At 35.3% G+C, this 288,358-nt stretch overlaps 6 protein-coding genes across 12 annotated transcripts; 3 read left to right on the forward strand and 3 right to left on the reverse strand.

Annotated features, from left to right (window-relative positions):
• Window positions 1-19,407: 19,407 nt before the first annotated feature.
• Window positions 19,408-65,602, reverse strand: CAPS2 (calcyphosine 2). The gene is made up of 17 exons (XM_079140418.1): window positions 61,610-65,602; window positions 58,128-58,177; window positions 56,444-56,489; window positions 56,231-56,353; window positions 54,829-55,005; window positions 50,834-50,956; window positions 47,776-47,843; window positions 42,739-42,834; window positions 37,225-37,299; window positions 36,288-36,383; window positions 36,104-36,197; window positions 32,145-32,263; window positions 31,096-31,172; window positions 29,455-29,609; window positions 25,969-26,094; window positions 23,817-23,913; window positions 19,408-21,006 (listed from the first exon to the last, which is right to left on the reverse strand). Exons 1-17 carry the CDS (start codon window positions 61,688-61,690, stop codon window positions 20,831-20,833), a joined length of 1,779 nt encoding a protein of 592 aa, XP_078996544.1. The 5' UTR covers window positions 61,691-65,602; the 3' UTR covers window positions 19,408-20,830.
• Window positions 65,603-69,915: 4,313 nt separating this feature from the next.
• Window positions 69,916-101,645, forward strand: GLIPR1L1 (GLIPR1 like 1). Of its 2 annotated transcripts, XM_079140121.1 has the most exons (6): window positions 69,916-70,854; window positions 79,292-79,537; window positions 83,155-83,255; window positions 94,260-94,348; window positions 101,367-101,399; window positions 101,488-101,645. In XM_079140121.1, the coding sequence occupies exons 1-6, from the start codon at window positions 70,684-70,686 to the stop codon at window positions 101,592-101,594; spliced, it is 747 nt and encodes a 248-aa protein (XP_078996247.1). In that variant the 5' UTR covers window positions 69,916-70,683; the 3' UTR covers window positions 101,595-101,645. The 2 variants fall into 2 exon arrangements, with proteins under 2 accessions (XP_078996247.1, XP_078996248.1); XM_079140122.1 differs by lacking the exon at window positions 101,367-101,399.
• Window positions 101,646-113,169: 11,524 nt separating this feature from the next.
• Window positions 113,170-175,834, forward strand: GLIPR1L2 (GLIPR1 like 2). 3 transcript variants are annotated; one of them, XR_013764169.1, is made up of 7 exons: window positions 113,170-113,405; window positions 136,813-137,058; window positions 139,142-139,245; window positions 163,683-163,768; window positions 166,385-166,442; window positions 174,948-174,974; window positions 175,058-175,108. XR_013764169.1 is itself a non-coding variant. In XM_079142557.1 (7 exons), exons 1-7 carry the CDS (start codon window positions 113,172-113,174, stop codon window positions 175,351-175,353), a joined length of 876 nt encoding a protein of 291 aa, XP_078998683.1. In that variant the 5' UTR covers window positions 113,170-113,171; the 3' UTR covers window positions 175,354-175,834. The 3 variants fall into 3 exon arrangements, 2 of the variants coding, with proteins under 2 accessions (XP_078998683.1, XP_078998682.1); XM_079142557.1 differs by lacking the exon at window positions 166,385-166,442 and adding an exon at window positions 175,219-175,834 and having other exon boundaries at window positions 175,058-175,101; XM_079142556.1 differs by lacking the exon at window positions 166,385-166,442 and having other exon boundaries at window positions 175,058-175,834.
• Window positions 140,738-141,670, reverse strand: LOC306662647 (cytochrome c oxidase subunit 7C, mitochondrial-like). Its single transcript, XM_079142563.1, has one exon. The coding sequence runs from the start codon at window positions 141,642-141,644 to the stop codon at window positions 141,453-141,455; it is 192 nt and encodes a 63-aa protein (XP_078998689.1). The 5' UTR covers window positions 141,645-141,670; the 3' UTR covers window positions 140,738-141,452.
• A 25,595-nt stretch (window positions 175,835-201,429) lies between the features above and the next one.
• On the forward strand, window positions 201,430-232,382 carry GLIPR1 (GLI pathogenesis related 1). Of its 3 annotated transcripts, none has more exons than XM_079142558.1 (7): window positions 201,431-201,544; window positions 208,754-209,029; window positions 209,777-210,022; window positions 217,805-217,917; window positions 228,974-229,059; window positions 231,378-231,404; window positions 231,506-232,382. In XM_079142558.1, the coding sequence occupies exons 2-7, from the start codon at window positions 208,856-208,858 to the stop codon at window positions 231,658-231,660; spliced, it is 801 nt and encodes a 266-aa protein (XP_078998684.1). In that variant the 5' UTR covers window positions 201,431-201,544; window positions 208,754-208,855; the 3' UTR covers window positions 231,661-232,382. The 3 variants fall into 3 exon arrangements, with proteins under 3 accessions (XP_078998686.1, XP_078998684.1, XP_078998685.1); XM_079142559.1 differs by having other exon boundaries at window positions 201,434-201,557; XM_079142560.1 differs by lacking the exon at window positions 231,378-231,404 and having other exon boundaries at window positions 201,430-201,544; window positions 228,974-229,063; window positions 231,483-232,382.
• KRR1 (KRR1 small subunit processome component homolog) lies at window positions 232,170-243,371 on the reverse strand. Of its 2 annotated transcripts, XM_079142554.1 has the most exons (10): window positions 243,147-243,371; window positions 240,330-240,502; window positions 238,837-238,971; window positions 238,521-238,646; window positions 238,348-238,431; window positions 237,118-237,174; window positions 235,862-236,032; window positions 234,343-234,420; window positions 234,147-234,240; window positions 232,170-232,738 (listed from the first exon to the last, which is right to left on the reverse strand). In XM_079142554.1, the coding sequence occupies exons 1-10, from the start codon at window positions 243,229-243,231 to the stop codon at window positions 232,596-232,598; spliced, it is 1,146 nt and encodes a 381-aa protein (XP_078998680.1). In that variant the 5' UTR covers window positions 243,232-243,371; the 3' UTR covers window positions 232,170-232,595. The 2 variants fall into 2 exon arrangements, with proteins under 2 accessions (XP_078998680.1, XP_078998681.1); XM_079142555.1 differs by lacking the exon at window positions 238,521-238,646 and having other exon boundaries at window positions 243,147-243,364.
• Window positions 243,372-288,358: the final 44,987 nt, after the last annotated feature.

Below are 288,358 nucleotides of genomic sequence, written 5' to 3' on the forward strand. Positions count from 1 at the left end.
AGCTCATTCCAATACTTCTCAAAGTATTCCATAAAATAGAAGAGGAGGGAACCCTCCCAAACTCATTCTATGAAGCCAATATCACCCTGATACCTAAACCAGACAGAGACTCATCAAGGAAAGAAAATTTCAGACCAATATCCTTAATGAACATCGATGCAAAAATTCTCAACAAAATTTTAGCAAATCGCATACAAAAACATATTAAAAAGATAGTGCACCAGGATCAAGTTGGTTTCATCCCAGGGATGCAAGGTTGGTTCAACATCAGAAAATCAATAAACGTAATTCACCATATTAATAGACTTAAAGTCAAGAATCACATGATTATTTCAATAGATGCAGAAAAAGCATTTCATAAAATACAGCACCCCTTCATGCTCAAAACACTAGAAAAAATAGGGATAGTGGGAACATTCCTTAACATTGTAAAGGCCATTTATGCTAAGCCCATGGCTAATATCATTCTAAATGGTGAAAAACTGAAAGCATTCCCCCTAAAAACTGGAACAAGGCAGGGATGCCCTCTTTCACCACTTCTATTCAACATCGTTCTTGAGACTCTGGCCAGAGCAATTAGACACCCAAAGAAATTAAAGGGATACAAATTGGAAAAAAAACTCAAACTATCCCTGTTCGCTGATAACATGATTATATATTTAGAGGAACCTGGAAATTCCACCAGAAAACTCTTAGAACTCATAAGTGAATTCAGTAAAGTAGCAGGTTACAAGATCAATGCCCATAAATCCAACGCATTTTTATACATAAGTGATGAATCTTCAGAAAGAAATTAGGAAAACTACCTCATTCAAAATAGCCTCGAAAAAAATAAAATACTTGGGAATCAATCTCACAAAAGAGGTGAAAGACCTCTACAATGAGAACTACAGAACACTAAAGAAAGAAATTAAAGAACACCTTAGAAGATGGAAAGATCTTCCATGTTCTTGGATAGGAAGAATTAATATTGTCAAAATTGTCATACTACCAAAAGTGCTATACAAATTCAATGCAATTCCAATTAAAATCCCAATGGTGTACCTTACAGAAATAGAGCAAGCAATTATGAAATTCATCTGGAACAATAGGAAACCCAGAATAGCTAAAGCAATCCTTAGCAGGAAGAGTGAAACAGGGGGTATTGCAATACCAGATCTTCAACTCTACTACAAAGCAATAGTAACAAAAACGGCATGGTATTGGTCCCAAAATAGAAAGGTAGATCAATGGTACAGAATAGAGGACACGGACACAAACCCAAATAAATACAATTTTCTCATACTAGACAATGGTGCCAAAATATGCAATGGAGAAAAGATAGCCTCTTCAACAAATGGTGCTGGGAGAATTGGAAATCCATATGCAACAGAATGAAACTAAACCCATATCTCTCACCATGCACGAAACTAAACTCAAAATGGATTAAGGACCTCGGAATCAGACCAGAGACCCTGCAGATTATAGAAGAAAAAGTAGGTCCAAATCTTCACCTTGTTGGTCTAGGATCAGACTTCCTTAACAGGACTCCCATAGCACAAGAAATAAAAGCTAGAATCAACCACTGGAATAGATTCAAACTAAAAAGTTTTCTCTCAGCAAAGGAAACTATCAGCAATGCGAAGAAAAATCCTACAGAGTGGGAGAATATCTTTGCCACTCATACTTCAGATAGAGCACTAATCTCCAGAATCTATGAAGAACTCAAAAAACTTTACTCCAAGAATTCAAATAATCCAGTCGACAAATGGGCTAAGGAAATGAATAGACACTTCACAGAAGAAGATCTACAAGCAATCAACAAACATATGGAAAAATGTTCAACATCTCTAGTAATAAGAGAAATGCAAATCAAAACCACCCTAAGATTCCATCTCACCCCAATTAGAATGGCGATTATCAAGAATACGAGCAACAACAGGTGTTGGCGAGGATGTGGGGAGAAAGGTACACTCATACATTGCTGGTGGGGCTGCAAATTAGTGCAGCCACTCTGGAAAGCAGTGTGGAGATTCCTTAGAAAACTTGGAATGGACCCTCCATTTGACCCAGCTATCCCACTCCTTGGCCTATACCCAAAGGACTTAAAATCAGCATACTACAGAGACACAGCCACATCAATGTTCATAGCTGCTCAATTCACAATAGCCAGACTGTGGAACCAACCTAGATGCCCTTCAATTGATGAGTGGATAAAGAAACTGTGGTATATATACAATGGAATATTACTTAGCCATAAAGAAGGATAAAAGTATGGCATTTGCAGGCAAATGGATGAAATTGGAGAATATCATGCTAAGTGAGATAAGCCAATCTCAAAAAGCCAAAGGATGAATGATATCGCTAATAAGTGGAGGATGACACATAATGGGGGGGAGGGAAGGGTTAGTGTTAGGGTTAGAGTTAGGGTTAGGGAGGGGGGCAAGTATGGAGGAAGGAAGTACTGTATAGAGGGTAAAGAGGGGTGGGAGGGGTGGGGGGAAGGGAAAAAATAACAGAATGAATCAAACAACATTACTCTATGTAAATTTATGATTACACAAATGGTATGCCTTTATGCCATGTACAAACAGAGAAACAACATGTATCCCATTTGTTTACAATAAAAAAAAAATAGAGAAACAAACAAGAAAAAAAAGATATTACATTTAAAAACACACAGAAATGTTAACATTAAAACTCTTAAGTTTATAGGGCCTGATCCAGAAAACCATTGAGCATTACATTAAAGGGGGGACTTCTTAGCATTTAATAGTATATTCTGTTCTGAGACATGAGATTGGAGAACTAAAAATCTTAAGGGAGTCTAAAATAAACCATGAAAATATTATCAGTTCTCTTACAGAAGCATTGCACACACCCAATCTGTTTAAATAAAGAGGTCTGAAAATTTCACATAAAGTTTAGGAAGTTTAGGAAAAGCTATGGTATTCATTTTATAAATCCTTTTGGTACAGAATAAGCTGAAAGTATCAACCCCTGTCCTCCCCCTCAAGTAAGAATAATTTTTTATGCAAAGAGAAAAAAGTGGAAATACTTAAATTATTTCCATTGTTTGAGAGGCCCTAGCCTATATGATAGCTTAAAATATGAAAACAGTCCAGATCTGATCTTAATAATATAAGGTGGCAGATGTTTTGTTGTATGATATTCCTGACTACTGGGGAACTGAAGAGAAAACTGCTCATTTCCCACTTATTACTTATAAACATACAAACTCTTTGACTTTCTGACAGCACAATTAGAGTTCTCAAAGGGGGAAGCACAGAGATTGCACATCTTTCAAGCTGCAAAAGTCCTGCATCTTTGGCCACCGGATGGACAGCTGCTAAGGCTTCATTTCCCACCATTCACATCCTGAGAGCCCTAGCTTTCATCTCCCTCATACAGGAACCTTCTGAAAATCCATAGCACCATCTTAGAAGGTCTGGACTCCACACCTAAAACAATCCAAACCAACTTCCTGCCACAGTTAATAGGAATTATTTAAAGTGTTTAAAGTTTCTTCTTCCAGTTGAAGAATTCAGTATCATTAATCTTCTAATTCTTTATAGAAAGCAGAAATTTTTCAATAATTGAATGAACTATAGGCATTTTTACCTCTAGTTTAAGAAGGCACAAAGCTAATCAGATGGCTCTACTTTTGAAAAGGCTGGTAGAAAATTGCAACTTCTAACTGACCTTCCAGTTTATAAAGCCCTATTGCTTTCCCTCCTGAAATGAAATATAATAGTCCTTTATGTAAGCAAAAAAAAAGTTTAATACAGCAGTAGGACCCAATTCAGAACTCTGATTTTTTTTTCTGAAATTATATTTCCCATTTACTTTCTGTCAGAAGAGATGCATTTACATTGACTAATCCAGATTACTTCATGAATAGATGAAATATTGCATTCTTCTTCAACGGTTTTGGCAACCAGCAAAACAACAGACTCCAATGCAAGACAAATTTTATGTTTCACCTTCATAAGAGCCAAAGATCTGTCCAAAATATCAGGAGCCAGAAAAAAGTTTCCTACAAGATCCAAAAGATAAAAAAGTTGGTTAAAATCCCTTAGATCTCAACACTTCTCCATCTTCAACGTTATGATTCTCAAGGGGAGTCCCCATTAACACCACCCTTCTTTCTTGTGTTTGGAATATTTCTTCCTGTTTCTTGGGAAAGTCTTAACAGCTCAGACTACTGGAGCCATTCAGACTGCCAAGACCTGTGATCCCAAATCCTTCACCAGGTGGGAGATGCAGTGTCTGAGCTAAAGAAAGCTAGGCACAGAGAAATGAAGGACTCTTTCCTGGGTCACGGACCTGCCAGCTCCTCAGAGCCTCCAAAAGGCATACAGCCCTCAGCTGCCATTGCCAGCACGTTCGCCTCACCATCTCAGCTTCATGTCACTGCCTGTAACTAGCCTCCTCCTGGCACTTCCTGTTCTTCCAGACTGTGATCTCTCAGCAGCTCAGTGGCCATGCCATCCAAAGAGGCTGAAGCATACCTCTTTCTTATTTGTTATATTTTAATTTCCGTAAGCTGCGTTGACCTCATATTTTACAAAAAACAGGTATCTTTTCATATCTCCTTGATATTTTTTAATGGTAGATGGACACATACCTTTATTTTATTTATTTATGTGGTGCTAAGGATCCAACCCAGTGCCTTACATATGCTAGGTGAGAGCTCTACCACTGAGTCACGACCCCAGCCCCTCTTTCTGTTTCATTGATTATCTTTGTTTCTCTCCAGGAGTTTTATGGGTTTTTTTTTTTTCCCCCTGTTTGTTTTATCTCTGTCTCATAATATTTTTCTCAAATGTCCAATAATTATTTGCTGCCTTTTCATATGTGAAAATGAGAAGCAGATTGGTGTGTATTAGTGACAGGAGGGTATAAAACCCACTGTATGGGATTCTATCTAGGATTCTAGGAGCAAGGCAAGGGAAGCAGCTTGCTAGCCCTAAATTTCAATACACATATTTTGTACGATCTATTTTTAGCTTAAAAGCTCAGCTACGCCTGTTGTCTCTGAAACCAGAAGCTCTTTGACACCATTTCTCCAGACTAAACATGCTGCTAACTGTGATGGATGTGGGTAGGGTAGTCTCCTATCTGCCTCAGGAAAGAGGTTTAAGGGATGAGGGAAGTTCCGCTACTTTGTACATAGATTTCATCCAATCATCTTGTCAATCACCCACCTTACACATTTCAGGCATTCTGCAGGCAGATTGATTCTTGTAGGTACTACAGGCATTTGAATTTCTATTTTTTATATTCTGAAAAGTACACTATGCTTCCTCCATCTGTTTATTGTCTCCTCAAATTTTTGAAGTCTTATCAGTCACTGTTGTCTCATGTTCTTTTTTTCCCCTGTGGAAATTATATATCTATACGGAGAGAGAGAGATTTATATTTATACATTCATATATATTCATTCTTCACTGACACCACATATACATTCATTCTTCACTGATACCATATTTGTGCATGTATGTGTGGGTATACACATATATTTATGTATATGTTCATTCTTCACTGATAACCTTAATGAAGTTTGTGGAGTAAGAGATGATAGACGTGGATGGTCAATAAGCTTAATGGTTTTCTGTTGATATTTCTATTTATTTATTTATTTATTTATTTTTTGTTGTCAGGGATTGAGTCCAAGGATGCTTAACCACTGAGCCATATCCCCAGTCTTTTTAGTTTTTATTTTAAGATAGGGTCTTGCTAAATTTCTCAGGACCTCACTAAATCGCCTAGGCTGGCTTTAAACTTGTGATCGTTCTGCCTTGGCCTCCCAAGTCACTGGACTTACACACCTGGCCTTATCTGTTGATAATTCAATAACATTGGACAATATCATAAGTGTGCAAATGGTTTGTGGGAATATATAATGCCATATAACAAATACAGCATTGAAATATGCTTTTGTCTGTCTTAAATGTTAATTAGAATTTGACTCCTACTTCCCACGTGAGTGCTACCATCCAGACAGGCACCACCCCATCTAGTATGCAGATTGAAATGATATTGCCAGAAGACAAAAGCCAATCTGTATTTCCCTTTGATGCATGATGCCCTGATGTCTGGCAATGTCTGATTTCACCTCCACACTATACTTGTTAACATTTGGAGGAAGATCCAATATCATGCTGTACTATTCAGTGAGTAAATTGCCTAGAAGTCCTTTTAAGTAATAGGCTTTCCATTTCTTCCCACTCTGTATCTGATTAGCAATCTACTTGCCACCTTATACATACTTTCCATCCTCTTAACTCCTGCTATGTCTACCTTCTGTGGTTGGACTCTAGATCACTGACAATGCTATATTACATGGCAAGCAGAGGCTGTAGAATACAGGAGAGTCTGCTGAGCCTCCACAGACAAGAATCAGCTTTTGTTGAGTAATCAGCCTATTCTTACATATTGTTTAGATGTAGTTCTTGTTTTGCTTTTAGCAAATACAAAAAAGAAAGAACATTTGAACTCCCTGAAAGCAGGGAAGTGACTCAATACCAAATTTATGACCTAATCCTTGAAACAGTTGATCACAAGCAGAGTTAATGCACCTAGACAAATAGTCACATGAGGACAGTGACTGTGTGAGTCATGTATTTATACTCAGGTATCTAGCACAGTGCCTGACATATAATAAGTATTCAATGTATGTTTGTAAAAGGAAAGACTAAGTGAGAATAACTATGGACTTGCTTACGGGGTAAAAAGCAATTAGTGCTAAATACTTTTAATTAAGATTAGTGCTTATCTATACCTTCAGGATTAGCCAACCATAAGGAACACTGGTGAGACTTTTAATAAACTAGAATTCAATGTTTTAATTGGAAAATGATACTGAAACAGGGGCTGTACAAAACATAATGATTATGCACTTACTCTTTTCTTCAATTTTCCTAAAAGATAACTTCTCATTGAGGTTTGAGGGAAAGTCTGTCTCTAGAGATGTAATTGATAGGACCTAAGTTAAGGACTGGAAAGGGTAAGGTAACAGAAGAAAGTGGGAAACACTAATCTGACCTCACTAAGGAACAAAGATCTTCAATACAAAAAAAAAAAAATGCAATGACACATAAGTAGATGTCATTATAAAACAGAAGATAGATTCAAGGAAATATATAGAATTATAAAAGTGTAATGTGGGTATAATTAGGGATAATAAGTCATCGAAATCTAATCTTAAAATATTTGACAAAAACACCTGAGTGATGGGACAAACTTGATAATCAACATTGTAAGGTAAAAGTTCTGGAGTTAAAATAAAGATGAAAATGGAAAAATTACATCTGGTGTCAAATGAGTCAGTACTGTGATATGCTCTGGTGAAAGAGTTCAAATGCCAAGAATAAAATGATGAAATCTCTAAACCTCAAAAGTGGGGAAAGAGTAAATAAAAGTAGCAGCAAACCAAACTTCAGAGCGTCGCACTGCCAAAAACAATGGAGTGACATATTCAGAGCTCTTTAAAAAGAACTACATAATTCAAGACCGCAAGAGTGTATTATCAAGTTACCTGTCACGTGGTGGGCACATTGGCCATTATAGGGAAGGCCAACTCCAACATCTCTCCCATTCGTGTATCTTTCTTCAGAGACACTAGAGCACTCGTGACTGCAGGATTATAGGAGGAACTCAGAATCTTTGGATTCTGTAAACTGTGAAGAAACTGTGAAGTTTAGTAACACATAAATCTTAAGAAAGAATGGTCATTAAAAAGGGTAAAACAAGCACTAGAAATAAAATTTACTTTATGTATTTTAAATAACTGCAATAAATATTTAATTAAAATCATGCTTTTAAAAATGTGAGCTATTCATATAGAATAAAGGATAAGACAAGCTAAAGACAGAAAAGACATAATGCATAAAATGTCTAACATAAATTATTTAAAAACATTAGGATTACCTAGGCAGATACAATTTTTTACATTTGTGTCAGTCAACTAATATTTATTCTTTATTTATGTGCCAGAACAGATCCAAAAACTTTACTAGATGATGGACATTTAGTGATCAATAAAAAAGAAAATACCAATTACCCTCTAAGGAAAATAATAATTGATACGAAGAAACACAAGAGGCAAAGTAATACAAAGGACACTGAGAATGCAATGGGGAGTATAAGAAAGAGATCTAACATTCTTGATGTTACATGAGACTTGAAAGCATGTTTCAAATTGCTTAGAAGAAAGTTTAGAAATAGAACCTTCTGACACTTAAATCTGAAGGGAAATCACAAATAGAAAATGCATCGAAACCCTGCCTTCCCTCTGAGCTAGAGCCTCCTTTGCCTTAGGTAACTCCTCCAAAGCTTACCTCAAACATCATCTTTCTTGTCTCCATTCATTTTCAACACACACACACACACACACACACACACACCCTAGAGCATTATTTCTCTATAAACCCAGGTTGCCAATCATTTACCACACTTACTCACTGACCTTCACCTGTACTCTCCAGGACTCATATTTTGAAGGAATAAAGAATGTCTTATTCCACTCTGCAACCCCAGCTCTAACAAAGTCTTTAGCAAGTTGCAGACAATCACACAGGCTTATTAAATAAATGTATGTTTGAATGAAGGAAAATAAGTAGCTCTTCAAGAAGAGAGTCAGAGACGCAGCTATAAGGGTTGATCACTACCTCCCCTTAGTCCTCTGACCAAAAGGTCCTACTCTGCCAGCTCTAACCATACCAGCTACTTCATTGTTCCTCAAACATACCAGGTACACTCATACCTTAGGTCATCTATACTGGCTATCCATTTTCTTCATTTTCTCATATGCTTCAAGTCACTTTCTTAATACCACACCTGACCTTTCATGTTTAAAACTATGCTCATTCTCATTTCATATTGCTCTGATCTCATGCTATTTTTTTGACATTTAATCTTCATATAATGTACTGTTACTTAATTGTACATTACATTTATTACTCACACATATCATAAACTCTAAAAGATAAATTTTTCACAGGTGTGCTTATAACAAGGATTGGCACATCATAGATTCCCAATAAATACTTAAATAAATCCAATAACAAAATTAAATGTTATCTATGACAAAATTAATTATGACAGGATTAAAATATGTTTACAGATCATAAATATAGTATTAAAATATAGTATTAAAGTCGAGAGGTTGGAGATATGGCTCAATGATGGAGCAATTGCCTAGAATGCACAAGGTCCTGGGTTCAATCCTTGGCACTTAAAAAGAAAATATATATACAATATATATGTGTGTATATTTATATTGTGTATACATAAAACACTGAAAATAAAATACTTAGAAATAAATTTTAAGCAAGAAAGTAAAATATTGTTATGCTGAAAACTATAATATTAATAATGAAACTTGAAGAATATACAAACAAATGGAAAGATATTATGTGTTCATCGATTAAAAGAGTTAATGTTTAAACTGTCTGTATTGCCCAAAGCAATCTACATATTCAACTCAATCTTTACCAAAATGCCAATGACATTCTTTTCAGAAATAGAAAAATCTATCTTCAGATTTGTAGAAAACCACTTAAGTCCTCGAATAGCCAAAGAAAACTTTAGCAAAAGAATAAAACTGGAGGCATCACACTAAGCTCAAAATATACAACAATGCTTGAGTAACCAAAACAACATGGTACTGGCATAAAAATAGATACATAGACAAATGGACCAGAATAGAGAGCCCAGAAAAAAAAATCTCCATATTTATAGCCAACTGATTTTCAACAAAGGTACCATGAATACACAAAGAAGGGAGGATGGTCTCTTCAATAAACCATGCTGAGAAAACTGGATATCCACAGGCAGAACAATGGAATTAGACCCTTATCTCACATCGTGTACAAAAATTTACTTGAAATGAACTGAAGACATAAGCGTAAGATCCAAAACTATGAAACTACTGAAAGGAAACAGGAAAAGATCTCTATGACATTGATCTGGGCAATGACTTTTTGATAACGATCCCCAAAATATAAGCAACTAATCAAAAGTAGACAAATGGATTATGTCAAACTAAGAATATTCAGAGCAAATGGAATAACCAACAGAGTGAAGATAAAAGCTACAGAATGGGAGAAAATATTTATAAATTAAATGTACAATAAGTGGTTAACATCCAGAATATATATAAGAACTCTCAAACAACTCAATAAAAAACTGGAAGAGGTCCTGAATGGACATTAAGAAAATGGCCAACAGGTATACAAAAAAAGTCCAAGATCTCTGATCATCAGGGAAGTACAAATCAAAACTACAATAGAGTATCACCTCACCCTCATTAGAAAGGCCATTACTATAGACTAAAGATAACAAGTGTTGTCAAGGGTGTATAGTAAAGGGAGCCCTTGCATACAATTGGTGGTTAAATTAGCTATGGTGGAAAAAAGTGTGAAGATTCCTCAAAAAAAAAAAAAATATTGAAAATAGAACTGCTCTATGATCCACAAGTCCCACTATTTGGTATATAACCATAAGAAATGAAACTAGTCTATTGAAGAGTTATCTGCACTCACATGTTCATTTCAACACTATTCATGACAGTTGTGATATAGAATCAACTTAAATTTCCATCAATGGATTAATGGATAGAAAAATAGTGCATATTTGCACAATGGAATAAAAAGATGGATATCCTGTCATTTTTTATACTGATTAACCTGAAGACACTATGTTAAGTGAAATAAACCAGTAACAGAGAGACAAATATTGCATTTTCTCATTCTTGTGTAATACAAAACATTTGGTCTCACAGAAGTAGAGAATAGAATAGCAATTACCAGATGTTGGGGTGTTTGGACTGGGGGGCTGTTGGGGAAAGATTGATTAAAAGGTACAAAATTCCAGAGAAGAGAAGAATGAGTTCAAGAGATCTAATGTACAACATGATGACTATAGTTAATATTATCGGGCTGATATTGTGGCTCAGTGGTAGAGCACTTGCCTAGCATGTGTGAGACACTGGTTTCAATGCTCAGCATTTCATAAAAAAATAAATAAAGATATTGTGTTCATCTACAACTAAAATATTTAAATATATATATATATTCTTGAAAAATACTGAGGGTATTTTTCTCATCACAAAAACGATAATTATGAGGCAATACATATTTAATCATTCCACAATATATAGATAAGCTTCAAAACATCATATTGTACACAGCAAATACATGCAATTTTATCCCTCAATTAAAATTTTTAACTATACTGTTGAATAGAAGTGATTTAATCTAGCTTATTTAAAAAATTATACCAAATTAAAAATTTTAAAATTGTTAAGGTACAAATTTATGAAATGAACTTAAGCCTAGATATCAAATTCTTCCAAAACTTTTCAAACATTTCCATCCCTAACCACATTTTATAATGCTCTGGGCAACCCATTTCTCCTCTTCTAAAAACAAATAGTGACAAAATGGAAATTGTATTGCACAGTAGTGCACTCTGTTAAGGTTGCTCAAGGAAATAGCTACAAAAATGATATATTTACTAACAAATTGTGCCTCATTCCTTTATAGGAATTTATTCCTATGTCACCAAAATCTTATGCAGAAGGAAAATGACAGGGAATTGATCGAGTGAACGGGCTTGGAGAGGAAGACTCTTCAAGATTTAAATGATCATGTTTACACTAAAAATAAAAAGACTAATTTTTCTCTGGTGATAAGTTCCCTGTAGTTTATATGAAAAATTTCTTACCTCAGTAATAAGTATTATTGTTTTGCGTGAAATGAAGGCACAAAAAGAAACAGCAGCCAGAGGGATATAACTATGTGTTGCTAGGGCTGCCTTAACAAACTGCTACAAACTGGGTGGTTTCAACAACAGAAATTCATCATCTTAGTTCTAGAGGCTAGAAGTCAGTAATGAAGATGAGGTTGGTGCTTCCAGAGCTGCAAGGGAAGAATCTGTTCCAAGCCTCCCTCCTTGACGGCCTTCGGGTCGATATGTTTTCCCTGTATCTTCTGTCTTCCCTCTGCGTGTATCCAGGTTTGAGTATTCCCTCTTGTGCAGATTTCAGTCACACTGGATTAGGGTCCACCTTAATGACTTCATCTTGATTTAATTACCTTTGTAGAAACACTGTCTCCCAATAAAGTGACGGTTCTGAGGTCCTAGGATTAAAATGTCAACTTAGAACTGAAGGGAGAGGCTATAGTCAAAATTCAACCCCTAACAGTAATTAAGATCTTTCTGAGTACCTACAATATTCTAAGAACTTTTTTCTCATTTCATCCCATTAGTTTTCAAGGCAAATTAGTTATTGATAACAAAGATCCAAGCCTTTTTATTGTGACTGGTCAAGCATTTAATTCTGCATAATGATACACTTGACCTCCTTCAAGCTTCTGTGGTAGACGAGAGTCACTGAAGGAAACAGAAAATTTCCTGAAATTGAAACATGGGTCCTTAAAATTTCTTAACCACAAAACCTCAAATGAGAAATAAAAATTGAATTTGCAATTTGAGGCATTAAATTCATGATTTAAAAAAAATTAAAATTCTGAAGTACATGATTACACTCTTCTTTTATTTGCAAAACAGTCACATCCTTTATTTCTCAGACACCAGTGTAATCTGTGTTGAGTCCTTATTCACTGGGTGGGAGGAAGGACTGGGGCTGGGGCAGGAGTTAGAGGAAGCTGCCTCAGGTGCAAAACTAACAGGACACCAAAACTCAATGGTCAAGATGACTTGACTTTAATATGATATTTTTAAAAATAAAATTAGTACCAAGGGTCCACAAACAATAAAATATTAAAATGTAAAGAGAGAGGAGATCTGCATTATTGATTTTCCTTTTGCCTTAATCTCCAGTATGTCAGTATTTGCAATTTTTATATTTGGCTTGTTTTGACTCTTTTAAAATTAATTTTTAAATTGTTATATTAAAATAGTTTATATGATCACTGAGTTTTTTTTGATACTGCTTAAATTTTATGCCTGGAGTTTGTGTCTACTTGCCTTACTCTAGTTCCGGCTCTGATGGCAGGACATTCAATCGTAGTTGCTTGGGGACTGGGCTTTCCTCTGCCAATGATCTGTCCCTTAGGAACCTGGCGATCTCACATAGGTCTGAGCATTTGAGGAAGTGCCTCTAGTCCTCAAGTCGCACTGGTTTCAGTGACTTATCAGTGCCATCGTTATACAAACATTTTCAATCTATGATAAAAAGAAAAAAATAAGCTTACTGGACCCTGTACTTACATCTAGTTATTGTCCCATAGCTCTGCTTTCCTTCAAAATAAAAGTCCTCAAACATACTGTTTAATACTAAACTCACTCTTTCAGTCTATACCAACATAGGTTTTGTTCACTATTTCCTATAAATCCAATAGCCATATTTTTACCCTCCTTTTATTCAACATAGTTTATCACTTCTCATTCTTTACTATAGATTGATTTGTTGATTTCCATGACACTGTACTCTGCTAACTTTCCTCCTACCTCCCTGAGAAACCTGTTTCATTCCCGTTTTTGGTCACTCCAGATTTAGGATACCTCTAAACATAGTCAGGACTCAGACCTCAGTCTTCTTTCTTATCTTCTTTTTCTGTAAATTATCTTGCCATATTTATAAAAGTCATCAGAACACTATTAGAGAAAATTGGCAACATTTTTCAGAAAGAAAATTACATGATAATCCCAGACAGTAATAATAAATATACTATATGCAAGAACTTATGCAATATATGGGAAAAACTGCTGCATATTCAGATATTTGGTCAGCAAGGCCTTCGCTTTACATAGTGGGTTAATGTTTTTAAGAAAGCATTGTCTTTTGGACTCTGTGTGACACACAGTCCATCAGATAGATCACTTTCTTCCATACTACATGATAATATCATACTTGTTTCCTTCCTTAATGCCTTAGAAGAAGTTTGTAAACTGTGGGTCAGATTTATTGAATCACTTAAATATTTGAAAAATGTTTTAATAACTTTGCTTTTATTCAAATTCTAATAAAGACTTTGTTGTACTTAATATTGTTATAAAATTTTATAATAAATTAAACAACTTAGTTTAAAGCAACCATTTTATTTTTTCACAAAGTAATCAGTCAAGAATATGGAAATCCTGGCTGGGTGGTTCTCACTTGGGACTCTTCTTGGAGTGAGGTGATGAGGGTTGCAATCAACCCAAGGTGTCTCACTCACATGTTAGACAATTGTTGCCAGTTCTCAGCTGGGAGCTCTGTTCTGGCTATCAATCAGCGAACCTGCATTTGACCTCTCCAGTTTGGCAGTCCCAGATAGTCTGACTTCTTATCGGGTGGCTTAAGGATACCAGAAAATAAAGCAAAACTGTTTTTCCTTGCAGTAACACTTGAACGATCATCTATTAACTTCAAACAAGAAACAAGTCACTCAGATCCAAGAAATGGGGACATCTCTTGATGTGGAGTTTACTATGTGAGAGTAACATATAGGATGAGAAAATTCTGATGCAGTTATTTTGGGAAAATATAATCTTTTGCCGGGTTCAGGCTTGTCAGTGCTCTTAGTGTGCACACTAAAGATACTAGGAATGTCACCTACAAAATTAGCCTTACATGTTTATCATCTCCTAGTTAACTTGAATAAAAACAAATTTTTGTACTGATCTTACTTTAACCTGCTTGCTTGCTGCATGCTTGGAAGGAAAAGAGTTGATAACCTCAGTGAAAAATTTTTATTTCCTTATGGGTTGTGCTGAAGAAAGAAGTTTGATAATAATGGATATTTATTAGATGCAGGAGGAAGTAGTGGCATAAAGATTATACAAATTTCAAAATGTCTGTTTAAGAGAATAGCTCCAATGATTGGCATTTGGAATGAGCAGGAAAAAATAAGAAATAAGAAAAACTTTTAATGATTTTTCTTTATGTTTTAGGATAGAAATATATACCGAGTGAACATTTCATGCATGAGTAGTATCTATACCTACATCTACACCTAAATGGATACTCATATCTATTTAATCATCACATCAAGTGTCGTTGCAAAAGTAGAGACCTAATGATAAGCAGCCTCCCAGAGTCAAACAGCTAATTTGTAGGAGAGTTCAAGTTTGAAGTCTGAATTCTGTTACAACAACAGTTCATTTAAAATTTGAATATAAGCACATACATTCTCCAGATAGAGTGGTCATCTGATTACTTCCTCAAAATTACTTTTCCTGGACAACATGTTTTCTAAAAAATCTTCTGGAAAAGACTCTTCAATTACTTGATAAATATACAACTTTCATAAATGACACATTTCCTTGACATGCAGATAATTTTTTCATATTGGCTTTATCATCATTGAAAAATCTCAGGAAATTCAACATACAGATGCAAAGGTAAGAATCCTTTTTTTTTTTTAATTGAAACTCATTTACCTGTCTCAGACGTCCCATTCTAATTTGAAAAACAGAAAAGATAAATGCAATAGGAAACTCAATTGTTTCTCCCGCATTAGATTTGTTACTAAATAGGTAAATTATTTATTCAAGTCCTTCCAAATAACTTTGACTTACTTGGATATTCAAAAACTATACAAATCAGCATGTAAGAGGTTAAAAATAGAAAGCTGAATGAGTATATCCATTAATACATTTCCACAACTTATACAACCTCCAAAATCTTTCACTGTTTTGGTTTTTATATGAAATATAAAATTATATTATTTAATTAATATTTGAAATTAGAATATTTCATATAAAATCATGCTTCTGAGTACTGAATTATTATTCCCCTGGGAAACCCAGGCAGACCTCCCATACGGCTTTATGCCTAGTTGATACCCACGTTATATCAAGGATGCCCTGGAGGTGTTTGAATCTTTAACCCGCTATGTTAGACACTGAGTCTTGCCAATTGGGGATACACAGACGCCGACTGCCCTAACAGAACTGCAGCTGTGAACTGACTTAAGCTGATTTAGTCACACACACAAGAGGTTTCTTTTAATAGTTAACCATAACACCCCCCAAAATTTTTGATGTAGGTGAGAATTAGCTACATTTCCCTCATTGCCAGGTTATAATGACATACATTTTGGACCAAATTCTGTGTGTCTATGCTATTAAGCAAACATTTCTCAGCAAGAAGGCAGCAGTTTTTCCTTTTTAGAGCTCCGAGTCCCACTCCGAGTGCATGAAAAGCTCACAGGAGGTGGTAGCAACAACATTCTAGGGAAGGATCTGGCTGACTTATTGTTTGTCAGGCAACCAGAAGTTGTTCTAATCCACAGGAGAATGCAAGACCATTTAAGGCTCTATGAAGATTGTTTTCATGGGTAAGATTTACTAAGCTTAGCAGTCTAGTTAGCTAGGCATCAGATGTTACCCAAGTTCCAAATAGTTGAACTGAATATGGTAGTACCCGAGCAGTGAGACTCTGTGGCCAACCATGCTAACTAAAATCCAGTCTACGTATTCCTTTGTTTTGCTTTTAATTGACAAATAATAATTGTATGTATTTATGGAATGTGATATGATGTTTTGATGCATGTTTACAATGTAGAAAGATCAACTCAGGCTAACAAAACCATCACCTCATGTACTTCACGTTTTAGTCAGCTTTTCTGTTGCTGTGACTAAAAGACCTGCAAGAAAAATTTGAAGAAGAGTTTATTTGGGTTCAAGGTTTCAGGTGTTCAGGCCAGGTTAGGCTGACTACACAACTCTAAGCTCCAGGTGAGGCAGAACATCATGGTGTAAGAGCACAGTGGAGCAAAGTAGCTTAGGACATTACAGCCAGGAAGTAGAAAGGGAACTCTGCTCAACAGGAACAAAATACTAATCCCAAAGGCATGACCTCAGTGACCTATCTCCTCCAGCCACACTCTGCCTGTTTACAGTTACCACTCAGTTAATTCATATCGTGGATTAATTCACTGATTAGGTTACAACTTTCATAATGTAATCAGTTCATCCTGAACATTCTTAGATTCTCACATATGAGTTTTGGGGGGACCCCTCATATCTAAAAAATATTAATAAATTTACTTTTACAGCAATTTTGTAATACACAATGCATTATAATTTATGGTACTTAACATTCTGTGAACAGATCACTAAAACATTCCTCTTAACTAAAATAGATTCTTTATTAAGACAATTTATTGCCCTTATAGTGGAATTTCACACTAAGTAGCACATTTATACTACTTAGAGGGTCTGTGCTTAAGTGTTTTAATCCAAAAGTGTTCATATTCAGGAACCATAACAATGGCTGCTCAATAATCACACACAGCCTCCAAAAACTGATTTAATACCTATCCCAGGTCAGACACTGTATTGGACACCAGGATCACTAAAGTATATAAGATAGTTATTACCCTAAAGGAGTTTGGGAGAAACTCGAATGGGAGAAATGTAAACATATGCAAAGTAATGATTACAGCATAAAGTGATAAATGCCAGTTTACCCAGTGTGCCCCTGGGATCCCAAAACACGAGTAACAATTACTTCTAACAATTACTTCTAATACTAGTATTAGAAGTAGTATTAGAAAACCAGAAAAAATTAATTTAGATGTACAAAGTGGAAATAATCATTTTAGATGAAAGTAGCAGTGTTTGTATGAAAGTACTGAGATTTAAAATCTCACAATCCATTTTAAAAGTTATAAGTAGTTGAGATTGGCTGGAAGAATGTGAGGAATGAGTTGAACATAGGAAGACAAGATTAAGCAGGCCAGATCATTTAGGTTTTATGTGTTAAAGTCAGAAATTTGAACTTTTCTGAAAAATATGGGTTATCAGGGAAGAATGTTATTCAGCAACTAACGTGCATTTTAAAAGTTCACTTGAACAGCAACAGCAACATGTAAAATGGGTTGAAATGGAGTTGGGGAGGAGGCACAGGTAATGCAGGGCAACACACACGAGAAGTAGTAAGCTTAACCTGAGGCATGAGCATTGAGAATAGTGAAGACAGATTCAGAAGTAACCAATGGTAGATTTGAGGCTGAGTGGGTATAGGGAGTGTGAGAAAAATCTAGAATATTTCAGAGCCTTTGGCAATTGCATGAATGGTGCTATCCAACACTTTTAAATGACTGACTGAATAATGGCAAACGAATAGTTGTTCCAATATGGGTACTTATTCTTTATTAAATTAAATGAAGCAATCCAAGAAACATGTTTTCCTTAAAGTTTGTATAACTTTAAAATAAAAAAGGAAGGATACTACATGTGGTTCTTCTCATTTTCAGACAATAATACATTCCTGTCAACCCTCTGGGTTCTCTTTGTTCTTCTCTTGCTTGGCTTATGTTATATATATTCAGTCCCTCAACTTTTTAAGCACATTCACTGTTAATGTTTGTCTTTCCTGGTCAACGCAGTAGTAACTACAATTTGCTACACTACATATTTTATTTCTGAAGCACTACAAACTACAATCTCACAAAATCACGTTAAATAATATGTAGTATTGTACACAAGTCTCTCCTAAAGTAACTGACAATAATTTTGACGGACTGTAAGTCAAAAGTAATGTTAAATAATATAGGACTTATAGCTGTATCAAAATTATACTGTATAAACCTTCAAACAGGAACATACATTTTTAATTCTATAACTGCTCCATCATGCCAATGTATACTAGTTCATCAAAATATAACTTAAATTCTTTCATAACATCCTTTTCTTTCTAATAAAATGTAAGTTTTTCCTGAAAACTCTTTAAAACCTTAAAAGAATAGGAATAGTAAAATCAATATACAAAACTCAACAGTACAGTTAACTAGGAAATAATTCTATACCACAGCAAGTCAGTAACTTTCAAATATCTATAGGATCTATAAAAATACATTTAACTATTATATTCATACAGCAACACTGTAACATATAATTTGTTTTTAAATTATTCAAAAGGTATTTCAGTATCTAGAGACTATTAAAAGTAGGAAAAGTCAGTTATTATACTATGAATGTATGGAATGTTTGAAAACATCACTTCTCTTAAGTACTCTTCTACTAAATGGAGTACTGAATAACAGATTTCACTATACCAGAGGCAAAGAAAGCAGGAAGCAAGGCAAATTCAAAAACAATGATTTATTGTGCTGCCAATTCTAACATAACAAAATAAACCAAAAAACCTGAGTATGTACTTTCTCAATCTACATGGAAACAAGGATATAAACTAATAAGAAATTATCAAAAGTTACATCTACAAGTAGAGATAACTACAAATAACCATATATTAATATTTATATTTAGAGGTTTAAATTAATAGTCATATCAACATGTTAAGTTCCAGAGTATCTCATCTTTATTCACAATATGACAGCCTACAAATTTCCTGATTACATTCATAGGAAAATATGACATGTCATTAATATATTTTTTAAAGAGAACTAAATAAAGTTTTAACAGTGAAAAACACTAAGCATATATTGAGCATCATTAGTATTAGTCATTTTAACAAAAGAATATAGGGCTTAAAATGTCTGTAGTTAAATGATTCTTTATTTTAAAAAATGACTAACAAATAAAGTTATAGATTTATTTCTGCCAAAATGTCTTCTAGCAGACTGTTTAAATTTCAATGACTTAATTGAAAAAAAAATACCAAGAAACACGAAATTTAGCCAATGAAAATAGCACTGAAAGCTTTTCACATGTTTTCCTTCTGGTATTTCAGTAGGAAGTTTTACTACTTCCTGAAATCTGCAATGTATGACTGGATTTATTGAGTTCACACATATCACTCTTCTGATAATGTTGCCAAGTACAAATGAATGAAACGATATGCTGAAAGTCATATTCTGCCAAGTATATATTTTCAGTATTGAACCACTGTTATTTTGCTTGACACATTTTTCTCTAATTTGTGTTATCTTAATGTATAAATTAAAATAATGAACTTGCAAACAACTCTACAAATTTCTCTCTTCTTTCTCTCTGTCTTTCCAGGGACAAGCAAGGAACAAAGAATTTACAAAGAATGATTACAATACATCTAGTCATCAAACAACACATATTTATTTTTAATCTCTTTTTATTTATTGAAAAGAGATGTTTACAATACCAGACAGACATTCATTTGTGACACAAAATACACTGACATTTTGAGTGAGAATTACTAAATTTTCCTTTAGACCCATGTATGTAATAGTGGACTCCTGAAATCTTTAATAATATTTTCCCCCTGTAATGTATTATTTCTAGGTAACTAATAATTCTGTGCAGGTAATAAGAATGATAGTTAAAAACAATAAACAAATGTGTCACCAGAATAATTACATTTTGCTTTTTTGGACAAACAATAGTACATAATTTAGAAGACAAGAATTTAGAAGACAAATTGTTTAAATGAACACTGAAGGGGTAAATTTCAATCATCTAAATATGAATGTTACAGAAAATATCTATTATCATACTTCTTAGAAATTTCCCTTGCATATCCTTTAACATTTTCCTATGCTTAAAACAAGTTGAACTATTTTAGTCCTATAGGCTGAGAGACAATTCCCATTCATCCAATTGAGAATGCTGACAGAAGGATTGCAGGACAGGAAGCTTGGTCACCATACATACGCTCTCATACAGTTAATGTAGGTGTGACCTTTCTATTGAGACTAATGAAAAATGACCTAAAATAGACTCAAGCAGGCAATAAACTAAAAGGATTTTACAAAGCTTGAGACCGGAGAGCATGTGTGCATGTGCCAAACATGCACATGCCTACAACCAGCTTTCTCAATATTTCTCTTTTCAGACTCAACTTTAGGGAAAAAAAAAAAGGAAATCCTCAAAAAATATACTCTATGGTTTCATCATACTTTATATTCATTTCCTCTCTCCTTTAAAATATGTAGTGCTGATGACATATATATTAAAACTAAATCCCCCATGGAATACGTAAGATGTTAACAAAATCTTCATCATCTGCTATCCCTATGCTTAGACCCTCGTAGTAATCTTCAAATTCCCCATAGGACACTTCATCGGACTTGCTGCAGGTGGCTTTTAATGTTTCTAGAAAAGATGATTTGATTTCTTCCTCTGTGGAATGGCCTGTAAAATAGGACTGACTGTGAAACAGTTTCTGTTAAAAAGTGGTCAAATTATTATTATAAAGGAATACTTACTCATCTTATAAAATCTTCCAACAACCCAAAGCAGTGTGTCAAACTATGCTCCAATTTATTTAAACATGAGCTAGAATTAATTCCATCTCATTAGATTGCCACTCCCTCCTCACCCCCTTTCTAGTCCCAGAATTTTAGCAGAGAACATGACAGGAAAAAAAAAAGAGTCATTAATTTTTTAAATAAAGGAGCAGGAATTAAGATGAAAGGAAGCTATAGAAGGTAGTCAAATTATAAAAGTAAATAAACAGGTACATATGAAAAAGCAGGAAGAGGCTAAAAAAAAATCTTTGTGGCTCTCTAAAATATTTTAAAGTCAGGTTGCATTGTAAATGACAGAATTAAATGGGAACATCTCCCTGATCATTTATCTAAAAAGCTAAACAAAATTAGCTGGATCTTTTTCACAAACCAGAGGTTCTCTAATGTACTTTGAAAATAATGCTTGTAAAGTGCCTTTCAATTAAAGGAATGCAATCTGTTTGGGGTATCAAGAAGGTTTCTGTCTTTCAAAATCAGACATGAGAAGTCGAGAACAAATGACTCCTAGTCAAGGTTAAAAATTCATCAGGATATAATCTATATAAAAACATAAATATGGGCAGGAGAAACTTCTCTCCGTTTACTATTCGTACTTTTGAACAGATAAGTTTTAGCTCAATATTTTTCTAAGAAAAACATTTCTTAAGTTTATGCTTCAACAAATAGTCAAAAATTTTAGACCTCCTTAAAATCTTCTACCTAGGAAATGCCTATCTTCTACCATCTACAACTTAATTTGCTTTCACTACTTTTAAAGATTAGAAATATTTACCATAACAAATACATCTAATACCATTACGCAGAAACACATTTGAGATATTCCATTTCTGTTAGACTTTAAAATAATTTTTGTAATAAATTACTTAAAATAACAAAAGAATATTTTCTATTAGTCAAATAAAATTATACATGGTATAAAAGCCTTAAAATGAAATTAATTGTAAATCATATACAATTTTTGTCCTACTTTGCAATGATAGATAACAACAGAGTTTTTCTTTTCTAAAAATTAATAAGAGGTGTTTCTCTTTTTAAGAGTGTTTAGCTTACTGGCTAATCCTCTATAATATGAGTGCAAAGACCAAGTGCAAAAATTCTGAAAAAAAGACCCAGCAACAAAAGCAAAACTCTCTAAATTTCAGTGATACAAAATAAAACTAAAGCTACTTAAGCAACTTGAGAAGACAAAAAGAAAAAATAAAAATATTGAAAATTTGGAACCAGTGATGACGCTAATCATCAAAACCAATTCTATTATTTAAGTAATAGTCTTCCACATTAGTACAATATAATTAAAGTGATAAATCAGAAACTTCATAAAAGATGGTCAATAGTCATAAAATATGAACAATGGTCAATAAATATTCTCTAGTAACCAAGGAAATGCAAATAAAAAATTTTTAACTTACCAAATGGCAAAAAAGCCAAACTGCTGGCAAAATTGTGAAGGAAAAAAATTCTCCAATAGTATGGTTATCATACAGTATAATTTGGAAATATAATTAAAGTTCAAAATATAGATATTCAACTAATTTTAGGTGTTGATATAATTCCAAGGAATCAGAAGAAAGTGAGCCTACAGTTACAAATAAGCTTATGTATTGCTTTATTGGTTATACATCAATAATTAGAAATTAAAAACCTACCAATAGGCTATAAAAATTATAAAATATTGATTTGTGAAACTAATAATATGTAGAAGGTAAAAACAAAGTGATTCAATATGCATTAACATGTAAATAGCTCCAAACACACTGTTGACTATAAAAAGCCAAGTGCATATATAGCAATACATTTAATATACCTTTCAACTCAGGGGGAAAAAAATGCTTCAAAAAATAGTAGATATTTATAGTAGATATATGGCTACTAAAATTCATAGATTAAGGACAGAAATACATATGTTAAATGAGAGTAACTTTTACATCGCTGAAGAAAAATGTAATAGAAAGGAGATTAGTGGTGGTCAAATTCTTTCTTTATAATTAAGAATTATTTTATAAATCAATTTTGTAAAAAAAATCTGGATTTATACAATAGGAACTGAATTTCTAAAATTACTTTGAGAAATTTGCTATATCCCCAAATATATATATGTATATATATATGTATGTAATATATGTATATTTGGGGATATATATATATATTATACATAATTTCATCCCCAGAGAAGGGCATTTCCTTATTCTGCCAAAAATGCTCAAGTACAGATAAACATGGAAGAAGAAACAGTAAAACTAACCCTGAGAACTGGCATTACCTACTTTCTAAATCTGGTCTTTTAAACTCAAATTCATCATCCTCTTCTAAGAAAAAATTAAGAGTTCTGTATCAATTATAAATATCAAAGCTGGACTTCCTTTTACACCTGTAATCCCAACTACTCAGGAGGCTGAGGCAGGAGGGTGGCAAATTTGAGGCCAGCCTGGGCAACTTAGTGAGACTCTGTCAAAATAAAGAATATGAGGACTAGGGATACCCTGGGTTCAACCCCCAGTACAAGGGGGTGAAGGGGGGAAGAAATTCAAATAATTAACCTAAGAACTTTTAAATAAAAATGGGTAAATAGCTCTCAAGTTGTGATTCAAACAAAAGTTAGTTTTTCCTTCCTCATTCAATGCTTTAAACTTAAAGATGATGCTTTTATTAACTAGCATTTTAGAAACCAAATGCATTTTGACTCATAACAATTACCTGAAATTACTTGAGGATGCTTCTTGGCACAATAACATTTTCTTATGTCTGTGAGAGTCACAATGCCAGTTTTGTTAAAATCCAGTTTCATAAAAACCTAAATAAGGAAATGTTATTTTTTCTATGAAATCATTACACACAAGAACCTAATTATCTATTTTGCAGTAAGTTCTTTCTGAGCTATATAAACAGGACAATTTAAATGTACTAAGTTGAAATATAAAGGAAACATCATAAATATAGGAAAAAAGATAATGAAGCAAGATATTAGGAAACTCATACTACCACCTTCTAGCATGCTAACCTTGAGAAAGTAAGCTAACCTCTGTTGCCCTGGCTTTCCTTCTCTGCAAACTGAAGAGCTGGATAAAAAATCTTTTGGGTTAACTTCCAGCTTCAAGACTCATATGAAACTGCTATTTGATCAAAACAAATCACCAGGGGGACTATTTTATGCAAAAAGTGAAGTTGCAAATATCCCTTCACTAAAATCAATGAAAAGGTAATATAGCTTTAAATGATTGTTATTAACCCATTTCTTGAAATTTAACATTACCTTTTGAAATGCTAGTTATTTTACTGCTCCTCTAATTCAATACAACTCTCAGTATTATAAAACATCAAAAAAAAACTTTGTTGGGAATATGATTAGGCACATTAAAATGCACAAGCTTCCCAAAGCAACATCCTGCATTGGCAGAAGAGTCAAAACTAGAATCTGTTTCATTTATTCACACTACTGAGTTCATGAATTCACAGAAATCTGGTACCTGTTGTAAACTAAATCAAACCTCTCCAAATTCTTAGGTTGAACCCTAACCCCCAGTGCCTCAGAATGTGACCGTATTTGGAGACAGGGCCATTAAGGATGTAATTGAGCTAAAATAGAATCTTTAGGGTACATCCTAATCCATTACGACTAGTTTTCCTACTAGAGAGAGAGAGAGAGAGAGAGAGAGAGAGAGAGAGAAGGACACAAACAGAACAGACAACCACGTGAGGACACAGTGAAAGTGCAGCTAGCTACAAGCTAGGGAGAGAGGCCTTAGAAGAGACCAACCCTGCTGACCTCCTCCTCTTGGACTTCTAGTGTCCAAGCTGTAAGGAAATAAATTATCTTGTTCCAGTAATATAATGTGTGTATTTTGATAATGGCTACCCTAGCAAACTAACAGAATACTCTATAACTCTTATTTTCCCCTCTATTCCCAGTACCAAGGTATACAAACAGGAAAATGATTCAATTTCTACTCCTGACACTCAGACCTATCACCAGGACATATAAAGTACAAATGAGTACAAATAAGTACTATGTGGTGAATTTGTTTCATTTAAGGTTTTCATTTTGCCTCTTGATTCAGCAAAGACAAATTTCTATTTGATATTTATTTCTAATTTCTATTTGATATTTATACCTGATATAATTGTATATCCCACTCTAAACAGAATAGCTTTGTTTCAAAGCTAACATTAAAACACACACACGCACGCACACGCGCGCACACACACACACATACACACACACGTTGTATTAGGTCCACATACAAAAGAAAAAGAAAACTATATTTCTCAAAGTTATAATCTGAAAATGGCCACCAAAGTCAGGTAATATGTAGTTTTCTATAAACACTGGGGCTCCTCCTATTTTAATACCAATTTAGTATGATATTGTGATCCTCATTTTATCATTTAGCATGCATATTATAAAAGCCAGAGAAACACATTTAGTTATCATCTTAAAATAACATGTGTTGAGCATTGGCAAAGGGAGTCACAATGCTAAGAATTTTATATCTACCACCTCATTCAATCCTTGTATCAACTCCATGAGATAGGAAACTGAGGCTCAGGGATATTTCATAACACAAAAAGTCAAACAGCTAGCAATTTATACAGGCAGTAATTCATGAACAAAATTTGATTTCAAATTCTTTTCCTTTTATCCTATTTTTCTAAAACTTATGCAGAAGCTATTTCACTTTATTTTGGGTAAATCTGCATGCATATGCATTTATTTTGTGTTTTACTAAACCCAACATGCTTTACAGGTGCAATTAAGTGACACACTATAAATGGTAATTTGTTAAAATTTTCAAATAATGAACCTAATGATATATTAAAAGAATAATTTAAAAGATTACTTAGCAGTTACCTTTCGAACAAATGATTTTCTATATTCATTCATTTCACCAATAATGGCCCGTTTGAATTCTCCATAATCCACCTTGCCCTCGTCATTGCTGCTGCTACTCAGAATTAGCCACAAAGACTCAAAATCCTAGAAATAGTCACAGGGTTCATTGTTAAATCTCTAAGTTATATACAGTCACACACACACACACAAAAAAACCTGTTATAGTCATATTTTGTTACATCTTCTATAGCTCTAGACAAAGGAGCTCACTTATTAAGAAAATTCAGAAAGTTACATATCAATCCAAACAAAACATTATGAAAACTACTTAATGGAAATCTGAAGTGAATAGTTCTATAAAGTTAAGAACAATTTAGGGGGGCAATAACTCACAAATTTATCTTAAATAAATAAAAATTATTTTATTTGATTGATAATTGTATATATTTGTGGAATGCAATATGATCTCTCAATACTTTATTAATTATAGAACAATAAAATCAGAGTATCTTCATATGAAGATATTAACATACCACCTCACATATTTATCATTTCTCCATGGTGAAAATATTTAAAATCCTGTTTTGGGCTATTTTGAAATACACAATACACTATTACTAAACTATAGTTACCACACTGTGCAATAGATCACTAGAACCTTCTGCCTAACTGAAATTTTGTACCCTTTGACCAACATCTCCCTTTTTCTCTCTGTATACCCACTGAACCCTGCAACTCAGCCCATGTTCTGGTTAAAAATTAATCACTTAAAGTTCAATAGATATCAATAGATAGATAGACAGAAATAGCTACCATGTACTGGATTTGAATATTTTATTATTTTTAATGTGCTATATCTATGACAATTCAAAAAGTCACTTCAGGTTCTGAAACACCTCCAACAGCATTTGACCACTAATTGTATTCCTGCTGGTCTTCACATTTCAAAGCAAAGATGATTTGAATGATTCTAATATTACTGCATAATTCACACTGAAATGTATATTTATGTAATTTGAGTGAACCCCTCCTGTTGGTTTGCTCACTTTGCCATTTCCATTTCCTTCTTTGGCAAATGCACTATTTAAAAAGAGAATGCTCTATTCACAGCATTCTTGATAACAAAGAAATTACAGAATGCAGTTCCTTAAACTCAGATAAATATATTGTCACTGTTTCAACCAAGTTGTTAGCTTTAAACAATACTAAAGAAAACACCTAGTGAACTACTTGGCAAATAAATACTCAAAAAATATCCTATTCCATTTCCTCCTATTTTTTTCAAATAAAACTTTAATTAGAAAAACTAAATCTCCCAAGTGCCCTTTTTCCCCTCAATTCTTAACAGCCCATACATATTTTTGTTTATCATAATGCCCTGTGCATTACAGAGATTTTATGTGTCGGTGCTGTTGAATTGAAAATGAGCTTGACCTTTAAAATTATGAGTAATATGAACAGAAGACAGATTTGTTCACCCAACTCAATAGAATACTAGAATTAAAAGGTATTTCTTAAAGCTTAAAAGTTGTTATTTTCAAGAATCGAGTAATTTTACATAAGTGGAAACAAATTTATGTACTCTAGACATGGCATAGTATGGAAAGCAATTCAGCTGAAAAACCTGGAGTAAATTCATTGCTATTTCTATATAAATTAGGCTCTTCAAGGTGCAGATCAATTTTTTGTTTGTTTGTTTCAAATCAGGGAGAATGACAATGTCTTCCCACAAACATGTTCTAGTTCCACAATTAGATCTATGTGGGTGACTCTTATATCTTATTCTCAAGCCTCTTGCTCATGCTCATCATTGCAAGAGCAGGTTCTAGTGATGTGACAGGAAACATAAGAGGAATATTATTTAACAAACATGAAAAAGGGAAGGTTTACTCACATTCTTGTATGTTATCCCTACATTAGAAGTCTTACAGGATTGCTTCAGTTTTACTCATAAATCTAACCAAATATTTAACAACAATACAGAACTGCAGCAATACAGGAAAATCACTAATTTGGGTCAAAGTATCTGGTCTCAAGCTCTCTATCAATTACTGATTACTTGTTATATCAAAAACAAACATCAAGGCTTTCTAATATCCTACTCCTGCTTTATTTTTAATCTACAAAAAAAAAAAAAAAAGAGGTGAGGGTGTATGATCCATGGTGTGTATCACTAGGTGGGCCACAAACTTACACATCATAAAAAACCCCAAGGAGCAGAAGGAGTGGGTATGCTACAATGATAAGTGACAAGCAATATCATGTGGGCACAGGATTTTGTAGCTGATAAGGCATATTCCCATTTAACTTTTTCATTTGAACTTCCACACAGTCTTACTAGGGCAATCACCTCAGAATTGCTCACAGATAGCCTGTCAACCAGAAAAGTTAAAAGCCTTGTCCAAAAACACACAGTTAAAGCCATAGGACTAAAACTTGAACCTGAATCTCACGAATACAATTTCCGGGATTTCTTCCACAAAACAGACTATACCTTATAATGAGACTCTTTGAGGAAAACGAGAACAATGCCAAAGAATCTTTTAGCTGAAATCCTTGATATGAGTCAAATTTATATGCTGCTAGAACATAATCGAAACTAGCATGTATGACTTTAGTGTACCAGACTCATTTCTCCCCTTTCTTCTATTTCTCTTGCTTCCACACGTGTCTGTTGAAACTAATGCACTATTTATTTAGCACTTGCTGTATGCCAGGTCCCATTCAAGGTGCTAGAGAAATAATGGGACCAGAAGCAACCGGGTCCCTACCCTCATGGGACCTAAGTTCTACTTGCAGGCACAGCCAGACAACATTCACACTATGACATGAAAAAATAAAAAAAGGGAAATTGATACAGAAAGACTCAGAGTTCAGAAGGTGGTGCTTTTTTAGACAGAAGTGTCACAGCAATACCGTGTGTCGAGAAAGCCGTGGCCTAAATGGGAATGAGATGTAGCATGTAAAGACTTAGAAGATCACCGTCTGTGGCTTGGGAAACAGGCTACTCCCTCCCCTTCCATGCCTTCACATAGGCTCTCCTGTTCATGAAATATCTGCAGTCTGTCCACAGTCTCATCCTCCCTTAACTCCTAGTTAATTCTTCCTTGTCCTTCAAAACTCAGCCTAGATGTATCCTCCAGAATCCCTCCTATGATCTTTCCTTTCCTTCCCTATCACCTGGTGTGGAATTAGACACCATCCCATGTGTACCAAAAACATTTTCTTCTTCATACATATGTAATTTCAAAATAATTTCCCTCAATTATGAAGATTGTGAGAGTAGACAGTATGCCTCCTCAGAGCCTAGCACAATGCCTGAGTACTAAGCTCTTAATAAGAGAAATGAACACTGAGCTTTCAAAAACCAATAGGACTTTTGCCTGGTTGCTTTATATGGACAATAGGGCAAGAAGAATTCAAATGAGTTACTAAAATTTCAGAAGAAAAGTGAATAAAGCCACCCAAGGAAACTCTCTGCAGAAAATTTTCCTTGGTACATACCTCTTCAGACACTCCCAAGTGAAATACTTTCAGAGCTTGCTTCAAATCTGCCTTATCTAAAAGCCCATTTCCTTCCTTGTCCAATTGTTGAAAGTATTTTCCCAAGCCAGTCAAAATACGAACACCTCTTTTATGTAGTTTTTCTTTTAGCACATCTGTTTTAACAAAAAGAGAGATGGAAACTAATTGTTAATATTCACAAAGGTATCAAACTGCAGGTGTTTCTCTTGTAAGAAAATGAAATTTTATGTAATGGAAATAATGTGAATATTGAACCAAATCAGGAGTATGACTGACAAAAGACTCTAGAAAACAGAACATTTTTAATAAAAAGGATTACATATACAACCACATGTAAATATGCAAGAACTATAGCGCCACTGTGTGGTGAAAGTTTAAAGTGTTACATTTTAAAATAACGTTTCCTTCTATTAGCAAGAAAGTAGCCTAAATAAAAAAAAAAAAAAAGTACAAAATTTATAACTAGTTTGATGTCATCAAATTGCAGTTAAGATGTTAAGCAGCATCAAGGTTTTAGATTTCTGTCCTATAATTGTATATCTAAAGTAACCCTTCTTTTCAGAACTTCATAGAAAGTTATATGCTCAGGTTCCTAGAGTCTTTTGTAGCTTAGTTATTTCACTTAATGCAATTTGGATCAGATTTACTCAAAAAAAGTATTGGTAACTTTACTAAAGCAGTTATTAGATTTAATATATTGGAGAAAAGAACAAATGTCATTAGATTCAAGGGTGATAAAAACTACAAATAGAAAAAACTACTAACAATAGCATGAAGAATATCTGATTTCAAATATTTCAAATACTAATCTCAGACAGCCATGAAATATGTTTCTAGCCTTCTTATTGTGAATCTGTTATCTTTAAGTAATATCTCAGGATTCATCAAAATTCATAAAGTATTTTTTTATTTCTGTGATTATTTGTATAATACTTTTCTTCCCTCTAGACTAGGAGATCCAACAAAGGAATTGTCTATTACAGCCTAGTATGCTGCAGTGGTTATAAGACTAGACTCCTAAAAGAAAATCTGTAAAATTATTTAGTTTTAAAAGCATGTATGTATGTATGTGTGTGTGTGCATGTGTGTGTGTGTGCATATATATACATATATATATATATATCCTATTTATTACCTACAACAAGCCTAGAAAGTTAATAAGACAGGTATTATTATCCTCATTTTAGAGATTAAGAAAGAGGTTCATGGGATTCACCAAAGTCATATGTCTAATGAATGGCAAAGACTAGAGCCATCCCAGTCCAACAATTTTACTTTTATACTAGACCATCACAAATCTTTTTAGGACATCATTTGATGCGTAAGACAAGTATTATGAAAATCAATGTAATCTTTTTTTAGTTCATGAATACAACTCATATGATCTAGTCCTTTCTAAAATTTTTAAGTTCATAATTCACATTTATTCAGGACTATTAGTGTAGAAGAAATCCTAAACATATTTTAATAAATAAATGTATACACTTTAAAAAAACAAATAAGAAACATACACCAAGTGCTATAAAACTGAGAAATATCTCAAAAATACTGCTTTCACTGAGTGAAACAAAAATAGGTAAAAATTAAAACTAGTATTTGAGATAGAATGCAAATGCATACCTTGAACAGCCTTGAAGACCAGCCTATCATTGGCTTCTTGACTGATTATATCTTTTTCATATTTCACTGAAGTAGTTCTGCAATTGACATGTTCACAATGATAAGAATATACTGTATTTCACAATCTCGAGTACAGAAACTCTATGTTCTCTGCTGCTCCAGACTCAGAAACCCTCAAAAGTCTTGGAAGAGTGCAGAGTTCAACCAAGTCCCAACTTTGCCAGCTGCTTTGATGCCTAAGACAGTTAAGAGTTAAAATCTTTAAAACCTTCCAAGAACTACCTGTATAGCTGGCTCAATGTTCTTTAAAGACATAATTACAACTAAACTCAAAATTTCTACTTTGTGAAGCTTACACTTCTTGCTGTTTTAAAGAAGCCCCACAAAATGAATTCAATTTTAGACAGAAAATAACAAATGAGGATTCCCTTATACCAATTTGTGGGATGTAGCCCTCCATGAACATACAGTACACATCAATTATTGTCATTTTGATTTGTATTTAGTAACAAGAAAACACTGTGTCTGTGTTTGCATATGTAATGTGTGTGTGTGTGTACTCCTGTAGTTTAAAAAAAACTCAAAATCGTTTAATCAGTTTTTGATTCACAGCATTATTTTTTCACTATGCATATGATTGATCAATGAATACTATAAGCATATGGGACCTGAGATATTTTTTATGCTAAGAATAGCACCACACTAACAATGTGGGGAAAACTATTATGATAATTATACTGATATCCCATATTTTAAAATAAAACTTTGGCAGTATTTGGTAAAATGAAAGTGTGAGAGCAAAGATAAATTGATAAGTTATCTTTAAGATAAAATGGGATATTTTAAATTTTTAATTGATTATAACTTTCCCCACATATGGAATGTATTTGAGAGCCAGATAACACATAAATATGTTACACAACTATGCTTTAAAAAAAAAAAAAAAACTTTAAAGTCTAAATGTATTGTGATAGAATCTTATTTTAAGATAATAAAAAAAAATTGTGTTTTCACTTACTTTTAAAATAGCAAATGTCTATTTGACTTACTTCAGAGAATCCAAAGCTACTTGATCAATATTTGTGATTCGAAGTCTAAGTAGTGTATTTTCTTTCATGCTTTCTGGAAGGCCTGGGTGATCAGAGCTCAAAAATGTCAAGGTTGCACCCTGAAGAAATAACAGGTAAAATATTTAAAGCTAGAAAGTATACAAGATGTAAAATCCAACTAATGCAAATTTAAAATATTTGATTTTGATTATATGTGACATGGTACATTTTAATAAAGATAATGCATATTTGGAGACTATTTAGAAACTACACAGGCTTCAGCTAATATAATAAGAAAAAAGGGAACTAATACCCCCATTAATTAGCACAACTTTCTATTTAACAGTCCATGTAAACAAAAAATTGTCAGCAATATAAGAAACCCAGAATTTTTAATAATAGTCACAGGGAAATAAGGACAAATTAGTTCCATCAAAATTATGACATCCCTAAATAGAGAAGTAGAAAAGATATAATGTGAATTGATGAACTATAACAGATGTATCACTCTATCACCTGGTCTTTTGATGACAGACATCTCATAAACATAAAATCTAATATTTACCTAATTAGAGCATCAAGATTCACTGATGAAATCCTTAAGCCACTTAGAAAATTACCATTTTAATTTCTGTTCATATATACATATGACCAGTGTAAGGCCAAACACTAATTAAGAGGTTTAGTTCTTCCTATTGAATATAAGGAGAGAAATTTCCCTCCCTTCTTTTTCCTTATAATAGTTATTTTAGAACATTTTTTAATGGCAATGTAAATACTTCCTCCTTTCTTTGAGATGTATATAAACTCTTTTGAAAGTTGGCTCTCTGTCTTAGGAAAATCTTTCTGTAAGTCCTGGGAGCCACTTTTTGAAATGTAAACATCAAGGCAACAGCACTCTTATCTCCCAATTTCTGTGAGAAGGTAGAAGCCTGATTTCCTTAGGCACCTTGCTTCAAGTGAAAAACTACTTTCTGTCACAAAGATGAAAAGTCTGTTTTCTCTGGATAAAGTCAATAAGCTAACCCAGACAGTCATCCCAATTACAAGGTGAATCTAGGATGAACTATGTGTGACAAATGGTGCTGTCCAATCCTCTTACTTAAGGGCAAGTTACTTGTATGCGATGGGTTATGGCTTTCTGGCTACACAAATAGTGTGAGATTTCTGTCTTTGCCATCTCTTACCAAGTTGCCTGTGATGTTCATTACATCCTGGCTTAATACTTTTTCAATAATAAAACTATTTTCCTTAGTACTTCTGTGGGAGATTTGCTAGGTTTCAAATTCTGTTTCCCCAACACCAGTCATGAAATTAATCCTTAAAATATTTTTCAACTGAGAAAGTAGAAAGCAGTGACATGAAGCTTCCCAGCTAAAGCTGAAGATGGGTTCCAGATCTGCCAAGTTAATGAGCTGGGTGAATTTAGGGGCAAACAGAGCTTCTTTGCTGTTTGTTTCAATGTACTGCCCAAATATTCTTTTTATGGGGACATAAAAAAAGCAGCAGCAGCAGGTCAGGAGAAGTCAAATTAACATCCAAAGTTGAGATTGTAGATGAATCAAGGCAGAACCACTAAAGTGGAGAATTTGGCCCCAAAGTTTTGAGGCCTACTACCTTACAATGCTCTTCTGTGCCAAACAAAAAATTCAAGCACATTATACATATAAGCACATATTAATACCACTGAAAAGCTGAAAAATAATCAATATGCAATTGAAAAGTATACTAAGCTCTCTCCTCAATAACATGTAGCCTTATGTCTATAATTGAATATAAAATTAAATTAAAAATGAAATGAAAGGATAGATGATCTCTACCAAGTTTCTATATGACAAAAGATTACTTTTAGGCCATTTTCACATATCCAGGGAAATAAGCACAATAATTCATCAAAATAAGAACTTAATAGATTGTCAAAAAATAAATAGATGAAAATTTCAAAATTTTCTTGGTTACCTATTCCAGAAATAAAAATTAGATTTCTGTCTTCCAAAACACTCAATCTCTTAAGGCCATTAACCTAAAGTTCCATAGGTGTGGATATCATCTAAGAAAGGTAAGTGCAACATTTTTCATTCTCCAGAAGAAAATAAGTGAGATTTTGTTTATTTTTCAAAGACAAGCTGGAAAATTTAAAAATAATAATTCCCACTTTTAGGTAAACATTTAAACATGTTTGACTATAAAACTTGGCAAATTTTACATATACTTCAAATACAAAGTTTGAGTTTTCCCCCCAGTGGGCAAATATTCTGCCTCACTGACATCTGGTGAGAACTTTCAGGAAACTAGTTAACAATATGCTGCGCTTCCACAACTGTCAGCATGCTGGAAATAAGCGTATACCCTACATGGTTCTTTTGCATTCATACATTCCTTCAGGCAGCCTCCACTGACTAAGAATTTGATATCCATGATCCTTTGTTTTAGTGCTCTTAGCACAAAAATAAAAATACTAAAAATTACTCCTCAGGCATTGAAGGTATGGCTCAGTGGTAGAGCACCTGCCTGGCATACATGAGGCACAGGTTTGATACCCAGCACCAAAGTGTGTGTTGTGTGTGTGTTTCTTCAAGAATAAGAATGGTTCAAGTACTAATCAGATTTAAAAAGATTGTAAAATGTAAACTTAAGCCCATTCATTCAAAATTATTTATTCACGTGCCTCCTAAAACTCTGTCACTCTTCAGGACGCTAGATGCATTGTCGTAGCCCAGATGGATAAGTGATTACCTTCAAAGAGTTATAGTCTCATGACAGAAAATTAATAGATTAACATATTCACACATAATATATGTCAGGGAATAGAAACTCTGACAAAAAACATAAGCCCAACAAAGAATGGAGAAGAATAGGAGGGCTATTGTAGATGGTGTGGTCAGATTTGACCTCTTTCACCTTTTAACTTTCTGAGTTTTTTTTTGATAGAACAGCACCCAAAAATTAAGGAAGACTTAGAAAATGAGTGATTTTCTGGGAGCAGGAAAGAAAAATTGATAGATGGACTGTCAAGGATAGAAAAGAAGATGTATAAAGGAAGATCCAAAGAACCTGCAAAGCAGAAGTGAGAGATGGAGAATTATGAATGATGAAGTAAAATATTATATTGACTTGGCTCATAATAATCCAGGAAGAATGTCTAGTTGGACACAGCAGTTCAGGCTGTATGTGTAGTTGAGGGAAGTTAAGATTAAGAATGAGAAGTTGCAGAGTCTCTTATAAATAATACCTTGTTAAGCAAAAGAAGAGACTGTGAGATATGTGCAGCAGGGTCACACATATAAGCATATGTGTGTATAATTATAGGCATGTATAAGGGTCTATCTGTGTAGTCTGTCACTGTTTCTGATGCTGTATTTATATACGTATGAGTGAATACATATGTGGACGTACTTTTATGCAGGTGTTTCTATGGGCACATGTGCATTTTCTTATGAGTATTAACTTAAAATTTCTTTTAAGAAGTGTTTTAGGAAAAAAGATCCAATGGGACATATAAGAATGAAAATATAGGTTCCATAGAAATATCTGGAAGGCAGGAGAAAATACCTCCCCCAACCCTAATAAGAAATAAGAAATAGGGCTGAATATTCTTTTTTTTTTTTTTGTGGTGCTGGGGATTGAACCCAGGGCCTTGTGCATGTGAGGCAAGCACTTACCCAATGATATAACCATGTAGAGCTTCTGAAAGTACTAAAAGACAAGCTTTCCTGGACAAAACTACATTGTAGAATGGATGGGGTTATGGTGAATAAATGCCATGTTTAGATTTAGGCCAGAGAGGCAGAATCCTCTGAGGAAACATCAACCATTAGCCCATCCACACAAATGTCCGTGCTCAGTAAAAACAAAAAGAAATAAACTCAAGACTAGAAGCTCTGCTCCTGTGCTTCCAAAGGGACTACACAACCCAACATCTGGTACTAAATGCTTGCACACGTATACTTGTAACTTACAATATAAAAATCATCCAGTTGATATTGTTTTCCTTTTCTTCGTCCACACTGATGACTATAAATGTTTTTTTGAATAAAAGGAAGCACATTTGTTCTAGAAGTTAAAGGAAAAAGAAGTAAAAAGTTATTCAGTTTCTCCCAGAAATAATCATCCTGAGAGTTCTAACAATGTTTGATGGCACACCTGTTCTTCCCAAATTGCCGATACTCATACAGTGTGAGAGACTGGTCATGAGTGAAAAAGAACCCAATCAGTTCTCTGCAGGCATCTCGTCCATTTCTAGGAGAGAATAATAGCAAGGTTTTCAAACAGAACAATTTTCAAATTAATTAATAAACTAGAATTGTGCATCTCAAGAAGGGATAATAGAACCCCAGTGTTTGGCAATGAATGAAGGTTATGGAAGCTAAAAGGTTCCATGCCACAGCTTGCAAATTAGATGTGAATGAAGAAAAAAACTCCTTATGTAGATATGAGTATGGATATGTCATAATGAAGATTACTAGTTCAACACAGATGATTAACAGGGTAGAGGATCTTATAAAATGTTGAGCTTGCAAGATGACACTCAAAGACATATTTATTATCTTTTATTTTCATGGATAGGTTTAAAAATCACTGAAAAGTATTATAATTTTTAAATGTACATTTTGCCAGAAATATAGACAAAAAAATCAAGTAGCATTATATATTAATGGAATTTTATAAGACTGAGATAACATTTAAAAATCATCTTCCTTGCCATTTGTTCCACCAATAATCTACTGTTAAGTAAAACCATTAAAATTAAATAAAGCATCTTACATAGAAGTTACGACAAGTAATTTAGAACCTTTTAGTAGTAATACATATCTTTATAAAATTCACTTCTAAGTTTCTTTTTAAATGATATTTTAAATTACTTTTTAAGTAACTTCTAATTAAAATATTTTTCTTAAAACTTTATATTTCCTATATTTTATATAACAGATTAATAGCTATAACCTAAAAATGTACCTTCTAAATTCATGGTTTTTTACTTAAATAGTACAATTTTATCTAATCTCATAATTGTTTCTATATGAAAAAAGAATATATCTTTATAATTATAGGATTAAAAATTTAATATGATCACAATTACCTTGATATGATCCTACCATCAAATTGTACTTTATGAGAAAGCACATTTTCAGTTAATGTAGAGTGGGTTCTTATCCTGTTAAAAAAATATATTTTGTCAATTAAATTTAAAGGTACTATATTTAATGTACATGATAAATATACAAAAAAGATTATGGTAATATTTTGGAACATCATATATTAGATAAAGATGAAGACAGAAAACTCTTTCAGATGGTTAATGTAGCAGACACAGAAGAAATCACCCTGAGATATAATATGTAACACACAAATGACTTTTATATTAGAATACATGGAATCAAAGTGCTATAAAAGTGAATAGTGAACAGAGATGACACATTTTTGACTGGCACTGCACCAACTGAAAATTTCTAACCTTCCTCTCCTCTGCTTCCCTTAGACCAGAGAATTTGCTTGCTTAGACTCTGCAATGTAGGGGTGACTAAGGAACCCAGTTTTGCCAATAAGCTTCCAGGAAAGAGTTTCATTTTTTTGGATGAGACAGTAGGTTGATAGAAGTTTCTGCTTGTGAAAAAGAAAGAGCATTGGTGCCAGAAGTCACTATAGCCATCAAGCATCCATGTCAGAAGGGCCAATAAGATCTAGGAAAGCCAGTCCTTGGCCACATCACTGAGCCAATAGCCATAACCAACCAACAACTGCCTATCTCCAAGAAGTTGATTAGATAAGAAAAATAAATCTTAACTTGCTTAGCCATTATCAGTCAGTTTTTCAGTTATGGGAAGCTGAAAGTACTCCTTCCCAAAATAACACAGTGGGAAAGAGCTGGATGAAGTTCAAGTCTTGAACTAAGTCTATTGGTTACTTAACCCTTACAGTCTTCAGAGAGCACTGAATGATCTCAGAAAGTTCTCCAGCCCTAAAACTGTTTAAAATATGAAAACAAATTTCAAATGCACACACTTTAGCATACGACAACTAACATCCTTTATCTTAAGAGATTTGAAGATTCACTGAAGTATCATTAGTACTCTTCCCAAATAATTTTATGATATTCTTCCAAAAAAACTGCAGGTATAATGAAATAGCAATGACAGCATGTGTGTGAGAGAGAGAGAGAGATCATGAAAAACTGACCCTCTATAAATCTAGGTCTCTACAAAAAGGAAGCAGGAGATAGGAAACAAGAGCCTGTGGACCAAATCAGAGTTCATGAATTCAAAGTGGAGTCATGCAAGTTTAGTCCTCCCAATTCAGTTTAATCCACTGGCATTAGCATATTTATTGAATGCACTGCATGTCAAGAACAATTCTAAGTGCTGAGAAAATAACAGCAATAACAGCCACCATTTATTGAGGACTTCCTAGAAACTAGTCATTGGTAAGTCATTCTAATGTGCATTGGTTTATTTAATGCTTGCAATAACTCTTCGTGGTAAGTACTACTGTCCCCATTTAAATAACAAATTTACAAAGTCAGAGATAGGTTAAGTAAATTGCCCAAGACCATATGATAGTAAATGGCAGAGCCAGAAAGAAAAGATTGCTCTTAACCATTACATGATATGGCTTCTCAGCAGTGAACAGAACTCTCTTTAATGGCAACAGGTTGCAGTAACAGTATCAAGGAACCTAGAGTCTCCTTTAAAAGATAAAGGAAGTAAATACACATTGACACTATTAAATGCAAAGTGCCATTTGGGGTTTTAGGTGCCCAAGAAGAAGTACAAACACTTCTCTCTATTCAAGTTCTGAAACAATAACAAAAGAAGACTCATGCATATGGAACACCAAATATGAATTTTATTACTGATAAAGCTCTTGGAAATCTTGTCTTAGGTATGCATAACACAAGCAAAGTTCTTAACTCTACAATGAAAAAGACTAACCCACTTTTTGCATTAGAGGTGGACCTGTAAAAATTTAATGTCTAGGGTAAAATATGTGCTTCTGCAGACAGCTGTTCCCAAGAAAAAGGGGAGAGGAGGGGCTGCCCTCACATGCCAAACCCTGCTTCTAAATTTATGCAAAGTTCTTTTCTCCTAGAAGAATGAAAGAGAGGGTGAAATCTATAAATTCAATAAAGCTAACCGATACATCTATAAGATTTTTCATGGAACTGGATTAGATTTAAGCCAGCTTCAGGTATTTACTTTAATATAAAGAATACCAGTTAAGATAGGTACAGGAAAACAATAGATAAGCTAGAAGAAAAGGCCTAGAAATCAACTATGCATTTATCACAACTTGACATATGACACAGTGACATTATAAGTCAGAGTGAAATGACTTCATGGTAGGCATATATTTCTTAAAGACACAAATTATATATATATATACACACACACACACACACACACATATGTGTATATATGTATATATATGTATATATATATATATATATATACACACACACACACATATACATTATATATGAAAAGATTAGTAAATTGGTTAAAATTCATATGAGGATATCTGGATGGTCAATATACATATTGAAAATTATTCAACTTCATTAATCTCCCATAAAATGCAAATTAAAAGCACCAATGCACATCCATAACCAGAACTAAAATGAAAAAGATGGACAATACCAAGCACTGCAAAAATTTGCTGCAACTAGAGCAGGGCGTGGTGGTGCATGCCTGTAATCCCAGCAGCTTGGGAGGCTAAAGCAGGAGGATTGCAAGTTCAAAGCCAGCATCAGTAATTCAGTAAGGCCCTCAGCAACTTAACAAGACCTGTCTCAAAATAAAAAAAATGGGTAAGGGCTGGGGATGTTCTTGGTGGTTAAGTGCACCTGGGTTTAGATCCCCAGTACCAAAAAAAAAAAAAAAAAAAAAAAAAAAAAAAAAAAAATGTGCTGTAACTGGAACCCTCATCTGCTTCTAATGTAAGTTGCATCAATCAGTTTGAAAAACTATTTGCCACTATCGTTTAAATCTGACATTTGCACATTAAGTGGTCCAGCAATTCTAAGTATTTACTCCACATTAATGAGTACACCAAATGTTCACCAAAAGACATGCACAAATTAAGCCCATGGCTGTACTATTCATAGCCTAATATTTATCAATATTTATGAATAAATAGTGGCATATTTGTATAAGAAAATACTGTCTACCAATGGGAAAAAAACTATTAATAGTAATATGGATGAAACAATGTTGAATAAAAGAAGGCAGGCATTTTATATATTTATATATTTAAATAGTTTATATAAGTATATTATACATATATATCATGCTGAATAATCAATCAATCAATAACTGACATTAGGGGAAGTCAAAGGTGCCAGACACAGAGTTCAAATTTTGTATTTTCACTTATATGAAGCTCATAACCAAGCAATTTTCACATAGTAGGAGTAGGATATCTGGGTCAAATGGTGGTTCCATTCTAAGTTTTCTGAGGAATCTCCATACTGCTTTCCAGAGTTGCTGCACCAATTTGCAACCCCACTAGCAATGTATGAGTGTGCCTTTTCCCCCACATCCTTGCCAGCACATATTGTTGCTTGTATTCTTGATAATAGACATTCTAATTGGGTAAGATAAAATCTTAGGGTAGTTTTGATTTGCATTTCTCTTATTACTGGAGATTTTTTCATATATCTGTTGATTGCTTATAGATCCTTTTCTGTGAAGTGTCTGCTCATTCTGTGAAGTGCTTGGTCCATTAATTGGGTTATTTGTATTCTTGGTGTAAAGTTTTTTGAGTTTATAGATTCTGGAGATTAGTACTCCATCTCAAGTGTGTGTGGCAAAGATTTTCTCTCACTCTGTAGGCTCTCTTTTCACATTGCTGATTGTTTCTTTTGCTGAGAAAAAACTTTTTAGTTTGAATCTATCCCAATTATTGATTCCTGCTTTTATTTCTTGTGCTTTGGGAGTCATGTTAAGGAAGTCTGTTCCTAAGCCAATATGATGAAGATTTGGACCTACTTTTTCTTCTATTGGGTGCAGAGTCTCTGGTCTGATTTCAAGGTCCTTGATCCATTCTGAGTTGAGTGTCGTGCAGGGTGAGAGATAGGGATCTCTGCATATGGAGTTCCAGTTTTGCCAGCACTGTTTGTTGAAGAGAGTATCTTTTTCTCCATTGTATGTTTTGTCACCTTTGTCTAGTATGAGATAACTGTACTTATGTGGATTTGTCTCTGGTTTTCCTGCCTATTTTGATGCCAATAACATGCCGTTTTTGTTACTATTGCTCTGTAGTATAGTCAGAGATCTGGTATTGTGATACCTACTGCTTTGCTCTTCCTGCTAAGGATTGTTTTGGCTATTCAAGGTCTCTAATTCTTTCAAATGAATTTCATGATTCATTTCTATGAGATTCTGTTTCTATGAGAAACATCATTGGAATTTTAATTGGCATTGCATTGAATTTGTATAGTGCTTTTGATAGTATGGCCATTTTGACAATATTAATTCTGCCTATCCAAAAACATGTGAGTTCTTTCCATCTTCTAAGGTTTTATTCAATTTCTTTCTTTGGTGTTCTATAGTTCTCATTTTAATGGTCTTTCACTTCTTTTGTTAGATTAATTCCCAAGCATTTTTTTTTTTGAGGCTATTATTAATGGGGTAGTTTTCCTGATTTCTCTTTCAGAGGATTCATCACTTATGAATAAAAATGCATTAGATTTATGAGCGTTGATTTTATATCCTGCTGCATTACTGAATTCACTTACAAGTCCTAGAAGTTTTCTGGTGGAATTTTTTGGCTCCTCTAAAGCTTTAATAGACAGAAAATTTACCAGCATCTACAGCAGCTCTTTTGTATTTTCAGACTGCTATCATTGTTTGTACTTTCCTATTACTTTTATCTTTTTTCTCATTTTTATTTTCTGGAAGCCTTTGCTTCCATATATTTTAATATCCAAGGTATCATATTATTAGTCTCTTTTAGCTTAAGTAAAAAATTGCAACAAATTGAGCATGTTAAAATAACTGATTTGTTCTTTTACAGTTCTGGAGGTGAATAGTCTAAAATTAAGGTGTTGACAGGTTTGGTTTAAGTTTCAGGGGGGGAATCCATTTCCTTGTACTTGGCAGTTTCTAAAGGTTGCCTTATTTCCTTGAGTTATGGTCCTATCCTCCATCTTCAAAGTCAATGATGATTGGTCAGAATTTTATTCTGTCACATCACTTTGACACTCTTCTGTGGATGCATCTCTCATTGCTTCCCTCTTGAACCTGCTTGGGCAAGCCTGATAAACGCCTCATCTTAAGAGCCTCACATGTGCCTGTCTCTTTTATCATGTAAAGTGTTTGCATGTTCTAAGCATTAGGTTATAAATATCACATATTATCCCTAAGGGGTATGCAAATTTCCCTCTAAATTATAATAAAATTGTAAGGCAAAAAAGGGTATAATAAGATATTGTTTCCAACATCTTAAGGTGGCAGAACTGTGATCTGGTCTCAAAAAATATCACTTATCTTGATATAGTAAAAAAAAAAAAAAAAACTTCTCTGTTACCTGCAGAAATGTATTTTAACAATACATTGCTAATATAATGCATCCTCATTTCAAATAATTAAAATCTTACTTTGTTTCATGCAGTGTTCTTTTCCTAAGTCGAAGAGGATGAGTACTTTCTTGTTTCTCAATGATTACATTTTGCTCTGGATCACTGATGACAGCCCTACATAGGAGAATAGGAAGTCTGATAATTAATGTGAGAATCCATTGCTCTAGCATTCATATATTTTTAAACAGCTGGAAAAGATCAAACACTAAATGGAATTCAAACTGCTGTTAGAATAACATTTTGCCCGAAATAAATGAATTTAATTACTAAAAATATTGCTCATGAAAATTGAATATTCCTATCTCTTGTTCCACAATTATTATCTAAAAATAAATTGAAATTTTGGAGGAAGCTAAGTGTTTCATGTCTTTCTTTTACTACTCTTTAAACAAATAGATACTGTCTGCTTTCTGATAAGATGGGGGGAAACACAGGTAAAGAATAAGAATATAATATGAAGAACATAAAGTTATGAGTATCATAATAGAAATCCAATGGGCAAACAGAAGATGACTTAAATGCTGGAAAAGAATATATAGGAAAGAGTTCACCAAAGTTATCAAAGAAGAGGAGATGTCCGCACTGCCTCTGGAAAGGTAAGCAGAAGTAGATGTTCAGGGACTGGAGTTGGAACTCAATGGTAGAGCGCTTGCCTAGCATGTGTGCGGCATTGGGTTCAATCCTCAGCACCACACATAAACAAATTAAAGGTATAAAAAAATTATTTTTAAAAGATGAAGAAGTAGGTGTTCAGAGGAAAAGGAGTCAGGGTATCAAGAGCAGAGCAACAATAAATACAAGGTTGCAGGAGTAGGGCAGCACAGCACATCTGAGCAGCTGCACTCAGCGCAGGTATGAGAGTGTACACCCTGAGCTGGAATGCCTAGGTTCAGCCTCTACCCTTCTTGCCAGAAAGTAGCTGTGTGGCCTTATCTAGTCATTCAACTCCTAGGACACAGTCTCCTCACTCGAAAAAGAAATAATAATGAGCCAGCTGTGGTGGGGCACTTCTACAATACCAGCAGCTCTCGAGGCTGAGGCAGGAAGATTGCAGGTTCAAAGCCAGCCCCAGCAACTTAGCAAGGCTCCAAGCGACTTAATGAGACCCTGTCTCAAAATAAAAAACAAAAAGGGTGGGAGAAGTAGCTCAGGGGTTAAACACACAATCCAATTCCAGGTACCAATAGTAGTAATAATAATAACAACAACAATAATAATAACAGCAATGATACCTCTCTCAAATAACTGTTGTGTAGGTTAAGTAAATTGGTTAATATCATTCAGAAGAGTGTCTATCACCTAGTAATACATATCATTCAGAAGAGTGTCTATCACCTAGTAAGTGTTGGCAAAGTGCCCACTAATTGAACCTATGCCTCCCTGTTCCCATTTTACTATATATTCTGCCAAATATAGAATATGAAATATGAACAAATACAGCATCATGACGGGCTATTAGGTGGCACTGCAATAGGTTACAAGAAAGATAGCAAGGATCTAGACTAAGGTGGTATTAAAAATTGATGTAGTAGAACGGATTTGAGAAATACTGGAAGAACTAGGAGATTAACTGGCTTTAACGTCACTAAGTAGAAAAATCTACCATAACTTTACAATGTGAAAGGAGTTTCATTTAATAGTGTAAGGAACATGGAAGTCATATAATAGTCTGGTTTGTCATTACTGGTAGTAATATTTTAATGGCAGAAAGGTAATCTATCCTTAATATTCTCACTTCTCTCTACCCAGCTTCACTGCATGATTTATCAAAATATAAACTTATAGAATTTTTAACAACCTTGTTGTCCTATTTGTTTTTATATTTCACTGCCAAAATCCAAATCAGAATGAATCGATGATTGGTTAAAAGAATACACACGTAAGCCATTTCTGAAAAAGTTAACGTGAGTCTTCAAAAAATACAAAGATAAACAGCAAGTCAGAGAAACTTTTCAGTTTCTTCAATTGCTTAAACATTCTGGGGAAGCCTTATGTATTTCTACCCTATACTGTAGATCCTATTTATCTGGGAGCCAAGTTATGAGCCAAACAATTTTAAGTTGAATATAAAGATAATTTTTATCTCTCTCGTAAAGAAGGCTGGCATTTACCACAAAATGGCACCTGTTCTGTTCTCACACCTTCACATGTGTCAGTTTTATGTAAAATATGCACACATGGAATGTTAGAGTTATAAGAAATCTTAATGTTCTTTTGGAAGAGGCTAAAATCAAGACATAAAGGAGGAAAATATGAAAGCTCAAAAAAGTAATTTTAGTCATATAGCTAAATATAAAATGGAGTTCTGCTGGCTCTCATTAAGTCCTTTTTTCCAGTTCATTTATTCACTTGCCCATTCAGCAAGTATTTTGGCTATAGCTACTGCACTAGGGAATAGAAATGCAACAATGAACAAAACTTGCAAGGAGACCTGCTTTATGGAGCACACAGACAGTTAACATGATAAATAGGGAAAATAAAAGGTAAATTACATATTGATAATTCCCAGGGAAGCAAAAACAAAGTAGTAAGAGGATATAAAGTTTTGAGTGAAGAGTTATAAATTCTTATTTGGTAATCAAGGTAGGTCTCAATAAGGTGACTTCTAAATAAAGATACAAGGTAAAGCGAGCAAGCAGCAATATGAATTTATGAGAAAGAAGAATTTTAAGCAGAGGAGAAAATAAATGCAAAGTATCTGAAACAGGAGTGGAACCAGGTACGTTCTAGAACAGGAAGCAAGCTGGATGACTGTAGTAGAGTAGACAGAGAGGACGAGAAGGTGTTCAAAGTCTAATAGTGAGCAGATCAATGTGGGATTGAACACTGTGTATTATCGGCCCCAATTTTTCAGCACTCCTGATTAACATCCTTACCATGGCTTCATTATAAATGTAAGGTAATTCCTCTTGAGCTTCGTCATTTGACCTCCTTTGGTTAATTATATATAGTTGGATGGCCCAACTGATCTTAAATGAACTAACTCATGCAAGTGTGGATTGTCTGGAAGTCTGCTATTCTAGAATGGTCCACTCTAAATAGCCCCACTGCATTTGGAGAGGCAACTTTTACCTAAGACTAGTTGGCTAGCCAAGCATGGTTCTGCTCTCTTCTAGGGTAAACACACAAAAGAGCAAATTGAAACATGTGAGGTCTTAGTAAGAAATACTGGAACCTAAGCTTAGAATCTAAGCTCAGAATGAACAGATCATTGAGTTTACTCACGTATAACTGGCCAGAGGAAAAAGTAAAAGCCATTTAGCTAAGCATAGTCTGGACAGCTAATCCAAAGACATATGAGGAAAAATTAAATGCTGTTTTTTTTAAGCTACTAAAAATTACTTATACTTACGTATAATTTTATTATTACTGAGATCGGAAATTACTGAATAGTTTGATCTGGCTTGTCTGTTAATAAATTCATTCTAACTGCTGGGTTGAGAAAAAACCTACAAGAGGCAAACACGGACACAATAAGACCAGTTAAGAAGTAAATGAAATAATCCAAGAGATAGAAGGTGATGGTTTAAACAAGGATGCTGGCAACAGAAGGAAGAAATCTGTTTTGATGGTAGAACTGAAAGTGTCTGCTGACAAACTGGATACAGAATTGGAATGAAAGAGATGAATTAAAGGCAACACCAGGATTTAGACCTAAATAATTTCAAGAATGGAGTTACCATGGAGGAACATTAAAGAGGATTTAGTTATGTACAAGAACCCAGATCAGAAAATGTTAAATTGAAATCTAAGAGATGCATCAGGATACAGAACGTTTTTAAGGGCATCATACTGGATGAAATCACCAGGAAGCAAATACAGAAGCGGTCCTAGGCACTGCCATATTTAAAGACTGGGGAGATGAAGAAGAACGAGAAGACAATAAGAAGGAATGGAATCAATAGGAAGAAAACAGTCAAGTGTGGGGAGCAGGAAGTCAAGCAGAGAAGAGAAAAAAGTGTTTCAAAGAGAAGTAAGCTTTCAACTGAACCAGATGTTGCTGAGAAACCACCATTTGTCTAGCAGTATGGACATGACTACTAACTTTATGAAGAGGAATGGCGATGAGGTAAACATAAGTAAGTTCCTGGGATGATAGAAGGAGGTACGCTGGAGACTATAAAAATAATTGTTTCAAAGAACTCACTGAAAAGCATGCTTGTAGAGTTATCATTCTTTCTGCTTCCAAAATAAACAATGTTTTTAGATCAATCTTAAGTCTTACTTTTTTCTTGAAAATGTCCTGTACTAGTCCAGTCTCCTCTGGAATCCTACCATATTTACAAGCTGTCATACTACCTCTCACTGCATGCAATAAAATGTTATATAGTTTTCTAAGGCGGTTTTAAATTCTTAAAAGTTAGTCTCACAGTTCTCAAACTGTACCCAAGTCACCCTGGGTATCACAGTGAACTCAGAGGGGCACTGTGGGATATTAATTTTTATGAGAAATACAGACACTTCCATTTTTGGATATCATATAGACTACTAGCTGAAAGTAGTTGACAGCTTCAACACAGGATTATGTTATTCTTTTTTCAATGATGTTACATCTTTACAAGAGTTTTCTACAACTGCTGTGATAAAAAGCAAATATCTGAAAATCAATGTAGAATCAAAAGTGATTCTAAACAATTCTAAGATTTAAGAGATTGTACAGTACTCAAAAGATGTATACAACCCATTATTAAGAAATTGTGACAGTTTAAGAATGAAATCGATACATCTCCTTCTAATTTGCATTATTTTTTTCAAGTGGCCATAAAGTTGTTAGGAAATAAACATTAAGTTGTTTAGATAAAAGTTCTTAATAAATAAATAAAACTGTTACATATTGGTCTAAGAGTGTTCTGAAAAAGCACTGTGGTCTGTTCTATTGGTCTAAGAGTGCTCTGAAAAATTACTAAAATGCTAAGAATTCAGTGAAGAGAGTGAGTTTGGGAAACTCTAAGTTAGCCATGCCTTGACTGACTAGGGATATGTGTATCATAAATGAAAAAGAAATTTAATAAAAACTTTTGGAATGAATATCTATTATCAGTTACTAACTCTTACCTAGATAAATGGTCTATCATCATTTGCTCTGTGACTATCTGTCTCTTCTTCTCTGCAGCCACAGTTTCCTGAGAATATAAAAACGTTTATTGTCCATAAAGCAGAACAATTAATACCAAACCATTAATGCCAAGTCCTAAAACAAATAACATTTCTAATATTGTTCTTAAATATAGATTGTTATCCATCATTAACATACTTAGGCTCCAAGTATTTAATCTTAATTTACCATTTCCTAAAGAGTAAAGCACTTAAATTTCAATACAAATCATCAGTCGTTTCCAACTAGCTATGGAGTCAAAATAAAGGAGGAGAATATGACATCCCTCTCCTTTATTAATCCCCCTAAGACATGTCCTATCAAATGCATCTTAACTTGGCAAGAACCAACACAGAAGCAAAAAGAGTGCAGTCTAAAACTATTCACAGTAGAAGAGGCTGAAACTGAAATGGAATCATTCAACTTTACATCAAAACTCTTAAATTGGAACCAGACATGGTGGTGCATGCCTGTAATCCAGCAATTTAGGAAGCTGAGACAGGAGGATTGCAAGTTCAAAGACAGCCTCAGCAACTCAGCAAGGCCCTAAGCAATTTAGTCAGACCCTATCTTAGAATAAAAAATAAAAAGCACTGGGGATGTAGCTCAGAGTTAAAGGACCCTGGGTTCAATTGGAATTTCTGCAATCATTCACTTCCAATTAGAATATTATGCAACTATAAAAACTTAAATACTTCTTTAGGGGACGAATAAGAGAAGTTAAAAATTAAGAAATCAAAACAAAGCATATTCTATTCTTAGAATGTAGTTACCATATCTTCATGAATGACTCTAACAAGCAAAATCAACTAAGATAATGTTGTTTAAGACACAGGCTCTGCAACTTTAGGGAAGGTGTTCTATTTAAAACTAACCCAAAATATCAAGCAAAAACATCTAAAGGTATAATCATAAAAATAAAAAGTGAAAATTTCTAAGAAACCTGGAAAAGGTAACCACCATTATGTGAATGCTAGTCTGTAATTGAATTCAGTTTTCGTTTGGTAGAAATTTAAGATGTATAGTTTACACATCCAAAAAATACACCAAATAGGTTTCATATCTTTTAATACATGACTGTATCTGATGCTATTCTCTAAGTTCATGATACATGATAAATGATTTTTATTTAATAGTAAATATTTTTATTTAATAGTAAATTAAAAATATCAAAAGAAAAATTGTGCAACCCACAGGTAAAGCAAAGAATATTTTATAATACTTGAGGATGATTCAAAAAGCAGGCAGTAAAACACATTGAAAAAATATACAGAAGAGATCCACTTCAACCAGAATATAGATGAAAAACCCAAAAGCCAGAAAAAGATGGAAGATTAATGGGTATCACAGAGCCTATGCAAAAGGCCACCTTCAGTGCTAAAGTGCATGGTGGTTTAGCTTTGTAGGGAAGATTGGAACCACCCTCAGTCACATTGATTAAGAGGTCTATAAAAGCAGAAAGCAGATTAGAAACAGAAGTCACACTAATACAAAAGACCTGACAACTGAAAAATGACAACAGAACCAAGAGAAGGACATAAAAACCCACAGGCTCACTGCTTGTTGTTCCTTTAAGTAGATAAAGAAGTTTCTACCTATATCTTTAAAACACATTGGTAATCATTTCAAATGTCTGGAAAACCTACTCATATACACATTTCCATGGGGAAACAAAACAGATAAACTGGTGCTGTAGCAAAAAAGAAACACTTACTTGATGGTCAATTTACATACACTGCCACTTAATCATGTAAATACAAAGAAAAGAAATCCTCTACCACCCAGATTGCTTTGGCTTATACAAAGAATAATGTCCAATGGGCCTTAACTATAGGTGATATCCATCTCAAATATAACTTTAGGAAATAAGTCTTATTTGGGACACTGTTCTGCCTCATAATTTTGTTATTTTTATGATAACTCAAGTAATACTACTAAGCATAAATATATGAATAGTAATAAGAATAGAAAATTATATGCTTGTTGTTTTAGTAAAACAGTAACAAATTTGCAACAAATTTGAGACATCTACAGAAAATTGACTGATCCAGAGATTAATTAAACATCATTATCAATTCAGAATATATTGCTTCGAGATGACTACAACCCGTTAAAAAAGTATACACACATGTGTAAATATATATACACACAATATTGTATATATACAATGTGTGTATATATTGTGTATATATACATGTGTACACTTGTGTATATACACAGATATATGTGTATATATTTATAAATATATGTTGTGTATACATATATATAATTTGCTTTTAATGATAATGACAATGTAAAATGTAACTAGCTAAATCCATGTTGCTTCCTTATTATTTGGGTTACCTAATCTAGAGCTTTCCCATCGTGTAAGCAGACACCACACTGGTATTGATTGCATCACCTTTTCAGATGTCTAAGATACTAACCCACCTAGGGCTTCAGGAGGACAGCGCACTCCACCTTCAAACAGCTTGGTCCCCTTACCACAGACACTACAAAATATTATAATTACCTGTGTATACCAGAACTTGTCTAAGCACAACCTATCAATCTATTTAATTAAACCTATTTAATTCCTGGCTTTTTCCATAACTGGCCAGGATATCTATAGTGACAGTAGCCTACGAATTTCAAAACAATAACTAGGCATCTATTCGAAGGGAGGATGTGATACCAAATGAACCCATTAACATAAATAGTGGTCAATTAAGATTTTGAACAATATAAACATGTAAATACAAAGAAAAAAAAATCCACTACCACCCAGATCACTTTGGCTTATACCAAGAATAATGCCCAATGGGCCTTTTATTTTTACAAATAAAATTCAAGATACTTTTTTCCACAGAAAATATACCAAACACAAGTTAATCATTTATAAAAATAAGGACTCAATTTATACGTCAATGAATACTCAGTTCAGTCCAAATTCAATTGCTGCAATTATTCTAGTCTAAGTCTGTAAACTCTTGGAGGGCGAAGGATCCGAATGGCTTATCAACTAGGTGAGAGCCTCACCGCATCTGATTTCCTTGCGCTGAGCTGCGCATATTGAGGGTCCTGCACGTAGTCACGCTGCAAGAGGGTTTTCCTATCCAGCGTGGTGACGTCATCCGCGCTGGTTTCTTCACCCAGTACACACTGTACACAAAGCAATGAATGGACCATCATACACATATTTTTGAATATTTGTTTTTTTACAAAATAAGGGACTAGATAATGACTGAATATCTCAGGGATTATTTTTCTAGGGGTTAAGAGTACAAACTGACAATCTGATGGCCTCTCTTTGAATCCAGCTCTTCTACTTTATCTTTGTGCCTCAGTTTACTCGTAAATAAAAGGCAACAATAGTAATTACTTCACCAAAAAAGATTAAGATGATACATGTCCAACTCTTATAAAGAGTACCTAACAGTAAGCATTAAATAAGATAATTATTTTAACTATTACTGTGTTATTGCAAAATTAATAAATTCAGAACCAAAATACTAAAAGATGGGGGTAATTTTTAAGGTAAAGAATTCTTTGAGATGTCAAAAAGACAAACACCAAATTTTTCTATGAATATAAGATGTGCTTATAACGCCTTAACCAAAAAAGAAGTTTCATTGTGATAGCAACTTGTCAAAAATCTAAGAAATTTCAAGAGTTTTTATCCTAGGGGGGTTATTGTTACTTTAGATCTTCTTTGAAAGATCACACTTAATCTTCATACTCTGCCCTTTCTTCATGACCTTTGGTGGCTACATGAAATTTTATTATATGTGTGTTTATGATTTATTGCCTGTGTCTTCTACTATAAGCTCCATGAGGTCAGGAACTTTTGTTAACTTTATTGCTATATCTCTGGTGCCAGAAAAGCACTTACTACTGGGAAATCAATTTATGGGAATATTTAATAATCTTATTTATTTAACCATTAATATAACCCATTTCCCTAAATAATGATTTATTTAAATGAGCACCAAAAAGATGTTTAGTAAACAAATTAATTTCAAAAATACATTTAAGTATAAGCAAAGCTCTGCATTATGTTTAGGTTGAAAAAAAATTTTAAAGAATTTTGTTTCACCTAGTTTTCAACGTTTTACAAAAGGAAAGCAGTGATATTTCCACTTGATACATCAAATTTAACCTCCCCAAACCATATTTCAATGTAGACTTTCCTCAACTCTAGTGAAGGACAACTGCTTAGGTCAAAAGGCTCAGAGGATTTTTTTAATTTTAAAACATTTAATTGATAAATAGATACTGTATACACTGAAGGTACACAATGTGATGATTTGATATACATCGTGTAATAATTACCACAATCAAACCAATTAATTAATGTATCCATCATCACAAATAGTTATGCATACAGGTGTGAGAACACTTAAAATTTGCTCTTATCAAATTGAAAAGTGAAAAATTCAATATTAGTAACTGTAGTTACCACGTTACATTAGTTGCCCAGATTTTTATCACATAACTGAAACTCTGTATCTTTGGACCAACTCTTCCCATCTTCCCAATCCCTGGCCCCTGGCAACCACATATAAGCAAGCACATACAGCCTTTGTCTTTCTCTTCCTGGCTTATCTTAATCAGCATAGTGTCCTGCATATTCATGCATGTACAGTCGTTCTTGATCTTCCCTATCTCTCAAGCCTACAACCAATCCATTGGCAAATCTTCTCAACTCCATCTTAGCCAGAATCTGAAGTCATGAGACCACCTCTTATCCAAGTCTGCTGCTACCACCGCCTGGATCCAAGTCATCATCTTCATTTCCTGCCTGGATGACTGTGACAGTCTCCCAGAGGTCTTCCTGTTTCCCAGGTGGCCTTATTCTCAATTACACCCTTTCTCAACAGAACTAAGCAGCTTTCTGCCTAGGGATGAAAGGGCAGAGTCCTTACAGGGCCTAGGGAGCTTCTCTGATCTGCCTCCCAGGCTCCCTTTAGCTCTCTGCCCAGGCTCCTCCCAGCTCTCCCAGCTCTCCCTCCTCTCTGACCACACTCTGCTCCTCAGAATTTCTTAAACCATCTAAGCTATTCCTACCTCATTATATGAGTATTTTCTGACTGGTTGGCTCCCATCTCTTTCATGTGGGAGCTAAAATGCTACCATAAGGAAAAGGTCTCCCCTGCTGACCCTGAACAAATTATTACCCCATACCTAGAGCCTGGCTTTCCCTATTCTCTTCTATTCATAGCACTTATCATCATCTGTCCTGCAAAATGGGCTGGTTGGTTGGTTACTGAATGCATTGATTGATTATGTTTTCTTCTTGCTATCTCTTTCCATTAGGAAATAAGTTCTTAACAACAGATATTTTTGTTTGTTTTATTTCCTGACTTATCCCCTGTGCCCAGAACAGTGCTTTGCATGTAGTTAAAACATTCAATAAATTCAGTAACTATTTGTGGAAAGAAAAAAAAAAAAATCAATGAATGAAATCATTTCTATAACCAAAAGACATTTTGTCTTTTAAAGAGATAATTAAAATAGATAAATCTAAAATGATTAATAAGTATAATTAATGAATTAATATAAGTCTCTTAAAGTTGAAGTTTAATGATTTCCATATTTTATTTAAAGATGTTTCATTATTTAAAATAACACATACATGCACACACATAAAGGTATATTTCTGGTAGCAAAAAATTAGATAACTGGAAATTCACCACAGTTTTATACTAAGTAGAAGTAAAATTCAACAAAGGAAATTTGGCATTAGAATCAAGTTCCAAATGATTATGTGTCAACTCATGTATCAGCCTGATTGGTCAGCAGCTATAGCCTTCTGTTAATGCCTTAAATATATCTAAGCTTAGCTTTTCTTCCTCAATAAAGAAAGTCAATTTACATGTTGCTTCCTGCTCTAAAAATAGGGGATCACATTTCTAAAATCAGGGACTTCTATTTCCAGACATTACTATTATAATGTTAACTCATGTAATTGTAATAGAACTTATCAACAACCTGTTTATATAATAATCTGGATAATCATAATACTGCTCATTTTAAAAGACCTTTTTCTTTATTTCCCAGCATATTTACAGTTATCTAAATATTACATGGTGGACTTTGCAAGTAATACATGTCTGGTTGGTTATTATAGGTTATCCTATAATAATATTATAGACACCAAATGATCACATTTGCATCTGTTTAGGTCTGGAAATTTGTTTTAAGCTAAAAAGTGACCAAATAATTTCATTAATTTGATTATTCTTTCACCTAAACATGTTATTTATTTAGCTTTAGATAGTTCATACATGAATTTTAAAAAATAGCTGCAATGCCACACCTACTTATAAATTTGACAGTTTTTAACCTATAGGTAAATAAGCAAATACAACCATTAAACTTCTCCAAAAATACATAATTCTTGTAGAAGGTTAACTGAACTAAAAATCATATCCAAATATTCTCTTCTTTATGGCCAGTAGTATCATAAACTCTTTTCAAACCTTCCCCAAAATCAAAATTGACTTTTCCTGGATATTTATGAAATACCATTAAGTTTATCATGCTTACTTTACTCTTATATCCATAAATGCTGAATTTACACCTAATGAATATTAATGAAAGCATAACAATGTCAGCAATTTGTAAGGTTAAAAAAAAATCTCAAATAAGGCAAAAGCAAAAGTCAGTCAAGAAGTAATGACAGTTTTAGATAAAACAGGTCACTATATATTCTGAAACCAACTTTTCAACTTTAAAACACACTATACTCCAACAGAGTATATTTACATACATATATATTCTTACTCTATTCTCAAAGCAAGTGAAAAGCTTCTAACAGAAAAGATGAGTAAGTCAGATGATCAGAGTACCTGTATCGGAAAAGGGTGATAATAACCTGTTAGGTTGTACAATAAACTAGTTAATATAAGTAAAATACTTCCAGTATCGACCTGGCCTACTGAAATGTTGGCGATTGTTATAAAGATATTTCTATAACCCATGCATTGTTTGCTCTAAATTTCATTACAATCTCACAAAGCCTCACTTATTACCTTTTCATCAATCTTGGTTCTTGAAGGCTGTTGATGTGTGATATTTGATTTTGTCATTTCTGAATTTCTCTGACTATACTCTTTATATCCCTCTTTCATTTCAGTTTTATACTGCTGATATTTTAGCTTGTATTTCCCTGTTGGTGATGGCAAATTTTCAGGTATTATGTCCTGTTCCTAGAGGTAAAAAGAAAAAAAAAAAAAGGATGTTGTTCACAGAAAAAAAAAGAAATTACTATGACTAATTTCGTTATTGACATTAACAGGTATACTATTTACCTTACCATTTATGCTTAAGAAATGGACCGTTATAGCCCATAATCTAAACAGAGATAATATTTAAAACCTTGAGCTTGTATGGCATCACTGACCAATAGGAGCTGACAGAACTGCTCAGAATGGGCATTTGCCCTTAAATAACAGTAATCCTACACTTGGATTCACAGCTGAAGATTAATCCTGGTTTCAAAAGAATTTGAGAGAAGAAAAAGAAACTTCCCTTTTTTCTAACAAGTTTTAGGTAGGCACTTTTCTTGTCTTCCCCAGAACAACTCCATTGTCAGTCACGTCCTCCAAAATAGTCACAGGAATTGAAAATCACTAATGCTGAGAAACACTCTCTAAATATTGAGATATTTTACTTTCTGGTATTATTTGATTCCATGCTACATTGTCATGGCAGTGAGAGATAATAGTCAGTGGATGAGAGGAACAGAAAATAAGTTTTAAGCAAATATAAGGGTATTCATATTAATCCAGAGAGGCAACAACATTTCAAAAGGAACATATAAAGTCAGTCCATCCCTTGAAAATTCTTAAGGATACCCAAATTTAATCCAGCTAAAAAAAAGGATGAGGCAAAACTTCAGGACAAAATCTGTAACAACATACAAGCTAGGGTATTTATGCAATTTTCAAAAATGAGACTGAGGAGAACATGAATGGAACCAGCTATGTGGTGGAGATTTACAAAGACAGAAGAGTAAGCACTATTCATAGAATAATACTAAACAGAATGTATTCACTAGATATTGTTTAAAACATAAACATGTCCCAAGGAGATACCTTGAATTAAGTATAGTTATTTACCTACGCCATAGCATTTTAGTAGCTTGATGTGTAAAACAATTTTCAAGAGATTAGTCATATAATGTTAAACTAGTAAGATCTGATCTAGTAATTTGTCATATTTTTAAAATTTCTAGATTTCATAGTAGGATATACCTATATTTTACCAATTTTATACGAAATTTTAAAAGTATCATTCCAATGTGTGAAAAAATATAAAACACACCACCATTACTGTTTGAGATTTTCACACACAAAAATTTATGGATTAAATATTGTACTAATAATGCATACTATAATTCTTAAAGTTAATAATAAGCAAATATATACAAACCAGTTCATTTAGATGATGCTGAGCATATGGTATTTGACCTGGTGGGACCCAACCAAGAGCAGATGACTTTGGTGGGTTAAAATGAATATGCACTGTGTTAAGTGGAACATATGAAAAATCATCCTAAAAAATAAAATTTAATTATACTTAGTATATGCTATATGTAATATAGTGGTCAAGTGTTTACTATGTTAAATAGGAAGTAAAAATTACCTCATCATCAGAGCCTACAAGGCTTCCCAAATCAAGTCGTGGGACCCTGAAAAAAAAATGTACATATCTCATAACTTTTTCAAATGAGACTTTGATAAATGCAAATCATATATGTTAGGTCACATACAAAGTCACACTGAAGCTAATGGTATGCAGGATCCCACCAGCTTGTGATTGTCTTTTGTTAAGTGTTCAGGGATTTTTCAGCTGATAGTTAAATGCAGTCATTATTAAAAATAAAATTGTATAAATTTATGATCAAATAAATTTTATTAAAAACAAAGTAATAAATACTCAAAGTTCATCAGTTCCTAATGATTTTGCTGGACTTTGCTATTATATGCACTCCAGAGGCTATTTGCATCTGTTGTATCTGTATTGTGATATAATTGTGCATAACTCTCCAACTTTGTGTTTACCAATTTGGCATGGATAGCTTGAAATCAGTCATGATGAAACAGGCAAATGCTATGACTCAGGGCTTGATTTATTACTTTGTTGATTTCTAAGACTTAAAAATAAGGTAGAGAAAATGTTAATAATGCAGATTAAACTAAAAGTGCATCACGTTTGTAGCTGTCAAACAGTAATAACAAAAAATTATTTCTGTATTCAATATTATTGATTTTACCAAAAAATAACTCATATCATTTTTCAGTAAAGAAAAACAGCTTGAAAAATCCCTGTAGTTCACAATGGAACTGCAATGGTTCATCATAGCAAAGACAGGTTGGCTACAGATAGAGTTCAGCAGAAAAACAAAGTATTTTGTGAGCAACGATTGTCTACATGGGCACTAAAATAAAGAGTTGATATGTTTTCTTAGCATTTGTAAACTTCTTTCTACATATACCTTTTATCACTAAAAAGTTATGATCAACTTAAAATATACTTAAATTTATAATGAACAAGTAAAAATTTATAGTGGACTTATAATACACTTTTGGAAGACCAGTTGTTAAATATTTACCAGCATACAACTGACATACTGCTTCCTGCATACGCAATCCCTTGTATCTCGGTACTCAATATCTTGTATCTGGACATAATTCTAAGCTTTATGTCCAGATGAGCAGACAGATATCTACTAGGTAGAACCACATGAAATTATTGATATTTGTTCATGTTTAATCTATAAAAAATGTAAAATGCAAAACATAAATTAATGTATTCTGAACCAAAACTAAAATGTAATAAGATTGTTTAAGTTGTAATATAGCTCAAAATAAAATTAGAGTGCAGGTGTATTTACCATGAAATTAATTTTGACTATACCATTATAAAAAGAAAAGTGTTATACATTTCTGTAACAAATTCATTTAGTGAATCTATTATTTATGGAGTCATATATGTTTTTATGATTTTACATATCAATTAAAAAATACACTGATTTTTAAAATAACAATAAAAATGAATTTTCTAATTAATAAAATATTTTACCTTTTTCAGGAAAATATGAAAATACTATTAAAGACAATAAAACAAAGAAGTTTTACTCATAATCCTACCATTCCATCACAAGATAATTTTGGCATAGTAATTTTTAAAACTTCCATATGCAATGGGTTTTTCTGTAGTTCGCAAACATAGATACATACATAATTTTTCTTTCTTTCTTAACTTGATCAAGGCATCATAACTATTTGCCCCTTAACCAATTCAAATGTGAAGAAATATTACTTACACAGGTGGGTAGGGGTTCTGAGTTGCCCATGATCTGGAAACCCATCCTTGCTTTAATTTAAAAATTAGAAATTAGAATCAGTATGCATATACCCTTTATATTTTAAATGGCAAGTAATGAGTCAATGCAAAACTGAATAATTTTTTTTAGTAAACTCTATATAAAAATACTTATTAAGCCTTCCTTGCTATCCACAGACAAAACAATATGCAAGACAGATAATCACTTCCCATATAGCACTGTCTACCAGAGAAGACATCAAACAATAATGAAAAAAACAAGTCTATGACAGCAACTGTGTAGCAAATGCACCCATCTTACTCTAGGAAATTAAGGAAACTTTTGCAAACCAGAAAGCAACCCTTCAAAGGAGCTTTGAAGAATGAGGAGATAGTCAGATGAAAAGGGAGAAAACCACTTTCACCAAAAAACAACTTACTGCTGAAATGTTATCTAACTGGGGATTTTTTTTTATAATGTTGATAGAGACATGGAAATTATATTCAAGACAGCTTTATTACTATAATTTACCATCAGAGTAAGAGAATACAAATTCAACTCAATATCAACTTTAATATGACATTGTTTTAAATGCTATTCTAATATTTAAGATGTGGAAATGGTAAAATTACAAAAGGACCATTTAAATGAAAAAATAAACGTAATATAGTCTAAACAGAAAACTCATCACACAAAAGATTTTCTTTATTGTATTTGTGAAACATCATGATATCATATAACTTTAAAAAGAAAAACAGAAGAAAATTCAGTAAGCTAAATAGAGTATAGCTGTAGCTGTCATAATTACTGCCATCATTATTATTCCTCAGCGTTTTGATAGACACAGGCTTCTGAAGACATAGGCATAACTTCTTTGGAATGGCAGTTACCTTTCTTGTCTAGCTTTAACAGAATTGTGCTAGACAATTCAGAATGAATATAATTTATAATCCCTAGGTCAGGGTCCAGGAAACTATAGCTCACAGCTCTATTTTTGAAAATAAAGTTTTACTGAAACAAAGACATGATCATTTCTTAACAAATCGTGTATGACTACCTTCATACTATAACTGCAAAGTCGAGAAGCTATAAGCAATACTATGCAACCTATAAAGACAAAAATATTTACTACCTGGACCTTCATAGAAACAGTTGGATATTTTTGTACCCTAAACTTTTAATCTTTTATTATAAGCTAATTCTATATTATAACTTAGAATTCATTATTTTGTATCTAATACTTTACTTAGAGGTTGTGCAATAACTTATCTAACATATCTCAATTGCTCTCAATTTTTTTCACTATTTTAAAAAAAAGCACTTTAAAAACACCTTTTTGCATTTGGTGTTTCTCTACATTTTGAATTATTTCCTTAGAACAGATTACCAAGAAAACATTACTTAGAAAAATGGTGTAGCATGATACACACTATAATCATGTTACCAAACATGTTTACATTGTACTACCATCCTTAGTTCTGAGTATTCCTAATATTACCTTTTATCTCTAATATAAGAGAGGCAAAAAGTTAACTTACATTCTCTTACCTAACCTGGGATCTGACAACTTTTCATATTTTATATCCTTCTATTTATCTGTTGTTAGTGCTTGTAATGATGGTTTTTGTACCAGTAAGTATCAGGTTTTTTTTTTTTTTTTTAAAAAAAGAGCTTTTGTGTTCTCATTTTTAAATTCTAGCCCTTCCTAGAGCACTCCAGAAATAGCACCTAGTAATTTGGCATCAACTATATTGACACTTGGCTGATTCAACTATAAAATCAATCTGGGATTAATTATTCCTTAAGAAACAATAATTCTAAGATAAGCATGAATGTGTCCCCTAACTCTACCAGTAGATATAGTTAGTAAGACTTAAGACAGGTCTTATTTTGACAGAAAAAGGTAATTATAGAAACTCTTTTCAGAATTTAAACCTTGAGATTTTTCTAATAATTAACCAGAAAAAAAATCCTTTAGTTTCCATAATATGATAACCAAATAATCAGTGGAAAAGGCTGTAATACTGTGCTTGATATTTTAACTAATGAGAAGGGCTTTGACACAAATTATCAATGAATTGAGATTTATACTGTAAAACAGTGAACCATAAGAACTCCAAAGCATTCACCCATTCATATAAGGGAGCTGGCTTAACCCAGACTAAAGAGCAAAGGTCTTGAAGTCAGAACTAGAGTTCAAAGTTCTAGCAAGTTACTCAATTTCTGGAAGCCTCAGTTCTTCCATATCTAAAAGCAGGCAAATAATAGGGCCCACCTCTAAGGTTCACAGTTTGATTTATATGTTATTCAGACATTTATCAAGGTCAATGATAATCAGTAGGTATTCAGTATTTATAATAAAAATAGCAAGGAGATATGTATCATTTCATATACTTTTAAATTAATTGTACATTTATCCAATTCTACATGGACACTGGGACAAAGTAACTCTAAGATTTCACTTAATCAATGAAATTTACTATGGTGATATTATGAAAACTGAGAAGAATAAAGGTACTAATATAAAAGCCCAGATTCCCTTCTTACAGTGCTAAAACAATTTACAATATTGGTTATCCAAAAATTTTAATTTTGGTTTAAATATAAAAATAGCAAGTTGGGTGATATATATTTGTACTTCTATGCTTCCAAGTATACAATCATCACTACCCTGCTTACCTTCTCCACCTTTTTTTGCAAATAAAAATTCTAATTCTTCCCATGCAAACAGATGCCATTCTTCACCAAAACCTTCTCTACCTTTACCAAAACCCTCTTCTTTCAGCCTCTATAGTTTTGTAGCTATTTCTATAGTTGAATTTAACACTTGGAATTATGAATCTTAAAATTAACTAGAGGATCATTTACAAGATCTCATTGTTGGGTCTTTAGCACCTAGCATTGCACTAAACACACTATAAATACAAAGTAAAATACAAAAGAATGTAGTCACAGAGATTCTATTTTAAATAAACATATGTACATTTTAAAATGAGTTTGGTTTATGATCTTTTAAAACTTCCTCTGAATATAAATTACCCTATATATTATAGACCCATTAAACATATTTTTAGAGTTTTTAGTAATACAGAAAATGCATTTAAATAGTAGGGTAAAATTACATTTGCAGTCTGCAATAGTGTACCAATTATGCATAAATCCACCAAAATGTAATAGGGCACATATCATGAAGAAAATATTGATATTTTCTCTACTATTGCTTCCTTCTTTTATACTTTCTATAGACACACAGTTAATTTTTAAATAACAATAATAAAACAATAAGCTTGATTTAAAAAAAAAAAACTCAGTGAGTTTTCAAGTAATAATTAACTTCAATTTTGGTGGTTCCATTCTTCAAATCCAGGAACCATTAATTCTAAATATTTGTGAATATAAATAGCCATCAAAGCCTGAAGAAAGGAGTCAGAAAATTATTTAATGAGTCATATTGCAAGAGGAAAACTAGATTATTTACATACTTGTAGTGGCTTCTTTCTTCTCAAGAGTACCTGAGACTGACTCCTGGGAGACGTAGCCACTCCCTTAACCTCCAAATCCATTCAAGTTCTCGTATTTATCATGCAATATCCTGGTACTTTAAAAAGGCAAAATAAATGTAAAGTGATAATTCTTATCTAATTTTAAATAAGTCATACGAATTATATAATACTTCATAGAAAGAAATCATGTGGTTAATCACTTTTACTTCTTTCACTGGAATCCAATTTGTATAGGGCAATTACATTATGCCCTGTAGTATTCTGCTCCCAAAGAAGTCCCCACATATTAATGTCTGGACTCTGTAAAGATATACCATACATGGCCAAAAGGACTTTGCAGATTTGATTAAGGATTATCTTCTACTATCTGGTGGGCTCAATGTGACCCCCGCCATGTCCTTATAAGAAGGAGGCAGGAAGATTACAGTTAGCAGAGATGTAAGGATGGAAGTATAGATCAGAGAGGAGCCAAGATGCTCTGTGGCTGGCTCTGGGATGGAGAGAGAATCACAGGCAACTTCCAGAAGGCTGAAGAGACTAGGAATGATTTGCTCCCTGCAGCCTCCAAAAGGAAACAGCTCTGTTGACTGCTTGGTTTTAGATCCTTTAGACTCATTTTGTACTCTGACCTCAATATGTGTAAAAGAATACATTTATGTTGCTTTGAGTCACTAAGTTTGTGATAATTTTTTTTAGAGCAGTAATAGCATACTACTGTGTATCTCTCTTCTCCATACCCATTTCCCAAACCTTTGTAGATTTTGGTTTTGTTAGAGTAGGCTGATGAAAATATCTTTAGCAAACAGTATTCTTCACTTAATACAAAAAATAAAACAGAATGAATGATCCAATTAGTAACTATGTGATGACTGGCAAAAATGTTTGCAAAACAACATTGAAAATAATCAACTTCCGAATACATACAAAATAAAATCAGATTAATATATCCATCAACAAAATTCTGTGTATTTTAGTTTATAATTCACCCTTACATTACCAGGAATAAAGTTTAATTTAAGGATTCATTCATACTTTTTCGATCATTAGACTTGGATTTATTTTATAGTAAACTATTGGTTTTTTAAAAAGAAATGTAGTGTGGCAAAGTGCCAGCTTGAGTTAGATCAGTTATATTAAAATACTGATTTTTGCTAGTTTCCCATAATTTAAGCTTGGGTAAGAACTTAATTTCTAAGCCAATGTTCCTAATGTGTAAAATAAATTCACACCTTTCTCATTAGCACCTTTCTCATGCTGATGGAATAAAGTAACATGCAGTAGATGAAAACCATCATTATTATTTAAATTGGGCTTTTATTTCAGGCCCAGTAAAATCTTCTTACCTGAAAAATGATTCCAGTTTCTTTCTAACTCATCTGCATGGTTCCTTTCATCCCACCTTGGAGCCCTCTCCCCTAAAAATCTGTTGCCTTAAGCCTGAAATTCTACTCTTCAGAGTAAATTCAAGCTGGGCATGTTGACTCATGTCTGTGATCCCAGCAGCTCTGGAGACTGAAGCAGGAGGACCAAGGCCAGTTTCAACAACTTAGAGAAGAAGTCCTAAACAACTTGGTGAGTCCCTGTTCTGAAACTTAAAAAAATAAAATAAAAGAAGGGATGGTGCTAGGGATGTAGCTCAGTGATAAAGCACCCCTGGGTTAAATTCTCAGTGAAAAAAAAAAGAGCAATCAAGAAGATTTATCAATCATGAGCACACATATTCTAAAAATATCATAAATCATCTGATTATAGGAATATTTTCTCCTATAATACTGTAAATGTCTTTCTTTTCAGAGTTATCTTTCTCAAAGAACAACTTTTCTTTCTTTCTTTGGTGTGGATGCCCCCCAAACCTCACGGCTTCTTTGTTTAATCACATCACAAAAGTTATCCTATTTGCCATGATGATTACCAGCTAAGGAACCCAAGTTGAGACATGCTGAGTAATCAGCAAAGCAATTTCCTCCACACACATTCCAGCCTCTCAACTTTGTAACTTAGTAATTATTAGAATTATTTCAAATCACTATAGGTTATCTTAAATCACTATAATTCATTTGCATAGTAATAAAACTGGCAAAATTTAAACCTTCAAATATCCTGCTTCCTCAGGAATAACAGTCGTCACTATTCATTGTAATTAGCTCATCTCATTTACCTAATAAACCGTCAAGACCACAAAGTTTGGTATCTCTTGCCCTTAATATAGCATAGAAACTTAACAAATATTTACTTAGTTAATAAATGTTAGTGCATCACCAAATACCTGTACATACTTTAAACATATTCTTAGGTTAGTTGCACTTCTCTACACGCAGTTATGACAATCACAATGCCAAGATATAAATCCTATCTGCAAACAATTGGATAAGGTGTTTAAAGCATTGAATGGCAGCTATTATTAATAGCAATTATTCCTCAATATCAGACTGTAAGTCTCATAAAGTCAAGACTACTACTAGTTTTGTTTACCCTTATCTCAGTACCTAGCAGAAAGCCTATAAAATAGTAAGAACTTAATATTTGTTGAATAAGCTAATTCAGTCAATTCAGACATAATTCAGAATTGCATAACATAAAAATAATTCATTCAGAGTAAGAGTACTCAAAAGGCAGTGCCATCACACATGGAACACTGGTATCTACAGAATTAGAGCAATCAGGTCACCAACACCTTTGGAAACTCTTAAGATTTAACCAGGGCTTCAAAAGTAAAACAGACCAACCTTCTGATTTTCAAACTGAGAAAACCGAAACCTGGAAAAGTGAATCTTATTTTGCCAAATTATTTGCCAGCTATTGCAGAACCTGAATTCCTAAAAAGGTTTCAGACCTATTTCCAGTACTACATTCTTGCTGGTACATACAGATACTAGATGCATCAGAGAGGAATTAGCTGTTGGGACTAAGGAACACCAGAAACCTAAACTTGGGAATGAAAGAATCAGCGTTTCAAATAAATGGCTGAGTCCGTCTTTGGAATGCATGCTGAGGCAGGTGGGAATTGAATAGGAATTGGCAGGAAGAAGGAGTACTTTTTTATGGCTTTTGTCCTCAAATTGCTACAAGTTAGGAGATGTTTTTGCTAGCATGTAATAAGTATTGTTGACTAGCAGCTTTGGTGCAACCAAAAAACTGAACTCATCTCTCACTCGGCTCACTTTTTTAAACAATGATTATTTCCAGTCCCAATTATCATTTCTCTGTTGGTTATTGGTGGCTATCAAGTTACTTATACAAAATCAGAACATAATGAAAAGCAAAGAATAAACTGATTGTCTCCAGGAGAGAAGGAAGATGTTTGTCAATACAATTCAGTATTTCAGCTCCAGCAGAGTATATCTAAGTCTTTCTTGGATCCCAGGTGATAACTGACGCTGGTATCTGAGATTGAACTGAGGTCATTGCTAATGTCAAACAAAGCAGAGCAAGTCTCCTTGCCCCCACATCACTGCCCCCCACCCCACCACCACACACAATTAAATTAGACTTCAGAGCACCTGCAGTGTACCAGAGGAATTTCCCCATTCAGTTCACATCTGGGATTCTTGAACAGGCTAAGGTCACAGGGAACGGCCAGACTGACTTGACCTAATAAGTTCTGTAAAGCCCAGGTCTGGTGCAGGAGGGCTGGAAAAGGAATAAACTAGGGAGATTCCCCCAGAACCCATTCAGGCAGCTTCGGGCAGCACTGGCTGGAAGGGACAGGTCCCGGGAGGCGAAACAGGCCGGCGTCTGCAGGTTGCCAGGCAACATGCGCCTCCACTGTGGGCCTCTAACTGTCGTCTTTCGCTTCCAAGCGGAAAGATGGTCATCAGCCCTAGTCTTTATCCCTTTGCATGCCACCTTCCGCCCCCAAAATGTGTCTGCGGTTCCTCTGCCCGGTGGACTCGCGCCCCAAAACTCCGCTGGGCAACCTCACCCCGAGTACGAAGTGCACTGGCTGGAAACCCTTCAGCGCACCGCCAGAGCCTCACAGGGGACCTGCTCCAGGCGCCCTTAAACCCAGGCAGGGAGCAGGAGCGGACTCACCCATTTCTCCCGCGCAGGGAGAGTGCCAAAGCCCGGCATGGATCCGCCGCAGTTGTGTAATTAATTCACTGAATAGAATTTTATTTAACATATTTCAAAGGGAACTACATTATATGCTCAGCGCCCAGATCTCCTGTCAGGGACCTTGCAATTATTTTAAAAGACAATATTGCAAAATAACATTATAGAGAAGCAGAGATATTAAAAATCTATTGATTTGGATATTACTTTAAGTATGCATATATGTACATTTACGTTGTCACATAATTGCATGTATATATATGTGTGTGTACATATATATATTATACAAAATTTTATTTTAAAACACTGATATAGTGAAAAGGATACAGGCCTAGAAATCAGGAAACCTCATTTTATTTTTTACCCTACCAAAATATTTTATCCTCACTCTGTACACAATGTCTTTGGGCATCAACTTCTTATTCATAAGGTGAAAAACTGGTTTCATATATTTCTAAGGTTCCACTGCAATATAGTATGTGGCAGAGTTCCTAAATTACACAGCCAAATATCAGATACCCAAATTAGATTCAAGATGTTATGAAACCAAATCTAATTCTCTTGGCACAAAATCAGGTTTTTTTTTTCTAATCTGCACTATCTTTTCAAAATTAACTACCCTCAAAATATGTTTCTAAATTTACAGATTGAAGGCATTTTTAGATTAAAACTACACACTTTGAAAGCATTAAAATAGAAAACTTGATGGATGTAATGTAATCACTCCCTTTCTTCTCTACACTCCACAAAACTCATCCACCCATTACCCCACCAAGAAAAAAAAACAAAAATCAACTGTAAAAAAGTTAAACTGAAACAAAAAACTAAACCTAGCTTTTAAAAACGACTGAAAAACTCTAGTTTCCAAGTAATCTTCATCATTCCACCAATAGATCAAGAAAACAGCGTTAGGACACAACCTTGACTATTGATACTTAGGCTTAGTACATCCCAATCATTTCATTATTTCTAACTATAACTCCCTAAGTCACTAGAAACATGGTCTAAAACACCACATCTATAAAATTCAGACATTTTGTCAAGACATCTCTCTTTTTCTTTTTTTTAATTGACTCCAAAAAAATGTATATATTTACAGGGAACTTTGTGATGTTTTGATGCAGTATACATTGTGTAGTATTCAAATCAGGGTAAACAAATCTATCTCATGAAACATTGATCATTCCCCACAGTGAGAACATTACCAATCCCCTCTTCCATCTTCTCTATCATTATCTCTAGTGACCCTGCTGTGCAATAGAACACCCGAATTTATTTCTCCTAAGTATAACTTAATATCCATCTATCAAACTTTCCTCTCTATAGAGGAAAGGAATGGATTACATATTGACTATATAATTTGTACTTTTTGCCAATGTTCTATTTAGCTTTTTATAAAAATCATGTTGCCATTATAGCCCGTTAACTCTACATAAAAGAAAACTAAATAAGTTAATCTTTCATAACAAGCATGAGATTGAGTTTGATTCCCAGCATACAAATAAATTATAATACTGTGCATTTGAAGCTCAATTTTCACTTTAAATCTTCCTTTCTTTGTTCATTCACATATTCAACAAGCATCTGTTGAATGCACACTATCTTCTGAGATACCCAAACTTAGAAAAAATATATAAGCCTACCTACTATTGCCTTTTATTGATTGAATCAAAAATATTTATTGAGTCCCTCATGTTTGTGTGTGTGTGTGTTTGTGTGTGTGTGTATGTGTGTGTGCATATATACAAACTCTATTGAGTCAGGCAAGGGGTGCAGGGGAATTGGAAAATAAAGACTCACAGACAGGGATCTTGAAGATTAAGCTGTGATCAGGTAGAGCCTGCTCTCTAACGGAGATGCAGGGCTAAAGAGTTACGCCAGCAATCTTTATTTATATATGTCTCATTGTCAGGTTAAAGACTATGCAACCATTATTCTTTGTATTCAGGAAAGTTACAGAAACTAAGACATCCAATGTAACTTTTCCACAGTTGCAATCCATAGTTGCAAAGTGCAATGTTAGGAACTTTGTGTAGCTGTCAAGAAAGTCCATTGTTTAAAGTTACTGTAAGGCGGGCAAGCTAGTGAAACATTGTGGTTGTCTAGCATAAGAATTCCTTCCTTCCTGGGAGCTTCGTGTCTGAGATTAAGGTTAGAAATGATAGGGTTCTTGTACAGAGCCTCCTCATGCAGGGTATTGCCACAGCTGTTAAGCATCCTGTGCTCTTGCACAGAAACATCCCCAGGAACCCGGCATGCCACAGCCATGAGGGCATCAGAGACCCCTGATCTCAGTAACTGCTCTCCCATCCTCCATCACCGCTCTCAACAATATATATTACAAATAAGATATACCTTCTGCTCTGGAGGGATTATATAAAATTTTAAATTATATAAAATATTATCAGAAAGTTATAATGCTCATTTTTTTATTCATTCAGTAAATTTTTATTAAAGACTTTTTCTAGGTGCTAGAGATAAAGCAGTGAAAAACAATGCCACAATTTGGGTGACAGCTACTATCTAACAGAGGAGACAGAGGTTAAAGAAATAAATAAATTCAGGTAGAAGTTGATGCAATAGAGAAAAACAGACTCTGTCTGTAAATAAAAGGAAGAGTGAACACAAAGGGCCTAAGCAGAGAGCACCTTTGTCAAGCTGATGATGCATCTGAAGGAGAGATGAGGTGAACCAGGGAGGAAATACAGGAAATGAATCAGGTCAGTCATGGTCAGATTATATCCTGAATTGTAGGCCACGTCTAGGATTTCGGATTTCATATTAATTGCTGTGGGCATTCACTGGTGAGTTGTGAGGAGAGAGGCAGCTTATGTTTTAAAAGAAAGAATCTGACTGTTCTGTGGAAAAATAAATCACAGGAAAGCAAGAATGGACACAAGAAAATAAAGGTTACTACTGCCTTAGTTTAGGTAAGATAGTGGTATGACCAGAATGAGTATTGGCTATCCACAGAATGGGAAGAAGTATTTAGATTCAGGATATATTTTAAAGTAGACCTGATAGAATTTATAAACGGATTGGATTCAGTGTGTGAGGGGAAAATAAGAATAGCGTAATAAGATATGCACATGAAATGTTTTGAAAATAGAAGGATATAGTGTTTAATTTTATGGGGGAACTTAGCTGTAGTATGGTCAGCAGTTATTTGGTCAAACATCAGTCAAGACATTGTATGAAAATAAATTGTAGAAATGACTAACATTTAAATGCTCAATAGACTTTAGACTTTTAATATAGCAGATTACCATAACCTTCTTTAGTGTGGATGGACCCCAATCCAGTTAGTTGAAGTCAAAGACTGAAGTTTAAAAAAAAAAAAAAAAAAAAAAAAACAGAAGTTCTAGGCCCTGGACTCAAGACTACAACATAAACTCTCATCTAAATTTTCATCCCACTGTTTTGTACTGTTAATTTCAAGCACACATATGCATATATACATGTATATGTAGAGAGAGTTGCTATATATGCATATATGTATATATAGCAACATATATACATATGTATGCTCTATGTGCTCTGTATAAAGACATACAGATATATATGTTCATATGTTTGTATTTATGTATTTATCTCTCTGTATATCTGTGCACACACATACACATATGTGTATAAATGTATATATATGTAGATAGATATTCTATATCCATATCTATATGTATTGGGATATGGAATATCAGAAGCTCAGTTTGACTACCTGTGTGATATGAAAGTAGCTCATGTAGCAATTCTCCATTAGCAGGAGGTAGACCAGGAATATTTTCTCTATTATTCAGTAGAATTTCCAATCCAGATCCAGGATTCTTAACAGTTTTTCCATTTTAAAATTTAATTTCTACTTTCTATTAAAGAATGGTAACAAATTTCACTGAAGTGGTTGTTTGATTGTTTTAGTGGTAAGGTTAATTGTGGCAGAATAGTAAGTAGATTTAAACATGTGTCCACTTGAATTACATGGCACTGTAAAAAACCTTAGTATTAAAAAAAGGTATGTATCTGAAACACAGAAAAGGTAAAAAAAAAAAATCATTTAATATTATAGAAAAATGCTGTTTTATTTTTGAATAGGAGTATAACTCATATAATGGATTTAAAACATTAAATCACATGAAATTGATTTACATTTATATTATTAAGTAAAATAAGTAAGCAAATGTGTTCTGTTCATGGTCTTAGTCTCTACCATACCAATGAAAGCAGCCCTTTATCTGGAATTTAGTAGTCACCAAACTATCAACAGAGAAGATTCTGTCAAGAGAAACTATTTGCCTACACTCTTCCCACGTGCCCTCAGTATTTTTATCTTTCTAGGCAGTCTCTTCAGTTGAGGCGGGGGAGAAAGAAGAATGAAGAAGAGGAAGAGGAGGAAGAGCAGGAGGAGGAAGAGGACGGGAGTGGGATGGGGGGAGGCAGCAGCAAATCAAATCATTAAATGTCTGACAAGTTAATAATTTTGGATCCCAATATGACAGCGAGTTTACGAATCGTGTATTTACTTTATTCCCAGTCTCTGGGGAAGGGGGCAAAGTTCTGCGGTTTATTTAAAACAACAAAAATGCGACACACAGAAGCTGAGTCTATCAACTAACGCACAGGGTTTTGCACAGGCCTGATCCTTTGTCAGCATCCAGTGCACGTGTTCTTTATATAACCTGGTGCTGCCTCCGTGTTGCAATTGTATTACAATCCAGGCCATGATCCAAGATGATCAGATGGGCCGAAAGCACTTTGGATAGTTAAAACTCCGCAGCAGCAGACATCCCTGGGCTTTCCCCTGCAGCGCCCAGCTTCGTGGGGGCGGGTCCTGCCGCGCGTCCGCCCCGCCCGGGGGCGTCCCTGCGGGGTGAGCGCCGCATCCCCGCGCCGCCTCGAGCCTATGGAGAGGATGGAGTCTGGCGAGAGCGTGGTCCCTGCGGCCGCGGAAATCCAGCTTCCCCAGCCGTTACTGGTTGGTGCAGTTGGGGCATGGTCCTTTTCCCTCCATGGCTCTGAAGAAACTTACCTGCTTGTGGACCTTAAGTCTGTGTCTGGTGTCCGGCAAACCTCCCCCAGTCCCGTCTATCACAGACCCACACTTCATAGACCAGTGCGTCAAGTCCCACAACGAATGGCGGGGCAAAGTCAGCCCCCCCGCGGCCGACATGAAGTACATGGTGAGAAAAGAACCGGAGCTGGGGTCCTAGTGTTCTTGTTCATCCCAAGGTATCTGGGCCATATGTTTCATGGACTTATCTCAATACAGTCAGGATGCCACTGTAGTTTTAAAGAAAACTCACACCTTGTCTGGGCTGTCTCCTCCTGGGTTGTGATGGACTGGATGCCATGGGAGCTGTTCTTTGCCTAGACTGAGCTCCTTGGGGACAGGGAGGGACGCAGGTGGTGTTTGGAAGTTGCTGGTCTTCACCACTAAGGTTCATCCGTACTTTGCAAGGATTCTTTGGTGTTTTTTTGTTTGTTTTGTTTTGTTTTGTTTTGTTTTGTTTTCTCTCTTTTGGTTGGTGCTTCCCATCCTGCACATTCAAGGTACTACATATAAAAGATACATACAGTAGAGCGATAGGAATTCTCTCCTATTTTTATATTTTAGACGCCCAGGATTAAAACAACACTACAGCGTTGTATTCATTTGAAAACTAAAATGGGATGTGAAAAATGTAACCAGCACTTGAGCAGTATCAGATGGTCATTTTCATGAATAAATAATAAATTTACGAAATTTAATCCCCAAAACAATGCATTGGTTGTGTCTTACTTAGACCTCCATCATAGAGTCAATAAAGGAGAAAAGAGTGCTGTATGGAAGAAGAAGCAAAGAGAACATTATATTATTTATATAATCCATAGATTTTACCCATTTTCAACAAATTATTGTCCTTGTATTGTATTACTTGCAATAAATTACTCCTTTGCATTATAACTTTTTCTTATTTATAAATATACCACCACTATTAACATAAATATATAAATGTTGATGGTATTGGTCTATCTTACTATGCTATGCAGATGTATATACATTGTAACCCGAAGTTATTCCAGGGGTTTTGTTTTGGTTTTTTTGTTTGTTTGTTTGTTTGTTTTTGGTACCACGGATTGAACCCAGTGGTGCTAAACCAGTGAATCACATACCCAGCCCTTTTGCCTCAGTCTCCCAAGCCACTAGGATTATGGGCATTGACCAAAACACCTGGCCCAGTTTTCTTTCTATCCAAAATAAAATAAAATGAAAGCAACATATTTTTTAAAAAAAGTAAAATGGATACTATTATAAAATCACAGCTCAAGCACTAAAGTGCAAAACTACAATATTGTACTGTATGGGAAAGTGATTCTTTTTTTCTTTGAGTGGAGGAAGTTTTAAATAGATTTTTGAAATTAAGACAAAAACAAACTGACCTCTTTAATGCAAAATTATTAAAGTATTTTCATAGGTAATGTTTGCCTTAATCTCCAACTGATTGGGATAGTCAAGTGTATGTCTTTTGCTTGTAGTATTTACTCTATGCTTATTTAACTATAGACCCCTTTATAAAAGACTATTTTATGCTATAAAAGTACTACTTAATTTATATTTATGTGTGCGGGAGAGAGGAAAAGAAGGAATAAGGTGGAGGAAACATGAATAAAAATGAGTCTTCTTTAAATTTTTCTTGTTTTATAACTTGACTTGGTAAACATGTACAATTATTATATAATTTTAATATTTTAACCAAAAGAAAAAGTATCCCTTATACACAAACTTTTAAAAATAAAATTAATATATCAAATTGGCCTCCTGTCTGCACTTTTAAAATTATGTAAGCAATTCTGCAATATATTATTTCAACTGTCCATTTCTAGTTCAATGTACTTTGAGGAAAAAATTAACTGAAAAAAAAAAAAAAACCCAATTCAGAAATCTTAATGCTAGTGTGATATTTGTGAAGTCTTTTGAAAGAATTCTGTTGCACATTGGATGATAAAGCAAGAAAAGGAATTATGTTAACTTATAGGAATCAAGACTTTTAGCACAAAAGAAAGTAGACACGGGAATATAATCAAAGAAATTAAAACACTGTAATCTTTAGAGTGGAAATCATAGCACGAATTAATGACATTTTTTACTTAGTTATTCCTTAGCCTCATCATAGAAAAAGTATAGAAGCAGTGATATCCATTAGCAATAAGAATTCATAGCAACATATTTTCTTCATAATGGATGATTTTCTTGGAAAAAAAATGGCTGAATGTGGGTGTGAGGCAGAAAACATGCCAGATGAATCCAGAACAGTACTAATTTACTAGGAAAAAAAAACCTCAAAGGTTAATTGATTCATAGTAAAAAGACAAAGGACTCTTAGGATGTAGAAGTTTACTGAGTACTATTAGTCTTACTATAACAATAAGGGAACACTACAAAAGTAAAAATGGGAAAAAAATAAGTTATTATCTTTAACTTCATTGAAGAACTATCAATACAAAATGATTAAATGAACTACCTTTCAGAGAAGAGTGGCCTTTACTAGCATAGTGCATATCTTTGTTTTTGTCATTGGGAAAGTTGTGGAGGCACGAGGCAATCAAGCCTGCCATGAGTCAAGCAAGGTGGTGAAGTTAATGGAAAACTGAGCAACTTTTAATGACTGTGTGGCTATTAATGGAGGACTGGAACCTGGAAGACACCCAACCACAATAATCTTCAATTCTTTATGCCTCTCAAATATATGTATGTATTATATATATATGTGTATTTATAAACATATAAATATATAGATATATTACATATATTACATATCTATATGTATATATGTATTTATATATATATATATATATTTTTTTTTTTTACAAAAGTAAGTGCCAGTGTCAGAAAGCTAGATTTAGGTCTCAAAAGCAGAGTGCTTTTAACAGCCTCCAAGCCCTACTATATTCAAAGCCCCCAAAAGAGGCATCTTATCCCACCTTTAAAATAATTGAAATCACAGGTTAACTAAAGCTAAAGTTCAGTGACAACTGAGAACCATCACTAATTAGACTAAGCAAATAAACTCCTAACCCTAGCTACTCTTAACATGGGCAGACTAAAGGAAAAAACTTTGAAGGGAAATATATTATGTACTTTAGTTTCTGGCATACAATTAAAATTTAGAAAAAAATATTAAAAAGCCAGTAGATATAAATCATACTAAACTATGAATTGAATTGGAACAAAAATTAATCAGAATTTGGAATTAGTAGACAACAGCCTTACATAACAGTTAAAGTATGTTAAAGAGTTAAAAGGAATATAGAAGCAAAATGAGTAGAAAGATAAATTTTAGGAAAGCAACTGAACCTTAAGAACAAAATGGGAATTCTATAGTTAGATTAATTAAATTAAATCAATATGTATAATTAAATAAACACACACACACACACACACACGCACACACACACACATGGAGTACCTGAAATGAAGTATTCATTGAGTGGGTTTACAAGAAGACTGGACATAGCACAAGAAATTATTGGTAAGCTCAAAAGATAAATTATTAGATATTATCCACCCTGCAGCACAGAAAAAAAAAAAATAACCCCAACAACAATGGCAGAAACAACAGAATACTGAAGACCTATGAAACATATTCAAATGTTTTAATATACACGTATTTGAAAGGGACAGAAGAACTATTTGAAGAAATAATCAGCAACAGTTTTCCAAAATTTATAGGAAGACATCAAGTCACAGATCCAATGTCTCAAAACTCAACCACCTAGGTACAACAGTTAGGAACATGAGGGTCAAACTGGTGAAAATAAAAGACAGGAAAAAAATCTTGAAAGCAACCAGAATGAGATAAATATTTCACTTTGTAAAACTGAAGTATAATGCTGAATTTGTATAATACAAAATTGAACTCAAAAGACAATAGAAGTTTAGCCTATGAAAGTCAGATGGACTGAAAAAATAAAAACAGAAGGCTAAAAACACTGTCAACACATGATTATATGCCCGCCAAAAGTGTTCTTCAAAAACAAAAGCAAGCCCGGTGTGGTGGCACATATCTGTAATCCCAATGGTTCCGGAGGCTGAGGCAGGAGAATTGCAAGTTCAAAGTCACCCTCAGCAACTTAACAAGGTAGTAAGCAACTCAGCAAGACCCTGTCTCTAAATAACATTTTAAAAAGGGTTGGGGATGTGGCTCAGTGGTTAAGTACCCCTGGGTTCAATCCCCACTTCCAAAAAAGTAAAATCAACCTATTTATAAGCAAAAAAAAAAAAAAAAAACTGAATATGAAAATTCAATTTAAAAGCAGAACAGCTCTGTAAGAAATACTAGAGAAAGATTTTAACCTTTAAGGAAAATAATCCCAGAAGGAAACCCAAACATAAGAGGAGTGAAGAGTTCCAAACAGACTAGATGTGGGATTAAATAGAATAAATTTTCTTTATATTCCCTTCATATTTTTGACTATTTAAAGCAAATGTAAGAATTTCAGGATGGCTTAATAGAGGAACCCAGCACTCACTCACTCCTTCACAAAAGAAGAACTGAAGTAAGAGGTATGTAGCTGCATTTTATCGTGAGTGACTAGGGTGGAAAAGATCAAGAAAGACACTTGAGCCTTATAAGAGTCAGAGAGCTACAAAAACAGAATAGTAGGGGAAATAAAATACCCTGACCCAGCCACCCCAGCTCCAGAACCAGCATGAAGTGGGTCTTCATTCTGCAGGGGTAAGGGTGAAAGTCTCAGCCAGCTCTATCGGTATGCTGCTGGCAATCCTAGCTATTGGGAAACTTCACAATCCTCACAGGCTTTCAGTCTCCTTAAATAAGTAACCTGAAATCTGCACAGTAGTCTGGCTTTGTAAACAAATCTCACATCACCTCCAGTGAAGCCCTAAGGTACTGAAGTCAGGAGCCATCTTGAGAAGGGACCTATTGTCTGAATTTGGACTAATCTAGGAGTCGGAAACCTCTGCATATTCCCATTTCCAGGACCCTAGAGATTCCACTGCATTCTGTAGCTGTCTCCCAAATCAAATTTGGCCCACTCACAAAAGGGGCTCTGAGTCTAACCTGCTGGGTGCCCTGCATAGTATAGACTCAATGCCATGAAATGGAGGAGAAGGGAGCCAAAATGGAGGAGACAGGAGCTTCTGTAGCTAACCCTCTGAGACCAGGGGCATGGCCAGTTACATTCAGATTCATACTGAGGCCACCTGAGTCTTCCACATGGTTCCTGCCACCCCTGCACAAGTACCCACAAGAACCATACATAGGTACCTGTCATTAACAGGGTGGGGAGAGCTCTGTGGATTCACTGCTACCCTGCCATGTACAGGCAGCCTTCAGCAGAACCACAGCTCTAGTTATTACCCTGACCCAGGGCATATAGCCAAAGTGGGTCTGAAGAGAACTTAACCTGGCTCTGGCCACATTCCACTCTCATTCACTGCTATGAGCACTGTACCCGAAGGAATTGGGAGGAGAAAAGCTATGGTCTACACAGCACCCAGAGGCAGGTACATCTTCACCAAAATACTAGCAAATCAAGTACAATAACATGTAAAAAGATCACACACCAAGATTAAGTTGGTTTTGTTCTAGGGATGCAAAGATGGTTTGCATCTTTTGCAACATACACAAATCAGTAATTGAAATTCAGTAAATATAAATCACATCAACGGAATGAACAATAAAAAGCATATGATCACCTCAACAGAGGGAGAAAGAGCATTTGATAAAATTCAACATCCTTTCAGAAGAGTCCTGAAAATTAGATATAGAAAGATCCATACTTCAACATAATAAAGGTTATCCATGACAAACCCACAGCCAACATCATACTGAATTGGGATAAAATGAAAGAAAGCATTTCCTCTAATACTAGGCATAAGACAAAGATGTCTACTCTCACTACTCTTATTCAGTATAGTAGTATAAGCTTTAGCCGGAGCAAACAGGCAAGAGAAAGAAATGCAAGGCAGATAGAGAGTAAAAAAGGAAGTCAAATTACTCCTTTTTGCATATGATATAATTCTATACATAAAAAAAACCTAAGGACTCCACCAAAAAGTTATTAGAAATGATAAATGCAGCAAAGTAGCAGGATTCAAGTCAACACAAAATTCAGTAGCTTTTCTATACACCAATAACACATTTGCTCAGTAATAAGTTATGAAAGTAATCCCATTTATAGTAGCCACATACAAAACATGCTTAGCAAGGAACTTAACCAAGAAAGTGAAAGACGCCTACAATGAAAATTATAAAATACTGGTAAAGGAAATTGAAGAACATACACACACAAGGAAAGATCTTCCATGTTTGTGGATTGGAAGAATTAATATCGTTAAAATGTCCATCTACCCAAAGTGATCTGTAGATTCAATGCAATCCCCATCAAAATACAATGACAGCCAGGCGCCATGATACACTCCTGAAATCCCAGCAACTTGGGAGACTGAGGCAGGAGAATTATGAGTTCAAATCCAGTCTTGGCAATTTAGCAAGATCCTAAGCAGCTTAGTGAGAACCTGTCTCAAAATGAAAATGAAAAGGGCCGTGGATGTGGCTCACTGGCTAAGCACCCCTAGGTTCAATCCCTGGTGAAAAAAGAAAAAAAAAAAAAGCCCCCCAATATTCCTCACCAAACTAGAAAAGCAATTATAAAGGAAAGACAAAAGACCCAAAATAGCGAAAGCAATCTTGAACAAAAAGGGCAAAGATGGAGGCATCCCAATATTTGATTTTGATTTTAAAACATACTATGGAGCCAAGTTGGCATGGTATTGGCATAAAAAATAGAAAGACCAATGGAGCAAAACAGAATCCAGAAATAAGCCCACATATCTATAGCCAACTGTTTCTCAACAAAGTTACCAAAATTATACATTGGAGGAAAGACACCTTCAATAAATGATGCTGGGGAAAGTGTATAGCCACATTCAGAAGACTAAAACTTGGCTACTATCTTCACTCTGTACAAAATCAACTCAGAATGGACCAAACATCTAAAATATACAATCTGAAATTCTGAGCCTACTAAAAGAAAATAGGGAAACATTTCAAGGCTTTGGTACAGGCAGGAACTTTCTGCATAGACCTCCAAATGCATGGGAACAACCACAAAATGAACAAATAGGATTACATTAAACTAAAATGTCTCTACTCAGTGAAGGAAATCATCATCCGAGTCAAGAGATCATCTACAATATGTGAAAAATATTTACCAAGTATTCATATAGCAGAGGGTTAATATATATAAAGAACTCAAAATAACAAAAATAATCCAATTTTAAAATGGGCAAATGATCTGAATAGACACTTCTCAAAAGAAGACATATAAACAGTTAGCAAATGTATGAAAAAAAGATCTCATTATCATTAGCCACCAGGGAAATGCAGATCAAAACTACATGAGACACCAACTCACCCCAGTTAGAATGACCATTCTTTTTTAAAAAATGGAGGTCTAGGATATGAAGAAAAGAAACACATATACACTGATATACTGTTGGTAGAAATGTAAATGAATCCAGTCATTATGGAGAACAGTATGGAATTTTCTCAGAAAACTAAAAGCAGATATACTACACAAGCAGATATACCACTTCAAGTTATATATCCAAAGGAAATTAAATCAACATATCAAAAAATACCTGCATGCCTGAGTTTATTGTGCTACTAGTCATAATAGCTAAGAAATGGAATCAACCTCCGTGCCCATCCACAGATGAATGGATAAAGAAAATGTGGGATCCATACACAATGGAGTATTATTCAGCCATAAAGAAGAACAAAATTCTGTAATATTCTGTAAAATGAATGGAACTGGAAGACGCAGAGAGAAAATTACCTCATATTCTGTATATGTGGAAGATTTTAAAAAGCTGTACAGCAGACTAGCATTATTAGAGATTAGGAAGTTGAAGGCAAGAGTAATAAAAGGGTGTTGGATTGCATCCTTACATACTGTATATGTGAATGGAAATACTAAACCACATTATCATGTATAATTAATATGTGTTAATAAAATTCAAATTCAAAAGTAGTTTGCAGGGTGGGAAGAAAGACAAAACATATAGTAACTCTAAGAAGGCCATAGGGGTATGGCAGGTGCTATGAAAGTAAGGTTTAGTAACTAGAGCCCTGCACTGTTCCACAGCTGACACTTTCCTCTCTTCTCATTTCTTCCCCTTCCAGAGTATCATCCAACATTTCCATTTTTGTTTCCCCATAATCACCACTCCTTTTTTTTTTAATAGGTGAGGAAGGAAATCCCACTAATATGTACAATTAATCTGTGTGAATAAAAAGAATAATCAAGTATTTATCCTTTACTCATAATAAATTTGCATGACCTTCTGAATTACTAAATTTTGAATGATGGCTTATTTCAGAATTTTGAGTGTGACTAAGTACCAGGTCATCTGCTAGGTACCAGAAATACAAAGATGAACTGCTATAGAGTATTAAGTAAGTGTAACTAAAAAGAAATGACTAACTTTAAACATAATAAATACCAAAGAAAAACCATATTTGTATTAAAGTAAACAAAATAATTGTTTGCAAACAAAGCAATTATGCAAAAGGTATGCACAATTCAACTTAAATCATTTTTGTTTTTCAGAGTTGGGATGAAAGTTTGGCAAAGATGGCTAAAGCATGGACAACCAAGTGCAAATTTGAACACAGAAGTTGTTTATCAAAACCATATGAATGTAATGAAGACTTTGAATTTGTTGGAGAAAACATTTGGTTAGGAGGATTAAAATCATTTTCTCCAAAAGCTGCTATCACTGCCTGGTATAATGAAACTGCATTTTATGACTTTGATACTTTATCATGTTCTAAAGTTTGTGGCCATTATACACAGGTAAATATTTGACAGCATACTGACTAGTTCTTATTTATTGCATTACAACTATCAGAAAATATTTTTAGTATTTTCTTTTGAGTTTCAGGAAAATTCACCTTCATTTGGGACATTTTAATTGGCTATAGAACCTACTTAGTAAGTTTGTCTTTTTCTAAACTTAAAAAAAATCATACTTTACTGTCATTTTGTTTGCATTGTTTCCAACGAGAAATCTCCTGTCATCTTCTTCTGTATGTAAATTGTCTGTTTTTCTGGCTTCTTTAAAATATTTTTCCTTTATTTTCAGTCTTGAGCAACTAATAATAATATACAGAATTTTCTTCATGTTTCCTCTGTTGTTCAATGACCTTAAGCTCTATGTCTATAGTTTGAACACAGTTTGGAAAAGTGTTGGCCATTGTTTCTTAAACTATTTCTCTCACTCTCTCCTCTTTTCCCAGTGTCCAGTTGTCCATGTAGAAGACCACTTGAAGTTGTCCCAGTTTTTTGATGCTCTTGTCAATTATTTCTTGAAGGTTTTTCTCTATGCAGTTAATTTCAGATACTTTTATTACTGCCATCTTTAAATTTGCTAACCTTTTCTTCAGTACTGTTTATTCTCCAGTTAATTCCATTTAGTTTTTTTCAATTTTAGACATTAAAGTTTGTGTCTCTAGAAGTATAACTGTCTTTCTTATGACTTCAATAAATATACCTACTGCATTTGATTTTTCATCTAGCTTTTTAAGCATATGAAATACAGTTATAAGTTATTTTATTGTTGTCCCTGATTCTTCTAGCATAGTGTATACACACACACACACACACACACACACACACACACACACACACACACACACACATGCTATATGTTAATATTCATGGATTGATTTTTCCATTCATGAGTCAAATTTTCCTTTTGGTTATCACATTGTGTAGATATTATTATATTCCCCAAATTGCACATTTGCCTTTTTGGATATTGGATTTATTTATTTACCTATACATATTCTTTTGATATCTCCAGGGATATAGTGAGTTGCCTGGAATTTATTTGATTTTTTTGGTTCTTGCTTTTAAAATGTATTAGGTAGAATGAAAGCAGTATTTAATCTAGGGATGATTTTATCTCACTACTGAAGTATTCTTCTGAATACTCTACATAATGCCCTAAGAATTATGACATTTTCCAGTCTGGATAGTAAGCCAGGTCCCGTTTCTGGCCCAGTGTAAGACTTGGGTGTTGTCTTTTTCTGGTTCTTACAGGTATTTCTTTGCCAGGCCTCGAGCTGCTTCTTCACATGCATGCTGTTTAGTATTCTGCTAAATAGATGATGATGACCCTTTGCAGTCCACCAGTGTACCAATGTATAAATTCTCATATCTCCAATTCTATTCCGCCTAATATCCTGCCTTGTCCATCTCCTTGGACTCTCAAGTCAGACCCTCTCAAGAATCCTTTGAGTTTTTCCTGAGCCATGGTCTAGGAACTCTCTCAAGGCAATAAGCTGGGACAACAGTAGGGCTCACATTTTCTTCCGCAGACTCTCGGCGCATTACCTTTGTTGCCTAATGTCCAATGTCTTGAAAACCAATATTTACTTTAATAGTTTCAATTATTTTGGAGGTTTGAGGTAGGAGTGTAAATCTGTACCTGTTATTTCCTTTTGATCAGAAGTGAGAAGAATTTTGAGCCAAGCTTAAGTCTAGATATAATATTGACCTCCTGGGAAGACTTGTGTAAGCAACATAAAGAGCTAACTTTCGTCTCCAAACTTACCCATCTGTATAAGTTGAATTAATATGTAGGGTCTTAAAGCAAATCATTGTTTATCAGAGGTTTAGAGTATAAGGAAATTAGCAGTTTCCATGTCCCCTTCTGTTTACTCTTTGTTCAAGAAGAGCGTGTTCCTCTAAGTCTGGAAACCCTACAGACATCAAAACAGATGTTGCTGGTAAAGAATACGGTATGGCTACTACTGGGAAAACCAAGAGAATGGTCAGGTGTCCTCATAACAAGTAAGATGTAATATCCAGAATATGGTATGGAGGCAGGGTCATAACTTTTATCTATCCTTTGTCTTTTGTTGTAAGGAAAAAGGAAGCTGATCCCAAACATCACTTCTCCCTTAGCATTATTACACCAGAAATGTGAGCTTATTCTTCATTGGCTAATTTACATATAGTTTAAATAATAAGGAATATGCACATATACTTCTAATTGACTTAACCACTATATCCTGAGCAATGTTCTAAACAAAGTGTTTTGCATTTACCTCTCACTGATATTCATAATAAAGTTACATCTCATGTATCTATTAATGTTACCTCTAGTCCATTTCATGAAAGCTATACATTTTAAAGCTAAACAAAGTCAATACTTATTTTTATCATTGCCAAAGCTAAAAAAAAATTATCATTTAAATATATTAAGCCAAAAGAATTTTGTGGTGCCGTTATTCATAAAGCCAAATTATAAACATGATTTCTTAAAAATTATACACTTGCAGTTGTATAGTTTATTAGCTCTTTATAACATTCAAAAGTATCTTTTGAATAATTTGCTCAGTCTTTTTTTATTACTTCTATTTATTTATACATGACAGCAGAATGCATTCGATTCATTGTACAACAATGGAGCACCCTCAATCTAATTAAGTGACACAATATCTCAGAATTGATCAGTCACTTCCAGCTACACACATGTTGAGAAGCACAAGTCATCCCTTAATCCTCAGAGAACCTGGCTTTTTATGCCACTATGATGTTCCTGAAATATAGAACCACTAAAATAAACTTTGCAAATTGAATCCTGGATATACAGCCAGTCACATATCATGGGAAAAAAAGGTTACTGATATATCATTTTATGAAATAGTTAAATTTTCTTAATGAAATTGTCAAATAAATGAAGTTAGAAAACTCACTTGTGTTGTCAAAATTTTTCCTTGAATTATTTTGTTTTGCAAGTGGAGTAAATTAAGCATTTCCTCATTTTTTTTCACTTAGAAAATGGAGAAAATTCCTTTCTATCATTGTTCAAAGGATAATAGTTTTCTTCACTTTTTAATTTCTCTCCTGTGGCTTATTCTCATAGATGTCTTCTTCTTTTAGAAATGTTTGCTATTCCTTGCAACTATATAAAAATAATGATTTACCATACATATGGCAGATAAATTCAATGCTCCCAATCCACTTAAAGAATATATTTAAAACAGCAAAATTAGAAATACAGTAATAAGATTTTTTTCTCAGAAAAGCAAAATTGAATTATTATTTCTTATAGTCTGATTTTAATATTGTTTATATGATATGCTCATGGAGAGAATTCAAATATATTGCCTAAATCATCTAGAAGAAATTATGATTTTAGCTCTATAATATATTATTATTTAGGCTACATATTATATTGTCCTTTTTATTTATGAAATAATTACTTTGAGGAAAAATTAGATTGCCTTCATGAAATTAGCCTTAATAAAATAATCACTTAAAATATTAGAAAAATATAGTCAAAATATATTCATGTTTATTTTTTAGTAGCATAAAAGAGATCATGTCTATTTCCATAATGCATTGTTTGAATAGAATTATTTTGAATATGTTACTTTATAATTCCTTTATTTTCCTTATAGGTAGTTTGGGCTAAATCACATAAAGTTGGTTGTGCAATTTCAATGTGCCCTAACCTCGGAGGAGCTTCGACTGCAATATTTGTCTGTAACTATGGACCTGCGTAAGTTATTTTTCTATGCAAAATATTTTACATTGAAATAAGTTAATATGTTAATAAGTGTTTACAAAAAGAGGATCTTAGATTAAAGAAAAGCATTTTTTTGATAAGTCTCTACAACACTAATAAAACAAGGTAGGCAAAAATACAAAGTGATAATAGAACATTCCCTTGTGTGAAGTAGAACTGCATTTGTCATGAAATGCTGACATCTGAGAATGAATAATTGAAATTGTTTCCTAAGTAATATGAAATAAACTGCCACAGCTAACATCTAAATGCTGGAACACAAAATGGTTAGCAGATGATCCTCTAATATAATATTAACATACTTGGAATGAGAAAATGATCGAGAATTGTGGCAAAAGCACATTTTTCTGAGAAAAGGACAACATAATTTTTAATACCCTACTGACAAACACTTACCTAAGAGACACTATGACATAAATATAATGAGACGCTCCAAAAATGAAATTAGAGCTTTAATCCTTATGGACCTGTAAAAGGAATATAAAAAGTTAATAACATGATTGTTCAACAAACAAAATATTCAAAGCAAAATGTACAAAAGGTGAAAATGCAGAGAAAGAATGAACATGCAGGATATGCCAAAAATACTATGGAGAGATTGTTTATCTCTTTCTGCATTTTCTTCTACTGCCTCTCAGAAGTAAAAGAAAGAATGATAAGTAACGCTGAGTTAGACTTTGCGGCAGAGAATGATTTTTATAGGTATCAAAGAAATTACAGAATTGCTAGCCATTATTAAAAAATTACCATATTTTCTCTTAAGGAGACTAATCACTGAACTTGAAAAGATAAAAGTAATAGGAGATTAATGACCAAGATTTGATAACAAATCAGGTTTTGGGATCCAATCAAATGATGTTTGTAACGGATTTCTTCTGGGTCTTGTGGAAACATTCAGGTCATGAGAGGCGTTTTGGTGGTGGGATCATTTAGGACCAGGAGGTAGGACAGGTAGGTAACCATATCCTTCAGTTACAATCCTCCTGACCAAGTAACAGAGCCACTATATGCTAACCCTGAAATAACAAAAAATAACAATGAAAGAAAGAAAGAAAGACAGAGAAAGAGAGAGAGAGAGAGAGGAAGAAAACAGACAAAATACACGAAGCGACAATTTTGAAGTCATTGCCTATCATAGGAGAAAAGATTGGCACATGGAGAAGGAAGAAAAAAGACACAGGCTGTTAGATTCCAATTGAAGAAGCAGCTAAGAGTACAGGGAAATTAATACAGCTAGAATTCATGGGGAAAAGTACTAGAGAAAACAGAACACACACACACACACACACAGAACCTGGAGATCTGCAAAGGTCATTCCTTTAATGCTCAGCATATACTGATTAGCTTATTTTGTGAAAAAAACTCTAGGCTACAGTAAGAACCCTGTGAAAGAGTTAAAGGGAACCATTCTGTCACTCATTCAGGGGGCAGAGCTAGACTGCACCAGACTCACCTATTAATTCACCTTGTGAATTAATTGGGAATCTAAATGTTCCCAATTCAATGCATCCCAGAATAAAAGATTGAGGATTTATAGACTACATGATATCCAGCACCTAACACTTACAGTGTGGGGCATCTAATTAAATATTACCAGGCATGCAAAGAAACAGAAAAATAAGACTTAAAACAAGGAGGATGATCAGAGGAAATTGAAACTTAATCAAAACTAACACAGGTTTTAGAATTAGTATAGAAAAAAGACAAAATTGTTATTATTGTATCCCTTATTTTCAAAAACTAAGCAGATAAGATACTAAAACCAGAAAATTACAATGTCTGAGTTGAAAAAAGACAAGGTTCTTTTCTGCCCTAAGGTTCTACTCCTTATGAATGGAATAATTTAACTTGACTATGAAAAGTAAAAGATGCATACTATAAACTCTAAAGTCACCACAAAAACTGAACAAATAGACAAACAAAAAATAGCAGAATAATAGCAAATAAGCCAACAGAGCAGTTAAAATGAAGTTTTTAAAGTACTTGGTTAACACAAAAGAAGGCAGAAAAAGAGAATGGGAGAATAAGGAACAGATGAGACAATAAAATAAGAAGATAATAGACTTAAACCTAAGTACATCAACAATTACTTCAAATAACTGCACCAATTAAAAGGCAGAAATTATACAATTAGATGAATTGAGAACAAGTTTTATACTGCCTGCAAAAACATACTTTAAAAATAAAGACACGTGCCGATCCAAGATGGTGGACTAGGGTGACTGCATCTCCTGTCGCTCCAGAACCCAGGATTCAAGAGGGGAGGCATTGAGAGAATCGGACTAAAATAGAGCCACGGGGTGAGTCTCCCCCACTGGGTGAAGCTCACCCCGGCGGCAGGCCCGGATAGGGGCAGCTTCTCAGAGCAGGGCAGGGCAGCTACAATCTTCCCCAGGTACCCCTGCTCCCTCCGGCGGCAGGCTCCTCCCACACGGCCAGCTTCTAGGAGCAGGATCCCCAGTGAGAGCCTTTTTGCACAGAACCAGCTCCCAGTCCCAGAGCCAGCAGCAAGCTCCGGCCTGCAGGCAGCTACAGGGACCAGGACACGGCAGCCAGGGACTTCCCCAAGCAGCCCTGCTCCGTCTGGTGGCAGGCTCGTTTCACGGCCAGCTTCTTGGAGCAGACCGCCCAGTGTGAGCCTTTCCATACAGAGCCAGCCCCCAGTCCTAGAACCAGTTGCAGGCTAGGGGCAGCTTTCTTTGGAAGCACTGCATTATCAAGTTCCTTCAAGACTTCAGGCTACTGAAGGCTGGGAGGTAATATACTGGAAATCTGCAGGGACACTATAAGCCAAAGAGGAAATCTGCAATATCTCAGAGTCCCACTGACATCTGACCAATATGAGAAAACAAGGGAAGAAAATGTCCCAAACAAACTGAGATACTATATGAATAAAACCCAGTGACAGCACAGCAGAAGAACTGTCAGAAAGGGAGTTCAGAATGCACATAATTAAAACAATCAGGGAAGCAAACAAGGAGATGAAAGAGCAAATGCAGGCATTGAAGGAGGAGATGAAAGAGCAAATGCAGGCATTAAAAGATGGCACCAATCAACAGTTAAAAGAGCAAATATGTGAAGCAAGATCATTTCAATAAAAAGTTAGAGATACTGAAAAAAACAAACAAACAGAAATCCTTGAAATGAAGGAAACAATAAACCAAGATAGAAACTCCACAGAAAGCATAACCAATAGGATAGAACACCTGGAAGACAGAACCTCAGACATTGAAGGCAAAATATTTAATCTTGAAAACAAAGTTGAACAGGGAAGATGGTAAGAAATCATGAACAGAATCTACAAGAATTATGGGATATCATGAAAAGGCCAAATTTAAGAATTATTGGCTTTGAGGAATGCTTAGAGAAACAAACCAAAGGAATGAACAATCTATTCAATGAAATAATATCAGAAAATTTCCCAAATCTGAAGAATGAAATGGAAAACCAGAAACAAGAGGCTTATAGGACTCCAAATATACAAAATTACAACAGACCGACACCAAGGCACATTATAATGAAAATATCTAACATATAGAATTTTAAAGGCTGTGAGAGAAAAGAACCAAATTACATTCAGGGGGAAACCAATACGGATATCAGCAGATTTCTCAATCCAGACCCTAAAAGCTAGAAGGGCCTGGAACAACATTTTTCAAGCCCTGAAAGAAAATGGATGCCAACCAAGAATCTTATACCCAGCAAAACTTACCTTCAAATTTGATGATGAAATAAAATCCTTCCATGATAAACAAAAGCTATAAGAATTTACAAAAAGAAAGCCAGCATTACAGAACATTCTCAACAAAATATTCCATGAGGAAGAGATGAAAAACAAAGAAGCAAATCAGCAATGGGAGGAACTATCCTAAAGGAATTGTCAAATAAAGGAAGAATCAAGTCGTGCCAAAATGAATAAATAAATAAATAAAATGAGCCAAATGACCGGGAATACAAATCATATCTCAATAATAACCCTGAATATTAATGGCCTGAACTCATCAATCAAAACACATAGACTGGCAGATTGGATTAAAAAGAAAAATCCAACAATATGCTGCCTGCAAGAGACTCATCTCATAGAAAGAGATACCCATAGACTAAAGGTGAAAAGATGGAAAAAAACATACGATGCACACAGACACAGCAAAAGAGCTGGAGTATCCATCCTCATTTCAGATAATGTGGACTTCAAGCCAAAACTAGTCAGAAGGGATAAAGAAGGACATTACATACTGCTTAAGGGAAGCATAAATCAGCAAGACATAACAATCATAAATATCTATGCCCCGAACATTGGCTCATCCATGTATGTCAAAGAAATCCTTCTTAATTCCAGAAAACAAATAGACCACAGCACAATAATACTAGGTGATTTTAACACACCTCTCTCACCACTGGATAGATCCTCCAAACAAAAATTGAATAAAGAAACCATAGATCTCAATAACATAATCAACAATTTAGACCTAACGGACATATATAGAAGATACCATCCAACAAAGAACAAATACACTTTCTTCTCAGCAGCACATGGATCCTTCTTTAAAATAGACCATATTTTATGCCACAAAGCTACTGTTAGCAAATACAAGAAGATAGAGATACTACCTTGTATTCTATCAGATCATAATGGACTGAAATTAGAATTAAATGACAGAATAAAAAACAGAAACTTCTCCAATACCTGGAGATTAAATAATACACTATTATATGATGAATGGATAACAGAAGACATCAGGAGGGAAATTAAAAAATTCTTAGAAGTAAACGAGAACAAAGACACATCATATGAAAATCTCTGGGACACTATGAAAGCAGTACTTAGAGGAAGATTTATTTCATGGGGCGCATTCAACTAAAGAAGTAGAAATCAACAAATAAACTACTTAACACTACAGCTCAAAGCCCTAGAAAAAGAAGAACAGACCAACACCAAAAGTAGTAGACAGGAAATAGTTAAAATCAGAACCGAAATCAACGAAATTGAAACAAAAGTAACAATCGAAAAAATTAACAAAATAAATAGTTGGTTCTTGGAAAAAATAAACAAAATTGATAAACCCTTAGCCACACTAACAAAGAGAAAGAGGGAGAAAACTCAAATTGCTAAAATTCGGATTGATCAAGAAAATATCACAACAGACGAGTGAAATACAAAACATAATTAGAAGCTATTTTGAAAATCTATACTCCAACAAAACAGAAAACCTCAAAGACATCAACAAGTTTCTAGAGACATATGAATTACCTAAACTGAACAAGGAGGCTATACACAACTTAAATAAATCAATTTCAAGCAAAAATAGAAGAGGTCATCAAAAACCTACCAACAAAGAAAAATCCGGAACCAGATGGGTTCTCAGCCGAGTTCTACAAAACCTTTAAAGAAGAGCTCATTCCAATACTCCTCAAAGTATTCCATGAAATAGAAGAGGAGGGAACCCTCCCAAACTCATTCTGTGAAGCCAATATCACCCTGATACCTAAACCAGACAGAGACACATCGAGGAAAGAAAATGTCAGACCAATATCCTTAATGAACATTGACGCAAAAATTCTCAACAAAATTTTAGCAAATTGCATACAAAAATATATTAAAAAGATAGTGCATCATGATCAAGTGGGTTTTACCCCAGGGACGCAAGGTTGGTTCAACATCCAGAAATCAATAAATGTCATTCACCATATCAACAGACTTAAAGTTAAGAATCACATGATTATTTCAATAGATGCAGAAAAAGCATTTGATAAAATACAGCATCACTTCATGCTCTAAACACTAGAAAAAAATTGGGGTAGTGGAAACATTCCTTAACATTATAAAGGCCATCTACGCTAAGCCCATGGCCAATATCATTCTAAATGGTGAAAAACTGAAAGCATTTCCCCTAAAAACTGGTACAAGGGAGGGATGCCCTCTTTCACTACTTCTATTCAACATCGGCCTTGAAACTCTAGCCAGAGCAATTAGACAAACCAAAGAAATTAAAGGGATACGAATTGGAAAAGAAGTACTCAAACTATCCCTGTTCGCTGATGACATCATTATATATTTAGAGGAACTTGGAAATTCCACCAGAAAACTTTTAGAACGCATAAGTGAATTCAGTAAAGTAGCAGGTTACAAGATCAGAGCTCATAAATCCAATGCATTTTTATACATAAGTGATGAATATTCAGAAAGAGAAATTAGGAAAACTACCCCATTCACAATAGCATCGAAAAAAATAAAATACATGGGAATCAATCTCACAAAAGAGGTGAAAGACCTCTACAATGAGAACTACAGAACACTAAAGAAAGAAATTAAAGAAAACCTTAGAAGATGGAAAGATCTACCATGTTCTTGGATAGGCAAAATTAATATTGTCAAAATGGCCATACTACCTAAAGTGCTATACAGATTCAATGCAATTCCAATTAAAATCCCAATGATGTACCTTACAGAAATAGAGCAAGCAATTATGAAATTCATCTGGAAGAATAAAAAACCCAGAATAGCTAAAGCAATCCTCAGTAGAAAGAGCGAAGCAGGGGGCCTCGCAATACCAGATCTTCAACTCTATTACAACGCAACAGTAACAAAAACGGCATGGTATTGGTACCAAAATAGACAGGTAGATCAATGGTACAGAATAGAGGACATGGACACAAACCCAAACAAATACAATTTTCTCATACTAGACAAAGGGGACAAAAATATGCAATGGAGAAAAGACAGCCTCTTCAACAAATGGTGCTGGGAAAACTGGAAATCCATATGCAACAGAATGAAATTAAACCCCTATCTCTCACCCTGCACAAAACTCAACTCAAAATGGAGCAAGGACCTCGGAATCAGACCAGAGACCCTGCATCTTATAGAAGAAAAAGTAGGTCCAAACCTTCAACTTGTTGGCTTAGGATCAGACTTCCTTAACATGACACACATAGCACAAGAAATAAAAGCAAGAATCAACAACTGGGATAGATTCAAACTAAAAAGCTTTCTCTCAGCAAAGGAAACTATCAGTAATGTGAAGAGAGAGCCTACAGAGTGGGAGAAAATCTTTGCCACTCATACTTCAGATAGAGTGCTAATTTCCAGAATCTATAAAGAACTCAAAAAACTCTACACCAAGAATACAAATAATCCAATCAATAAATGGGCTACGGAAATGAACAGACACTTCACAGCGGAAGATGTACAAGCAATCAACAGATATATAAAAAAATGTTCAACATCTCTAGTAATAAGAGAAATGCAAATCAAAACTACCTTAAGATTCCATCTCACCCCAATTAGAATGGCAATTATCAAGAACACAAGCAACAATAGGTGTTGGAGAGGATTGGGGAAAAAGGTACACTCATACATTGCTGTGCGGTTGCAAATTAGTGCAGCCACTCTGGAAAGCAGTGTGGAGATTCCTCAGAAAGCTTGGAATGGAACTACCATTTGACCCAGCTATCCCACCCTTGGCCTATACCCAAAGGACTTAAAATCAGCATACTACAGAGATACAGCCACATCAATGTTCATTGCTGCTCAGTTCACCATAGCCAGATTGTGGAACCAACCTAGATGTCCTTCAATTGATGAATGGATAAAGAAACTGTGGCATATATATACAATGGAATATTACTCTGTCACAAAGAATGATAAAATTATGGCATTTGCAGGCAAATGGATGAAATTGGAGAATATCATGCTAAGTGAGATAAGCCAATCTCAAAAAACCAAAGGATGAATGATCTCGCTGATAAGCGGATGAGGACATATAATGGGGGGTGGGAGGGGTTAGCATTAGGGTTAGGGTTAGGTTTAGGGTTAGGGTTAAGGAGGGTGGTAAGAATGGAGGAAGGACAGACTGTATAGAGGGAAAAGAGGGGTGGGAGGGATGGGAGGAAGGGAAAAAATAACAGAATGAATCAAACAACATTACCCTAGTAGATTTATGATTACACATATGGTATGCCTTGACTCCATGTACAAATAGAGAAACAACATGTATCCCATTTGTTTACAATAAAAAAAAATGAAGACATGTATAAGTTAAAAGTAAAAGAATGGGAAAATGGTCTACCATGCTAATACTAGTTAAAAGAAAACTGTAGTGCTGATATTAATATCAGACAATGTAGATTTTGGAGCAGAGAATATTACAGGGGTTAATTAATCAAAAGGACATAATACTCCTAAATGTTTATGCATTTAAAAGCAGAGATTAAAATTATGTGAATTAAAAACCAATATAAATAGGCAAATTCTTAATTATCATCGGAGATTTCAATACCCTAATCTAGTAAAAAAAAAAAAAGAGCAATTAGCCTACAGGTCAGACTTTACTGACTGCAAGTTATATAGAAAATCAGTGGAATTACTGATTTGAACAACCTAATCAACAAACTTGATCTGATTGACATTGATAGGCCATACCATCAAACTCTAGAACATATATTCTTTTCAAATATACATGGAACATTTACCAAGGCAGGTCATATTCTGAGTCATAAAATAAAGTCTTAGTAAATTTAAAATTGTACAATGTATATTGCCTAACCACAGTGGAATTAAATTATAAATAAATAATAGAATGGCCCTTGAAACTGTCCAGCATTTGAATACTAATCCATGAGTCAGAAAAGAAATGAAATGGAAAATTAGACAGTATTTTGAACTGAATGAAAATAAAAATGAAATGTGCGGGATGCTGTTAAAGCAGCAGTTAGGCCAGGCGTGCTGGTTCATACCTGTAATCCTAGCTACATAGGAGGCTGTGACAAGAGGAGGGCAGCATGGCAATTTAGCGGGGCCAGCATGGGAAATTTAGCAAGACCTTGTCTCAAAATAAATTGAAACAGGGTTAGGAATGTAACTCAGTGGTAGAGTGCTTGTCTCGCATGCACCAGGCCCTGGGTTCAATTCCCACTACCACCAAAACCAAACATAAGCAAGCAAACAAACAAAAATAACAGGAGTTAGGAAGGAAATCATGACACAAAGGAAACAGAGAAAAATTTCAAATCAATGACCTCATCCTCCATCTAAGAAAATGAGGGGGGAACCCCAATAAGTTAAACCCAAAGTAAGCAGAATAAATGAAATTATAAAAATTAAATTAAAATAACAAAGAGAAGAATAATAGAGAAAACCAATCAAACCCAAAGCTGGTTGTTTGATCAATAAAACTGATAACCCTCAAAACTCACTGATTAGGAAAAACATTAAAATCAACAATATTAAGAAACAGAAGTATGACAGCACTATGTATTTTATACACATTAAATGAAAATATTAATAATATGACAATAAATATTACAATTTGTCTAAAATTATAGAATTCCACAAAAGACACAAATCCTGAAGAAAAAATAAAGAGGAGCTAAAGAGCAATATCCCTCACAAACATAGATCCAAAAATTCTGAATAAAATTTATTGAACCCAGAAATAAACTTGTTAAAGCATAATATACAGTGTCTGATAGGGTCTATTCCAGGGATATAGGACTGGTTTAACATTCTAAAACCAATCTCAGTAATTTGTCACATTTATTAACCTGAAAATAAGATATGATCATTTTAATAGATTCAGAGAAAAACAAAATTTGATTCCCAATAAATGCTCTCAACATAGACCTAATAAATAAAGGGCACCTATGAAAAACTCATAGTTAACATTATGATTAATAGCAAAAAATTTTTCTGCATAGTTTCAAATACTAAACATGTTAGGCTTGCATGCTACGTACAGTATGTTATAATCTTTCATTTGTTGTTTTCAATAACCCCTTAAAAAAGCAAAAAATAATGAATCCTAGCTTACAGTCCACACAAAGACAAATCACAGGCTGTATCTGACCTATGGGACATACCTTGTTGACTACTAGTTCATGGGTCTATAGAAAATTCAGTGGAATTTACCAAAACTCCTTAGAACTAATAAATATAAATTTAGCAATTTTTCTTGATAGACTATCAATTTACAAAAGTCAATTACATGTCAATAAGATAGCAACGCATATTCCCAGATAGGAATTCTACATATTATGCAGGTGGTAATTCTATCCACAGTAGTCTATAAATTAAATGTAATCCTAGACAAATATACTCTATAATTTATTTAAAACCATGGAAAATACAGAATGTAATCTCTGCATCTTGCCTTAATTCTAAACAGCACAGACAAATTCTTTCAAACAGTCTCGATGTATTATCTTACATGTGTATATATTTTTGGAAAAATATACTCTGTAATCAGAGTCCATTACAATTCTGAAGCATGAGGAGGATATGAAGGACCTGGAATTCTTACACATTTTAGTTGAGTATCGTATTTAAGGATTTGTACATGAGTGATGGAAATTTCAAAGCAACTTTATTTGAAGTAGCCACAACTTGAACAACCCAAATGTCCATCAATGATTGAAAGGATAAACAAATTGCGGCATATTCCTTAATGGAAAGTGCTTGTGCTATTATGTTTTTCTTTGTGTATTCTAGGTAAGTAAGGCTTTTCAAAGTACACAAAGACTCTTTCAAAAGACACTTGTTAAAATGCATTGGCTTATAGGATCTAAAAGTAGACATAGAAGCTGTGAAGTCTTTTTGATTACATTAACAGGTAGAACTAGATGACCAAGGTGCTGCACTTTTTTAAGTTAAGCCATGTAGGGTGTTCTCATTTGCAATTTAAATTTTATCTATTCCATTTACAAAGGAAAAAATAATCATGATGTCTATTAAAAATTTGTGACTATCACATGCTGATAATTGGGTTCAAACCCAATTTGTGTGTTATGTTTAGGAATATCCTGTAAAGAACAATTTCAATAGTTTCCTTTTATAAAAGAAATTAGTATAGAGTTGGGACAAAAGTTGTTGCTATTTTTCCTTTTCAACATTTATGATTTAGTGAGTGACCAAAACAACTTTCACCACTGCACAAAATTTGAAAAATAATTGCCATTTGGGTAAAAAAATTTATTTTTCAGAGGAAATTTTGCAAATATGGCTCCATACACCAAAGGAGCAGCCTGCTCCATGTGTTCAGAAGGAGAGAAATGCGTCAAGAAGCTCTGCCGTAAGCATTAAAAATAATAATAATCATAATGTAACACAGATCTAGGCAGGCGGATGGGTCCTTTGCCTCACAAATTCAAAGAATGAGATCCAGGGACAAGTGGTAGGTAGAGTAAGAAGATTTATTTAAAGCAGAAAAAGAGAAAAGCTTCCAAAGCATAGGAGAGGCTCCTAGGAAGGGTATGGGCTTGATTTGTCCTCATAGTTGATTGGTGGGATGATACCTAGAATTAAGATTTAGAAAGGGGTCAATCAGCCAGATGCCTTGTTGCAGGCCTGTAATTCCCAGCAGCCCCAGAGGCTGAGGCAGGAGGATGGGGAGTTAAAAGCCAGCCTCAGCAATTTAGCAAGGCCCTAAGCAGTTTAGCCAGACTCTGAAAATCAAAAATAAAAAGGGTAGCCCAGTGGTTTAATGACCCTGGGTTCAATCCCTAGTAGAAAGAAAGGACAGAAAGGAAGGAACGAAGGGAAGGAGAGAGGGAGGAAAGGAGAGTTGATTGGCCCCTTCCTTCCTTCCTTCCTTCCTTCCTTCCTTCCTTCCTTCCTTCCTTCCTTCCTTCCTTCCTTCCTTCCTTCCTCCCTCCCTCCCTTCCTCCCTTCCTTCCCCTGGAGGTTTTCTAAGCATAATCAGTATGGGATTGGTGGGGCGGTGGGGAGGGGTGTTGGGGGAGGGCTTGTAAGAGGAAGTGCTGTGTAGGGAATATTTTGCTGTTGGCTTGAACCAGCTGGGACCAGAGGCTTGCTCAATCATCTCTCCCTCCTTTTCTTTTCTAAGACCCTTTTCCTGTCTGCCTGGGTTGGTCTATCTTCCTGTCTCAATAATATTCTATTTGGACACTATCATTTCCAAAAATTCATTATATTTAAAAATATGGTTTATAATTTATGGATAAGATTTCATTATTTCTATATGGTAATATAAATCAATCAATATAAAATATGTTTAAATTCAGATGAACCCTCCCTACTTCACTGATTATTCTCCCTCTCAAGCTAAAGGACAGAAAGAAAAGAGTTACCACTATGATCTAGTTCGCTGCTGTGCTCAGTGTATTAACATTGGCTGAAATGTTTATTTGCATTTGCTTCCATTCCCCTTCTCTTACTTATCAGAATAATGACTCATTCAGAAGTAAACACTAATCAATGTCCTTAATTTTGACTTAAAAATCATGTGTTTCTCTTTTATCATGAACTTTTTGGTTTTCTTTTTTTTTTTTTTTTTTTTACCAGATCAATTTATTTATTTATTTTTCAATTTTTTTGTATTTATTTGTTCTTTACTTTTTGGTTTTCAAAAAACAAATATCCTTTTATATTTATAAAAGTACTTGGTGGAGGAAGAGATAAATATAGATATATATATAACATATAGAGAGATTATATTATGTACGATTATGTATTTATATATAGTAAGTTATATATATTAAATTATATATATTTAGAATTATATATACTTATAATATATAGATATTATATTCTACTATAGGACATATAATATGTAATATAGAGACATTATATAGTAGCTTCTATAGTTATATAAAATATATATGTGTTTTAGTCATCTGTTCTTCACTGCTGTAACTAAATGATCTGACCAGAACAATTTTAAAGGAGGAAAAGTTTGAGGGCTCACCTGTTTCAGAGGTCTTAGTCCATAGAAGGCTGGCTCCATTTCTTGGGGCTCAAGGTGAGGCTGAATGAACATCATGGTGGAGAAGTATGGCAGAGGGAAACAGCTTGCATCATCAGGAAGCAGAGAGAGAGAGAGACTCCACTCCCAGATACAAATATATACGGCATAGCCACGCCCCCATGGAACCACTTCCTCTAGCCACACCCCACCTGCCTCCAGTTACCACACAGTTAATCCCATCAGGGATTAATTCACCAATTAGGTTAAGACTCTCAAAGCCCAATCATTTCTTCTCAACCTTCTTTCATTGTGTCACATGTGAGCTTTTGGGGGACAATTCAGATCCAAACCATAACAATATGTAATATATATTATGTATATATATGAAAGAAGACAAACACAAAGAATAGATATTGTTCCATTTATATGAAATCTAAAATCAGGCAAAATTAATCCACTTTAAAGTTAGTATAGTGGATAAACATTTGGAGAGGAAAGAATTACCAATTGCAAGAGGACACCAAAAAGATTTCCTTGGACCTATGCTGTGGTTACCTAGGGAAAGTGCACTTTGTAATAATCCATCAATCTTTCATGAGATATGAATTTTTCTATATTCAAATTATACTTCAATTAAAGAATATGCTAGAAGTTCCTTCTAATTTCAGATTTAATTGGAAGCTATTTAAAAAATAAATTTATTGTTTACTTCCTATTTGTAAACTATAGTCAATAGAATATAAAGATAACAACGATACATTCATTTATTCACTCCCATTTCCTGCCCAGAATCCAAGTCACTGTTGTTTCTTGCCAAACCTAATGTAGTCTCCCTCTTCTTACTTCACTCCAAACTGTTTTATACAAAGAAAATCAAATCAAATTAGTATTTGTCTTAAACCCCTCATTTCTTCTTTTTACAATGAAAGAATGATCCTATCCTGTAGCACATGACCAACAAGTTCAAGCATGATCTGGCTTGTGCCTCCTCTCTACTGTCATATTTTTTAAATCTTCTCTTTGAAAAAGACACTACGCTCCACTATAACCACCCTCAAATATTCCAACTTCTGTATAAAAACTCCGATATCCAGATCACTGTAGGTCTGATTCTAATAGCCAGGTTGTATGGTTTTCTCTTGGTTTTAGTAATACATTCTGTTACCTAGTATGTGGCAAACTGTCTTTGAAGATGATTATCAATAATCCTTTACCTCCAAAGTAAAAACTAGTTTTCCTCCTCTGGAACAAGGACTTGCTGCTATATCAGCTCTGGGCCTAGCCTATAAGAGATTTGATAGGTTTGGTCTTTCCTGTACTAGAAGTCCTCACCCCCAATCCCCCCCTAGGGGAAAAAAAAATGTAAAAAAAATGCGTGTTCTCTTGCTGGAAAGGCAACTTTGAGAACGGTCTCAGAGAAGGAGAGGTCATTTCTCTGTTTAAACTCCAACTACTCTGTATGTAAACACAGCCAGGATGTTGGACCCTGATTAAACACAGCATAGCGTTAAGAAATACCTAGCAGAGGCAACCACTCCAAATTATAGTGAGAAATAATAATAAATTGTTTTGGTTTTAAGACATTAAGTTTTGGAGACATCTGTTTGACAACAGTAGATAACAAACACTTTCCTTACCTTGCGATTTTTTTTTTAATTAAGCATTTAACACATGGCAAATATATAGAAGGTTCTGCATTTTCCCTTACTGAGTAGACAAGATTCAGGGTTACCTTAGTCCAAACAAAATTTACTTAATGCTCAGTTAGAATTTACGGAGGCTTAATTTAGACTGTGCCTGCTGCCTCTGCTCCAGGAGTGTACACTTCCAGCTGTGTGTTTCACCGGGGCCCACTTCCTGACCGGCGCTGGACTCCAGTCCTAATGAAAGATTGTGAAATCGCTAAAAACTTTGCTTTGCTTTCCAGACTCTTTCAGCCTCCTGCCCCTCATACCTTCTGAATTAAGCAAATAAGTTCAAAATAGGTATCCTTTAGGATCATTTCCCTCATCTCCTCATCTGGCTCTTGACCACTCAGTTCTTCAGTTTTGTCTCTTTAGGTCTTCAAGGCTACCAAAATGCTGTGGGGTTTCTCTGTTTCCAAAAATTGGCCTCCACCTACACAAATTTCAGGTTTTCAGCCTTAAATCTGGGCCCAGAATTAATGGATAGCCCCAAGGAGGAAGTTTCTTTCATCATACTATCTCATCTCTCTGTAGATCTCCTACTCCAAAATTTTAGGCCCTCAAGTCTGTTGCTACAACCAATTTCTGATGCTCTTAAACAGTGTTTTGTTATATTTTCTTTCTTTCTTTCTTTCTTTCTTTCTTTCTTTCTTTCTTTCTTTCTTTCTTTCTTTCTTTCTTTCTTTCTTCTTTCTTTTATTTTCTAGTTGTGCTTAATAAGCACTTTTTATTAGTGCATTATAGTTATACATAATAATGGGGCTTATTCTGACATAATCATGCCTGCAGGAACATAATTTGCTCCATTTCATGCCCTAGTACTTTCTCTTTCCCTCTTCTCCTCCCTCTTCTTGTTCCCCTTCTACTCTACTGGTCTTCATTCTATTTGTTGATTGCTTTTTAATGGGTGCTTTGTAGATATACATACAGGAGAAATTCTCCATGATATATTCATACATGTACATAGCATAATTTGGTCAAATTCATTCTTCAGCTCCTCACTTTTTCTGTCCTTCCTCACGCCCTATTTCATTTCTCTATTCCACTGCTCTCCTTTCTATTTTCATGGGATTTGCCCCCATCCAACACTACCTTTTTTGTCCATTATTTTGCTTTAGCTTCTGCATATGAGAGAAAACATTCAACCCTTGACTAAGTCTGCCTTGATGAAAACATTTATATCACAAAGTACTTTATCCGGGAGATGAAAGCCACTAGTGACGTAGGCTCCGAGATAGTACTTCATAGTCTGAAAAGTTCACTGTAAGCTTTGATAACTGGTTGGGGGTACTTTCACAGTTTTTCTTTTTTCAAATTACTCAGAAATTATTTGGCTATTCTTGGCCCTTTGATAAGGCAAATTAATTTTAGGTAAAGCTAGCAAGTCTGCAGAACTGATTTTGATTAGAATTGCATTTCACTTGTAGATAAATTGGCAAGAAGTTATCGATAAGTTTGAAAGAATTAACATCTTTACTACACTGATTATTTCCACTAAGAAAACTGGTTTATTTAGGTCTTTTAAAGTGTCTTTCAGTTAAGTTTTGAAATTTTCTCAGACTTGTTGCTATTAAATATATTTTAAATTCCCTAACTTTGAAGTTTATAGAAACATAAATGTTTTTGTGTATTAGTCTACTCTCCAGGAATCTTACCAAACTCTTTTATTATTTCTAATAATTATTGATTCATTTGGGTTAGCTATGACAATCATATTATATGGAGAAAAAATGCAAGTTTTGATCTTTCATCTAATCTTTACATTTATTATTTATTTTACTAATAGTAATAGTTTCTTCTCCAGTGCAATGTTGAACATAATCTGTAATGTTTTCTTGTTACTGGCCTTAAAGACCATGTTTCAACGTTATGCATATTTATTTTAGATTGTTTTTAATTTGGCTTCATTGGTAGGTTATGGAAGTATTCTTTTCCTAATTTTGTTAATGGATTTAAACTTGAATAAATGTTGAATATTAACAAGTTTTCCTTGCATCTCTTAAAATAACCCTAATTTTTTTCCTCTTTAATGTCTTAAATGTTGTAAACTTTATCATATTATTTCTAACACAACAAGCCACACGGTAAAACTTCAAAAGGTAATAGAAGTTCAGCAATGGCCTACAAATCCAGCTTTAAACCATTTTTTTCTTTCCTGCTATAAATCACATTTGGGCATGAGAGTTCCTTCGTAGATAGTGAGATTTTTACAAAAAAATTAACTTACAACTTTTGCATTTAATTTTAGAATTAAAATTGTCCTACAATTTTCCTTCTTCGTTTCTCCTTGTATGATTTTTTACTTCAAGGTTGTAGCAACTGCAAAGAAAATTGGAAGTTAGGAACATTATTTCTTTTAATATTTTGGTTATAGTTGTATAAGATTCTGATTATTTCAAGTTTATTTGAAGTTTGGGAGACATTATCTAGAAAACTACTTTGTTCTGGGGTGTGTGTGTGTGTGTATGTGTGTGTGTGTGTGCGTGTGTGTGTGTGTGTGTGTGTGTAAATTTTAATTACTCATTTAATGATTACACGATATCCAACCCTAGCAAATTTTCTTACATTTTTTTATCTCCGCTTTATCTGTAGTTATGTCCCATTTAAGTTCTGTGCCTTTGGATTTCTGTTCTTTCTCTTTTTGTTGATCAGTATTTATTTAAAAACCAACTTTTAGCTTGACTGACCTCATATTTTGAGAAAAAGGTGTTATGGCAGAATGTTTAAATGTAAAGGTCTTGGATTCAGATGGAAGGTGACTAAAAGGATCAGATACGATAAATCATACAAAATGATTTGAGCCACAAAATAGTTAAATTCTCAATATGTTTGGCTATTGCCAGAGTGTGGTGGTGCATACCTATAATCCCCATAATGGGGGAGCCTGAGGCAGGATCTCAAGTTAGAGGTCTGCTTTGGGAACCTAGCAAGACCAGGTGTCAAAATAAAGTAAAATTCAAAATGAGAAGGGCTGTGGATGTAGCTCAGTGGTAGAGTGTCCTTAGATTTAATCCCTGGTAGCATAAAAGGAAAAAAAATTATAGCGATTATTATAGTTAAATCCTTCATTATTTTCTACCATTTGATCCAGTTTATATTTTTCGTGGCACTTACCATTTTCTGAAATGATCACTTATATTGATACACTTCATTTTAAAATTAATGATAGATTCTTACCTTTCTTTATTGTCCTATAGTGAAATGGACTTTGTTTTTTCTGATAACCATTATGTAAAAGCTCAAAACCATGCTCAATACATAGTAGAACATGAAAGAAAGTGTAGAAATGAATGAAAAAAGCAAATTAAATTGATGAATTACTAACAAGTTAGCATGTGGAAAAGACATTGAGCAAACTTTGGGGCTTGATGTTTAAAACTCAACATGAAGGAATTACATTTTAGCAGGGACTTGAATTGGGTATATATAACTTTGTCAAAAACAAAGTTAACTACTTTGTAGTTTTGTCTATTTTAGATTTTTGAGTCTTCAACATAAAAGGTATTCTAGAAGTATTTCTGGACATAACACTGTTAGTAGGGAGCATCGTAAAGATTTTTAACCATGGTTAGGGTAGAAACATTTTCATTTTTTTAAATTAAAAAGGCACTGATTTTTCTACATTGATTACCTTATTCTAAAACCCAGAAAAAAATAAGTGAATGCTTTTCATTTTATTTTACTTTTCTCTATTTTAGGAACTCCAGAAATTGTTGTACCTAACAATATCAGTATGTATCAAAATATTTCAGTATTGATTCAATTATTTCTTGCCCTTGAAATTAAATCGAGCTTTTAATTTTTCTGTTTAATTGACAGAAGATACAAGTGTGCAGACAACGGGAAGCATGTCTCAACGAACAGCATGTAATCCCTTCAGCCTAGGTTTTGTTGTTTTGAAAACACTTTGTCATTTACATGCATAAGAAATTTTCAAATATAACAATAAAGGAACACCGTCATTTAAATGTAACTCATCATCAGTTTAATTCTATGTTAAGTCTTCTATACTCCTCTCTGGTATCCAAATTTAATGTTTGTTTTTAATTCAAAAGATATATTTATTATTGTATGGAAAATGGGAAGAAGTAAATTAGAGTCAAGGTTGTTTTAAAAAATTACAATTAAATATATATTAAATATATATATGTATATACTTAAGATATACATATATGTATGTATTAGGATTCTGTAGAGGAATAGAACCAAGAGAACCAACCATATATATATATATATTATATATATATATATGGTTATAAAATGGAGATTTACTAGATTGTCTCACACGACCAGATGCTAGATAGTCTCACAATGGCTATCTGCAGGCTAGAGAGCTGGAGGAACCAGCTGCTCTGTCCAAGAAGCTGGAGGCTCAGAAAAAAACGGATCAATGATGCAGCCCCAATCTGGGACCAGAGATCTGGAAAGCCCCTGGAGTGTCACTGGTCAGAGTCGCCTTGGAAAGATTGAAGAATCTGGAGTCTGATGTCCTCAGGCAATTGCAGCAGAAATCAAGCTTGCCTCAGCTTCTTTTGCCTTGTTCTTCCAACTTTTTGTTCCATTGAAATGTCCAACCTATTGAACTATGCTGCCCACACTTGGGGTGGGTCTCCACCTCGGTTTGCTGTCCCACATGTCAGTCATTCCTAGAAACACCCTCACTGAGACACCCACAAGCCTCTTAATCATAGGCATCTCTAAATCCAATCAGGTAGGAGAATTCAGATTAACCATCACAATATGTATTGAAAAAGTCTCTTTTCTAATTTTCTAATGGGAATGGATTTTCACTTAAGTTACAGTAGATATAAGGACCTAAATATATTTCAAATATGAAATAGTTTCTTTATATGCCAGTACTTAACGTTAAGAATACAATCAACATTATTTAAAAAATGTTATTGAGGAAAGTTTCAGATAGCATGTAATGTTATATCTTATGGTCATAATTAGTTGTTGGGAAAGGATTTAATAAAACTGATTAAATCAATGGATTAAACTCAAAAATAGAAATTAATAAACTTTTAAGATTTGAAAAGTATAAGTATATTCTGAAAATTAAGATCTCATTTTTAAAATTTTATTTAAATTTTATTTAAAATTTTATTTAAAAATGTGGCCTGCATAAATAATTGGATATGTTTTAAATACTATACAAAGTTATCTGAGGTATAAATAACATCTCTACAAGCCAAGAATTATTCAATTTTGGCATTTCTTTTGTCTGAAGTAAAGAAAAAAATTACCCAGTAAATTTAGAATTAAAATTCATTAATGCTATTTTTTTCTCAACTGGGCTAATTATTTTTTTCTCGACTAAGGCAACTGCCACCTTTTGTCAACCATACATGTATGTGTGTGTGTGTGTGTGTGTGTGTGTTCTAAAATATATTTTAACAGTATTAAAATTTGTTTGTATATATTGCCAAAACCTAGGAATTTCCACATAGCTGAGAGCTTGATAAAGCCAAGTTGTTTTATATTTCAAATCTGCCTACCTTAGTAAGTTTTCTCTACAGAAACTCAATGAATAGAGAGAGAATTTGCCTGAGACTGAGGGTTTTACTATAATATAAGGAAATACACTAAAAATAAGATATTCTCTAACAATCAGGAAGTTGGTGATTCTAAACTCAAACCAAAAATTACATATTTGCATTTAATAATATGCATTATATATATTTTATAGGAAAGCAATATACATTACAAAATACAAAAAATGAAACCTAAAAAGTAAAGAAAAAGGAATTTTTAAAAAGCAGCAAGAGAAAAGTAAATCTTATCATGAATACTCCCAGTGGAATTTCCACATACCACTTGTCAATGTCCTTCACTCAAAACCCAGAAGCAACTCACCCATAATTGCACATATTGGGTCCACTCCTTGCAACTGGGGATACCAGGTGATTATCGTAAGAATAATGCAATAAATATTTATTAAACAGCATCTGACACCATGCTAAGTGTTAAAAGTTATTTTTAGTTCTTGTCAATAAAAGAAGTGAAAATCAGATAGCATTTTAATTTAATAATATTAATAACTAACACAAAGTAATGTTTGTAATATACCTAGCATTAAGTGTTCTACATATAATAAGTAATATAAACCTCTCAATAATTCTATGAGGTAGATGTTATTAATTTTTCTCTTCTAGAACTACCACCAGATCTAAATTTATTTTCATGAATTGCATTCAAGTTTACAAATACATTATTTGAGAGTTGTTGAACTGGAAACTGCTGAAAAAAATTACAAGTTGTTTCATACATAGAACTGTACTAAATTCTGACCCCTAAAATACAGGAATAATGCATACTTAGGAGTGATATCTTTATATAAATATTCTCAGATTAAACTCAATTTCATGGCCTTGTCTTTGGATAGGGAAAAACTATATTTTAGGCCCTGAGACCCACATTCATTTCAGAATCTGTTCATATGCAATCCATCATCTGTTTGTGAAGAAAATGTTTGCAATATGAGTAGTCCCACTGTACTCTTCCAACATCTTTTATCAAAATGTTTCAGTTTTTCTCACATAGATGTTACTTGTTACTTTTGGGGTGTTAATGTAAACAGTATTATTGTGTTTTTAATTTCAAATTTCCTTTGTGTATTTATGGCATATTGAAAAGCAATTGACTTTTTTATGCTAACCTTGTATCCTGCAATATTTCTATAATTACTTGTTCTGTTACAGTAGATAGACTCATGTGAGCAGGGGATGGAAGAAAGAAAGAATAGGATTCCCTTCATCTTGAGCAACAAAAAAAATCACTCCACCTTGGGTGATGAAAAACTCTGCCCATAAACCATCTCCCTCATGTAGTAAGGCCACATACAGTCCATCATATTTGTATGTGAAGAAAACAGATGCAGTATGAATATTTCCACTACACTGTGGTTTTGTTTGTGTGTTTGTTTGTTTTTTTAACCCCCTTCTTTTTTTGGTAAGTGATCTATTCTATTGATTTCCTACATCCATTGTTTTCTGAGTGCTACTTTTTTTCTTAGGAATTTTTCGTGATTCCTAGCACATTTTACACCTTTGACATTTGTCTAGCAAATATCTTTCTCAATTGTTCACCATTTATACTCTAATGAAGTAAAATCATTATTTTAATTTTCTCTAATATTATTTATGCACAAATATCAAATATGAATATTTAAATTATAGAAGAGATCAATCAAGTGAGGACTTATGAAAAAGAAAAAAGAGTCAATAAAGTGAAAACAACATATGCTCCCAATAACACTTATACAGGGAAAAAAAGTACATGTCAGTATCTTTAGCTTTGTTCCATGTTCATTCTTACTAAACGTATAAAAGCATATTCTAAAACTTGCTCACTTTCATCAAATTCAGAAAATATGTAGAATTACAGTATCTCCTAAAAATTTCAAGCACAGAAACAAAACTTAAGGTAGTTTAAAATCATGTGAGATAAACAGAGTCTTATAAAACCTGTTTTAAAAGTACCCTTATTCTTACGGGAAAGTAATACGTCTGTGACAACAGAAAAGCAAATGGGTATTTAAAAGTAGTTCAGAAGCAGAAATTAGGTGAAATAATTTAATGACAATTTCCTACATTGTTTATAAAGAAATTATTGGAACAAATATGTCACTAGATTTTCTGAGAAACCACCCCCAACATGAACTCCAGTGTTTAACAGTGAAAAGTTTTGACTATTATTAACAAAGGGCAAAGAAATCAACTTATAGTTAATATTTAGTCTATTCTAATTCATATAATGGTGGACTCCAAACTTATTTTGATTCTCAAAGAATTAGATTAAACATAGGAAAAACACATATTTATGACTAACCTAAATATTTTTTATGTAAATTATCTCGAGAATCAACTATTAAAACTAGGAAAGCAACAAAGGCTAAACACCACAGAGGAATGTCTCTTTATCCATCTATATTTAGAAATCATTATACTAAAGTAATCATAGGCTTCTTTTAACTCAAGCATAGCTACAATTGTTTATTTTTATATATTTTATCTATGTATTACTACTAAATTTATATTGTGCACTATTTTGTGTCCCAATACAGTAAAACCTTCCCAATGTTTTCCCAATAAGTTTCTAATGATATATTGATTATTAATATTAAAAAGCAACTACACATGGAGACACGCCACACCTATGGCCCCTAAGAGGGAGGACGATCAACAGAACCATGTCAAGTGTCGGAGTGATAGGAAACAGATGAGGCACTAAATAATACTCATGTATAACATGCTTCTTTACAATTTTTGAAAAAAATATTTTAGGAGATAATGTACTTAAATTTTTACTTGTATGAAGTACATGATTGGAGTAATTCATTAACAGGTTTAAATGGTTGACTATTTGTTTCAGCAAACCCAACTTCTTTCTACATAAACAAAACTGGATCATTTTGTGTGCTTCCCCTCTATACTTCCATGTTAGTCACCTATGTTTACAAACTAGTGCTATAACACCAATTAAAATAAGGTTAGTTGAATTAATTTTAGTTGAAAGTCCTTCAGAACAAGGAAAGCTATTAGAGATATAAACAGGGTATTATATAATGACAAAGGAGGGCCAAGAAGATGTAAGGATCCTTAATGTGATATATGGAAATATCACTACAGATCTCAAATAAGACAAAATATGCAAGGCAAAAATGGATAGAACTGCAAGGAGAAATAGATGAATATACTATTATGGTTAAGAACAGCAACATATCTCTATTAGATATGTACAGATACAGCAGACAGAAATTAAAGGGATATGAGTAGGAAAAAAAAGAGCTCAAGCTGTCACTATTTACTTTTGACATAATTCTACATTTAGAGCATCCAAAAAACTCCACCAGAACACTTTTAGACCTAATAAATGAATTCAGAAAAATAGCAGGATATAAAATCAACACGCATAAATCTAATGCATTTTTATTCATAAGTGATGAATCATCTAAAAGGGAAATGAGGAAAACAACTCTGTTTATAATAGCCTCAAAAAAAATAATACTTGGGAATCAATCTAACCAAAGAGGTGAAAGATCTCTACAATGAAAACCACAGAACATTAACGAAAGAAATTGAAGACCTTAATAGATGGAAAGATCTCCCATGTTCTTGGATAGGCAGAATTAATATTATCAAAATGGCCATACTTCCAAAGGTGATGTAGAGATTTAACACAATTCCAATTAAAATCCCAATGACATTTCTCATAGAAATACAGAAAGCAATCATTAAATTCATCTGGAAAAACAAAAGACCCAGAATAGCCAAAGCAATCCTGGGCAGGAAGAGTGAAGCAGTAGGTATCACAATACCAGACTTTAAACTCTACAACAGAGCAATAGTAACAAAAATGGCATGGTACTGGCACCAAATAGACAGGTAGGCCAATGGTATGGGACAGAAAACACAGAGACATATCCACATAAGTACAGTTATCTCATATTAGACAAAGGTGCCAAAACATACAATGGAGAAAAGATAGCCTCTTCAACAAATGGTGCTGGCAAAACTGGAAATTCATATACAGTAAAATGAAATTAAACCCCTATCTCTCACCCTGTACAAAACTCAATTCAAAATGGATCAAGGATCTAGGAATTAGACGAGACCCTTCACCAAATAGAAGAAAAAGTAGGCCCGAATCTCCATAACATTGGCTTAGGACCAGACTTCCTTAACAAGATCCCCATAGTGCAAGAATTAAAAGCTGGAATCAATAAATGGGAAAGATTCAAACTAAAAAGCTCTTTCTCAACAAAGGAAACCATCAATAATGTGAAAAGAGAGCCTGCAGAGTGGGAGAAAATCTTCCACACACACTTCAGACAGAGCACTAATCTCCAAAGTTTATAAGGAACTTAAAAACTTTATACCAAAAATGCCCAATCAATAAATGGACTAAGGAACTGTGCAGATACTTCACAGAAGAAGATATACAGGTGATCAACGAATATATGCAAAAGTGGTCATCATCCCTAGTAATTAGAGAAATGCAAATTAAAACCACCTGTTACGCCACCTGCAATTCCCCTCAGTGCTTGACAAGGATTCCGCTGAGTAATAAAGGTGTTTGCAAAGTCTCATCTCATTGGGAATTTGGTTGCAGGTTTTCCTTTCTTGCTTGCTTAATATGTGTAGGTTACTATTAATATTTTATGTGTTTTCCCTGAAAACAGGGGTCTTAACAGAACAAGGGTTAAAACATAAAAACCAGACTTCTAATGGAACAGTGATTTCAGATTCAGTCATTTGTAATGAAACTTTGAGTAACCAAGAATGTTATGAGAAAATACAAAAATAGATTCTAGCTGCCGATCCCTTGTTCACTACTCTCAGATGACCTGAAGTACATAGGCAAATAACTCCAACTCCATCAGGAATGATTAATAGGAACAGAAGAAATAAAGAAAATAGAGTTCCCACAGTTAAAACACCTTATGGCAATGCTTATTTAATTAATGGAAAGTCATGACATCCTTACAGAGGGATGCCTCTTAAGCCGCTGGATATAGACCTTCCTTTATCTCCTATGGGATATTTAGATATAAAATCAGGACATGTTATAATCTGGTTTGAAGGTAAACATACAAGAGTACAAGATATTCCATTTCTTAAAGATTAGGATTTACTAAATGCTGTAAAAATTATTGGCCACCTATCCCCCGTAGAAAAAGTTCCTCAATGTTAAGTTCACACAGTAGAAGATGATGTCATATTATTGTTAGCTTAAACTGTCTAGCACTTATTAACCACAGCAGTAGCCACACAACTGACATTTACTCAACCCTGCTGAACTTGCTTGAAACTTTATGATTAGTTTAGCAATATTAATATGTCTTACTGTTTAGTTATAGGTTATCATGAGTAAGCAATTACTAAAAATAATTAGAATACTTCATTGCCTAGTCTAGTAATGATTATACAAGATATTTTTATTATTTTTCCTTGTGATCTTTTCCTGTTCTGGAAAAACATGTGTAACTGTCAACCTTTTAATGTATAAAAAGCTGGCTGGGAAAAATAAAATTTAGAACATAGCATCCATTCCTTGAGTCTGTGTTGCTTTGTTCTCCACCGCGCCAACACCTACTCCTTCACCTGAGACCACTATGACCCCTGCTAGGGCTGAACCCTGGCAACCACCCTAAGATTTCATCTAACTCCAATTAGAATGACTATTATCAAGATCACAAGCAATAATAAGTGTTGTTGTGGATGTGGGGAAAAAGGCACATTCATATATTATTGGTGGAGTTGCAAATTAGTGCAGCCACTCTGGAAAGCAGTATGGAGAGTCTTCAGAAAACTTGGAACGGACCCACCATTTGACCCAGCTATTCCACTCCTCAGTTTATACCCAAAGGACTTAAAATCAGCATACTACAGTGATGCAGCCACATCAATGTTCACAGCTGCTCAATTCACAATAGCTAGATTGTGGAACCAACCAAGATGCCCTTCAATAGATGAATCGATAAAGAAACTGTGATATATAAACACGATGGAATATTACTCAGCCATAAAGAATAATAAAATTATGGCATTTGGTGGTAAATGGATGAAATTGGAAAATATCAGGCTAAGTGAAATAGGCCAAGCACAAAAAACCAACGACCAAACATTTTCTCTGATAGATGGATGATGATACATAGAGGGGGGTCAGCAGGGGCGGGGGAGAGAAGAATGAAGGAACTTTGGATGGTATAGAGGAAAATGGGGTGGGAGGGGGTGGGGGAAAGAAAGATAGAATGAGACAGACAGTATTACCCTATGTATATGTATGATTACATGAATTGTGTGAATCTACATTGGGTACAACCATAGAAATGAAAAACTGTACCCCTTTTGTGTACAATGAATCAAAATGCAGTTTGTTAAAATAAAAAAAAATTTAATAAAGAAAAAAAAAGCCACAATACTGTCATGCATGGTGGCGCACACCTGCAATTCCAGCATCTCAGAAGGCTGAGGCAGGAGGTTCACGAGTTCTAAGACAGCCTCGCCAAATTAGCAAGGCCCTAAGCAACTCTGCCTCTAGATAAAATATGAAAAAGGGCTGGGGATATGGTTTAGTGTTAAGCGCCCCTGGGTTAAATCCCTAGTAGTAGCATCATCCTGCCCCCCCCCCAAAAAAAAAAAAAACAAACAATGCTATTTATGTTAGCACCTAAAAAGAAAGAGGTATAAACGTAACAAAATATATACAGCATCTATGTGAGAAAAAACAAAGCATTTTGAGAAATCACAAAGTACAGTGACAATACTCCTGCTGCAAATGTTTTCATTGAATACAGTTATGATGGGCTGTATATAATCAGATTCCAAAATGAATTTGGGTCTCAGCACCTAAAATACAATTTGCCTCTTTCCAAAGACAAGGCCATGAAATTGAGCTTAATCTGGGAATATTTATATAAAAATATCACTCCTAAATGTGCATTATTCCTGTATTTTCGGGAGGTCAGTATTTAGTATGGTTATATGTATAAATAACTCCTTATAATCTCAGTGAGGAATGCATCATCCAGCCGATCTTAACAACTTTCAAACAACATATTTGTAAATTTGAGTGCAGTTTATAAAAATATATTTAGATCTACTAGTAGTTCAAGAAATGAAAATGAAAAGGAATTAATAGTTAAAAAACTTACTGGCAAGATGACTTTAGACACATTACTTCTCCTTTTCTCATTTTTCTGAGAAGATAAAAGTAATAATTATATCTTAAGGTTTTTATGATCTGAATGAGTTGATACTTCCTAATTATTTGAAATAGTGCATGATGCATAGTCGTAAGGATATATGAAATGAATATTAAAATTTTTTTTAGTTGTAGATGGACATAATACCTTTATTTCATTTATTAATTTTTATGTGGCGCTGAGGATGGAACCCAGTGCCTCACACGTGCTAGGCAAGCACTCCACCACTGAGCCAGAATCCCAGCCGAAATGAATTTTCAATAATATTTACAACCCATATATGAAATGAATTTTAAATAATATCTATAACCCTGAATTTTTTTTTTTTTTTTTTTCGGTGCTGGGGGTCGAACACAGGGCCCTGTGCTTGCAAGGCAAGCACTTTACCAACTGAGCTATCTCCCCAGCCCCTATAACCCTGAATTTTAATTGCTCAATAATTCATCTATCTCCTTTGTTTTTTCTACATTTTTAATTGGTGCATTATAGTTGTACATATAGATGGGATTTGTTATTACATATTTGTACATGCATACAACATAACAATCTAATTTGACTAATGTCACTCCCCAGCACTTCCCCTCCCTCCTTACCTCGCACCCTTTGGCCCCTTTTCTCTACTGATTTCTCTTGATTTTTAGGAGATCCACCTCCACCTTTGTTTTCCTTTTTCCTCTCGTTTCCACATATTAGATAAAAACATATGACCCTTAACCTTCTGAGTTTGACTTACATAGCTTAACATGATGGTCTCTAATTCCATCCATTTTCCTGCAAATGCCATAATTTCATTTTTCTTTATGGTTGATTAAAACTCCATTATGTATATACACCACATTTTCTTTATCCATTCATTGGCTAATGGACATCTAGTCTGGTTTTATAGTTTGACTATTGTGAATTGTGCTGCTATAAACATGGGTATGGCTTTAATTCATTTATAAAACTATGACTATAATTAATTTATAAATATAAAGATGATTTTAATTCTTCAGGGCAAATACTGAGAAGTGGTATAGTTGGGTCCTACGGTGGTTCCCTGTCTATATTACCTTTAAAAATTTCCTGTGGACAGACTCCATGTTTGTTAATTTTTGTAGTTCTAGCTTCTAGGGTAGGCTCTGACATATAAAAGCTACTAAAGAAATATCCTTAAGTTGGTGAGTACCATATCTTGTAATGAAATGAGCTGTCCAGGATATGGTGACTTCCCTGTTAATATAATTATTTTGTCAGAGGATGTGATGATCACCTATCACTGATGTATTAGAGAGTATGTCTCAAGGGATAGTGAAAGTGTCTAAAATTTCTTCTAAATCTAAAATTGCATCATTGTATTTACTTGAAAGAAAGACTTGGGTTTTGTCTAGTGGTCTTTTTCAATTACCTAATACACTGCTTGGTAATATATATTAAAACAATAAAGGCACGAATGAAACCATCTTTTGAAGGTCTGCTGCTTTTCAATAGTGTGAATAGAAGATAACTTTCATTTTTAAAACTTATTGGGGGGTACTTGTGAGTGAACCCAGGGATTCTTTACCACTAAGCAGCAACCCCAGCCCCATACCCCCTCCCCCCGCCCTTTTTTACATTTTTGCAACAGGGTTTCCTTAAGTTGCTTAGGGTCTCATTAAATGGCTGAAGTTAGCCTCTAACTTGGGATGCTCCGTCTAAGCTTCCCCAATTACTGGTGTCACAAGTATTAGACACAATGCAGAGGTATTTTTAAAAGTACTTTTCTTTTTTAGATTTTTTTTTTTTTTTTTTTTTTTTTTTTTTTTAGCAAACCAGTTACAATATTTTCTTTGTGGGAAATTTCTGTCCCAATGTCAGTGATATTTAATATTGCCTTAATGCTACTGAGTACAATATATGTATACCCCAAAACCAATACATGCTTTTATTTCACGCCCTAGTATTTAAACTCCTCAGAGCAAGTTTTTCTTGAGCAAAATGTTTGCACTAGACCAGGCCACTATCTACCAGGATACTAGCTATCTTTACCTGAAAGAAAGGAAACAAACAAAAAGTGAATTATTTCCTCCTGTGGATGGGACAGTCAGTGGCAGAAGATGAATATGATATCCCATCCTAAATAGTACTGATGAGAGAAAATATTCTCATTTAGGGTTTGATAATCTCCACCTCTGCCCCAATCCTCAGCTTTCCATTCTTCCATTTGTTTTGTGATTTCCCACAAAGCTTCATTTAAAAAAAGAGAAAATCTCAAGGAAGAAGTTAGGCTTAAAGAAGGCATTTTGTCCATAATGAGAATAAATAAATAAAAAGGGTATTCTACATCAAATTCCCAACAGAACAGGTAAAGGTGAAAAAAAAAATTTAACTGAATTTTTATCAAGAACACAGAAAGAATGGCCATTTCCCCTTGCGTAATTACGAAGTTCCTAGAACACGTTAATTATTCAGCAACTGGCATTTACCATACCAACTGGGGACTGGTCAATAAACGATGACACATCCTTTGGAGTCAGAAATCAACCCAGGATAATAGTTTGCTACATTAGCTTTGTGGAAAGCCTGGACTCATTTCACTCAGGTATCTCTTTTCGATTAGTTTCTCAGACATCTATTTTAAGCTTTCTCTGTGTCGCACAGTTCTGGCTTTCCTGTCCCTCCCCACCTCCTCCATCCTCCTTTCTGCTCTTCAGAGTTCTGCTTTCCCGCTTTCCCGCTTTCTGGGAAATAAGACTTGCCCGCGCCGCCCTGTAGATTGGCAGGTCACAGGGGCGGGCTGGCGCCTGCGCACTAACCTCTCTGCGGCCGGTGGACCATGGAGGTCCCAAGGCCCTCCGCCCCCGGATGGTGCGCTCAGTCCATCCCCCTGGCGCTAGGGGGCGTTTTGAAGCTGCAGCTCTGCGAGCTGTGGCTTCTACTGTTGGGTTCGGGTTTGAACGCGAACTTTTTGCCACACGAAGAGGACGTAGACTTCATCAATGAGTACGTGACCCTCCACAATGAACTCCGGGGCAACGTTTACCCTAGAGGGTCTAACCTACGCTTCATGGTGAGACTCTTGGGCGGTTTCCCAAACCTCCCAGCGTCCTGTCACCGCACCCGCTAGGCCTCCGGAAGTCTGGGCCACCGCCCTGAGGCTTTGGATTCCGGAGAGCCACACTTTCTGCTTGGGTTTAAAACATACCTGTAAAACCAGTGGCTCCCTAATACCTGGTTAACAGAATTTTTCATAGGACCGAGTCTAAAGGTGCACATGGCACTCTTGTGAGGTGCAGATTTTAAGAGAGCACTACTTCAAGAAGATACTTTAATGCAATAGTTTCCTTTTTTTTTAAAATTAAATCAACCAAACTTATCAATAATGAAGAAAATATCAAAATTTTAAACAAAGATAAGGGTCCTTGGAACCGAATTAGAGAGAAGCAAGTGAAGCCCTTTCAGGGCAGTGAAACTGCAAGGTTAGTCCTGTTTTTATTTAAAATTTTGATTTTTTTTTTTCATCGTGGATGTTTTCACATTATATTCCCACTTTTAAAAGATAGTGTTTATTTCATTACCGAGTGCCCACTGCACATTTTGCTCCCAAGGGAGTGTCAGTCTCCTTTCTCTAGTCAGATTCCTTAGCTATCATGCTGGCTTCCTCCCACTCTTGCCATTCTCCACCCCCGCCCCCTTTTTTTTCCTATTTCCATTTAATTCCTCATCAACTATCCCCTTACTGTTAGGAAGATTTCATGATGACGATTAAAAATGACTGCAAAATCCAGAAAGTGAAAGACTGTCCTCTTATTAGGCCATCAGGAGCTTATAAATTTACATTATAAATTATATTGCAAGTACTACTTTCCTACACATCTTTTCTTCCTTCAGGAATAGTTCCTTGGCAAAAAGAAAAAAAAAAAATTAGAAATGGAATAAATAAATTAGCATGTGATTTTAAAATATTGGTTACATAGAAATTACTCTTCTAAAGGCTATGACAAACTAAGCAAATACCAGCTATATATAAGTGTTGTTTTTCCATATCCTCACTGGCTTGGGCATTTTCAGTCTTTTGGGGAATTAATCAGAAAATGATACTTTGTTTTAATGTTAATTTTTAAAGTGCTATATTGATTAGACACATTTTTGTTTTTTCTTATTTTCTTTACCTTTTTAATTGCCAGCATTTTATCATCAGATTATAGGTAGTTTCATTTGCCGAAGGTAATTTTGCCCAAGTCAGGTTTTTTTTATCTTTTGAATTCAATCATAGACTTTGGAGTTATTTTAGAATTTTAGCTACATATTTTCCATCCATTTGTGATCACTTCTGTTTCTTCTAAAATTGGATATATCCTTCCTCCTGAAAATTAATAAACCCACAACTTCTCATAGATTGTTGTATCTCTAAAAATTATGTTAGATATTTCAAATATAAAAAAAGTTTAGAGAATAATATGCCTGTAACTCAAAATCCATAATTTAACATATGAACATTTTTACAGAAATAGTATTTTGGTTATAGTTTAAGACCCCACCCTAAATTTTTACCTGTTTCTTTTTTCTAAAATCTGGCGTATTTTTCCAACTTTATTTCTAGGAAATAAATAATAATTGTAAATACTATATTCTATCAATAGTATGTTCTATTTAGAACTTCTCTGTAATATGTTAGGAAATCAGATTTTATTTTTTTATTCTCTTGCTAGTTATTCTTAGCATTTTAAATTATATACCCCATTTTACAAATTCCAAAGTTAATCAGTATCAGTAACTGTCACCAGACAGGGGTCAGAGATAGTCACTCTAAAGAGGAAAATGGAACCCCAAATCATCCTTGGTGGGTTCTATTATTGCTGGAAAGAATTCAACCAAGACTTATTTAAGGACAACAAAGGTGTACACACCCCAATGGCAGGGTGTAGGTGCCACTTTCTTCTTTAGAGAAAAGACAAGTGACAACTCCAGGGTTGAATTCTTGGTTATGTATATGATTTTCCTGGGAATAAATGTTCAGGTTCTCAGGAAACCTCCTTTGAAAACAAGTGCCATGACAGTCATTTGATATTTGGGGTTCATGATTTTGGTGGGGGGTGGTTAAAGAGTCTAGTCATAAATCATTTGTGGGCATATTGTATAAGTTTTGAACCTGGTGACATTTTAATTGGTTGTTTTCGTTCTACTTGATCTGTTACAAGTATATGCTGGAGGTTTTGAGGTTTTGTTCATCCAACTAAAGGAACCAGCATGACTGGTTATGCTCATAGATCTAATCCTTATCTACTAAGGATCTCTTTCCCCCCAAGAGTCCATCTATGTTATTAACCTCCTTCCAAATATTAAAAATTTCTTGTATCCCTTAAATTCTGAATACTTCTCTCCTATGTTCATGCTATTGATGCGTAGTATTTAGGTTTTGTTTCATATTTAAACACCAAATTTTTAAAAATTTCTTAATTGTACAATATACATAACAAAGTTTACCATTTCAACATTTTAGTGTACAGTTCAGTGGCACTAAGTACATTCACAGGGTGCTACAACTGTCACCACTGTCCATCTCCAGATATTTTTTTCAGTTCCCAAACTGAAACTCCATACCAAATGATTGTTTTCTACTTCCCTTTACTCAAGGAACCTCGTGTAAGTGGAATCTTAAGATATTTGTTTTTGTGACTGGCTTATTTCACTCAACAGGATGTCTTCAAATTCTTTTGCATTGTACCAAAGTCTCCTTAATCTTTAAGGGCAAATAGTATTATATTAGATGTGCATGCCACATTTTCTTTATCCATTCATCTGCCAGAGGGACACTTGGGTTGCTTCCACCCTTTGGCTATTGTGCTTAATGCTACTGTGAACATTAACATACAAATATTTGCTCTAGTCCCTATTTCTCTTTTCGGTATGTACTCAGACTAGAATTGCTGGATCATTTGGTAATTTCATGTTTTTTTTCTTTTTTCAAATAAGTGGCATTTTGTATTCCATAGTGGCTGCACCATTTTATGTTTCCACTGGGAATGCACAGGATCCCAATTTCTTCATATCTTTGTCAAGTCTTGTTATTTTCAGATTTTTTGTATAATAAACATCTAATAGACATGAAATGATAGCTCATTGTGATTTAATGATTAATGACTTTAAGGATTTTTTCATGTACTTTTGGCTACTGGTTTTTCTTCTTTGAAGAAAGATCTATTTAAGTCCCATTTTTTGGTCAGCTTTTTTGGTTTTTTTATTGTTGTTGAGTTATAGGAATATTTTATATATTCGATATTTTAATCCATATCAGATATATAATATCTGATTTGAAAATATTTTGTTTGTAGATTACTTTTTCACTCTATTTGTTGATAGTAATACCGCCATTTACTGGTGACAAGTTCTGCTTCCTCAGGTGTTAAAGTAACATCAGAGAAGCACGCCAAGGCAAGCATATTAAGCGGGTTTTATTTAAAAGTAGTAATAATACAGACTTCTCCCGGGAGGGAGAAGGGCACCATGGCTGATGTTCTAGAGTCCCAAGAAGTGAGGGCACCCTACATCTTTTATAGGTTAAGGTCTCTTTTGTTCTCTGGTTCTCTCCCTGCTTCTCTCTCCTTCCTGCCTTCTTGACTAGGAGCGGTTTTGCAGGTGAGATGCAAAAAGTGAGAAAAAGATGGGCAGGGGGAGGGCCAAAGTAATTCAGCCAGGTAAGGGGGCATTAATTAGCAGCTCCCTGCCTGTAGTGCTTGCCAAGGACAGGTAATTTGGTAATCAATGGGCTCCAAGATCCTTGACTTTCCATTCCCAGGGGCAGTCTCCAGTTTCCCAGACTCTGATGGCCTCCATGGTCTCCATTTCCTCCATTTGACCCAATCCCCTATTTCTACACTAACCACCTGTCCCCAATTCTGGCTTCAGTAGTAACTTTTGATTGACCAAAGTTTTAAACTCTGATAAAGTCTATTTTATCTTTTTATCCTTGTTATCTATATAAGAAATCATTATCAGATTCAATATTATGAAGATTTTCTTCTATGTGTTCAAAAGTTTTATAGTTTCATTTCCTATGTTTAGGTTTTTGATCCATTCTGGGTTAATTTTTGTACATGGTACAAGGGAAAAGTCTAGGTCCATTCTTTTGTATGTGAAAATTCAGTTTCCCAACATTTGTTGAAGAGACTCTTTTGTCCTTTAAATGGTCTTCAAAAATCATTTGTCTGTAAATCATGATTTATTTCTGAATCCTCTATTCTTTTCCATTGGTCTGGGAGTCTGTGTGTAATGCCAGTACCACAGTATTTGATTTTGTAGTGTTGTTGTGTCCTCTGAGTTTGTTCTTAGAGAAAGTGTGAGTTCTCCAGGTTTATTCTTTTTCAAGATTATATTGGCCATTTATGGTCTCTTCTGATTCCTTGTTAAGTTTTACAATGCATTTTTATATTTCTGAAGAAAAATGGGAATTTTAATGGTAGTTGCATTGATTTTTTTTTTTTTAGAACATTTTAGGTACTAAAGGCATTATTAAGCCTTCCAATCCACGAACACAGAATCTTTCCATTCATTAGCATCTTCTTTCATTTCTTTCAGCAAACTTTTATAGTTTTCAATATGTAATTCTTTCCCTTTTTGGTTAAATTTATTCTGCAGATTTATTTGCCAAGTTTTTGTTTTCTAATTTTTCATTGTTAATGTATAGAAACATATAATTTTATGTTAATTTTTTAATCTGCTATTTTACTGAAGTTATTTTCTGATTCTAAGAGTATTTTTGGTGGATCATTCATTGTTTCCCAGAGTTTCACTATTTCCTGTATCTCCATTCAGGATTAATTGGCAATGGGCAAAGGTCAAAGTTTAGAGCCCAGAATTCAGGATCTCTTCCTTCAGGACCCATTGTACCTGGAAAAAGATTTACTGGGAGAGGTTTAATGTTGGCTAATTTCCCTCCCTCCTCCCAAGCCATACCTTCTTTCGGTTTTTCCTGGGGGCTGTCTTATAGGACTATTATTTTCCATAACCGTTTACTAACAATACCTAAGTTACCCTTTAACCTTCTGATCCCATTCCTGAGTATAAATCCTATGGGTATACCATACAAGAAGGAAATGGTATTAGCGTAAGGTTATTTCACAGTAACATTGCTTAATAATAGCAAATGATTGGAAAAACACTAAAATTTAGCAACGAGGGATTGATTAAAGTAACTGGTTCATTCACATAATTGAATATCATGCATCTGTGGGGAAAAATGAGAAAGCTCTCTATACTAACAAGGAAATATCTCAAAGATCTTAGAAGAAACAACATATAATGTGATTCATTTCATAAAAGAGAAATAAAAAAGAATTTAAATTTTTATACAAATAAAACACTGTACAAATCTACAAGGAACTGATTTGTTGCCTATAGAATGTGTAAAGGATATGAGATTGTAGGGAATAGGGTAATAACATGAGTTATCAATGATTTTATATGATTTTGATTTAGTAAACTACTGGATATGTTACCTCTTCAAAAAATAAAAAATTTTAAATAAAACATTTTTTAAATGTATGGTAATGGTCACTGGGAATTGCAACTTGGTTATTGATAAGCATTCATAAAACAGAATTATGTGTATGGTAAGAGAAAATGTAACAATCAGAATTTAAAATTCTTATTCACCTCAGTAAAATCCAGTATTTTGGATAGTGGGAATGGCATTCCTAAAATCTTATCTTTGGATGATGGGAAGAAGTAGGAAATTGAAACATTAGAAAGGAAGTGAGCATAGTTATATATTTTTATATTGTAATAAATTTATACATATAATTTAAAATACAATAAGTGAAGCTAACTAAAGATAATTCAGATAATCACAAAGACTGTCATAAAGAAAAGATACTGGTGGCTTGTAGATGAGCTTACTTGAACTTCCAGATTGACAGAAAGATGACACAAGGAATAAAAAGAAAATTAAGTTTGCAATATGGAATAATGCATAATAATGTAAGAAATAATGAATTGCAAACATGAAATAAGCTTAAAATTTGATTAATTAAGTTGGGCTCAGTGACACATGCCTGTAATCCCAGTTACTTGGGAGACTTAGGGAGGAGGATCTCAAGTTCAAAGCAAGCCCTCGCAACTTAGCAAGGCCCTAAGCAACTTAGTGAGATTCTGTCTCTAAAAAAAAAAATAAAAAGGGCTGGGGATGTGGCTCAGTGGGTAAGTGCCCTTGGGTTCAATCGCTGGTATTAAAAAAAAAAGATCAATTATCTTGGCAGATATGAGTGAATTTAATTTTTCTGTCAATAATTATAAATTGACCAAATAAATAAAAATCCATCTATATCTTGTTTGCAAAAATATACACCTAAAACAAATTGAAAGTATTGAAAATAAAAATATAAAGAATTAAAGAAGAAAACGGGCCAGCGTTAGAGCACTGGCCTAATGTGTTTGACACTGGGTTTTGATCCCCAGCACTGCCAAAAGCCAAAAGGGGGCGGGGGGGGGGCAGGATGAAGACTAAAGGCATTACAAGAAAAAGAAAAAAAGAAGTATTACCTAATGTGAAAAAATATAATCCATGAAAATTAAATAGCCGCAGACTATTTTACAGACCAATGACATTCTTCTCAGAATTAGAAAAAACAATTCTTAATACATTTGAAAAACATACGAGACCCAGCATAGTCAAAGCAATGCTAAACAAGAAAAGTGAAACAGGAGACATCACAATACCTGACCTGAAATTAAACTACAGAGCTGTTGTAATAAAAACAGCATGGATTTGGCACCAAAATAGACATGAAGAGCAAGGGAATAGAATAGAAGAAGACACAAGAGACAAAACCACAGATGCAGATGAAATTATGAGAATTGTAATAGGATATTATTTTATTATAGTTATTATTATATTAATTGTATAAAATAATGGGTTTTATTGTGACATTTCCATAAATGCATATAATGTGCTTTGACTGTATCCACCCTGCCTACTACCTGTCCTTTCTTGCACCCTCTCTTTCCCCCAGTCCTCTTTTCTTCCCTAGTTCCTCTTCACTTTCATATTATCCTTTATTCCCCTATATTCCTCATATGAGAGAAAACACGTGATAATTATCTTTCTGAGTCCGACTTATTTTGCTTTACATGATGATCTCCAATTCCATTCATTTTCCTGCAATATTTTTATGATTGAATAATACTCCACTGTATATATAAACTACAGTTTCTTTATTCATCCATTGATGGGCATCTAGGCTGATTCTATAACTTGCCATTGTGAATAGTGCTGCTATAAACATGGGAATGCAGGTTTCTCCTGTGTATGCTGGCTTTGACTCCTTTGGGAGTATATATCCAGGAGTGGTATAGTTGGATCATATGATAGTATGAGAATATTATGTTCAAACATGTTAATAAAATTGGGTATCTAGATGAAAGAATGTTTAATATCTGTCTCTTAAATAGGCCTCGATTCTTTGTTATAATGGATTAATTCTTAATCATCAAAAAACAGACAATTACAATGATATTAAATATTTTTGTGTTTTGCAAAAAATGAGACATTAGAAATCCTCAATTCATTTTAGAAACCTAGAATAACCTTAATCTTCAAATCTGAGAAACATAAGACAAGAAAAAGTATAAATCAATTCCATTTATGAATATGTATGTAAACTTTGAAATAAAAGACCAAATCAAAACTAGCAATGTATTGAATAAAACATAGAATATTCTCTATTTTCTTAATAATGTTTTTCCTTTACTCCCTTCAGTAAAGTTGTGTACAATTATTTAATTTTTCTTATTTCCTAAAATCAGTAATGTGTATTTTAGCCAAACTCTTCTGGGTCCCTGTTCTTGAAGAGGCCTTGAACTTGGGCTCTGTTCTATTGCCTGCCAATTTAGAAAAAAATCCTGCTTAACCAGTTTAGGGAGAATACCCAGCACTTAATATCTCATCACCCTGATCTGCCTTGAGCAAGAATTCCATAGGTCAGTGTAACAAGAACCCTGCAATTCTTGATGTCTCCTCTTTGTAATTTTCCATCCACTGACCTCTTTTTTCTGTCCTATGATTATAGATCCCACTTGCCCTTGCTGTATTTGTATTTGAGCCCAATCTCTCTACCTTATTGTGATAGTCTTGGCACCTGTCACAGTAGTCCTGAATAAAGTCTTATTGGGTTAACAGATGTCACAAGTAATTTTTTCTTTAACAGTTATAATGCTGTGACTCAGGATCAGATTCATCAATGAACCCATGACCTTTTACCCAGGACTCCAAGTGCACACCTTTGAAGCCTTTGTCTCCACTCCTGGGGATCCATTGGTGAGTCTGACTCCTGAGTCAGTGCTCCTGACAACAGTCCATTGAAGCATGATGAGGACAGATTTTGATTCTTAAAATTCAGAGTACACTCGGTAGAGCTAGATTAGAATTCCAAACGTCTTCATCTGAAAGGTACCTCCTGAGTTGCAAATAATTTTCTTTTCTAGTACTTTCTATCAAGTAGGAATTTACTGCCTGAATCCTAGACAGAAGTTCTTCTGGCTCTTAGTTTCAAGGGGAGATTGACTCCTTGAGTTTTTGGCTGGAAACTTTCTTGGGTGATTGTGAGGTCTTCCATCTATTTGGTTCTACTTATCCCATGAGAACTTCTGAGTTTGCTGAACTGGCCTGTCTTGAACCCCTGGTGATTCTATGCTTCACCACTTCTGTTAGTTTCCTTTCCTGCTGGCATGGTTTTTACTAAGAATAATTTGGATTTCAGGGGGAATTGGCTTCTCTCTTCCCATCTCGGCTGCTCCTCCTTTCTCCTTTTGCTATCTTGATCTTCTCTTCGGTTCCCTTGAATCCTCTGATGTGTCCCCCTTTAAATAACAGCTCCCTCCATCCCTTTGTGCACACCTGACAAAATCTTCCCTTATCATTCTAGAGCCTTAACTCCCCACAGTCAACATTAGGCTCCCTGTCTCTATCATGGACTTTAAAGGGACTCAGTCCCCTCAAGCAGCCACCTGAGTCTGAAAAGAAAAAATAGCAAATGAGAACAGATTGAATATTTAATCCACTCAGGCCTTGGAGACATCTAGAGAGGAGCTTGATATCCCCATAGTCTCTTACCTAAAGTGAGGTTCACAGTCTCAATAAAATTACATTTCTTTTTAAAAGAAAATCTTTAAAGCCTCCTCCACAAATACTGGTAAAAAACATTGGCTTTCACGTTGACCAGGTAGCCTTACTTGTTCCATCAGTCTTTTGATTGCAATTACAACTATTTTATATAAAATGGATGAATTTTGTATTACTGTGGTTCACTTGACTAATGGCCAAAATTTTAGATGGAAGCAATATATCTCTATTTACATTTCTCTTTGTTTATGTATGCTATATGCATGGGATATATTCTCTCTTATTTTTTGGAAGTTGGTATTACCAAACCAACTTATGAAATCTCTTAAAGGAGTTCTATTAAAATTGGACTAGTGCTAAATGAGCACTTATATAAATTAAATTTTCCTAGAACTCTCAGAAATACAGAAACTAACCCAAATGCTTTTCAGATTTTCATGACTTCAGTAAATCTTTGGCAAAAAAAGGACTAGTTTACTATTACTGGTTTAATAAAAGTAGCTATGATTTCTGAGTTCTAAGCATTAGATATGAGCATAGATTTCTATTCTACTTGAGTTAACTAATGAAATAAGCTTGTTATATCTACTACATGTTTAAGATATAAAATTATACATTCAAACTAAGAACAAAAGTGTAAATGAAGATGCAATAAAAGTGAATTCCTTGATATCTGTTACTTCATAGTATATCAAATGAAGCAATGAAACAATAATAATAAAAGACATGTTTAACTTTTTTAGTTTTTTGCTTTGTGATTGTTTTGGTTTTTGATATCCATGTGCTGTAAATATAATAATAAGATTTAACAGGGAAATAACTTTAGCTAATGCCTTGAGATAATTGTTTAATGTTGTCTTAATTTGTTATCTAGATTAGCTCAAGTAATATTCATTAATAATTTTTAAGTAAGATAAACTACCAAACATTCATGATTAAGCTTGAGTTACATAGTTTTGATTTCTTATTTTTATATGGTAGAGAGAAAACAAATGTACCTGGGAGTATTAATAAATATGTTAATTTTGCCATGTTGAAACTTTGTACTATGAAATAACATATACCTATAAAAGATATATGTGAGATTTGCTACTCTGGTGGTACAAAATACCAGTAAATATCAGACAATTCACAATTGTCTTAATTCCTAGTTTTCTCTATAAAATAAAGGTTCTAATCAGTAAATAGTCTGTGTGTGAAAAGTGTTTATGGAAGATAGGGTGTGTTTTGGTCAGGGCAAATAGAGTAATTTTGACCTGTAGTAAAATGACTGTTCCAGGATAAAAAAGAGACAAATTTATGACAATGCTGAATGAACACAAAAAGTTGTTAGAAAGTTTGTGGAAAAGGAATAATGTTGTGTCATCTAAGTTGGTTAATATTGGATGTTGTTTTTTGTTTTGTTTTGTTTTGGGTTTTTTTTGTTTGTTTGTTTGTTTTTTTGCTTTGTTTTTTTTTTTTTTTTTTTGCGGTGCTAGGGATTGAACCCAGGGCCTTGTGCTTGCAAGGCAAGCACTCTACCAATTAGCTACATCTCTAGCCCCAGGATGTATTTATAAGATTCTTTATAAATGAATTTTAATATCAAAAGTGCACTGAGGCAAAACTACAATTTGTTTTTCTCTCTGTTAAAACCACAAAGTTTTCTTGGATAATTGGTATGCTCTTAATAAGAGACTATAAAAAAGTTTTTCTTTATTTTTTAAGTAACCTACCTAGAAAACAAAAATTCTGTTTTGTAGAATAGTGTCACATGCTTTACATTGACTTTATCATTTCCTTAATTAATAGAGCCAAGTCTTCAGACTTAAAAAATAACCAAATTTTTTTTTTTGCTTTTTAAAAAGATAATTATGTTATCTTCTCTAATTGCTTCTGAAATATTTTTATTATTTTGGTTAAATAGGTAGCTAAGTGTTTCACAGCAGCATATTTAGTCAAATGTTCAAACTTTTTCACATTTTTTTTTTTTACAACTTTGCCTTTTCCAATTCAAATTTTGATTTCAAGCTGATCTTGAAGGACTGTAAAAATATCTCAAAGGATATTTTTTACCTTGTAAAAAAAGAAATGTTTAATGAGGTTTATCTTATATATTGAATTGCATAAAAAGCATTGTCAAACAAGAAGTTAACATTCCCTATAACTGTACAGATAAAATGTGATTATTTCAAACATTGCATAAACTTTCTAGAAATTTGTCAATGTTTTCACTGTCCACAGTATGTCTGATCTAATCATTCATATTTCCAGTTCTTAAAATGTCATATGCTACAGAAACAAATTTCCTTGTTAATTGCATTGTGTTTACAATATAACTCTTGTCAGAACTTTGCAGTCTTTTGCCATTCATAGATAGTTTTTCACTCTGATCCTTCTCTAAAAGCATTTGGAATCAACTGCAGGCCAATATTTAGTGTTCAGCAAAAGGCACCTTATCTCAGAGATCCAAGGAAAGGGCAATGACTGGTACTTTGAGCTACAGTCCTTTAATGGTATTGCTTAAATAAGTTTGAGACCATGCCTCTGGATTCAGGTAACAGTCTTCTCTAATGGAGAAGCTAGAAGATTCATAAAACTCCTAACTCAAGATCAAGCACAACAAAAGTTACATGGAATTGAATGAAAAGATGAAGGATGATTATGGATTTTGTTCTGGATATATGGAACTCCTCTCCTTTTCTTCTTAAGATATCTTTAACTGGTAAAATTACAAGTTCTTCTCTTTGTAAATAAAAGTGAAACATTTATTTTTTTTCTCCTTGCCTAATCTCTCCATACTCTGGAAACTATTATTGAGTGTAGTTATTTTCATGACAGTAAGAATCTGTCATCATTATAACTGGACATAATTGGAAACATTGCTTATATAACCAAGATTTTGATTGGAATGTCATATTTGAGAATTATGCAAAAATCAAATATGACTGGATAGTTTTAAGGAACTAAATTTGACTTTCTTTAACCAATACTTATAAAGCACTCTTGGAAAATAGGCCCAGTACCTGATATTTATGGGGTTCCCAGCCTTACAGATGAATAAGGAAGATCACTTCCTGGCAAGCACTGTAACCTTAAGTTTTTGGGGGGACCTAGAAAAGAGAAGAATTAATTCAAATGTAAAGGTATTACAGGAAAAATCTGGTGGCCAGTTCTTGACTGGCTTCCTAACTTCAAAAAACTTTGTGAAGTCTAATCTGGGATTCCTTATGAGAAGTTCTAGCAAAGCAGTCTTGAAAAGACATTTGGAATCAATTACCATTGCTGCACTTAGGTTAATACTCAGGTCAAATCTTTTGATACTAGATTTGTTTTGTAAACAGGAATAACCTTAATTTGGCTTTTTTTTTTTTTAATCAAAAAGCATTGACTGTAGACATTTTTTTTTTTAATGTTTCAGTGGAGGATAATAGCATACCCTTGTGTTATTAAGATTCTAATTCTGTTCATTGTCGCTGAGGTTCTGTTACCTCAGCTGGGCTGGATCCTGTCATAGGGCACACTGTGTTAATTCTGCTAGTTTCCTCTAATATCTGACCACAGTTCTCCAAACTAACATTTCTAATTTTTCTCCTGTCTTCCTGACTTGGAGTCACTGAGAACTAAAACCTAACTGGCTCAATTGAAAGAAGCCTTATAGGCTGAAGCTGGATAGTTCATGTTCTGCTTTCATGGAAATAACCGTGACTGCGACACTGATGACTCTGCCATCCAAAGATATCCAAATTGCATTCCAAGAAGTTAATTATATTGTCCCTGTTGTTTTCATCTCATCATCTGAGGATGCTTTGAACTCAATATCTAGGAATCTTTTCTGACAACCTTCTGGATTTAGAGACTCTGCTTATAATCTACTTCTACCATCAATCTCTTTCTTTTCATTTACATTGCAATCCCCCTAATTAAATGTCTGACTACTTGTACCATCTAGCAAAATCCGACTGCTTGCACCATCCCTTAATTAAATGTCTGACTGCTGGCATCATCCATCCAGATGGTTCAGCTGCTTCTTCTGTTTTTTTTTTTTTTTTTTGTAGAAGACTTAATTTTATTTTTAAAACTATTTTTATTCATTCTTTTTAGTTATATATGAATCCATTTTGTTATAATTATACAAGCATGGAATATATCTAATTCTAGTTAGAGTGCCATTCTTATAGATGTTCATGGTGGTGGGATTTACTGTGTTGTTTTCATATATGTATAAGGGAAAACTATATCAGATTCATTCCACTCTTTGCTTATCCCCATCCCTTCTTTCCATTCCCCATTGTGTAATCTACTGCACTTCTATTCTTCACCTCACCCCAACCCGTTATTGTGGGTTAGCCTCCACCTCTCAGAGAAAACCTTCAACCTTTGGTTTTTTGGGACTAGCTTACTTCACTTAGCATGATAATCTGTAGATTCATCCATCTGCTGGCAAATGTCATAAAGTCATTCTTTTTATGGCTGAGTAATTTTCCATTGTGTATATATACCACATTTTCTTTATCCATTCATCTGTTGAAGGGCACCTAGGTTGGTTCCATAGCTTAGCTATTGTGAATTGAGCTGCTTTAAACTTTGATGTGACTATGTCACTGTACTATGCTCATTTTAACTCCTTTTAATATGTACTGAGGAGTGGGATAACTGGGTCAAATGGTGGTTCCATTCCAAGTTTTCTGAGGACTATCCATACTGCTTTACAGAATGGTTGCACCAATTTGCAGTCCCACTAGCAATGTATAAGTGTACTTTTTACCCCACATTCTTGCCAACATTTATTGTTACTTGTATTCTTTATTATTGTCATTCTGACTGGAGTGAGGTAGAATCTCAGTGTAGTTTTAATTTGCATTTCTGTAATTGCTAGAGATGTTGAACATTTTTTTCATAAATTTGTTGAGTATTCATATTTCTTCTGTGAAGAGACTGTTCAATTCATTTCCCCATATATTCGTTGGGTTATTTGTTTTTTGGTGTTAAGTTTTTTGAGTTATTTATATATCCTGGAGATTAAGGCTGTATGTGAGGTGCAGGTGGCAAAGATTTTCTCCCATTATGTAAGTTCTCTCTTCATGATCTTGATTGTTTCTTTTGCTGTGAAGAAGCTTTTTAATGCTGTGGTATTTATTGATTATTGATTTTACTTCTTGTACTTTAGGGGTCTTATTAAGGAAGTCAGTTTCTGTGCAAATATGTTGGAGTGTTGGACCTACCTTTTCCCCTAGTATGTGCAGGGATTCTGGTCTAATACCTGGTTCTTGATCCACTTCGAGTTGAGTTTTGTGCAGGGTGAGAGGAGATATAAGGGTTAAATTTCTAGTTCTCCCCATGCCATTTGTTGAAGAGGCTATCTTTTCTCTAATGTATGTCACTGACACCCTTGTCTAGTATGAAGTCATTATTTTTGTGGGTTTGTCTCTGTGTCCTCTATTCTGTTCCATTAGTCTATGTCTGTTTTGCTGTCCATACCATGCTTTTTTTTGTTACTATAGCTCTATAGTATAATTTTAGTTTGGATATTGTAATGCCTCCTAGGTTCCTTTTTTTTTAAGGATTACTTTGACTATTCTGGGCCTCTTGTTGTTCCATATGAATTTCATGAGTGATTTTTCTATTTCCTCAAAGAATGTCATTTGAATTTTGATGGGAATTGCATTGAATCTGCATTTCACTTTTGGAGGTATGACCATTTTGACAATATTAATTCTGCCTATCCAAGAACATGAGATCTTTCCATCTTCTAAGGTCTTCCTCAATTTCTTTCTTTAGTGTTCTGTGGTTTTCATTGTAGAGGTCTTTCACCTATTTTGTTAGATCGATTCCCAAGTGGTTTTTTTTTTTTTTTTTTTTTTTTGAGGCTATTGTGAAAGGGATGGTTTTCCTAATTTCTCTTTCAACTGATTTGTCATTGATGGGTAGAAACACAATTTTTAATGAGTATTAATTTTGTATCCTCTGCTTCGCTGAATTCATTTATGAGTTCTGAATGTTTTCTGGTGGAGTTTATTGGGTCTTCTAAATATAAGATCATGTCATAGGAAAATAGAGCTAGTTTGAGCTCTTTTTTCCTATTCCTATCTCTTTTATTTCATTTTTTTGCCTAATTGATCTGGCTGAAGATTCTAGCAATATGTTGAATAGAAGTGGTGAAAGAGGGCATCCCTGTCTTGTTCCAGGTTTTAGAGGGAATGCTTTCAGTTTTTCTCCATTTAGAATGATGTTAGCCTTCAGTTTGTCATATGTAGCTTTTACAGTGTTGAAGTAAAATCTTTTTATTCCTATTTTTCTAGTGTTTGAATCTTGAGTGGATCTATATTTGGTCAAATGCTTTTCTGCATCTATTGAGATAATCTTGTGATTCTTGTCTTTAAGTCTATTGATGTGGTGAATTATATTTGTTGATTTCTATATGTTGAACCATCCTGGCATCTCTGTCATGAAACACACTTGATCATGGTGCACTATCATTTTAATACTAGCAATTTGCTAGTATTTTATGGAGAATTTTTGCATCTATGTTTGTCAAGGATATGGGTCTGAAGTTTTCTTACCTTGATATGTCTTTGTCTGGTTTTGGTATCAAGGTGATATTGGGTTTGTAGAATCAGTTTTGGAAGTTTGTTCTGTTTCATGGAATAATTTGAGGACTATTGGTATTAGAGCTTCTTTGAAGATTAAGTAAAGAATTCATCTGGTCCTGAGTTTTTCTTTGTTGGTAGGCTCTTGATGACTTCTTCAATCTCATTACTTGAAATTAATCTGTTTAAATTTTCTATATCTTTCTGGTTCAATTTGGGTAGGTCATATGTCTCTAGGAATTTATTGATGTCTTCAAGATTTTCTAGATTATCGAAGTATAGATTTTCAAAATACTTTACTTATCCTCTGTTTTTCATTAGGGTCTGTGATGATATTTCCATTTTCATCCTGTATTTTAGTAATCTGCATTTTTTTCCTCTTTCTCTTGGTTTGCTTGGCTAAGGGTTTGTCAATTTTGATTATTCTTTTTCAAAGAATTAACTTTTTGATTTGTTGATTTTTTGAATTTTCTTTTTTAAATCTTGATTTCATTTATTTCAGCTCTGATTTTAATAATTTCCTGTCTTCTGCTGATTTTTTATTGGTTTATTCTTCTTTTTCTAGGGCATTGAGATGTAATATTAGATTATTTATTTGGTATCTTTCCATTCTGTTAATGTATAAACTCAATGCTATGAACTTTTCTCTTACAGATGCCTTCATAGTGTCCCAGAGATTTTGATACATTGTATCATTATTCTCATTTACCCTGAAGTATTTTTTTTTTATTTCATCCCTGTTTTCTTCTGCTATCCATGCATCATTTGATAGTGTATTATTTAGTCTCCAGGTTATTTTTCTCTTATCATTGATTTCTAATTTCATTACATTATTATCCAATAGAATGCAAGATATTACATCTCTTTTTTATTTGCTAAGAATTGCTTTGTGTCCTAAAATATGGTCCATTTTGGAAAATGTTCAATGTGCGGTTTATAAGAAAGTGTATTCAGTCACTGATAGAGGAAATATTCTATGTCTGTCAAGTCTAAATTATAATTAATAATACAATTATTATTTTTAATTCTGTAGCACCTTTATTTTTTGTTTGATCTGTCTAGTGATAAGTAATACTGAGTGACTTTAACATACTCAGTCACTCAGTATTATTGTGTTGTGATTTATTTGATTCTTGATATTGAGAAGAGTTTGTTTGATATACATAAATGCTCTGTTTTTTGAGGCATAGATATTTATGACTTATTTCTTGCTGTTATATGAGTCTCTTAAGCGCACGAAATGGCCTTCTTTATCTCTTCTAATTAACTTTGGTTTGAAGTCCACTTTATCAGATATGAGAATAGAAACCCCTGCTTGTTTATGATATCCATGTGAATGATAGATTTTTTTCCCATCCTTTTACCTTCCGTCAGTGACTGTCTTTGCCTTGAGTTGAGTCTCTTGGAGATAGCATATTTTTGTGTCTTGGTTTGAATCCAATCTGCCAGTCTGTGTTTTTTGATTGATTAGTTGAGTCCATTAACATTGAGTATTATTTTTGAGATGATTTTTATTTCCTGTCACATAAATTTATTGCTAGTTTTTAAGTTGAATTATAGTCTGCTTTGATATACTATTCTTTTAGTTTAGTTTCACACTCGGCCAGTTTTTATTTGTATTCTCCATTTCTTCTTTATGTAATATTTAACTGAGTATGTTTTATAGTGTTGGCTTTCTAGTTGTAAATTCTTTTAACTTTATTGTGGAAGGTTTTTACCTCATCTTCAAATCTGGTTTAATTTTGCTGGATATTGTATTCTTGGTTGACATCCATTTGCTTTCAGAGTTTGGTATATATTATCCAAAGACTTCCTATCTTTTAGGGTCTAATTAAAAAATCAGCTGAGATTTAGATTGGTTTACCTCTAAATGTTTGGTTGTTTTTCTCTAGCTGTTTTTAAAATTCTATCCTTATTCTGTTTGTTAGGCATTTTCATAATACCGTGCCTAGAAGTGGCTTTGTTGTAATTTTGTATATTTGGAGTTCTGTATGTTTGCTATATTTAAGTTTCCATTTTCTTCTTAAGATTTGGAAGATTTGTTATTTTATTGAAAAGATTGTGCATTCCTTTTATTTGTATCTCTGAGCCTTCATCTATCTCTATAAATCTTAGGTTTGGCCTTTTAATAATATCCCATGTTTCTTGACAATTCTGTTCATGGTCTCAACATCTTTTCCCCATGATTAACTTTATTTTCAAGATTATGTGCTTTGTCTTCATTGCCTGAAACTCTGTATTCCAAATGGTCTAGTCTATTGGTGATGCTTTCCATTGAATTTTTAGTTTGGTTCATTAATTCCTTCATTTCAAGAATTTCTATTTGATTTTCTTCAGAATTTCTATTTCCTTATTGAAGTGATATTTCACTTCTTGTATCTTGTCTCTGATTTCACTCTTAACATCATCTTTTATCTCATAGATTAATTTAACCATAAACTTTCTAAATTTTTTCTCTGATATTTCCTCCACGGTGATGTCAGTGAAATCTGCTATTGAGTCATTCTGGTTGCTTTGGGTTGGTTTGTTCCCTTGCTTTGTCATATTGTTTGTGTGTCTACCCATCTGTCTGAATGGCTCTGAAGCAGTAGAGCTTTGTTTCTATGTGCTTTTGGTGATCCTGTAGATTTCCTCTGCCTCAAGATTAGGGGGAAGCCAGATACAATATAGAGTACTAAATTCCTATTTTAACTCCGAAGTTAATTGACACCATAAAGAGCTATAGTAGGCTCAGCAATTTCTAGCAAATACAGGAAGTAATCATTTATAGTATTCACTGTTGCTATAGCATTAGTTGTGGGATCTGGCCTTTTTAAAACCAATTAGTGTTGGCAGAAGTTAATGGTAGATTCTTTAAGAGGAAAGAAGAGATGGGGGTAGAAAAGGGTTTGTAGATTCAATAGGTGAAGAGTGCAAATGCAAAGGCAACATAGGATATGTTGTTTATGGAGAGGGGAAGAAAAAATACAAGTAAAAGAATTAAAGGAAGAGTGAAAGAACAATAGAGTTTGGCTGTTAGTAAGAGCAATAGAAACAAAGGAAAACAGTTGTGAAACAGACAATACAAAATCAATTCAAAATATACTAATCGAAAAGCCTGTCAAAAACCAGAGTAAGGAAAAATAACTACCTTCAATTGAAATGCTAGAAATGAGAAAGCAGAAACAAATATGTATGTGTACAAATGAATAAATGTCATGTATCACTCAGTCACGTTCAAACAAAACAAAAACAAAATAACAGCATAGTCAAGGAGAGCATGCTTGCCATCTGTGCTGACACACCTTTCCATCTCTCAGCTTCCCTTCTCAGCAGGATGGTCTGGGGAGCCTGGAGATGCCTTTGGCTTCACCTCCAGGTATAGTTTGCCAGTGGGTTCTATGAACTAACTGACTTTCTGGAAGTGAAGCCCCCAGGGGCAGGGATTCGGTCTAGTATTGGTCCAGGTGTTACATTGTGTGGGGAGTTACCAGCTATTAATGAATCAACACACTTCTAGGACTGCACCCCACTGCTCTCCCCAGGACTCCACCCGTGGGAAGGGGCAGGCTGAACTTTGCTGGTTCTGCTGTTTGGAATACTGCCCTTTTTGGCCTCCCAGGGACTGCCTCTGAGCACCGAGCTCAGGCACTGCACCCACCCATTCGGATTCTCTGGCCACTGCCTGCCACTGGTCCTGGGCCTGCCAGGTTCAAAGGAGTGGGGGAGAGAGGACTTTCTCCAACCTCTCTGTCCAGTGTTACCCCAGGCAAAATGGTCTCCATACCAGAAATTCTTTGTGTCAGAGATTCTCCTGATTTGCTAGGCTCAGTTTAGATCTTGCAGTTGGTGTCTGCTGGATTCCTGTATAACACTCAGACCTGAACTCACAGATCTAAGTTCCCAGTCTAAGTTGACAAGCCGAATATCCTCTGGGCCAGCCCAGGGAAGGCTCCCCTCTGATCCTGGACTGTCCATGCCAAGACTTTCCCAGCACTTTTCAGTCTTTCCTGACCTTGTGTATTAATTTCCCCACTTCCTGCCAGGAGCTCAGCTCCAATTCTGTTCCTGCCCTTATCTGATGTACTCCAAACGTCCCAGTCTTCCCAGGCTTTCTATCCATAGTGAGTATCAGTTGAGAGCTTTTTTCACCACCTCGCAGAGAAGTTCTCTCACTGTTTGGGTCCCATGTCATGGAGCTGTGAGAAAAGCCACCCATTTGTAATTCTGCCATCATGTCCTCCCCTCCCCTGGTTCTATATTATCTAGTTTTAACAGAAGTTCCACCTAGTCAAGTGTAGGGAGAATCCCTTACCTTTGGTGTTTGATTATTCAATATCCAATTAAGTTCTTCATCCTCCACCCTTGTTCTGTGATCACCCTGGCCTTCCCTCAGCAAGAGTTCTGGTAGGTCAATTGGGCAAGAATCACTTCAACTTTGGTTTAGCCTTTTAGTAATTTTCCATTCCCTGGCCCCCTTATTCCACTCCATTGCTGTAAATTCCACTTATCCTTCTTGTATGTGAAATTGAGCCTCATTCCTCTTTCTTATCACAGTATCTTCTAAAATCTTCCTTACTGTGTTAGCGAGTATCATGGGTGATTTTTTTCATCAGTGGTTGAGTTGTTCATGTCTGACCTTATATCTGTCAATTTATCAATATATCTGTCAAAATATCTAAATAGATATTTCTATTTAGTCAGTAGATGAGTAAGTAAAGGAATGTGTAAAGGCACAAAGGGGAAAAGATGGAGAGAACAGAATGCAAAATCCCCAAATCTAATAGATGCTATGGAAATGAAAACAGAATAAAGGAGAGAACTTAAGAAATAATAGAGACAACTCTCTCAGAGCTGAAGAAAGACATAGATTTTTAGATAAAAGAGCTGCCAAGAAAAATTGTGAAAAACTGAATATTGGGTGCCCTGGTTGACACTGGTTATATTTTCCATACTTGTCTTTGAGCTAGGCTATTTGCAATTCTGAAATCATACAATACTGGTGAAATGCAATTAATTCTATCCATAGAAATGTCAAATTGCCATGTCTGATGAAACGTAATTGATTATTGCCCTATGGATAAGTCTCAGTTTTTGCGTTTACTTGTAAATTGATTTACTACACATAAAATTAACAATTCTTTGTATTTTTCTTGAAGATATTATGACTTCCTAATAGGTCCCTCATCAACTAATGAGTTAAATAAAATCATTGTTCCATATATAATAGTTATGATTATATTCTTTAAAAAATTCTTCTAAAAGAAACAAAAAATTACTTTTTAATGGAGACCACCAAAAGCTAAGCACAATTAATGAGAAAAGATTTATACCTAGACATATACTAGGGAAACATTGAAAAAAATCTTAAAATTTTCATGTTGCCTCTATTGAAGCATGAATTAGAATATGTATTCAATTTTTCTACTTTAAGTCTAGAGGTTAATAACACCTTTCTAGATAGCCAAGTGCAAGCAGGTTGCCCTAGTGCTCTCAAAGCATAGACATTCAAACAAGTTTACAATTTTGCTCTCTTAAGCCATAAGGGGTGGGGTATAACCAATTTCTGAAATACCCTTCAGGCCTTATCCTATTGTCCCTGTTTAAAGTATTTGGTTTCCTTTTATTGACACTAATCTCTTCAGCAACCATATCTTCTTTGGCCCCAATTTTATACAAGGTTTTCAAATCTTTTTGCCCCGGTTTTTACCATTGATTCTCACTATTAATCTAGATAAAATTAGTCAGAAATACTCATACCGCCACTGGAATGCTATGCTACCCAGAAATTTCCTCTGCCAGATTAATTATTCATCATCTTTATATTGAGTTTCACACAAAGTCTTAGGACCCAGACAAATGTAACAAGTTCTTTGCCAGAATCGAAATGTAAATGGCCTCTAGACCAATTCCCAAGAGAGTCCTCATTCCCATCTAAAACCTCATGGGCATAGTCTTATTGTCTGCATTCCTATCAGCATTCTGGTCTTCTGAGCCCTAATCAGAATTGCCCATAGAGCTCTCCTTACAGCAGAGTAAGCTTCTCTGGACTGCCTCTCAAAACATTTCAAACTTCTCTCACAAATCAGTTCTAAAGACTTCTGACATCACATGGTCAGGTACAGTCATATCAGTGATCTTTTAACCATGGTTCTCTTAATGTTTTGAATATAGCAATATAGCCCTTGTTGCAACTGTGAATTATTTTTAAAAAGAACGTATTTCTTTCTCTTCCTCTCTGCACCTCCCTAATCTCTCCTGCTCTCTATTCTTGGAAAACAGGATTACCTTTCTTCCCTATTCTAGGCAGAGTTACTTAACCTTGAGCATAAACCCACCACAGGAATGAAGTAATTCAGACTTTGGGGGAAGACACCAGAAGATCTCAGAAATGACTATCTCCCAAATTAATGAGTGAATTACAACTCCAGACAGAACATGCAGAACGTGTGCAATGTAGCCTTTGAATCACTTCCTTAAAAGCTCCCTGCTCCCCTTGATGGGCAGAATCACAGCCTCTGAGACAGAAGTCCCTGTGCTTCTCCTTTGCTAGCAAAGTAATAAACCTTCTTTTTCCTTTTTCTTGAAATCATGTCTTTGTTATTGAATTGGCATCGGGGACAAGGACTGAGATTTTGGTAACAGTTACGCTTTTTATCATTTTTTTGTGTCGGTCATCTTTCTTTCACCGTGACAAAATATCAGAGGGAAAAAACAGAACAGAGGAAAGGTTTATTTTGACTTAGCTTCAGAGGTGTCAGTCCATGTTCAGCTGACTCCATTGCTATGTTCCTGCAGTGAGGCAGAACATCATGGCATAGAGGGTGTGGTGGAGGAAAGCCATTTACCTCTTTGTAGCTAGAAAACAGAGAAAGAGATCCAGGAGACAGGGACAAAATATACCTTTCAAAGGCACATCCCAGTGATTTAATTCCTTGAAGTAGACCCCACCTCCTCAGGTTTCCACCACCTCTCAATGTCACCATCAGACGGGGACCAAGCATTTAGCATATGGCCTTTGGGGAACAACCATAACATATGATCACAATAGTACAAAGGAAAACCAATCACGAAATGTCCATCTAAAACAACCAAACACATATTTGAATGTGTGTGTATATGTGTGTATATACAGAGATAGAGAAATATATGAATAGGTAGTCTTTTGAGCAATGCTTACCTTTGGGGAAGTAGTGAAGAGATATCCTAAAGATCTGATTTGCTTATTTTCTCTAATGAGTTCATGTATAATCTATGGAATTAACCAAGAAAACTTATAATATCTTAATGTTTTTCAGAAATGTTTACTGTAACATATATACTTTGTATTTTGGTTTGATGATATATATCTTAGCCTAACAATAAGAAACTTGAGGACAAAATTTATGGTGACTTCTTATTTTAATGCTGACAACACAATATTTTGTATATAATGAAGGCCCAGTAAATAGTTATTAGAATTGTTGTTAAGTACAAAAGGCATGAGATTAAAATATATGTTCTAAATAGACTACACTTTTAAGACTATTATGATTTGCATTGTCTATCATTCTACTACTTCATTTCCAAATATATGAATGGTCCTTTGTTGAAGGGTATAGTCATTTTACTTACAGTTATCTCAAAAAACCTTTCCCTACAGAAATTCCACAAACAAAACCCATACGTACAAAGTTAGAATTCTTACCCTTAAACTACAGAATTCCAGGAAAATTATCTTGAGCACAAAAAATCCCTATTATTGTTGTTCTGTTTTCTCTGCTTTTTGTGTTTTGTCGTTGTTGTTTGTTTGTTTGTTTGTTTTATTACAGACTTGGGATGTAGCGTTATCACGAACTGCTAGAGCATGGGGGAAAAAGTGTGTGTTTAAGCCTAATAGTCATTTAGAAGAAATACATATGGCCCATCCTACATTTAATGGTATTGGTGAAAATATGTGGGTTGGCCTTGAGAATGAATTTACTGCAACTACTGCTATCAGAAGTTGGTATGCAGAGAAGAAATATTATAATTTTGAAGATGGAAGCTGCTCTAAAAACTGTTCTTATTATAAGCAGGTATCTAATTTTTATATTGCTATTAATTCAATAGAGTTCTTAATTGCTTTACTGCCTAGTTTTATGTTTCAAATTTATAAGTAAACAAATGGTAAAATTATTACTTCTAATAAAATTAAAATTCTTTTCATTCCTATTCTCAAATATTCATAGTTCCATACATTATGTAAATCATATAATCAAAATATTCCTTTAGGGCCAGGATGTAGCTCAGTGGTAGAGTACTTTCCTAGCATGCATGAAGCCTAGTGTTTAATTCCCAGTACCACAAAAAACAAAACATTTTTTGAATATAATAAACCTAATATTGATACTCAAAGATAAAATGCAATTCTCTAAAATAGTACACATTGGAAAAGGAAGTAAGATCTAGTAAATAATTATTTCCAAATTATTGAGGACAAAAACAAAAGATGATATGCTTTGCATGTATCAGTATACATTCTATATTATAGCTGATTGATTAAAATAGTAGTATAGTATTCAATGCAAATTAATATTATTTTAATGTCTAATGTCCAAAAATCCATCATCATACTTTATACTCCAAGAATATTGAACCACTTTTCATTTATTCATTATTTCATATATCACATTGTTTATTAATCATTTAATTATGTGTCTGATAATACTCTAAGGGTGGAGAACTTGTTTCTTATTCACATATTCTGAACATAACAACATGACATTATTTAGATCTTCAATAAATATTTGTATCAGAAATCAAAGAAGTTATTAAATTCCCAAGTTTATTTAAAACATGGTTATTTTTCAATCAATATTCCTGGTGTCATGATTTATGCAATACTCAAAATTTTGGAATTTATTCACATTGAACTCATATCTTTCTTCTCTGTCAAGTGAATCATTCCTCAAACTTTTTTGATTAACTCATTTTTATTAGTTCCTTCTTCTAGAAAGTTATAGCTGTTCTTCATCATCTTGCTCATTTCAAAGTTATATTCATTAATCTGACTTGAATAACTTCAGTAAACTAATCAGATCTACTACTGCCTGACCTACTACTATACTCAGTATTTTCTGCTCCTTAATTCTAGTTCCTAGAAATTCTTGTGTCCTGAATTTGGCCTGTTTGATTCCATTTCAATTCCTACATTATATTTTCTGTTCTTTTAATGAATCACTGTATTTCTTTAAGAAACAAACTTTTAAAACCACAAAGATTAGAAATAAATAAAAAAATTAAATGGAAATGTTTCTTCTTTCACAGAGATTAACAAAACAAGATGAGTACTTTTTGTTTACTCCAAGTATTAGACATATTAAGGTTATACAGAGAATATTTAGAATATCTTTCATTATTCTCACCTTTTTCACTTCAAGACCTGTTTTTTTCTGAATGAAAAGTCCACACTGTATTTTTTTTTTTTTTTTTTTTTTTGGTACCAGGTATTGAACCCAGGGGCACTTAACCATTGAGCTACATCCCCAACCCTTTTTTAAATTTTGTTAGAGACAGGGTCTTGCTGAGCTGTTTAGAACCCTCACTAAGTTGCTGAAGCTCACTTTGAACTTGTGATCCTCCTGCCTCAGCCTTTCAAGCTGCTGGGATTATACCTTATAATGTAACTTCCTCAACAAAAGGAGGGAGAAATGCTAATTCTAGTCAATTACTTTTACTCCTGTTATCTCTTTGGTTTCCCTTCTATAATCTTACTGTCCCTCTTTCTCTTCTTTTTATTCACAACTTCCATCTTTGCAAAATTTTCTCTCTTTTCTCCTTTCTCTCTGCCAATGACCTAGAACTTTCAAATTCAAATGGGTTGAAAATCAGTTTATCATGTATGAATTCCTTTGACTCTGAAGTAGTAGTCTGGATCAGTGTGGTCAAACTGTTTTTCCTAATACACTATTAGTAGAACCTATTAAAATTTATCTCTTAATACAGTTTTGGAAATGCTGTCCTAAACCCACAATAAATTTTAACTGTGTCTAAATTAAAATAGTTCGTAGTCCTTGAATTTCTTGGCTATATAATCTGTGTTGATGGAATATATTATTGTTTATAAGAAAATAATGTTTAGAAGTATATTTTATGTTTTCTTTAAAATTTTTATTGTAGCTTGTTTGGGATAACTCTTACAAAGTTGGTTGTGCTGTTACTCCATGTGCAAGAATTGGAAACATTATACATGCAGCAATTTTCATATGTAATTATGCACCAGGGTAAGTTACTTTACGATAATAAAAGAACATAAAATGTTTCCCTAACTTTTAATATATTCTTCTAAGTGTTTTATGAACTATAAAAGAGTTAGGTATGAAGTGTTAATTAAAAACTTTATATGGAAATATTTTAAATTCCATAGTGAAATAAGCCATAATGTGGATGTATTGATTTTTATTTATAGGCTAGGCATGTGTTATATGCTAACTTTAGTGTTATTACTCCATATCTATCCTAACTAGTTTAGGATTTAAATTATTTTCCAAAATAATTCATCCCTATATTTATGATAAAAGTAAAAAGAAAGCAAATTTACCCATGTTAAAATTCATGTAATAAGGATTGTTTTAGGTATACATCAATTTGGAATATGAAGGACATTCAACTGACCACCCAGTGTGGATTGCATTAATTAGGGCTAGTCTCTTATGAGCCTGCTATAAGTTCTAGTTAGAGCAATTAGGCAAGAAGGGACAAAAATATGGAAGGAAGATGTCAAATTATCACTGTTTGCACATAATATGATCCTATATCAAGAAGAGCCAAAAAACTCTACCAAAGACTGCTAGAGCTAATAAATTTGGCATAGTAGAAGGTTACAAAATCGATAGCTTTCCTATATACCAACCACAAATCTTCTGAGAAAGAAATCAGGAAAACAATTCCATTCACAAGGACCTCAAAACCAAACAAATAATAAACCTAAGAATAGATCTAATTAAGGAGGTGAAAGACTTCTACAATGAAAACTGGGAAGCACTAGAACATTGAAAAAAGAAATTGAAGAAGACCTCAGAAAATGGAAAGACCTCCCATGTTCATGGATAGGCAGAATTAATATTATTAAAATGACCATACTATCAAAATGCATTCCCCATCAAAATACCAATGATATTCTCCACAGAACTAGAAAAAATAGTCTTAAAGTTTATTTGGAAGAATAAAAAACTGAGAATAGCCAAAGAAATTTTAAGCAATCCTGGAGAAATCACAATATCTGACTTCAAAGTATACTACAGAGTTATAGTAGCAAAAACTGCATGGGTACTGGCATAAAAACAGATGCCTAGACCAATGGTACAGAATAGAAGACAAAGAGACCCACACAGATAAGTAATCTGATCCTTTAGAAAGGTGCAAAAAACATACATTGGAGAAAAGACAGCCTTTTTCTTTTTTTATGAAAAAAAAATTTTTTTTAATGGTTTAAAAACAGAGCAGAAGTCTCACCCAAACATCTGAAAGCCAAATAAGACTACCAGTATTTTTACAGTATTTTTCTAACACCAATGGTTTTGGAATAGTGAACAAATCCAGATTAAAGTCTTTAGTAGCTAATTACTTTCCCCTGTCTTCTACAAAGCTACAGAACCTAAGTCACTACATTTGAAATGGTAACCAGCATTTCATTACTTGTAAACTGGACTCACTGATGAAACTACTAATCAGTCACCTTACCTCATATCTAAGATATATTATAAAGCTCCTGAGTAATTTAGAAATAAATCCTTTATTATGCCTTATATGCTGTTACATTCCATTGAAGTATTTTACTTTTATTCAAACAGGACTAATTACTGTCTGCAGTACAATTATCAAGACTAAAATTTGTTTTAAGTTTTAGGTCTAGGAAAAAAAAAATGAAGCTCTCAAATACCTAACCAATCAGAACTTTAATCTGTGCACTACTGGTTTTTCTTATTATTAATTATAACTAATGGGAAAAAATAATTAAAATTGTTATAGGATCATCAAAGTTAAATTTTGATTACACTTTTATGACAAATAACCAAGGTGGCCCTTCCCTGGGATTAAAAAAAAAAAAAAAAAAAAAACCCCTAATATTTTAAGGTATGAAACAAGCATTTTTGTGTGTGTGGTGCTAGGGATCAAACCCAGGGGCCTCACACGGCAGGCAAGCACTCTTCCGTTGAGCCATATCCCCAGACTAAAACAAGCTATCATATATAGTTCTGGACTTAAACAAAAACAAAAACAGAAAAACTTGGGAATTATTCAAATAAAATAAGCACACACTCAGTTATCTCATTTCCTATTTCAGAGAAGATACGTTGAACATTCATGTCATTAGTTTATTTACAAACATATCCAGTATGCTATGAATCCAAGAGTTTGATTCATTTTTCAGAGACTGCACCTCTTAAAACATTCTTCATATCTGTTAAATGTATGATTCACGACGTCCCTATTTCTTAAGCAGTTGGTGTCTTACTATAAAGAAAGGTGCAGCAAAACCCGATCCAAAGAATAAGGTCATCGTAACCACTAAGCGCCACTTGTTTTCCACTGAAAATGGCAAATTCTTCCCGGGGCCCTCCTCATAGTGGCTCCGACAGACCACCACAGTCGTGAACCTCCGAATGCTCTGTCCCAACATGGCACTGCTGGGGCCTCTGCGAAGAGCCAAGACAGCCTTTTTACCAAATAGTGCTGGGGCAACTGGTTATCCTGTGTAGAGGAATGAAACTGGACCCTTATCTCTCACCCTTCACAAAAATCAATTCAAAATAGATCAAAGACCTCACAATTAGACTAGAAACTATGTAGCTCCTAGAAGAAAAGGTAGGGTCAATACTCCAGCTCTGGCATAGATAATGACTTTCTCCATAGAACCCCTAAAGCTCAGTAAACAATGCCAAGAGTTAATAAATGGTGTATCATCGAATTAAAATACTTCTGCACAGCAAAGGAAACAATTAGGAATGTGAAGAGAAAACCCACAGAATGGGAAAAAACCTTTGGTAGCTGCTCTTCTGACAGTGGATTAATACCTAGATTATATAAAGAGCTCAAAAAGCCTTACACCAAAATATCAAATAACTCAGTTAATAAATGGGCAAATGAACTAAACAGACACATCCAAAAAGAAGAAATAGAAATGAACAAAAAATACATGAAAAAAGAGTTCAATCATTAGCAATTCAGGAAAAAAATATATCTATACATGTATGTATATATATAATGGACTTTTATTCATCCATAAAGAAAAATGAAATTATGGCATTTTCAGGAAAATGGATAGAACTGGAGACCATAATATTAAGCAAAATAAGTTATACTCAGAAGGTTAAGGGTTGTATCTTTTCTCTCATATGTGGAAGCTAGTGAGGAAGAAGGAAAACAAAGGTGGATGGATCTCCTAAAAATCAAAGGGAGATCAGTAGAGAAAAGGAACCAAGGAATGGAAGGTATAGAGGGAGGGGGAAATGCTAGGGAGTGATATTGGCCAAATTAGATTGTTATATTGTGTGCATGTATGAATATATAACAACAAATACCCTCAATATGTACAACTACAATGTACCAATAAAAATATGGGTAAAAGTCAGGAAAAAAAGAAAACATGTTAAGAGACCATGAACTGAATATTCAAGAAATCTGGGATAACATCAAGAGACCAAATTTAAGAATTATTGGGGTACATGCAGGTTCTGAAATACAAAGTAAGAGAATGCACAATCCTTTCAATGAAATAATATTATAAAATTTTCTAAATCTTAGAAATGAAATGGAAATTCAAATATAGAAAGCACATAGAATTCCACATAGGCAGGATCAAAAAAGATCTCTAAGACATATTCAAATGAGAATTCCTAATATTCAAAGTAAGGATAAAATTGTAAAAGCTGCAAGGGAAAATGGCAGGTCACATTTAGCAGTAAACTAATTCAGACTTCAATTGAATTCTCTACCAAGACCCTAAAAGCCAGGAGGTTTGGAATAATATATAAAGCTCTAAAAGAAAATGGGTGGGCTAGAGTTAACTCAGTTGGTAAAGCTCTTGCCTCACAAGCACAAGACCCTGGGTTCAATCCCCATCACCACAAAAAAAAAAAAAAAAAAAGAAAAAAAAAAAGAAAGAAAAGAAAATGGGTGCCATTTATTATATCCAGCAAAATTTCTATCCAAAACTGAAGGTGAAATAAAAACCTTCCATTATATGCAGAAACTTCAAGAATTCATAACCACAAAGGCTGAACTTCAAAACATACTCAATAAAACATTTTATTCAGAAGAAATGAAAAATAAAAATGAAAACCAGCATAGGGATGAATTTCACTTGAAAAAGAAAAAGTTCAAATTAAACATTAGAAAATAAACTACAAATAAATCAAACTGACAGGAAATAAAAATCATCTCTATAATAATATTGGATATAAATGGATTTAAACTCTTCAATCAAAAGTCATAGACTGGCAGATTGGATTAAATAACAACACCCCAACAATATGCTGTTTGCAAGAAATTCACCTTACAGAGAAAGACATCCACAGACAGAAGATGAAAGGATGGGAAAAGATATACCATGCAAATTGTAGCTGAAAGTGAGCATGGGTAGATATTCTCATATCCAACAAAGTGGACTTCAACTGTGGTACTAAGGAATTCTTTCTTATTTTATTATATCCAACCTCCTGATTCTCCAGTCTGCTTTGAATGTTCAGTTTTAAATTCCAGTACCTCCCACCCTTTGTTCACCCACCTTGCTTAGAAGCTTCCTGTCTGCTTTCTTGGTTTTAATCCACAGAACAGCCAGGAAAACAATCTTCTCTATTCAACCATCTTGAAACCACCTCAACTTCAAGCCAAAATTAACAGAAGAGACAAAGAAGGTCATTTCATACTGGCTAAAGGAATCATTCAACAATAAGAAATAATGATTTAAAATATTTATGCCCCAAATGATGGTTAATCCACATACATAAAACAAAGTCTTCTCAGTATTAACAATCAAATAGACCACAATGCAGTAATGGGTGATTTCAACACATTATCTGTCACCACTAGATAGATCATTCAGATATAAACTAAGATTCTTTATAACTAAAAAAATACTATTAATCATATGGACCTAACAGATGGCTATAGAATATTTTATCCATCAATGACTAAATTCACCTTCTTGTCAGCAGCATATGAAACATTTTCTAAAATATTTTATATCACAAAGCAAATCTTAGCAAATACAAAAAAGTACAGATAATTTCTTACATCATTTTACATCATAATAGAATTAAATTAGAAAGCAATGACAAGATAAAAACAGAAACTACTCCAACACCATCTGGAGTTTAAATAATACACTTTTGAACAGTGAATGTATAGCAGAAGAAATCAGGGGAGAAATTTTAAAAATTCTTAGAAATAAATGAGAATAGTTATACAATATATCAAAATCTCTGGGACAACATGATGGCAGTTCTAAGAAGAAAGTTTAAACACTGAGTTCATACATTTAAAACAGAGAATGACACCAAATAAACAATCCAACATTATACCTAAAAACCCTAGGGGAAAAAAAGAAAAAGAAATAAACCCCACCAAAAATCAGTAGAAAACAGGAAATTATTAAATAAGAATCAAAACCAAGAAAAATGAGAATGAAAAGAATCCAAAGTACAAGTGAAACAAAGAGTAGGTTTTTTGAAAGTATAAACAAGATTGATAAACCCTCAGCCAAACCAACAAAATTAAAGGAAGACCCAAATGAACAAAATGTGAGATGGAAAAGGAAATATCACCACAGACACTACTGAAATCAAAAGGATCATTAGAAACTATTTTGAAAATTTATGATCCAATAAACTAGAAAATTTTGAAGATGTTGACAAATTTCTGGATATATATGACCTACACAAATTGAACCATGATCAATATCAAGTAACAAAAGCAAAGCAGCTATTAAAATTTTCCAACAAAGAAAAACTCAGGACCCAACAGATTCTCATCCAAATTCTACCATACCTTTAAAGAACAACTAATACCAATCAAATTATTCCATGAAATCAAAAAAGGAGGGAGCACTGACAAGTTATTCTACAAAGCCAGTTTCACCCTGGTACCAAAACCAAAGACACGTCGAGGAAAGAAAACTTAAGGCCAATATCTTTGATGAACATAGATGCAAATTTCTTAATAAAATTATGGCAAACTGCATTCAGAAACACTTTAAGAAGAGAGTATATGATCAAGTGGGGTTTATGCCAGGGATGCAAGATTGGGTCAACATATAGAAATCAATAAATTTAACTTACCACATTAATCAGGTTAAGGATGAGAATTACACAATTATCACAATAAGTGCAGAAAAAGCATATAACAAAATCCAGTGCCCATTCATATTTAAAACACTAGAGAAACTAGGGATAGAAGGAACTTACCTCAATATTGTAAAAGCTATGTATGACAAACCCAAGGCTGACATCATACTGAATGGAGAAAAACTGAAAGCATTTCCTCTAAAAACAAGAATAAGACAAAAATGCCCACTGTTACCAGTCCTATTCAACATAGTCCTTGAAAATCTAACCAGAGTAATCAGGCAAAAAAAGGAGATTAAAGGGATATAAATAGGAAAAAGAAACCCTCAAATTATCTCTGTTTGCTGATAACTTGATCTTATATTTAGAAGACCCAAAAACTCCACCAGAAGACATCTAGAGCTGATAAACAAATATAGTAAAGTAGCAGGATGCAAGATCAACATACATAAATCAATTGCTTTCCTATATTCTGACAACAAATCTGTTGAAAAAGAAATTAGAAAAACTATCCCATTCACAATATCTTAAAAATTAAAATAAAATACTTGGGAATTAGTTTAACAAAGTAGGCAAAGGGTCTTACAATGAAAAATATAGAATTCTGAAGAAAGAAATTGAAGAAGACCTTAGAAGATGGAAAGACCTCCCACGTTCTTGGATAGGCAGTTACTATTGTAGCTGCACTACCAAAAGTGGTATACGGATTCAATACAATTCCATCAAAATGCTAACGACATTCTTCAGAGAAATAGAGAAAACAGTTCTAAATTTCATTTGAAAACATAAGACTCAGAGTAGCCAGAGCAATCCTGAGCAAAATGAGTGATGCTGGAGGCATCCTAACACCAGACCTCCTGTTATACTACAGAGCTATATTAACAAAAACAGTATGGTACTGGCACTAAAGCAGACAAGAAGACCAATTGAACAGAATAGAAGACACAGAGACAAGCCCACATGGATACTGTCATCTGATACTAGACAAAGATTCCACAAATATATATGGGAGAAAAGATAGGTTTTTAAAGAAATAGTGCTGGAAAAACTGGAAACCCATAAGTAGAAGAATGATACTTGATCACTATCTCTCAACCAGCACAAAACTCAATCTAAGTGTGTCAAAGACCTAGGAATGAGACCAGAAACTGCATCTGCTAGAAGAAAATGTAGACCAAACACTCTTAACATGTTGGCACAGGAACTGGCTTCCTTAATAAGACTCCAAAATAAGTACAAGAAATAAAACCAAAAATCAACAAGTGGGACTGGGGTTGTAGCTCAGTGGTAGAGTCTTGCCTAGCATGTGTAGGCACTGGGTTCAATCCTTAGCACCACATATAAATGAATAAATAAATAAGGTATTGTGTTCATCTACATCTGAAAAAATATGTTTAAAAAATCAATAAGTGGGGTTGGGCATAGTGGCATACACCTGTAATCCCAATGGCTCAGGAGGCAGAGGCAGAAGGATCACAAGTTCAAAACCAGCCTCAGCAAAAGCAAGGCACTAAGCAACCCAGTGAGACGCTGTCTCTAAATAAAATACAAAATAGGGCCAGGAATATAGCTCAGTGGCTCCATGGCTCAGTGGTCATGTGCTCCTGAGTTCAATCACTGGTACAAAAAAAAAAAAAAATCAATATGTGAGATGACATCAAACAAAAAAACTTCAAAGGAAATAAAAGCATGAAGAGAGAGCCTACAGAATGGGTGATCATTGCCACCTGCTCTTCAAGTGCAGTATATATATAGAACTCAAAACACCAAATATTAAAAAAAAAACAATAAATGGGTAAAAAACTAAACGTATTTCTCTAAATGAGAAATGCAAACGACTGATAAATATATGAAAAATGTTCAACATCTCTAGCAATTCAGGAAATGCAAATCAAAACTGCATTGAGATTTCATCTCATTACAGTCAGAAAGAAAATTATCAAGAATACAAATAATAATAAGTATTGTTGAGGATGTGGGGAAAAAGGAACACTCACATAGTGTTGATGGATTTGGAGATTCCTCTAAATATTAGTATTGGAACCACCATGTGACCCAGCTATCCTGCTCCTTAGTATATATCCAAACTATCTAAAATCAGCACACCGATCATCAATGATCATCAATGTTTGTAGCAGCACAATTCACAATTGCCAAGCTATGATACCAATCAAGGTGCCCGTCAACAGATGAATAGATAAAGAGAATGTGGTATATTTACCTAATAGAGTATTACTTAACCATAAAGAGGAATGGAATTATAGCTTTTGTGGATGGATGGAGCTGGAGGCCATCATACTAAGGGAAATAAACCAGACCCAGAAAATCAGTTTTTATATTTTCTCTTATATGTAGAAGCTAGTCCAAAATAAGTAAGGGAAGAAAAGAAAATGGTGAGGGGATTCCACCCAAATAGAAGAAAGATCAATGGAGAAGAAGAAAGGGATTGCAGAGAAGGAGGAGGGATAGGATAAGGGAAAAACAGGGAATGAATCTGACCTGATCTTCCTAAGTACAATATGAATATACTGTAATAAATCTCACCTTTATATATATTTACAATGTACTAATTTTAAAAAACTCTTAAGTAAATAGTTTTGTTGATCTTCAGAAAGATCAGTAAAATACAGGGAAGGGAATGGGGAAGAAGGAAGGGAAAGAAAGGAGAAGTGCTAAGGACTGAATTAGAGCAAATTATATTCCATACTTTTATAATTATGTAAAAATGAATCCTAATGCTATGTATAACTTAAAAAAATAAGTTAAAAGATAGTGCTTTATGAATTACATTGGGAAACAGTTTCACCAAAAATTCTCCAAAGTAAAAATGTTTAAAAATATGTAATCATTTAATCAGGATAAAATGCCTTGTGATTTTTTTTTCACTAAATCAATAAAGAGGTAAACTATATCATCTAAAGCAAATAATGAAATTAAAATTGCAGATAGATATTTAAACATGAGGCAACATTTATTTGATATTCTAGTCAAGAAATTAGGAGATATTACATGATCATTCAACAAAAGTATCCATAAGAAAACTGATATCATCATCATCATCATCATCATCATCATGCCATTGAACATTATGCTACTTGATGCCCCAAATAAAAATGTTTTTAATAAAAAAGATTATTCCAATTGTTGTATAAAGAATGAAGCATAGGGAAACAAGGGTACCAAAAGTATAATTAGGAGACTGTTTCTAAAGTAGAGGACACAGACTGCTGTAGCTTGGAATAGGGTTTCAGCATGTCGATTGACTTTCTATGGTTGCATATTGAATTACCACAAATACAGTGTTTAAAACAGCATTCACTTATTATTACAATTCTGTGGGTCATACATTCAGGCACAGTGTGCCTGAATTCTCTACTTAAGACTTCCAAGGTCAAAGTCACTGTGTCAGATGAACTCCGAGTTGGAGGCTGTAAGGAAAAAGATCTGTTTCCAAGCTGTATTAGTAGAGTTCAATTTGATGTGGTTATGGGACTCTATTCCCATTTCCTTGCTGACTCTCAGCCAGTCCTTGCTCTCATCTTTTAGAGGCAATCTTTATTCCTTGACACATGGCCCCCACCATCTTCAAGTCAGCAAAGGCATTCTGAGTTTTTTCATACTTCAAAGACATGACTTCCCTTCTGTGACCAACAGAAGTAAACTCTCTACTTTTAAAAAAATTCAACTAGGGAATAAAATAGGTTGCTTTCTTACCTGTTCCATGGTGTGAAACCAAGAAAGACAATAGGAAACTTCTCAGCAAGATAAGTGAAAAAAAGTGGGGGGGGGGGGGGGATTTAATACTGGACACTCAAAGTAGATTGGGGACTCAAGAGGATGGATATAATAAAATAAGTAAGAAATCCCCAGTGCTTCTGCTGCTGCCACTGCCGGAGGCACCAACCAAAGTGGTCCCTCCACGAGCAAAGTGGAGAGATAAGAGAATTAAAGGAACACACATTTGGAGGAGGCCTTAGGCATGTCTGAGTACCAAGAGATCAGAAACCAAAGACACCGCCCAACTAAACTGAAAAGCATGCTGCACAATATCCTTCTGTGGGAAAGACGCTGCCTCTCTCCCAGCTTCCTGCAGAGAAGAGAGGAAGAAACCATTTTGCAGCTGCAGCACTAGGGCTAGCAGCTGGAGTAGTCAGTTCCTGACAAACCTGAGTTTGGCCCCAAACACAGACCTGCAAACCCACTCTGTACAACATAGAGTGTGCCTTAGTGACCAGGAGAAAATCAGATGTGGAGAGGGTTTTCTAAGAACTAAGCCTATGAGGTTATAGTTTAGACAGCAGTTAATTGGCCTAGCAATTAATGATGTAGCTACATTCCAAAAGAATTCAGAAAGTTACAAAGTATAAGAAGAAATGTCTCTTCACAGGTATCTGTTGAATATCTGTCCTTGAAAACCTGGCACAGGAGTGTTTCCATTTAAAGAGGATGTGGTTATGGGACTCTATTCCCATAACTCTATTTCCATTCAAAATTCTAGAGACAGTTATTTATAGTTCAATAGGAAGGGACCATGGGTTTCCCAAAGAGAGGCTGACAGAAGGGGAAGGGTACTAAGTTCTTAGGCACTGGTTCTTCATCATAATGTTCTTATGAATTCATTTTATAGTCAGGTCTGGTTTTTCTATCACAGGAGAGACACAGCTGATCAAGTATTTGAGAGGGTGGGGGTGGGAGAGATTGAGTTTGGAGACTGAACCCAAAAGACGGGAAATGTGGAATCCACAGGTGATGGGGGGCACTAAGAATTTGCTCCTCCACTGCACAAGTGGAACCCAGGGAGATCCCTAGAGTGCAGTCTTCCAGCGTAGACTGGCAACTGCTGGGCCCTGGAAGCCACTGTTTTAAAATCTCCAGACCAATTGCCATTCAACGAAGAACCTGGAACCCAAGTATAAGCCCAGCCTCCAGGAGTGCTGCTTATGGAATTTCCTCTTTCACTCCAACAGCCCCACCCTGAGGATGGAGCAGGCATCCAATTCCAGGTCACCCCACCTAGCACTGAGCTGAGACCGTGTTGAACTCCATTGGAAACAATTCTTTAACTTTTCATTGAGTTTTTTTTTGTTTTAATTTTTCTTTCTTTCCCCGTTTTTCTTTTCTCTGTTTAATTGTGACCTAAATCATTCGTGGACACTTACACATATTCATATTTGTTTTTTTTTTCTCACTTCCAGCATCTTTGAAGCAAATTATTTTTCATGTATCAGTATTTTGAGGACTAGGATGTTTGATTAGTATATTTCAGTATTGTTTTGTATGCTTTTATTTTTGTTTTTAATTTTTAAAATTTTTACTCAATATATTTTTTCTTTCACTTATTGGTTTCCCTTGATTCTCTTTCTCTCTTTTCTTCTGATAATAGCCAATCACTGTTGTTCTCTCTTTCAATCTTACTTTAATTTTTTGCTTCTATTTTGTCTCCTACTTCCTCATAATCATCACATCCTACATCACTTCTCTCCCTGTCCACCACTCAAAATTGTAAACCCTTTTGCAAACTTACTGTATTTACTGTGGGCAATAACATATCACATCATTTATGTTTATTGTAACTATCATGGATATCATAGTAGAAATTATTTGGGTCAATGCTGTATTGTTTGCATTGGTTGTTGTTACTATTTTTCTCCCCCTAAATGGTGAGGTACTGGAAACCTTCAGGACACATTTAAGTCCACAGGGTAGAAACTATACCACCTCAGATTCATACTGTAAGATGAGTAGATATAGAAACAACATGAAAAAGCAAGAGAACAAGTCACCCCATACAAACCAAGATACTTCAATAACAGAATCCATCAACAACACAGTGGAAGAGATATCAGAGAAGGAGTTTAGAATGTACTTGGTTAAACTGATCTATGAGGAAAAGGACAATGTAAGAAGTGAAAGCAGGGAGAAAATACAGGAAGTGAAATATCACTTCAATAAACAGATTCTGTAAAAAAATCAAGCAGAAATTCTCAAAATGAAGGAATCAACAAATCAAATTAAAAATTCAATGGACTGCATCACCAGCATTTGGAAGATAGAGTTTCAGGCAATTAAAACAAAATATATAATCTTGAAAATAAAGGTGACCATGGAGAAAAGGCATTAAGAGATCATGAACAGAATTTCCAAGAAATATGGGATAACATGAAAGACCAAATATAAGATTAATTAGGATAAAGGCTCAGAGATACAGAGAAAAGGAATGTACAATATTTTCAATGAAATAGTATCAGAAAATTTCCTAAACCTATAGAATGAGATGGAAAATCAAATATAGGAGGCTTATATGACCCTAAATATACAAAATTACAACACACCCACACCAAGACACATTATTTTGAAAATTTCTAACATACAGAATAAGGATAGAATTTTAAAGGCAGCCAGAGGAAAATGACAGGGAAACCAAACAGGATCTCAAATGCTTGCTCACCAAGACCAGAATAATATATACCAAGCTCTGAAAGAAAATGGATGCCAACCAAAAATACTATACCCAGCAAAATTAAGCTTCAGAATTGAGGATGAAATAAAAATCTGCCATGATAAACAAAAGTTAAAAGAATTTACAACCAGAAAGGCAGCACTACAAAACATACTCAGTAAAATATTTTATGAAGAAGAAATGGAGAATACAAACAAAAACTGGTACAGGGTGAAACTAAACTAGACAAGTAGTATATCAAAGGAGAATATAATTCAACTTAGAAACTAGAAATAAATAAAAATGACAACAAAAGAAATTATTTCTCAGTAATAATATTGAACGTAAATGGCCTAAACTCATCAATCAAGACATACACTTGCAGATTGGATTAAAAAACAATACCCAACAATATCTGTCTCCAAGAGATTCACCTCATAGGCAAAAATATCCACAGACTGAAGGTAAAAAGGTGAGAAAAAACATATTCACATAGATCCAGTAAACAAGGAGGGGTTTTTATACTCAGATAAAGTGGCCTTCAAACCAGTTTATCAAAAGGGACAAAGAAGGATATTTCATACTGCTTAAGAAGTATACATCATCAAGACATAACAATAATAAATATTTATGTCCCAAATAATGGATCATCTATGTATATCAAACAAACCCTTCTCAATTTCATGGATCAAGTAGACCACAACACAGTAATACTGGACTACTTTAACATGCCTTTCTCATCACTGGATAGATCCTCCAAACAAAAACTACACAAAGAAACTATAGAACTAAAAAATACAATTAATAATTTAGACCTAACAGACATATATAGAATATTTCATCCATAATGACTGAATACACTTTCTTCTCAGCATCACATGAATCCTTCTGTAAAATAGACCATACTTTAGAACACAAAACAACTCTTAGCAAATACAACACATACAGATAATACTAGGCATTCTATGAGTTCAACATGGAGTTAAATTAGAAATCAATGATAAAATTAGAAGTAGAAGCTATTCTAACACCTAAAGACTAAATAATGTACTATTGAATGGCCAGTGGATAGTAGAAGAAATCAGGGATTAAGTAAAAATATACTTAGAAGTAAAGGAGAATAGCAACACAACATATCAAAATCTCTGGGACACTATGAAGGCAGTTCTTAGAGGAAAGTTCATAGTATTGAGTCCATTCATTAAAAGAATAGAAAGTCACCAAGTAAATAACCTAACATTACATCTCAAAACCTTAGAAAAAGAACAAACTATCACCAAAATCAGTACAAAACAGGAAATAACTAAAATCAGAGCCAAAATCAATGAAATTGAAACAAAAAATTCAAAAAATCAATGGTATGAAAAGTTTGTTCTTTGAAAAAATAAATAAAATTGATAAACCCTTGGCCAAGCTAAGCAAGAGAAAGAAAGAGAAACTCAAGTTACTAAAATTCATGATTGAAAAAAGGATATATCATCGTGGACACTACTGAAATATGATAATCAGAAACTATTTTGAAAATTTATACTCCAATAAAATAGAAAATCCTGAAGACATTGACAAATTTCTAGAGACACATGACCTACCAAGTTGAATCACGAGAACATAGAATTTTTTTTTTTCTATTTTCGCAGTGCTGGGGATTGAACCCAGGGCCTTGTGCTTGTGAGGCAAGCACTCTACCAACTGAGCTATTTTCCCAGCCCAAGAACATACAAAATTTAAACGGATCAATTTCAAGCAATGAAATTGAAAACACCATCAGAAGTCTACCAACAAAAAAAGCCCAGGACCAGAAAGATTCTCAGCCAAGTTTTACCATACCTTCAAACAAGAACTAACACCAATCCTTCTCAAATTATTCCATGAAATAGAAAAGGAGGGAATCCTTTTAAATTCATTCAGTGAAGCTAGTATCACCCAGATACTAAAACCAGACAAAGACACATCAAGGCAAGAAAAATTCAGACTAGTATTCCTGATGAGTACAAATGCAAAAATCCTTAATAAGAGTCTGGCAAATAACACACACACACAAAAAAAAAAATTAAAAATATAGTGCACCATTACCAAGTGGGGTCATCCCAGGGATGTAACATTGGTTCAACATATAGAAATCAATAAGTGTAATTCATCACATCAGTTGACTTAAAGACAAGAATCACATTATGATCTCAAATCTGTAGAAAAAACATTTGACAAAATATGGCATCCATTCATGTTCAAAATACTAGAAAAACTAGGAATAGTAGGAACATATCTCAACATTGTAAAAGCTATATAGGCTAAATCCAAGAACAACATCATTCTAAATAGAGAAAAATTGAAAGCATTCCTCTGTAAACTGGAACAAAACAAGGATGACCACTTCTATTCAAATAGTCCTTGAAACTCTTGCCAGAGCAATTAATCAAAAGAAAGGTACAAACAGGAAGTAGAGTGCTCAAACTCTTTGCTGAGGACATGCTTCTACATTTAGAAGACCTAAAAAAACTCCAACAAAAAACTTCTAGAATTCACAAATGAATTCAGCAAAGTAGCAGGCTATATAATTAACACCCATAAATCAATTGCATTCCTATACATCAGTGATGAATCAGTTAAAAGAGAAATTAGGAAAACTATCCCATTCACAATAGCCTCAAAAAAGAAGTAAATATTTGGGAATCAATGTAACAAAAGAGGTGAAAGACCTATACAATGAAAATTACAGAACACTAAAGAAATTGAAGAACACATTAAAAGATGGAAAGATCTCCCATGTTCTTGGATAGGCTGAATTAATATCATCAAAATGACCATACTATCAAAAGTGCTGTACAGATTTAATGCAATTCCTATTAAGGTTCTGATGATGTTCTTCATAGAAACAGAATAAGCAGTCATGAAATCCATTTGGAAAAATAAAAGGCCTAGAATAACCAAAGCAATTCTTAATGAGGAAAGTGAAACAGAAGTCATCACAACACCAGACCTTAAATTATATGACAGAGGGATAGTAACAAAAACAGCATGGTATTCACACCAAAACAGACATGGAGACCAATAGAACAGAATTGAAGACACAGAGACAAACCCACTTTAATACAATTATCGCAAACTACCCAAAGGTGCCATAAAACATACATTAAAAAAAGATAGCTTCTTTAACAAATTGTGCTGGAAAAACTGGAAATCATTGTAGCAAAATGAAACTGAACCCTTGTCTCTCACCCTGCACAAAACTTAACTAAAAATGGATCAAGGACCCATATGTTGGATCAAAGATCCTATATCTACTAGAAGAAAATGTAGGACCAACTCTCCATCATGTTGGCTTTGAAACTGACTTTCTCAACAAGACTCCTATAGTGCAAGAAGTAAACTCAAGAATTAATAAATAATATGGTATCAAACTAAAAAGCTTCTTCACACTAAGGGAAACAATCGAGAACATGAAGAGAGAGCCTACAGAATGGGAGAAAATCTTTGCCACCTGCACCTCAGATATAGCATTAATCTCCAAGATATATAAAGAACTTAAAAAATGTAACACCAAAAAAACCACAAATAACCCAATGAATAAATGGGCAAAGGAACTGACTAGGCACTTCACAGAAGAAAAAATACAATCAGTAAACAAATATATTTTAAAAAATGTTAACAGCTCTAGCAATTAAAGAAATGCAACTTCAAACTAAGATTCTATGCAGTCAGAATATTCAGAATTATCAAGAATACAAGTAACAATATAAATGTTCATGAGGATGTGGGGAAAATAGTACACTTATACATTGCTAGTGGGACTGCAAATTAGTGCAACCATTCAGGAAAGCAGTATTGGATATTCCTCAGAAAACCTGGAATGGAACCACCATTTGACCCTGTTATCCTCAGCATATACCAAAGGACTTAAAATAAGCATAGTGTAGTGACACAACCATATCAATGTTTATTGCAGTTCAATTCACAATAGCTAAGTTCTGGAACCATTGTAGGTGCTCTGCAACACATGAATGGATAAAGACAATGTGGTATATACACAATGGAATATTACTCAGCCATAAAAAAGAATGAAATTATGGCCTGTGCCAGTAAATGGATCTATCTGGAGACTATCATAAGTGAAGTAAGCCAATCTCAGAAAACCAAAAGCCAAATATTCCCTCTGATATGCAGATGCTAACACACAATAAAATGGGGGGAATAATAGAAGTTTCATTGGATTAGACAAAGGAGAGTGAAGGGAAGGGAGGTGGGATGGGAATAGAATGAATTGGACATAACTTTCCTATGTTCATATATGAATACACCACCAGTGTAATGCCACAACATGTACAACCACAAGAATGGGATCCTAATTAGAAGAAGTTATACTCCATGTATATACAATATGTCAAAATGCACTCTACTGTCAAGTATATCTAAAAAGAACAAATTCAAACAATGAACAATTAACAAATAAAACACCAACCGATTGGATCGAGCACACCTGGATAATCTCAGTATTTTAAGGTCATCTGGGTCATATAATATAATCATGGACATAAAATCTATCATATTTACTCTCCTGAGACATGCACAGCATGTTGATGAGAGGTTAGAGATCTTGTGGTACATCTGAGAATTTTGTCCACTCTGTTAATGTGAAGCTCAGTTTCAGGGTACATTATGAAGGTGAAGCTAATAATACCAAGTGATTCATTCGATATTAAGGATAGTGGAACAGAATAATCAAACCACACATTGCCTATGGGTTTAATCTGAAAAACTGATTTGAATAGTGATATAACTTACTCAGACAAGGAAGCTCAGGAGATATGTTTTATATTTGCACATTTTTGGTAGAAAAATAAATGTAGGACATGTAAATGAATCGTAAAAAGGAAAAATCCACATGAAAATCTACAGTAGGTTTCTAAGTAGAGAAACTTACTGGTATAAATGCCCTGAGGCAAAGTGAGTCACAGTCCTAGATGAGTTTACCTCATGAGAGGGTAAATATGGAGAATTAATTTAAAGACTGCCCTATAATATTTCAACCTTAATCAAAGGAAATTATAAAGGAGAAATTAAGAGTGGAAGACAGAAACCAAAAGCTGTCTGGTAGCATACGTGGAAATCAAACGAAGAACATTAGTCAGGAAGCCCCAAAGTGGTAAACTATATGAGAGAATGATAATTTGAAGAAGAAAGGATAGTTTGATGTGATGACATGAAGGTATTAGTGACTTTAATAAGAATAGTTTGCAGGGATGTGCCGTGACTGTTGTGATAAAACGAAGCTGCCAGTTGTTGGAGTTACCCTTTCTTCTTTCCACCTTCCTGTCCCATAGGCTTCTTTGTCTTAGAATTCATATCAGCCATTTTTCTTTTGATACAAATATGGACACATCTACTTTTGATTTCTGAACATGTATCAGTCAACTCAGTTTTATTTTTATTTTATCATGTACCCAAAATAGGCAATCATAGCTAGCTAGCTCTCTTAAGTATAGTTGGTAAAAAAATTCATTTTTTACAGAATTATGAAATACTGAGTAAAAATGAAAAGTAAGACAACTGAATCGAAAATTTAAAAGTGTGGTAGTCTGAATGGTGGCTCCCCAAAAGGTATGTCCCGGTCCTTGTTCCCAGAACCTATGAATATTACCTTACACACAAAATAGTACATCTTACCTTACGTAGCAAAGACATGATTAAGATGAGTATCTTGAACTGGGGATATAGCTCAGTTGGTAGAGTGCTTGCCTCACATGCACAAGGTCCTGGGTTCAACCCCCCAGGACCACACACACACACACACACACACACACACACACACACACAAATGAGTAGATGAGTATGTTTTCCTGGATTATGCAGGTGAGTAATAAATGCCATTGCATATATCCTTATAAAAAGAGGGAGAGGGAGATTTAGCACTACACAACCAAAAGAGGAGGAGACAATTTTAGCAGGAAGAGATTGATGTGATGGATGCATAAGCCAAGAAAGTCCAAAGCCATCAGAAGTTGGAAAAGTCAAGGTACAGATTTTTCTGTAGACAATTTTGAGGGAGCACAATCCTGCCAATACCTCGATTTTGGACTTTAGGTCTCCAAAACTATGAGAGAATGAATTTCTGTTGTTTTAAATCACCCAGTTACTGGTGTTTTTTTTTTTTTTTTTTTAAATAGCCAGAAAATTAATGCAGAATGGAAAAATAAAACCTATTTGACCATACAGAAAATAAGGGTCAAAAACACTTAATAAATTCCTACATAACACAGAGACAAGGAAATAAGTCAAAAGAGATATGAAAAAAGACAAATATGTAAAGGTAAAACTACAAATTGGCATTCTTAACAAATGAACGAATGAAAGAGAAATAGTTTTTAAAAGTTCATATGCTATAAAGCTACCCAGATAAAGATTCAGATGGCTTATAATGTATTAGAGAAAAAGAACAGAAACAATATTTACATGTAATAATTTGATTGTGTTTATTTTTCATTTCAAAAATAGGCATATATTTCTAAGTAAAAAATTATAATAATAACTAAATTATCCTTGAACTTGAATATTGCCAAGGGCACAAAGATAACCCTGAGAATTTAAGTTCAATTGATAGGTAACTTTATTGCACGATCTAGAAGAAAATGTGGGGTGGAGGGAAAAAAACTTTTATTTTTAGACATGTTGCATCTGTATTTGACTGAAGGGTTGTCTATTTAATTAAGTATAGTTCTATAGTAGGTGTAGCAAACACTGACTAGGTGGTAGAATTTCAAATTTTTAAATGGTGGCTATCCTGAAAACACTTATAATCTGTTGAGAAATAAATGTGCAAAAAAACAAAGCAACATCAACCCAGTATACACATATGCTACACTTCAAAAAGGAATTTTTAAAAAGTAGATATGAAATGGTAGAAGGAATTATCCTGGATACAGATTTAGAACCAGTCAGCTTTGGTGCATAGAACATACTTATTAGAGGGAAAAGAGACTGTAAAGATATAAGATAGGGATTGAGGAAAATGACTTGAATCTTAGTCTGAATACTTAAAAAAGAGTGAAGTCTAATGTCAAAAAGTATTAATAAAAAAAAGTTTGCTTTATTTAATAGTTAGGGAAATATATTCTGGCAGGTGGCAACTGTTTTATTTACTTCCTGAGAAGACACCTAGAATATATTTTCCAGTCTCCCTGTTTAGGCCCATATCAGTAAGTTTCAGCCAATACAATGTAGGCCATTTTCCAGGTCTGGGCTTTAAAAACTTTCTACTTGATCTATTGGTCTTCCTTCATCTGCTGGCTGGATGCAACAGATCTGATAGAGGAGTCAAATATTCTAGAGAGTAACAGAGCCATAAAATGAAAATGACCCAGTGCTTCAGAATGAATGCATGTAGCAGACATTCTATATAGCAGACATATCTACCACAAGACACCAATTCTGTACCATGACATTAATTCTGCTTACCTAGCATGAAAATGATGAGGAAAGGTCAGATTCAGAATATGGTTTAAAGACAGAATTAATAACATCTCCTGATAGATTTTATTTGGGGGCTGAGTGAAATAGACTATTCAAGGATGGCACTTATGCCATTAGTCTTAGCAACTGGATGAATGGTGATGCCATTAACTAAGACAGGGAATACTTGGGGAGAAGCAAAGTTTGAAAGAAGATCAAGTGTTCTGCTTCTGACACATTACATGGAGAAATGAATGTGAAAAATGTAAACCATTTATGAGAAGGAAATAGACATGAATTCTGGGATAGTTTACTAAGTAAAGAGAACAACAGGTACAAAGGCCCTGAGGTGGAATTAAGATCAGCTTGTGAGAAAGTAGGTATGAAAAATAGAACAGAACAGACTTAAGGACTAAGCCCTATATGACTATAGTAACTGAACCACAGGCAGAGGGTAGCAAAGGTATATGAGGAAAGGCTTGTGTGGTAAGAGAGAAACCAGGACTGTACTAACAGAATTTTTAATAACATTTATACTCACTTTCTTGTCAACCCCTTTTTATTTTATATAGACTATTCTCTTTCCATGTTTTTCTGCACATATAATTCATGATTCAATGCATATCATATTGTAGCCTTATTTAGATATTTTGAGCAGTAGTTCAAATATATAAATTGAAAATAATTCATATAGTCCATTTCAATGGGGGCAATATGAAAAACTAAGACAAACTTAAAAATGCACAGTGATATCTATATCACATTCATTATCCAGTCAATTGTAATTTTAATACTTTATAACTTTAAATCAAGTTACAATATGAAAAGTTCTTCATCTTAAAATTAGAAGACACAGTAGATAACTGAAAAATAAAAGATTCATGAAACAATCCTTACTATGTATGATAAAATATAAATTACATGAAATAATACTTTATTCATGTCTAAGTACAATATTCTAATCTCTCATATTTTAAATTAATGTTTTTGTGAAACACTAGATTTGATTCATGACCTTTAATGGCTCATGACTTGCAATTTGAAAAAAATTGGCAAACATAGAACATTCTAAGACGTTAGCCAGTGAAGAGAAGGCAAAGAAGTATGTATACAGAGTTGAGTAAAAGTTATTTTGTTTTACTGTGTTGGTTGCTAATGCACATTTTAAGCTAAAGAAAGCCATCAATAAATTGAGAGAGGAAGAATGTATTGGAACATATGAGGGGGGTGGGGTTAGAATTGTAAGAGCAAGTTCTGTCTGGGAAGAGGCAGGAAAGAATTATACAAAATGAAAATGTGGAGAAATCCTTAATAATGAATATTTTTCATTTCTTCTTAAAGTGGGACTCATGAAGATTTAACCTAGTTTATTGATATTTAAAAATAAGATACTTTGGAATGTATTCATTATTCCTTATTCTTGTTTTTAATTTCATTATTTTGACCTATTCAACTTTGCGAGTGTTTTTCTCGGATGGGTGTGTGTGAAGAGGTTGTTACATGTTGCTGATTTTGTTATTAAGATATACAGCATTTCTTAATTATTGAATGTACTTAAAGTTTCAAGTTTTCCTCCAACTCTATAATGTTTGCTGGACTTTAGGATCTCATACAGTATGGCCTCTTTCTCATTGCTGTATGTGGATTATAATTTTCAGTCATTTTAATAAAATGTCTAATACAAGACACATATTCATGAGAGAAAGTTAAAAGGTACCAAGAAAAAAGTAACCTTCCCATCCCTGTCTTCTGTTACCCTCCCCAATATTTCACCCTAAAAGGTATATTCTATATGTATCTGCCAAATTATATCTGTCTCTGTGTGTACATTTCCATAATTCAAACAGATGCACTACACTTTCTCTGAGTTTCCTTAATTTTTTGAAAATATGCCCAAGGAATTTTATCATTTGAGTATAAAAAGTTTCTGAATTCTTTTTAATGTTTGCATTAGATGTTTGCATAATTTTTTAATGTATGTGCAAAAATGTATTAAATAATGTTCTCCTTTTGATGAACATTTAGACTTTTATTATTTGTATTATAAAAGATATTTCTGCAATTATCTGGCTAGACATTAACTCTCATAAAAGTATATGTAGTTCACAGTCATGGAATTACTAGGTCAAAAATAAAATCTTCAATTTTGATAAATATTACTAAATATTCATTATTGTTACACCATTTTTGTATTATAAAATTTCTTATGTCTATAAGAGAGGGCCTATTTCTCAACTCCCTTGCTAAGATAATGTATTCTCACACATTTAACTGTGTACTATTAGGAAGTCAGTATACTTTTTTGGGGGGGTGACACTGAGGACTGAACTAGGGGTACTTTACCACTGAACTACAATCCCCACCCCTTTTTTATTTTTTATTTTGAGATAGGATTTTGCTCATTTGCTAAGGCTGGTCTCAAACTTGAGATCCTTCTGCCTCAATCTTTCTAGTCAGTGGGATTATAGACATGCACACTGTGTCTGACCCAGTTTACTTTTAATTTTCATCTCTGTAAAGGTTCTCTATCACTTGTATGAATTCAGTGAGATAGAACTGTCACCCAAGAAGTCAAGCAAAGAAAAGGTATTATTTACAGATAGGCAGGAAGAAATAACAGAAGCCTAGGACCCAAAGCAAGGTGATCTCCCAAGGCTCAGGAAAGCCACTTAGGGAGGATGGAATTTTATCTGTGAATGTCTCATGCCACACCACAGCTGAGCATTCTGTCCTGGTTTATACTATTGGCACCTCTTGACTGACTGAACTCAAGCATTGCAAAATAACCTATTTCTAGCCTGGGCTGCTCCTCTTTATTTTGGAACACTACCTTGTCAGAACCTTCTGTAGTTATTCTGAGAACCCCAGTGGGAAGGAGAGCTGCGTTGACTTGGCCACCTGGGCACCTGTCCTCTCACAATCTCTATTTCAGGGGAGTTTAGGTACCTTTTTGTGCATTTCAAAAAATTTGCATTTCATTTTCCAAGACCTGACCATTCCTGTACAATCACTATTTTTATTTGAAGGTGTTGAATATATTTAAATTACAGGAGTACTTTATAGGTCAAGAAAATTACCTCTTTTATAATAAAATTTATAAATATTTTATCAGTTTAATGCTTAACATTTGACTTTATGATGCAATTTATTTTTGTCAAAAAGAATAGTTTTACTGTGAATAAAAATGTGTCTACTTTTTTCATGGGTTTTGAGATTTCTGTCATAGTTAGACATGCTTTCACAAAATATTTTTACACTTTTTTAATCGCATCACATTTTCTTCTAGAAATTAATTTTTTAACTTTTTAATATGTGACTCATTTTTTCTGAATAATTTATAAGCTGGTATAAAAATCAGTGTTCTGCTTAAAATAACCCATAAAGACTGAACAAAACCTAAAGCAACTGTTTTCAGGCATTAGAAAAGAACCAGTGAAGGACTAGAATATTTACAAATAGATAATAACTCAATGGGAACCCCATATTTGCCCTGTTTTTCTCCCTGAGAATTTCCCCTATCTTCAACCAGAGAAACATATGCCAAGCAAAGAATGTGTATTTTTCTAGGTAAGAGAGATTACCAGTGTCTTTAATTCTTGGGCATCTAATATTTAGACTCAAAGAAAAAAGGGTTACAAAACAGGAACCCTGAAGTCTGTAAAATTTCTCTGTGGGTTCTTGACCAACAAGTGCACATCCCAAGGCAAGATTCTGGAAGGATCATTAGAGAACAGATATTCAGAGGCTGAATACTGACACAGATTGCAGAGGCTGAACAGTACTGAGAAATAGTTGCAGTCCAGCCCAGATACAATGAAGAGATCTTGGCTAAAACTCTGAACGTTTATCTCAGAAAGACCATGCCCTAGGATTAAGAACCATTCCCTAAAACTAAGAACCATAGTAGGAATAAGGTAAACACTGATGTAGAACTATCTAGTCCTAACACCAGGCCTCAACAGAATTAAGGTTAGTTGCCAGTAATTCAACTGCCAGACAAAATGAAATTCACTGTTTTTTGAGGGAAGCTGATGTGATGGTTGATTTTATGTATCAACTTCACTAGGATATAATGCCTTGTGTTTGCCCAAACTAGTCTATATATTGCTGTAATGGTATACTTTAGATGTGATTAATATTTAAATCAGTTGACTTTGAGTAAATCAGATTATCTTTTATAATGTGGATGACCTTCATATGCTTAGTTCGAAGTCTGAGGTCCTTTTGGCTTATAAAAGTCTGAGAAAGAAAATTACCTCCAGATGTCCTCCTTCAGACTCAAGACTACATCGGCACTTGTCTTCAGCCACTGGCTTGCCCTGCTGATTTTAGACTTGCCAGTCCCTGCAATTGTGGAAGCCAAATCCTTAAAATTCTCCCTCTCTCTCTCTTTAAATCAAATAACCTCTTAAGACTAAAATTGATAACTATACTATATAAATAACATGTAAAAACCTAAGTCCGTTCTTAACACTTTTCTGCTTTTTTGTAGAGGAGCTCTGTCAAGAAGGCCTTATGAACCAGGAGTATTTTGTACTCGTTGTGGCAACCGTGACAGATGCACAGATTATCTATGCAGTAAGATAAAGAAAATGACTTAAAAATGAAAAGAGAAACATTCATAATGCATAGGACAAGAAAAGTGAAGTGACTGAACACTCGTTTTTATTGTAATGTTAATATTATTCTTCTGATTCTAATGCTATTCTCATATTAATTTTCAAAGGAGGGTTGAAATAGTATCATTAGATTTTTCTAAACTGCAGAGCCTTTTCTGCTGAGCCTTTCTTCCCCTAAGAATATACCAGAATGATAGAATGATAGAAATAAAGACTGATAACTTAAAGCTAAACCTTGAAAAACCTTCACAGTTTGACAATGACTGCTTTAAACAAAAGAATATTCCAAAATATTCGTCAAGAGAAAAAAAGTAAAATAATAAATATTTAATAGACTTTTCTCATTGACCCTGCCAAAAAAACTAGAATTCCAGAAATATTCAGAGAATAAAATGTGGAAAATATATTTGATTAAACTTTTATTTTTGTTTTTTTTTTCAAACGTAAGAGCATATATTCCAAAGGTATAGTTATAGTTAAACTATACAATGCTTAAAAGAAAGTGGTAGGAGATAAGTTCAGATCATATTTTGCTTTTGTGGGGAAAAAAAGCAAAAAAAAAAAAAAAAAGAGAAACTAGAGGATAGTTTTAATGCAACACTATCACTATTGAGATGAACACATCCTAATATTTCTGCCTTTGCTTTACTTGAATGAAATGTGAAGTCTTCTCTTCCTCTTCCCCTTATCTTCCTCTTCAGCAAAGCTCAATCCTAGATTAGGTGGGTGATTGGAAGGTAAGCATCTCAGAGAGGATCCAGATTGATATCTTAGAGTTTCAGTAGGATGACAAGGGATCCCCACAAGATCAGTGGGCACAGAAGACAGAAAGCTAAGCCGGGTGAGGATAGTGTCAGTTTGGAAAATCAGCACCCCAGGAATATCCACACTTGAGGCCAGACTTGCATGGGACAGTAGAACCAGAGCAGGTTAAGGGTTGTCCTCAAAGAGATGGCTCAAGAGTTTAGTGCCTGTGCGCACTCAAGGTGAGGAGGAAGGAAACACATTGAGTGTTAAGAGTCTGAACAGGTGAGGAAAGCATCAAGAATAGGATGGTCTGGTTCTGGTTGTTGGAACTCAAGTAGAATAAGGGGAGAAATCACATACAGGGGTGGCCTGACAAGCGGTATCAGAACTTAAGTAGGTAAAGAGGCATCCATGCTTAGGTCAACCTCCTATGAGGTGTCGGAAGTCCAAACTAGGTGAGAGGCTTTAAGGTGGGGAAAGTGACCTGGCATGGGTGGGGTTCCAGCCCTAATACAGTAAGAGAATCCATACATTGGAGGAACCCAGCGCTGCATTGCAGTCTAAGCAGCACAAGAGGATGTCTAAGTGTAGAGCCACCCTGTAGACTTCAGATTAAACACAGGACACTTGGTTTAATTTATATTTAGTAAATAACTATTTTTAGTATAAGTAATCCCAAATATTGCATGGAACATACTTACACTAAAAATTATTTGTTGATTTTTCAAATTCAAACTTAAGTGGGAAGATTTCAGTAATTATCAGCATAGATGCAAATGTGTGTGTATGTATGTAGTACATATATTCCCTTTATTGGAACTGTCAAAACAATGAGCATAACTAGCACCCAGATCTTAGTTTCTAAATTGTCTGCAAGAAAAGGAATCAGAGCTCATTATGAAAAGCCTGATTCCAGGGCTTAGGCAGGGAAGATATAAAATGAATCATGCTTGAATGAAAAGAAGTATTCAAAAGACAATGGGGACACAAAAACCATCTTAAAGGAATTTCACTGATATGAACAGGGGCATTTTGAACGTCAAAATAATTATAATAGTAATTAATTATAACTCATTGGATAAAATAGAACATTATGAATTCATACTGATACAATTAACAAATGAATAAATTAGAAGCTTGATGAGAAATCGTGTGTCTACCTAGTTTCAAAGTAACTTCCCATAAAAATTATTTAATTGCTACGGGGAAAAGAGTGGCATCAGGGTCAGGCATCACCAGCCTGCCAGGCATCACCCTGATCAAGTGGTCAAAGTGAACATCATGCTGGGCATGGTTGGTCCACGCCTGTAATTCCAACAACTTGGAGGCTGAGGCAAGAGGATCATCAGTTCCAGGTCAGCCTCAGCAACTGAGACCCTATCTCAAAATAAAAAGTGAAAAAGGGCTTCAGATGTAGCTCAATCATTATTAACAGGAAAACTGCACCACCTGAGAAGATGCAAAAAGAGCACAGAATCACAACTGTGGTATTCGCAGAGAAGATGCATAACTTAATTCAAACACAAGGGAGAAATCAAACAAATCTAGATTGCAGATTTTTTTAAATTTGAAGATGTGTTTACAAAATAACTAACTGGCTTATTCTTTTTTAAAAATATGAAGATTGTGAAAGTCAAAGAAAAAGACTCTCCCAGACTGAAAAAAAAAATCTAAAGAAACATGAAAACTAAATGCAATGCATGATTCTAAACAGGATTCTTTTGGTATTAAGAACATATTGGTATGACTGCAAAACATGAATGGATCTGAAGATAACATGGTAGTGATATAATTATTAATTTCCTGATTTCGTTCTGTGGTTATATAGAGGAATGTCTTTGACTGTGGGAAATATGCACAAAGTACTCTGGAGTTTTTAGAATCAGGTTGGTACCTTGCATTCAAACAATTCAACATAAAAGTTGTTTGTGTTACATTGAAACTTTTTTATAAGTTAGAGGTTGTTTCAAATCTTTTTAGATTTTGGCAGTAGGGGGGAGTTGCATAATCACAGGAGAACAAATCCATTTGAAGGCATTTGTTATAGTCCAGGGGGAAAAAAGATTATATTAGAGTATTTATAAAGGACATAAAGATGATGAGAAAAATTGACTAATAATTATTGAGCAAAATTAGCAAATTTTGGAAGATGTGATCCTATAATGAGAAGAGAATGTCAGATAAATACCAGATCTGGGATTTGGTGATTAATTAATGGTGTAATTTACTGAGATATGAATAAATATATGGAGGAGAAGCTACAGAAAATATATGATGTGTTCAGTTTTGATCATTATTAGCTTTGGATACCCGTTAAGGCTTGAGTAGAAAAGACTAATAAACTTAAGGCACAGATCAGAACTATATTTGAGAATTACTAGCATATAGATGAAGTTTTAGAAAGGAAGAATTTGCATATAACAGATAGAGAAGAACAGCATACCAAGGATGGAATCCTGATGGGGAAGAAAAATGAAAAGAGAATAGGGAGGAAACAGGAGGAGAAAGACAAGGATAAGAGAAAAGAGAGTTTATGTCTACAAAGAGCTTTTCTGAGATTTTGATATCAATTTTATTAAACCTAGATAAATTGGGGGATAATGGATATTGATTATATTGTCCTCTGATTTATAGACACAGGTTGGTTTTCCTCTTTGGGTTATTCTTTGAGTTCTTTTAATTAATATTTTCAGAATATTAATAGTTTTCAGAATAAGTCTGTGCATGTTTTAGAGTTATCCCTATATGTTTCTTCATCCTTTCTTTTTCTTATGTTAAAAATGGAATTTTTAAATGTTTCTGTTATTTATTTCTAGATCGATTCTGTTGTGATCAGAGGACACACCGAATATGAATTTCAGTTCTTTTAAAGCTGTTAAGTCTCTTTTTACCCTACTATGTGCTATCTTGTATGTTCCATATGTGCTTGAAAAGAATGTGATTTAATTATTATTGAATGTAGTGTTCTATAAGTGCCAATCCAGTTCTGTTTGTTGTTGGTGTTATTGAGTCTTTCTGTATCCTTCATTGTTTTCTCTCTGGTTGTTCTATGAATTTTTGAAATACAGATTCTGAAGTCATCAACTATCACTATAGATTTTTCTGTTTCTCCTTTCAGTTCTGTCAGTTTTTCTTCATATACGTTGAAATTTGATTATGTGCACACTTGATTAGAATCATTATGTTTTCATGGAGAATTGGTCATTTTGTCAATATGCAATGTTCTCCCTCAATCCCTGATAATGTTCTTTGCTTTAAAGTTTATTTTGCCTATATTAATACAGCTGCTTTGGCTTTCTGCCCATTTATTCTTATTTTTAAACCTATATTATCAAATTTTAAGTAAATTTCTTATAAACAGCATGTAGTTAGATATGTTTTTAATTGGTGTGTTCAGATTACCTATGGCTAATAAAGTGATTAATATATTTGGACATAGGTCCACCATTTTGTTGTTTTCTGCATGTTTCACTCTGACTTTTTTTTCTGTTCCCCTTTTATGACTTCTTTTGGGTTACTTGAACATTTTTCATATTCCGTTCAATTTGCCTATTACAATTTTTACATCTCTCTGTATAAGTTTTTTTTTTTTTGTAACGTCTTTAGGCATATCAGCATACATACTTTTCAGTCTATTAAGAATCAGTAGTTGACCACTTTGATTCAGATGGAGAAAAGTTAACCACCATATAGATTTCCTAACCTTTCCACATGTCTTATAATTGCTTGGAATATTTTATCTATATACATTGAAAATGCCATCCATGATATACTTTTGTTTTCAACTCTTAGATATATATAAAAGAATTCAAGAAGAAAAATAGCCCATTACATTTATACAGATAGTCTTTGTGGCTCTTCTTTTATTCCTGATATTCCAAGCTTTCTTGTGGTATCATTTACCTACTATATGAAGAATTTACTTTAGCAATTCTTCTAGCTCTAAATTCCCTCAGCATTCCTTTGTTTGAAAATGTCTTTATTTTTTCTTCATTCCAGAAGAAGAAATTCTTATTTTTGTTCATTGTAGAATTCATTTTTTTCCATTTTTTAAAAAATTTGCTCTCATTAGTTATACATGACAGAATGCATTTTGACACATCATACATAAATGGAGTATAACTTCTCCTTTTTCTAAAAAGGTTGTACATGATGTAGATTCATACTGGTTGTGTGGTCATATATGCACATAGGATATTAATTTCCAATTCATTCTACTGCTCTTCCTCCCCCCATATTCCATCCCCTCCCTTCACTCCCCTCTGCCTAATCCAAAGTACCTTTATTCTTCCTTAGCCTTTCCTCTTTATTGTAAGTTAGCATCCGCATATCAGAGAAAACATTTGACCTTTAGATTTTGGGGATTGGCTTACTCTGCTTAGCATGATATTCTCCAGCTCCATCCATTTACTAGCAAATGACATAATTTCATTCTTCTTTAAGGCTGAGTAATATTCCATTGTGTATATATACTATTTTTTAATCCATTCATCTGTGGAGGGGCACCTAGGTTTGTTCCGTAGTTTAGCTATTGTGAGTTAAGCTGCTCTAAATATTGATGTGGCTGCATCACTGAAGTATGCCGATTTAAAAATTTTAAATCTAAGCATTGAAAGTTCACACTACTAGGAAAAAGTGAAACAAAATATTAAATAGTATAGACACAATGTATTGTGGATGGATTTCAGTGTAAAAGAAATAGTCCTTTAAACATACAAGCAAAATATGAAATCAGTTTTACTGTACTGTTTACTCTACAGTGTAACAGTCTCAGTTGCATCAGAAAACCAGCCACTCTGAGTTTTCAGGCAATAGTCTGTTTAACAAAGGAAATAGAGTTTTATGTCATAAACACTAGGAGAGCTGAGGTTGACAGAGAAGTGGCAGCAAGGTTGATAGATCCCATTTTACCAAGAAGTCATTGTGGAGTTTATGTTCATCCAAGTCTTTGTCTGGCTTACAATCACCTCTGGAGAATTATGGTTTCTGCTTCTTTTATAGAATATTTCATCAACAACCACTTTCTTCTCAGCTATTCACAGAAACTTCCACAAAGTAGACCATATTTTAGGTACAAAAAAGTCCTCGGAAGTACAAAAAAGACTGTGTAATCCCTTATATCTTAGATCACAATAGAATGAAATTTAAAACTTTATGAACATGTGGGAAAATAACTGGAAACATCATAAAAACATGGAGATTGCAAAATATAGTTTTAAATTATGAATGGATCATAGCCGAAATGAAGGAGAATTTTTTTTTTAAATACAAGAATCAAAATCAAACAAGAATATAGATACAATGCCAGAATGTTGGGATACTGTGAAGATGGTTTTAAGATAAAAATTTATGGGTATAAAAATCCCAAAGATCCCGTAAAGCAGACAGAATTGTTGGTATATTAAAAAATTAGATCCCAAATAAGCAGCATAATAATGTACTTTATGGTTCTAGACAAACAAGTACAAACCAATTCTAAAACCAGTACAAGGAAGAAAATAATTTATAGATGAAATTAATAAAGAACAAAAAATTACAAAGGATGAATGAAATAGAGTTGATACTAGGAAAAGATAAGCAAGATTGATAGACCCATAACCAAAGTAACCAAAAGGACATTAATAAAATTAGAGATGAAACAGGAAATATCACACTAGACATCTCTGCAAATCCAGAGGACTTTTAGGGACTATTTTGGAAACTTATATGCAAATAAATTGTAAAACATATGAGAAATCTACAAAGTTCTAGACACATAAGATCTACCAAATTAAACCAAATGATATAGAAAACCTAAACAGACCAATAACAAACAATGAAATTGAAGCAGTAATAAAGCCTGCCAATGAAGAAAACCCAAGGAATTCTCAGTTGGATTTTACTAGGTAGGCCACTAAAGGAGAACTGATGTCAATGCTCCTCAAATTATTCCATAAAATAGGAGGAGAAGAATCCCAAATTAATTCTATTAAGCCAGTATCACCATGATGCTGCAATATCATTCTGAATGGGGAAACTGAAAACATTTCCTCTAAAATTAGGAATAATGCAAAGATGTCCACTCTCTCCACTCCTGTTCAATATACTTAAAATTTTAACTGGAGCAATTAACAAAAGAAGGAAATAAAAAGGATCCTTGTGGGAAAGGAAGAAGTCACATCATACTGTTTATAGAAGATATGATCCTATGCTTAAAACACCCAAAAACACTACCTGAAGATTTCTAGAGCTGATAAGTTCAGCAAAGTAATGGAATACAAGATCAACATCCGAAAGTCAATAGCTTTTCTGTACTCCATTATTGAATCTGTTGAGAAAGAAATCAGGAAAACAATTCCGTTTATGAAAATTATGGAGTACTGAAGAAAGAAATTGAAGAAGACATAAGAAATTGGAAAACATTCCATGGTTTTTGATAGGAGAAATTAATAGTTAAAATGGCCATATTACCAAAAGTGACCTAAATTCAATGTAATTCCCATCAAAATACCAATAAAATTCTTCCAAAAAACCCTAGAAAAAAATAGCCCTAGAATTCATGTGTAAGAACAAGATACAAACTAGCCAAAGCAACTCTAAGCAATATGAGGAAAGCTAAAGGCTTCAAAATACCCAACTTCAAATTATATTACAGAGCTATGGTAACAAAATCAGCATCATACTGGCATGAAAACAGACACAGAGACAAATAGAAAATAGTTGAAGACCCAGAAAAAATAAACTACACAGAGTTACCAAATCCTCTTTTTTGGCTGAATCACTGTTGAAGTATAGGGAAGCTATTGATTTATGGTTGTTGATCTTGTAGCCTGCTACTTTCCTTAACCCATTCATAATCTCTGGAAGTCTTCTGGTGGAGTTTTCTGGGTCTTCTACATATAGAATCATGTCATCAACAAACAGATAGTTTGACTTCTTTTCCTCCTTGTCTCCCTTTTATTTCCTTTTCTTGCCTGATTTCTCTGGCTAATATTTCAAGGACAATGTTGACTAGGAGTGGTGAGAGTGGACAACCTTGTCTTGTTCCTAATTATAGAGGAAATGCTTTTAGTTTTTCCTCATTCAGTATGATTTTGGCTTTGGGTTTGTCATAAATAGGCTTTACAACGTTGTGTTAAGTTCCTTTGATCCCTAGCATTTCTAGCACTTTAATATAAATGGGTGCTGAATTTTATCAAAGGCCTTTTCTGCATCTATTGAGATGATCATGTGATTCTTGTCCTTAATTCTGCTTAAGCTGTGAATTACATTTATTGATGTGCTTGTGTTGAAACAACCTTGCATTCCTGGAATAAAAACCTACCTGATCATGACGTATTATCTTCTTGATGTGCTTTTGAATGTTGTTTGCTAATAGCTTATTAAGGATTTTTGCATCTATGTTCGTCTGGGGTATTGATCTGTGACTTTCTTTCCTTGATGCATCTTTGCCTGGTTTTGGTGTCAGGGTTATACTGGTTTCATGGAATGTATTTGAGAGTTTTTCTTCCCTTTCGATATCATGGAATAATTTGAGAAATACTGGTATTAGTTTTCTTGCTGTCGATTTCTGTCTTTATTCCATTACAGTCTGATAATATACATGGACATATATATATATATATATGTATATATATATAATTTTCTAAGATTTGTCTAGCAACATAAGATATGATCTGTTTTGTAAAAATTCTATGTGCTGCTGAGAAGAAGGTAAATTCAGCTTTGTGGATGAAATTTTTTATATGTGTCTGTTAGTTCCATTTGATTTACAGTGTTTTATTTAGATTGTTTTTTTTGTTGTTTTGTTTTGATTACCTGACTATTGGTGATAAAGGTGTTTTGAAATCACCCAGTATTATCATGTTGGGGTCTATCTGGAATTTAATGTCATGGATTATTTTATTTTTTATGTAACTGGGTGTAATGACATTTGGAGAATAAATGTTTACTATTACTATATCTACTTGATGGATGTTCATTCCCCTCACCAAACTGTAGTGTCCTTTGTCTCTTCTGATTAATTTTTGCTTGAAATCTGCTTTGTCAGATATGAGAGTAGCTACTCTTGCTTGTTTCGGGGGGTTTGTATAAATTGAATATTTTTTGTATCCTTTTACTTTCAGCCTGTGGATGTATTTGCCTATAAAATGAGTCTTCTAGTTGGGGAGTAGAAGCCATTAACATTCAACATTAGTGTGGATATGTGTTTGTGATTTCCTGTTATTTTGATTTTTTGCTATATTTAATCCTGTTTTCATTCTCATTTGATTGGTTATTCTTATATTGAATGTCCTCTGTTTTGGAGCTTTGGGAATTGTTTTTAAGTTACCCTGTGAAAATGCAACAATTTAAAAAATGGGATTGCATCAAATTAAAAACCTTTTTCAAAACCAAGGAAACAAGAGTTTGAAGAGAGAACCTATAGAATGACTGTATTTGCTGACCACTCTTCCAACAGAGTATTAATAGCTAGAATATATATATGAAAATTCAAATCTTAATGCCAAAATAATAACCCAATTAATCAATAAACAAATGAGCTAAACAGATATTTCTCAAGTGCAGAAATGCAAATGGTCAGCAAATATGTTTAAAAGTGTTCAACATCTTTAGCAATTGGGGAAACTACACTGAGATTTCAGCTTACTCCAATTAGAATGGCAATCATCAAGAATACTACTAATAATAAATGCTGGTTAGAATGTGGCAGGGGGGAAAGGAACATAGTAGATACTGTTGGTGGGTTATAAATTAGCATAACCATGATGTAAATTAGTATGATACTTCCTCAAAAAACTAGGAATAGAACCACCACATAACCCAACTATGCCACTCCTTGGTACTTATTTTATTGAATTAAAAGTCAGCATACTACAGTGATGCATACATACCCAAGTTCATAGCAGCACAATTCACAATAGCCAAGTTATGAATCCAGCTTAGGTGTCTGTGAAAGATAAATGGGTAAGGAAAATGTGATACACACACACACACACACACAATACACACATACACACACGACACAATGTAGTTTTACTCAGCAATAAAGAGCAAAACTGTCATTTGCGCGAAAGTAGATGAAATTGGAGAACATCATGGTTGAAATAAACCAAATTCAGAGAGTTAAGGGTCATATGTTTTATCTCATGTTTGGAAACTACACATAAAAGGGGAAAGAAAATCTCATTAAAATAAAAGGTATAACAGAAAGGAGAGGATGAGGACTAGAGGGAGGAAAGAGGAGAGAAAGGGGAAGTGTAAGAGAATGAATTAGACAAATTTATGCTTCTTGCAGGTATGAATATATCACAGCAAAGCTTATGATTATGTGTGATTATAATTCACATTATAACTCAAATATTAATGATGAGAAGTGAAATAAGATGCTAAGAGGAAATGTACTACTACTTTATTGTTGTACTAAAGGATCAATAAATATCAATACACAGAATGAAGAGAAAATACAGATCATATGGTGAAGGATTCTTTTTAGAAAGAAACCAATAAAAACTCATTACACAAAATATGAAATAAGATCAAGTACGAAATCTTATCCAACATGAAGTCAGGTATCTGAAGAGTAAATTCTAAATTTTCTACAACAGGTATTAATGTGGAGATGAAGCCCTGGTTGATATTATTGACTTTGGACTTTTGTTTTTTGATAGGTTCTTGCTAACTTGCTGAGGCTGACCTTAAACCTGCAATCCTCTTGCCTCGGCCCCCTAAGTCACTGTATTACAGACATGTACCACCATGAGCACTTGACATTGGGTTTTTTATATATATGAACTCATTTATCCTTCCATTTTTTCCTAGTGGAATTCAGGAATGATTGTCTGATCCTTTCTGCTCAGGTGAGCAGACAAAAAGGAATTTATTTCCTGATAACATTATGATCTTAGTGATATACATAACTTTAAAAAAATACCAGGATAGATAGAGGTGTTAACTTTGCCTTCTCAGAATTGAAGAACAACTGAAAGTGTCTGAAAATAAGAACCAGGTGATAAAAATGAGTAAATTCATAAGATTAATTTGGAATAATCTGAGGGGAGAAAGAGACAAAATAAGAGATGTTTATGAGATGTTATAGAATCCTACATTGTTGGTCAGGACTAAAGGAACGTACATAAAGTGAAAAAATGATTTAGAGTCAGATTTAGTACTAGAAAATCCATATCTCCTCTATCCAGTATGTCTATACTCTCTACCAGAACACGCTGACTTTTAGTAAATGAGAATATTTGTACTTTATCATTGGCTACTGGTTGTACAGAGAACATAAAAAATGATGGCATGGTGCCTGAAAACTAAGAGAACGGAGGTTTATTGTTGAAGAAATTCTTACGTTGTAGAGAAAGAAGAAATTTTATGTAACTCTTTATAAACTTTATTTTTCTTTCTAGGTAATGCAGACCGTGACCAAGCTATATGTATGTATTATTGTCCTTTATTTCTTTGAACAATTTAACTATTTTATGTAAAATATGGTTTTCAACTGTGTCTCTATTTACAGATTACCACTACTGGTATCCACGTTGGGAAGTGCCCCGGCCGATTGTATGTGATCCACTCTGCATATTTGTTTTATTACTGAGACTGCTGTTTTTTATTATGTGTGTCATAATTGTTTTGATAGTACAGCCTTATTTTCCAAATATTTTGTTGGAACAACAGATGGTATTTACTCCTGAATTGTCTAAAATAGAGATAGGAAAAAAAAAGGGAGAAGATGAAAAGAAAATAGAAGAGGAAAATGAAGGGGAAGAGGAAGAAGAAAAGGAAGAGGAAGAGGAGGATGAAGAAGACTGATCCTTAACATGAACCAAAACTATAGCATTTTAAAAAGCAAAAAAAGAAAATAAAAGAAAAAAAATCTTTAAAAACACTGAGATTTAACAAGAAAATATACAATCCACTATCGCAATATTTTTTATCTTTTTTTCCCTATACTCATTCAACAAATTTAAATTTGAAAAACAACAAAAAAGCAAGTACTATTATTACTATTAATGTATTATATAGGAAATATTAAGATAAGCTCTTAGGTAAAGATGTGATAATAGGAACTAAAAAGAGATTTGACCAGCCTTATTAATCTTAAGATTTTACAGTGGTGTCCTGATAAAGGAGGTAATTTATATTTTCTGAATATGTCTCCATCTCTGTGTTTTAAATATTGTTTTACATGAGGTGATAAATTTCTCAAGTATTAGACAAGATTTAATAAGGTTCTCCGGACCCTTTCAAGTTCAGAAAAGACATTTAATAAATATTGGCTTGTTTGTTTTAATTATTACTATCATAGTTGTTATTGGTGGTAGTGGTATTCTCCATGTGGTATCAAGGCACAAAATACTTATCTTTGTGATGTATCTCTTTGGAATGATTTAAGTAGTACCTATACAACCTGTTAGGAGATAAATTTATTGTTTCTACTTCATGTTCAATATTTTATTGAAGACTTGCTATAGTTTTTGTCACCAAAGGCTAAAAATTGCCAAAACTTTAGTTTTGATTTTAGATTGAGTGATATGACTGCTTCCAAATTTATAGGATAAACTAAATACATTTTAAGCTATTAACATATCCATTCAGTATGTTTAATAAAAGTTCATAAATTTATGAACTAAAATAAGTTAACTTCTTATCACTGGAAATGCTAATAAATGAATAAAATGTCCTAGCATAGGCTAATCCATCAAGTAGTATAAACTTTCTATTATTATTTAGTTATATCAGTATTATGTTAAAAGCCTATTCTAAAATGGGACAAGATCAGAATTATACAAAAATGCCTGAACTATTCTCCTGAATTTGAGAGTCTGGAGTTTTTGTGTGTCACATTTACATTACTTGTTTGTTTTTCAAAAGCTCTGAACTTTAGAATAATTTTGTTTCTGTGAAGTCGCCTCTTTTGATACACAGCATCCTGAGAAAAACTCTTAGATTCTTGGGTAAAGAAATGGGGCTGGTTGTCTATCATGTTTGTATTTATTATTATTTTCATTATTATTACTATTAATTATTTGTATTCAGCTTCATAGCTTCCAAAATGCTTTCACATGACTATTTAATATTTGGACTTATTCTACAGAGCTGTTATTGCCTCCATTTTAAAAATGAGAAATCTTGTATGCACGAAATTGTTTAACCAAGGACTAATAACAAATTAATTTCTAAACATTTTGATGCATTTTTAAGTATAAATTTGTATGACACCATGTTTAATTCCCACATATGCCCAGTATGTTATTTATCTATCTACCTAAATTCAAACCTTCTATATCTAATCTTCTACTTATTCTTCAGATAACTTTCTAGAGTTTATAACCCTTAGCTATAAGCCAATAGTCCTTAAGTGGCAACAACCCCATTATCCCCAACTTTTGTCAATAACTGGAAAGGTTTTATATTATCTTGACCAGGGAGGTGTTGCAGGTATCTACTGGGAACAAACCAGGAGTGCTGCTGAACATCCTGAAATGCACAGGACATTCCCCCACAATAAAGAATTGCCCAGTCCAAAATGTCAGTAGTGCTGAGTTGAACAATTCTGCTGTAGTCTTATTTTCATCCTGAAGATGCGTAAATTACATATACTTTGGTTATACTGTTACATTTCCTTATACTTTAGAAAATTGTTCTGACCTATTTCAGATTCCCTTTCCTTCACCATTCCATTCACATGTGGTTTCCATACATACAATCATCCTGTTGTTGTGATTGCCTTTTCCTAGTTCTGGGATGGTTCACTGACCACAGTTGAGCTCAGTTATTATCCTTTTTTAGGGATACAGGCAGACATTCAAGGCAGGTCTTCAATGGTGGCTAAAGTTTTAATATGTAAGGTTTTGAGGCTATTTAGCATAATACATGGGAAAAAAGAATGAAATACAAATAGAAAGAAAAGCAGTGAAAGGTTGTTGTCCTGAGACAGTTTTGTAACCTTTCACATGAACCATTTTGTTTTTCAGAATACACTAATAGATTAATCATCCAGTAAATTTTCCTTTTTCCTTAGTTATTTTGAGTTGGATTTCTATAACTGGCTCAAGTGACAGACCATTCTTAAAATATAGCTATTTTCATTAAATTATTTATCATTCTGAAGTAACATGAAAAATAATGGCACTGAAACTATCCTTCATATCACCACATGGTTAAAGGAACAGAGATCCTCTCAGGATTTGTTTCCCAAGTTTGTGTTCTAGGCATCATACAGAAATCTTTCTGAACCCACATGCCCCATGTACTTAGAACCTTTTAATTTTCATTTTATTACAAAAGTTACACATTAGCCCCTTCATTGAGCCTAAGAGATTATTAATATGAATCCCAGAGTTTGGGGAAATTACCCTTCCATGGCATTAAGTTTAGGAATGTACATTGACCAGATTGTTCTGGCCCAGATAGTATGGAATGATGGAATACTAGCTATTCTAGTGTGTGTTGTAGAACTCTGAGACTATCGAGGTCCTCCTGGACCAAGTGATGTCATCACTCACAAGAGACTAAACTAAATTATGTACATGAATGCTCTAGCATATGACTAGTCTTAGAGAAAAACAGATATGCTTCTAATCATTCTTTCAGGTATACTTTCACATCTACAACCACACATCTGCTGGTGAGGTTTAGTACTACCAATTAGTACTCCTGTTTGTACTCTTGTGGCCTTGGATAATGTTGCTGATTTGTCTATTTCCTAAAGTTCTTTTGTGTCCTTTGCATAAGTAAAGCCTATCTGATGTTCTGGAGTATTAGTGCCTTTTCTATTCATCAGTCTATCTACATTGTCAATATGGCAATAGTGCAGAGTGGCAGCAAATGGAAATGTCACAAGGACTCCATATTAAATATGGATAAATATTTGTGGGGGTGACATAATAAAGAGTACAGAGGTGATATTGTGTTACCTTGTTGGTTTGCTGCTGGCCTTTGCTTTAGCTATGGGCTTAAACAAGTATACCAAAAAATATTGACAAAATATTAGTGATCCAATTCTGTTTTCAGTCTTACATAGTTTCAATATTCAGTATGAAAAGAAATTCATGTTATTTCTTAAAACCATATCAAAGTGAAGGTTATTAGGTTTACTGTGGGACCTCAATTTTCCACAATAGTTATCAATACTGCTGAGTTACAATGGAAACTACACAATAGGAGGCCAGGGAAGAGCAGACATGAGTACAGAATGTTCATATGGAATAAGCCAAATAAATTGGTGAGAAACTTGTTAGACAGTGATTGGGGACTCTAGAGGGAATAGAACCTGCATCCATTGAGCACAACCCTAAACCTCTTCTATATCATTCAAGAAAATGTTATTGGGAAGCCAACTTGATTTGCAGTGGCAGGCTGTGGTGGAGTTGTGGGGGCGAGGACATTTGATAGATGGTGCCTTTTCCTTTCCTTTCATGCAGAAATTCAAATTTGTCCTGAAAAAGGGAATTTACAAAAGCACAGGCCCACTAACAAATCAAAAATGCCACTGACTGGGGATTCTGGGAAGTATTGGATAGAAGGTCTAAAAATTTTTAAATCTAGGAAGTACTAATGTTATAACTCTTTATTAAGCAGACTTGATAGATCTCACCAATAGACTCAATAGAGGAGACCATATCACTAACCTGTCTCACACAAGTTGGAACAGTGCAGCATTGGTAACTTGTTTCCCCCTGATTAGCACTAACCAGTGCAGAAAGATATATTATACACACACACACACACACACACACACACACATATATATATGTTTAATATTCAGCTTTACCTTATAGTTTAAAGAAACTCTTACTATATCTCTATGTCTTCTGCCATGACTATGCCAATTTGGGAGAACAGAACTACAAAGCCTACAGAGTACAAGGGTACCCAGGTGGTAAGTGGAAATGATGGTAATCTGGTCACTGTTGCTTCCAACCCTTGATTGCTACTCTCATTTATTCTTCCTATTGAAGACATATTCTGCCAGAATATTGCATTTAGTCTGCAATTTTAACTGCCCCTCAAGAAACTGCCCCAAGGCTTTAGCAGGCCAGAAGTTTCTACATGGTATTATGTGTAATAAAACCTGTGGATTCCATAGTCAGGCTCTCCTCCTGAAACTCCTTCACTGTGAAGTGAAATGTCTGATTGGATGGGGGTGTGTGACGTTCTGTGTCTCTGGATCAGACATCGAGTCTGAGAGCAGAAAAGTCAAATCCATACCCGGAATATGTGTCTATTCCAATAAAAAGGAATCATTGAATTTTCCCAGATGAAAAGGTCCCAATGTACTACATTTGCCCACAAATGCCAATTAGTGTCCTCAAAGAAGAGTGCTATTTTGGGAACTCAGCATTCATCTCCATTGTTGACAGGCTACACATGCACAGGTACCTAGTGCAGCCTTGATAAGTGAGAATCCATGCAAATGGGCCTATAATTAATATTCATGCATTCCATATGCCCATCACAATAACTCTGAGTGACCAAAGGACAAAGACTGGGTAGTGTCAATTAATTGTGTCATTTTGATTACTTGATTGTTCAGTGTTTCAATTGGGCACGGTTTTAATTAGCTTTTCATTTCTGTGACCAAAATATAAGAACAACTTAGAGGTGGAAAAGTTTATTTAGCACTCATGATTTTAGAGGTCAACCCCATTGTTCTGGCACCAAGGTAAGGTAGCACATTACAGGTAAAGGGCCCAGTGGAGGAAAAGCTGCTTCAGCTCATGGTGCATTTAGGAAGCAGAGCAGGGGAAAGGGGCCACAGGGAAGATGCATCTTTCCAGGACATACCCTAGTAACCCACCTCCTTCAGCCATGTCCCATCTGCCCACAGTTACCATTCAAATGAGGATGGGCCGATTCATTTACAGCTCTCACAATCCAATTATTTCATACTCCTGTGTTAATACAGGAACTTTTGGGGATACCTCATACCCAAACCATATCATTCTGCCCCTGTTCCCCAAAAGCTCATGTCTGTATCACAATGTAAAATGCATTTAGTTAATCTCCAGGAGTCCCATAGTCTTAAACAGTTTTAGCATTGCCCAAGTCCAAGGTCTCGTCTGAGACCCAAGGCCAACTCTTGACCATGAACCCCTTTAAAAATCAAAAACAAGTCACATTTGTCCAATATACAGTGGCACAGAGAAAATATTTCCATTCCAAAAGAGATGAATAGGGTCAGAGAAAGAAGGATGGGGACAAAATAAGTTCAAATTCCAACCAGGCAAACTAGTCCCGTAGTTCCAGCAGTAAATGTGTACAGCATCCAGGACATATGGTGGTGAAATTTTATTTCCAAAGAGTTTGAGCAGCCCTGACACATTGCCCCTACTGGTTTCAGCATGGATAGGCTCTCTTTTATTCTACTTTCTCCATGCTTTCTTGCAGTCAGTCCATGTTACTGCTGCCTCTTAATTTCTGGGGTCTCCATTCCAGCCTTGGATTCTCCTTAAAGCTTCATGCATCACCCTCTCAGGGGCAGCCTGTGGGGACTCCTATACTAGTACACTTTGCCTGACCTCCCAAGGCTTACTTTCAAATCTCAGTGGAAAATTCCATGACCACTGAACTCCAAAATCCTACACTCCTGCAGGACTGGCACTATGTGTATGCTACCAAGGTCTGCTACAAGCGTGCTACAAGCGTGGGCCCTCTGGAATCATAACTGCGGTAACCTCTGAGTGCCTGCATGGCTTAGCACGTTGAAAGAACTTCCCAGGCAACCTCCCCTACACCGCCCCTGTGAGCAGGTGCTGCCAGGACCTCTTCTCAAGTAGATTTTTTACTTTTACATCCTTGAGCTATAGTAAGTATGTGCATGCAAATGCCTGAGATACCCTCAAGGCATTTCCTATTATATCTTCTTAAAGTACTTTGCATCTCTTTAAGGGCTCTAATGTCTTTAATGAGCACAATTTCCTAGACCTAAGAATTATAAGTAATTTTTTGGCCAAACTACAAAATTTTTAAATCCTTTAGCTCTATTTTTTGCTCCAGTTTTCACAGTAAACCTGTCTAAAAGCTGTCAACAATATCCATGCCACTGGTTGAATGATGCAATGCCTTGAAATTTCCTCTACCATTTTAATTAGTTCATCACTTTTAAATTCAGCCTCACACAAAGTCTCAAGACATGGGCAAACTGTAACAAAGTGCTTTGCCAGAATACAACATGAACGGCCTCTAGTCCAATTCTCAAAAAAGTCCTCAATTCTCTCTAAAACTTCATGAGCACAGCCCACATTCCTATCAGCAATGTATCTTCTGAACTCCCACAATATCACCCATTAAATTCTTCCTACAACATTTCAAGGCTTTTCCATCCTGAATTTTTAAGTTTTTCCAAATTTCTCTTGAAAATAATTTCCAAAGCTTCTGAATCACATGATCAGGTTAGTCACAACAGCCCCAGTCCCAGTACCAATTTCTGTTTTCATTAGCTTTTCGTTGCTGTGACCAACATACCTGAAAAGAACAACTTAGAGGATGAGAAGTTTATTCAGGGCTCACAGTTTCATAAGTCTCAGTTCATAACTCCATTGCTCTGAGCCCAAGGTGAGGCAGCATATCACGAGAAAGGACCCAGTGGAAGAAAACTGCTCAACTTGTGGAGGGGTCAGGAATTGGGGGAGGGAATGGGAAGAACAGGGAAGATGACCTTTCCAGGTCAAGCCCCCCCAATGACCCACCTCCTTCAGCCATGCCCTATTTGCCTACTGTTGCCACCCAATCCATTTGAACTAGAACGGACTGATTAGCTTATAGCTTTCACAATCCATTTTCATATTTCTGCATTACTACCAGTCTTTGAGGAATAACCCATATCTGATTTATAACACTAACCTATAAAAACACATCATTCCCACTCCCATGTCTCTACCCATAAGCCATTGTCTCAGACCCTCTTAATTCTGATCTTCCAAACCTTTTCTTTATGAACCTCCCATGTCTGGCCAGGCATTTGCCATTGTCTGTGTGCTCATGTTTATCCCCACCTGAGATTACTTTTGCTTCTATACAAAGTGCATGACCAGGTTGCTCCTAAAAATTTCACCTTGAAGATTTTCCCTTTCCTCTTTTTCCAGGCCATCCCCAAGTATGACTCTCATGAAGTTTTTGCCCATTTTCAGCTTGCACCTACATGTCAAGCTAACCAACAGATTAAAAAAAGGTTTGACTTCTTCCCTGTATCCAATGGTACTGAAACTCCTCTTCCATGTGGTCATAGGTGTCAACTAAGAACAGAAAATTGGTATGACTATGTTTGGTGATGTGGAAGTCTAGATTATCTGCTCATTTGCTCATGCTCTCAAGCTCTGTTTAAGTTTGATTTTAGATATACCATATACATTTTACAGATAGCCAGCCCTGTCTAACATCATGAGTGAGGGGGTATGAAATATAGCACTGATGAGCAGTTCTGAACTCATGGTCACTTGGTATCTATCTGGTGCTATGCTGCTTTCTATGTTTTAGGGTACACAGATGCAGCTAATTTTTTCATTTATTTTTGACAAGACTGTCTTGGCATTTCCCTTACGCTTGAATTGCTAATATTCTTATTTAAGTAGCAGGTCCTTCTGCACTATTGTTGGAGGCCGCTGCCCTGTAGGGCTCGCAGTGGTGGCTGGCCTCGCCCTAAGATGGCGCCGAGAAGCCCAGCTGCAAGTGCTTTCTATTGGCTGACTGATCTCCTCTGCGTCCGTGCTTAGCTCGTGATCAGTACATGTCCTCATTACCCACCATTAAGTCTCCACGAGCCAAACACCTGACCCATTAAGGTGATTGGCTGTTATATCCCATAAAGCTGCATACTTTGTGCGGTGGGGAGAGCAAGCAAGGCAAGGAGGGCAGGCAGCAGCTGCAGGACGAGAAAAGAGGAGAGGCAGACAGGGCGCGATGAGAGAGGAAGAAGAGAGAAGTGACAGCTGCACGAGAGAAAAGAAGGAGAGAGAAAACTGCACGACAAGAGAAGACGGAGAGAGAGAGCTGCGCAACAAGAGAAGAAAAAGAAGACGGCAGCGGTGGAGGAGGAGGAAGAACCAGGCACTCGGCTCAGAAGCTCTCCCATAAAAATAAAGACCTTAAAACTTCATTTGAGAGCCGAGTCTTCATTGTACTCGCTGGACGAGACACACTATACGCATTCTACCTAGACTCCCAACGTATTAGTGCTATCCTGCTCCTATTGCCAGATCAGCATAATATCATTAATATAATAGGTCAATATGAAGTTGTACAGGACTCCAGACATTTCAGATCTCTTCTAAATATATTCTAAACATAGTTCTAGGGCAAAATTTTATCCCTTCCACTTGAATGCAAACTATTTATGATCTTCTTAACTGGGATTTAAAAAAGAACACATTTGACAAATTAATAGCTGTATACTATGTAGTTGAGGCCTTATTAATCAACCTAGGCAATGATACTACATGCAGCATGACATCCATGATTGGTTATTTTGTTTGCCTTGTGGTAGTCCATAGGTATTCTCCAACATTCTTCTGGTTTCTGCAGGACCAGACTGGTCCCTGGAAAATATTTAGGAATGGGACCTAAATCACCCCTCCTAGGCAAATATATAAAGTACAATATAGTCTTTAAAGTGCATAGAAAAGGGAGTACTATGGAAAACTCAAGTACATACTAGTGACTTTCTTCTGGAACAGAAAAGGGTATTTTATTAAAACTAGGAAAACCTGAATAAAGCACAAAATTTGTTCAATGATGATATACTAATTTTGGTTCATTAATTATGAAAAATGTTTAAGATGTTAGTAATAGGGGAAAGTAGTTTACATTGTATGAAAACTGTGTTGTCTTCACAATTTTTTGTAAATCTAAATATATTCTAAAATAGATTTTTAAAATTTTTAAATTTTATTTGTTTTAATTTGTTGTACATGACAGAATGCATTTATACATTTTGATGGATCATATATAAATGGAGTGTAATCTCTCATTTTTCTGATTATACATATTGTAGGATCACATCAGTCATGCAGTTATATATGTACATGAGGTAATAATGTCTGTTTCACTCTACTGTCATTCCTTCCCCCATATACTCCTTCCCCTCCCCTCACTCCCCTCTACCTAATATAAAGTATCTCTATTCTTCACTATTACCCCTCTTATTGTGAATTAGCACAAAGTAAATAGTATCGTTTGTCACACATGAAAACTATATAAAATTCAAACTTCAGTGGTCCAAACAATAAAGTTTTAATGGTGCACATGCACACACACACATACACTCACACACACACACAATAAAAGGCAGAAGAAGTCACAGCAGGTACGCAATGCTTCAGACTACAATGCACAGCTGACATCTTTGAATGTGGGTGGACTATGGGGGGAAGGACAGGAGATTCAGAATGAAGAGACTCAGACTGCAAAGCAACTCTGAGGAAATCTCAGCCCGCCCAAGAGGGAGCTGTGGCACAAAAATTCCTCATGGAGATTTCTCTTGGGAGAAGTACCACTTGGGAAAAAGTTGTTTTGTACAGCTTTCATGCTTGCTATTGAGTGGAGAAAAGTGTCACCTTGGTTAAAATGCTGTGGCAGATTCCAAAAGTGTTGCAGCTGGAGACTCTCAGGTAATCGAAGGAAGAGCTAAGGGATGCGCCACCATGTTGCTGCAGAGGGTAAGTCATACACACCTGCAGGAATTAACACTTCACATAGGTCAAAGCATACATGTGGTAGACCTAACAGCTTTCAAGTTTTCAGGGAAGAGATGAGGGGGAAGTAATTGTAATGGAGGCGTGCAGGAAGAATTGAAGAATCTGATATTAAACTTTCCTCCATGAACAATATAATTTCTGGAGGATGAAATGAAATTCCCATTGATACACAGGCCAGCAAGATCTGAAGCTGCATGGTAAGGTCATGTTATAATGACTTGAGGATAAATACCTGTGCTTTCCTGGACTTCCACATATTGGGCTCCAGGTATAACCCAGATACTAGGGCAAGAAACATTGATCAGTATGAAGCAGAAAAAGACATGCAGTGGCGAGTGAGATGTGTTGGACTGGCAAATCAGTGACACTCTCTGTTACGAGAACCAGCAGAGCCTATTGTTGGTACAAACATCATGAGTAGAAAACCCAGGTGGTGCCACTGAGGAAGGAAGGGTTCTTAAAGTGGGAACCTTGGAGTAAGCAAATCTAAAAGACATAGGAAATTTTTAACAATACAGACCCAGTAAATTGTACTTCTGGCAGAAGACGGAGGAAGTGCAATAGGGAAGAACATTGCACTTTTAGACCTCACAATCCTTGATCCAGCTACTTACCACATTGCCTTTGAACCACAATCATAAGTGTTGTAGTGAGTACTAGCTCACACCATACCACTAATGAGAGTTTCCAGTAACTTGAAGATCGAAGTTTCCAATAAGAATCTGGGCATTGTCAGAAAAGCATTTAAATAGAAACAGGCAGCCTAACAAAGTGGCCTAATTGGGTGGAAATTATTTATTCAGAAAACTGTAAAAATGAGTAGTGTAAAAGGAGACTACAGAATCTGTGAACAAGGGGAAGCCACCTGCCTAGAGTCAAGACTGTCACCACTGAAGGATGGTTTACCTCTCACATTAAAGGCTTGTACTCCACTGTAAAAGTCTCTAAATTCAGAAAAGAAAAAAAATATGGAACTTGATTTAGGGATGACAATTCTTGATAGATAGAAATTTGTGTCGGAAAGAATGTCAGCCAACAAAAAATTCTAGTAAAAAATGGTGGGAATTTGTCAACAAAATGGACAGTTACATACAGTGTGGCTGGCATAACCTCCCACTGAAATAAGTAAATGAGATAGATGGCAATGATAGACAAATTTATATCTGCTATTTACATAATTTGTCATAGATACTGGTCTAACCATGTGTTTGTCAATGAGACATAGTCAATCGGATATACATATAAGGTCATTCGGAATGAAAAGAAAAAGCCATGAGTCTTTTATGTAAGAATACAGATTGGCCATGTTGGTACCATTCCAGCATATTCAGAGAAAGAAAGTGGGAGTGACTGAGACAACAAGATGGGTTCGCTTGTACAAGTTCTGCTAGTGTTAGGTCCCTGATGAGTGTGCCATGCACCTATAAACTAGGTACCAACGGACACATTTTCAGAAATTGCTTGCTTCTTTAAATTGTCCAGTTAAATAGCCAAAGACACATATTATAGATGGTAAAAAGCTTGTTACCTAATGGATCACTCATGCAACCAATATGTTTTAACTAAGTTTTCGCTGATGTGGACAGTTTTTCTGGTTTCTACTATAAAATCGAGGTCTTGACAGAGACACAAAAAAGCCGGAAAACTTTCCACAAATACAAACACAAACTTAGATATTGACCAATCAGGGAATAGTATTTTATATACAGACAGAATCAGAACTATGAAGTAATCCTCCTAATAATTCATGTTAACAACAAAGCATTAAAATAACTGAAAATTAGCTGGGCACAGTGGTGCATGCCTATAATCCCAGTGACTTGGGGGGCTGAGGCAGGAGGATTGCAAGTTCAAAACCAGCCTCAGCAACTTAGCAAGGCACTTAGCAACTCAATAAGACCCTGTCCCTAAATAAAAAAAAAAAATATATATATATATATATTTTTTTTTTTTTTTTAAGAGTGGGGAAGTGACTCATTGGTTAAGCACCCCAAGGTTCAATCCTCAGTACCAAAATTAAAAAAAAAAAGAAATTAAAATTAAAATGGTCAATTGAAGCAATTAGTATGTAATTCTGGGGGTGACACAGCATTAAGAAATAAAACTTTAGATTAAAAACTCACATTAAAAGGCATTAAAGATAAAACACCAGTTGAACTGTTTCTAAGACATGGAGTAGGCAATTGAGGGGGTGGAGATGAAAGATGTAATGCACAATTATCCAAGTAATATGCAAGCCATTTTTACTCTAGTATTATTATTTTAAGAACAGATATTCAGTGTTTGCTTCAGCAGCACATATACTAAAATTGAAACCATACAGAGATTAGCATGGCTCCTGAGCAAGGATGACGAGAAAATTCATGAAGAATTTCACATATCTGAATGGAACCACCATTTGTCCCAGTTATCCCACTCCTGGGATTATATACAAAGGACTTTAAAACAGCATACTACAGTGACGCAGCCACATCAATGTTTACAGCAGCTCAATTTATAATAATCAGTTCTGGAACCAACCCAGGTGCCCTATAAATGGACAAAGAAAATGTGGTGTATATACACAATGGAATATTACTCAACTTTAAAGAAGAATGAAATCATGGCATTTTCTGGTAAATGGATGGAACTGCAGACTATCATGCTAAGCAAAATAAGCCAATCCCAAAGAATCAAAGGCCGAATGTTTTCTCTGATATGTGGGTGCTGATTCACAATGGGGGAAGGGTAGGGAAGGATAGAGATACTTTGGATTAGGCAGAGGGGAGTGAAGGGAGGGGAGTGGGTACAGAGGTAGGAAGGACAGTAGAATAAATAGGACATTATTACCCTATGTGCATATATGATTAAGTATAACTCTACATCGTGTACAACCAGAAGAATGAGAAGTTATGCTTCATTTATGAATGGTGTGTCAAAATGCACTGTACTGTTGTGTGTAACTAATTAGAACAAATAAAAAAACAGATATTCAGTTATAAATCTCCTAGATAGAAGAAACATTCCAATTTCAATAAATCTGTGACTTATACAAAGGTGACTGCTACAATTTCATCAATAGGATTGATGGAGGAAGATCAGCCTATCTTTTAGGACTAAGACAGATCTCAGGGGGAGGGGATCTCCATAGACAACACATGTATCAAATGTTTTGAAAGTAGGCTGGAAAGAATAGAGGAAGGAACTTGGTTGTGCCGAATTTGCTTCTCACTATTTGGGGTATTTCCAGGCTGTCTTTTCTGACATGGCAAACATTTATAAAGAAAGGTGCAGATGGGAAAAAGATTAGTGGTGACAGAATCAGGCAACTTTATTTGATCCTTAAATAGTAGAATGTGTTTTTAGCATTCTTACTCCATATGTCTGCACCTTCTTTAGGAAGAAGGATCTAGAAGACTCCAGCACTGACTCAACCGTATCATAGTCTATTGCTATGGACTAGGATAAAGGGTCTCCTGTATGAACAATAATGAATGAGCATTGTGAATGCAATCAGTTCCTAATGGTATATCTGCAGTTTGGAGATGAAAGTATGAATTGTAGTTATTTAATCAATATTTTGGTTCCCCTCCCTAAGTACTCAAGGGGGAAAAAAACAGGCAGAAATGCAAGAAACTTGACATGATTTGGAAGTTATCAAGGAATTGAAAGGTATACCAAGTTCCTAAACACCTTGAAAAGGATCTGAAGGCAGCTTGTTCTATTACGGCATTTTCAACCTGGGCAAAATGGCATGGCTTTTGCAGATGGTCTCTAAATCCTGTATGAAAAGTACGATCTTGTCAAAGCAAAGTGCAATGTTCATTGATCTAGGAAACACAAGAAAGGATCAAAGGGAAAAAAAATCCTGATTTTTATGAATCAAAGACATAATTAAGAAAAAGCAGTGAAATGAGAGCTTATGAGGAGTTTCTGTTTCTGTGTCTTGGCCAAGAGTGGGAGGATGCACATTTGTGAACTAAACTTGGAAAATCTAAACTTGAACATTTTCAGTCAATCAACCTACACAACTAATTCCCGTAGCCAGCTAGAACAATCACTAATACCGGGAATTGTGGAATCGAATGTTCACAATTAGGCACTGTCCAATAAACTGGGAACCCAAATAGAACAAAAAGGCAGAGGAAGGTGCATTCTCTCTCTCCTGGTGCTGGGTCACCTTCTTTTCCTGTGCTAGAACCAGGTCCCCTAGTTGTTGTACCCCAGAACTTGCACCAGCAGCCCTTCAGCTTCCCAGACCTTGGCCTTAGACTGAGAATTACACCATCGGATTGCCTGATCCTGAGGTCTGTAGACTTGGGCTAAGCTGGGCTATCTGCTTTCCTGGGTCTCCAACTTGCAAACTCCTTATCAAGGGACTTCTCCGCCTCCATTATCACATGAGCTAGTTCCCCAAATAAATATTCTGTCTATCCATCAATGTCCTATTGTTTCTATCTTTCATCTCTTTTTTGCTTTTATTTGTGACTGGCTACTCTCTTTTTAAGCCGAGGGTCTACACTCAGCTTGGTGTTTATATTATGCCACAGGCAGGATAGGCAAGAGCATAGGACCCATAAATATTTTTAGGGACCCAAGAAAATGCTTTAATTTCTTTTAAAATAAGAAAGATGGGACTGGGGTTGTCTTTCAGTGGTAGCACACTCACCTAGCACATGTGATCCCTGTGTTGGATCCTCAGCATCACATAAAAATAAAATGAAGGTATTGTGTTCACCTACAACTAATATATATATTATATGTATATATTATATATATTATTATTTCTTATATATATATATAAGAAAGATGAGTATAATAATAAACATGATCATGGATTCGTCATGGTTTATACTCATTTTTTTATTGGCAGTTATATAATTTTTTAAATGTTTTTATAGCAGAAGGAACCTACAAAGGTAAAAATGCCTAAGGACCAGCCCTGCTCGGATCTGACATGTTTGTTCTTGTTTTCCATCTTCAACTAAATTTTTGCCTTTTGTGCTTTTAATTGAGCAATTTTATGATTCCACTTTTTCTCTTTTCTTGGCATATGAATTATACGTGTTTCTTACTTTTTTTTTTTTAGTGGTGGCCCTAGAGTTTGCAATGTACATTTGTAACTAATCCAAGTCCACTTCCATATAACACGACCTTACTTCATAGGTAACGATCACCTGATTACAAAATGACCTTAATTTTTGTCGTCTATCCCTCCCATCATTACTGTCATTCATTTCTCTCATATATCAGCATATGGAATATGTGTACCTACATAACCAAATACATTACTGAGGCTTTTCTTTCTTGTAAAGATCTGAAAAGTGTTCTGTGTTTTCTTTTTTTGCAGTACCAGGGACTGAGCCCAGGGCCTCATTGCATGCTAGGAAAACGCTCTACCACTGAGCCACATCCACGAACCAGATCTGAGAATTTTACCTATATTGTTTTCCTTAACATTTCTTGCAAGGCCTGTCTATTGGTAATAAATGCTTATATCTCTGAGCAAGTCTTTTTCTCCTCCACTTTTGAAAATAAAATTTCACAGGGTACAGAATCTAGGCTGGTGTTTTCCCTTCTGATGTTTTATCTTACTCCATTCTCTTCTTGCTTGCCTGGTTTCTGAGAAGTTAGATAAAATTTTTTTTATCTTTTCTCCTTCATACAGAAGCAGTTTTTAGAAGGGTTTCTTTCAGGATTTGTCCTTCATCTATGATTTTCCTTAGTTTGGAATGATAAGCCTGTATAGCTATTTTAATAGTTTTTGGTTTTGTTTTGGTGGCATTTATCCTACTTGTTATTTCGTGAGTTTCCTGCGAGATAGTCAGTGACCATCACGGGGACAAAGGGCAGATATGCTCCCAATGTGTTAAATCATGACCTATTACCAATTTGAAGTACCATAAAAGCTGAATGAGCCTGAGCACCTATCTATAATAGGGACTTAGAGAAGCTGCCTTTGCTAAAAAGCACTGCCTCTTCCCTTGAGCCTGCAGATGCTCAATTGCGTCACTAAAAGTAGAATAAAAGCTCAGCATCTCTGCCTTACTTTTTTATCTGTCTCCTTTATTACCTTAAGCCTTGGGTCAGTTTACTGCTCAGCTATGTATATAGGCATGTTAATCATTTAAGGAGTGTTCATCTAAAACAGATAATACAAGGTTTATTAGCCCTCAATATACCTAACCTATCTCATCTCCCTTAGAGACTGAGAACACTGAATGAGTATAGGTATTTTTCAAGATTTGCAGGGACATTCAACTGCTGCTTTTACAGCTGCTTTTACAGAGTCTTGTTCCAGAGCCGTGGGAGCCACCCATAGAAGCCTTCAGTCATTAGCTTTCAGCTTCCAGGAACAGGGGAACTTGCAGGCAGATCACCCCATGATGAAATTGCTCAGCAACTACCCTGTGACAGGAACTAAGGCTGCCCCCTAGGCAAGAGCAATCAGCTCACAGGAACCAGATGACCCCCTTAAGCAATAAGGACTTCTTTATAACCTTTAGGCAAAACCAGAACAGAGATAATGATCAACCAGATCCTAGCCCACCCTAGCAACCTGGTAAAAGGCTTGTCCCTTTCCTTGTCTGGGAGTAGTCTGATCTCTCTCCCTCAGTGCTGCCTCCCCTCTCCTTAAAGTAAAATTTGCCAGTGCAAGTTTTTCCTGTGTGAAATCCTTGGCCCCGTCCTCATGTTTTCTTGTCACTGGGTCAGAAATCCCCATTTCCTCTGTCACCTGGCTCTGTGGTGTGATGTCTAACATTAATCTGGTTGGAAATTCTCTGTCATTGTTTCAAGTATTTTTTCTGTTATCTTTTTCTTCTTCTGGTATTCTTCCACATAATTGCGACTTTTGTAGTTACCCTATGGTCCCTGGATGGTCTATTTTGTTCTTTACAGTCTTTTCTCTCTTTGCTTTCCAGTTGTGGAGTTTTCTATTGGATATACCCTCAAGGTCAGTGATTCCTTCCTCAGCTGTGACCAGTCTACTAATAAGTCAATCCAAGGCATTCTGCACTTATGAAACAGTTTTTTTTTTTTTTTTTTTTTTTTTTATCTCTGGCATTTTCTTTTTGACTCCTTTTTATGATTTACATCTCTCTGATTCCATTTCTTATCTGTCTTACATGCTGTCTAGTTTATTCAGTAGTGCCTTTAACACATTAAACCACATATCCCTTCCATGCCTGGTTCTGATCTTAATCTGTCTCTTTAAATCGTTTGTGTGTGTGTGTTGTTCTTTTTTGTTCTTGTTTGTTTGTTTGTCTTTTGCCTTTAAGTATATTTTGCAATTTTTTTTCTGATAGCCAGTCTGACTTTATGTACTAGGTAAAAGGAAAGCCTGTAAACAGACCTTTAGTAATGGGGTACTAAGGTGACAAGGGAAGGGAACTGCTCTGTCATCTGATGGTTAGGTCTCAGTCTTTTAGTCGCTAAGTGTCTCTGGACATGAACTTCCCTGGCACCTTCAGTTCCCCCTCCCTTCTCAAGCCTCCGTAAACCCCCACAGGATGGCTAGAGTGGGCTCAGATTGGGTAGCCTCCTTCTCCCAGGTCAGCCGGGCTCTGATAAAACTACAGGAGGTGAGGCTTCGGTTAAATAGTCTCTGCTGAGGGCAGACCTTGTTAAGAAAACCTGAGTGCTCTGGGATATTTCAAAACGGTTGTTTTACTCCTCCCCCTGCCAGAAACATGAGGGAATTTGCCTCTGGTATTTACTGGTAGAGCAGCTCCTGGAGGTAAAACTCAGAAAAATGTGGGAAGCACCTTCATTGACTGGGTTTCCCCTGAAGGTTTCAACTTGAATTTATTCACATGAAGCCTCCAGGAATTCAGCAATTACAGTTCAGGTTTTCCTACCCTGGCACTGATTCCTGCAGCAGCTTCTCTTCGTGATTCTCTGCTCTGGTGAGTTGAGTCCCTTCATTTGCCTGTCTCTTCAACCTTGGGGGAAACAGATTACTCCTCGTCCTCTCCTCTTTAGCAGATCCAAAAAGAGTTGCTGATTTTTCAGTCTGTTCAGCTTTTTCCTTGTTATTAGGATGGAGTGGTGACTTCCACAGTCCTTACATGCAGAACCACAAGCCAGAAGTTTCCCTGTTGGAATTTTAAATTAGGATTGTTATTATCGCTATTGTACTTTAATGAAAACTGACACTTCTTAATGCAATTTTCCAATTCAGGAAACCAGCTCCATATTTTTCAATTTATTATGGACTGTCACTTTTTATTCTTCCTCTTTTCTCTGTATGTGTGTGTGGCTGTGTGTGTGTGTGTGTGAGTGCGCACGCTGGGGATCAAACCCAGGGCCTTGAGCATGCTAGGCAAGCAGTCTACTGCTGAGCTACACCCCCAGCTTAATTGCTTTCCTCTGTGGGACACTATTTTTTCTCTGCCTCTCAGTTTCTTTTCATTCACTGCTTTTCTTTTTATTCCTGAAGACCTTCTCCCGACTTTTCTATTCTTGCCCCTCCTCCCCTTGCCATGACACATTCCTGTACTCTAATCACACAGTGTATACATATGCATACATTTGGTTCCAGCTTAATTTCATTTATATATAATTATTAGGACTTAAATAAATATTTAACGGTATCAACAATAGGTTGTTTAATGTCAAAGAGAGTCTTTGCATTAAAGTTATACTCCGCATCTATCTTAAAGCTAAATTTATTGTTCATACTCTAAAAACAAAACTATAAAAGTCAATTTTCTCAAGCATGTAACATTTATTAATTTTAAAACTAGTTTATAATTCCAGCTTTAATGTGACATAACCCATGATTGCATAACTTAAAAACAAGAAAAAATAGTATTTTTCTAAATACAATGAAGAAAGTACTAGTCTTATTTTAAAACCTCTATACTTGGGTGTAATTATTTCTTTACTCTTTCTACTCTGATTCCTTGCTAGTAATAACAATGCTTATTTTGTTAACTTCCCAGGATGATATCCAGGGAAAAATAGATTCAGTTATGTTGCTGTCATTTAAAGTTCTGGCACTGAGGTATTAACACCCCAAATACTGGGCTAGATACTGTATTCATTTTCTAGGGGTACTGTAGCAAAGTAACATAAATTGGGTGTCTAAAACCAAATTTATTCTCTTCCATTTCCGGAGGCTAGAACCTCGATATTAAGGTCTTGGCTGAACCATGCTCATTAAGAGGGATGCTTCTCAAGTGTTCCAGCTTCTGGTAGCCCCAGGAATTCCTTGCCTCAGGGAAGCATAACTCCAACCTCTGCCTCCATCTTCACGTAGCTCTTCCTGCTGAGGACTCTGTCTCCACACAGCATTTTCTTCTCTGTATCTCAATTCCTCCTTTTGGAAGGACGCTAGTCATACTGGGCAAAGTCCATTCTGATGACCACATCTTCACTGATTACATCTTCAAGGCTCCCATTTTGAAACATTCCCAGTTATAAGGGGTTAGGGTTTTAACATACCTTTGGAGGAACACAGCTCAGTCTATAACATATGCCTTGGCCACATTTCCTGATCCTCTCTGAATAACTTTCTGAAGTGACTCCATTTTTCTACCTACTATGCAAAGCAGAAGGTAGCTATCCCCAGTGTATCCTCACTCAAATGGAGGCACCCCCGGGCCTTCCTTCCTCCTTTATGTCTGCAGCATGGATGTGAAAACATAGCTGAAACTGCTGTCTTCTGACTGAGATGAAAAGCATGAATGGGAAGGCCACATACCAATGATAATGCAGCAAGAATAGAGAGAGGGCTTGAAATAACGATAACATCAGATTGTTGCTTCACTGGTCTGGGTTCCTTTTGCTACCTTTGGAACTACTTTTAGAATAACTGTACCTCGTTATAATTAAGTCATTGTAAATAAGTTTTTGTGCAACTAACGTACTTTCTCTCTGAAAACAACCTCAAAAGAGTGAAACTGAAAATGAAACCGCTTATGGTTCAACACTGTTCTTCTTGTTCACGTCTGCTTCTTTGGGCTTAATTGCAACACAAGCCTGTCAATCATGTTTATCAGTGATTTAATATTGGCATATCCTAAATGCCCCACAGAAACAGTATCTTTTTTAAAAAGATTATAAATAGTATAGATTTCAGGTCAATTTCTTTCCTGATCTTTATATTTTAAATCAAAATGTGACTTGTACACCTCCATACCTGTTAGTAAAGTTGTAAGTTGTATTCTGGTTGGTGACAAATGTCAATAACAACTTACTTGTTCATAATGTGTCATGACTTTTGTCTTCGTTGACTTTGATTTTATGTCTGAAAAGACCTCGGATGCTATTCCTTGGTAAATTTCCTATTTGGTTTCTCATCTGGCTGTTTCCCTCTTCAGCTTTCTCGAACTGACTTAGAACTAAACGTTTAAGCCTCCTTGTAACCAGCAATCCCAAGGAATCCTGGCTGAGCCTACCTACGCTGCAGTAATAAAAGTGGTAACCCACTTCTATTAAGATTGATCCAAAAAGAGAGGGCAAGGTGGAGGGCCGGAAACCAGAACTGATTACTAGTAATCAAAAAAAAAAAAAAAAAAAAAAAAAAAAAAAAAAAAAAAAAGAAAGAAAGAAAAAGAAAAAGAAAAAAGAAAAGAAATAAAAAGTTACTGATGTCAAGAATATCATAAAGATGCTACTAGAGGTTTTAGAGAAATTAAAAGAATTAGTGAATGTAATGAGTAACTTTTTTCAGTTGATTCAACAATGTAGGTGAAATAGTCATATTCTTGAATGACTCCCCTTCCAAAACCAACCTGATAGGAAAGAAAATATATTTGAATAGTCTCATTTCAAGAATTCTGAAGGATCTGAGATTTTAGCTTACTTTCAGGCTAACAAGTTAGCCACAATTTCAAGGATACTGAAAGACAAGATGGAACTTCTAGGTCAGTGACAAAGAATTTTACTCAGTAATGGTAATGAATTAAAGCTTTTAAAAACCCTTTTTTTAAAAAAAATATTTTTAGTTGTAGATGGACACAATACCTTTTAATTATTTTTATGTGGTGCTGAGGATCAAATCTAGTGTAAACACTTTTAAATTTTATTTTTATTCAAGATACACTGTGTGTAATTTAATATACCAAATAATTCTAAATAATTCTAAAAGTCCTTTGAGACTCAGATAATGACATTTAAAGGATGCTTAAGTTAAAAAAAAAAAAAACAAGGAGAAAACAAAGCAGTTGAGAATTATAATGTTCAAAGGGAATAGAAACATTGTCGTTGAAACCACAATTTCCTTTGTGAGAAGGTACAGAATGATTTCCTTCTCTGAAATACGAAATCAACTAAGCTAAAACTATGGATCTACTTGAATTGCATACACATGAATTCAATGCTATTGGAGTGTATTGGTCATACTGTCTCTTTGACCATTTATATCTTATATATTTTTCTGTAATGTAAGTATTCAGATACCCACAATTTGAAAAACCTATCAAGTTTAACTCGTGAATTACTAAATCTAGCAACACTATCAATATCCTAGAGGCAGACCATAAACACAACCATTAACCTCTTACTTCATTTTATTCACTTCTACATATTTATTTATAAAGTATATTTATCTAGGTTGAATTTAAAATGATTTTAAAATTTAGCCATCAAAATTATCTTCAGATAATTAATATCAGAAGAAATTGTTTAAAGCAAGTATACTTTTTAAATGAAGACCAGAAATTCAAAATACAATGTGGGAAAATTATTTAAATGGATTTTCTTTTGAAATATGAAAGTAAACATTTACAAATTGAGTTCATTTTTTTCTCATATTTAACAAATGCTTTACTGATATTTGCAACTATGGATTAATTCTTGGAAACAAAAAGGAATGAAATGATTTCTGCCTGAGGGAGTAGGCATGGTTTTTTAGCAAAATGGCGTGATAGCACAGAACCTACGCATTTCATTTCACATTTGATATCGAAAGTAAAAAGGTGGTTAAAAATGACATACCAGAGAGCTTCATCACTTTTCTAAAGATCTCTTACAATTCCTTGACATTTAAATCATTCCGTTTTATTAAAAAATAATGGAGGACGGGGGGACTGATAAGTGGAGAATGATATATAATGGGAGTGGGGAGTGGGGTGTGAGAGAGGAATGGGGGAACTTATATAGAGGGAAATGAGAGGGAGCGGGTATGAAAAATGGTGGAATGAGACAGCCATCATTATCCTATGTATGTGTATGGCTACACGAATGGTATGAATCTACATCGTGTACAACCATAGAAACAAAATGATGTGCCCCATTTGTGTAGAATGAATCAAAATGCAGCCTATAAAAAATTAAAAGATAAATAAAAATAATTATAATAATAAATAATGGAGTGATTATTTGATTATTTTGTTTTTCCTTCTTCAAGAGAATAACTGGTTTCATTCAGACCAGCTCTTTGTCAGCAACATGATTTTTATTAACACATATTAATTCTATACGGTAATAGCATGTGGTATGATAATTCTACCCGTGCATACATCTATGATAATCAAATCCAACCAGCCTTTCCTGCCATTGCCCCCATCCTCAACCTTTTTTGACCCCTAGTGGTCATTTATCCTACATTCATGTGACTTTTTTTTAATCTTCCTCATAGGCTCTGTGTTATCATGCCATTTTGCTTGAATATCATGCATATGAGAGATATGCAATACCTTTCTGTGTCTGGTTTATTTTACTAAACATACGTTTTTTCCAGTTTCACCCATTTTACTGAAAATGACAGGATTTTATTCTTTATGACTGAATAATACTCCATTGTAGATACATAACTCATTTTCTTTAGTCATCCATCTGTTAATGAGCATGTATACCGATTCCATACCTTAGTTATTGTGAATGGTGCCAGAGTAAATATTACATGCAGATATCTCTTTAATATGCTGATTTCATTTCCTTTGGATATATCCAAAATTGTGATAGCTGGATCATATGATATGTCTATTTTTTGTTTTTTTGAGGAGCCTCAATACTGTTTTCCATAGTGGCTATACTTACATTGTCATACTTACATTACTTTACATTGTCATCAACAATATATAAGAGTTCCTCTTTCTCCATATCCTCACCATCATTTCTTTTGTTTTCATAATAGCCATTCTAACTAGGGTGTGATGATATCATATTGCAGTTTTGATTTGCATTTCCTTGATGGCTAGTGACACTGACCATGTTTCATGTAGTTTTTAGTCATTTGTAGTCTTCTTTTGAGATGTGTCTATTTGGATCACTTACCCATTCTTAATTAGATTACTTGTTCTCTAGTTTCATTCCATGAAATCAGAAAAGATTCATGATTTTGTTTTTTGAAGTGGTCAAGACTTAATTTGTGCCCTAATAATTTATACTAGAGAAGGTTAGATGTGCTGTTGTAAGGAATGTGTGCTCTGCAACTCTTGGATGGAATGTTCTGTAAATTTCTGTTTAGGTCGTTCAGTGTGTAATGTAGTTTAACTCTGATGTTCCTTTGAGGGTGCTGTCTGGATTACCTGTCCGTTAAAAGTGAGGTATCAGCCAGGCACAGTGGCCCACACCTGTAATTCCCCCAGCACAGGAGCCTAAGGCAGGAGGATTGTGAGTTCAAAGTCAGCCTCAGCAACTTAGCAAGGCCCTAAGCAGCTTAGTGAAATGAAAAATAAAAAGGGCTGGGGATGTGTCTCAGTGGTTAAGTGCCCGTGGATTCAATTTCTGGAACCACAAAAAAAAAAAAAAAGAAAGAAAAAAAGAAGAAGGAAAGAAAGCGAGTGAGGTATTGAACTCCCCCACCATGTCTGGGCATGGTGACACCTGCCTGTAATGCCAGCAACTTCTGCTTCACAGTTTAGTGGAAAAGGAAAACATGGATGAGAAGGAAATTAGAGAACAAAGAGAAAAGGAGACACCTAGGAAAGTCAGCAAATGCAACATAGAAAAGATGCTATACAAGTTGGGCCTTAAAGGATGAATAGGAATTTAACAGAAAAGAAAAAAAAAAAAAGTGAGATGATACGCCAGTCAAAAGGAACAGAAACCCTGAGTCACAAATGAAGACCCTGACAACTGGTGTCTGGTGAGCTGTTTTATAAAGCTACACTGCAGGAGACAAAATCTGTAGGTGGCCCGAGGACTGCAAAGGGTTTCTAGCAACTACTGCTCAAAATTAAGATTTAAAATGTAGCTGGACAACAACATGGTGATGATTCTCACTAGCATGGCTTTCCTATTTTCTGTAGTTCTGCTTAGTAGAAACTAATTGTTTTTTTCTTTGTCAAGTTAGCTCAAGTGAGTTTTTTTTTTTTTTTTTCTCTTTGCTGAGTTAGCTCTTAGGGGGATCCTAAGAGGAGAGTATGAATGATGTTGGGGTGAACATGTTTGGGATTGTTGGCTCCCCGACTAGACAAAGAAATAACAGGATGGCATTAGGGGTGATAAGCTGAAAGAATAAGATGATGAGACACCTGGAAATCATGATAAATATGGAGAGAAAATTTAGTAGCAGGAATAGTGTGGAGTTTAAGAGGTAAGTTGGAAAATGCTATGATCAAAGACTAGGAGATAGCCCAGAATATGTCTATATAAGCCTTTTGTTAAAAGCAGTGGAAGAGAGTTGAGTAAGGAAGTTTTGGGAACAAGCGTGAGAAATTCAAGAACTCTAGGGCAAGGCCTGGGTCCTCAAGGGTTAGAGAGGTCTTAGTGTGATGATAGTAAGAATTTAGTATAAATGAACGTTTTATGTCTCAAATTTCAGAGAGAAGGATGTGCAGCACTCGTCTGGAAGGAGCAGTGGGAGTTGGGAGAATTTTGGTGCCAATATTCCAAGATAGAGAGATGAGAGTAAATGAGGCCTTCACCCTGAGCACTTTGCCAGGGATAAGATGTCACGGGGGCAAAAAAGAAATACCAAAGTATAAAACAGTGGTTCTCAAACTTTGACCATATTCCAGAAACTGGAAAGAGCTAATTAAAATCACCAATGGATCACTGTGCTGTGGATATTCTAAAGTATATCAAAGGGTAAAAGCTGTTATGAAGAAGAGGGACCAACTGAGTTTAATTCACTTTTTTCACTTATTGTGTGAACTTGAGCAATTATTTAACTCTGGTTCTCTCAGTTTCCTCAATAAATATGTAGTTCTATGATACATATGTCTCAGGATCATAAGAAAGTAAACATTAACAGAATATGCCATGCTGTACTGTGTCATGAAAAATATAAGGCAGATGGTTATGGGTCATGATAAACTGGCAGAAGATAGCCACCTTTTTTTAAAGTAGCAGAATAGCCCAGCAGGCACCTTTTAGTCTTCCCCAGTCTCCACCAGGGCTAAAACTTAAGAGCAGAGGAGCAAGGTATGTTACCATGGTAACTCCACTCTAGCTCTCTGGGTCTCTCTACATGAGAGCTGATTTTCCTGCACACAGTTTGCAGTCTGTACAAAGGTCTTTGCTTAGCCACAGAGAAGCTGGTAGTGCAACTGCTAAAACATATGAATTATTCTCTGAGGTCACCTGAGCAGAGGCACTGAAGAAATTTGACAGAGAACACAGTGAGAACTTGTCTCTTGCTTTAGTCAAATTAGAATAGCATTACTCCACAGAGGGAGAAAAAAAGGGAACCTCAGGCAGATGTTTATACTGAAACTTAGCTAAGTCATATTTCAACCTCAAAGCATTCTTATCAAACTAAGAAATGCTCTAAGAGGATATGAACTTCCTTTAAATGTTTTTCTCTGAAACATATCATGCTAAAGAAAATTACCAAAAAATATTTACAGAAAGACAAGTGTAGAAATATTTAAGACTCTAGAAATGCATGTTACTCAATTCTCATCTTATCTTCAAATCCAGTTTTTAAAAAGTGACCGACCTGTTTAAGTATGAGCAGAAATGATCCCAGTGCTTATAAATTTGAGTCCAAGCAAACTGTGCAAGTTCCACTTTAGAGTCCTTCTTGGAAAAACTCTACCTCAAGATCAGTTGAAGTGATTAACTAAAAATTTAGCATGTAAAGGGAGATGTTATGCTTCAGGTCTGGAATCTCCCCGCAGAGCTCACGCTGAAGGCTTCGTCCCCGATGCAGCAATGTACAGAGGTGGGGCTTTGGGGAAGTGTTTGGATCATGAGGGCTCTGATATCAGTGAATTAATCCATCCATAGCTGGAGGTGGTGGAAACTATAGGAAGTAGGCCACTGGGGCATGCGTGTGAGGACTGTATCTTGCACCTGGCTCCTCCCTCTCTCTCTCTCTGCTTTCTGACTCACATGAGCTGAGCATCTTTTCTCTGCCATGATGATGTTCTGCCTCATCTCATGCCCAAAGCCATGGAACCAGCTGACCATGGACTGAAACTTCTGAAACTGTGAGCCAAAATAGTAAGTCTTTCTTCCTCTAAATTGTTTTTCTTAGGAATTTGTCACAGGAATGAAAAATTAATTAACAAAGGAGAGAAAAGAGGAAGTTCTTAAATACGCATAAGATGCTTCATTTTACCAAACTAGTCAGGTCCTGTAAGCCCTCTTCTCTATTAGCCCTTGACCTTGGCCCCTTTCTAAACCTGCATAGCCTCAATTGAGCAAAATTCTTGTTAAGCCAGTTTAGAAAAAAATCTCTTCTACCCTCCATAGCTGTTCACCCTGGCCTGATTTCAGCAAAAATTCTGCTAAATTCATTTTAACTGGTATCCCCTGTCCCCTCAATGTCTCTTCTTACCAGTTTTCTCTCCACTAGCCTTTCCTCTCATGGCTCCACTCTGGTCCTTATCTATACGTCCCCCGGTGTCTTCATTATATTTGGAATTGAGCCCAGTTTCTATACTGAGATCCCCCCCCCCCACTTTATTACAATGGTTTCTGAATAAAATCTATCTTTACAACTTTAGCACCAGTATCTGGTTCTGAATCTCATTAACAGTATGCAAATCCAGGTATGTATATGGGTATACTTAGAGTCCCAATGTTTAAGAAAATATATGGTCATAATATGCATATGCTGATGATAAAAATATAAATTATTACAAATTCTGAGAATAATTGAACACTATTTCTTATATATAAAGATGCTGCATCATTATTATTTACAATATAGAGAAACTGAATGCAATCCAAATATACAACAATAATGTTATATAAATGATCATGCATTCATTAGGGGAAACATTGTACTAGCCCTTGAAGTGTTTATGAAGAATTAAAATAACCAAAATTATAATTATGAATTATGGTTAAGGAAAAAAGAAAGAGAAAAATTGGATAAAATTATAACCTCAAAATCTGTGCATGTCTTTTGCATATTTTTAAAAATACATGAGAGTTTTTGTAATGTATATGTATATATGTATCTACATGTGTATGTGTATACACAAGACTGAAAGAAGTACACCAATATGTGTTTTTTATTTTTTAAATTATTATTATTTTTTTATTTTTTACAGATTGCATTTTGATTCATCGTACACAAATGGGGTACATCATTTCATTTCTATGGTTGTACAAGATGTAGATTCATACCATTCGTGTAATCATACACGTACATAGGGTAATGATGTCTGTCTCACTCTACCATTTTTCATACCCCCCTCCCTCTCATTTCCTTCTATATAATCTGAAGTTCCTCCATTCTTCTCTCACTCCACACCCCCATTATATATCATCATCCACTTATCAGGGAAAACATTCAGTCTTTGGTTTTTTGGGATTGGCTTATTTCATTTAGCATAATATTCTCCAATTCCATCCATTTATCTACAAATGCCATAATTTTATTCTTTTTTATAGCTGAATAACATTCCATTGTGCATATATACCAGTTTCTTTATCCATTCATCTGTTGAAGTGCACCTAGATTGGTTCCATTATCTAGCTATTGTGAATTGAGCTGCTATAAACATTAATGTGGCTGCATTACTGTAGTATGCTAATTTTAAATCCTTTGGGTATAAACTGAGGAGTGGGTTAACTGGGACAAAAGGTGGGTCCATTCCAAGTTTTCTTAGGGTTCTCCATACTGCTTTCCAGAGTGGCTGCACCAATTTGCAACTCCACCAGCAATGTATGAGTGTGCCTTTTTCCCCACATCCACGCCAACATCTATTATTGTTTGTGTTCTCGAAAATAGTCATTCTAATTGGAGTAAGATGAAATCTTAGAGTTTTTTAAATTTGCATTGCTCTAATTGTTGAACACTTTTTCATATATTTATTAATCACCTGTATGTCTTAAGAAGCACACCGGTATGTTAAGAGAAAGAAACCTCTAGGGTATACTGACAGATTTTTTTTCTTTCCTTTTCCTCTTCAAAAAGCCAGGATTCATAGTTGCAAACAAACATCAAAAACTGCTCAAGCAAAGTAGAAAAGGTCTTTATTAAAAGAATTAGGAAGCTGATTCAATGATTAAAGGGGCTGGAAAAATAGTCTTTATGCTAAACTTATTGATCTCGCTGGTAAGAAAGCTGTCACAGTTTCTTCTATAGAGTAATAAATACTAGCAATCAAACTTCTACACTGATGTCTGCCAGCCCTTCTAGAAAATCATCACCTCTTAACCTGTAACCCACCAAAGCTCTGTCTCATACTCTCCATCCAGAAAAAAAAAAAAAAAAAAAATGGAAGTTTCATGCAGAGACTGTTTCCTCATTTTGCTTGATTTTTTTTTTTTTTCATGCAAGAGATTTTATTAAACTGACAGGCAGAGTGTCTGCCTTCAGGGAGAGAGAGAGAGAGAGAGAGAGAGAGAGAGTAAAGTGAGGAGGAAAGAGCTCATTTTACTCATTTTGAAATCAATATCTTGCAAGATTTTGAGCAGAGGAGTGACATAACTAATGTATACCATAAAAGTATAATTTTAACATCAAGGAAGAGAATATAATGTAGAGGGCAAAAAGGAAGTGAGATTACTTAAGAAACTTAGTAATCCAGATGGGTACAGATAGGTTGACAGAAGAAGTGGTGAGAGGTGGTTGAATTTTGGATATATTTCAAAGATAGAATAAATAAGATTTACTAATGACTTACATGTGAGGAGTAAGAGAAAGAACAGCCAAAGATGATTCCAAGAGTCACCTGAGACTTTGGAAGATTGATGATACTATGATACTGAGACAGGGAAGATCATGGGTGGAGATGATAAGTAGCAGCTGGGTACAAGAAGGGAGCACAAGACTGGGTGTATGATGTGGAAAATACTTCCCATAATGGCTAACCACCAGAAGCACAGGGGAGGCAGGGATTTCCTGTTGAGTCAGAGTATAATTCTGACCACACTGGGCTTGTCTTGTCAAAATCTTATCTGATCCTCCTAGGAGGGCATTTGTGCTAAGCATGACCCAGTAGAAAATTCTTTAGATGTGGACAGCATGGATACTGTCCCATTTGGATTTATCTCCTGATTTAAACCCTAGGTATAAGTAAAGACTGAAAGCATCTGGGCAGGGAGCACTGCTTTAGGACCCACCCTGAGCTTTTGGCTCCTTGAAGCAGCCCTGATAGAAACCCAGGGAACAGTGACCACATGAGAGAAAAGTCCAGCGTCTGCATAATTAGTCAGTGGAAATGGACCTAATCAGCTAATGTGAAACAAACCTTTAGAAAACCTTTTGTAAGGATTTTGGAAGGATGTGAGGTCCTATGTTAAGTAGTTTTGGGTAGGTAAAGTGTCAATGCTGTGTGTGTTACTATGAAGGAACTACTCTAACTTGATGTGGTTAACTTTGCTTGGGGAAGAAAGTTCTGGTTCTAATATGTATTATCACTCATAAGAGGGACTGAGGAAAGGAAAATAGAAAGAGCACAAAAAAATGAATTTCATCTATTAAGTAGAAGAACTGAAAGAAAAATAACATAACCAGAACTTAGTAACCAGAGAGGATTCAGTATAGCTACAGTAATGCTTGAATATACTAATGTGGTTAACATTATCCTGAGAACTACCTATAACCCATAATCATTTAAACCAGGCAAAAGACATTAAAGTAAAAATCAAACTTTGAAAATTACATATTTTAAAAAGCAATTATTTTTAATTTTTTTAATTTGTTCTTTCTGTACATGACAGTAGAATGTATTTTAACATACTATACATACATGGAGTATAACTTCCCATTCTTGTGATTGTACATGATATGGAGTTACACTGACTGTGTATTCATGTATGAACACAGGAAAGTTATGTAGGATTCATTCTCCTGTCTTTCCTATTCACCTCCCCCTCCCTTCCCTTCATTCCAATGAACTTCTATGCTCCCCCTCCCCTTATTATGTGTTAGCATCTGCATATCAGCAATTATTTTTTAAATTGCACCTTTAATTGTCGAATAGAGAAATGAAATACACAATAAAGTTAAAAACATCAAAGCACAGCAACAAAGTGTTCAGATCTAATAACTAAAAAACCAATATTTCTGTTTCATGCATTATTTTAGAAGAAATAAGTGTATTTATTAGAGCATTTCTCTGGACCAGGGTCTTTGTGTGAGAATACCTTTGACTAGGACTTCTCTTGTGCTGAGGCTGGCTTTGAACTTTTGATTCTCCTGCCTTAGCCTCTGGAGCCACTGGGATTATAGGTGTATGCCACCACACCCAGCTGCAAATCTCTTTCCTTAAGTTGTTTTTCTCAGGTATTTTGTCACAGTGATGAAAACTGACTAACACAATATATAATTGTCTTTAACAAATTGTTGCTTTAAAAAAAGTAACTATTGCTGGGATAGAGAGATATATCCTATCATTCAATGATAATCACGATTAATACTGGGAAGTACTGATGTTGTTTTAGTCTTTTAATCTACATATAAGTTTATCAGACTGTGTGTATATGTTAATTTGGGCATGACTTTGAAGATCCATGACTCGCCAAAATAAGTTTTAGTTTCTTTTTGGATTATAAAAATAGTATATTCTCACTATAAAAATAATAAAATTAAATTAACCAAGAGTAAAAAAAGATGGTAAAAATACATCCTAAAACGTCACCATTCAGCAATAATCACTAAAAACCAATCTCTCTTAACACATATGCATATTTATCAAGGAGTCTGTGACAAAGATGCAGGTAAGAATAGAAAAACTCAGAACAAAGTTGAAAGCCTTCTGAGAACTGGAGGATTACATTTCTTCTAGTAAATTTCCTGTTGTTCTGTGAGAAACCACTTCTATAGGCTTTTGAAGTCTAAGAGTGTGGCTCTCAGGATTTAAGTTGCTCTGCTTAAGAACATAAAATAGTCTCTCTGATAACAGATTTTCCCTTTGTTCAGTAGTTTTAGAAAATTATAGAAAATGATTAATTCATTTTAATACCAAAATGATTGTGCTGGCCCTGGGGAATTACATCTGTACAACGGGGACTGCTCAAGCAACCATAAATGTCACTGAATTTGCTTGCTTATGAGGTCTCATTTTTCCTTTTCTTTTGTTGAAAACCCAAACTGGCTAGCTCACAGAAACCCAGAAGAAGATGGGAAGTAGGCCCTGGATCAGACTGCTGCTTTAAAGTAGAGGAAGGTCTCCCTTTTGATTATCACCACAGTGATCAAAAAGTTGTCTTTGAGCCTCAGACAAGAGATTTACCCTAAGTCAATGTGATGGAAAGAATGCTAGTAGAAATTCAGCACCCTGGGCAAAATTTAAAATTATAAAAGTGTTTTATTAGGCTGTGTGTGTGTATAGCAACAGTAATGTTCACCTGAATTTTCTGTAATATTTTTAATTCTACAAGTTCTCAATTAGAAATCCACCCCATTCCATTTTCCACGTCTTGATTTTTCTACATTACAGGTGTTTTATAAAACTAGATCACACCCCACCCATAGCTAAAATCCTCCAATGACTTCCCATCAACTTGGTAATAAAATCCAAATCATTGGCAGAATCTACAAATCCTCCTGGATCTGATTCTTGTCTTTCTCCCCAACTGGCATAAAAGCAGCATTTGGGTTCTGAATTTCATGAGAACCAGTATCATGTTTTCCTTTAGCCAAAATCAATACTTGAAACCATATATAGAGAGGGAGATTACATGTAATGTTTTTTTACTTTCATATTCTTCCCCTGATACCATGTTTCCAACTTCACAACTAGATATACAGTTCCTCTCTCCCAGTTTTGTTCATCTTTCCAGTCCTTTTTCACTTGATCATTACCTATCTGATTCTAGTCTCAGACTAGGCCTCACCTGTTGTACATAGGAAGCCATCTCTACCCTTTCCTGGCTTGAAGGAACAGCCTTTCTTATGGAGTCCATTTACCTTTCTGTGCATTCTTCTATCCAGATCTTGAACAGCTCCTGTTGTAAATACACCTGTCACTGTTATCTCACAGGCTCCTCCCACTGTGAGTTCTATAAAGACAGTGATTATGTTTTTAAGCTCTCTATTACTAAGCCAAATATGCAGAGCAGGAATTTAATATGTGTCAAATCAATGTATTAACTAGTTCATTTGATCGTCCCAAACCTCTATGATTAAGGAGATAGGAAACTTCCTGTTAGCCTCATTAGAGTAGGTAGCCAGAGCTTAGAGAGTAAGTTAACTTGCTCAAGGTCTCACAGGTAGTTAGAAGTGGAACTTAAGCTAAAATCTTTGAAATTAAGACAAGTACTTTCTCTACAATTCTCTCTCCCCCTCCCTTTCCTACACACAGGAACACCTACTTCTACATTTGTGAATGAAATTCTAGGTCAAGTTACCAAATATAGCAGTTTGGTTTTGCTTTCTATAGTTCCAGTTACCCAGGATCAACCATGGTCAAAAAATATTAAATAGAAAGTTCCAGAAGTAAAAAAATTCTTCAATTTTAAATTGTGCACTTTCTGTGTAGTATGATGAAATCTTGCACCATCCTGTTCCATCCTGCCTCAGGAAGTAAGTCATCCCTTTGTCTAGTATATATGAGCTGTATACATTATTAGTCCATTAGTCACTTAGGTATCTGTTATCAGATCAGCTCGTTATGACACAGTGCTTGTGTTATTTTACTTACTAGTGGCCCCAAAACGCAAGAGTAGTGATACTGACACATTTTTACAGCATGTTGTATAATTTTTCTATTTTGTTATTAGTTATTATTGTTAATCTTTTTACTGTACCTAATTTATAAATTAAATTTACCGTGGTAACATCTGCATAGGAAAAAATGTAGTAGGATTTGGTATTTGTCCACTGTTTCAGACAACCACTGATGAGAGATATGCAGATAAAAGGTAACTATTGTATTCTCACCACTTTGGCTGAGATGAGTCTTAAAGGGTTTTAAAAACATGTTGCAAGTCATTCACGGAAATAAGAGATATGTTTGTATTTAATTACTACAACCTCCATAAAAAACTGGAGACTGTTATTTCTGGAGACTCTTAGATTTTCTTTGGAAATACCTCTCAACTCTGAAGAAAATCTGAAAAGTCTGATGCAGCCTTGTAAAAATTATGCTATACTACATGTTGGAATAGGTGCTGTGTCACCGAGAACCACTGAAATGAAGGGTTAAGATTGAAAAACCAGCTACAAACCATATATGGAGAAACCCATTTCTTAAAACTTGTGATGAACTCATGTTCTGCTTTCCGTTTTCTCAAAGCTGAAGTCAGCTATGCTTTGTGAAGCTGCCAGCTGAAGACAGAGAGGCAAACTCTCTCGGAATACGGCTCTGGATACGGCTTTGTGCCAAGCTGGACTGAGCATGCGGGTCACACTTGCTACGATGACCTGGATGGTTTCTTTTGTCTCTAGTTATTCATATGAGGCAAAAACTTTGCCAGATATTGAAAGTGAAGATTTCATCAAAGAGTGTGTTCGAATTCATAACAAGTTCCGATCAGAGGTGACTCCAACAGCCAGTGACATGCTATACATGGTAAGGAACAAAACAAAACAAAACAGTATTTGTGGCATAATTCAGTCCAAAAAAAAGCTAGTGTGTTGACTCTGGGGACATAGTCTTGGTGATCCTGGATGATATTTTTGCTTATGATTAGTGTGTGCAGTAAATCCACAGTCTGTGATCAAAACACAGTTTAGCTATTTGCTCACTGTGTCAAAAGCAAGCACCACAGGAAGAGCGCAGTTCTCTCTTTGGACCCTTATTTCCTCATCATGGGGAAACCATTTTGTTGTTGTTGTTCTTGTTGTTTTCTTCCCTGTGTTTGTGAGTATTCTTTTGCTTCAGTTTCTGTTTTGTCTTTTCTTTTCTCTAAGCTCACTTTTTTTGTTGCCTTCTCAGGAAGGCAGCGTGGATTCTGGGTTTGAAGGCCAGATCCGTGACTTTGAGCTGGTTTTAAACTTTTCTAAGCTTACTGAGATGAAGGCTGTTGTGGCTAAAAAATTGCATAAAATGTGAAACAGTATATACTATCTTGCACATAATTAGCCTTCAGTGAAATGTTGGTGTATCTTCCTGGCTTAGATTCTAAATTCTCTCAAACTAGATTATCATATTTATTCAGCCCTAGTTAGTGCTTGAAAACTGTGTTTAGAGAGGGCCTATATACATCCTTCTCTGTCCTTGTATCACATCTCATGTGCTTTTTAAATCCCTGCCTGTTACATTGTTGTGAAAGATTCCATTTTTGATTCCCACATTGTTTAATAATTCCTTTTGCAGACTTGGGACCCAGCCCTAGCCAAAATTGCAAAAGCATGGGCAAAAACTTGTCAGTTTAAACATAATCCACAGCTGAAATCACACCACAGTCTGCACCCAAACTTCACTTCATTGGGAGAAAATATCTGGACTGGGTCTATACAGTTGTTTTCAGAGTCTTCGGCTATCTCAAACTGGTACGATGAAATTCAAGACTATGACTTTAACACCCGAAGATGCACAAATGTCTGTGGTCATTACACTCAGGTAAGTATTGCCCAATGTTTTTTGTTGTTGGTGTTGTTTTGGTTTGTTTTGTTTTGCTTTTGGAGCTAAGGATGAACCCAGGGCCTAGTGCATGCTAGGCAAGCGCTCTGCCATTGAGTCACATCCCCAGCCTCCTCTGTGATTGAAACTATGTTTTCAAGGGGTAGGGGGAAAAGAAAACTGTAATCTGGTACTAGAAAATATAAAGCATGCCAGTGCCTCTCTAAGTATGAGTGAGTAGGGATAACAGCCCTAGTTCAAAGATTATAATAAATGGAACAGACTTCAATAACAGAGGAGTGCTTGAAGAGTTTACTTATGTGGACAAAAGTGATATATGAGGTCCATCAATCTGGAGAGTATGAAATACTAGTACTGTATAGGATAACTTGCATATGTTATAGTATTTGAAACCTTACAACATATATCTGAATCTGAACTCTTCCTCTTACTGGCTGAATGACTTGAAGAGGTAACTTCTTAACCTCTCTGACCCTGTTGCTTTGGATATCACCCCCTTTATGGTTCTGTGTTGAGAATTGAATTAGGTCTTCAATGTAGAGAACTAAACCCTACAGTCACTGTGAAAGTGGCTGCTATAGCTTTGTCTCCCCAGACCCCAGGAATCTCTGGGCATCTCTTCATGAGGAGAATTCTCTTTTCAAGTAGGGGCCGAATAGTGTGGTCTCTTAAGAGATGAAGATCACTTAGCATGGGCTCTGATACCTATATTTAAAGAACTGGACTTTATGAGTTTTCTTGTGTCCAAAATATTAACCTGCCTCCCCCCCCCCCAGATATAAAGCAACAATTTACAAATAAGTTCAGATAATTTGGGAAGATCCAACTCGGAAATCTGAGACCCATGTGATATGAATATGAGTTTCCGCCTCTTATTTTGACTCCCTATAATGATGAATATTATGCCTTACTTGGATATGCAAGCAGGGGTTAGGAACCTTTTCTCAACTTAAATGTCTTCTGACTTCTATATATTTGGCATGCCGAGCTACTTGTCAATCATCTGGAGTACCAGGCTCATTCATACACATTATATACCTTCTACACCTTGTTAATTTTGCCTGGAATGCTTTTCCTTTTAAGTTGACTCAATCTACCTATTTCTGTTTCTTGCTGTGTGAAGATTTGCATCTCCCCTTGGCTGGGGAGTTGTTCTGTCCTCTTTGTTCATTGGCACCTTGTCAGTTACCATGAATAATACTAACCATGCACTGTAATAAATCCATTCACACATAATGTCTCTCCCTAAATACGACCAACTTCTGAGGGCCAGGGACCACTCCAAACTCCTTCCCTGCCTCATTCCCTATATATTCTCACTATCACTTCTCTGAGATTGTGCCCTAAAAATGTGTTAGCATATTGTCTTAGGCTCTGTTTTCTAAGACTCTAGACAGAGATTTGGACTTAGAAGACAGTGAACAAAGGGTAGATCCACCCGTGGGCTAGTTTCCCAGCAGTCATATTAGAAACGGATCTGATAGCTTGATTAGGAATCCATTTTCATCTTTATGAGAAATCTTTCCAGTGGATTCAAGACTACTCAATTGCCATTTTAAATTCATGCTGGAAAGTTACCTTGAGTGGATATTGTAACTCCCAATTTATCCTCATTTGTTGAAAATCAAGCTGAAAATTTTGGTCAATGATGGTTGGTTGTACAGAATAAAAAGAATAAATTCAGATGAATTATCTCTCCACAAAAGGTTTAATATTTCTCGATGTGTTAACACTTCAGCTGTATCTTCATTTGAGACAGCCTATTATTAAGGAATAGTTTTAGTGTAGTAATATAGAAGATCAATCAAATCATATGTTTTGTTGCTGCCAATCCAGTTTTGAAAAGTTTGGGAATGCCTTGGCAGGGTAGATTACTTCGGTTGGATCATGCCAGGGCTTCCCACTAGATGGCACTATGTGCCTTACTTTTGTTTTTATCTTGATTTCCTCTACCTCCACATCCACCCTCCTGAAATTTTTATTCTTACAGTTTTACACTCTCACATAACAATGGAAATTTCACAATTTCTCTGGCAGGTCTTATGCCGTTATAATATTACATACTTCTGATAATGAGTCAGATGGATCCACACTGAGAACTGAAAGGGTAGATGTTGGGAAGAGATTGTTAGGGAGAAAGGAGAGACAAGGTTCTCCCCTATGGGTTCCCCAGATGCAAAACTTGTTAGAAAGGTATAGCATCCCTAGATTCTGGGTGACTTGCATATGGAAAAACACTGAAAGCATCTTGCTCAGGGCATAGACTGTCCTTACTGTTCTCCATGACCAGGCAGAATTCGGTTCCAATCTCTCTATAATAAACTAGTGTCAGTAACACAATTAAAAATAAGTGCTTTACACAGGGTCAATTGGAAAGATGGCCTGAGGCCATCTCTGGAAAAATTAGACCCTACCCATCACGGGATGCAAGGTATGAAAGTGTATAAAATCATTTCAAAGACTTTCCTTTGAGAACAAAGTCCGGCAGCACCCTGCTGACACAGGGCCACCTAGGGAATTGTTTTTGCATGTTCAGTCATTGAGGCATTCAGAGGCGGCTGGAGCCATCGTTGAGTGTGTCTAGTGCAGCCCATGCTGGCAGCAGTCCTTGGAGTGATGGTGAGTGTACAGACATGCAGAATGCGAGGGTTATGGGTCATGGAGGCTTCCACCAAAGTGTTACAGGAAAGCCTGGTATGCCAGGCAGTGTGACAGGGTGCAGGCTCCTGAAAGCAGTTCCTTAGAGAGTGAGACATACAGCTGGGGGAGTGAAGCCAAACTACAATGTAGACCCCAGAAAGTTAGAGGTGCCAGGAACATGGAATGCCTGCCAAGGGAAGCTGCAGGCAGCAAGCAAAGTTGCCCTGTGAGAGTGGTCATGTGGGCCCCAAGATGGCAGGAGTGGGGCTGCCCACATTGTCTGGAGCTCACATCATGCCACCATATACACCAGGCATCACACAGGAAACTATAGAATTTGATGTTTACCTGTTATTTTTAAGTCTTGCATTGGTCCAGTTCCTCTTTTTTCACCTAGTCCTCCCTTTCTGAAGCAGGATACGGTGCCATTGTATTTTGGAAGTATCTGACTTTCTGTTTGATTACTGTAGGGACTCACAGCCAAGTTTGCCTTGATTCACAGAGGAAACTTTGGACTTTTGAACAATATTGAAATAGTTAAGACTTTGGTGACTCTTGGAGATGGACTGAATGCATTTGCAGTAGAAGATGGACATGAGTCTTTGAGTCCGTGGGGACCTGGGGCAGAAGGCTAGTTTAGATCCTGAATGTCCCCCAAAGGTCTATATGTTAAAGGTTTGGTCACCAGTCTGTGGTGGTTAGGAGACTGGTAAAACGTTTAGTAGTGAGACCTAGTGGAAGAAAGTTAGATCATCAGGAGCATGCCCTTGAGGCATATATTGGGATTCTGGCTCCTTCCTTTCTTTCTCTTTGCATACTGGCTGTTATACACTCCTCTCTCCATGTACTTACTATGTTGCCACAGGCCCAAAGGCAACAGAGTCTACTGTCCATGGACTGAAACCTTTGAAACCAGGAGCCAGCATAAGCCTTTCCTCCTTATTCTCATAGGTATTTTGTCACAGGGATAGAAAGTTGACTTACATACCAACTAAAACATAAATGAATGCTAACTAACATTTGGACACTCTTGAGCAAAAAGAGCATTAAAGGTTTAGTATTACCAATGTTAAAAATGCTTGAGATGTAATGACCCTATGGAAGAAAGTACTCAAAGATCAAAGAATTAAAAAAGAAATATCAAGCTAAGGTAAAAGCTGGGTTCAGAGACAACATTGAACCCAGGTACCATGTGGAAGACTCACCCAAAGAACTTGTTACAATAGATATTTTAAGGACAACTCCAGTAACTTTGATGTCAGAATTCTGAGATGAACCTAGAATTCTGCATTTGAAGCAAAGCATTCCATGCAAAATCAGCTTGAAATACAATGAGCAAAAATTAAGAAAATTGAAAAGTAAAAGTTTAAGTACAGGAATCAAACCTGAGGAACAATGGCCCCCTCCAAAAGCTAGAATCTCTCAGTAAGATGGAACTGAGCCACTTCTTTGTCTGTGTGGGTCGGAGTTCCCTGCAGCGGATTCCTTGGCATGTGAAAGGCAGAGAATGTTCTTCAGGAAACATCCCATTTAGATCACGAAGAAGAGACCATCCATTTTCCAAAAGAGGGCCCTGCTCCTCTTCTCTGGAAGTCTAGGAAATGTCTTCCCACATCCTCCCCAGTGGTCAAACCAAGGGAAGAAGACAGCCTGAAAGAGCAGCTGCCCTCCGTATGCTGACCATCACCTCCCTATACACTCCCCCACCCGCTGGCCACCTGTGAGCCCTGGGGAAACTCATACCGCACGCTCAGGCTTCCCTCGCCCCTCACTCTTCACTGTTTTCCCAGGGAGAAAACTTTAAGTAAACTTTTTCTGCAGCCACACTGGCCATGGTTTAATTCTGGGAATGCATCTCCCCACTTTGGGGTCACACGAGGTCCAGCTGCAGCATGCTTCCTCAGAAAAGGGCTCCAGGCCATACATGGCCTTAGAACGCTTCACGAGGGCCCACACTGTTGCGTGTAATGGTTTCAGGACTGCTTGCCTCTCTATTTTGCAAAGTCACCTGCTGACTTCTTAGCTCAACCACATTTACATCCCCATATTTAGCACAATTCCTGTCACAAAATTGCTCAACAAACTGTGGTAAAAAATAATTTAAAATGTAAATCAGTATCACTGTAAAAAGGAGTGCATTTAATTGCTAGCTCATCTCCAGCTACTGACTCTTTAAATACTTTCTTGTTTAGTCTTCTATGACACCACACACTCTTGGTCAACTGAAGCTACATGATTTGTGGGGCCTGATGCAAATAGGAAATATAGAATCCTTCATTCAAAAAGCAAGGGATATACCCAAAGGACTTAAAATCAGCATACTACAGTGATGCAGCCACATCAATGTTTATAGCAGTTCAATTCACAATAGCTAAGCTATGGAACCAACCTAGGTGCCCTTCAATAGATGAATGGATAAAGAAATTGTGGCATGTATACACAATGGAATATTATTCAGCCATAAAGAAGAAATGGATGGAACTGGAGAATATGATGCTAAGTGAAGTAAGGCAATCCCAAAGAACCAAATACTGAATGTTTTCTCTGACATGTGGATGCTAATTCACAATAAGGGGGGAGGAAGGGGAAGAACAGAGGTATTTTGAACTAGATGAAGGGGAATGAAGGGAGGGGAGGAGCCTGGGGGTAGGAATGACAGTAGAATGAATCAGACATTATTACCCTATGTGCATATGACCTGTGTAACTACATCATGTACAACCAGACAATTGAAAAATTATACTCCATTTATGTATGATGTGTCAAAATGCATTCTACTGTCATGTATAACTAATTAGAACAATACAAATATATATATTTTTAAAAAGCAAGAGAAAAGTACCACTGCGGGTCCTAGATTATGCAGCAGTTTTCATTAACCAAGTATAGAGCTCTTTTGAGCACTGGATTCAGTTTTACAGCACGGCCATTCTCCCATGAAGCTGCTCCATTCTTGCTTTCTCTCCACATCACTGACCACTTATTTTGCATCTGATTTGCTGTTCTTGCCTTCGTTTTTGGATCCCAAGCTCTGCTTTAGTTTTTCTATTACTTTGCCTATGTGATGGAATCTAGCCTATATCTTTATATTTGTATCTTAGCCTCCCACTGTCCTCTGAACGGAAGATGGTCAAGTCCAGCAAATGTTCTGAACAGAGCCATTGCCCACGCTGCACTCACCTTTCTTCTTCCCTAGTTCTGTCCATCTCAATAAATGATGCTTAGGTCTCAAGCCAAAATGCTTCCCACATTCATAATAAAAGCAAATCCTTCCAGCTACACCTCTAAGTTGAGCCATGAACTTGATCAGTTCTTAGGAATGCCATCACCCAAGTGTGAGTTACCACGTCCATTCTTGTACCACTGAAATAGCCTCCAAAGTTACCTCTTTGTTCCCACGCTCTTCTGTCCACTTACTTCATAACTGCTCCTGGGTTCCTGTCACTCACCTACAAAAATCTCCATGGCTTGTTCCCCTGCCTTTCAGCTAATTGCCTATTACTCTCCTGACTCAGTAGATCAGGTTCTGCTTGCCTTTATTCTGCCCATCTAATATGTTAAGGAAATTCTTCCTCAGGGCCTTTTTTTCCTGCAAGGGCTGCACAGAATGCTCTTCCGTCATTGTTTAGGTCTCCTAAATGATCAGCCTCTATTCTGTACCCTCATTGTTCCTGTCTCAGTTCAAATGCCTCCCATTCAGAAATGGCTTTTCTGAACACCCCTGTTAAATTAGCCCCCTCTCTCCCCACTTATCACTCTGTTACCTTGCTTTATTTCTCCATTGTAGTAACTCAAAATTATCTTCTTATGTTTATTTCTCCTCTCTCTCAAACATGCCCACACACTACCACCACCGCCACCACCAATGACAGTAATTATAGATCTTGTTTCCAGCTAAATTGTTTTGCTATAACAATAACTTCATTTTAATTTTTTCATTAAAGAGTTATTTTTATTATTTCCCCACAAAGAAGCTATAAAAACATTGAAAAGACTCTGAAATCCTGAATTGATGACAGGTGCCTTGTCGGCACACGCCTATAATTCCTGAGACTTGGAAGGCTGAGGCACGGAGGATCACAAGTTCAAAGCCACCCTCAGCAATTTAGGGAGACCCTGTCTCAAAATAAAAAATAAAAAGGGCTGGGGATGTAACTCAGTGGTTAAGTGCTCCTGGGTTCAATCCCCAGTACCCACCCCCCCCAAAAAAAATAGAATAAAATAAAATTCTGGATGAATATGACACATCTATGATTTATAGCTAAGACTAAAATGCTAAATTTTATGAGATAGAATTTCTGAATTATTTTGATAGGAATTTGCTGGAAGGAATCAGAAAAATTTCAGACTGGGAATGAAGCACAAGCTTAGCATGTCCAAGCCTCTGGATTTGATCACTAGCACCAAAACGAAACAAAACAAAAATATTTCTATTTCAACTTGCAATTTAGTTTTGAAAAGCAACACATTTGTTGACGGCACTAGTGATATTAATCTGGAAGGCAGAGGTTTGTACACGAGGAGAGCTGGGCCCTTTCATGCAACAGATGGAAGTGCTCTTCTCTTTATTTTTCCCTTACATTTTCAAATATACACATGGTAAAAAATGCATATAGTTCAGAAAGATCTAAAAATATCCTTTTCCTATAACGTGGTATACCTGATGTCTTCAAAATCCTTCAACAGTCATATGAGTACCACACCAGCTAAGTCTTTTCAGGCCTTTGGAACTGTGTCGATCGTCTCCTATAATATGTCTGCTTCAGAGGAAATGCAGTCTTCCTCCTTCATAAAGAAAATTTAAAGGGCAATATGTACACACTGCTCAGAGGCAGCAAAATCCGGGGAGCACCTCAGACACCACTGGGTCTAGTTGTGGCTCCAGGGAGTCCCAGATAACATCCAGAGACACTGCTGCAGCAGCTCAGGCAAGTCCTTCCTCAATGCCAAGGATCCTCCTGAGGAGCCTTCTGGCCAGAATTTTGAGCACCTAAAACTTCTTTGGTAGTAAGAGCTTAACTAACTAGAGTGAACATACCTTACCATATTTATGAAGGCCTAACCATACCCAAATGTTCATTTTACTGTTTTCTTTTGTTCAAAATCCTCATTTATTTTCAGGTTGTCTGGGCAAACAGTTACAAGGTTGGATGTGCAGTGCAATTTTGCCTTAGAGTTTCTGGCTTGGAAAGTCTCTCCAATGTAGCACATTTTATATGCAACTATGGACCAGCGTAAGTGCCTGAATTAACCTCTTTCTAATACCTTAAAACTATTCACCTTCATTATAGAAAATCTAGATAATAAAGTATAAAGAAGAAAATTGATATAACTCTTAATTACTCTGCCCAGATAATAAAGAAGAAAATTAATATAACTCAATTACTCTGTTAATCTATTCCATTAACATTTTGTTAATGGAACTTTTTTCTGTGTTTGTATACCATTTATAAATACACATATTTTTAAGAGCAGCAAGACTCAGGGACACAAATTAATCTAATGTGCTAATAACACAAGATGAGAGTTTTTATTGATTTGTTAAAAACTTGGAAAATTTTACATAATTATCAAAACAAAAGAACTAAAGTTTTTCAATTTATATAGTTTAAACTTTTGGCAATTCTGTTTTTAAAATGGAAATTGTTTTCACTGTTTGGGAAATGTGGGAAGTGACCTTACCATATCCTTAATGCACATATAATATACACAGGTACATGTATAGGTATGTACATTTGTGTATTGTACACAGAAAAACTGTTTTCATGCTGTAAATTCAAGTTTTGTATTTTTTTTATTTAAAATTATACCATGCCTTTTTCACTTAGTTAAAACTTTAAGCATAATTTCAATAATTACAAATCATTGATGTTTTATATAGTGCCTATAATATGCCAATCACTGTTCTAAGTAATAATTAACATGTATTTAATCTTCATAAAAAGTCTATGAATGTAAAATACATGTTCACTTGTATCTTGTTTTGCAGTTGAGGAAACTGAGGCACGGGCAAGGTGAGTAACCTGCCCTGTCCTGCAGTTAGTGAATGTCATGGCTGGCCTTTGACCTGGTTGTCTAGCTCAGTCTGTGCTCTTGATAGCTAATATAATAGTTAATTTCAGTGAAGAATTTAGATTGTTCTATATATTTTGTAGCTTGACCCTTTTCAATTTTTTACTACCTATTACCAAATTACTTTCTACTTTCCATCCTTAATTTTCAATTTATACTTTCTTCTTTTTTTTTTTTTTTTTTTTTTTTGCCATACTGGGGATCGAACTCAGGGCCTTGTGCTTGCGAGGCAAGCACTCTACCAGTTGAGCTATCTCCCCAGCCTTGTACTTTCTTATCAGTACTGGATATTATAATTTAAAAAAATTTTTTTTTGGTACTGGGAATTGAACCCAAGCGGCTGCTTAACCACTGAGCCACATCCCCAGCTCTTTTTTATTTTGAGTCAGGGTCTTGCTAAGTTGTTTAGGGCCTCACTAAGTAGCTGAACCTGGCCTAGAACTTGTGATCCTTCTGCTCCAACCTCCCAAGTATCTGGAATTATAGGGAATTATAGGCATGTAACACCATACCTATCACATTACAAGTATTTTGTAACTTGAAAGAAATTATATTTATTTTCTTTTGCATCTCTGATTACTAATGATAACTCTCTTCACCTGATTGTCCATTTCTTCTTGGTAAATCATGTGATCTGCCCATTTTCCTATTAGAGTGAATTTCTTAAGGATTGATATTAGCTGTTTATATTTTTAATTTGTTGCCCTTGAATTTTGTTTGGAGGGAAGGGAGCTAAAATCAAGTATCTTTCAGAAAAGAACTTTGACTTAAGATTCCATAGTTGAAAAAAGAGGAAAACCCAAGAAAAAGTAGAGAAAGCCATAATTTAACCAGTGATTATTTTTCATATGACAGTTTTAACAATTAAGGTAGTTAGTTTACCCTGTAAACACAAATTAGTTAATTCTCTGAATTGGTTTTGTCAAAAATTAGAATAATAGCACCTACATTTAATGTAGCTATAAAATTTTATAGAAGCTATAAAAAAGTACCAAATTTGTATAATACCTGGCACTGGTGATTGTTTTGTTAAGTACTTATTATTTTATTCTCATTATGATTGTATATGTAAATTCTCCTAAAATAGAATCACTTTATTTACTTTTTTAGGTTATAAACATTAAGTTGTGAAACTTATAGCTGAAGTTGTTTCTATAAAAAATTGACTTAGCTTCATACATTCATTTATTCATCAAATATTTCTTTACTAACCTTCAAAGAAGAGCAAGCCAGATGCGGTCTCTGCCCTTATTTATATTTATCAGGCAGATTGATAAATATATGACTGCATTGTGATGGGGAAATTAAGAAAATATAAATAATACTCTAATAGGAGCTATCAATGGCAAAGGCCCTATTTAAAATCAGAGAAGGGCTTTCTGTGACATAGTTTAGCTTAGGTGTGACGAATGAGAAGGAATCAGATGTGAGAACTTTAGGAAGAGTTGTGCAGAGAGAACAACTGCAAAACTTACATGGAGAAGGTTGGGGCAAGTTTGAAGCATGGACGGAGACCAGGGTATTAGGGCACTGAGTGAAATGACACCAAGGGAAGGCAGCACAGAACTCACAACACCTTGCAGATCCTGGCAAGGGTTGACTTTATTCAACTCATAAGAGGAAGCCATCAAAGTATCAAGTAGGGGACTCAGAATGAGATCTGCCTTAAACCTGGAGAGCAGTCAGTGTGAAGTGTGGAAAAGGAACTGGAGGGGCCTAAGAAAGTGGCCAGTTAGGCAGGTCTTCATCTCCTTCCGCCTTCTAAGGCTTTTCTTATGTATACAAAGCCATAGGCTCCCACTTCACATAACCCAGTATCTCCCAGTGTTTCTGAGAATGTCTCAGAAGGAGAATGGGATGCTTAATTCTCCAGTCACCTCTAACTCTCTCTTCCTCATTCCCTGGGCATCACTGAGCTAAGCCATGGTGTGTAACAGATCTCTACCCAGAGTGGATTAGTGGAGAACAGGATTGTAACACAGAGGAAATAACCTTAACTGTAAGAACAGTTGCTAGCGTGGTTGGGCCACCGCTGCCTTGGGGACCCTTACTCATATTTAAACTTCTCTCTTCTCCGGTGTCCCAATCCTCTTCTCTCTCAGGGTACTAGAGAAAAATGCTAATGCTTTCTGCTTTTTCACTGGATAGAACACTTCGGGTCCCTTTGTCTTAATCACTCTCTCCTAGACAAACGCAGGTCTTTCCAGGAGCATGCTTTTCCCAAATGAATTCTTCACTTTACCTACAACTCACAACTGTCTTCTTTTTCCCTTATTTTTAAGTAGCAATGTTTTCCTTCTCCTTTACAGTTTGGGATGCATAAAGAATGAGGATAGCATAAATGATTTTGGTAAAACCATTCTAGAATTTGTGAGTATTGTTTTTTAACAATGAGATATTACAAGACTAATGTCTATTTTGGACCTTTTTGCAATCACTATCAAAATTTCTACTATATTGCTTTGATGATACAGTACAAGGATTAATTTTACTTCTGAAGCAACCACTAATGTGAAACCAAATGAGATTAGAACATATATCTTGAGTTGAAAATGTGGTGTTAACATAAAGGTATGTCTCCAAATGGGGGCTTCTTTACTTTGGAGTTAAATATATGGTTTTACTGGGAGAGGGGAGTCCATGAACATGGATCAGAAATAAATTACAATTCCTTCCACTGTGAATGAAGACAACAGACCAGTCTTTTAAGCACTACCTGTGACTACTGTATTAACAGTATCTACTTCTTTGGAAATAACAATTATTTTCATATCAACTCTAGTTCCTGAAGATAATCTCAAAATGTTTATGATTATCACTGATTTGAAATTACCTACAAATATAAGAACCCTGCTAGATCTGGTTTAATACTTAATAGAAAAGCACATATTACTATATCATGAATCTTTTTCAACATTTTGATAGCTATTTCTGTTTAATCAGCTTCCCACATTCCTGGGTTATTTTATGCACTTAAAAATCAACTATTTTAAGGGTCCATAGGACTTACCAAACTATCAAAAGGCACCATGACACAAAAAAGTTAAGAACTGCATTCCAAAGCAGAGTTTCAAAAATTAGTGCAGTGGCAGAGTTACAGAAATAAATGTATAGCCTGATCATTACTACTTTTCAGGTACTCATGGGGATATAAAAATTTTTTTTTAATTTATTTTTATTGTAAACAATTGGAATACATGTTGTTTCTGTTTGTACATGGAGTAACAGCATACCATTTGCATATTCATAAATTTACATAGAGTAATGATGTTTGATTCATTCCATTATTCTTTTCCTTCCCCCCCACCCCTCCCACCTCTCTTTTCCCTCTATACAGTCCCTCCTTCCTCCATTCTTGTCCCACTCCCACCCCCCATTAAGAGTCATCATCCGCTTATCAGTGAGATCATTCCTCTTTTGGATTTTTGAGATTGGCTTATCTCACTTAACATGATATTCTCCAATTTCATCCATTTGCCTGCAAATGCCATAATTTTATTATTCTTTATAGCTGAGTAATATTCCATTGTATATATATACCACAGTTTCTTTATCCATTCATCAATTGAAGGGCATCTAGGTTGGTTCCATAGTCTGGCTATTGTGAATTGAGCTGCTATGAACATTGATGTGGCTGTATCTCTGTAGTGTGCTGATTTTAAGTCCTTTGGGTATAGGCCGAGGAGTGGGATAGCTGGGTCAAATGGTAGGTCCATTCGAAGTTTTCTAAGGAATCTCCAAACTGCTTTCCAGTGTCTGCACTAATTTGCAGTCCCACCAGCAATGTGTGAGTGTACCTTTTTCCCCACATCCTCGCCAACACCTATTGTTGCTTGTGTTCTTCATAATCGCCATTCTAATTGGGGTGAGATGGAATCTCAGTGTAGTTTTGATTTGCATTTCTCTTATTACTAAAGATGTTGAACATTTTTTCATATATCTGTTGATTGCTTGTAGATCTTCTTCTGTGAAGTGTCTGTTCATTTCCTTAGCCCATTTGTTGATTGGGTTATTTGTATTCTTGGTGTAGAGTTTTTTGAGTTCTTTATAGATTCTGGAAATTAGGGCTCTATCTGAAGTATGAGTGGCAAAGATATTCTCCCACTCTGTAAGCTCTTTCTTCGCATTGCTGATAGTTTCCTTTGCTGAGAGAAAGCTATTTAGTTTGAATCTATCCCAGTTATTGATTCTTGCTTTTATTTCTTGTGCTATGGGAGTCCTGTTAAAGAAGTCTGATCCTAAGCCAACAAGGTGAAGATTTGGACCTACTTTTTCTTCTATAAGATGCAGGGTCTCTGGTCTGATTTCAAGGTCCTTGATCCATTTTGAGTTGAGTTTTGTGCAGGGTGAGAGATAGGGGTTTAGTTTCATTCTGTTGCATATGGATTTCCAGTTTTCCCAGCACCATTTGTTAAACAGGCTATCTTTTCTCTATTGCATATTTTTGTCCCCTTTGTCTAGTATTAGAAAATTGTATTTATTTGGGTTTGTGTCCATGTCTTCTATTCTGTACCATTGATCTACCTATTTTGGTGCCAATACCATGCCGTTTTTGTTACTATTGTTTTGTAGTATAGTTGAAGTTCTGGTATTGCAATACCCCCTGTTTCATTCTTCCTGCTAAGGATTGCTTTAGCTATTCTGGGCTTCTTATTCTTCCAGATGAATTTCATGATTGCTTGCTCTATTTCTGTGAGGTACGTCATTGGGATTTTAATTGGAATTGCATTGAATCTGTATAGCACTTTTCGTAGTATGGCCATTTTGACAATATTAATTCTGCCAATCCAAGAACATGGGAGATCTTTCCATCTTCTAAGGTCTTCCTTAATTTCTTTCTTCAGTGTTTTGTAGTTTTCATTGTAGAGATCTTTTACCTCTTTGGTTAGATTGATACCCAAGTATTTTTTTTTTTTTTTTTGAGGCTATTGCAAATGGAGTTGTTTTCCTCATTTCCCTTTCAGCTGTTTCATCGCTTGCGTATAAAAATGCTGTAGATTTATGCGTTTTGATTTTATAGCCTGCTATTTTGCTGAATTCATTGATGAGGTCTAGAAGTTTTCTGGAGGAGGTTTTTGGATCCTCTAAATATAGAATCATGTCATCCGCAAATAGTGACAGCTTAAGTTCCTCTTTTCCTATTCGTATCCCTTTAATTTCTTTAGTCTGCCTAATTGCTCTGGCTAGAGTTTCGAGGACGATGTTGAATAGAAGTGGTGAAAGAGGACATCCCTGTCTTGTTCCTGTTTTTAAAGGGAATGGTTTCAGTTTTTCTCCATTAAGAATGATGTTGGCCATGGGCTTAGCATAAATAGCCTTTACAATGTTCAGGTATGTTCCTACTATCCCTATTTTTTCTAGTGTTTTCAGCATGAAGGGGTGTTGTGTAATGTCAAATGCTTTTTCTGCATCAATTGAAATAACCATATGATTCTTATCCTTAAGTCTATTGACATGATGGATTACGTTTATTGATTTACGGATGTTAAACCATCCTTGCATTCCAGGAATGAACCCCACTTGATTGTGGTGCACAATTTTCTTAATATGTTTTTGGATGCAGTTTGCCAATATTTTGTTAAGGTCTTAGCATCTATATTCATCAAGGATATTGGTCTAAAATTTTCTTTCCTTGATGTGTCTTTTCCTGGTTTGGGTATGAGGGTGATATTAGCTTCATAGAATGAGTTCGGTAGGGTACCCTCCTTTTCTATTTCCTGGAATACTTTGAGAAGTATTGGAATGAGTTCTTCTTTGAAGGTCTTGTAGAACTCGGCTGAGAATCCGTCTGGTCCTGGGCTTTTCTTGGATGGTAGATTTTTAATGGCTTCTTCTATTTCATTGCTTGATATTGATCTGTTTAAATCGTGTATGTCCTCCTGGTTCAGTTTGGGAGGAGCATATGTCTCTAGAAATTTGTCAATGTCTTCGGTACTATCTCTTTTGTTGGAATACAGATTTTCAAAGTAGCTTCTCATTATGTTCTGTATCTCAGTGGTGTCTGTCGTGATATTTCCTTTTGCATCATGTATTTTAGTAATTTGAGTCTTCTCTCTCCTTCTCTTTGTTAGTGTGGCTAAGGGTTTATCTATTTTGTTTACTTTCTCAAAGAACCAACTTTTTGTTATGTCAATTTTTTGAATAGTTTCTTTTGTTTCAATTTCATTGATTTCAGCTCTGATTTTAATTATTTCCTGTCTTCTACTACTTTTACTGTTATTCTGTTTTCTTTTTCTAGGGCTTTGAGCTGTAATGTTAGGTCATTTAATTGTTGACTTTTCATTCTTTTCTGGAATGTGCTCCATGCAATGAATTTTCCTCTTAGTACCACTTTCATAGTGTCCCAGAGATTTTGATATGTTGTATCATCATTCTCATTGATCTCTAAGAATTTTTTAATCTCCTCCCTGATGTTTTTTGTTATCCATGTTTCATTCAATAGCATATTATTTAGTCTCCAAGTGTTGGAGTAATTTCCTTTTTTACTATGTCATTGATTTCTACTCTCAGTCCATTATGATCTGATAGAACACAAGGCAGTATCTCTATTTTTTTGCATTTCCTAAGGGCTGCTTTGTGGCATAACATATGGTCTATTTTTGAGAAGGTTCCATGTGCTGCTGAGAAGAAAGTGTATCCGCTCATCGATGGATGGAATATTCTATATATGTCTATTAAGTCTAGGTTATTGATTGTGTTATTCAGTTCTATGGTTTCTTTGGTTGGATTTTGTTTGGAAGATCTATCAAGTGGTGACAGCGGTGCGTTAAAGTTGCCCAGAATTATTGTGTTGTGGTCTATGTGATTCTTGAAGTTGAGAAGGATTTGTTTGATGTACAGGGATGCACCATTGTTTGGGGCATAAATATTTACTATTGTTATGTCTTCCTGATTTATGGTTCCCTTAAGCAGTATGAAATGTCCTTCTTTATCCCTTCTGACTAACTTTGGCTTGAAGTCCACTTTATCTGATATAAGGATGGAAACCCCCGCTTTTTTACTGGGTCCATGTGTGTGGTAGATTTTTTTTCCCATTCTTTCACCTTTAGTCTGTGGATGTCTTTTTTCTATGAGATGAGTCTCTTGCAGGCAGCATATTGTTGGGTCTTTCTTTTTAATCCATTCTGCGGTCTATGTCTTTTGATCGAGGAGTTTAGGCCATTAACGTTCAGGGTTATTATTGAGAAATGATTTGTATTCCCAGTCATTTGGCTTATTTTTGGTTTTTAAGTTGGCTTGGTTTCTCCTTTGAATGGTTTTTCTCTAAGGTAGTTCCTCACTTTGCTGACCTCCATTGTTGTTTTTCATTTCCTCCTCATGGAATATTTTGTTGAGAACATTCTGTAGTGCAGGCTTTCTATTTGTAAATTCTTTTAACTTTTGTTTATCATGGAAGGATTTTATTTCATCTTCGAATCTGAAGGTTAGTTTTGCTGGGTATAGGATTCTTGGTTGGCAACCATGTTCTTTCAGAGCTTGAAATATGTTGGTCCAGGCCCTTCTAGCTTTTAGAGTCTGGGTTGAGAAATCTGCTGTTATCCGTATTGGTCTCCCCCTATATGTAATCTGATGCTTTTCTCTCGCAGCCTTCAAAATCCTTTCTTTATTTTGAATGTTAGGCATTTTCATTATAATGTGCCTTGGTGTGGATCTGTTGTGATTCTGTGCATTTGGTGTTCTGTAAGCCTCTTGTATTTGATTTTCCATTTCATTCTTCAGGTTTGGGAAATTTTCTGATATTATTTCATTGAATAGGTTGTTCATTCCTTTGGTTTGTATCCCTGTGCCTTCCTCAATCCCAATAATTCTTAAATTTGGTCTTTTCATGATGTCCCATAGTTTTTGGAGATTCTGTTCATGATTTCTTACCATCTTCTCTGTTTGGGCGACTTTATTTTCAAGATTAAATATTTTGTCTTCATTGTCTGAGGTTCTGTCTTCCAAGTGGTCTAGGCTGTTGGTTATGCTTTCCATTGAGTTTTTTATTTGGTTTATTGTCTCCTTCCTTTCAAGGATTTCTGTTTGTTTTTTTTTTTTTTTTTTTTTTTTGTTTTTGTTTTTTTTTGAGAATCTCTCTTTGTTGATTTCCATTTGGTTTTTTTTTTTTTTTTTTGAGAATCTCTGTCTCTTTGTTGAAATGATCTTTTGCTTCCTGCAGGTGCTCTTTCAGCTTATTGGTATTATCATTCATTGCCTGCAATTGCTCTCTTATCTCATCCTTTGCTTCGCGAATCATCTTAATCATGTATAATCTGAAGTCCTTTTCTGACATTTCTTCTACCATACTGTCATTGGATTCTATTACTATAGAATCTAGATTTGTTTGGATCATTTTCTTCCCTTGTTTTTTCATGTTGTTCATGTATCTTCCCCTCTAGCGCTGCAGATCTGGGGGTATTGCAGATTTCCCCTTATAGGCTTATAGTGGCCCTATAGGTTTCCAAAACCCTTTCTTTAAGGGGAGAACAATATTAGCAGTGCCCAAACCAGACGCTATGCAATCCTAGACCAAATAGCCCCTATGGGGACAATAACATCATGTAAATAAGGGAGAAAGCGACTGAGGGACCAGGTAAACAGAAGGAAAAGAAAGCAAGAAACGTAAAGAAATAAAAACTTAATTTTTTTTTAAAAAAAGGAGAAAAAAGAAAATCTACTGTATAATAGTCATATTGTAATGAAACCTCCCAGTGTTCAGTATCCCAATGTATGAGAGGTACCTGAGAATGAGCTTCAAGCCTCCAGCAGGCGTCGCAGGATGGGATTTGCCCCACCCGAAGATCAGAGCTCTAGCTTCCAGGATTATCCAAGATGGTTGCTCTGGCTTCCAAATGTGTTGGCAAGTGGGGAGTTGCAGCTCAGGGGTGGACGTGGTCAGCTGGAGGTCCTGGAGACAGGATGCAGTTGGTGCAACAGGGGTCCTGGAGGTCCGGTGTGTTTGGTGTGGTTGTGGGATCCTGGAGGCCGGGTGCAATCAGTCGGTCTGGGGTCCCGGTGATAGGGCGCAGTCAGTTGGTCTGGGGGTCCTGGCAGCAGGGAGCAGTCAGTTGATGTGAGGGCCCCAGAGGCAGGGAGTGATTGGTCGGGCTGAGGGATCATGGAGATGGGACTCAGTCAGACCGGCCAGGGGTCCTACAGGGCCTGGCTGTTGTCTCAAAATGGCGGCAGCCACGTGTAATCAAACCTGCAGGTACTGTAACAGTGAACTTCCAGGCAGCAGCAGGCAGCTGGTTCTCCACTGGCGGTCTGCGGTCAGTCTGCTGGCAGCTGTCGGACGATCGGGAGGTGAACCTCGAGCATTGGGTGATGGATAGGGGTAAGGCAGGCGACACAGGCGAGAGGCAGGCAAATGGCGGATGATAAGACGCCTGACAGTGAGCAATCTGCTCTCAAAAAAGGCGTCGATATATGCTGGCAGACTGCAGGTCATCACAGCAGACCGGGATATAAAATTTTATACATGGTGTCACTTTCTATCAGTGACCTTGATCAGTTATTTGCATTGCACCTCAGCCTCTAGCTATCTAATGGGGACAAATAAGAAATAGTAATATCCTCATAGTATTATAGTAAAGATTATCTCATTCAAGGATGCTTAAAATAGTGCCCAAAACATAACAAATGCCTAGTAATTTTAGCTGTTATTCATAGCTCATCTTTTATGTGAAAACAATCTATAATTCAGAATTTCCTTATATCTCATTTTTTCTTGGAAGGCATTACAGCAGCCGAACAGCTCCTATCCAATAAGAACTATGGTGTTTTGGTTGACTGAAGAGTATATACAGGTCAGGATAGCTTTCATGAGAGGGGCAGAATTTTGAATGGCAGCAGTCATACAGGCCAGAGAGCAGCAGAGGAAGTTCAGCCCTGGTGTCAGACAAATCTAGTTTTCCTCCTTGACTTAGGTATGAGTAAATCGTGATTTGGGGCAAGTCACTAATCTCTTAGATTCTCAAATAAAAATAACTCCCCCCCACCCAGAAGTATTAGAAGTGAAAGAATACAAATTAAGAGGGTCATAGAATGAACCCTAAACATACTGGCAACCTTCCATTTTTATTTTCTTATTTTCTTCACATTTTATCAAACCATTTGCTTACAATATCTCAATCTTTTGACTTCTACCTTATTATCATTCTGGATGTGGTCAAGGATTCATAGAAAATTGCAACAGAAATAAACTGTACTAACGGACAGGCTTCTTCTGCCTTACAGAGGAAATTACCCAACTTGGCCATACAAGAAAGGAGGCACCTGCAGTGCTTGTTCCCCAGATGACAAGTGTTTAGAAAATCTCTGTGGTGAGTAAAAGGAACAATCCACCAATGAAACAATGTACTAGAAGCGATTATGCCTTTCTTTACAGTTAAGAATACAACTATTTGTTTTATCCTAATAACCTATTCTCAAGGCAATGGGCATCAAGGAGCAATCAAACCAATGGTTTACTGTTCTAGGAATGAATATATGTTGAAGAGAAATTTAAGATATTCGTTTTAAGAACACCCCTGAAAATATGCTTTACAGTTTATTTTCCCACGATGTGAGGGGAAACCTCAATTCAGCTACTGTGCAAATCCTGTAATACTCTGTGCCTGTATGTGTAACACACTGAACTGCTCAGAACAGAAGGGCTGGGTGGGATGCTTAGAATAGGACAGTGAGTCAAGTTCTACTGCATAAAATTTTTGTTTTGGAAAAAAACGTTTCACTGCTTACGTTTCCTAAGGTTCCTTCCATGCCCCAAATTATGATTCTATTAAATTGCTGTTCTTTTTCTTCCCATTTGTAAACATTAAACTATTAACAGTCCAGGCACAGGAGCACTTTTTGGGATTGACAACTAATCTCTTCTGAGAATATCAACATGTTAACCGAATTCTTCTAGGGTGCTAAAACATTACAAAGCAAACATACACATGCACACACGCGCACACGCACGCACCAAAAATGTGTTGTTTTCCTTCCAACTTAGAAGTATGATAGTATGATACAAGGGTTAAAACCACAGACTTTAGATTCATATACCAGTTTCCAGTTCAATATCCAGTTCAAGCACTGTGACCTCAGGCAACTTTTTGAACCTATTTCCATAACTATAAAATGTGCACGATAGTATCCCATCATGGGTTAGGTGAAATAACTTATGGTAAAATCACTCTTTCCCTTTAAAATTCTAAATGATTAGTAATGCCACCACAATAATATTGCTGGCAGCTTATTTTTTATCTTTGGAGCTCTATCTTGAGATGGTCTCTAATCTTGTGAGATAAAACTCAGATTAAACCAATAGGCCAATAATGAAAACCCCTGGGCTCTAAGATAAAGGTAAAAGCACATGCTAGTTTGCCTATTTACAAGATATTGTGAAACATACCACCCATTTACCTTAGGTGACAGCACCCTCCAGATTGAGTCTGCCACTAATTTTCATAAAGCTAGATTGTTTTTTATGTAAATATTGGCTTACTTGAAAGTATTCCATTTTTTTATAGTGAATAAAATGATAGGATTTATAATTAAAAAAAAAAAAAAAAAAGAATAACCATCCCCATCCCACCTTTTATCCTGAAGTCTGATGAGGGTAAAGTTAGATAAAACCTTTTATTTAACATATTCCAACTCACAAATTATGGCAAACACTGGAGGAAAGAAATCCTTCATGGTCTTCCACATACTATTTGCAGTTCAGTAAATACCCAGAGGCCATATCCAGATTGCAAAATGTGCTAGACACACCAGTGATACAAAAGATGATTTTAGCTAGTGGATATACACTTAGCCATTGCATGTACATTAGGATGTGCATTTGTTGAATATTTAAAAATATATACAAGAAAAAATAACTAGAATACCACACCCTTGAATTCATGGATATAACTGCCAAAAGTTAGGGAGCAGCTTCATGGTAATTCAGCACAAAGCCCACTCCCAGGCATGAGGACCAAAGATGCTCACAAGTGCCCAGAGGGCTAGGTCCTTGATGGCTTCCATCACAGGCACCCAAGAGCAACCGATGTTCAACTGGTGTGGAAATGGACTATTTAATAAAAGAAGATATCAAGAAGGCTAACAGCAGTTATGAAACTTATTTCTTCCCAGTACTCTGAATATCAAAACCTAAATAAAGCTCAGCAAAATAAAGGGCATAGTAATAGCTTTTGATAAGCCAAAAGTCCCAATGATAACTTACTGATATAGTAGAATGGATGAAAGAAGCTACTATCCCTTTAGTATTGATTATTCACAATATCATCATTCTCAAAGGACCCATTTTCAAGAAAAGTTTGATAAATTGCTCACATTATTTCTAATACTATTTAAATTTTTAAATTTTATATTTTAAAACTTAATTGTATTTATTATCTGAAAGTTAAAGTATGTAAGATAATTTTCCAATTACAGTAGAAGTATTCCTTTATATAAAAAGTTCATATAAAAAGCAGACATAAAAGGTGATGTTAATAGAGTTAGGACAAAAAAATCTTAAATAACCTTTGAAAATTACTGAAATGAAGTAAATGGTTATAAAGACTTTGTTTTTTGGTTTTTGTTTTTTTAATAAAAAATCTTACCTGTACCTAACTTTTTCTTTTTTTAATTCTTCCTGACTTCACAGTTAATCCAAAACGAGACAAGGTCAAACGTATGTATATAAATCTTAAATTGTTTTATTAAACTCTGTGATTTATGTCATTGCATTATGAGAAACAATGTCTAAGAGGACTTTCTATGTTTATTTCACAGGTTACTACTCTGTTGCGTATCCAGGCTGGTTCATATTTTCAAGAAACAGATACACATCTCTCTTTCTTATTGCTAATTCAATAATTCTAATAATGTCTGTCATAATTACCATTTGGGTAAAGGACAAATACCCTAATTTAACTCTTTTGGACTAATATAATCTGGGGGCCGGGGGGAGAGACATATTCATATGGCTTTAAAAAAAATAACAATTGGGTATATTTCTAATTTCCATTTTAAAATGAAATAGAAAAAACATACACTGCTGCAGTAAAGACTTACTCAAAAGAAAAATGGTTCAACTTCCTAAATATAACTCCCCTTTACTTTCCACTTTTTTATGAATAAGCATTGTTTTCAGGTTGCCACAGCTAGGCTTCCCGTAAGTAACCTCATTCATAGCTTCAGCTTCCAAATCTGTAGAATGAATGAGCTAGGCTTTTCCAAGTTAACTCCACTGAGCGTTATTTCTCACATGCGGCCTCCACTTAAAGTACCTGGTTTCCCTGTTCTCTTGCAGCATGGTATTTTTCTGGTTTAACACTTCCCCAGACTTGGTAACTAAAGGATTTGATTTCAGAGGTCTCGATTTTCTGCTTATCTGCTGTTTAATCTTAAAATGCAATAAAGGAAATTGTAAGAAGGTATAATTAGGGAGAAAGAATGCACTGAAAAACTGGCATTTATTTTCCTCAAAACCAAACGCTGGAACATGATTATGTTTAAAAACTAACCAATGAAATCAGACTTTGATTTAATGAAAAATTACAATAGTCACATTCCAAAAGTATATATATAAAAACACTTAAAAGTTACTCCTAAACTCATGCTTCAGCAAAACCTGCCTGGAACTGATTAGGTACAATGTATAAAAAGACACATATAGATAGCACTTTCTAGCACAAAAATCTTCAAAACACACAAGAATAGAATATATTTATAAAGAATATTATTATATAAACAAAAGCAACTCAGAAATATTATTTCTCACACATAAGGCAACTAATGCCCTGTCATCTTTCAAAATCCTTTACAAAAGGAGATAGCTATATAAGTTCTGGTTCAGGGGGTTTTGGTTATTTTTTTAATGTTACTTTTTCTTTTTCTTTTTCTTTTCATCTGCTTCCATCTTAAGCTTAACTTCTTCAGCTGTAAGGGCTCCCAGTTTCTTGTTCTTTGCTTTCTTAACCTTTTCTTTGATGGTAGCCACGTCAATTTTAGTTTCAGTAGATGCTACAAAAATTAAAAAGAAAATATATTTAATTCTTTAGAAATTAAAACAATGTGTTTCAGAACACTATTTTAATAACTGAAAGGTCATGTTATAAAATATGAAACACCTGCCTAAAGTTAGAAATTTCCTCAAACTACAAGAAAACAAATCATGAAGTCTTTAAACATGTATTAGTGAGAGTACATAGGAAAATGGCATGACAATTTAAACAATTTGTATCAATTACTGAATTTTAATATTTTTTCCTAAACCTTACTTGAGATCATCTGTATTCTTTTCCTTATTTTGGAACATTAGAGTACTCATTAATATGTCACTTTTTCATCTTGCACACAAATAGTTACATTTTATAAAAAATATTTCATGTAGCCCTTCCAGCTTCAATAATTTTAGTAAGCGAATCATGAAGCTACAGGTCAAAATCTACTTCATCTAAGACTATAACAAAAACTTCAGCTCTCCAAATATTAGTTTATTAATGACTAATATTAACAAAGTTTCTGTAAAAAAGAACAGTAACTTGAAAATGTGTGGAGGAAACATTGCCAAAGCATCTAATCATTGCCAAAAGCATGAACAAAATAAACAATGAAAAAAATGCAATCTGTTTACCATTTACATACGGTACTTAAGAACATAAAACAATCACAAGATAAAATGTCACCATACCTACAACCTAGCCACTTGAGATGCACAGAGACTTAGAGCCTCCACTATATACAACAGCTCATTCTTAATTAACATAGGCTAAGGTTAACCAGCTACCAAGTACCCAAAGTACTTAACTGACAGACTGTACAAACTGAAAAGAAACCAAATTTACGTATATGTTGCTAGGAGATGGTATGACAGTTTAAACAACGTGTCACTGATGGTTTTGGAGGATTATTTTAGAATGAAGCTAGAAATGGAGAAGAAAAGGCATTAAGAGTTCTCTAATATCTTTAATATCCTGGAGGAAAAAATCTCCTGTCATTACTTTGTTGGTGTTCTTTAGTCTAAAGTAATAAGAACTCAATGTTAACACAGAAATAAACATTAAGCCACAGATCAAATAAATAAAAACAATTTCTGAAAGCCCTCTTTGAGTTATGATAGCAAAGCTTAAGTTGCTTCTATTTTTATAGAATACACCAATTACTCTGTGTTATCATCTTTCCCAAGCATGGGTCAGAGAATTGGGAAGGACTGTCATGCTGGGATACTCTGAAATAGGTATTAGCTGCTACCGAATTATAAATTACCTCATTCACTTCTTGTCCCTAGACTTGATAATTAAGGAAATGTTAAGACAGATGAAAGATATGGTTATTTCTTATTAACATGACAGGTTCGAACAAATGCTCTATGGGTTTACTTTTCATAGAAAGTGGACTTTTATATCAAAAAGTGAAAAATGAGCATTACCTTTTTTAGGTTTCACAACTGTTTTTTCTTTAGGTGGAATAAATGCTTTGTTTCTTTCCTCTTGTCTTTTACTGAGAGCTTCTGCTTGTTTAGCCTACATTATTAGGAGATACATTGTAAAAGATTAATTGTAAGTAAAAATTCAGCACCTATGACTTTGTTATTAATGTTGTCATCAAGACATAAAGAGTGTTACCTTTATTGCTTCCATTTTCTGTCGCTTCTTTTGATTTGCCTTCAAAAAGTATTCACCGCTAGCCAATTCTCTATCAATCTATTGAAAACAGTATTTATAATTATGTTGGAAATAATGTACATGAAAAGTAATTTCCTAAGAAAGTCACAATGTCCTATGAGTAAAAACCGTGGAGTCAGTACTCTCTATGACTAATTCATAAAGGTAGCAACATGAACTACAGATTGGGGGTGGAGGTAGAAAATGGAAGGATAGGTCTTATCAGGGCACTCTGTATAAAGGTACAGAAATTTCACACTGAACCCTATTAATATGTATAGTTAATATGTGTTAATTAAAAAAAAACTAAAAAGAGGCTTGCAGGGGTAAAGAAGGAAGAATAGCCAATTAAGTACAGAACAGGTCATTAGAAGTATGGCAATGTTATGAGCAAGGGTTAGTAACTGGATCACTATGTTCTTCTGAGCTATTATTTTTCTTCTGGTCTCACTTTGTTTCTCCTTTCAGAGTAGACTCTGAGCTAACATTTCCATTGTTTTTTCACCATGATCACTACTCCTTTTTTCCCTTTGGCCTTTCATCATCCCTTCCCTGAAAAACTCAAAACATAGGGCTTGGAGGAGAAAAGATGATAGAAAAGCAAGGGTTTATATCCTGAGCAGAAAACAACTACTAGAGATTATTTTTAAGACATACACAAAGAATGGAAATAATCGATACCAGAGATGCAGATGGAATCACACAGGTGGAAATAATTGATGCAGATGAGGAAAAGGATTACAGAGAGAAGAGTTAAGTTGAAGGAGCTTTTTCTGATGGCCTCAGAAAAGTAAATGCTACATCATCTGCTAGGAGTGAGAGGGTGCTGAGAGAATTAAAACAAAAAGAGCTGCCAGATAGGAGGATCTGAGGATGGAAATACGAATTTCTAGTAGATTAAATGCACAGACAGGACTTTCTGCATTTTCATATGGTAGTGCATAATGGGAAAGTTTTTGGACTTATCCAAGTCTTACTAGTTTTGCTAGGAAGGTGTGACAGAAGGGAAAGCAGCATGAAAGAAAACAAGAAGAAAAGGAAATTTTGGCCACAGCTGGAAAGGAAATGAACCAGAAGACAATGGACAAAATGGAAGGAATTCATAACTCAGAAAAAGAATGAATATTAGAATTTAAGATTTCTAAAATCACACAGATAAGGGTCACAAAAGGATATTGCTGAAGTAAAGCAGAGATACTGTGGACTAAATCACTTAATTCTTTTTTAAATCTATAGAACATTTTCAGTGCCTACAAGGACACAACTGACAATAAACACCTTGATGTAGTTCACTTGCAGTGTGGAAGGCCCCACTCCCCAACCCCATGCATTTAGCTCAAAATGTGCCTCTTTACAATTCAGCTTCTTCTACCTCTACAAACATACACTGTCTCTCTCCCCACCTAACTACCCTCAATAAAATTTCTGACAAAATAAGATCAGTTTTTCCTTTACATAAAGTTCAACATTTAATACTAACCTGACTCTCTGGTTGCGGTGGTGGAAATGGTGTGTATGCTTTCTTAACAGTTTTCTTCTTCGGTTCCTTGCGTTTATTCACATTTTTGTGTTTGAAGTGTGGCAAGAATCTTTCCCAACTTTGTGATCGTAATTCAGAATCTTTTGCCAACTCTCGTTTAATCATTAAAGTCTTCAGTTATACATGTATAAATAAAATTTAATTTCAAAATTGATACATTTGTTTAAACTATTATAACTATTGCTTCTACAAATAGTTTTAAAAGTAAAAGTTCCCAATTGCTTCAGAATTAACCAATTGCACTAATAAAAAGATATGTCATCATAAATATGTACAGTCAAGCATCAAGAAATCATAAATTTGGATTAAGAAATGCAGAACTGTTAAGAGATGAAAATGAAACTCAGTTTTTCAGTGACTATTTCAATAAAATCTTAATAATTCAACTTAATTATAGTAGGTGGGGTTCTTAATTAGCTGATGTTCCCTGTAAGCAGGAAGATTTTAATAGCCAGTAAGACAGTAGGGAATGAAAAACGTAAATGTTTTAATGACTAGACAAAAGTCAATACTCTTCTCACATTCACCCCCACTCCATTTGAATTTTATACACATTGGAACATTAAGAGGAAGCCAACCAAGCATCAGATGCACAACTAGCTCTCTATCTGTAATGTTCCCATGTAACTCAAAATAACAACCCCAATCTACGTGACTTTATAAAGTATCAAATTTAAGTGAACTGCTCAATAAATACCCATCATAACCGCTCATCATACCATTACATTTCCAAATACAATCACAAACTTTGTGCACATGGGATGTAATAGCTCTTTCGCAGAGGGACCACAATTTGAGTGTTCAAGTCCAAAGATTTTAATGTAATCTGAAATATTCTAGTTTTAATAGAAATAGGCAAAATTCTGAAAGATGAATCTTTAAATAAAATACATGGGATCATAATTTACGAAAACTAAATTTATATCATCTACAATAAATTCTATAAAGCTTGTTTTCATTATATTAGAACTATATAATAAATTACAGTATTCCCTTCAATAGTTTTTACACTGGAGACCTAAGCCCCAAAGGAGGACTGGGGCAGAGTTGAATGGGCTGAATTCTACCTTCTAATTAATGCAAATTAGCTGTTCTTTCAGATTTGTATATTAGGCTTTCATAAAAGATTTAGTTTCAAGAAAAGTTTCTGTAGTTAACTTTACAATCACTGGTAGTCATATGTAATTAACACTCACTTTAATGTTATAAATGGGATGAATATTCTTCATTGTATCTAGAACTACTTTTCGAACCTGAAATTTGCAAAGGAAAAAAAAAATTAGTCTCCTATGAAGATTTTAATAAACTACATAGAAGAGATGTTAACATATTGCATGGCGGCCTATGAATCAAGGAATGACCACCAAACTGAAGATCATAATTCCTTCAATTGCTCTGAATGGCTTCTAGATCTTTCATAATAGCATTCAACATTCCTTGGATACAATGTTTCTCTATTAGTGCTGAAATATGGCACTTGGAACTAATATAACACCTTAGAGCTATGAGATTTAAGGAGAAAAGAACTGAATTTAGAGACTGAAAATGAGGGCTCAAGCCCTGAAACTGCTACTTCATTTAAGAAAGTAACTTCATTTTCCTGTTTCAGCTTTTTCATTTGTAATATGGAGACTGAACTATGTACCTCAAAAGCCCATTGTAAGAATTAAATATTTCAAGGACCTTACAAAACTATAAAGTACTCAATATATTTATTATTGCTCAAGGAGAAAAGGGCCAATAGAATTACTATTAAAGACTTCCTAAGTAAGGAAGCAAAAACGCACAGCCAGATTCAGATAGTAGCAGCAGCAAAAGGAGCTAACAGAAACAGCATTTGTTGTAGATGTTCTCATATTTGGCAAGTTAAAGAAAAGATTCAGGAAAACATTACAAATACATACTAAAATTCAAACAAAAGAAAACGTAGTCTTTAAAGAAAAGTATTTTCGGAGTCTGATCTCTACTGGCTATATACATTATTGCAAATAATGAGATACTGCTCAATTTTCACTTGAACATATGTAAATACACTACATTTCTCATATATGTTATAGACTAAGATTTTTTTTTTTTTTTTGGGTGCTGGGGATTGAACCCAGGACCTTGTGCTTACAAGGCAAGCACTCTACTGACTGAGCTATCTCCCCAGCCCCTAGACTAAGATCTTAAATACCCACTTACATTTTACAGTGAGAAGAGTGATGGTGCACAGGACTAATTCAGAAACAGATGTCTCCACAGTCACCAAAGGGTGGCCAAAATATGTTAGGGGTGATGATTCCCTCAAGTTACATGACGTACAAAGTATTTACTAACGGACAAACAAAACCCATTCTAAACATATAATTCTAAGATATACAATAAATTATAACCAAATCATTTCATTTGTTCTCTGATGATTACTTGAATATAATAGTTCTCACCTCTTTTAAGCCACTGAAAGGTCCAATGGCTGAAACTGTATTTCCCTGAACCATAATGTAACAGTTTGTTAGGAGTTCCAAAGCCTATATTGAAAAAAGAGTAAACTGAAATTCAATACAATGAAAATTAATTGCAGATGAAGAAACTCAAATTTTCCACTGGTAAAAAGTACCTTCAAAGTAGAGCCTTTTGGACCAATAAGCCGTTGTCTTCTTTTTACAAATCGTTCCTTATTTCTTACTAAGGAACCTATTTTAATGATATCGCATGCAACATCATCCTGAAGAATCCGTACTGCCTTTTGGAAAAATAAGAATATATCAATATTCTTTACATTACTCATTTTCCAAACCCAAGGCTAATAATCGAAGCAAACATGAAAATACAATGGTGAAAGGAATGGACAAGGAGGAGGGAAGAAAGGAGGCAGGAAAGATATATTACAGGTTGTCAAAGGTTGATATAAGTAAACCTAATTCTAGATTCACCTGTTCAAATGAAACACTCCTTGCCAACAGTTTTATTAAGTCTCTGGCCCTAATGATGATATATGGGTCAAAAGTCTTCTTAGTAGTACAAACAGTCATGCTGCCCTCAATCAGGTCCAGGGTTGCTTTAACATGCTATAAAAAGAAAGACCAAACAAGCAGTTGTCTAAAAATGAATTCAGGTTTAAATATTTAAAGAGCTTACAAAAACTAATCTAATAACCTCTATGCCATTAAGCCATCTATCAAATTCTATCGACTCCCTTCCTGAAGAAGCTAGGTAGTTAAATATAAATAATGAATACTTGATTAATTTCATATCTCACAGAATATAAGAAACCAAAGCTATTGAACCATTTATAGTTGGCTTTAGAATATTTTGTACTTACTGGACTAATCTCTAGCTTTAAAAATATATCAATCTAAATGAGGCCACACTTCACACCTGGAATAAAAAATTAAAGCTGTATAGGGTCACTCTTTTGGACCCAGCTCCAACCGATGATCTACTTTCAAGAGTGAGAAATTACTTTTCCTTCAAAACTATTTTCTAGCTGTTTTGGGGACTAAATACAAAGTAAAAACAAATTATCCTGGATTCAGAAAGAAGCAATAATTAGGAAAATTAAGTATTCTCTCTCAATGGCAAGAACTAGAGTTCAACCACACAAAGATGCAATTATCTGACCTGTGGAGCATAATCTGAAGACTACTTCTTCAACATGGTAAGTAATAAACAATTCAACATAAGGTTGGGTATCTATGAATTTACAAGGAAAAAACCCCTGAGTTTAATTCCAGATGTAGACAGCTGTAAAACAACCTGTAGCTTGCTCGGCTACCTTCAAACTCCAGAGCAGTTCCACAGTGAGAAATACATTTTATATCACAATCTAGTACCCATATGAACACATGCATGTAAAACTGAACCATAAGCTTCATAAAATAATACTTAGCATATGTGATAAATTCTTTTTTTTTTTTTTTTTTTTTTTTTTAAGGCTCATTATAGTCACTTTGATCTCTCAATTTACTACCGTGTTTCAATCTTCAATTTGAAAAACAAAAACAAATATACTGCTCTGGGGACAGGGTCATAGAAACAAAATAGTAGGAAGCTGGCCACATCTCTAACTTTCATTGAAAATGAAAATTAAGCAATTAGGAACATGACTCAGTTCAAACTGAGTAGGTACATGGTAACTATCACAGCCTAGAATAGGCATTGTGAAATTTGGACAGGTAAGTTTTAGACAGTTCACAAAATCTCTAAAATATTAAGGTTTGTAAATTTTTCAAAGTAATTTTATTACTCGCAAATGTAAAAATTAATAAACTATAAGAATAAAATTTACCTAGACTGTTTAAACTACCAAAAGAACCAAAGTAACCAGCTGTGTGTGGCACCTTTAAAAAGAAATCCATGAGCACACATTTACTTAATTAGGCATAAGTGAGAGCAAAATCTCAAGAAATGTATAAAATATGCATACATGTTCATTCAAGGCCTTCTGCACCAAAGGCCAACATTCTTTCAAATAAGCCTCTCTGTATTTGGGGAACAAAGTTGCAAAACTGCTCTCTTCCAAGAGTCCTCTCGGATTGTCCTCTTTAGAAAAAGCTGGTTCCTTCCAACCATCAGGAACAGTGAGGAGTTCTGATTCATCTACAGATAGGAAAAAATGTACAGGTCACATTTTAAAGTTCTTTGGACACTCTGTTTACAATATATATACACATCAACAAGCTTCCTGATACTTTCCTTGCATTACTTCTTCCCTGCTTTTTATATTAGTCAACAAAGAACATGCCTCCTCATTATCAACACTGTATAAAATTATCTCTATACATTACAGTTGCCTCATAAGACAGTTCTTTAAGGTAAGGAACTCTCCTTATTTCATACTCACCAGCATATGCTTGGCAGACAGTGGGTACTCTAAAGACTTCTATTGTACTACACTATGACAGAGCTGAAGATTCAAATACAATTTTGTTGACATCACTTTTTATTTATTTATTTGGTACTGGTGGGGGTTGAACTCAGGGGTACTGAGCCATATCCCCAAACCCATTTTGTATTTTATTTAGTTAGGCACTGAGTTGCTTGGTGCCTCACTTTTGCTGAGGCTGGCTTTGAACTCATGATCCTCCTGCCTCAGTCTCCCAAGTTACTGGAATTACAGGTATATGCCACCACACCCAGATGTTTACATCACTTTTTAAAATATTAACCTTTCTTTGTTGGACTGGACCTCTGTGTGTGTGTGTGTGTGTGTGTGTGTGTGTGTGTGTGTGTGTGTAAAACTTTTAAAAGCTCATTCTGAGGTATAATGTCTTTTAAAAATTACTTGAGTAGAATTTTAGGTTTTCCAAAGTGTTTTTGATGCCCCATTTCTATATGGCTTTCATAGTAACTAAGCACAATATGAAGAATCAGTATCATTATTCCCATTTCATAGAAAAAGAGACTCAGTCCAAAAGGTTAAGTGACTTGTGTAAGGAAAATAAAGCTGACTCCGTCTAGGTCTCCTTTTACTAAAAGAAAGTATGTTCTAAGGGCCATACATTATCTCCTGAATCACTTATTAAAGCTCCTTAGTCCTGGATTTTAGGAACCCCTTAAATCCAATAGCTACTCTCTAATTCTACTCAAAGATATGATCCAAAGACTTACAGCATCAGCATAAAGCCACCCACCCCAATCCTGAAATAAACAAAATGAAAAAAGCAAAAGAAATAAAAATGGGGATTCATTAAAAAGGAACTATAAATAGCTCAGAAACATGTAAAACAATGTGCAACTCATCAGTAAGCAGAGATGTTCAAAGTAAAACCACAACCAGATACCATGTCATACCTATCAAAATTCAGATAATAAATTTCAGTATGGAGTTAGAGCAAATGAAAACTCTCTTGCACTGCTTTTGGGGGTCACAATTGGCACAATCCTTGATGAAAACCATACCCTACACTTTAGGGATTCCAACCCTAAGTACACAGAGAAACTCTTACGCATGTTAACAGAAAACATGCACAAAGATGTTTTTGGTATGTAATTTTTTTCATCACTAATTTTAATTTTGTAGATTTTGTTTGTCATAGCAGCATTGTTTATAATTGTAAGCAATGGGTACAAACCAAATGTTCACTACATGTAGAATGAAAATACAAATTGGTGTGTATTCTTGCAGGGGAATGCCATATAATAGTGAAAAGAATAAAGGTGTCACCCTAGTTGAATAACCAAAATAAAGCCAAGCATAAGCAAAACAGAAGGATACATACAATCCACTTTCATTCATATAAAAATAAAAAACAGATAAAATTAAACTATTTTGTTAAATAAGCAGTAAAGACTATGAAGAAAGGTAACAGGATGCTTAACACCATTCAGAATGATTAATACAGGTTCCCAGAAAGAACAATATCATCTGGGATACGGTAACCTATTTACTACATAGTCTCAGTACTAGTTCCTCGAGTGTTGCCTTTGATCTTTTAACTTCATATGTAGACGCTGCTATGCACATTATATACTTACATAAAAATAAAGCAACAATTCAAAAATCTTTAATACCTTCCCAATGCATTTTGAATGAGTTCAAGTTTTATGACACTTCTTACAAGATTGGTTGATCAGCTCCCTGATTATTTCTCTAGTCTCTTTCACTCATAATGAAGATAGCTAGGTTAAAGGAGACTACAACGCAAGAAAGCAATTTAAAAACAGGGCGGTCTAAAGCCTAAGAACTATGTCGTCTAATAATATAGCCATGTGACAAAAAGAAATAATGATAAATGTTCCAAAATTTCTCTGCTGACTGACAACACTGGAGTTAAGGATATGCCAGATAGCTCCTTCCCCATGTTAATTACTATGTCTTTCACTCCTTCATTATCAGCATAATGCATAATGATTACCTATCTCACCAGATCCTAGTCATTATCCTGTCAATGACTTTCAGCCTCCGGTGCGCAGTAAATTTCCACAGCGCACTCTGTGATTTTTAAATCTTCATCCTTTTAGAGGAGACGGATTCCACGATAGATTCACTGGGATTGGTGTTGTGCGGGGGCGGGGGGTGGGGAGGAGATTTAGGAAAAAGAATGAGCTGGAAACAAGAGGCCAGAATACCGACCAATTATTCCTCCAGGCCCAGTCAACACCCACACCAGCAGCAGTAAGTATAGACACTTAACTGCACAAAACAGACTACAAATGGCTTTATACGTCCAGACCGTAAGAAAGAAAAATACCGCAATTCAGTAGCCACAAAACCAAGACTTCGGTTTTCACACAACCTCACCTCTGTCCTCCGGCTTCGACTTCTCGTTGCGAAATTCACTTTTTCCAGCTGCGGTAACTGGCCGGCTCGGCACGGAAGACGCCATTTTCAAATTGCCTCCGGTGGTACCGGAAATGAAGCTGTTCTTAAATCCTACCGGCTAAAATAACTGCACGCAAAATAAGTTCCGCAGAATTCGGACGAGGAGATTTGCGCAGTCTCCGTGCGTACTTATTCTAAGGCGCCTGCATTTGCACAAACTACCCTTCTACGTAGCCAATGGAGACTTTTTCCCCAGAGTGCGCTGCAACCGCGGCGTTTGACTGAATGCTGGGAATTGTAGTTTAGCAACGTGAGCCACTTGGAACCGACCTTATCCCAGGTTTTCTAGTGACCTCACAGTCAAACTTAGAACGGGGTAGTGTAGAATTTGAACACAGAGTGCAATGGGACTATCATTAATATCATCCATTCGTTCGCTAAATATTTATATGATCGCCGAATATGTGCTAGGTGTTGTGGGATGTACAAATAAGAGAATATATGATATTCCATGACAAAAGTGACGGTACTGTTGTTTATTGTGAGACTACTATACTTTGTATTGAGCACTTTGTGTTATGTTTAATAATTAAAACGAAGGACAACTCTGTAATATTGATGATTTTTGTGGTAGGCAGGTTTTCAAAGTCCTTGTTTCAGAGGGTAATTTTCTAGGGTTTTGGTTATTTCTCTAAGTCAAAGGGATCGTATTTAACTCACTCTTCTGAAGACGGTACCCTGACTTATCCGTGAGGGAGACATTCCAAGATCCCAGTGGATGCATGAAACAGGATAGTACCGAACCTCCCCCCCCCACACACACACACAATGTATTTTCCTATATACCTATGACAAATTTTAATTTGTAAATTAGGTGAAGAAAAGATTAATAATAACTATAATAACTAATAAAATAATTATAAGAATATACTGTAATAAAATTTATGTTGAACATGGTCACTTAAAAAAAAATCTTGTATTATACTCACATATTGTTATGATGTGATGAGATGAAGGTGTGACGGGTTGACAGATTTGGCTCCATGGAAATGTAGTAGGCCAGGCTATATTGGGCAATGACTAAACAGACTCCATTTTGCTCTGAGACTCCATGTTATGTAGGAAATGATTCTCCCATGGGAACACCCGGCCTCTGTACCCATCATCAGTTACTTAGTATGACGTGTTTGGCAAGACAAAAATGACAATTCTTATATAATGAAAAATTGTTCTCTTCTTTGATTTTTATTTTTCCTAAACAATGTGCCATGTTAATGGTGATGTCAACAGTGATTGTTTCAATGATAGTAACTATTCTTTAGTTTGTACCTAAGTAAGGTCATTTTGGCCCACTTTCCCCTCTGCTAATGATTTCAGATCTCATGGTGTTAGTTTGTAATGTTAAATCACAACAACAGACACTTATGATTGATGTACTGACATATGGTATAAAAACCCCTACAACCCTATGGTTGGGGCTGTTGTCCCAATAGCCATTTTCAGGCCTGCCGGCTAATAAAGACTCTCAAATTTGGACTTCCCAGTGGTGATGGGTCTGTTAAGTTGCACCCCACAACAAAGGTGAATGACATAAGCGTTGTAACATGGCATTAAGCTATTAACTTTCTATCTATAAATTCAGAGGAGTAACCAAAACCTCACAAAGATAAACTGAGGATAAGTGGGGATTACTGTATTTCAACTAATCTAATAAATCCCCAGAATAACTGCCTCCTATCTGTTCCAGCACCAAATATAGCTGATTTCAAGATGTGTGGAGAGGTGCATCACTAGGACAAAACACCACAATGCTCTGCTACAAATTTTAAAAATTCCTTGACGTACGAAAGACTTCTTTTGTTAATTGATCTTATTGCTTATTCTTTCTTAAATTTTCTGCAGCACACATAAGAAGAGCTTTGTTAATTTGAATTATTTCCCGTTAATGAAATGGAGCATACTTGTCTGAAATCCACCCTGGTGTATCTTCTATACAAGTTTCGGTTTTTATGTATGAAACAGTGTTTCTTGAGGATGATCCTAAGACACATGATTACGTTAAGAATTTTTCTTTCATCCCATGTGTTTTATAAAAGACAGGGATTTCATCTCTACAATTTTCTCAAAAAGTATCAATCCTTATAATAGATAACAGATGAAAGCTATGAATAACAACCGATGAAAGTTATCAAGTGTGAGCACTTCCTTCAGCAACCCTATGAGGCAGGGTTTTATTACCTTTATTTTAGGTAGCAATCACTAATAAGTGGCAGGTCAGACTTCAAGATCATTAACAGCTCCAAAAGGACTACTGTACGTTAGTAACTGTGCTTGTGTTACAGGGAGGACTGGCAGGGTGAGCACCGGGTGTAGAAAGAGGGGCTTAATCTTGAAGCATTCTTTGCAAACTAGCACTTTATTTAATATAAAAATTTTCTACATAAAATTTTATTTCTCACTTGCATACGTGTCTTTAATTTTATCCATTTTATTTTTGACATTACCATTATTATTCAAGGAGACTTGAGAATCTAATGATGAGAGGAAAGATACCGAAACCCACCTTCCTTTGTTGCCACCATTGAATCCATTTGAAAATCCTACCTTTTAAATGACTGTACTGAACTTAGAATTTGTCCGCAATGATCTTTGCTCTCATACTGTTTCTATCATATAAGCATTTTAAGATTTGAATTATTAATTTTTAATATACTCAGAGAGTCACAGTCACTGACAGTTAGATGAAAATTAGATGCATCATTCTAGAATGATGGACACCATCATTCTAGAATCACTTTTGAGTTTCTAGTTTTTATGTTGATGTTAAGGAGACTTTTCAATATTTATTTAAAATCAACTTATTCTTTCAACTTGTTTTTTCATCAAAGATACATACATCTTTTGAAATTATTACTGAAAGGGGCGTAAAAACATGGATAAATAACAGGTGCTAAGATCCCTAAGGCCCTGTAGGCCCCCTGTTACATATGACATCACACACAAACATCTTGCCAGGTTTCCAAAGGAAAGGATTTGTCAGGTCCCAACAATAAATGATTCCAGAATTAAATAATTCTTTCCTTTGCCTAACAAAAACTCTCATGTTGTCAAAGAACCAACCAATCAAATATGATATAATAAGTGGATTAATATGACTGAAAGTCAAGCAAGTTTAAAAAAAAACTGTCCTTTGCCTTCCAGGACAGCCAGTAATCTTACATGAGCTGGTATCACAGTTAGGAGTAGGGACTAATTTTATATGTGGGAAATAGGAGATTTATTAAAAAATAAACCCATAACTAAAAACATAAAACAATTTCAAAATTAATATCAATCATAACAAATTATTACTTATATATACTAAAGGTGAGATACAGTTTAAGATATACACACTTTGTTCTTGATGAAAATGAGATAAAATGCAACAAGATACTAAACTGATGCTAGTAATTATGATAAGAATTATTACAAAATTAAATGGAAAAAATTTACATTATACATAAATCTGAGAGATTGATGTTTTTCCTTAAGACATACATATTTTTCAGATTTAAAATAGACTTTGATGCTTAAAGTCTTTTATTTATTTGCTTAAATTTCATATTATGGCTTTAAAAGAATAATACTTATAAAGATAGTAAGAATTAAAATTGAAAAATAAGTCGAATGAGAATAATATTTGAACAATTCGTTTAGATTATGTGTTCTCATCAGGTCTTTTTTCCAGAACATCATGACAGAAGTGTGTGGTGGACATCAAGGACGTGGACATCAAGAAGCAGAAAGAGAGTTCTCCTCAGAGACAAAATATAAACCCCAAAGGCACACTCCAAATAACCCACGTCCTCCAGCCACACCCTGCCTGCCATAATCCAATCACTTCACCTCTAAACTGTAAGGAATCCCACAAAAACCACGAGGGACACGGGAAATCACATAAGGGAGTTTATTAAGCAAACAGAGTGTCCCCCTGCAGGGTAAGAGAGAAAATGAGAGGAAAAGAAAAGGAACAAGAAAGGGCACGCATGAGAAAGTATGAAAGCCAGGAGGATAGAGAAAGTGAGGAGGAAAGAGAGAAAGATGAGGAAAGATGGCGGGGTAGCTACAGTAAAGCAATTGAATTCCGCCTGGCTAACAGGGGACCAATATCGGAGAAGGACACTTGCAAGCTGACTGGTGAACCAATAGCTAGCTAGGATGTTCACAGACTGACAAGTGGTTGGGAGGCGGGGAAAATGGCTGCACCAGAAAGGTCAGGGGGAGCAGCTTTGTACATTACATAAACCTTGCCTGGCATCACACATGAGCTTTATGGGGAACACCTAATATCTAAACCTAATTGATTTAAACAATTTTGAAGGGAAATGTCTAACAACATAAACTGATTCACTGTAACAGCATGGGAGAAATTCTGAATTTCATTCCATTGGTTCTTCTTAGAATCAAACATTGTAACCAATATTACATTTCAATGATAATGAACTTTTAAAACCTCTAAATAATTGTTTCCATGTATGGAAACTATTCCAGATATGAGCTCATGTGTGAGACACTGCAAGAAAGTTTAGATGTGAAACCATTGTTATGAGAGCCTTAACCTAATTCCTTGCATTTAACCCACTTGAATTGATTAACGGATAACTGTAGGCAGATAGAGTGTGTCTAGAAGAGATGGGTCTCTAGGAGCATGACTTTGGGATATATATTTTGTCCTTGGTGAGAATTGTCTTGTCTTTCTCTGCTTTCTGATTATCATGTCCTGAACTGCTTTCCCACATTATGCCTTTCTGCCTTGATGTTCTACCTCATCTCGGTTCCAAAGCAATGGAATCAGCTGTCTATGGACTGATACCTCTGAAATGTGAGCCCCAACTATACTTTTCCACCATTGAAATTGTTCTTGTCAAGTCTTTTGGTCACAGTGGCAAAAAAGCTGACTAAATCAGGAATTATTTGCTCTAAGGTTCATTTTTTTTCCCCAATAAATAAATAAATAAATAAAATATAATTGATGTTGTAGATTAGTAATAGGAATAATAAATGTAAATTAATAGTAGATATACATAGACTATTCCACTATCTTCCTTGGAAACTGGGTTCTCCTATCCTTCAGTTCTGTTATTCTCTCATCCCCATAGGATGATGAAACACATCAGTTTGCAAGGGCTGCCTAACCAAGTATCACAGATAGGATGTGATAAAGTATGGCAGGACTGGGCAGCTTAAACAATCGCAGTTTACTGTCTCAGGCTGGAAGCTGAAAATCCAAAATCCAGCTGTGGGTAGGGTTGGTTACTCTTGAGGGCTCTCTCCTTGGCTTGTAGATAGCAACTTCTTCTTGTGTCCTCACAGGTTGTCCCTGTGTATGCCTGTGTCCTAATCTCTTCTTACAAGAACACAGCCATATTGGATAAGGGCCCACCCTAATGACTTCATTTAATTACCTCTTTAAAGACTTATTTCTACATGTACCTTACTCACATTCAGGGGTACTAGGTTAGGACTCAACATAAGACTTTGGGGTGGAAGACAATTCAACCCATGACACTCCCCCTCCAGGCATTAAAGGGTGAAAGAGGAAGGGCATTCCCAGAGCTGGGGGCCTGCTGTGGGAAGAACAGCTGTCACTGAGAACAATGGCCTTTGTCCTGAGCTGGCTGATTTGTAAGCCAGCACACCTTAGCTCACCATGCTGCTTTTACCTGATGGTGCCTGAGACACTAGAGTTAATGTATTCTAGAGCTTTATGTCTCCTGTGTCCCACAACCATGGATTCAGACCCAGTCTTCCTTGAGATGAGATTTAGTTCTTATAGGTTGTCTTTTAACTTGTCAGTGTTGCCTTCAGATTGGAGCTTGAGCTTATGTAGAAGCAATTTCCATTTTGTTGAGTTATGACCCCCAACTGTATGTGTCTCTTTCTTCCAGGAGCCTGAGCAGCAGTACCTGTGCATAGACTCCAAGGTGGAGTTTGCGTTTGCCCTCCTGGCTTAAGTGGACACCATCAACCAGCATTCCTTCAATGACATCAAGCTGCTAGTCGGGAAGTGGCACAAAAAGATAGGGCTTCAGGCAGGAACAGGGATCAAACTCACAGGAATTCTGCTACCCCTGGTGACATTAGAGTAGAACAATTGCAGATGCATCTTTAGGGGAACTGGGCCAGATTACAGATGGAAAGGCTCAGGGAAGCGATAAGTCCCTCAAGCACTTTTGTGTAAATTAGAAAAAACCCATCCCCTTTGGTTGGACCCAAGCTGCAGGCACTTGGTTTAACAAGTTCCGTCTCCATGGCCACCTGCTGTCTTACCGAGGTCCAATCTGCATGGCACAGATTGTATAGCTGTAAGCCATCCAGAGGAGCAGATACTATATGTTATCAAGTCAAAGCTGCTTTGCTAATTCCATAGACTGTTACCAGTGAAGCTAGAACCTACCACTGACTAATAATCCAGATTTCAGAGATGTAAAAATATAATTAAAAAGCGCATGTTAAAATTGTTGAAATACAGTCCCACATTCCCAGTTCACAATCTAGATTCCTTTCTTTGGAAAAAAAAAAAAAAAAAAAAGCAGATGATTTATTTCACATTTTTCCAAAAACTTTGTAGACTGAGTTGATTTTAAATAAATATTAATATTAAAAAGTCTCCTAAAGTCAATTGAGAAGATTAGAAACTCAAAAGTGATTATGAGAATAATGGAATCTACATGTATTGTATAATTTTCATCTAAATTTCAGTGACTGTGGTTCACTGATGATAAAGTATTAAATTAATAATTTAAAATGTAAAATCTTATGAGAAATAGTATAAGAAATAAAGTATGTAAGAGATTAGGAAAACATTTACAGAATCAATATCAGTAATATTCAAGGTGATAAAAAGATATGAGAAATTTGATATAAAAATAATGAAAAATTATTAATAGCCAATTATGATGGTATTGGTCAAACATTATTCTGGATTTTTCTGTGAGGGTATTTTTGGGTGAGACTTTGAGTTAAGCCATATGCCTCTAATGTGAGGCAGGCCTCATCCAATCGGTTGAAGACAGAATCAAACCAAAAGTTTGACCACCCTCAATCAAGAAGGAATTCTGCAGCAAACATCCCTCAGACTTGAACTACATCCTTACCTTATCTCTGGGTCTCTAGCCTGCTGGCCTACCCGGCGCATTTCTGTATTTTGCAATCTTCATAAACATGTCAAGCCAATTCCTTATTTTGTTTCTCTGGAAACAAACACACACACACACACACACACACACACACCCTAGTCACTCTTATTGGTTCTATTTCTCTAGAGAACCCTACCTAATGCAGCAATTTATAATAAAGCAAGTCCAAATGGCTGCTAAGTTGTGTTGTTCAACCTCACTACTGTGGGAAAATCATACTGTTTGAAAACCAGTTTGGCAAAAAAAGAAATAAAAATAATACTGCTAGAGGAAAGAACACTCTGATATACTGCTGGTGGATATATAAATATTTACTGCCATTTTGCAAAGCAATCTAGCAATATAATATATACACATATACCCAGAGAAGCTGTCAAATAAAAACAAAGTATTGTTCCAATATACTGTGCAATTGTGTCAATTACTGCTTTCTATAGGAGTAGTTTGGTGAAATGTACTTGGGACCCATGCTGACTAGTTTGCCACCTACTGTCAGTATAGCCCTGAGTAAGTTTCTTACCTATTCCTGCTCAGTTTCCTAAAATGGGGAGGATGTTACCTCAGTAACTTAATATACATAAAGTGCTAAAAGGTATACTTGATATGTGGTAAGCACTCAATAGGTGTTAGTTATTATTAATAGTAACAAAAGAGTAAAAGCATCTTGACTACCAATTAGGGTTGTAGTTAAGTAAATTAATGTTACCTTCATAACCATTGGCTATTTTGCAACTGTCCATAAGATTGATTAAATCTATATAGAGGTATTGATTGATAATCGCCAGATACAGGAAAGTGTGCATGTGCACACACACACATAGACACACACACACATAGAACACAGCAAACTATTAATTCATTCAACAAATATTTATGGAGCACCTATAATGTTTATGATACCGATCTGAGAGCACACTTGGTTCTGTTTTATGTGCTGAAGATAATAATGTATTAATAGATGTGTGTGTATGTAATTTTGCAATGAATAAGAATTTGGAAGAATATATATTGAAATTTCAAGACTGATTAACTTAGAGATAGAGGCAATTAGAAAAGAAAGATAAACACAGGCAAGAAGACTTAAAAATGCCCATAATAAAACAACATGTATAATATGATTATTCTTATGTAAAATTATCCGTGAGAGAGTGTGTGTGTGTGTGTGTGTGTGTTTGTGTGTTTGTGTGTGTGTGCGTGAGCACACATCTGCATTGGGACAGCTATTAAAGATAGTCAGCAAAATGTTGACTCTCAGTATGGAAACATTTCAAAGGATGTCAGCTAAATAACAGTACAATTGTAAATCAATTGCTGTTTAAAGCATTTTAACATTCTTGGAAATCTGTGTCAGATCTGCAAAATTATTTTCATAAATTGCACATATAACACTAAAGGAAGAAAGAAAAATTGACATCTCTAAAGGGTTTATTGGCACAAATTAGGATTGAGAGGGTCCTCTCTGGGCTGCAGCAACAGCAGGGGGTCCCATTTCAGTTGTGATTTGTCTTCCGTTGTGGGCCTCTTAAGCAATCTAAACCTACAGGCAGCCACCAACATGACCACCTCTTACTCACCTGCTCTTTTATTTCCCCATAGAGAGCACAATTTGGCATCCTAATGCTCCTTTGGGATTAGTAATCTGAATCCCCATGGTGAGCAGAATATACTGGGCACAAAAGGAGTCAAGATAGAGCCTAACAATGTCTCTGAGAATATATCGTTATTAAAAAAAGCTGAAAAACTGGGCAATTAAATGTCCTTTAGATATTTCTATACTCATTTATCAACAATAAAAGTGACTTTTGCAGAATAATCCACTTTTTTCTACCTTTTTTTTAAATAAGCAATTCATATAGGGCTTCTCAAATACATAGACTCAATATAATTTTTATCTTTAAACATACATAAGCTGATTTCCATTCCAATACAATTAACAGAAAGATTTAAAATCCTAAAACAGCGTGTCTTCCAATAACAATAGTAATAATACCTGTGTGATTGTAAAAATAAGGATTCTTCAACTCCAAGTGATTGTGTAATAAAGTAGGTATATGATGATAATAGTCAAGAAGAAAAACACAATAAAGCACCTAGATGTAAATTCACCATATCATTGAGAAAAACAATGTAGCAATAAAAGTGTTCTTCGTGAAACTCAAGGAAACCTGAGAATCTAGGAGATCAAATTTGAGAAACATAGCTAGCCAGTCATGGAAGGTTTTCTTCTATGCAGTAAGATGTTTCGCATGCTATTGTGTGCATGTATGAATACGTAACAACAAATACTATCGTTACATACAACTATAAGGCATCAATAAAAAATGTGGGGGAAAATAAGTTTCACATGTCAATACTGTGGTTGGTTTATTGATGAAATATCTTTACAGGTCCCTCGCCTCTGCTCCTGAAGCCACACTTAGTAAACTCTCTGGAAAATGAGACATGGTGTACAGTTTTGGCTGCTAACTAGCTGCTCTTGGGTAGGTACTTATTATGGATTAGATATGAGATGTCCCCCAAAAGCTCCTGTGTTAATGTAGGAATATTCAGAGGTAAAATTATTAGAGTAGGCGAGCTGTAACTAATCAGTCCATCCTAGTTTGAATGGACTGACTGGTAACTGTAGGTGGGTGAGGCATGGCTGCAGGAGGTCTGTGGGGGCCTGCCTTGGAAGGGTTCATTTTCCTTGTAACCCCTTCCTCTCAACCCCTGCCACCCTGTGTTTCCAGGCTGCTATGAACAGAGCAGCAGTCCTCCACCATGCCCTTTTGCCATGATGTTCTGCCTCATCTTGGGTCCAGAGGAATGGAGTTGGCCTGCCACGGACTGAACCTCTGAAATTGTGGAGCCAAATTAAACTTTTCCTCTGCTAAGTTGTTTTTGTCAGGTATTTTGTTCACAGCAATGAAAAGCTGACTAACCAACCTCTGTTTCTTTAACTGTGAAATGAGGGAATTGTGTTAGATTGCTCTTTCTCAAACTGAGTCACTTGGAAGGGTGGCCCTCTTTCAGTTTCATTTCCTAGTTCCTTAAGCCTAGGGTAGGGCCTGAAAACACCCCTAAACAGCAAAGAATTATCTAACCCAAAATGTTGGTAGTGCCAAGATTGAGAAACTGGTCTGTAGATGTTCTGAATTTCTGTGATTCTATTATGAAGGCTAGTAAGTACCTTAGTCATATCCAAGCAGGCCCTGAAAGCAAAGTCATGGGAAGAACTTTTCCTGCCTAGGGAAGAATTTTGGTATCAAAAGCCAGAGTTTCCAGATGGCTGTTCATTATTCTGCTGGGTTCCATTGTGGGCAGTCCTGATCCATTTCCCTCAACTTTATCTCTACCATTTTGGAATTCTGTCGTCTCATCACCCAAACAGACAATTAACTTGTACATAGAGAGGATTCCTGATATCAAAAGGTACTTGTTCCTGCTTTATTATTAGTCTCTCCAGCCTCCAGTACAATAAAATATTCATATTTCACTGGAAACCGAATCTAGCCTTTCCAAACTATTTACAAAGCAATCTTCCTTTTCTCTTCATGAGTGTTCTCATTGATAAGCAGCTTTGATTTAATTTTCAGTTATAATATTCTTCCCCCTAAAGGAAATCTGGAACACATTTCATAATATTAGGTTCTACCATAGCAACAGAAGGTTTTTTAATGCAAGCATGAATATGCAAGATTTAATCAGTGGCATATGCAATGTACTGATGTTGCTGAGAATTATTATTTTATGCAAATAGAACAAGCAAACTACAGTCTTTTATTCCTACACATGACATTGGGGAAATAGTTGAATTTTTCTGGAAAGTCAATCTTTCGTCATTTATTAAATCTATATGTTTCCTCATTCTTCAGAGAGAGGTAACTGCAGATGCTTGGCAATAAAATAAAATGTTTAGAAAAGCATTTTAAGCATTTAATAGATTTACACTTAAACAAGTTACTTTATGACATTAACAAGATGCTAGCTTTGCCTATTTGTTGTTTCAAATTCTCTAATAAAATGTCTAGCTACCTGATAAACTGGGAGTCATGAAAATTCAAGCTTTAACATTACATTTTATTACCCAGTAGTGGTTTTAACCTTTTTTGGTCTACCAGTCTCTTTAGTAGTGTGATAAAATCTCTAGACCTTTCCCAAGGTAAGCACACATATTTGATTATGCTTCTATAGAAGAGCCCCTCACCCCCGCCACAAATCAGGCTATCAGGTTAAGTGTCCTTGTCTTAAAGCAACATGGGTGGCATGTCTCCAGAGCTTGGATTTGATCTTATGAGCACTAAGGCCATTGTGTTTAGGGCTTCGAGTAGAGGGAGGGACTTTTTAACTTTATATGGAGGACTGGTGCTCCTTGATTGTAACTTCCTGAAAGACTACTGAGCCACAAGTCCCCTGCTAATCTGTTCACAAATTCCTCACCCTCAGAAACTATAAGTGTCCCTCGTTGTTTTAAACTACTAATGTGAGGGGTAACTTTTATATAGACATAACTAACACAATATTGAAGTGAGTCTAAGCATTCATCTTTTCGTTTAATAGATTTGGATGGAATGTGGATATGAAACTTTCTCATTAGAAATGTCTATCTCTGGTTCTTGCCACTAGAGGGCAAGTAGTCACAAATGATGGCTTGAGTAAAGAATTGAAAGGCTTTTTCTATATCCATGAAACTGCAGAAGTCAGAGGCAAATAACCTCAGAGATCATCTGATCCAGCTCTGTCAACTTATGCATGAGGATGCAAATGTCCAGAGACATTAACTCACATCCACTAGGCCTAAATGTGCAAACGCAGCAGCATTCTGTAACATACAGATCTCTATCAATTTTGTTTTTTTGAAAATTGTGAGGTATAGAATAAAAAAGATTCTTTTAAATCTTGTAAGCCTTAAGACCACAAAACTTAAGATGGCAACAATTCCTTTATGTGTTGGGTGCCAATTATGAGTCACACATCTTATCATTTAATATATAAATCAGTCTTTGAAACTTATGCCCATCAAACCATGAGAGTCTACTGACTTGTCCAAGGACATACAATTAAAAAGAAGCAAAATAAATTTAGTTCTAATGCAAGTTAAATTTCATTACATTAACTATTTTAGGGGACAAATCATAGTCATTGATTATACAGATGCTTCTGGAAATATTTTACTTCATTGAGACATTAAAAATGATTGGCATATAGCATAGGTAGATAAACAAAAAAATTAATTTTGATGATACTCTTTCCTTTTTTCCCAGAGAACTTTTCTCTCTCATGTACACATTCTCTCTCTCTCTCTCTCTCTCTCTCTCTCTCTCTCTCTCTCTCTCTCTCTCTCTCTCTCCCTGGCACGCATACACACACACACACACACACACACACACACACACACACAGCCTCTTCTCTTCATCCTAGCTAATCAGCTGTGTAATCATGCTCAACTTTCCTAGAACTTTATTTAATTGCCCCTGTTCATTTCTAAAATGGAAATACATCTCTAGCTACAATGTAAGGAGTTAACTACCTCAAGACTACCTCAGTTTGAGGAAGCCCAAGGGAGTCATGTGAAAAAAAAAAGACAGAAGCATTATAGCTGAGGTTCTGACATAAGTAAGTGAAGAAGCAATCTTAAGTTTTAGACATTTCAATGACTGTAGATGGAGCAAAAGAACTTTCTGGCTATTGTGAGAACAGGCTATTAATAAGTATTTGTTATTGTTAAGCCATTGTGTTCTGGGCTGTTTGTTATATGGTGACAGATATTTGAGATAACTATCAATGTTTAAAATAGGGTCATACTTCTCTTGATTCCCTCTTTCTTCGCTAAATGAAATAGAGCACTCTTTCAGAGAAAGGAAATGAGAAAGAAAGGTAACAACTTGGTAAAATGGAGGGGGCGATTCCATTTTGGAGGATGTGTATTTTAGATTCATAAAAGTCCTGTTGAAATAGAGCACTTTTTCCCTTTATTCACTCTCTCATTCATGCTTAGTAAAATATGTTGAATAAATTCATTTCCTACTCTGAATCATCTGTCACAGTTCTAGGCATAGAGTGTATTGTGCCAAATGGGATAGATAGGGGAAGACAAATATAATAACTAAAAGATTATTCTGCTAGTGATAATCATAGTCTTTCTAGGGGTCCTTCCCTGACTCATCAGCAGCCAATGGGTAGGCAGAAAAAAAAGGAAAAAAATATTCCTCCTGAACTTGTAATACAGTTTAATTTTCTGCAACCTAATCAGCAGTTTCTGGGTATGAGTACACACTCACAAGTCACAGTGCTGTCTGGACTTTTCTGTTTTGTACTTTATGGTCTAGCTTCGCTAATAATGCAACTGATCTGATAAGATAGGCTTTCCTTCCTACCCTATCAGCTTCAGGGGAAGCAAAGATAGTAATATTGGAGAAATCTGCACTGTGCTGGGCTGTGCCAACTATGAACACAACTCCTGAGACAGCCATTGCTGTGCTCACAGAAAATGAGCTTGAATTAGGAAAGAGAAACAAGGAACTGGATATTTTATAATCCTAAATATCTGGAAGACTACAGTTGTTCATTTTATTCTGAAGAAAGGGTATTTTTTATAAGAAAATTTCAAGTGGACAAAACACTCTTGTTGGGGGCCCAGGGGTTCACACTGTAATCCTCCACACTAGGGAGTCTGAGGGCAGGAGCATGGTCTTCTGAGCCCTGAAACTTGCAGCCAACCTAGGGAACATAGGAAGACCTCATCTCCTAAAAAACAAAACCAAAAAGGGTTGCTCTTCTTTCATACATACATGATTCTGGTACATCCCACCAATCCGTGGAGACCTTCCATGTTCTTTTAAGTTAGCAATAATTTCTTTTTTCCCCAACATTTATGCCTTTTTACTTTTTTTTTTTTTATTTAGTCTTTTGTTTAGATCTTCCTCCTTTCATTTTCCTTCTTTTCTCTTTTAGTTTTCACATATGAGGGAAGACATATGTGCCACAAACTAGCAGTGTGACCTGGGTCAAACTAACTTTTCTACATTTTCCACCTTCTAGATTATAAAGAAGGAGCAAAAGTATTTTATGATTGGTTGTAATAAAAAATAAAACAATTGTACATGTACATGTTAGTCCATTTTGTGTTGCTACTAACAAAATACCCAAGGTTGGGTAATTTATAAAGAAAAGAGGTTTATCTAACTTAAGGTTTGGGAAGGTGAAGGTCCAAGGTCAGGTGTTAACATTGGTTTAATCTCTGTAGAGAATTCTTTTCACAAAAGAGGGAGATCACATGGTGAGACAAGAAGCCAGAGAATAAGCAAGAGCCAATCTTGCTGTTTATATCAGCCCACTCTTATGGAAACTAACTGGGGTCTTTGGAGAGGTACATTAATGCCTTCTGAGGGTGCTGCTCTGGTGCTTCAGCCTTCTGTGAAGTACCATCTCTTAAAGGTTTTGCTACTGTCCACTCTGCTGCACTGGGGACCAAGATTCTAATGCATGGACCCTGGGAGAACAAACCACATTTAAATTATAGCAGTGAGTGTGGGTGTGTTTGTGTGTGTGTGTGTGTGTGTGTGTGTACTATATGCATATATAGTACATGCAACCATACCTGCATGTAACTGAAATTAACAACATGTAGTTCTTCCCTCACAGAGGTTATTTGCTTCCAGATAAAATCTGGGCATAGTGAAGAGTTTTCTGCTAGGATTCAATTTTAATGTATTTTCATTTAAATGATAACTTTTCAAGTTCTGTTTTCTTCTAAAACAAATTTCATATTTGCCCAGCATTAATGGGCAACAGCTAATCTTTAATTATAATTTATTGTGAATGACCATTTAATATGCTTAATAATATTAGTTTAAAAATAATATGATGGTTGAAATTTATTAGGGGAAAGAGGTAGTAGATAAAGAAAAGTGACAATAGATTTAATTTATTTTAAAACTTAAAGAGAAAATGTCAAAAGAACTAATCTTGTAAGGTCTGTTATGGGAAACTCTTTGAAATATCGTATGGTATTAAAAAAAATAAGTGATACATCTTGGGCTAAAATAAACCCTGTACAAATTTTGAAATATTCAATGAAAAGTAATATAGGGCAGAGAAAACAAAATCACAAAAATTAGTAGTTTTGTAATTTTTTTATACTTATTACACATTTGTGGGTTGAGTCAATAAGTATTATCGATGTAGAATTTGAAAAAAGTCCAATGAGATTATTATAACTTTTACAGTATAAGCTCTGGCAAATGAGAACACTTAGTGACTGAGACTCATCAGTGTTTTGAAATGAATGATAATAAGCTTAACACCAGGAGCCATTTATTTAGACTGTGATTTAACAGGAAACAAAATGATAATATTCAATTTATAAGATAATCTCTGTGGGTGGTGGAAACTCTACCCTTTAGGAGGAGTCAAACTTTTTCTTCTATGGAGAAACTTACCTGCTGTAAAGAGGCCCTGAAATAGCTATTGTGTGGTTCAAACTAACCACCAGTCCTACCTCCATGGTGTCTCATCCTTCAGAGACATAAGGGTTTATAAACAAATAGTGACAGCAGGTTATTCCTCTTTCTCTAATGCTTTCTTACCTTGAGTAGCAAATACATGAGAGATGTGCACCTCCTCACAAGCCTTTCTGATGGGCAAACTGTGCTCTCTGAGGGTGTTCTTTAGCCTCTGATTCCAAACAGCATCTCTGCAATGACATTAGGAAAGTGGATCTGTAACCTTAAGAAGTGCTAGGATCCCCTACCCCCAAGAAGTAAGCTGCTGAAAACAAGATAACAGCAGACTCCAAGAAATGGCAAAAGTAAAGTGTTTTTCTCACCGAACCCCAGGTGGATATAAGGTATGGAGAGGGAGAGAATGGAAACCAGTTACACATTCCATACGCCCCTGGAAACTCCTTGAAGATTCCTTAGGATTTCCCACGTCAGACACCACTATAACCTTTTTGGCTCTCCACTTAAGGGCATGTGTGTGATTCAGTCCCCACCCAAAACATCTGGGTTTATATCGCTGCTAGGTAACCAATGTCTTCTCAAATGGTGGAACACTTTACTGAAAATATCTCTATTTCCCTTTACTCATAGATTCACAGAAAAGATGGGCTTAAATGCTCCTAAATTCTTGGAAAATGGGTGATGAAGGGGTCAGGACTGGACAGCTGAGAGCATCTTCCCTAATCCAATACAGTATTGACTCTTCACTTAATTTCTGATAATGACTTAAATAACACTGGTCTTGAGACACTGGTGATTTGGGGAAAAATAGTATTTATCAGGTGTTGGTTAGTGTCTTTTGAACCATCTAGCCGTTCATTTATTTATTTCATAAAAATATATTGAGTGTCTAGTTTATCTCCCAAATTATACTAGGCTCCAGAAAATAGTGCACTTAATGAGACACAGTACCTACCTGCATATGAGCTTGCAGGGTAGAGGAGAAGGCAGATACTAACCAAAACTGAAAGGCAGGTGTTCAGTATTTGCAGTCACGTGTTATAGCACATGCACAGAGCTGTGGGAACACACCATAGGAGAGTTCCTAACTTTTTCCAGCTGGTAAAGAACAGGACACCAAAGTGATTCTCCTCTGGGTGTCCTGGGTGTAAATGACTTAGTTTCCTATGTGCTAGTTTTCTCATATAAAGTTAAGAGGACCTGGAAGAAATGAATTCTAAGGACTCTGCCAGCAATAAGGTGCTGCAATCCTATCCAGACCTCCCATTCCCAATGGCATGTTCCAGGTCTTTTTCAGCAAGAACAGTTTGAGGATTTGGGGGACAAAGTGCAGATGACAGTAATGCTTTGGTCATCCCTAGAGTGCCAATGGTGAAGCTCCATTTCAGAATCTTTCGATGCTTTCTCACTTCTACTAGAAATGTCCTGAAAACAATATCCATGGAATACCTCACAGGGCCTCACACTCTATTTCCCAAAGCCCCCTATTTTTGTGTGTGTACACCAAACTGGCTGGTATTTTCTTCTGATTCATAGTGAGCTGTCACATGCCCCGAAGGTGCTGCCTTAGAGAGTTGTACCCTCTCATTTTCTCCCTGATGTAATCAAGTGGATTAGCAAGAACCCCAAATTATTCTCCTTAAACCTTGCATTACCAAAATAAGAGAATGAGTGAAATACAAACATAGATGTGGAAATATCCCTATGGTTTCCATAGTTTCCAAGGTAAACACACAAGTGACCTCCAGTAGGTGCTGTAGTCTCGCTTTTTCAAGACCCCTTTCTGTTTTCCTTTGCTATTGAGATTGGAAAATGAAAATACTCAACTCTCAGGCTCTCTTCCAGGTAAGGGTAACTATAAAACTCAATTCTGACCAGTGAGGTGTAGTTAGAATTCCTGGGGGACTAAGAGTGCTTCTTGGTGCTCTGCATTTCTCATTCTTCCTGCTTGGAACATGCCTCTGATGGCTGGAAATACAGCAGCCATCTTGAAACCAGGAGGAAAGAAAGCCATTGCTGAGGTCGACATAGCAGAAAGAGAATAAACTTTGTTCTTTGATGGCATTTTAGAGAAGCTGCCTCAGCCTTAGATAATCTACATTCAACCTAATATTTTAAATGTTTACTGGATGTTTGGTTGTCAGAGATGAATATAATCCTAAAAATAATAATACTGATCATACATAGAAAGGTCATATTCGGAAACCTCAGGATGGCCTTGGTGAACTTAGCAGCAGCCAAAAATTGATCAGAACATGTTAGTACTTGGTTCCAGTAGTGTAAAATCATCTGAGATTTTTCATAGCATTTTATCTTCTAGGTATAAGTTTTTGATCATTAAGTAATGGAATAGTGTAACTAAATGAAAATAAAGCTGCCAGCACCTACCTGTATTAACCAAGATGAGTACACCCTTAATTTTGAAAAATCCAGAGTTGTGATCAATCTGAATTCAGTGATGAGGTGCTGTGCTCATTCAGAGAGATGGAGTCAGATTGAAAACACGTATTTTTAAAAACATAAGGCTGCCTCAAGCTGCATGTCATGACGGATTTTCCTAGTCTGGAGAAGACATTGCTCATACTTAAACATTTTCAGAATATGAGAGGTTCTTTGTGCTTTATTAAACCAAGTGTTTTGAAAATGTCACCCCTTGAGCCTGACTGGCTCAAATCCTTGCTTAAACTCTTACCGACCATGCAATTTTGGACAACTTACTGAACTTCAAGAATGTTTAGTTTCCTCATATGTTAGTGTGTTTCTCATGACTACAATAAAATACCTGAGGCGGCTAACTTTAGAGGGAAAAGAGCTCAATTTAGCTCACAGTTTTAGAGATTCAAGGGCATGGTCCTGGTCTTGGTTTAATTCTGATGATGGCTTTTTTAGCTGGCAGAGTTCCAAGATGACACAAGACACAGGGAGGGCAGCATCTGGACTCTGCCCCCTCTTCTTAAAAGCACAGGATTCAATCATGGGGTATCCATCTAATGACCTCATTGAAACCTAATCACATCTCCAAAGTCCCAACTCTAAACACCATAGTTGTACTAAGTTTTCATTCTCTCAATACCATTAGTGTATTTGGGGATTAAATGCCTGCACAAGGGTAACAAACCATACTCGAACCATAGTGCATTTGTAAAAAAAGAAAAAGAAAAAGAGTATTTTATCACTAATTACTGCATAAGACTCTATTGTATACAATTAAATTTTCCAGTAACTGTTAACTGTTATAATTACCAAGGAAGAAGCTTTACCTTGAATGTTTGTTTATATTTCATTTTTAGTTGATATAAAGCTCCTTTCTTCATGTTTACGTTATATCAGGCATCTTAGTTCATTTTCTGTTGCTATCACAAAATACTCAAGGATGGGAAATTCATAGAAAGTATATTTGGCTCACAGATTTTGGAGGCTGTGCAGTTCCAAAGCATGCTGCTGGCATCTCTTGGCTTCTGGTGAGGGCCTCGTGCTGCATCAAAACATGGCAGAAAAGTGGAAAAGCACGTGGTGGGTGGGGCACGCAGAAGAAACAAAACATAGAGCTCAGCCTTGCTTTATTACAACCCTGCTCCAATAGTAACCTTTCCGGTGGCGGGGAGGCGGGCTGGGCGTGAAAACTGAGGGAAAGGCCTTCATCCTCTTAACTTCCCAAAGGCTGCACTTCCCAACACCACCGCAGCGGCAGTCGTGAGTTTCGAAGCGACGAGTCACGTCTGAACCACAGAGATGGCGAAGAGGTCATCAGTAATATTTTTGATAGATGATATGTAAGCCCACTGGACTCCTCGGATTCCTTGGAGCTCCACAAAGTCAAGGAACATTTTTTCCCAGTGCCAAGCACAGTGTGTTTGGTACATAGTAGGTATTTAATAAACATTTCTTGAATAATTGACTGAGCAAATGCTACAGAGGAGGCAAAAGGAATTCCCTTTATCTCTGTGTTCTCTTTATCACATTACATATCCGAGGGGCCAAATATAAGAACTATTTTTAGAGCTTAAGTCCACTAGTGTCTCTGTATACTCACTTCTGAACTCCTGGGTCTGGTTTTATTCATTTATCCATTCATTCATTCATTCATTTATTCATTCATTCATTCATTTTTCTACAGTATTATTTGCATTATGAATAGATCACAAATTGCCTGACTTTTCTTTATTTACTTGTTAGTTTTGTTTATTGTGTTCAAGTCGGGTGTCAGTGTATGGGAATTCAATTTAAACCATTGAATTATTTATTAAACTTAAAATTTCAAGCAGGGAAGATCAGAACCAGAACAGCAATGGATTTCATCAAGTCTCAAGAGGCTAATTTTGTATTTCTGCTGACCCCACAAATGGAACTGAGTACTTTGTTAACAATAGATTAATACTTTTGTAACAACAGACCTTCCTCTGAACTTTCAGTTGATTGGCATGCATTGTCCACAAACACAAAACATAAGATAGGTGAAAATGTAGACTGGTAAGTTTTGTGAACCCACTTGCTCCACATGCCAGATGGGTCTGCATTATTGACAGATTTAGGAGCTTTGGTTGCCTCTTGAATATGGAGCAATTTAGGCCACATGGAAGGTTCTTTTCTGTGAAGTTTTGTTTTGTTTTGTTTTGTTTTCCTATAGTGCTGAGGCAACATTTATAAGCAAACAGATTTTCAACCATGTACTTATTAATGTTTGTATCCATATCCTTAAATTTGTTTCTAAGTCCTAGTTTCTCAGTTGTGAAAGGCTCAGTTTCTTTATAAATAAATGCATTTGAAAGGTTATTTATGTTGTAATGATAGGGGTATTAATGATAAATCATAACAGCTATTCATCTTATGAAGATATCTGAAGTGCATGCCTTAGGTCACTGGAGGGAAATTAATTAAACCAAGAAGGAATGCTTCTAGCATGTCATTATTTTTGCAGGAAAATAAATGGTTTTGACTGAATATCATCTGTAAATAAAAGACACACAAGATCTCCTCCTGCTTTTACTAACAAAGATTTACCTCATTAAAATAAAACTAATGGATGTTTTTTCTAAAATTCTAATTTCTACAATTATCCTTTTAATGTCACTGAGACTTCCAAAAACACTGATCTAATTTTATTATTTGAAATCCTTTCCTTTTGTGTCATGAAACATTTAAATATCCCTGTGCTAGTCACTGTGGGAAACAAGAATAAATAGACATGTTCCTTGATCAAAGTATGGTCCAATCAGAGATAAAAACATGTAAAAATGAATATATTTTGATAACTGTTATACTGAATTTGCATAATTAGGTGTCATGGACTCTTGGAGGATAAAAACCTTATCCTATGCCTGGAAGATATGAAGGTGTATCTGTGGGAGACTTCCCCAGATTCTCATGTTAAAGCTGTGTTTTCAAAGGATAGTGTGTGAGAAACTGCCAAAATGCAGTACCAAACTACCTGGAGAAACAAGTAGGGGCCAGCCCAAGGACAACCTTGTATTCCATTCTGAAAACTTTATCCTAGAGATGGTAGGAAGCCATAGAAAAATTTTAAGCAAGGAAGTGATATTGTCAAATTTCATTTTATGTAGATAAGAAATTTGAAGGGCTGAATCTAGAAACAGAGATACCAGTTAGGAGGCTATTATAATATGATAGGCAAGAATGTTTGCAGCCCAGAAAACAGGTTGTGGCAATAAAAATGAAGATGGAGGTAACAGAACTAAGAAATGTTTAGATAGTAAAATTAGTAGGGCTGGGAGATACGATTTAGTCTGTATGTTGAGGGGAAAAGAGAACTCTCAGTTCACTTCAAGTCTTTTGGCTTTAGTGATGAAGGGGATAGAGATGTCATTAACTGAGTTAGGGAGACAGAAGAAAAAGCCGATGTGGGGAAACTAAAGAATTTTAAATGCCTAGGGAAGTTCAGATAAAGGAGTCTGGTGCTTAAGGTTTGAGAATGAGATTTTTGCATCATTAATTTTTTTGGTCAAAACCACAAAAGGGTTGAATATATCTGAGGAGAGCCTGCAGAGAAGTGACCCAGGAGCTAAACTCAGAAAGCATGATATTTGAAAGCAACTGATATAAGATGAAAGGGAACTGTGAAGAGAGGGAGAGGAGTCCTCTAAACCCCAAATTCAAAATTTCAGTGAGAAAATATATGGAGGGGTCTGTGTATATGTGGTTTATTTCTAACACTGGAGTCCCATTTAGATCTTGTAATACAACTCTATTCACAAGCTTCCCTGTTTAAAAGAATTCCTGGTGGAGAACTGGGACTTACCTTTTATCTAAAAATTCAACTTTTAGAAGCAAACCAACCAAACTTTGAAATTCTCGGGTGCCTATGGTTCTATAAAAGAGTGAGAGATTCATCTGCAGCTCGTTTTCCTATTAGGGAGGAGGATGCTGCCATTAGTGCTAATGGTCATTGGTAATAGAAGTGTTAAAAAGTTCTTCATAAAGAGAAAGATATCCCTTTACCCCTAAAGTAACTAACTAAAAATCACCGCTATAACACAAATTGAAAACCAGGAGGCAAATCTTAATTAAAAATATTTATAGCAAGTGGAATAGCAGCTGCCAGTTCCTCTTACTGCTCCTGAATGTATTTTGCAGCTGGCCATAATTCTCCATTTCAATCAGCTTAACCAATAATCACAGCTGTTCATTAGACAGGGGACATTTTATTAGCACCTTTCTGGTATGTGGTACATACTGGTAAAGAAATCTTCATTATGAATGATTTTTAAGAAAACCATCCTGTGATTTGATGGATCATTGTCTAAAGGACTTTAGTTCCCCTAAATAAGTAAAGCATTTCTTTCACCTTAAAAGAGTCTCCATTTTCTGTAAATCTCAAACATTTCTATGAATTTCCTAATTTATTTATTGAAAACCATAAGAAAATTTTACATTAACAAAACCAGGAAAAACAACAGGAAAGTGAAGTGGGAATTGCCTAAGAGTACCTAAGGATGAATTTGATGCAATATTTGTGGAGTTTCTTAAGCGATCATGTTCTTAAAGATATTAAGAAATCTTGTTGATGAATGCAAAACATACTGAGTCAGGGCCTATTCACTTCTTTTTTTCCTGCTTGTTTACTAAATCACCAGTGTTTCTTAGTCTAGTAAGACAATTTGTTTTAGTTCATGAGAAACAGAAAAGTCAGACAAAAATAAAAATGAAATGAACCAAAGTTGCTTAGACCAATGTCACACACTATAATATGAAATTTAGCAAATTTTTGAGATGTGGTGAGAAAATAAACTGATGACTTATTTGAAGGAGATTCATAGAGAACCCTGCTGCTTGGAGCTTATGGGGTAGAGGAGACCCTGCATTTTTATTCATGTGGAATAAAACGGATTTGATTAGAACAGCCAGATAAATAAGAAAAAAAAAAAGTTTTCTCCTAGTAAAACTATAAAATAGGAAATTAGACTAAACTTCTGCAGAACGTACAGTCCTGCCAGGGACAAGAGGGAAAAAAATGTCTAATATAAACTTCATTTTTATCAACAGACCAAGAGTACCCATAAATGGGACATGATTTTCAATTTTTTCAGAATTCCTTTGGTGCAATCTTTTCTAAAAATATTCCACTTATTTGAAACTATTACTAATGAAATTCAACTGCTTAGTAGAGGACAACTTAATTTCTAGCTTTATTCCCCCAAAGTCTTATGAATCAAACTTTTTAGTTGAATCCATTTATTGAGTTATATGTATGTAAAAAAGAATGACTCTAAAAATTAATACTTTTTTCTTACTTTTTTAAAAATAAAAAATAGAAAGAAATTCCAAGGTAGATTACTTCCCCTTTCTATTTAAATCTGATGCTTCTGAGCAATTCTTTCTAAAACAAAACGAAACAGCCTGAGATGATATGTGAGACTAGGAGTAACTCAGCTGCAGGAGAACCTGGAAACCTGCGTCTGAACCACAAGTTTCTTACAGCTACCTTATTACCTGCACGAAGACCCAGTTCACATTTTGAAATGGTTAATTACAAAAATCTGATTAAATTTGTAGCTAATGATCTTTCTCTTTTACCAGACCTTTTTTTTTTTTTTTTTTAAAGAGGGACAGGAAATGAAAATGGCTTCACTTTTTATATTAAAAAGTGAAGTGAAGGAACTTTACCCAACTTTAAAGGGCTTTTTCTGCTCTGATTTTCTTCTAAAGCTTTGAGCCCCTCCATTTGAATTGCTGTACTAAATTTACATGGCAGGCATAGAAATATACTGGAGGCCAAATTTGCATCTTAAGAGATTCATCTTAAAATGGAAGAGAATTGACAAAAAATAGGAATGAAGCCAGAGCAATTCATAAGGGACAGAAGCAACCGGTTTTTATTTTTTGAGATGAAACTGGGAAAACAAAAGGGGAATATGACAGAGGGAGAACTTGTTCAATTTGATGCATTTTTGTTATTTCACTCATATGCTTAGAATAAATGACTTATTTGATGCAGTTTGATTTCACCTAATTTAGTGCAAAGCAAAAAATAAAAATATGGGGCTTTGGAATGGCACCTTGAGCTGAAAAGATAGCAGCGGGATGCCTCCCTCTTTCTGTGACACTGCCCTGGATGTCCCAGGCAGACACCTCCCTGGCTGCTGTGTAGTCTTGTGTTTATGGGGAGACAATGCTCATGAGTTTCTAATCAGGTCAGGACAGAATAATTAAAGTCTGCAAAATACAAGTGGTTACCCCAGCTCTACGTCTAACTGTGAGGATTATCAGTTAAAGATGTCCTCTTACTCCACTGTGAAAAAATTTAGGTTTTGGAATCCAGTTGAGTTTAGACTATATCAACTTCCCTCTCTCCTACATGTTCTTCCACAAATTGCGTTTCTTGCTTGGGAAAGCTTTTATAGATGTGATATGTATCTTGATTCATGAAACTGTAAGCAAACCACAAGGAACAGAGAGGGATGTGGTTGAAACCTAAGGTCATCTCCTGCTATCACTTTAGAGTTGCATGACATTAAAGATCTTTTTTTCTTTCTGTCTCTTCATATACTTATTTTCTTTTTAAATTTTTATCTTTTTTAATGACAACTTATTTATTTATTTATTTTTGGTACATCGTCATTATACAAAATAATGGGATTCACTGTGATAGATTCTCATATGCACATAATTTGGTCAACTTCATTGCCAGTACCCCCACTTACCTTTCCCTCCTCTCTCTCCAGGTGACCATCCTCTACTCTAAAGGTCTCCCTTCTATTTTCATGGGAAAAAATACCCATTTTCCTTTTTTCTTCCCCCCTCACTAGCTTCTGCATATGAGAGAAAACACATGATCCTTGACTTTCTGGGGATGTTTATTTTCTTTTAAACCAGTTTGAATCTGTATGCTTTTGTGTCTACTTTTTTTATTGCATTTATCCTTTAACTGCATTATTTTAGAAGAGTCAAGCCCTACTTTTCAAAAGGGAGTCATAGCATTTCTGGAAGGATTATCTTAAGGGCTTAGTACAGAAAAAGAGGAGGGGAAAAATGATCAGTTAGAAAGAACAAAATAAATCATTCCTTTGTTTTCCTTTCTTCTACTTTTCCTTCTGTCTCTCTTCAGATTGGTAAGAAGATGGGCTATAAGAAGAATCCCGAGAGTCTCAAATAAAGAGAACCCATAATGCTGAAAAGCAATTCAAGCAGAAAGGAATGGGCATAATCAAATATAAGTCGATGAATGTTAATTAGCTTTCTCTCACCCCAGTACTCTATTGCAGGGAAGTGAGTAGAAACATTCTGAAATCTCAATTTTCCTCTATTACAGATATCTTCCTTTACTTATTCAAACTAAAATTGAGACAAGCCTCTATTTCATAACATTTCTGAATTAATTAGTTATGTTCAATTAGTTACAAAGAGAGACAACTGAATAGACATAAAATTACAAATGGGCTTATCAATCTTGTTCTTGGATTTGTTTTTCATATAGCTCATTCTTTATGAGCCTTTGTATGAGTAAAATGTGTCTTTTACTCAATGGTAGGAAAAATACCTTGCTTTATATTGCTGTCATGAGGTTTCAGCGACTTGTGTTTATTTGGTGAACAGTTAAGAGTCCATTCTTTTCTTTTAAGTGAAAACTAGATACTTATGAACTACTTGACTTCTATCCTGTAATTATCCTCTCAAACCTACAAAAAAATAAAAGAAGGGAAAATAGTCGAGGAGGGAAAGAAAACCAGTATTTTAGGCACAAGACACATGCAGATTCCAACATGTACTGAGTACACATAGTTTCCCATAAGATTGCTGGGTTCTGGGTGGTAAGAAGAAAATTCCAGAAAATTGAGGGTGTCAAGGAGTTCTGTGTGGTGAGATACAGATATATCAGTTGTCCGAAAACCTGATGCACCAATGAAAAGTGTCATTCATAAGGACTTTGGGAATTCAAAAGTTGAGGAAATCAAGAATGAGTTCTGATGGTGTAAGAAGATCCCCAGGAAGTCCTGAAGAAAAGAATGACCGGGTCGAGCTTATCCTTGCTTTCCTACGTGAAAGTGGAGAAGATGTCATATTGGGCACATAAAAGAGAAAGTGAGGAGCCTGGGTGAGCCAAGGGACGATAAGGAGCTGGCCTGGCTGGAGTAGGGCCTGTGAACTGGCAACCAGAGTAGATAAAGAAAACAGGGCACAGAGGGCTTGGGAGGACCTTGAAAGTCAGGTAGAAGAGTCTAGGGGGAATGAAGTCCAAAACTTATTGTGTTTCATTTGTTTTGATCATGGAGAGTTGCTGAGGGGAAAAGAAAGTTCTGGAAACATTAAGCCATTGATTTAGAGGAACAAGATTTTATTCAGATTAAAATAAGGGAGTTTATTACTCCAGAGAGCTTTGGTCTTCTGGATTTCTTCTTTTACATATAGTGAGACTCTTCAGTAATCAGTGTACCTGGATTTATGTGACCAATACGTATTAATGGGCACCAAGGTAAATTAACATGTATTGTAATTTTCAGCGACTCTCATAATCCTCACAATTTGTGATACCTTAGTGTCAAGAAAGAAAAAATGTTTCCTCTATTCTCCATGTTCAGTGTTTGGAAGCCTGTAAGTTAAACTAACAAAAGATTAACAAAAGGAAAAGTACACAATCTTTGTTTTGCATGCACTGAGTTGACAGAAATGAAACCCAAGAAAAGGTTAGGCTTGGGATTTGTGTACCTGTATAGCAAAGGAGAGAGGGTTTGGAACTCAGAAAATACAGGGAGAAACTAATGAAAGGTAAATTTGTTTAGTAAAGATGGTGTACGCAAGTTCGTCTTGGGGTCGATCCTGTATCTCAGGTGGGGAGAGTCTCTCCTCTCTCTGGTTCGCTGAGCGTAGCTTTCTCAAAGGAAACACTTGCTTTTAGGCAGCTAAGGGAGGTCAGAGGACTCTTCCTGCATCTATTGAGTCTCCAGCTTTCAGTTCAAAATATGTCTTATGCTAAAGTGGCATATTCTGGGATGGCATATTCTGATCCTTTCATTAACATATCCAAGTAATGTTAAATTTATAGATGGCTAACTATAATTGCTCCCTCACGGTCACAACATTTAAATGATAAGCAGCACTCCTTCCAAATGTAAACCCCATTGTCTTTCCATCTTTTCACTCCACTTCCAATCTGTACCAACATTCTTTATTTTTAAAAGCAGCACTAATGCACAGTTACAGATGAATATTTTTATTTTAAAACACATATTCACATAGTTTGATACAAACTAATTTAGAAGTTTTAGTAATTTTCACCCAAATCAAGAACAGGCAAACTTTCTTAAAAAAAAAAACAGTAAAAAAAATAAATAAATAAAAATGTTTAATCAGTGAGTACCCGTTAAAAATCTTTTAGGTGGCATGTTTTATAGAAATTATATTTTCACTAAAAATGAAAAAATGCTATTTAATATATCTATTCATGAAATAATTGTATTAGCAAAGGCTCATTCTTAAGTGGAGGGACCTACGCAGCATAAAAACTTTAGGTTTTTTTACATGTCCTTACCTAATATGAACCTGTTAAATCAAAAAAAGTTGGCCTGAGGATGCCACCTTACCTGAGTTCTCATGTAACAAACTGCAACCTGACTTGGTAAATAGTTGAAAGCATAACAGGAAGTAACAAATAGCTAGGTCAGCCGGTCAGAGCAGCCCGCTTTGGTCAATCACAGGTGTCAATCAATGGTTCAAATTGCATTCAAATAAACACCAAGAAGGAACCAATCAGCTGTCTACAAACCCCTCTTCCGTTTTCTGTCCATAAATGATTTCAGACTACTTTGCAGGTCCAGAGCTCTCTGAACCTGTCCAATGTCACTGCCTAATTCTAGGGCTGCCCAGTTTTAAAATTGCAAATAAAAGCTAGTAAGATATTTAAACTAAATTTGTTATAATTTGTCTTTAACAAACCCAATTCTATGTGTGGAATTAATAAAAATTAAATTAGAATATTTAGTGTTACATACTTAAATGCTTAAGATGTATAAGACAGATGTAGGACTGAAAGAAATTGTCTTTAAGAATTTGGATACTCTCCCAGGGAGTAACTCAATCACAGATAAAATAAGTAAATGAAACAGACTTAATGGAAGAAAATAGTGAATAATTCTCTTTTGATTGTATGTACATAAACATATCCTCATTTTGAAAACATTTCAAACTAACCATTTTTTAATTGTTCTTTTTAGATATACATGACAGTAGAATGTATTTTGACATATACATACATGGAGTATAACATACTAATTAGGATCCTATTCTTGTGGTTATACATGATGTGGAGTTACCTGGGTCATGTATTCAAATACAAAAATGTGAAATGGTCTGTCTGATTAATTCTATTGTCTTTCCTATTCCTCTCCCCTCTGTTCTTCTCCCCACCCTCCCCTGTTGTGGGTTAGCACCAACAAATCAGAGAGAACATTAGTCCTTTGGGTTTTGGAGACTGATCTATTTCACTTAGCATGATATTCTCCAGTTCCATCCATTTACCAGCAAATACCATAAGTTCATTCTTCTTTATGGCTGAGTAATATTCCATTGTGTTTATGTACCACATTTTCTTTATCCATTCATTTGTTGAAGGGCACCTAGTTTGGCTCCACAGCTTAGCTATTGTGAATTGAGCTGCTGTAAACATCGATGTGGCTGCATCACTGTAGTATGCTGATTTTAAGTCCTTTAGGTATAGACCAAGGAGTGGGATAACTGTTTCAAATGGTGGTTGCCTCGTCCAGCGAGTACAATGAAGACTCGGCTCTCAAATGAAGTTTTAAGGTCTTTATTTTTATGGGAGAGCTTCTGAGCCGAGTGCCTGGTTCTTCCTCCTCCTCCACCGCCGCCGTCTTCTTTTTCTTCTCTTGTTGCGCAGCTCTCTCTCTCCTTCTTCTCTTGTCGTGCAGTTTTCTCTCTCCTTCTTTTCTCTCGTGCAGCTGTCACTTCTCTCTTCTTCCTCTCTCGTCACGCCGCAGCCGCCTCTCCACTTTTCTCGTCCCACAGCTGCTGCCTGCCCTCCTTGCCTTGCTTGCTCTGCCTTACTTGCTCTCCCCGCCACACAAAGTACGCAGCTTTATGGGATATAACAGCCAATCACCTTAATGGGTCAGGCGTTTGGCTCGTGGAGACTTAATGGTGGGTAATGAGGACATGTACTGATCACGAGCTAAGCACGGACGCGGAGGAGATCAGTCAGCCAATAGAAAGCACTTGCAGCTGGGCTTCTCGGCACCATCTTAGGGCGAGGCCAGCCACCACTGCGAGCCCTACAGGGCAGCGGCCCCCAACAGGTGGTTCCATTCCAAGTTTTCTAAGGAATCTCCATACTGCTTTCCAGAGTGGTTGCACTAATTTGCAGTCCTACAAGCAATGCATGAGTGTACCTTTTCCCCCACAACCTTGCCAACATTTATTGTTACTTGCGTTCTTTATAATTACCATTCTGCCTGGAGTGAGATGGAATCTCAGTGTAATTTTAATTTGTGTTTTTTCTGATTGCTAGAGATGTTAAATATTTTTTCATATATTTTTGACCTTTCACATTTCTTCTGTGAAGTGCTTGTTTGGTTCCTTTGCCCATTTATTGATTGGGTTATTTGTCAAACTACCATTAAAGTCTGTGGTTAACTTATTTTCATAAATGAATTTGTTTATTCTGAACAGTTGTGTGTTGATGTTTAATAACTGGTTCTTTGGGAAGAAGTCTTGAATTGGTGCTGCATTTACCAATTTCTGTAAGGTAATGACCTTGGAAGTCACTGGAGGGATGTTTATTTTCAAGATACTTGGCTGTTTTCAAGCCCCTAAATGAATGTCATTGTAAACAATTTGGGAGGAGGTGCATATGGGCATAACATTACATAGTGTTTATACCATACAGACATATAAAATAAATCTCAATCGCCTCAGGAACAAAATTATAGAAAAATACAGTAGAAATAATTAAGGAAGTGATGAATTTTGAGTATCAATTTTGCTTTAAATATAGCTTAATTGTGTTTCTTTTCATTTATTTTTAACTGTGTCAGCATCTCAAAATGCCTAAAATGTAACAATTGGTTCTTATAAGGTAGTGGGTGCTGACTTCAGCACATCATTGGAAGACCAGAAAGAAGAGGCATAAGAGCCAAATGTATATGTAGGCTAGACAGACAGAAATATCTACTCTCTGTGAGTTATTGTACAGTAGACCAATCTGGTATTCACTCATGCTTATTGGGAACTTACTAAAGTCAAGAAGTTCTTTGTCTAAATTTCTTTGTTCTTCACAGCAATCTTATGAAGTTATATTATGATTGTCTATTTGTAATAGATAAAGAAATATGCATAGAGTGGGAAAACGTTTTTTTCAATAGGAAAGTAGGGATTAACTCCAGTTTTGTTTTATTTGAAAACCTATGCTATTTATTTATTTATTCATTTAGAGATAGGGTCTTGCTAAGTTGCTGAGGCTGGCCTTAAACTTGTGATCCTCCTGTCCCAGCTTCCCAAGTTGATGAGATTACAGGTGTGCGCCACCACACTTGGCTCAAAAACCCATGCTCTTATCAAAAAAAAAAAAAAAAAAAATATATATATATATATATATATTTGCCAACACCCTTCAAGGAAAGAATTTATAGACCCCAAAGCTACTTACAGCTTATAATTAAAGAGAGCAGTGGATTTGCTCCTGCATCAAGAAAGCCTAAATTAGTAAATGTCATGGAAAACAAGTAAATTACAAACATTGGCCCTCTTGCAGGGAGACTCTAAGAGAGTTTCGTGCACATTGCTGAGATTACTACACTGTTTACTTTCCATGCACTCGTTTTCTTCTGGGCTTTCCAATTTCTGAAGAAATAAAAACAATTTGGTAAGAATGAACGGTTTTTAGCCATTTCCTAAGTTTCCAGCAATTGTTCTGGGAATTGTGGGTTCAGTTGTCTCTCTGTCCAAGTGATTAATTAGATTTAATTCCATGCTGTTGTCTCTGACGTCCTTTTCCTATCCCCAATGACTAATAACTCTTCCACAAAGTCCAAACAAATGGTCACGGTATCTAAGTTTTTATTTTTGGAAGTTTTCCCCAGCCAAAATGCAGAGAACCTCTTCACAGACAGCAGTTCAGAAATTCCTGGCTAGGATGCCTGCCCTTAACAGCAGCACTTGATATGGCTAGATGGCCCGTTGACTGATATCCTGGGTGGCATCGTGCCAGCACAAAAGTCATCAAGGTATTTAAATCAAGAATAGGCACTGGCCAGTGATAAATCCAGATGGGCAGTTGCAAAACAACTCTGTAAGGGCCGTATCTTCTTCAGGAAGTCCCTCTCTGCCAGCGCTAGAGCATTAACACCACATGTCTTTTTTCTACACTTGACATTTGTGGACACTTAGAGTGTGTGACAAAAGGAGGAAGAGAATGAGAATGGAAAGGAAGACAAGAGAGCTTATGGGTGCGGCTAGCAAACCAGAGAGAGAGATGAATTCCAGCTGGGGCCCAGCAGTCCATTAGGAACCAAGCCTCACTGACTATTCAGCATGTGATGCAAATACTAACAGATGCTTCGTTTCAAGGCCGCAGCTCAGCACAACTGGAGAAAGAGGTCAGGAATGGGCCAGTCAAACCTCTGTTTGTCACCATGCCATGCACCCCCCCAAAAGGGCCCATTAGTCCAAATGTCACATGGCCACCAGGTGAAACCATAGAGTGGGAAATAGTCACTCTCCAAGACACAGGCCCCAAGAAATGAGTTTCAAATGCCATGAAACCAGATCATGGGCAAACTGAGGGGGCGAGAAATCACGGCTGTTGGGACAGTTCCAGACATCCAGACAAGCTTGACATAACTTGAGTAAATTTGTCAGTGAAATGAAGATGTCTAGTGGTCTAAAATATCTGTGTGTGTGCATGACAGGACTTCAGACTCAGGATTTGTGGGCTGAAACTCTGCCCTGTGGCTAATTTAATGCTCAAGGAGGTTAACAACTGGCCCGGTATCCTTTTACAGATAATCCCCAATTTCCTCATCTGTAAACTGAGAATTAAATTAAAATATATCTCATGGGGCTTTTATTCAGCCCAACTGAAACAATCTGTATGAAGCACTTGTTAAAGGTAAAGTTCATACAAATGTATCATTAGGCCTTTATAAGTCCATTACAACACCGATCTTCACCATTGACATGTTAAAAAACATCTTATATAAAACATACTTCGTAAGTCATGACTCTGCTCTTGGTACAAAGATAGTTTTAAATGAATAATGTTTTAGAAGCCCTCTTCTTGGATACCCTATCTTCAGTCTACCAGCAAAGCCATTTCCATTTGAAAGTCATTTCGTTAACCTTTAGCTTATAGACACGTTGAAGGAAAAAGTCAGTCTGAAAAGCCACCATTCATTTTTAATCTGAAAATAGTATCAGTTGTATTTATCTATACACTTTGTAAATCTTTTGGCTCAGATTTTTAAAAATCAAGTTTATCCACAAAGGAAGATGTTTACATTCTGCTTCATGAATACAATTTCATATGATCTTAACCGTTTGAACTTTAGACTGGGCAGGGTAGGCCAATCAAACCTGACTTGTAAAGAAGCCAAGGGGTAGAGAGAAAGAGAACTCTGGTGCAAAATGTGCTTTTTTCTGTCTCCAAAAGAATTTTTATCTGAGTGAGAAATTTCTCCTTATTTATTGGGTGGTTCCTCTATTCCATGAAGTGCTCAAATCATTAAGGCAGCTCTATAGTTGCAAAAATACTGTGAACATTGATAACACCACTGGCATATGAATATAGCCACCCAAAGGAGCCCTATTGAAATTTTTGACATTTTCACAAGCATTGACTTCTGATACATTTATTTGAAAATCAGTCTGAGTTTTTATCTTAAAGAAAACTTACATGTCATCTATAAAGCCCTTATTTTCAGAAGGAACCACTCAGAAGATTTAACAACTTTTCATCAATGTTGGGGTGAATTGCCAATATCAGAAAGTAAGTCAGTATCAAACCATGAAGAAATACTCAATGAATTCAGATGGCTTTTTAGAGAGAAAAAGCAATATAGTGGATTTAAAAAGGTAGTGTCTGTATATATGTGACTTTAGCAGCAAGAGAAAATTTTAACTATGAGTATAAATAAACAAAAGACATTTATGACATGTTAACACACATCAAACCTCATCAAATGCTTATCTATTTACTACCTTCTCCTTATCCAGGAAAAATGTCAAGCATTTTGACTCTGAATATTCTAAATAACATGTAGCCATAGCCACCTCAGAAGGACCTGAGCTGAGGATACTGCGTGAGGATTATTGTTGTTAATAGAATTATTTTTAGTTCTTCTATTTAGCTGAATGCATTCCTTTGAGGGAATTTGAAGTGCTTCATTCACATGTCTGCTTAATTGTCACAACCCCATGAGCTGTGTTGGGACAGGATTATCACCTATTTCATGAATGAGGAAGCTGGAAATGCGTGACCCACTCAGGGCCACTCAGGTAGCTTCAGGAGAGAAAAGATTCCAAATGCTTTCCTGACTCTGGATGTTTTTATTGTGTGGAACTGCTACTCACATTAGCATTTTCAAAATAAGCAAAGCTTGATTTCTGCTGAGGGACTCAAACATTCACAAACCCGAGAGCCTTGTGGCTGTACAATTCAAAGATGCCATAATCAAGAACTTATGGGTCAGATTCATTTTACCTCCCAGTCTATCGGGGCCTTGGACTCAGCCTCTGACTCCTTTTCTCAGGACTAGCTACTGAATTTGCAGGACACACTGCAAAATAAAACCACTTACTCCTTGTTTGAAAGTTAAGAATTTCAAGAAGGGTTCTGTAGAAAGTTAAACTAAGCACAGGGCCTTTCTGAGGTTGCTTGCTCCTGAGGGTCACTTTGTCCTGGCTATTCTGTTATTTTCCAGATCCTTATCAAGTTTTACTTAACTGTTCCTAACATCTATCTTCTTTACTAAATTTACTAACATCCTATTCATCTTTATCCTCTAGGCTGGCATTACAGTGAACTTTCTAAAATAAAAACATTGAAGTCATTACCTTGTTTAAAATCTTTCAAGGAGCACTAGCTCAGCGCTAAAGCCCTTGCCTAGCATGCCTGAGGCCCTGGGTTCAGTCCCCAGTACCACAAGTAAAATAAGAGAATATCTTTCAATGGTTCTTCTCATCTCCTGTGTAAAGTAAAACTTCTTAAGCTTCTCTTTAGAGAAACCACCCCCAAATTCAGTGGCTTAAAATGATTACACTGATTTGCTCTCAATTCTGGGTGTGGCAGTTGGGAAGGGATCAGCTCGGACAATAATTTTCTAGCCTTGTTTATGTATTTTGTGATCTGGTGGGGGTTCAGTAGGGACTGGCTGGCCCCAGATGATAGTTTACTTGGGCTCTTGGCTGGGGTGCTTCAGTTCCCCTCCCTGCACAAATTGTGAAGCCAGCCCAGATTCATCTGAGCTGCTGAAGAAGTAGAGTTCACCTCCTGAAGGAAGGAACAGCAGCCTCACACTGCAAAGGGGTACAAGGGATCACTGGCCATATTTTGCCATCTGCCACCCCTTGCTTGTGCACCCATCATGACCTACAGGTGCTGACCTCTGCTTTCTTGTCTCTCTTTGCTTTTTTTCTTTTTTGGTACCAGGGATTGACTCAGGGACACTTAACCACTGAGCCACGTCCCCAGCCCTCTTTTGTATTTTATTTAGAGAGGGTTTCACTGTGTTGCTTAGTGCCTCGATAATTTGCTGAGGCTGGCTTTGAATCTGCAATCCTCCTGCCTCAGGCTCCAGAACTGCTGGGATTACAGGTGTGTGTCACCGCACCTGGCTTCCTTTGCTCTTGACATACCACATTCTAGCCTCCATATGGATGACAGCAATGATAAAGAGAGCAGATGTGGTCACTGAGGACTATTTTGTGTCAGGCACCATAGCTCATGCTGTACATGTATAATTGCACTTTGTTTTCCAAACTCCCTATGCTGGAGGTGAATGGGTATTTTATCCTCATTTTAGAGATGAGGAAACTGAGACATTCAGAAGCTTAAGTAGGTCTCATGAAAAGGAAGAACCTGAATTTGGATTCAAACTCAGGTGTACTTGATGGCAATGTCCAGTAACTCTTTATGACACCACACAGCTCCCCAGGGTTTGCCTTACTCAAAGTTTACACACAAGTCTCTGTGACAGTCCTGTGCTGTTTCTTTTGCCTGAAAAAGCTGCTATGTGTCTCTTTCACCTTCTTCCTTTTTTCTTCTCAGTCCCTTCTCTGCACAAACTGGGAAAAACAAAAACAAAAACAAAACAAACAAAAAAAAACTATTTAACTCTTCCTGAAAGCTTTACTGTTCCTCCAGGCAGTGTTAGGTGACTCACCATAATATCCTATGCAACTCTGCTTGTCTTTTTCTTCTTCAGCATTTGCTCTTTGAGTAGAATTCTTATTTTTCTTTTTGACTGTTGGGCATAGCATAAACGCTTGGCTTATAGGCATTGCTTACAAAATGATGATAGAATGGAATTTTTTAAAGCATGTTAATTTTAATAATTAAGATTATATTCGGGCATGTTGATAGTTTTCATTAAAATAAGCAATTGAAGTAGACAAAATAACCAAAATAATTGTCCGTGTGAAGTTTCAGAAAATCTTTTGTAGTGCCCGTTTCATTTGGCCACTTATTCAATTACCCAGGCTACTTTGGACACTTCCGTGAGGCATTCATGCATACACTCATTACAAAAATTAACAGATGTAAAAATCAACCAGTGTAAATGGCACTGGGTTCTGTTTTGCTTTGTTTTGTTTTTGTGATCAATATGATCGACAATGTAGATTAGCTAACTTAGCACCCATTCCCAACCCCTGTTCTTTCTTGAATCTCTTCACTATTGAGGCTGTAAATACTAGATAGTCACTTTTCTCTGCCTCCCTTGCAAACATGAGTAGTCAGGTGGTACAGTTCTTATCAACAGTTTATAATTTGATATGTGTTAGTCCAGTTTTTCTGAGCATTTTGTTTTCCTCTTTAAGTAAACAGTCAACATAGCTGGCTTCAGATTCATCTTTCCTCCTCCCTGTGGGAAAATCAGACCTAATGCCAGGAGCTGCAGCAACCCTCTTGTAACTATGAGAAACCAGCACTGTGCTAAGAATGACAAAGTGTTAGGTCAGAAAGAAACTAAATCCCCCATGACATTGCTGAGCTGCTGCATAGACTCCAGTCTATCTACATGCAGACTCTGTGCCAAGTTAAAAAAGAGAACTCTATCTGTCTAAATGATGCCTAGTCAAATGTCCTCTTACTTGTAGCCAAACGCATTCCTATCTAAAACATACACACAGTTTGACAATACAGGACAGAAATTACCTATAAATGCCCATGTGTGCATTGGGGAGGACTACGTTGGTTAAACAAAAACAATAAAGTAAAATAAGTCTGTAAGGGCAGGGCTATTTGTTTTTGTTTTATTTTGCTATAAATAGTCTCTGCAGAATTTAAAGGAATGATTAACAGACAGTAGGCATGCGGTAAATATTTGTTGAGTGAATACTGTAACTATCAAAAGTTGACTCCCAAGGTGTTGTGTGTCTTAGATTCCCTTCTACAGATGCATTTAAACGGGTCTTTAAAACCTGACAGCCACTATCCATCTTGCAGCCAAAGTTTCATGCAACCTCAGAAGAACCAGAAGAAATAAATCACAGGAACCCTCCAAATTTGGTGAAATTCGGTGCTTGTTTTATTAAAATATCACAAAGGTCAGTTTAAGAGGGTACCAGCAAAGGGACAAGAGCTGTCAGTTCTAGAGTCATGCTGGCATATACCTGGGGTCCTCTGCTGGGTGACTCTGGATGCCTGAATCTTTCATGCTCTGGCTCAGGCAGGATGTGATCTGATAAGAAGCTGCCCCAAGTACCAAAGTGTAGCATTAGATTTGTAGTTCATCACCTCCTCTCTACATCTGTCCTCAAGGAGATGATGGGGTTCACGAAGCATAGACATGTTACTTGTTAGACTTTGGGAATTATGTTTGTACTCACAGGCATTTTACTCTTGTTCACATCCTGCATTTCTTAACAGACTGGAAGCATTAAATGACATTTGGGTGAATACCATACGTAAATAATTCAACATTACTCACCATCCCTCCATCTACCTTCAAGAGACGTATTTTAAAGGGGAATTCTTCTTCCCATTGATCTACTGTAACAAAAATACTCACTTTAGTTTTAGCACTGAAAATACCTTTGAGAAAATACTTGTGGTATGACCAGTTACTTACAAGCTATGGATATGAGGGAAATAATGCTAGTGGAAACCTACATAATGAGAAATAAGGTTCAATATTTTGTCAAAAAATAATTTGTCACTGTCTGAGAAAACATTATCAGAATCCCCACTAATATTAATTCTCCTTTTTAGAGATGAATAGTGAAATCTAGAAAACCAACTCTTTGTTAGTCTTCATAATTACATTAAATCTATAGAAAACAACACCAACTACATGACTTATGGTGCATTTTTGTACTAGAATAGTCCTACCCACAATGTCCAAGGAGCAGAAGTTACTCTCTGGGAACAGCCTAAAGTTGTCCAACAATTTGCTTGGGGGAAGCCCAACAGCCTATTCTCACTTTGTTTTTTAAAATAAAAACACATGTGATAATATGAGTTCATTTCCCATGAATGTGCTATCTGCCCACTGGAGGACAGGAAGTCCTTAGTTTTTTCACAACAATTCATTCAATATTCTTAGTTTTCCATTTTCTTTGGAGTTCATTAGCTCTAATAAGTGCAATAGTTAACTCTGACATTTCCCTGAATTGTTCCAGAATGCTAGTCATGAAAGACACTTGTAAGTCCTTTGTCTCATTTTGTCCTTTCTATTGTATTCCACCCAGGATTCCCTCCACCCATGGGGGAATCCCTTCTCCTGTCTTTGGAGAAGCTGTACTGTGTTTGCTTCTGCAAAATAGTCATCAAATTCCTCTGCTGATGGTCGACCCCTGCTCGAAACCCCTTCTCTACCACAGGGAGCCTGAGATTTATTTATAAGGAAAGGGCAGGAAAGAGTCAACTGACAGGCCAGACACAGGTAATCATGAAATACTGGGATCAGGTGGCAGCAGCTTCAGCTCCTTTCACAGGACACTGAGCAAATGAGGACTCAAGGACACCTTTCAGGGGAAAGCAGAGGGGAGGATCCTCTGGGCTTGGCAGTGCCAAAGCTCCCATCAGCCACTGTTGTCTTGCAGAAACATTCCCAGCTCTTCAATTAGCCTGGTTTATGGAAGGATGGAACCGTTTATGATAGAGATGTGCTGTGCAGCAAAGTATTTTATAACCTTGAAGGATTTAGACATAATCTACGAAACAATGAAAAGAATGAATGTTTCACAGATTATCTTCCAACCTTGGCTTCCCAGGAGTTTGCCTGCTACGAGTCTGTGGCTTATGCTCCTTTGGGCACAGAGGTCGGATCACTATTTTGGGAACTGACAACGGACACAGTCAATTTGGCTGTGTTCGTGCTCTTGAGAGTATTTAAGCAGCCACAAAATTTGGCTTCTTAACATGAAATGACACCTGATATGAAGCTGTTCCCTAAGGAGGTGTCAGACACAAAAGTTCAATGGAGAGTCGGAAGCACAGGTTCAGCTGAGCACACACAAGGACGGAAGACGTTTTTACATGTAGTAAAAACAACTAGTTAAAGTGAACTCTGGAATGAATTTTAAATAATATCTCACATGCTTTATTGGAAAAGTCATCATCTGGGGCTTGGAAGGAGGAACAGAGAGCTTTCTAAAGTTCATGTCAAAAAACTACAAATATATGTAGGAGAATACCTAATACTTATTCAGTCTTTTTAAGGAGCCAGAAACTATGCTTTTTTTTAAGCATCATTTTGTAGGTTCATGACTAAATTCTTTGAGGAAAATAGTATTATGATTCCCACGTTACAGTTAAGGAAACTGAGATTTAGAAAAACTGAATAATGAATGGTAAATACAGGTCTGTCTGAGTCTAGAGCCTCAAAATCTTAACCAATGGATTCTGTGGAAAATTTATTCATAATTTCAAGCAAGAATTGCACTAAATAAAATGAAGAGATAATAATCTGGAAAATGTGAATAGTCAGAACTATCCTATTAAGTAGCTAGTCAGATGACACAAAAGGATACAAAGAAATTTATGAGTTTGCTACACATAGCAAGTAATTTCAGAATAGCCAGTTTATCCAAATGATGGCACTTTCTTTGAAATGCTGAGTTTTAAAAATACAAGATTTGTGCCCTTTTCCTTGTGCTGCATCTTAACCTAATGCTCACGGGACTTACACTTTACGACAAACCCTCTTCTTTGGTGTATTTGGTGGATTCTGATGATCTCACATTGCTATATCAGGGTACATACACTGTCAGGAATTTTCTTAATAAGACTTACTCTAACTCACATGGTTAAAAGGGTCAGTATCCTCCCAGGAAAAGCCCCTGGGGGACAGGCCTAAGAATGGCACTTGCCAAATGCTCACACTTGAAGAGCAACCCTAGTTCTGAAAGCGCTAATATTTATTTTGCCACTAGAGGGCAGTGCTTGAAAGAATAATTGTCCTTACCTCTGCAGCACCAAGAGCTGGAACAATCGTGCATTGTGACTTGCCCTAACCCACGTGCACGGCACATAAAGATTTTATTTCTTTGGAAGAAAAAGGAGAAATAAATATGTTTGCTCTGACTTGAGGCAGAAATCAGTGATGATGCTATCTTAACTTGCTGAGCACGGAGAAAGAGAAATGCCAGCAAAATTTAAAATTCAGAACTGGCAAAGAAGAATCAAAGAAAACCTCCTTATAAATGTAGTTGAAATCCTTTTACAATAAACTATTAAAGATATGATATTTGTTGAAGCTGTGATTAAATTCTCAGGGAAAAAAATCCACTGCTCTGATGACATTAGAATTTACTATGGTGAACACTTATTTCAATAAATGCTTTGTTTTCCTTCCTTAGTAAAACAGTCACCCATGTTGTGTGGTACAAAATAGAAACTCAAAAATATTTAATATTTTGGAATGGATAAATTTCACCCTTTGATGAAGAAGATGAGCATTGGAGGGAGAGTGGTTAAAGGTGTTTCTGAAGATGGATTTAAAGCTCTAAGACCCCCTTTTGGTTATCTGTTTAAATCTTCCAGCAAGAACATCATTAATTAGGTAGATTGCCAAAGTGGAGGTATTGTCTCTTTACACAGTCCCAGGCCTTGACCTTTGCTTTAGATGACTAGGACCCTAAGGGATTAGTGGCGCATGGGAGTTGGGGTTGGGGGGTGATAAGGAATATAAGTATGAGACTAAGTAAGGAGTTGATCAAAGGATACCAAATCAAAATTCACTTTTCTGGAGTCAGCCCAGGCGATTGACTAATCGAGGAGTTATTGAGTGCCTGCAGAGCCACAGAATTGGAAATATTGGTGAACCCAGCATAGTACTGGGTACTGTAGAAGGTCATAAAAATTGTGTCTTTCCCCTGCCCTGACGGATAAGTGAAAACAGTAATGATACAAATAGCACATGAGGTATATAGTGAAAGTGGAAAGAAGTCAGACATAAGACTGGAAGAATAGAGGGTACTTCCACCTCCATTCAATAAGTCAGACCCCTTTCCCTCTAAAAGCTTACCAACTCATGGAGAAGACATTCTGACACCCAGTTGGCTAATCACTCCCCAAGTTGGCGGGTAGGCCTGAAGATACTGGGTGTTCATTCTCATTTATTTCTGCCCTTGACTTGAAGGGAGCGGTTTGGAGGACACTGAAAGCAAGATTTCTAATCATCATCATCATCATCACCAGGAAGAACAAAGATTTTTGGCCAGCCTTCCCTGTGTGACCCTGTATGACCCTGCCCAGGACTACTTATGACTCTGGGCAACAATTTTCCTCAATGCCGAACAAAATGACCAATATACCCATATCACAGGATCAGTGTGTACAGGAAATCAGAAGAGAAGCCACTCTGCTGCTCCTCAGAGCTCTTTCCCTTAGGCACCCCAGCCTGATCTGAGACTTGGCTAATTTAAAAGGAATGGGCACTCTTCAGCCTTCATTTTGGGTGCACAACAATATAGCCGTAGATAAATGGAGAACTGATTTTTCACATTCCAAAGGATCTTGAATTTTAAAAGCCTTAAAGCGGGATTAAAAAACAAAATACCAAAAAAACCCAGTCCTCTTCCTCCCCCCCGCCCCTCAAATGAGTCAGCTGCAATTATAGAATAATGGATCTGGAAGAGGTTTTAGGGATTGTGGGGGTATCCCCTCCCCACCTCTCTACTCCCATGTATAAATAAGAAAATAGCAATTGAAATGTCGTCCTTGAGTCAAGAGCAAATGTTTGGCAGAGCTGGTCTTCCAATTCTTGGGCCTGTAGGTTGGTCAGCTGAAAACCACAAACACAAGATTAGGATCAGATGTAAAGATAAAGTGACTTTTACACCATCATGTTATCCAGCAAGATCTGCTTGTTTGAGAATTCCATATTGTCTCACTATTTGGAAATATATTTATAAGAAATATTGAAGTCCCAATATCAAGAGGAATAAAAAAGAACTGTGTATGTATACTATTTATTATATGTAGATTTTGGTCAACCAGTTAATTTCTAGTCTTATCAGAATCAACATGGCAATAATATGTTTCCTTGTTCTTCCAACCTCCTTATTAAAATGCATTAAATTTGTTCTTCTCATACATAGAAAGATAAGGTTATTAATTACAGGAACTGCTTACTAGCAAAGTGTAAAATAACCAGAGAGTCACTTGATGGTTTAGCTAAGAAAAAGAAAGAAATGTTAGAAAGGATGATATTTAAAATAAAAGAAATCTTTAGAAATTAATATAGAATCCATATTCATAAAGGATTTAATTCTTAAACTGTTTCAATGAGAGTATTCATGTGTTTTAAGAGAAAGTCGATAATGACGAACATGTATAAAAATGTGTTCCAGTATAGATTATCACTTAAAATTAAAGGGATAAATTGATATATGCCTTTACTAGAACTTTTACAAATAAATAGCTGTCCTTGGAGATGGACGTGGTAGGATTGTGGGTGATAAGGGGTCAGCAGTGGTCTAAGGAGAGTGACCTCAGGGTCTGCTCCAGATGCCTGGCTTAGATTCCTGTATAACTTCATCAATAACTGGAGTTTTGGGCATCTTAGATTATGAGAATTTCATTTCGCAGTTACTGAAAATTAATATGTGGCAATTACAAGGCAGGGGATTATCTTCTCTCCAGAAAGCAGAAAATGGAGCAGTGGATTCTATCAATTTTACCTGTGTTTAGAGCACTGCCGTTAAATGGGCAGCCTGCTCACTGCTATTGTTTTCTTTCCCATCAGTCAGGGTGTTTGGAAAATGGATTCTCTACATTGGGTGTCAGGCAATAATGCTGCTTTTGAGAAAAGGCCACATCAATGCTGGATTCATTTGCATTTGATTTCTTCAACTACATGTCATGGTCACAGGTTTTAATTTCCCCCACAAAATAAATTAATGAAAATCATTTGTATTGATACAAACGAAAGGCTTCAGCCTCATTCATCTAAAACATACATACACATATTCAGTATGTAAATTAAATCATGCTCCCTAATTTTGAAGAACAAACACTGTGTATTAGGGAACTATTCTTCTTTTTTACTTCTTTTCTTGAGTAGGAAGGAACATTTTTAATATATATAATTGTTGGTTAAAGACAAGAAATCTAAATTCACAAATCCTTATGACTGAAAGCAGTTTTTGTAGAATACAATACTCTATGTATAGAATATAGTACCCATCAATCAGTCAATCTACTTACCATTTGTCTACCTATCTACTTTATGTTTATTAAGTGTAGTTTTCCAAAACCTTTTTCAGTTGTAGAACACTCTAATATTTATGTGAAGATGTAACATACAAAGATGTTCTGGCTATGTCTAGGAGAAGCCCACATCCCATCCAGCTGTCTTATCCCTGCTTGTGGGTTGGAAGGAAAGACTGGGAAAGGGGCAATGTTAGCCAAGGGAATGGCCATGACCCTGTGGTGGCTGCCTTTGAAAATCTCCAGAGGCAATGCTTATAAACCAGCCTGTGTGACAATAATACAATAGACTGCTTCAGCCTTTACCAACACCAGTGATACAGAACTCATTATGATTGATTAATTATGCAATCCCCTTTTTAAGCTGTACTGACTAGAAACACTATGGTAAAATGAACAAACATCCTAAATAATGAATCCTAAGTGTTAAATATCCCCCAAATCCTAGCATATGCATTAAAAAGGACATCCTCTAAACCACTGAGGGGCAAAATAATTCATGAAGATTCCATCATTAGCAGTTTATAACAGAGGTATATAATTGATAGTCTATATTTTATTTGCTTGCATTTTTATTATAAATAAAATGATTCTGGTTGTTGTTCAGTATCTGTGTAGCTAGTCAAGTGTTGTTAAGTTACTGTTTGAGTCAGGGTTGGTTGGGGACTATAAGCCTTCAGAGGACAGGACTTACAGCTGCCTAACTACTGTAGTCCTCTGCCAACTACCGAACAGCATCAGGTGTGTACAGATGGCCATTGGGCCAGAACTCTTTCTGTTGCTCCCTTTTTCTCCTTGTTTCCCCTCTGTTTCCCATTCAGGCTTTATAATAAAAGATTACATATGCAGAATATTCCTGTAGAGCATCTGTCATGCAGAACCAATAACTACATGAAATGCAGAGGATATTTGGTTTTAGCCAAAATAATTCTAAGGCACTTTGAAGTCATAGAAGTCCCATTAGCAGTACCATAATGGAAATGTTGCTTTTTTTTTTTTTTTTTTTAAGGTAGAACATTGAATCCTAGAAGTAAGTCATCAGATCATTCCCAGAAAGTTCAGCTAATTAGGGTTTATAGTCCCAATAATAACATTTTATAGTAAATGTCAGGAATGGAAGAAATAATATGGCTAGGTATGTTACTATACTCTATGACAATATAGTTCTCCTAAACACAGGCTCAACTTCAAAGACTTTGTAGGTCGTATTTGAATTCCAGGTGCTTTCTAGATCCAGAAGGATGTTACCTTGAAACTTCTGTCTTAATAAATTTAGATCACTGCTTTGGTTCCAGACATTATGGTAGTTTTGTTTTTGGTCAGCAAGCTCAACCCTAAATGGATTTCTCCTCTCACATGTATGTATTGAGAAGGAAGAACTAAAAGACAGGTGGAAGCTACTATAATACAATATTAATTATCATATTAATTATTTAAAGCTTTAAATGAGCACTTACTTAGAACAATTGGTAGCTCATTCATCCATGCAGTAATTTTTTCAGTAAATGTTCGTTGACTGCCTGACATATACCAGGCACAGGGTAGGACTGGGTTACAATGAATAAGGCATGTATCCTTTCTTCAGAGTTTATAGATCAGAGCTGAAGACAGAAGTAAACAACAAGGATTGGTAATGTATAGGCAGACAATGCAAAGGGTCTTGAGGAGAACAGAGAAGGGGGGCCAAAATCAGTTCTGAAGGTGAGGGTGATGGAGCTGACACATATCATAGATGATATCATATAAGGGTGATATGAGGTTGAGGGGAGCTGGTTAGGGGAGGGCATATGAGAAAGTGGTGAGAGGTGAGGAGAAAGAGATAAACAGGAACCAGACAGTTTAAAGAGGCCAGTGAACCAAATTAATCTATCTGACCATGATCTGCTTTTGCATTTCTCAGACTTCCATATCCTGGCGCGGCCAGCTCCCCCAAACCACAGGATAAACAAGAGATGTCTTCCTGGAGCATTGCTTTTGCGAAGTGGTGAGTAATTTAAAATATTTATTACTACAGGAGTAGAGTGCAACATTTGTAAGATAAATCACATAATTTCGGATATTCTGTGCTTGTGGTGGTGGGCAATTTCAGGGTGTATCTCTGGGTCTGCTTTCTCCTCTGCCATTAGGGCAAACCCTTGTGGAAAAGTTTGCAAAGCACACTGTGATGAGGAGCTATTTAGGAATTTTAAGTCGACCAATGACAGGAGCCAATTTGCGGTGTTGAAAGACCCCAGG

Source organism: Sciurus vulgaris (assembly GCF_902686455.1).
Source record: "Sciurus vulgaris genome assembly, chromosome: 5".
NCBI classification, from domain to species: domain Eukaryota; kingdom Metazoa; phylum Chordata; class Mammalia; order Rodentia; family Sciuridae; genus Sciurus; species Sciurus vulgaris.

Coding starts and splice junctions, on each gene's coding strand:
- CAPS2 (XM_079140418.1), bottom strand. CDS start 61,690: ATGGATTTGGAGGTTAAGGGAGTGGCTACGTCTCCCAGGAGTCAGTCT. Junction 36,198..36,287: donor CGGCAATTTGGGAAGAACAG/GTGTGCCATCAA, acceptor TTTAACTTCTAG/AACAAATGTGCTTCCTTTTA. Junction 32,264..36,103: donor AACTGGATGATTTTTATATT/GTAAGTTACAAG, acceptor TTATTTCTTCAG/GGTGCAACCTTGACATTTTT.
- GLIPR1L1 (XM_079140121.1), top strand. CDS start 70,684: ATGGCTCTGAAGAAACTTACCTGCTTGTGGACCTTAAGTCTGTGTCTG. Junction 83,256..94,259: donor GTCTGTAACTATGGACCTGC/GTAAGTTATTTT, acceptor TTTATTTTTCAG/AGGAAATTTTGCAAATATGG. Junction 94,349..101,366: donor ATGCGTCAAGAAGCTCTGCC/GTAAGCATTAAA, acceptor TCTCTATTTTAG/GAACTCCAGAAATTGTTGTA.
- GLIPR1L2 (XM_079142556.1), top strand. CDS start 113,172: ATGGAGGTCCCAAGGCCCTCCGCCCCCGGATGGTGCGCTCAGTCCATC. Junction 113,406..136,812: donor GGTCTAACCTACGCTTCATG/GTGAGACTCTTG, acceptor GTTTTATTACAG/ACTTGGGATGTAGCGTTATC. Junction 137,059..139,141: donor ACTGTTCTTATTATAAGCAG/GTATCTAATTTT, acceptor TTTTTATTGTAG/CTTGTTTGGGATAACTCTTA.
- LOC306662647 (XM_079142563.1), bottom strand. CDS start 141,644: ATGTTGGGACAGAGCATTCGGAGGTTCACGACTGTGGTGGTCTGTCGG.
- GLIPR1 (XM_079142560.1), top strand. CDS start 208,856: ATGCGGGTCACACTTGCTACGATGACCTGGATGGTTTCTTTTGTCTCT. Junction 209,030..209,776: donor CCAGTGACATGCTATACATG/GTAAGGAACAAA, acceptor TTCCTTTTGCAG/ACTTGGGACCCAGCCCTAGC. Junction 217,918..228,973: donor ATATGCAACTATGGACCAGC/GTAAGTGCCTGA, acceptor TCTGCCTTACAG/AGGAAATTACCCAACTTGGC.
- KRR1 (XM_079142554.1), bottom strand. CDS start 243,231: ATGGCGTCTTCCGTGCCGAGCCGGCCAGTTACCGCAGCTGGAAAAAGT. Junction 238,972..240,329: donor AGAAGGCCTTGAATGAACAT/GTATGCATATTT, acceptor TTCTTTTTATAG/CATGTTAAAGCAACCCTGGA. Junction 234,241..234,342: donor AGAAAATGGAAGCAATAAAG/GTAACACTCTTT, acceptor CTAATAATGTAG/GCTAAACAAGCAGAAGCTCT.